Below are 228,124 nucleotides of genomic sequence, written 5' to 3' on the forward strand. Positions count from 1 at the left end.
CATATAGAAAGCCTTGTAGATGCCATAGTACTTGGACAGAAGCCATTACAATTATCCGACCATAAAATCTAACCACTCACACATCATTTGTGTCATATTAGATACACTTTTATCATGGGGATAAGTGTTAATTACTATTTACAGATCATTTTTTGAGATTGTAGAGTGGGTAATTAGAGGTGGCTGTAGATCATAGTTTGGCCATTTAATTCTACATAATTCTGCTCTGGAGATTTGAGTGCTCACTGCTAGAAGCTTTGAACATTTTCAGTCATTTCTGGGCTGTTTATTTATTTATTTGCCTTTTCTTCTCACTAGACCGCTCTGTGCCTCTCTGTCTCTGTTTTCCCCTTCAACCTCACGTTTTCTGTCCGAGCCCCCTTTTCTCTCCATCGTTTCTCTTCTGCTCTTTGGCAATGACATCATAGTGAAGCATGAGCCAGTAGCAGTGAGGTGATTAAAGCTTTCGCCTTGGCTTCCACTCTGCAGAATGTTTTCCTTAAAACACTCTGCTCTACGCTGCTACTCATCTCTCTTATTTATGCTTGTATTGTATTAGCTAGTTAGCTGGAAGTGAGGCTCTTTCTCCTGATGGTCTCTCAGTTCCCTGTGGAATATGTGGCCTACATTTGTTTGTGGTGCGGCATTGGGCTGAAAACTATTCCAGTTTTCTGCAGTGTACCTCTACCATTTACTATGTCATCTGGTGTAGACACAAGATGACATTTTCACTATGTTGATGTCTTTCTTTTTTGCTTTCTCTCTTCTCTCTGTCTTTTACTTCAGAGTCACTCGTCAGCTGCCGACCATTCAGCTCATGAGTCCATTTAACAGAGCAGACGGGTGCAAAGCAAAACAAAGAAAAACACTGTATAAATAGAGGTCACCACCCTTTGCTTTATTAGGGACTACTTTATTATGGCTGACAGATGTGTCAGTGAGAACATCCTGAACAAACTGAACACTGATAAAGATGAAACACAGAGAGAGGTGGGGATAGAGGGATAGATGGATATGGTTGGACAGTGAAATAGAGACAGAGAGAAAGAGAAAACATTAAGGTGAAGACAAATATGCAGACACATATATATCAACATAATCAATTTAGTGGAAGTCTCTTAAACATTTTCAGTGTCCCAATGGGAGAAAAGGAGTTCAATACCTTTTGTCACAAATGAGAAAATGGAAGATAAGTACTTGCTGTATGTGCCTTTGAACAGAGATTCTCCTTGTGAAGATCATTCCCTCTGACCTAAGAGCTTTTGTTACAACCCTGCTTGTGTCGTTAGCCATTGTCTGCAATGCTGCAAAGGAAGTTAATCCTCCTGTGTGTGTGTGTGTGTGTGTGTGTGTGTGTGTGTGTGTGTGTGTGTGTGTGTGTGTGTGTGAGGGTGTGTGTGTGTGTGTGTGTTTCCTGGACAGGCACAGAGATGAATTTTTAAGTCTCTGAAAGAAACACTTTTGATAGACATTCTGGATGATTTAGAATAGTTTCAGCTTTTGTGTGTGAAAATTAAATACTCAGTTTCAATAAAGCAAAACCTTTATCTTCCTTTCACCCATTCTACCCTGTCCTACAGTTTCTCAAGCTCAATATAATGGCCAGGCCTTGGACTATTGCAGGCATGAACCCTGCAAAGTCAACATTCAGAACTCTCTTTTGCACCATCCTCCTGGTATTACATGCTTAGTAATGTATGAATCAGGACACCCCCAGGTTTTCTTGCATAAGTCTTTTACCTGTTCCAAAGTGCAGGACAAACTACTACTAATAATAATACTAATAATCTTGTTTATGCTTTAGTTGCTCTTTTCCATTTTATTTCTTTGTTTTCTGCTGCAGGTTATATTAGTTTTTGATCCCTCAGATTGTTTTACTACTTAAATCTGTACTGTTTTATTATCAGTTTCTCCATGGAGCACTTTGAATTGCACAAATGTGCTATACAAACAGATTGTCTGACTGATTGATAGATAAGTAATGTTTTAAAGCCTTTTCCATGCTGCCACAATGTGCAGGTTAAAGTTCTTGAAGGATTAATGATGAAACTTTTATTAATTTATGACTGGAAATGTGAAAACCTGAGTGATGTCTGAAAGTCAAATAGAAATCTGACATTTCAGGGGGACTGTGGTTTGTTGGGGTATTTGACTATGAATCTGAGCCCACAGGCGGTCTGCTGTCAGCTATCACTCACCTATCTGAAGTTTTCAAGTGCCTTTTGAAGTCGGACATAGCCAACCTGGTGTTATTAATTTTGTTCTCACATTTTTTACAGCAGGAGATTTTGTTAAGCCTAAGGATTTTGAAATCCTTCTATTCAAAGACTGTATCATGCACTATTCCCATCGCCAGCGCAGCTTGTTGTGCATGACTCCTTTGATGAAGAATTACAGAGGGCTACTGGTCTTTGAAATACACAGACTCGGGTGTCAAAGACACAACCTCCCTGCAGTACGATTATAAAAGACTTCAAAATACTGTCCATAATTTATTGGCCACCTTGGGTATTAGACAAGTTCCTTTACAGACTAAGCGTTTACACCAAGTGTGTTTTGCATGGAGCACAGATTGAGAATCATTCACCATCAAAGCTCAGACTAAATGCCACACAGAGTGTGTAAAACCAGGTTGTCTGTGTCACAGATGAGAGGTCTGTCTTTTACAGTACTTTCTATATCTATCAGTCCCCTTGAAGGATTTCCTTCTGACCTCTTGTTTGGGACACCAACTGTAACAATATTCATTAACTTGCAATATTATTTATGGCTCAGTCGCATCCATCTCACCTGGGCTAGACCATGCCTCGATACCACAAATGAATGAGCACAAGGTTCATGTGTGCTGTCAAGGTTCTGATATACCCTGACACCTCTTGTGTTAGTAATAAGCTGGTGAATTGGATGAGACACAGTGTGGTGCATCTGCTCCACTGTGAAAGAAATGGATCTGGGTAAGGGTCGCCGTCGGTGCAGAGGTGTGAGCACCCTGGAAAAGTGTCTGATGTTTCTCTTCGTGGCCGTGACTGGTGCCTGCATCGCCCTTGTCGTCATCTACTTCACTGACAAAGCTGACTCTTCTACTCATCCAGAAGGTGAGAGTTTATACTCAACAACACCAACATGTATCTCTAGTACATTGGTTAAGACACACTGTGCTCATGTTAATCACATATCTCTTATGTTAACCTGTTGACTTTTAAGTGCATGAATCCTGTGTGGTAATACAGTATCCATTACATCGTGCAGAATGTTGTAATGGCAAACATTTCGGTGAAAATAGCAGTAAGACAAAACAGAGACAAAACGATTAAAAGTGAGAGTATGTTGAGGCCACTGCATCAGGAAATGCATTTTTGTGTAAGACATTAATTTAAGGGTCAACAACTCATTTAAAATTTTCTACAGAGGTTTCTGTTCAATTAAAAGACACACAACAGAGAAGTGCGACAACCCAAAGCAGGCAGTACTGTATTATTACTATGATTTCTACATCTGCCCCCTGTACTGCCTCAGCAATTTCATAGCAATAATGTGCGTGCCATCACCACCTCAGCAGTGTTTGCTGTTATACCATACACCAAGTAGGACCCCTCATCCATTTCTTCATCTTTTTCCAATTTCATTTTCCATTTAAGAACCCATATCTTATTCTGGATTTATGGAGGAGAAAAATGTGTTCTCCAGTGCAAAGTGTCACTTTATGAAAGCAGACACATTCGTGCTGCCTTGTTTTGTCTTTGGAAATTGAAGTGGGTGAATCATTTGTGTTTGCATGAGCTGAGTAAAGTGGAGAAATGAATGCCAGAGAAACCAATTTACTTTTAGTATTACAAGTAATCAGAGTACACGTCGAATAAAAGTCTTTGAGACAGGACTTGCGCAGATTTGTCACTTGTTCTGTGTTATTTATTCATACAATATTTCAGTGCTGGATCCTCAGTGATTCTTCAACAAACAGAACAAACAATTTATCCTTATAAGATGCATTAAAAAGATAGCTGCCCCCAAAATGAGATCACTTGTTTTACATAACAGAACAACAATATGATTATGTTGACAGTAATGTTCTGCCCAAATGACAAAATGCATCCCCATTTTCTGTTGTAAAACACAGCTGTGCCTCAGACCACCCAACAGAAGCTGCTTCAGCCACAAGGGAAAACATACTATTGTAGATGATGGCAGACTGTTTAATCAATGCTGTTTCCAAGGCATCTCAATTTATTTTCATTTTTACTGCAAATTCAATATGGTGTTTTTTTTAATCATTTGAATTTGGTTAATTTTTCCTCTCCTGCTGTTTGCACAGTAATAAAAACAACAGCACTGTGGATGACAATGTCAGTTCACCACTTTTGTACAGACCTAACTATTAATGTATGGATACTCGTTCAATTTTGTAGACATCCGTGGTATACTGCAAAGGCTGAATCATTGAAATTGGTCCCCTGAGCTTTCCTCTAGCACAACCAGTAGGTCAAAGATTCCCTTTATACTGTGAAGTATCTCACCCATCAGCCTGTAGTAGCCCACAAATGAGCCCAGGAACTTGGGAAAAATGGAAGAGGCTCTCTTTGGCAGCGCCATTACAAATATTCTATTTGGAGCAACAGCTGATTTCCAAAAAGATAAGTAAGTACTGTAATGAGCGTCATATGACCATTGTCATACATTTCCACCTTTGAACTCAGGGTGCAATGGTCCTCAGGAGTTGTCAGGAGAGTCAGGCACCTTCACCAGCTGGAACTACCCCAGCAGCTACGACAATGGCAAGAGCTGTACTTGGCACATCACTGTGGACCCTGATAAGGTGATCTGAATCAGCCGTCATCTTTCTTCACTCAACATGTTTCTTTTTTTTTACATAATTCTATAAATCAAAACACTTCAGTGATGTCTGTTTTCAGACAGGGTCCTTCAAAGTGTCTAATCAGAAAAGTTTGTCAAGTTACTGTTGGGGAAATTGTCTTATGTGAGGCCAAGCAGGAGAGGACAGCTGGCATGAATGCAGTGGCAGCGTCACGGACAGATGGCTGCCTTGTTCTCTTCATTTTCCTCACCTCTTCTCCCCACGACCACAGGAGAAAACAAAATCCTTGAAGCTTCTTTTTATATTAGCATGGCTGCCTTGCTACCTGTCTGATGCACTGGCTGATTTTCTCTCTGTACACCTCTGTCTCTGTTTTCCTTTTGCTATCTATCAACACAAATAAATACATACAGAGGCATGTGCATACATGCATACTGTCACATGTGCACAACGATACTCAGATTTCACGCTGAGCGCTCAGTCTTGGCTTTCTTAGTGAGCAGCCTGTCTCTTTTGTCAAATTCTCACTTTTAAAAAAGAAAGATGAAACACCTCATCATGTTTCTATGGCAGGTGATCCATTTGCGGTTTGAGGAGTTTGCTTTGGAGGACACCGATCTCTGCACGGCGGACTTCATCACACTACAAGACTCACTGGGAATCATTGGTAAAAATGTTGTATGTATAGATAGATAGATAGATAGATAGATAGATAGATAGATAGATAGATAGATAGATAGATAGATAGATAGATAGATAGATAGATAGATAGATAGATAGATAGATAGATAGATAGATAGATAGATAGATAGATAGATAGATAGATAGATAGATGCACATAAATACACCAGCTCCTCAGCCTGCAGAGCTTGGGGATTTAGCTTTGATGTCATGCCCAAATCAACCCATCCATCCATAGGCAGACTCAGTCACACAGTCCTGCTGGTCCACTGCACACTGCTCTACTTACAGTAGCACACACTCATACACTAGTTCTTAAACCACACAGCAGAAGATTGCTCTGAAACCCAATGGATTTTTCTTTTTTGGAATGATAATATATTTCCCACAATAAACGGGGTACATAAATTGTTTTAAGACCCAAATTCAAAGCCTTAAAGCAAAACACTTACCTTAACTATTCATTTTAAAAATGCCAAATGAACAACTTTAAATATTATGAGACAGCAATAAAGAGCTGCTATCTGTACAACCATGGACAAATTATAAGACAACTGACCTCTGGATATTCGATACTCAACAACACCAATAATGGATATACTATCCTGCCCTTTTAGCCTTTTAGTGAAAGAGATATAGAATTTTTGTGTCTATCCTTTTCTACAAAATTTCTCTGGTGTCTGTAGGTAAATACTGTGGCTACACTAAACCGAAGCCGGTGGTGTCCCTGACAAACAAACTGACAGTCCACTTTGACACCAATGACCGAAAAACAGACCAAGGATTCAAGGCTCATTACAAAGCTGTGGCTCCAGAACTCACCACAGGTAAGTTAATGACTGAAAATCCAGTCTTTCACAAAAATTGCCACAACTTTGACATTGTGTTGCACATCTGCTTTACAGTATAGGATTGATGTAGAAAGTGAATGTGGTAGGGATGGTGCTGGGTGAGGAGAAGGGTTGGAGAGGGGAAATGAAAATGCAAAGGGTGGTAATGAAGGGAGGGAGTGTATTGTGGATATCCTTGAGGTGTCTGTGGAGCTGAGGTATACTTTACATCCCTGCTGCCAGAAATAGCCGGAGCTGGTGGCTTTCTCCAAGGTGACCAGGGGGATCTAATGACCCCTGGCTTCCCTGAGCAGAACTACCTGAATGCTGCATTATACCAGGTAATGCAAACACACATGAGCAGACACACACAAAAGCAACTCAGATGTGACAGATATGTGGTAACAGCTACTTACACCGAGTTTTGTACATCTAAAGTGAGCACTGCTGACCTTTAGCTCAAGGTTATAAAGTTGTAGTGCTCATTACTGTGCTGTGTGCCCTCTGGCACAGGGGGACAATACCGGTCATTGCTATAATTGGTGTGTTTATATTACTATGGTTCACCTGAATGCATGTTTGAGCATCGATCAGCTCCTTGTTTTGTTGTCACAGTTTTCTACATGAATTTATTGGTGCGACGTAGACTTTCAGTGCTATTTCACAGTGCTTAATGCAAGCAGTTATTTTCAGTTGTTTATTTGCATGTCTTCGTTTTTGCTTTATCTTTAAACTAATTTAGTTTCCAGCTCTCCAGCTCTACACTTAACATAGAACATATGCCTTTTTTTGTTTACATTTCATAAAGTAAACTCATGCCGTGAATCCAGATTTAAAATGCAGCATATTATGTAAATCTACTAATCCCAAAACAGGATGAGATTAGATAGAAAATCCTGTTACTTACAATTGTGTTTTGTATTTCAAAGGAATTGAGTTGTGGATTGTGCAAAATAACTGCTGATCAATACCAGTAAGATGGCCTTAATATCATCCCACACTTTACTACATTTACTACAGAGTGTCAGTGTTATTTACCATGCGGACCGAGGCAAACCCAAAACTTTAATATTAGCATTTCATAGTAAATCCATTAGCTTCAGGCTTCAAAACAGTCATGTTGACAGTCTTCATGGTCTTGATCAGTGATTAATGCATCTAATTAAATCCTAGTCAGTTTTGATGTCAGGGTTTGCATGCTGGGTTTGGACAAAGAGTCATATGGTGTTATTAGGCTGTCATCAGGATTTCACCTTCCTGTGGTGTAGCTTGACAGATCACAGTCCATCGAGACACAAGCAGAATCAGTGATAAAACTCTTTATGAGTTGCAGCAAAATGCAACTATAGCAGAAGGTGCATGAAAACATGAGAAGTGATGCAGATAGCTGTTTTTTATAGTATCAAGACTTGACTGGGTTAATATAATATTTGCAGAAATCTGCCTTTGCTGGTACAAATAATTATTTATTTCTTTTTTGTTCAGTGGAAAATCACTGTGCCTGAAGGTGAGAGGGTGCGACTGACATTTACCGCCTTCGACCTGGTCCCTGATGTCTGTGGAGACTTTGTTCAGGTCTATGATGGCTATAAGGCTGGCTCTTCTTCATTAGGTAAGCATGGTCTAACATGGCCAGTATACGGAGGAGAACACAACAGGAAAAAGAAAATGAACTCAATTAAAATTTTGAGAAGTTGAACAATGGACAGAGCTTCTGGAGTCTGTTTTACACCAATGTCATATGCATTAAAGGTCAGTTCTGCGGGAGGACAATACCTCAACCAGTGGAGTCCAGTAAAAACACAATGGTTGTCTACTTCAAATCTGACAACAGATTGACTTCAAAAGGATTCAGAGCAATTTACACCACCTCCAGCCTTCCACCTGTTGTTATTCCAACTACAACAAAACCTACAACCACATCCACACCCAGACCCACCACACAAACCTCTCCACCTCCAACATCTTCGGGTAAGAATTCTCCCAAACCTGGCTCTCCATTTAGTTTTCCTTCTATGCTCCTATACTTCTATGCCTCTTTTTAAATTGAAATATATAGACAATCAAATACATTTGATTGCCTCAGTAATAGTAACAGATTTATGCTATTCAATCAACTGGCCAAATAAATAAATAAATAAAAATAATAATAAAAAAAAAAACTACAAAAACTGACCATGGCAACCCCCTTTATTGTTAAAATTGCAGAGCAATTTTCCAGGGTTAGATTGCCAAACCACAATCTGTTATCCATCCATCCATCCATCCATCTTCTATACCCGCTTTTTCCTGGTTCAGGGTCACGGGGATCTGCTGGAGCCTATCCCAGCTCTCTCTCGGGTGGAAGGCAGGGGTACACCCTGGACAGGTCACCAGTCTGTCGCAGGGCCACATATAGACACACAAAGACAGACAACCTCACACACTCACACTCACTCCTACGGGCAATTTTAGCGTCACCAATCAACCTAACATGCATGTTTTTTGGACTGTGGGAGGAAACCGGAGTACCCGGAGTAAACCCACGCAAGCACAGGGAGAACATGCAAACTCCACACAGAAAAGCCGGGATGCGAACCCACGACCTTCTTCAATCTGTTATCTCCTGAGCTTTAATACTGATGTACAATCAATTCTAACATTATTATCCATGTTGTCACATTATCTTTGAGGGGTGTTTCCTGGCATAAGAGAGCTTGTTTATATACCTTACATAACTATTAACACCTCCTCACGCAGTTTTCTGTGCACACAGAAACAGCTTTAATCAGGTTACAGCGACCAAATAAGGATAAATGCAACTGGCTCTCTGTGGTGTAGTGGGGAGATCCCCTTGTGGCTTATCTACTCATCACTGTATTAAAGCTATTGGCAGGCAGGAGTGTTTTCTCCAGTGGCCAATTAAGGTACTACATAATGAACTTCACTGGGCAGTTTTGTATCAAAGCAAGCTGGTCCTCATCAACTGAGAAACAAACAAGAGAAGACTGCACTTTTGATCCAGTTGCCCTTTCACTGAAGACAATTTGAGCTCAGTATCACTGACTGAACTGAGGACTATTGTAATCTGAGTAGTTTATGATTCTTCTTCTATTTGTTTATGCTCTTAGCACGTTTTAATCTTTTGACAGTGCACTCTTGAACAAGAGGTCCTTAGCCTCAGTTGGATTTCACCCTGGTTTCATAAAGGCTACAAAAATTACACAATGAGCTGTGAATAAACTAAAATATTGTATTCAGCATTACTTCCTCTATTGTTAATGGTCAGGAAGTGGAGGTCCAATAATCCTTCATGGGCGTAAAGGAATGATCCAGTCCTTGGGTTTTCCAAGTCCATATCCTGCTCATCTAAACACTTCGTGGAAGATATCTGTTCCCAGAGGATTCCTGGTTAAACTGCAGATCACTGAAATGGCCATTACGGGAGAGGCTGGACAATGCAAAGAGGACAAATTGATTGTCTCAGATAATTACAGCATTCTGGGTGAGTCACAAACTAAACTTTTACTATTTTATAATAACTATAAAAAAATATTTTGTTATTATTGTTCAGCATTGTGGATAAATAAGTTTGATTTTTCATTATTTGGGCACTTTTAAGTATTTATCTAGATGTGTCTCGGTTAATCTGAATATGGTCCACGTGACCAGTATGGAGCAAAGATTATAATCTCTCCTTGCATTTAGAAATTTGCTGGTGAAACAGCCCTCATTAAACATGGAGACTTTGACTCATGTTAGGTTCACTTTGCTTGGCTAACAGCTCTAGTACTACAGTACAGATCAATATCTGTCCCCTGTTGTAAAACCATTGATTAGGATGTGCTTTTTCAAACAGTCCAGCAAACTATAAATTGTCTCTCCTTGTTATTCACTTCAGTGGCTGCAGCAAAGCTGATACAGCTTTATCTCTTGCTGAGTTCTCAAGGACTAAAGCACTGAGGTGCAAGCTCACCCACTATGTGAAAAACACACTGATAGGTGATGGGAGTTTTAGTGGTGCATGCTGTTAGTTGAAAGGTGCCGTGTCTGTGTGTGAAATGGAGAGAGAAATTTAAAAAAAAACAGAAAACAGGTGAAGCTGCTAAAACGTTTATTCTGGAAACCCAAAAATCATTAACTTAAACCAATCCTGTGTAGATTATAAATTGAGAAATAATCAGATTTTTTAAATATAAATTACAATTTAAATTCATGAACAATAAAATAAATTATATATTTTGTCACTACAACCTTACTTGGTTAAGCTTGACCAGTACTTTATGATAGCTACTATTAGTTAAATTTGGCTCATTTTAAATTGCAGTATAATTAACATTAGAGACTCAATTTGCTGACTTTATGGACCCTGTCTGCTTGGACTGTTATAATGTGTTATAGCATTTAGCATTTTCTGTAATAGCCACTTGTACCAACAGTGATGACCTTTTAGCAAAAGTTACTTAACCACTTAAAGCTTTGGGGCTAAGTAAAATCATCTTTAATGTATTAGCAGATGATTGGGTTTGGAACATAGCTTTATTGCCGGTTTGGGCAATAATTATATATCATTTATCTCCTTTCAGTGGACTGATGATAAGGATATTATCATGTTCTCCAAAATGCAGATGTTCTAGTGTATTAACAACAACAAACTGGCATTAAAATTTGACAATATTATTATGCAGCTAACACAATGTATTTTGTGTGATGTAAGGCACAACACTGGAACAGAGTTAACTATTTATTTAAAAAATGTCCGACAATGTTATTCTCTGTTGGACAAAATAACTCAATTAGCTGCAGTAATGAGTAGCATTTTACATTCATTAGCATTTTACATAACATAATATATCTGGAAGTAATGTAAGTTAGATAGTATGGCCGGTCAGGGTTCAATTTTGTGCTGACAGGTTCTAACACCTGCTTTTTTTGTGTAGTAGATGTAGCTGCTAATGGAGTCACATTCAGAGTCAGTTTAGTCACCCTCATTTTTTGCTGTTATGTAGCCGACACACTCATGTATACTGAATACTGGGCATTTACAGTTTAGCTTATGCCCTCATCCCTGCTCAACTATCTTCTTCTGCCTCCACTGTTCACCTCTGTTTATCCTCTCCCTCATTTTCAGGAACACACTGCGGCTACATCCTTCCCCCAGTGGTGGTTAGTGCCAGTGACACAATTTCTGTCACCTTCCAGTCGGACAGTCGCCTCACAGACCGAGGATTCTCCGCCAAATGGGAGGCTGTGTATCCTGAGGATATTGCAGGTATTGACAACTAATGTACACATGAGCACACAACACGCACACACACACAGAAACACACTCACACCCGAGGCACACATTGCTAAAGTAGCTCAACACCTCATGAAGACTAAGCATAAAGACATCTCACTGTCATGTCAGAGTCCAGTATGACGCACAGAAGATAAAACTTTATATTTATCATGATTTGTCATGTTGGAAAGTTAAATCACATTTTTTCTAATGAACAAAAAAAAAAATTACTTGGAATTACTTATTTGAAAGATAACACTCTGACATGAGTAAGTGGAATAAAAATGAACTGATTAAAGCTGCTACTTCAGCATAAACCCATTTGATATAGTTTATAATATTCTCTCTTATCACAACCAAATGCTGTTTCTCATCTACACTTACATGTTCTGCAACTGCGATCACACATCTCGTACTGTTTCTCAATCGCTCTCTTTTCCTGTTTCAGACATTCAGGGCTGTGGCATTTTTTCCAAAGAAGAGACAGGAGTTATTAAGTCCCACAACTGGCCTATGAACTACAAGGCTAACTCTGAGTGCATGTGGAACATAGCTTTGCCTTTTGGGAAAAAAATCAGCCTGACGTTCACCCACTTTGACCTGGAAGCCAAAAATATCCTGACATCCAAATGTTTTGATAATGTAATGGTGTATGACATCAATGGTTTGACTAATGCACTGATTCAAAAACATGGTGAGTAGGTTGGTGGAGTTACAACAAAACAGTAAATTGTAGAAGTATTTCATATTTATATATATTTATCATGGACAAATTATTCTTTCAATTTTCAGGTCCATTCTGTGGGACTAAGCTGCCTCTTACCATCCAGACAAAAGGCAACAGGATGATGATTCGTTTCCACACAGACATATTTACAGAGGCCAAAGGCTTCAGGGCCTACTGGACAACAAATCCCAGTCTGCCCGCTCCCACTGATCCACCTGTTCAGCCCAACCCTTGGGACAGCATCACTATAGGTGGGGTATCTGTGCCAGCCCGATGAAGCTTGAAACTAACTGCATTACACCACAGTGTCAGTATATATAAAGCTGCACTGATCTGTGTTTTTCATGTTCATAATCAATGATTAGTAATATCAAAGGGTCACTTATGGTGATGAAACCACAGACACCTGATGTAGTTTGCTTAAGCATGTACATGGCGAAAAACCAGTGAGGCACAGGGAGAACATGCCATTGGACGGCAGGTTTGAATCCAGAACCTTCTTCCCATGAGATGATAGTGTTAACCACTGCCACCCACTGGTATAAATATTGGAAATAGTTGTGCACATCCCCAAATTAATTCTAATATTTATATGTGCTAGTTTAAAACAATGTTTGCAAACATATTTGCCTTTTTAAGGCAACAATTTATCACTTGTGTTTTCAACTTGGACAAAAATGCACTCTAAAAAAATGAGGGCAGTTAGTACTTTAATGATTAGCTAAATACTGTATTTCTGTTACATGTTCAATGTAGCCTTAAGGTAATTTTGATATTTTTTGGTTATTTATTTACAAATCTCTCCAGGTACATCCATGTTATCCTGCCCTAGATTCATCTGATTCATGCTTCCCCCCTATCCTCACCTCTTCTTCATAACCCTTCTCCCATCTCCCCCTTGCTGAGCCCAGATGTGCAGGCAAACAAGATGATTTGGTGTGCTAAAAGCACAATGTGACATGGACTACCGCCTAGTGGCTGTCACCCGATTCCCATTTTTCACCCAGCGATGAGGCCCAGATGGCCCAGGCCCCTGCCAAGCCAATTGCCAAAATAGAGTTTTATAGATGTTACTGCCTCTGGGTTCTTTTCCTCACAGGCTCTGACCAGAGGCACCCTATGTGTTGGGTGAAAGAGGGAGAGGGAGAGTGAGCGATGAAGGGAAGAAATGTGGGCTGAGAGTGACTGGGACAATTTGATGTCAAATCTTCAGATGACCAAAAGTTATATCTCTTTTATATGCACTGTCAAGTCAGGAGTATGACCTGGAAATTGTGACTAATTCAGATCTTATAGCAGTAGGCGCATGGTGTTATGTTTGAATACAATATTGAAGCGTAATAGACTCTTGAAAGCCAAAAACATAGTAGCCAACACAAATTATTTTAAAAATATGAATCATGCCACCAGAACTAATGACTAAAGCTGCTTTTCCTAAAACAAAGTGCTTATCTGTTAGCTGCAGATATTCACTGTACATTCAGACACACTAAGCACAAACAAATTCATACACGAGCAGAGATCAGACACAAGGTATTTTACAGTTGTTTCCTCTAATTTTCTAGACTGGCCCAATCCATGTGGCAAACCGGCCTTTCCTCCCATTGTTGTGTCACGCATTGTGAATGGGGAGCCAGCCAGGCCGCACTCCTGGCCATGGCAAGTGTCTATGCAGGTGAGGTTCTCCAAAAATAAATGGTAAAAGTAATTACATAATAATGTAAACCATAAAATATCATTATCTTCAGAAAGGTAAAGTTGTGTTTAACATATTTAATGACTAGTGTACTAATATCTTTAATGACTTTTTTCTCTGTTTGTTGACATATGTTTGTTTCAGGTCTGGCCAGCCAGTCGTCCTGAGACTATATTTTTCCACACCTGTGGTGGTACTCTAATTCATAAGAACTGGGTACTTACAGCAGCCCACTGCTTCATAAAGTAAATGTTCTATATCCCACATCTTCACTAAAGTAATTAGTTAATTTACATGTAGAAATGATAGGTGAAAACTGCTTAAGAAAAAAAAAAGTCTATGTACAGAAGTTCAGTGTTTTAATGCCACTTTTTTCCTCCAAGTTTTCCCAAACTTCCTTGAGGTCGATTTATGAAATTTCAAAAGGCAGTACTTTCACCTCAGGCCTATTACAGTGCAAGAGCAGCGCCTTGTTAGAAATGCCTCAATGCCCTGGCTAATGGTCTACAGTGCTTTTGCTCTGTGGAGTCTGTGCATGATATGATTTCTGAGTGGCATGTATAAAAGGAAATTTACCACAAGTATGGTATCACAGAGGTGTCAGAGGTGTGTAGTACAAATGGTCAAAATACTGCTCCAATAGACTTTTAGTTTGTACTGTTGATGCACTATCCCTGACACATTTTTAGGGCGGACTATATACTCTGTGTTTACTTTAAACTATTACATATTATTATTTACTAATCTGCTGATTTCTTACCCAGCTATGCTGATGAGCTGCAGCGTTGGCGCATGTGCCTTGGCAAACACAACCTGACCTACACAGAGCCTAGTGAACGCTGTTTCAGTGTGTCTGGTATTTATCGCCATGAGGGCTTCAAGTATCCCACGGTGCCCACAGTGGAGTTTGACATTGCCCTGGTCAGGCTGGATGGGGAGGTGATACCCAGTGATGAGATCTCTTATGCCTGCCTCCCTACTGAGGAAGAAGTCTTACCTGGGGGCAAGAAGTGCTACGCCACCGGCTGGGGCGATGAGACCGGTGCGCTCTGAATTTCAGTTCACATCTCTTTATACTTATTAGCATGTTTATATTTGTTTACAAAACTCCAATCTTTCCTTTTTAAACTGGTTTAGAGTTACAGTGTATTCACTAAACAACAATTGACCACATCAGGAGATATTCACTCCTCATGTTTTTGTGCTGCATAGTGTGCATGCCCTCTGCTGGATTAAATGTGCAGATGCCTACTTTATTTATTTATGCTGTGACAAATTTGTGTTTATCAGGTAATTCACTTAACGCTAAAGCTGCAGAGGCCCTGAACCAGGTCGCCCTGCCTGTCGTACCATATGACACATGCAAAAGAATGGATTACTGGTGGTTCCAGGTCAAGACATCCATGATTTGCTGTGGTTATACCCTGCCTGATGAGCTCAAGTCTGTCTGTCAGGTGAAGTCCTCCAAAAGCAGAAGACAAATAGATGGATGGCCAAAATTCCATTTATCAAGGAGAATAGTTTTTGTGATGCGTCTGTTTAATGTTGATTTGTGACTTTCACAGGGGGATTCAGGTGGCCCTCTGGTGTGCCAAGATACTCCAGGTGGCCTTTGGGAAATTCATGGAATAACCAGTTTTGGCCCCATTGGATGCATTATGAATAAGAAGCCCTCAGTATTCACTCGCTCCTCTGCCTATCTACCCTGGATCAAAAATGTCATTCGCAGAGACATCTACAATGAGCATAGTATGACTCCAGCCAGTGTAACCTGTTGCCCTCAGGTCAAATACTAAATATGGTACAAAGTCAGTTTTCTAAAGGTTTTCATCATCTTTCCTCCTTGTGTAGCTTCTGGCTGTGGAGGACCAAGGAACTTGACTGGCACAGGCGGCACCGTTTCCACTATGGGTTTTCCTGGCAGCTACAACAACAAAGCCCGCTGCCAGTGGAACATCCAGGTGCCCACTGGAAAACAAGTCCACCTCCATTTCCACAATTTCTCACTGGAGGAGAGTCAATTGTGCATAAATGACAAAGTCAGCATCAAAGACAGAGTAGGAAGTCTAGGTTTGTACTGTGCATATGAGTCATTTTTTGACATGATTACTGTATTATTTTATGTCACTTCTACCTTCAAACACACAATTACTTCAGTTAAGACACACTGGTGTTTGGACACTTAGAACATCATCCACAAACTCAGGACAGAGATTCTCAAAAAAAGAAAAAGAAAAAAAAATTATTAAAAAAATTAAGATCTTCATGTTCACCTCTCCTCAGGCACCCACTGCAGCCATGTACCCCCTGAAGACCTGGTTAGTGATGGAAACACTCTTCACATCAGTTTCTCCTCAAATGATAAAGTGGTAGATACAGGCTTTACTGCCACCTGGAGGGCAGTGGAACCCACAGATGGTGAGACGGGAAATGTTTACCTGACATCGAAGGATTAGCCACTGGGCAGAACTGAAGATTATTGTTTTTATTCTACCCCTCCCCTCTTCTCTTTCTCATGCAGTTCCTTGTGGAGGGAGTTTCAGCAGTACTCAGGGTGAAATCACCTCTCCAAACTGGCCTGGTGACTACAGGGCCCAGTCTGTGTGCACATGGCATGTCTCCATTCCTTCAGCAAAAAGTGTTCATGTAGTCTTCACACATTTTGAGTTGCAAGCTGTAAATATGTTAGGAAATTGTGTGGACTATGTTGAGGTCTTCAATGGAGAAAACATGGCATCACTAGGTTGGTTATTGTGATACACACGTTTATGTATTTGTATTAAGACTTTCTGTACAGGTCACTGTTTAAGGCTATTGATATTTTTTATATTGTCAGTTTACTCCTAATTTCTTGTCTAAAGGACGATTCTGTGGCTTTGCCCCTCCACCCGTCACCACCATCCCTAGCAACACGGTTGTCATTCGCTTCCTTAGTAACGGTGTCAACCAGCAGGGGGGTTTTCGTGGTTACTGGACCACTGATGCCAGTGTTATCCCTACCCTACCTCCTCCACCTACTAATCCATGGGACAACATCACTATCAGTGAGTGTAGGCCTAGTCCATAGCAGCCCTGGGTCTGACATGAGATCATGTGTGGATGTTCCAAATTTGGTGAAAAATACATAAATAAAAAAGCTCTTAACACTGATTATACCAGTTGATGTTTGTTGTTTGCTTTTATTGTCTTGTTTACAGAGAGCACCTATATGCAAAATAACATTCTCCAAGTGAGCAATAGGAGAATGTTAAAATGCAGGTTAAATGAATCAATTATTGAACAGATTATGCTTATTTACAGGTAATTGAACTGTGTATTTTCTATTCTCAGACTGGCCAGAAAATTGTGGGAACCCAGCAGTGAAACCCAAAACAGCCACCCCAAGGGTTGTTAATGGAGAAGAGGCAATCCCCCACTCCTGGCCCTGGCAAGTGTCCATGCAGGTAATGTCTTGTTTCACTGTATGTCTGACTGAGCAGCAGTGATGGAGGAGAGCTTTTAACTTGCAAAAAAATATTTCTTTCCCCCAGGCTTCACCAATGTTTCCCATACCTTACATGCATGGATGTGGTGGTTCTTTGATTCATGAGGAATGGATCCTGACAGCTGCTCATTGTTTCATGGTGTAAGATATAGCTATGGTTCATACTATTAGGAATGCCAGCAGGCCTTTCAGATGGCTTTAATCAATATTTTTAAAATGACAGTGTGGAAAAAAATGTGCTCTAGTGCTCTCGTTCTAATGTTTCTATTCACAGGTGATTTCATTTTTTTTTCATTTTGTTTTGACTGTAGCATAGCCATAGGAAAAGATAAAATAAGTTCATTTTCTTGTTCTCCTCCAATCTTCCATTCGCTCTGCAGTCCACTGAATAAACCTTCCTACTGGCGTATGTGTCTGGGGAAGCACCACATGAACTCCTCCATGGACGTGCCCTCAGCAGAGACCTGCTATAAGGTGGATGGTATCATCCGTCACGAGGGGTTCGTGTATGAGCAGGATCGCACTGACATCACCAACGACATAGCCCTGGTGCATTTGGCCAAACCCGTCAACATGACGAGGCAGATCAGCCCCATCTGTCTACCCAAACCCGGAGCTGTGAAGCCTGCTGGGTCACCCTGCTTTATCACCGGCTGGGGAGACGAGAAAGGTAAAAGCAATCACACATTTCATTGTCTGGAGTTTTAACATGCTGTGACTCCAGTTTTGTTCTCCCCCTTTTTCTGTTTCTGTTTTTCATTTTACTTGAAAATGTGTATTATTTTTCACATGCCAGGTAAATGTCATGATATAGTATGTGACTTAAAACAACTAAACAATAGAAAATAAGCTTAGTTTCTATATTCAGCTGAATACAATCTAAGTATCTTATACTGTTTGTGTCTCTTGCTCTGCCTTCAGATTACTTTGGACTTTTATATTGGTGTAAATGTGCCAGTCTTTCTGTCTATTCTCTTTACAACAACATACACTTTTCCTTTTCACTTCTATCTTAGGTAACCTCTTCCCCAAAGTGGCCTCAAAGCTAAATCAGGCAGCCCTTCCAATTATTGACTTTCAAACCTGCAGTAAACCTGCTTACTGGTGGGACACCCTCAGGCCCTCCATGATTTGTGCTGGATATGAATCCCCAGATGAGCTTAAGTCAGCCTGCCAGGTGAGAGGTCACTTAAAAAAAAAAAAAAAAAAAAAAAAAAAACACATTAGGTATGGAAAGTAATTTCAGTTGTTGGGATTGTGTTCAAACTTTTTTCACACATTATTAAACTCCACATATTACAGTGTGCTGGCCTCTGAGGACTGGGTTGTCCTTTTATGTAACACCCTGTTTACCATTTTGTTTGTGATCAGTCAGCCTTGATTACAAAGACTGCCCAGTTTTCAGGCATAATTGGACAAGAGAACACAGAACGCATTATTTATTTGCTGTAATGAACATCCGTGAGAGCGGGCACATGAGAAGATTAGAAATTTATGGAAGTACTTCAGAAACGCACTGAAGGCTTTAGAACTTCAGTAGTGTTGCATGCAAAACACAATACTTACATTTGCCCCCAGACTGACCTTTACAAATTGTTGATTGTCTTTTTACCTGTCCAGTCAATCTGATTTCCTTCTCCTGCTCTCCTGCAGGGTGATTCTGGGGGCCCTTTTGCCTGCACGGCTGCTGAAACCGAGACAGTCTGGGAGCTTCATGGCATCGTCAGCTTCGGACCTCAGGGCTGCATCAAAGACAAGAAACCTTCAGTATTCACTCGTGTCTCTGCCTTCAGTGACTGGATCAATGACAATATCAAGAGGTTTATATATAATAGTGCCAAAACTACCTAAAGCTCATGTCCTGAAATAAAAAGTTTCATAAAGTTTATTTCAAATTTCATTTATTTTTATGTTTCTATGGACTAAGTCATTTTACTAGTTTACTATTGGCTTAATCTTGGGCAAATTATAATAAATAATATATTTAAAATTGAAAAGTCATTCTTCATGTGTAAGCACTATTGTAAGCCATGTTTCATTTCTATAAAAATAGTAAGTCCTCACTGCTGACAAGCACCCTCCTCCTTCCATTCCCTTATATGCAGGCAGATGAATCCTACAGGCGCAGATTTAAAGTTTGGGGTTTTAACTTCTTTGTCACATGACCAGACCAGTCAGCCAATGGGAGAGCTCAGCTCAGATTTCAGCCTAAGAGAGGAGAGAGGGGAATAAAGAGGGAGGAAGAGACAGAGACAAGCAGTAATCTGTGCTCATGGGTTGAACAGCAGTTTGCCGGTAGAAGTGACAGAAGTTCTTTATGCTCTTTCCCAGCATGGATTATATGTGTTGTGTGGTTTTGGAGTATTTGGATGACAGATTTTAATAAGGGGAAAGTGATTCCCACCACAGGGAAAAGTTGAAACGTGTCCTGGAACAGAGTGAGGAGAGGAGGAGGAGGAGGAGGGAAGACAGCCACATATTTTTCCTTCATCTTTGCCTTTGCAGGCGTTTCTTCTGTGGCAGAATGGGAGCAGGAGCTATGACCATCTGTGTGAGTAGAAGCTACAAAGCCTGAGTTGGCTCAGAGACTTTCCATTCAACCTGTGATTAAGGGCTAAAGAATGCACAATAGCACTGTGTTGTTCATTGTCAGTCTACACACTCTTGTGATGTAGTGTGTTTAATGTCCTGCTAGACACTGAATGCCTTTTTAAAATCTCAAGAAACCAAAAATCTCTCTTCTCTTATTATGCAGTAAAACAAAATGAGCTCTTCTCAGCAAATGTTATGACAACTGGCGTCAAGATGATGTCTTTCTCTTGCACATTTTTCCAATCAGTATCTTCAACCTTTTTTTTACCCACCTATTCTTGTAGAACATTATATCAGCACCAGAGAAAAGGCAGGGAGAAAAACGCACAATAAATTTCATGTTTTCCATACATATGTCATTTTTTTCCCCCAAACTATGATCCAGTGCCTCAATGAGTTGGAAAAACTTAGTGTTTCAAGCAGCAGTTTCTTTGAGTTGAGCAGCTGCTACTTCTGGTGCCTTTGCAACCAGTTGCTTCAATAGCCACCCACATAGAGAGAGAGGCAGGGACAAGGAGGGGTGGGGGGATGAGGGCTGGGAAAGGGGGTTACATGCTTGGGCTTGTTATCCCCTCCATGAGGAAGTTAAAGACACAGGAAGCTAAACGCTCTTGTTAGTTTATTTATATTAAAGCCTCCCTCTTGAAAACTTCAGTCACTTAAACGATCCAAAATGTTCAACACTTGAAAAAACACTTACTTCAACACTTCACAGTGAGAGTAACCAGATTTTCAATAGCCTCCCCTCTCAGTAGCCCCCTGACAAAAGGTTCGACAATAGGTTTCTCTCTCGCTGTCAGAAGTTGTAGTGTGAAAATAATTTACAGATGGGGGATGGGAGAAGAGGATGAGGATAATTAGGCTGATTATAGCAGACTGTCCTGGCAACAAACAAACAAACAAACAACAGAAGCAAATGATTATTGTCAGGAGGTATTTCACTTGTTTCTTTGCTATGTGGTTCACGCAGTCACTGCTATATTCATACTGAGCAAAACCTTGACAGTGAGGGGAGTACCTGAATATCAAGCATTACATCACCTGTCACTTTAAAGCACCACTGTCAACCAGGAGTCACTGATGTGCAGTGGGCCTATATTGTTTGGGGTTTTCTAGCAGCCTTAATGTATTCCATACTTGTTGAGTGTATACAGTAATTGTAGTTTACAATTTTCTCTGTATATTGCAGTGATTACTTAAAATGTGTGTTCTCCTTATATGTCAGTTGTTAAGGTTGTGGATCACATTTTGATCTGGTTTGGGGTTTGTCGGATTATGTAGGATTGCCTTAATTTCCCACTTTTTAATCCGAATACTAACGCTTGTTTAGTTTGTTGTTTGTTGTTCTTCTTGAACGTCAAATATAGTTCCATATGTACGTATGGTAATATACATCTGTGTATGCAAACTGATGCAACCTCTGTGAGGTTAACCCAGTGACAATATGTCTGTTTTTGTGCATTACTCAACACCAGGACAAAAACGCTGTGTATGTGTGGGTACATGATAGCAAAGACAGATTTATGGGACATCTGTTCAAGGAGGTCTACACAGCCAAACCTAGCTCAGACTGGCTTAACTCTTTAACACTGGCGGGAGGAGTAGTATTACTCGAGGCAGTTTACGGCCCTGAAAAGTTCACCCACTGCTCATATCAGTCTTAAAAAGAAGAAATTTTAGGATAAAATACAAATTAGTTTTCAGTGCTTATCTTTGTGTAAATACATTCTTTTTTTTTTCATTTCTAATACTTCCTCACACATAAAGAAACAAAACTGTCCATTATATTAAAATTTGTCAGTGTTGTTTGACCCATTACCTTGTGTTTGAGGCGGTCATCCAAGCATGAAGCATTCCACATCAAAATGCAAATTCACTTAATTACCATTTCACATTTATCAGAAAAGTGCAATGGAAATGTTTTAAGCACCTGCCAGAGAGGAGCGAATAACTGAGCACCATTAGCACGTCTCCCTGCACTGTGAAAACTTCTCAGATGCTCATTTGAGTCTGGATGCATGTCGTATTAACACTGCCACAGCATCTGCCATGGTAAAGATCCTGTCTCCTTATTCATCTTAGCACCATCTGTGAGGTGGGTTTTTAATCAGCTGACCTGAGTGGGCCACATGCCTGCATTCATTCTGTGTGAATAACTGGTGCAGTAGTAGTTTTTCTTCCTTACCTTCCTAACACACTAAACCTACTGTGTCACTGTGGACCAATCACAGACTCTCATGTCTCTGTGAGAGTAAGCTCACTCTTTTGACTCATTTGAAATGGTGAACTCTGTAATGACAGGATGTCACATGGTGTAGTTGTAGCTATGGCTACAAGGGTAAAACTTTGCTCTTAAGTACAGGAAGTATTTTCCTCCTCACCCAGTGTTCGAATGCGGCTTCTGGTTTGTGTGTCTTAACTATCTTGTGAATGAACAGACAGCTATGCGATATACTGTAGTTAACTGTGACAAACGAATCAGTAATTTACCCTGCTCTGTCTAATGTTGCCTGATTGAAAGAGGGATAGGGAGTTTATGTACACTTAGTGTTGTACAGTCTGTGTATCTATGTGAAGAAGTAGAGGTAACATGTGGCTGTGTTTGCCCTGATAAGGAATCAGATAGGCTGTACTCTACAGCTGATGAAAATGGCTCTGCTGTGGAGAAATACAGTATATCACGCCACTGACAGAAGTATATTTACTACATACATTTTAACTCCACCAGACTTAAGAGGCAAATATTTTTTACTTAAAGACATGTATTATGACATACTGACAGTTTAGTTTCTTTGCATGGGGCTGCATCTAATGATTAATTTAATGAGTGACTGCTAATTATTTTCTCAATTGATTCACATTTGTTTGGGCTATTCTACCTCAACTATTCAAATACTATTTACACGCTAATGCATCAATAATTACAGTACAATTATGTAAAAAAAATATAATAATTTATATTTTATAACACTGAGAGGTATTTTTCTATTATAGAGTTACTACTTTCCTTAAGAATCAGCATCTGAGTACTGTCAGCCTACTCTTGCATGCTTCAGTCTCATGTCATATAGAAGCTTCAAAATTTTTTTAGTGTCCAAATCTAAGTGTTGGACCATTTATCAGCACACACACCTCTGTTTTTCTAATTACCTATTCCTCACTGTCCATTCAAATAATGCATGTGTCTACATATGTATATCTATTTGTGCAGGTGTGTGTCTCACTCTGGCACTGTCTTTAATCAGAAGTGTTGCGTGGTAACCTGATATTTGTTGTAGCAACATATCCATAGCCAGCCCTCCCCTTTTGTCTTCCTCACGGCGCTCAGCACACGCAAGTGCATAAGAGTGTGGCTGCAGGAGGTGTATATGTATGGGCTCCACAGAGACACCCACACCAACATCTCACACACACGCAAACACACATACACACACACACCTTTTAGTCTATGGAGCTGAGTGAGCCTTTCTTCTCCAGGACAGTTGTCTCAACGGTGTCTAACCGGATGCCAGCTCCAGTGCTGCCCTCTGGGCCCGTAGTGTCAGCGACTGACTGCTGCTTTCTGCCCTTCTCCCCTGCAGCACAACAAGACAGCAGTGCAGGTTAAAGAGGACATGAAGAAGATGGTCCAGATACCCATACTGAGACCCAGGACAGTGGCAGCCAAGCACACCAAGCTGTTTGGTGCATCCCTGTTTGAATTGCAACACAAAGGCCTGGTGCAGGATGGTGTGCCTCTGGTTGTGCAGAAGATGGTAGAGTATCTCCGTAAGCATGGTGAGTAACACAGATCAGATCAGAATTGAAATTTCCTACATCTCCTGTAAAACCGAATTATAAGTCTTCCTTATGTTTGTTGAGTGGACATATTAAACACCACATTTTGACCTCCGTTTTGTCATATTTTTCAAAGTAATAGCCAAATATTATTGTGTATAGAAGACTTTTCCCCTCACTCTGCACTTAGCCACACTACATAACGACACAACACACGACACAAAAAGAAAATATATAATGCAATACTAGTACAATGTCATAAATCAGTGTTCAAAATGTGTTTTCCTCTTAGATGATAAACTTTCAAAATTGATGTACAGTGGATTTCACTGTGATGGACTGCACTACAAGAAAATTCCATCTATTCCGTCTGAATAGATTTTCATACTGTACAGAAAAAACAAAGCTAGAGAATAGATATTAAAATGATTACCAAAAATGTTAGCTGTCCATAATTTGTTTTTAACACACGAAGACCTGAGAAGACACTGTACTGGGTCTTGTAATGAACTTCTGTTTTAATGTTTCTGTAGTAATCCTGTTTGACCACTAGATGTTAGTACAAGAAAGTAGGACTTGTTCCTCACTCTGAAGTTAGAGGCCCGTCTCAGTATGACATAGTCTAGTGTTATTTCTGGGTTAGGGTTTCCAGTCCTCAGTGGTGCATAAAGACTATGGGAATCTGTAAAACTCAAAGGAGGACTAAGCCTTGGGCTAGCTAGCAATTATTTTCATTATCAGTATTGAAAATCAGCCCATTTTTTTTAATGATTAAAATGTAAACAATGAAATATAATGGTTAATCCTTCCAGCCCAAGTTAACACATGGAAATGGATTAATTTTTTTTCTCACAGGGGGGAAGAACTCTTGTTTGCTTCTTGTTTCTTTTTAAAAATTCAAAAGCACCATCTACAACCTATTCAGAAACTATGTCCTTGTTGGTTTTAATAATCTACAGAAGACATTAAGCTGTTTTCACAGGTTATTTATTACAAACCAAATGACTAGCTACTCTCACCCGCTTGTTTTAAAAATGGCGGACATCTTAAATCTTGATAGAGGCACATATCTGTGGGAAAAAGTTGACAAATGGATGAAAATAAACAAGCCGATGGTAAAATATTAAACCGACAAGTAAAATACCTCCATCTAGTGGCTGCCATGGAAACCTACAACAACAGTGTTAGTTTCCTGTCCACAGCTTTTCACATTAAAATTAAAACATCTTAACTAAGTAGCATCTGAATCACAACTTTCAAGTTTATCACCACAGCGTTGGAGGTAGGGTTGCATAACAGCGTTTAGTAATTTCCATCTTCCCATATGATCCATAGTTTCGATTTGTGTAACGTTACGTTGCCTCAGTTTTGTTTTAATCGACAATCGGTCTACGTTTGCATGAAAGCGCCGATGCAGGTAAAAATAAGACGTGTCAGGACATTATTCTAACGTTAGTTAGCTCCTTAAACAAAAAGAGTTGATGTGACACCTCAAGATCATTAAAAAGAGATTATTACATTTTTATATTTCAAGACTTTTTTTTTATTACAGTAGATTGATTCACCCTTTGTTTTTCTTTAAAATAGTTAATATTTTTATTGTCATGCTTTCATTTGTAAGCGCAATATGAATAAAGATTGGTTTGATTTTGATTGGATTTTATTATTTTTGATGATTGTTTCAGGTTCACATAAAACAACTACAGTGAAGAAGAGACAAATTCATTATTTTTCCAATGTTACACCAAGGGCCTACTTTGTCCAAAGAAAGAGTCAAGTCAATTACAAAATCCATCCATATTTGTTGTGTGTTATTTGTAAGTGGTGGTGGTGTTGATGCCTATGCATGGACCAAATCAAGACTTGCCATCAGTACCACATGAAACATCAAGGAGTCAGAAAAAAAGGGATCATCCACACACAAATCATCTTTTTTTATTGTTTTGAGAGTGTTTAAGCTGCTCTTTTAAGCTCATTGATTATTTTGCAATCAATGCCCATAATGATAAAGCCACTTTTAAGAGCCCAACCTACTTACATTCTAAGTAAACTGTCTTATTGAATAATTGATCTGTAGTTTGGCTCCTAATCCTGAAATAGTTACCTGTAACTAAAATAATGTTTCTCTGACTTTCCTCCAGCCCTGCATCAGGAGGGCCTGTTCAGAGTAAATGGGAACGTCCGGGCTGTGGAAACCCTGAAACAGCGACTGGAGAGTGATGAGGATGTGGACTTTCTCTCTGAATCTGATACATATACAGTGGCCAGTTTGCTCAAACAGTATCTGAGGGACCTACCAGAGGGTCTGGTAGACTCAACAGTTCAACGGGCACTGATTCAGCACTACCAGGGTAAGAGAAAAATTCTGTCAACACACAGTTTATCCCTATTCTACCTGATGTGCTATTTTAACGTGTCCTTATTTCTCCACTAGTATTCTAATACTCAAAAAAGGCCTGGTTTTATATTTTTACAACTGTCATGTGATCTTCATCCTGAGCAACTTCCCAAATCCCCTATGTGTTATTTATACCTTGTAGAGTAGCGGCTTTTTAGGCCATGACACTGACTGGATGCTAATCAAAGCTATCTTTAGGTGCTGAAATATAGTTTTAGCACTGTAGTCATGTGTACCAAGCAGCGCATATGAAACTAAGTGTGTGTGTGCGCACGCTTGTGCATGTGTGATTGAGTCTATGTGATTCAAAGATTCTGGCAATGACCGTAGAGGTCATAAAAGGCAAGGTGGGTCATTTGGCAGGTGAAGTGTCTGTGCTCACTTCATGTGTTTGATGTGGGTGGATGGGGTGTACATTTTGGCTAAAGTATTCCTTTTGTATCATAGACCAAATAAATATCAGCCTATTTATCAGGGCCTGCAGTCAAACGCTGCATTTACCAGTCACTCTTTGCTGCAGGACCTGGCCCTGACTGCTGTATAAAATGATTTTGGTGTACTCTGGAAAATTGGTTTGGCTTCTTTGCTATTATTTTGCCAATTTAAAAACAGATGAGTTGTATGATAAATGGATGGGATAGGATAGGATAGTGACCTGAATCAAAAAAGGTTTGTTGTCCCACATCAAATCATAGCTGTTGAAACCTTTGAGGGGTTTTTAAATTTTTGGTAACCCTAGCTATTAAAGTGCTATACAGCAGTTAGTTGGCTGACAGATATTAATATAATGATTTTGAAAATTAATTAACATTCCTTCATTAATTAACACCTGTGGTGGTACGGACACAGTTACGGACATCTCATTGAGCCCTGGAAAGTTTTATTGGTGTAATTCCTTTTGACATTTTCTATTTCTGTCCACATAGTTTAGTTATGGCAGATTCAAATACTTTAACTAGACATACAAAAACATGAAGTGGTGAGTTTTTGGTTTTTTGCTTCATTAAGCTGAAAATAATCAAAGGTTGATTGCTTATTTTAATTAATAATTTTTTTTGTCATTAGTGTAAAGACATGCATGTTTCCTGGACATATATACAAATACACTACAGTAACAGACTGGTTGCCAGATCTGAATCCATATGACAAGTCAAAGGGTACCTTATAACTTGTTTTTGCAGTAAATGAAAGGTTCTCCACACATTGTGCAGCTCTGTCAGGTTAGGATTATTGATAATATATATGAACGTTAATTTCTCTACAGTTGTGGATGTATTTTTTTCTTTCACTTAATAAAGTACAAAGTCAGTGGTTACACAGTGGTTTTGATATTGATGTTGTAATGTTTTCCCATGGGTTTTTTTTTTTTTTTGATTATTTGAAAATCAATAAATTGAAAAAAAATGCTGATGCTTTCTATTTTCGGTGTAATCTCTTAGGCAAACAAAAAGTATTTAGACAGAAGTGTTCAGTTTCTCACCTTAAAGTCGATGAATTCTGCCGGTCTCTCTAAACAGTGTCCATATGCAGCAGGCATGTGCTCTCTTTAGTTATTTGGTCCTCTCATTTTCTCTCTTTCTGGTTTCATGTTATGTGGTCTCTACATATGTCTCTATGTATGTGCATGAAGTGCGTTTCTTTTCTAATGCGCTAACCTATAAAAATCTGTTTGAACTCCCAACCACCCCCAACCAAAAAAAAAAAAAAAAAAGCCACATATGTGACCATACACTTTACACAATCTTGCACACACATGCCCATAAAGTCTGAAGTTTACTGAACAATAAGCAGCTCTGAGCCATTCTTCCCACCTCCCCCCTGAACATACTCAGATGTGCACACGCTCACGTAGACGCACACATTTCACAGTGTCTGCATCAGTCAGTCTTGCAGGATCAGTGGCTCTATCCGTTTATCTAGCTCTGACCTAATTATGTATCCTAAGTAATAGCATCAACATATTTTTGGGCTATTTGCTGTAATGTTCATGTATTACCAGTCACCGTAACTCAGGATTAGGTATTACAGAGAGCAGGTGAATGGAACGATCACTGCCTGCTGGGGAAAACCTCTAGAATTTAGGATTTGAAGTTTAGCTTATTTATTAAAATATATGGTATAATATATTTTACATATTGTGAATGGCTCCAAACAAAATGCACTTGGTAATGTCAGTAATCACTGCTCATTTGAGTCTGAATGGACATGAGCAGAATGCCAATGTTGATAAAAGGCTGCTTCAAGCATTGCAACATGTATCAATGTTTTTACTAAAGTTTGTTTGCCAAAAGAGTTTTTCTAATGGGAAACATTAGTGACTACAATCCTAACCTTTGACCTTTGATAACTTGTTGTGTGTGTGTAGAGTGCGGTGATGATGGCTCTTGGTCAGCTTGGAGAGACCTCCTCCAGCAGCTTCCAGATGTCCACCACAGCCTCCTCCGCTACCTCTGCCACTTCCTTACCATTGTCGAGAGCAACCACGGGGACAATCGTATGACTGCCCTCAACCTCGCCACTGTGTTTGGACCCAGTGTCTTCCAGTAAGTTTAACCGTGTTTGAGGGTACCTGTGGTATAGGCATTGAAATAAATACTGATGGCGTAATCCCACTATCACTGAAGCTTTCTGTCTTTAAGCACTTTTGATTACTGAAGCTTTTAATACCTTTGAACCTGCATTAATTATTGCATTGGCTGTAGTCGTTTTGAAATTACAAAGGTCTGCTGGTAAAGTGTAGAACTCCCAGTCCAAAATGTCAGCTACTGAGTTATGGTTCAAGTAATCTGAAGCATTACTGACACTGGTTTTAATTATTCATATTTAAGGCCATAGGAGGCAACTTGACTAAGCTAAATAAATAGATATAAGTACATCAATTTTAGTCCTTTATACAGGTCTATTTCTGTGTGTTCATATCCTTGATGAACATAACTGACATTCCTGAAAGTTTTGGCAAGTTTGGTGTCTTTCCCTTTGACCTTTGTACTATGTACGTTGCAGTTTTTATGGTTGGCTTAGTCTGGAAAAAAATAGGCAGGCAGACAGTCATGATAACTGATGCTGAGGGATTCAGGAGTCTTTTCTATTTCTGTTTAGTGAGTCAGATATTAAGCATTGGTTTCATATGCCAGGGCAGAAGGATAGACAGAATGATTCCACTCTTGTAACACACAGCACATATTGAGTAAGATAATGAACCTCGGTCAAAATGTTGTTTCATAGGAAAATAGTTTTTTGTAGTTTTACTGACCTGTATTTCAAAATGGAAACAGACTTAATATTTAATGCAGCCAATATTAGAGGAAAATCATTTTAAACAAATCAATAAGAAATGTATCACAACGTGTAAACCTAAGAGACACTTCTCTCTTTTTAAATATTTGGCCAGCAGGTGGTGCTGTAGCTCATTTAGACGAGACAAAATCACAACAATGTGCAACTCTGCTTGTGATACGTAATATTACTCTTGAAATCCAAAAATAGGAACCTTTATTTTTTTTTCAGACACCTGTGTTCAACTGTTCTGTCACTGTTTGAGAAAGAGTTGACTTAATACTGGGTTCTGACATTGTTAAGGATAACATAATAAAGTAATAAGACTTATTTCCATTGTGGTCCCATTTAAAGTTTGGTGAACAGTTTTGAAGTAATGTCTTATGGCATATCGAGAACACTTCAATGGTAATATATTTTAAATATTACTCTGAGGTTCATAAATAAATGCTTCAGTCTGTGGCTTTAATATGCCTCCTGGCAGCTGCCGAGCTACATCCTTCTGTTCTCGCTAGTCTATTTATGATTTTCTGGGTAGTAGGTTACAGGCTACATTTCCTGACATGGATCTCCACTGTTCTCCAGTCTGGTGACTGCTGGGCATCTTCAGTAATAAGCTTTGGGTGCTCAGTCCCAAGAAAGCTGCATCGGCGATAGATCAAGTCTCAGTGTGGACTGAACAGAGAATAATAAGGAACTCTACTGTGTGTGTGTGTGTGTGTGTGTTAAGGTTATATAACTTGGCTTACAGTCAGGTTTACAGCCAAGTGTACATATCACACAGCTGTTCAGTAACAACTCAGTGCCATCAGAGATTATACTTTGAGGGACAGCTGAACGACTATCTGATGACTGCTGTTTATTTGTTTAACACAGCCGAACAAATGTGTTCTTTTAGTGTAAAATGAAAAATAGAAAGTCTGCTATCTACTGCTGTGCTGACAAAATCTCATTTGTTTACTTTTAACTTATTTGATTTGATTTGTTCCCCCTCCTGCTCTTTTCCAGTGTGGCTCCTGGCTTTGAAGCAATGAAGGACCAAAATATCTGTAACAATATCATGGTCAAGCTCATCCAGAACTATAGCAGCATCTTTGAGAGCGACAGAGAGAGAGACCGCTGCACGGACGAAAAATCAAGCCTTATCATTCCCAAGGTCTTGTATGCTCATTGGAACGACAGCTGCTAATGTGTATATGAAGTAGAGATGTGCTGCTGATCATTACAATGCAGTACAGCTGGTACAGCAGCTATCTGTGAGTAACACATTGTGCCCATGCACCTTAAACAGTGTGGTGTCCTCCTGTCTGGCCTGTGACTTCACCTTCTGCCCTTCCACTTGGAGGAGTGATGGTTTAGAAACATAGGCTTATGCAACACCGAGCTAAAACTGATTTAAGTATTGATCTTACATCACAGCCTTGCAGGAAGGAGCCCCCCACCCCACCCCCTCTCCCCACAGGTGGCTGTTTTTAGTCTATGCTTGTTGATTTATTCTTGTTTTGATGGCTGGTGTCTGTATTGATTAGCTGGTTTGTCTGGTCTGTTCGTTTTTTTCTGACGGCATCTTGTAGCCGGTGCTCTGTAGCTACAAGAAATAAACCAAGCACAGCAAGTTACCCATCTTATTGTGATTGGCCTTTGTTAAGCATCGTTTGTTTTTCCTTTTGTTACTCTATGTGAACTATAGATTACAAAATATGTCTTCCTTGTCCTTTTTCTGCTCTTAGGAGGCACATGTGACAGACAGAGACACAGAGAAGTCACCCAGCAACCTCAACGTGAAGACGCCCACACCACATCCCAGGACGAAAGTGCGTGCTCTGCTTTGTAGTAGCACGCCACCATGTACATGACTTTGTTTGTGTGTTAACGCTCTTGAGTGTGCCTGTTATGGAAGCATGCATCTGTCTACGGTGTTGTTGTTGTTGTATGACATTCCTAGATCAAACTACCATGAACTCTTTTAAATTCCCTTACATAGTCTTTTTGAGTAGATGCCATGTGATCTGTGTGACGTAAGCACGAGCATGTTTTGGAAAAGCTGTTTTCTAACACAAAGGATCATTTCTGTGAACGTCTGGATGGGCCTCTGTGAGCTTCTGAGATGTTATCAGCTGAACTGTGTATACTGCCTGGGTTATACGGTGTATATATATGGTGTATATTGAGGTCATTCATTGTGCATGCATAGAAGATGACCCTTTAATAATACGTAACTGACTCTACTGATAACATCATTTTTCTCATGCTAGAGATGTTTACAATATTTAGATTTGAAGCTTCTTACACTTTTGACAGACTGAGATTTGAATTGGATCACATGTGCTTCCCCATTGTGTTTTAAACTTAATTGGTGGTAAGATTTTGAAATAATAAATCATTGCATTTGATTTTAAGAGTAGCTACTGTAGCAAGGCAAAGTTAGTAAAAGCATTGAAACGAGGTGCAGAAAATGTATTTCTTTAATTTCTTTAAGTATTGATTATTATTTATTTTTAAAGCAGCATCTAACAAATTTAGTAGTCTCATCATGTTGTAGTATTTACTCTATTTTTCTTATTTTTTCTTTTGTGTTTTCCAAGGTTGGACAAAAAAACTTAACAGAAAATGCAGGACCTCTGGACAAATCCCCAAACACCCCAAATCCAAGACAAAGGAAGAAAAAGGTACAGAAGGGTTTGCTATTGTCAATGTGACTAATTGTTGGGCCTAATGATTTATTACAGTCTGTTTCTCACTCTCCCCAACAAACACTTCCTGCTTCCTTATCTGCTGTAGTGCCTTGGTGCTGATTAGCCCGAGGTCATCTCTCAGACAGCCTCTGATGCCTGTGGCCTCGATGCTTAGTCTCATGATATGATTTGATAAAAGCAGTCTGCTGCAGGAAACAACAAGACGCTTATTTGCAGTGAGAGACAAACATGGGCAAAGGCGTGCTCTTCCATTTGTGTAGTAGTATCACAGATGAGTCCTGTTACAGAAATGGCATTTGACCACGGATGTGAGTGGGATTAAAGCTTGTTTGTGTCCATTTTAGAAACAGATCCTGGATGTATTTATTTCAATCAAAGAGAGAGCTACATTTGATAAATTCCATTTAGCAGAGTTTAAACTTTGCTCCTTTTAACACACATCAGGGCGAAGTTAGCTGTGTATTCACCGATATTTGTATACATGATAAAATGGCTTCAGTTTTTTAACACAGACTAAGATAATCTTGCTATGGTTGTTCGGAATGTGGTTTTCAACAAAGATCTGACACCATCAACTTGTTACACATGTCAAGAATCACTGTAGAGATAAAACAAATGCTGACTAGCAACAAGAAAGGACGAGGGATGTTTGCTTCACTCAGTAGTCAGTGGAAAAGCAGAATATTCTATTTTAATATAATTTTCTATGCTTTTTTTTAAGAGTTAGTGTTACATGAGCAACACATTAGGTATTCCATATAGCTAGTATGCTGATAAAACCTAATCATCCCTTTTTTCCCCTGATTCCCTTGTGACTATATTATACACAGTAATTATGACAGTTTTGCATCATCACTGATGCTATAAAAGCGCACAGTGGCAATTTAAAATCGTAAGTATAAAATGCATTGCATTGTGGGACCGTTAGTAGAACGCATGCATGCCATAGACACTAGGTATAGATCCATTGTGCCATTGTTAAAGGCACAACATGGTGGATCAATTTACACATGCCGAATTCATATGATGCAAATGTAACTGTATAGTACATAATATATTGTACTTCCTTTAAAAAAGGTTGTGCTGTAAATAACTCAACCTTCTTAATGATTTATCAAAGTGATTTATTATCACCATAAATATCAACTTCTATAGCTCCAATATACATGCCCATACTGAGAGATTTTTTGTTGCATGTATTCAAGTTATTAGTTAATGCATAATTTAAAAAACTGCATCATATTCTCATCCAGGTCTGCAGGTCTCTTTTCCATCTGGCCTAATGAGCTCCTACTTGCTGCTGCTGTTTGAGATATTTTATGCATAAGCAGAAACTGAGAAGCAGGAATGGAGACAGCATGATGGGTCAGTAGTTGACACTATTCAAACTGACCTGAAGTTTGGTATTTAGCACTTCCCGGAGTTTTCATGACTATGTCTAAGATCAGTCACGTGTGAGTATCCAGTCACACTATGTCATGTATGTGATTTTTTTTTTAGTGTGTCCAGCATGAATTATTACAGCCTGTATAGTCTAGGATTCAAACTCTCCACTGACTATAGTAATGATTGATTAAGTGAAGAATTTCAGTTCTTCCTTTGCAAAGAGCATCACAGGGGAATATCAGGGTTTTCTATTGGACCTTTTTTAATATTAAAGGTTTTATTGATTTCATATATATATATATATATATATATATATATATATATATATATATATATATATATATATATATATAAGATATAAATAAAATACATAATCAGAAAATATTTCCAGCATTGACCAAACAGTTTGAGAGGAGAGACTTGTCCGGTAATCTCCATGTTGTCTCCTAAAAGTACAATACAGTTTTCCTCTTATGTGGTTTTCTGTGAATGACAAATTTAGCCAAATCAATTACAAAGCCCCAAAGGGTAAAATCCATACCAGGTCTAGCTAAAGAAGCTTGTGGAACTCATTATGTTTCCAAAGATTCACCCATTAAGTGCATCAATGACTAAACGTCTAAATGGAGGCAGCATCCATACATGTTAGAACCCAACCCATTACGTTATACCCCAAATGGGAATGTTCCATCGTTAATTGGTAAAGAGGAAAAAAGTAAGGCTTTTAATTGAGCTGACAGATGTTTATCTAGGGCCAAGCTTCTTTTAGCATTGGGCGTTTTCAACCATTATCAATACTGAAGCTGGCGTCAGGCCCATTCAATGCTCTTTGTTTTTTACATCCAGCTGGCTCTTTGCACACAGTGTACATCGCCAAACTGCTTTCCATATGTCCTAAGAGGAAGCTTCATGACGCCTATTTCAGCGCTTCTTTCAGATTTCCCTGCTTGAGTAAAAATGCAGAAGAATACTTTTCACAATGTAGCTGTAATTAGGTTAAGGTTCTTCTCTTACACTACAGTTGGTGGTTCACGCTGTTTATACCCACTTAGGGTCAGCACGGTAAGACCCCCTTTTTTTATATTCTGTTTAACCTATTTTCTCCCCTCAGCTGTTTCTTTTATTGCTCTATGCCTCACCTTTAGAAGATTTTCAAATGCATGTTTTATAGTAACCCGAGCAAAGGTTTAAAGCTCCACTGTATGTTTCTCTGTGTCTGTGTGTGTTTGTGTATGAACTTGCTGTGCTGTGCATGTACCCTTTCTGCTCTCTCATATTTCCTTTTACAAGACTCACGTGTGGTTGGTATCTCTGTCTCTATGTGTCAAACAGGTGAGGACAGGGAAAAAAGACAGCATCCCCCCGGATGTCCCTCAGCCAAGCTGTTCCGCTGGGTTGCCCCATGCAAGACCTCTCCCCATACCAGTAATATTGCCCCTGACCTCAGAGCTGAAGCACCCAAGCCCAGAAGCAATGGAGACTCCCATACCATTGGCTTGCCAAGTCACCGACTCCAACCCCCATTCCAGCCCCTCTGGCAGCACAGAGGCCGTCAGCAGGTCAGTGTGTCTGGTCAAAGATCATGCACCCATTTTGTTTTTAAAAAATAGTGATGCAGCTGTGTTAATGGCAGATTTTCATTAGTCTGCAGAGATGTGACATTTTTAGGAAGTTTGTTGTGAGTTATTGTTGTATGTACTGTTGCACACATGATGTTATATTAGCAGATTCTTTGTATGTATTTTATGTTTTAGATTATTATTTGTTAACCATGATTTTATACAAATTATTTTAGTTCGTCACCCAACGCAAGCATGTCGTAAAAACAGAATTCACTTACGCTATGCAATAAACGGTTTTTATTAGGATCACAGTAAGTGTGATCCTTTATGGCCGCTCTAAAATAAAACCCAAGGCTGATGACAAAACAAAATTTCACTACTGCATACCTTACCTGAATTTTTTTTAATTCTTTTTTTTTTTTAATTCTTATTTTGCGATGCCATCTTGTTTTCACTGTTTCCAGTTCCAGTGTGGAGTATTGGGGCGTTATAGGTTATGATCACTGTTTGCCTACAGTAAGTGATGTGCTATCAGCCGAGGGTAAGGGTGAAGAATCCCAACTGTCTGCTGCGTTGTAAAAGCCTAAGCCCTGTGGAAATGTGCCATTGGCATGCAAACAAGCCTATTATAAGAAGCTGAAACTGGAACCACTTGGTGTTGAGTTTCCTCAGTCCTGGAGAAACGAGGTTACGGTTAGGTCTGTTGTTTGGCTTTTTGCAGCTTTAACCTGGGGCTTAGATTAGTATTAACCTTGACTTTCATCACACCTGCACTATTTGGGTGAAAATCTTACTGCTGTACTGTTTAAAACATCCTTTCATTTCAAATTCTGTCTATCTGGTACCAGAAATTTAAAATACTGATATATAGGTCAAACTTCCTCTCTGAAAAACGCTCAGTAGAACAATATCCACATTTAATTATAATGCCTATAAAAGGCATGGCCAACTCCAGGACCAGATACTCAGCAGTAGATCGGGCAGGGATAGTTGGAAAACAAGCAGGACTGTAGACCTCGAGGACTGGAGTCGGATACCTCTGGTCTTTAATGTGGATCAAAGCAATAAATGCCACATGTGATGTTGAAATACCAAAATGACAAATGATGATTCTGTTTTGGCTTCAACTATGACTTGTAGAACACCAGTGACCTTTACTAAGACATTAATCAGAGTTCGAAACAGTGTCAGCACCAGATCCATTAACACATTACATAAAAGTTTGGTAGGACACACACACACACACACACACACACACACACACACACACACATACACACACACACGCTTTCAGATATACATGTACCTCCTACTGAATTATAAATCACATTTATATGTATATGTATGTATGTATAGATAGATAGACAGAGAGAGAGAGATACCAGGTAAATGTTTATGCATTTTTTTATCACATGTTATGTGAAATATAATTCAAAGCTTTTCTTTGATGGTTATGCCTTAGAAAATGGCATTTGCGTGGTATAACATTTATTAAATCAACACATCCAGTTAAGTCCTTTTTAATTGAGCATGATGTTCCTGATTGCATGAAGGACAAATATAATACGTTAACGATAGCAAGAGCTTTCCTCACCAGCACTAAATCTTCTGATGTAATTCCCCCACACCCTAAAATTCTTCTTGTCTGGTCGTATTGGGTGACTGATGTACACAGAGTGACAAGGGATCCCAGTAACGTGCACCAGCAGTCTGAACTCACTGGTATTTAGATCCAGCAAAAATACTCAAATGAGTTTAGCATCTTTAATGCAAAAAAAGTTTCTGATTCTCAGTATCAGTATCTGACAGCTCAGATGGTGACAGCTGTTTTTCAAACTATTTTCAAATGTTCAAAGACATTCATGTGGAGATAGTGGGAAAAACAGATAAAGGTTTTCTGAGTTTCTATAAAAATTGTTTTTGTTTTAAGTAGCTGTGATTTAACACAAGAATTTCCATCAGTTTAAATTTGTGTTCTCATACTGTATTTGTAGCCGCCTTCGTGCCCACTTGTCAGCTTGCACTCACTTTCCATAGGTATGTGTCACAAATCTGTGTCAGCAGCACATACAGCAGCTCAACAAACTGGACCACAACTGAATTAAATAGGTCCAAAGTCAGGGCAACAAAATCTAGAATCAAGATACTGTGGTTTCTTAATTTTTTATCTTTCATTCATGATCTTTATTTTTCTAGAGTGAAATATAAAGTAGGTTTAAATCCTGCTGATGGTAAAAAGGCTATTTTTTATTTATTTAGATTTAAGACATGCATCCTGCCTTCCAGGAACTATAACTATCCTGACTCAGCCCATTCACTCCATTGATATTTATTCATTCTCTTAGATAGACTCTTGTAGCCACATTTTGACCTCTGTGCTATATCAGAGGATGAATCTTACATCTTTACATGACACTCTGTCTCCTTTTTCTCAAATAAATGAATAAATTAATTATGTATGTCACAGTTTGAAATCTGACAACAGCCTTTTTTACCACATAGGCCGCATGAGGCAACATTGCAGCATCATGTGAACTTATTATGCTTTTAGCATTACGTAGTTATACAAAGAGGCTGCATAGTGGCTTTTGCATGGAGTTGCCATGGTTCACTGAGTCTTGTGACGCAACTGTTGGGTTTCTTAGAAGCCCACTGGAAATAGGTGGGAGAAAGGAACATTGCAGTGTGGTGTAAGTGCAGGCTCCCTGGGGATATAACGATATTGTTGGCCGTCTGTCAGGGAGCCTCATCCATGTGCCCTAAAGCCTCACAGCACATACCATTTACAGAAAAAGACTGCTGGCTGGATCAAACTGCATTTGCTGTATTTGTTATATCACTGTGGTGCTTTTGTTTTGTTTTTTTTCCCCAAATCATAGCAGTGACCATTAAAAAGTCATTCCAGTCATAGCGTATCTACCAGATATCTATCAGGTTTTCTGGAACATGTTAGGAAATTTTTATGTTAAAGTTCAGTGACAGACCAAACAAAAAGGTAAAAAAGGATTGATAAGACAGCAGCTGTTTACAAGTCAACAGTTTTTTTTTTTTCAAAATGATTTAGGTTTTTCAACTAGTACTTAAGAGAGCATAGATTAAGTGATTGCTTGATTTTAAGTATAGTAAGAATTTGGATCATTGACTAACTTTTCATGAATATATAACAAACATTCAGTGGTTCCAGCTTCCAAATATGAAGATTTGTTGCTTTTGACTGAGTACATTTGGATTTTGAATTGTTTCTCAGAGGATCAGTGAAGACAGTATTTAGGACTCTGGCACAGATAAGGAACTGAAACAGACTTTTTGTTTTTGTTTTTCATTTTGGATCAGCCTTTGGTTTGCTTTACTTAGCCAGTCTACTTCACATCAGTCTGTCACTGATAGTAACTAAAGATGGATTTTGAAAAAGGCAGGGCAGAATGGAAGGAAAGGGACCCAGCCAAAAATTGTTGGAGGATTATTCAAGTGACCAGCATTGCTAAGACAGACTACTTTTGTCCAGACACTTTTGAAAATGTTGAAAAAGTGCAACCTGTCCAAATTGACCAACTTGCCTTTGGTTGTTTTCCATTTGCCCTGGAGGGATCAGACCTTTTCCGAGTACCCCTACAAAGCTTCTTGTTATCCCCTCAGTAAGGTAGTGGGTAAGCAGGATTTCCGCTTTTGCAACTCATGGCGGTAGTGACGGCACACATTATTTTAATAGGCTTGCCAGACTGTGTAACACCAGTTAAGAACATGGGTGTGAGGAGAAAAAAAAAAAACAAAAACATTTACCGCTGCGACTTTAACGGATTTTGGAAGCGTTTTGTGGTGAACTACACCTGCTTCTCAAACAAGGCTGGACGAACACATGCAGATTTCCTATTCAGTGTGTCATTTCAGAAAACTTTAAAAGTTCAACGAACTCTGGCCCATTCTGGTTCCTGCCTGACTTGAAACCTAAATCCTTTGTTTTGAATTTGCTGAGGTGCCGCGTGAACGATCAAAGTGGTTTCCCATCCCCTGAGTGCTCATGCCCCTTACAGTAAGCCACGCAAAGGCACGCCACGTACCAAAACATGCAGAGTACAAAACATTCACTGAATAGTCCACTAAATAACAACTTCCATCAGTGCTGTTACTCAAAATGTTTACAACCCACAATCAGTCAGGTTTGTGATTGTTTCTGTTTGAGGCCATGTATTTTCTATTCCTCTTTCTAATAGAAAACAAAACCAGCAGGCCAGAATATTTAGACTCTCTACCACATATGAGCTGCAAATAGTACAGGATAGGTAGCTTTAATTACAGTAGGGATTAAAATAAATTCAAATTGATTTATTATTTAGAAAACTGCATAAAGACCACACATCTAACCAACCCATCAACTGACAAGTAGGGCTGCAACTGACTTCACTTCTATTAATCAACTGAGATAATACCAGGTTGTTTTGATTTTATTTGTATTTTATTTATTTGGAATGGACTTTTTGTGCATATGCATATACCTGGTTTGTCAACACCTGTTTTCACCTGAACTGTGGCTAAATCCTTTCTGTTGCATATTTGTAAATTCAGAGTTCTGCCAGAGATTATGTTGTCCCAACAAGTGTTCTCATCTCGCAGGTAAAAATCAAAATAAAGTCCAAATACGGGGAAAACATGACAAAAGGTCACACTGTTTTAACTGTGAAAGTGATCCTGTCAGTGCGTTCATGTAAAATTTAAGCTCTTGAAGCCTGTTTCTGTTTTGATTTGCAGAGATAGAAAATTTAAAAGTTTAGCTTTCACAGTAAAATCAGCCTTATGTTTTTTTTTATATTGCACTTGTAGCAGTTCGTGTTTTGATTGCAGTGTTTTTCTTCCCGCTTTGACTTTAGGAGAAGATAAAACAGTATTCAGCTCTGCTGAGGCAAACAACACTAGCTGATTATGAAATTTTCAGCCCGTATGAAAATGTTAAGCAACACTCAGCATTCAGCGCTAACACAGAGTTCCTCCTGTTGTTGCATAATTTCATCATGTGTCACTGGCAGCAGCCAGCCTATATACTAGAGCAGCCCCCATTTCACTGTTGGTTCATAATAATTACCGGAGACGAGTTCCACAAAGGAGCTGATCTGTAGCACTGCCTGGCCATTATTCAGCAGACAAAAGGCCTTATGGTCCTATTTTCAGCCCCATTCACATGTGATGGGGCAGGGGCACTTTATGTCTTTATGCCATAGCACCTCAGAGCCATATCCAACCAGCTAATTCATTATATCTGTTTGTTTTCATATTCCAGTTCTCAAGAAGAGAGGCCAGTGTCTCCTTTCTACATGAGGTAGGCTTCCTGTGTTTGTTGTAGAAAAATGGCAGCATTGGTAAGAGTATGTTGTTCTGCAGGGGAAGTGACTACAGTCTCCGCTGCCTCCGTGCATTTTCATTGGAAACAATGGAACCACCAGCTAGAAGGAAAGTGCACATGCAGTAGGTTGTTCAGTACTGTTTGGTTCCTGAAGCAGCCACAACTTGTTTGAGACACAACACCTATTTTACATAGACATGCCTGGGAGAAAACACTGTTCCACAACGATTTGATGGTTACAATTACTTAACGTTCATCAAAAGTACAATCAGCAAATCAATCAATAAACTGATTTTTAATTACAGGAACAGACTGGGATGTCCAACTGGTATTTTCATGAAAAAGCCAGCCCACAGATCATAATATTATAGACAATACATCATAAAATGCATTTCATTCTCAAATAAATGTTCTTTAGATAATGCATGGCTGTGTAGGTTGCATTAGTAACTGAATGTTTTGCCATTAGAACCAAAGTGCAACATATGATCCTGAGTGAAAACAAACATATTACTGATAAAGGGAACGTCGATACACATGTACACTATAAAGCCTCATATTTTTGCACATGCTTGACAATGTGTGGTCGAATCATCAGTGACTGCTGTCATCCTTTCACATTTAGTCCTCACTGTAGGTTGTTCAAACCACAGCAGCTTGTCCAGTCAGTCACTGTTAATGGCTGGTTCTTCAGTTAGTTGTTTGCAGTTTGCTGATAAGCAATTTGTCAGAGACAGAAAAATATTGCTGATAACATCTCTATTGTTGCCTCTTGTTCACTTGTGTTGCTCACGTTCGTTACTATTTCAATGTCTACTTGTACTTTGTCACATTCTCACACACACACACACACACACACACACACACACACACACACACATAAAAAAGCAGAACATACAAACTTTCTCTTTCTATGAAGGTCTACTTGTATTCCTTTACAAATAGAGCTTCTCTAACAACTGCCAAGTCAAAGTGAGATTGTAGACCAGCATATTTTTCTTTGTGTGTAGAGACCAAAGACTCTAAAGGTCCTGGTTAATATCTGACTGTGGTGTAATACAGGATTACCTGAAGGGGCGGTGCTGGGTACACAGTGCAGGGGATTTAACTGGTATAAGCTTCTGCTTTGGAAACTTCGAAATTGTTTCCTCTACACTTTTTACACTTTAGAGACCACTTGTCTTTAAAAACATAGACATTAACTACAGAAACATATCATTTTGTTCTTGTCTATTCCTTTCCTTACTTAGAAGTTGCTAGATTTTTAAAATCACATTGAGCAGGACAAAAATAACACAATAGCACAATTTTAAATACCAAGACTTACCTGTTGAGCAAATCTTACAGTCAGCATTAAAATTACAAACAAAACAGTTGATATTGATTTGATTTGATCATATATCACATGTTAATTTAAAAATTGTATTTTGAGTTTGTCAAAAAATGGTGCTGAGCTAAGTTGATTGGCCTTGAGCTCTAGTTTCATATTTATTGGCTTATTGGCTTTAAGCTTCTCTTGTAAATCTCTGCAAGAAAGCAGAGAAGTGTGTAAACGTTATCAAGCAGTAGAGCGGACACACCTACTTATGTAATGTTTTTTTTGTTATCTTTATACATTGTACATGAATACCCTAATTAAGATATTAAAACTGTCAGTAACATGGAATTAATAATACGCAGTATGGAATTATGCATTCCTAAACAAAGATGTATGGTTTGTGTTGCATAAATCTTCAAGGTAGTCTTTACGTCACTGGCCCAAATCCAAGTTCGTGTTTGCTCTTTCATCAGAGATCAGAGCAGACCTTGAACAAACAACACTTTTTATCCTTCTTCAAGGATAAAGTTGGATCACAGTCATCCCCTTAGTTTAAACCAGCAAATACACATTGGGGGGGATGAAATTGCACAAACACTGCATTGCAGCTGATCCTGTTCTTGATCAAACACTAAACTATGGCTGGTGGTATAATTTTATATTTATAGGTTGTGTGTGCTTAAGAAAGGATTACACACTTGCTGCTCTCATATTCTGGTGGTGATATTTTGATTATGTTTCTGATGCATTGGCTCATCCCTCTTGTTCCATGGTGTCTTTTTATCAGTGGATCATGACTCATGACTATCACCACTGCACCCCAGGCTACAATCCTGTCTCATACCAGACTGGTTTCACACTGTTGCGTATTTAGTTAAAACAAAGACAGCGGTACAGTCATTAGGTAGTGCTGTCTCATCCTATGGCGATTTACCAAACGGCCGCATCTCTATGCTGCTGGAGCGACACTAGCTGGCAGAAGATTTATTTAGCCCATCAAATATTTTACACTTGACACAGTCAAGCTCACCTGATTATTTCATCAACAGCCTAAATGTGGCACAAGCAGTCAAAAAAAGTTGAACCACTTCTTAGAGTTTTAAATGAATATACACTGACCCTCTTAACACCTCTAGAAGAGCCTTCCAGGCAGTCCTAGAAGTTCTAGACAGATCTGGAGATCTCTGACAGATTACCAGTACCACCCTTGACTAAGTCATGCCTCTGACAGTTGCAGCCATTAAAGTCAAAGGTCACTCTTTGTCAACATTAGTAAGCCATTAAATCATATCCTGACGCTTTAACCTGTCACATTCAGGGCCAGTTCTATTATTAGATAGCTGGTTAATGTTTCTTTCCTACTGTGCTGGGAAATGTAGTAGCAGTTTGGTCTGCTGCCTGTGAGCCCCAGTGGACATAACTTTCTCTGTCTTTTCTACTTTAAACTCTGAATAAATTTTAGCTAATTTCAGCCACGAGAACGGATCATTACCATTGATCAAAATGGTCACCTGGTTATCACCCAATAGGGTGTGTCCACTTTTTTATGTGGCCCAGTATCAATACATCTCTGTGCTATTTTGCACACGTGAACCACAGTCACCTTCAGAGTGTACTTCGCTTCTTTATTATCATTCTCTTTATCAGTGTACTGTACAATGCCTGTGTGCTAAGCTCTGCTGTTACTGTCAACACTATTGTTTATGGAAGATTATTTCAGGTCACCCCTATACAAGTTGAAGTAGCTGTACTCCAGGAGAAAGACATCTATCACATGCTGAAAGCTGTAGTATCTGCCTGAAGAATAAAAGTGCAGCTAACTTTTCTATTTACCCAACTTAATAGTAATTAACCAAATGAATTCCTCTTAGCTACAGATTACATGCCTGTAAGTATTTTGGCATACAGAGAAAGAGAAGGGCAAAGAAGAATAGTGCAGATAGAAAGTTTTGCGACAGTACCCGACAGGAATAAGGCTCACAGCTGGAGTTAAGAGCCACTAATGCAAACTACATACCTTGGTCACCTAGGGACAGAACCGGAGCACTGCTCAGTGACCACCTGTCTATGTAGCATTAACTCACCTTCCCCTCTTGTTTTTCTTTCAGTAACCACCTCTCCCCTGTCCGCTACAGACCAGATGTAGTAAAGTAATGGACCTTCCTTTCTTTCCTTACTTTCATAGAAAATGTAATGTAGAGTTTTTGTTATGTTATCTCATATGAATGATTAAATATGTGAGGTAATGGATAAAAACTCATTTTCTTTCCTGCTCTGTACAGTTTCCTGGACAGGACAATACGTTCAGCAGTGGAGCAGCACCTCTTTAATGTAAACCCTTTGAGGGATCAAAGTTCACCGGACTGTGAATTGACCCCATGTCCTCAGCCTTCAAAGCTGACATCAACCGCGCGACAGAGACGTCGACACCAGAGGGAGCAGAGTGAGGATGGCCTAAAACAAAGAGATAGCAAAAGGTACAGAGCGTCTCACATCGTCACAAAGTCGGTAGCTGATGCTTTTCTGTTAGTGGCAGCTTGTCTTTAGTGTCAACACTGAAATGCACTGCAGACATCTGGTTTTACTGCAATAAAAATAGAAAATCTGATAATATAAATTTTACTGAGTATTTATAGTTTAATTTTTCTTTATTATATTGTGATAAAGTTCTAATAAAGTTTGTTATTAGTATTACAGTACAGTAAATAGTATTAGTATTTATTTAGTTTATTTACTTCTGTCATAAAAATAGAAAAAAGAAAATCTGTACAGAAAGGTTTTTCTTTTTTTCTTTTCCCTCTCTCTCTGCTTGAGGCTGGCTCCTCAAGTCTAGAGACTATAAACAGCCTTGAAGATATTAAATCCTAGACAAAAAGAGGCAGGGGATGGACGCTAAAGAATTTTTCAAATAAACTGAAATATTCTCATGAAATCAGCAGAAGAAGAAAATGAAGTTTTAAGGCCAAAACAACCTGATACAATGAGGATCTTTTTACCCTCCTGTCTTTACGTCTTATATCGGGGCAGATGTCACTATAGTCAGAATTGCGGTGCTACTGGTGACAGTAAACATGTGTTTCATTCTGTGGGTTGAGCTTGCACACTGAGACACGCCACACTCATAACAACTGGAGTGATCGCAGTAAGAAGCTAAACCTTGTTGATGGAGACCTGGTGAGAGATCAGTGACACATGGATTAAAGGGGTGCATTAGGTTAAAGACAGCAGAAAATGACAGTAAGAGTGTGGACAGTAAATAGAATTAGTACAAAAGCTAAACAGCACATTAGCTTCTTAAGAAGGTATAAGTGAATGAGATGTCAGGATGACCTTAGCATTTAGGTTCACCCAGTTCTTATCAGGCTGATAAAGACAGGCCAAAGTGTGCAGCAGAGACAGTGAAACGGAACGCAGATGTATTATTTCCTCACCCTCTTCTTTCCCGACTGAGAACAGAGTTGCGTCCATTAGGGCGGACAAGGAGAACATCTTGTCGAGCAGAGGCAACAGGGAGGACGACACAGGCAGCAACGCGGACTCACGGGGAGACCACAGTGATCAAGCTGAGCCAACCCTGAAGCCCAGGAAGTCCAAATATAGCCCTACGCTGGTACAGGTCACTCATAACCAAGTCGACCACACAGTGAGTCTTTCACTCATCTTTTCTTATCTTTGTGATTTTTCTCTTACTCTTCACTACAGGTCAGTCTCTGTTGCAGGTCAGTAGATTACCTTAAGAAAACAGGTTTCTTTCAGTTGTCTAAGGAAATATGCAGACTAGTTTAGGTTGTAGTGGATCCCAACATTGTTGCCAATTATAGAACGCTTTCCAGGACTGTCGGTGGAAAAAGCATCATCACGTCTTCTCAAATGCAAAGTGTGGTGCAGAGAGTCTGCAGCATTTGGCTCAGCCCATGCCATCCATGTTTCTGATTCAATGCAAATAACTGTCAGGTGCAGTTAACAAGAATCACTAAATGGAAGCAGGTTGGAAGATGACAGGAAGCAGTGCAGCTGCCTAATGGCTCCCCGCTTTTCTCGGTGTACAGTGGGTTGTAATATGCACCATGTCACGCTAATTGTTAACCACTTTTTTCAGAAGCAGTACAAATCTGGAGGCCAGTTATCTGTGGGCAATTAGTTGCAGCTTTTATCCACTGAAGCTGATGCATCAGATCACAGCTTGGCTTTCCAGCTGTTCTTGAATGAAGCATTGTGTTTGTTCTGTGCTCAGTGCAGTAAATTAATCAGGCACAGTAAAGTTCTTCTTTAATACTTAATGTTGCCTGGACATGACAGCTTATGTACTAAAGTAGCTTCTGTTACACTACGTTAATATCACTGAGGAGACAATAGAAATATGTCAATAGGTAGAGATTAAGGAACTATCTTAGCTGTATTAGGCGACTGCACACAGATCTAAAAGGTTTTTTTATATTTTTTTATCATTGTACTTGTGATAAAGTACCTTGGTTTTATTTTGGTTACTTTTTGTTTTTTTAGACTGACTGTGTCATAGCACCATATAATGAATAATTAACTAAGACAACAAAAAAATCTTACATTATAATAATTTTATGTATCATATATTTAATGTTTATGTAAATTTTCAAGCAAAAGTGCAAAATTATTTCTGGTTCTAGCTTCTCAAATATGATAATTGGCTGTTTTTTCCTCTTTGGAATGTCAGTGTAATTGTTTCTGGGTTTCATTATTTCATAGACTAAACCAACAGTTAATTTAAAAAATCAGCAGGTTAATTGATAATGAAGTTAATGTTAGTTACAGCCCTCAACCACATATTAAAATACTTGGTCAACTACCTCTCACCTGCTTTGCAAGTGGCAGTAAGTCATACCTGTGTTTTAGTTCAGTGAGGAATGTGGAATGTGTAGAAAACAGTCGAAGTCATGATGAGGACATGATATGAAGCATTTAGCTGATGTAACATGATCTGGTCTTTACAGATTCTTTGACTGATGGGAAACGATTGTTCAGTTTACATTCTCACACTCACACTTTTTTTTTGGTACCCATGCCAGTAACAGAGCCGATGCGGCGTGATGCCTTGACAGACATATGGCATATGTGTGATAGTTAGTATAACTTTACTGACTGCCTGGGCAACTGTTGTGCTGGATCTGTGTCTCTGTTGTTATGAACAACTGTGTCTGTGAATGTGAGCTTATTATGTCAAGAGCCATTGAGAGTGGTCAGGGGCTTTAAAAGCCTTTGGAGTGTTATTTCCAGTGTTTTCCATTATAAGGCAAAGACACACAATATGATACAATACATATAATGTTGTTTGATTTATATGACCTTTTTGACAAATTTCAACTATTACATTGTATTTTACATTTATACCAAAGATACATCTTACAAAGCTAATACATTTCCTGCTTAAATGTTACCAGACTCATCTCCAGCCCCTGAATTTCTTTGGCTCACCTCAGTCCAGACTGAAATATCTCAATAACTACTACATGGAGTACTGTGACATTTGGTACAGACGTTTGTGGCTCCCAAATGTTAAAATCATATGCATTTAGTGATCGTCTGACTTTGTAGTTTTGAGTGTAATGTCTTGAAAGCTACTGGATGAATTGCAATGGAATATGATACAGAAAAAGTATAGAAGTAACAGATGTTCTCAGCAACATCAACTAGTCTTTGTGTTTAGTGAAAATTAACAAAGGTTATGATGCTGACACACTAAAATAAGAAGGTATTATTTACTGTGCTCATTCCATACAGCTTCATGCTAACGCAGCTGCTCAAGTTAAAACTGATTCCTACTTTTTAAATATATATTTAGATGAACTTGTGTTGTCATCCAGTAGCTGCTGCTAGAAATTGTACAGTCAAGGATTTTGGTTTTCATGATTCTGTAACAAATCTGTTTCCCATACCAATATGATGTAGCTTTTCCTGTGTTTTATGAGGAAAACAGCCATGTGCTTAATAACGTGAAAACTATACATTTTTCCAACTAAAGGAATGTGTTGGTGAAAGACCTGGAGCAGACCACATGGACACATTCAAGAAAGCGTAAGTGCTTCCAAACCTTCACTTAATATGTTTGATAGAATAAATTGGTTTTTTTACGTTGATAAGTTATTTTAAACCACTAGCTGTTCTGTCTATATTGCCCTCTTAACCAATCTGTAAGGCACACTGTAATGTTTATCACATAAATTTTACGAGAAGTAGCAAAGATATATCTATCTGTATGTATAGGCTGTGTAGGGTTTCCCAAGTCTTAGGGTTGGTTTGATCATATGTGATCAGTTAAAACATACAGTATTTACTGAAGTTTCTGTCTGATTTCTCAGGAATGACATTTCAAGAAAAGATTTTCCTACTAGACCACAGGTAGGTCCAAGTTCACACTTCTTTTCTCTGTTTGTTAGGTTGTAGTTTTTCTTTGAGCTTCTGTTCTTCCTCTGTCACATGTCACGGGAGAATAACAGCCTTAGATTTTAGGGAACTGAATATAGAAGAAATTGTAGGCTTGCTCAAATTTGTACTTTGCTTCACTTGCTCTTTAGAATTCCTTTAGTTCTTGATTATATTTTAAAGGTGCAATGTGTAAAATGCGTACAAGAATTAGAAGTATCTAGTGGTGAGATTGCAGAATGCAACCTTCTTCATACTTTGTCACACCCCGCTGGACCATGTTTTCAGGCATAAGGAAGGGTACGGTGGCTGTGTCCTTTAAAACATAACGCAATTCCCTGTCTAGAGCCAGTGTTTGGTTTGTCCATTCTGGGCTACTGTAGAAACATAATGGCTGCCTATGTGACAGGAGACCCGCTCTCTATGTAGATTGAAAAGGCTCATTCTAAGATTAAGTAAATGCAAGAGATGGTATTTTCCAGTGATTGCACACTAATGACAATGTCTGCTAATAGATCACTCTATATATTACACACTTGAGCTTTATTTTTTTACGTTTTAGAACATGCTATGTGGGGGAAAAAAATCCAACATTGTGTGGCTACAGTTTCCTTCAAATAAATTGCAGAAACAGTATTTATCAGAAAAACTACAATGATATCCAACAGCGTAGTGAGAAATATGAAGAAAAAGTCCCAAGCTGAATCATAACAAGCAAAAAGAAAGTACTGAGAAGAAGTTGAACCATTGTTTGTTTTGTTTGTACTCATCACCATTCTCTGACAACACTGAAATTGTTTTTCCCGAGCAGAAACTTATTTACATTTCTACAGCAACAGAAATACATTTTCAGGGGATCTTTTAGCATTCTGCTGATAGGGGATTTTCCCGCCTTTTTTTTTTTGTTTGTTTTTTAACACAGTTTTTAAAAGCATTGTCGAAAGTACTTTTAATTGTGAGTTAGTCATCTTTCCTTTCTCCATCTGTTCTAGTTTTGAACAGAATCATTCAGCACTTATCCAATATGGTGAATCTTGTTCTAAACAGTCCAGATGGATTTTAGTAGCAGCTCAGGTTGCAGCTCTGCCATCACCACCACACTGTGCCACTGAGCAGCCATCTGGAGCTGGCGTAGCACAGCTCTGAGTGGAGGTTGGTGCAGAAGCCTCTGAGCAGGATACAACACAAGGTTCCCAAAGATAAGATTCTTACCATCAGGCCTGGTTTGCCTTCCTCTGAGCTGCAGTTAGTTTGATTAATCCATCCATCATCTATACCCGCTTATTTCTAACCAGGGTAACGGGGATCTGCTGGAGCCTAAGTTTGATTAATTGATTGATCAGTCTTTTATGTGAGATGACCTTATCCTTTGCAGCTTATTTTCACGTGCTGATACCTAAATATTTTTTCTAATATTATCTACTGTTAATTTTGCTCGTATATGCACTATTTTGATGAAAGGCCTGTATTTACAGACTAACCAGTCAGTAAAACAGCATAGAAGTATTATTGCTTAGTCTATTAAAACAGCAAAGATTCAAAGCATGAATTCTTTGCATTTTCTCAAACGTGAGCATTTGCAGCTTCACTTCATTTTATTTTAGTGCTAATTGCATAAACTGTATTTGGGATTTGGTCAGCCAAAATAAAACAGCACCTTTTAATCACTGGACACATTTTCAATTCCTTCTGATATCTTATAGACTAAACATTCAATTACTTGCGAAAAGAATCGAAACATAGATCCTACCTGTGTCTGAGAAAAAAAAAAGGTTTCAGGCAAACATTTATTCCAGTTTGACACCTCAGCTTCACACCTTTCTTTACTCTTAAATATACAAACCCTCAAACCTGTTGCTTTAATGTAGTGCTTGACTTAATGTATCAGTGTGTATCTTGTTATAGCTTGAGTTCATGTAAACTGATAACACACCCAGCTCTTCCATCGGAACATGTTGTACTTGCAACATAAGAAGACTGATAGTGGGAAGTGAGAGCGACAGTGTTTTTACCAGCTCATGCGTGTAGGTCAAGTCTGCCATCTTAAAAGATGACTCCAGTGCTGACATGCCAGTAATATGCCAGCAGAAAATCGTAGTAGAATTGTTTGCAGGAGATGAGTTATTTGTGCAAGTGTGAGGTTTTGAGCACAGTCTTCATTTTCTTCAGAAAATGGCAGTGCATTGAGTTTATTTATCTATTATTCCTTCCTGTTTTATTTAGTTATCACACATCTGTGTGCATGTATTTAAAATGAGAGACGTGGAAAGCACTACCAGACATAAATCATGTAGGAGACCAAAATGAAAACAAAGCTATCAGACAGGAAGCTTATATCAGGCCATATCCTCTGCACTACGTGCATGTGTGCATGCATGTGTGTGTGTGTCCAGGGTTATATGCTTGTCTGTGCAAAATGCAAAGTGTTTTTTTTTTTTTTTTTTGCGTTAGCCCCCTAACACAATTTAATCATTGTCTATTGCAGCCCCCCACCACACTCGCACACTAAGAAGCTCTGTCCATCTCGCTCCTCCTTGATCTGATCAATCAGCTAAAACAAGTAATAGAAACTAATCATCAAGTAGAAGTCCCTGCCTTTAATGGGTCATATGCATATAAAAGGCTTTGACAGCAAAAATGAGACTCGCTGCAGAAACTGTTAGACCACTTAAGAGTCTATTACGTGACGAGATGTTTAAATACTCTCAACGGCTCTCACATGAGACTCATAACATCAAATCAGATTGAATCAGTAGACTTCTCTGTTCTCTTGCATTGCTTTTATACTAATGAACAAGTATCTGATGATTAATATATCTGACTCGATTAGTCTTAATCACCTCTGAATAAAGTGGCAAAAAAAAAATCACACTTAGTAGCTTTTTGGAAAGTTTTATAAAGTATAAAATATGAGAATTCACCATTAGTTTATGAATGACACCATAGGAACAAAAGTCTGATAGTCTGGTTCAGAGTACATTTATTAATATTCACATCCACATGTCATAATATTTACTCACACAGCAACACTAGCCCCTTTTAGTTCCTGATCCGTGCCTCCTTCACACTCACTGATGGAATTTATCTATGTACACTGACTCATCTTGTACTTGTGTACAAGTTTAGGTGCTTACTTGACCGCACTATACTTCGGATGCAAATATTGCACATTGTAATGCATTACATGGACTTGCCAACTATAGGTGTTAATTACATTGTCAGATTAAAAGTTTTGTCCACATTATATCAGCTACTAAAATATGATCTTACAGATAAAGGTTCCCCAAAATCTGATCTGACTGTTATTTCCGGTGTGCACTGTAGGTTGAGATGTGTGACGTTTTGTAAATTGGCATCTGCTGCTTACAGCTGAATATTACCAAACAAGCATGTTTATATTTGTTCTAAATGTGTGTTGATTACAGTCACAACAGAACCAGGCTGAGAGGCTGTATGCAGTATTTCTGTATCTAAAACTGTAAAAAGGTCACCGATTCCTTTTCACACACGATCCTGACGTTGTTGTTCTCTGACGTGCGTTTATTATTGTGTCGTAAATCGTTTTTTCTAAATTATACTATGAATAAGTATGATGTGTTAATAATGTCTTTAGAAGAGTAAAAAAAAAAGTGTTATATTCATATTTTCAGCTTCCAGTCAAACAAAGCAAAAATCTGCTTAGTTCTGGTTTGTGGCAACTGCAAATCATGTTAATTGCTAAGTTCAGAACAAGCGTAGTTTGTCATCAAGCTAAGGTCCTGCTGCACAATGTGAGGTGTAGGTGCAGCTTCTGTTGTGATGTCAGTTCATAAACAACCTATACACTTTCTTCCCACCAGTAACTGTACATTCAAAGCTACTGTGATATTCCTCTCTGCTCTGTTTGTAGTTTTCTGTTTGTTTTCGTGCACACTAGGCCGTGAAGCTGATACAGCTGAACATTCCTCTGAATGCTCTTTAAAGGATTGCGTGCGTGTGTGTGTGTGTGTGCGTGTGTGTGTGTATGTGTGTGTGTGTGTGGATCTGTGATAAGGGTATCTTGATTGTTGGTTAAGTGAGTGAGTAAACCAGTGCAGCAGTTGCTCATGGGAAACAATGACAGTAGAGGCAAACTTAGAGGGAATTTTGGCTATTGCTCGTCACAGACCGCACGTCCTCAGCAGGCACCAGTACCACATCATCGTTAGTCAGGCATTCATGGCACAGTGTCATTTCCTATTTAACAGCTGAGGAGATTTGATAACATTTCATCATGCCTGCAGTACCTGAGATTGATTATTTCATCACACTGTAATCTCCCATAAACAACAACCTAGAAAAAACCCAAATGAGGGCTGCTGTAACCAGCTACAACTGCACCCCTTCCCTGAACACCATCAGGGCCAGTTGTGAGATCTATAGTGGCTGTGAGTCCTGATCTCTTTTTTCCTAAAAATAGCTTGGTCCCACGCCCAGACAGAGGAAACAGGACCCCATGGGCTTAGTGCTAAATGATCCATGGACACTTTCTAAAAACATCCCAAGCTGAATATGTTGTGTCTTCTCCCCCCCCCTCCAAATTACTGACATTACTGTAGAGGTTGATTACACAGCTTTGGTAGAATAATAACAATTAAAAAAAAAAAAAAAGATAAAGGAGAAGCTGGTGGGTGCAAAACTGGAGAAGCTGGAAGAAATGTAGTATGAATGTTTGTCTGCAGACACATATAGGGGGGGAAATTTACTCAGTCAGACTACGTGTGCTGGTGCACAATCTGCCTACAATTTTTTTTTTTTTTTTTTTTTTTTTGTCCTCAGTCCTCCCTCCTTCTCTAACACCCCTCCCTGCTGCTGCGAGACAAACAAGTCCAGAGCGGAACTCGTACGTCGGGCAGGAGCAGGACTACCGCGGGTAGGGGAGAGGGAGAAGCCCAGAGGGAGGAGATGAAACGAGGGGGGGGGGATCCAGTCCTGCTCCGCCAGGGACAGATGGGCGGATGTTTTGTCCAGATAGGGAGCCAATCGTAAGCAAGGAGCCGCCCTCCGCCCCTCTGTCAGGGCAGGGCCAGTCTGAGGGAGTGTGCGGCTCCACTTAAAGACTGTGGTCACGCTGTGGTTGTCGTTGTTTAAGCCCGCGTTTCTCTCTCCGCTCATGGTCGTGCAGACGTGCAGGATGAAGATCCAGGAGTCGCCTGTCGCCTGTGACACGGGGATGGTCGGCGGCGTAGAGGTGCGTGGATCCGACTCGGACTGCGAGAAGACGAGCTGCGAGGACGTTCCCCGACTGGATCTGACAGCGCTGACCGAGGACAACAACTGGGGAGGTGAGGCTGGAAGCGATCCCACTGTGGTTTTCATGCTTTCATTTTTCTCTTAGGTCTGGTGCTAACTGGAGGACACGCCTTTTTTATGGACACAGACACAGACACACACACATGCCCAGACAGCTCACAGTCCTCCACCCAGATTTGCACATGGCTGTCTGGGCAGCAGCTGCACACCTCCTGCTGCCTCCTCCCTCTGATACGTCTCCTTCTGCAGGATTGTATTGTGAAAGATCCTCTTTAAGTTTTTTAGCCGCCTGTATCTGGAGCAGAAAACCTGTGCGCTTGTTTTGCTCAGTGGGGGCAGGAGAAGGCAGCAGACATGACTAGTAAACAGTCAGGTTTAACCTGGATTCAAAGAGGAAATCAGACTGTGATCACAGTCAACCAGCTGCAGGAACTCTCAGAGTTTATTGATCCTGGAGGAAATTTCCAGGCTTGTCCTTCATGTGCGTTCGATGGCGGCTTTGCACCAGACCATATTTCAATGCGACTAATAGAACATGTCCATTTAAATTTACTGATGCTGGCTTATCAAGTGTCATTACTAATGCAGAGCCTGCAGAAATAGCCACAGTGTTGCATTATTCATATGTCTCTTCCACCTCCTATGTACTGCCAGGCCTCTGATGAGTTTAGCTATTAAGGTGTTATGTTTATGCAGTGTTGGTTTGTGCAGGAGGGAAACCGTGCACAAACCAGCGTGCACGGTTGTTGTGACAGTGGAGGTGGGTGGGTGTTTGCTTGCTGAGCAGTGAAGCCGAGCATTTTGCTCAGCTGCACACTGGAATAACCAACAGGTTGATTTCTACAGTCACACACAGCGACAGGATGTGCTGCGTGCGCCCGATGAAAGTGCTGGTCCTTTCACACCAACCAACACCAACCACTGGTTTCCTGTTTGATATGAAGATTGTTTGCAATGCATCTCTCAACATCAGCAGCCTCATGTTCACAGCATTAGCATGGGCCTGTGTGTTTTGTGGAGCTCCCTAGTGGCCAAAATATGATACAAGAAAAACAAACAGGTCCTAGTGGTGGTGGCTGCTGTGGCTGTGTGGCATCTGGCATCTCATCAAGTTGTGAAATGTTGTGCCTGAGCTAACAAAGTATTACTTTATTCTTCATAAAGGTGTGGTGTTTGTTAATGCGGTCCTCTCGGGTCGGGCGCGTGGTGTCTCTGATTGTGCGTGCTTGTGATCAAAGTGACATTGTTCAGGAAGTTTACAGTCCAGGTGGTTGTTTTGTGCTGACATCAAGACCGTGCTTCTTTTTTTTTTTTTTTTTTTTTTTTTTAACTGTCCTCTCGAACATTCTGTCCTAAATACATAACTGAGTTGATGGCAGCAGAGACGCAACAGGGTGCCAGCATGATCGACTGTGACGGGCCATTCAGACCCAGTATCTCTTCTAGTTGTCATTCAGAAAGAGAGCCCACGGGGCTCGTCACAGCACGAACTGCAATTGTGTAAATTTATTGTGCAAAGGTGAACTGTGAGGTTTTTTTTTTTTTTTCCCTTGTGAGGCTGGTATGTTTATTCTTCACTAGGGAGAGCCAAAGGGGATATTTGTCCTGGCAAAATGAACTGAACTGAATCAGTAGTTAATAAATTAGTACAATGGGTATAAGTACTGTAGGGAACGTGTGCATACAGTACAGAACGTAGTAGATTTAAATGGGCATGCGGGCGGATGAGGGCATTAAGCAGCAGCAGTATTAGGCCTTTGTCCCAGTACTGTTTTGTTGTGTCATTTTGACCTGCACCTCTGTACTGCCAGATATGTCAGAAAGACTTTAACAAACATACACAACAGGAAAGGACACAACTCTGAAGCTCATATGTGCTGTGAGTTAACTAGGGAGATGACGCATTTGATATCCCATTTATTGCAACTAGAGGGATGCATGCTTGTTTTTTTTCCTTTTTCATTCCCTCATCTTGTTCTTCTCTTCTCCTTTTTTTTCTGTCATTATTGTAGATTCTTCCTTCTTTAACACCCCTTCCCTTGATTTCAAAAGCATTTTTCATCCAAGCTGTGGTGATGGTAAGTGTTACGTAACATCACCGTCGGTGCTGACTTGCTCTGCTGCAAATAACATGTCACAGAGAGGGAGGGTGGGGTGTGGTGGGGGTGGGCTAAGAAAGAAAACGCTGTTCGAGTGACCTTTTCCACTGCATGGCAACATGCTTGAGTGATCTGGAACATTGTGGCTTAGCATCACACACACACAACAGCATTTAACAAAATGGCAAACTGGCATTTTTTTTTTTTTTTTTTTTTTTTTTTTTTGTTTCATTAGTCTCGTTAATCCTGAACCATCAGTGAGGAGTTGATTTACAGATTTAATTTCAAATGCCATGGAGCCGTACTGGCTTGGGTACTCTGCACAGCACTCTGTGCTAGATAATAGACCTCAAATGAAGAACTTAGGTGTGAGTTTCACCTGTCACTGTGTGTGAGCTTTAACATGCCAGAGTTACTACTTGATAAAATGCACGTACCTAGAAGCACTGGAGCACCCCCAGGACTCCACAAGCGGAATTTGAGCTAAGTCGCTTCTCGTATGCCTCACCTCACCCCGGCTAAGAAAAATATGCATGTGCAGTTTTAGACTGGGTGTGCATATTTCCACCGGTGCTTTCCGACACACCGAATGTTTGCACTGACAGTTGGATTCCTTCAGAGCTTGCATGCCCTCCCACCATCTCTCTTCTCTCCGTGTAGCTACTCCTCAGTATATTTCTATTCCAGTGACACCCGATGTTGGGGATCTGTGCTTTTCCATGAAATCTGCATTATTCCCCCTGCTGCGTTTCATGTTGATCCTCTGAGCTCTGTCAACCTGATATTTCTCCATTTCTGCCCACGTGCTTGAACAGACACTGATGAGAGTTTATCCTCCAACACGCAGAGTGGAAACTAAAACATAAACTCATCACTGTACCTCTCAACAGGGGTTACGCCCTGACATTATCCCGCAAAGAGCCAGGCTTTATTAATAGCCCAGGGATTGTCAGGGGTATCTGCATTGCTATTTTCACCAGACATAATTATTGCCAGAGTGGAGACTGTAACCAGGGGAAGAAACCGAGCGAGGCAGGTTGGGCGTGTTTTACCCACAGTTCCAGAACAACATCTGTGACCGTCGAGCCCCAGAGGAAGCTTTTTTGTTTTTTTTTTTAACACAGAGAGCAGTTTCTTCATGTCCACTGAATTTCACAGTGCCAGAGAGGATTCAACATGATGTTAGCAGGAACTGGAATTACCTCTAGTGTCTGTAGATGGAGATTTGGCACTAATCCTCGTAAGACATGCAAACTGCTGACTCTGCAGAAGACTTTTGACCTGTTTTGTAGATCTTTAGACTTATCAACCGGAAAGTATAGTCCGCTTTGGATTTGGTTTAAAGCTATCAAAAATCCAGCATGCACCACACTTCTGCACAACATATTCCTGACTAACCTGTCCCCTTTGTGTATTTTGTCTCAAATGTCTTGTGTGTGCATCCTCTGTTTGACAGCAGAACAAACAAACTGTCATGTTTTAACAAGGAATGTTTTTTGTGTGTGTGTGTGTGTGTGTATGTGTGCTACTCAGAACCCGTCCCTGCATACTCATCGCTGCAGAGGGAGAGCATGGACCGTGAGGAAGCTCGACTGTCCCCTCATGCCGGGGGACGACTAATCCGCCAGCTGCTGGAGGAGGACAGCGACCCATTGCTGTCCCCTCGCTTCTATGCCTACGGACAATCCCAGCAGTACGTGGACGACACTGAAGTGCCTCCCTCGCCGCCGAACGCCCACTCGTTTGTCAGGTAAACGCTAAACACGGTTTTATAGCTGCAGGCGGTATGAAAGAGCTGTGAGTGGTGTCAACATTATTATTTATCTCTCCAGTCGCAGGCGGAGTTCATCCCTTGGCTCCTGTGACGATGAGAGAGAGGAGTTAACTTCAGCTCAGCTCACAAAGAGGATTCACATCCTGAAGAAAAAGATCCACAGGTTTGAGGAGAAATTTGAAGAGGAGCGAAAATACAGGGTGAGTAGTAACATGTCCATCGATCATGTCAAGAGACAATAAACTCTGTAACACAAAATATTTTCAAAACCACAAACGAGGTTATTATTTGTCATCACAGTCACTGATGACTCTTTCAAATGGATTAAAAATCGATTTTCTTCTGTGTTATAAAAAGGCTACTTCAGAATTAGTGTACAGTTATGTTTACATGAGCAATAATTCTAGGTGCTGCTGCCTTATTTTGAAAGGTTTTCATCTGCTTTGTCACTTTTTTTTCTTCTAGCCCTCCCACGGTGATAAGGCTGCAAACCCAGAGGTGCTCAGATGGGTAAATGAACTGGCCAAGCTTCGTAAAGAGCTAAAAGGTAAGACACAAAATATGACTCATAAAATAACAGAAAGTCTGTCTGTAATGAGATCGTTCAAATGAAAATAAAACTGTATTTCTCGTGCTTTGCCTCTTCTTCGCTAGAGCACAAGCTGATGAAGTCTGAAGAGGACCTGCCTCCTGTGACCCGTCAGCGCAGCAACACACTGCCCAAAAGCTTCGGCTCTCAGCTGGAGAAGAAACCTCAGCAGGAGAAAGCGCCGAAGCCGCCGGTGGAAAGCACCCTGGAGACAGTTTCCAAGAAGCTGCAGGAGAAGAGGGAGGAGGTGAACCGTCCTGAGGACATCAAGGTAAAACTGTGCCCATGGTACAGTCTCGCTGGGATGAATAAATAAAACACCCCTAGCAAATGGATGTTACATGTGAAATACAACAGCATGCATTTTAAAGAAGACAGCAGGGCTTAAATTTATCATGGTGCTGAAAATATTTATGGGCTTGTCTCCTCCTTATCTGTGTTCATGAGGAATAACTTGCTTTGCAACAGAAAATGGACTCATTGCCGAAATGTACTGACTCACGTCTTGTCTTACTGCTCACAGGATATGACACGGGAGCAAATCGCAGCAGAGAAGGTCGCCCTGCAAAAAGCTCTCCTCTACTATGAGAGCATACACGGCCGACCGGTAAGTCGCCCTCCTCCTCAACAACAAACAACCACTTCAGATATGTAGAGCACACTCCATATATCTGGTCTCCTGCCAGGTTCATTGGACCAGACAGAGAAAATCTCATTTTTCTCTTGATTGTGACCCAGATTGTAATTCAAGGGTGAATAATCTTTTAAGCCAGGGTGGGGTGCGTCTCGTTAGCTTTCACATTGTCTGTTTTTTAAATAATGAAAAACCTGATTTGTTTTTTGTTTTTTTTGTTTTTTTTTTCTTGTTGTTTGATGTTAGGCCTAATCCAGCTGTAATTACTGTGCCTCCTGATCCCAGCTAGTATTGTCATATACCAGTTATTGCAGCTGGCCCTCGCACCGTGTGCCCCTGTGCTTTATGTTTAATGAGCTTCACGCTCTGAACGCCGGGCTGCAGTTTTATTGTGGGCCAATCTGGGTTAGCTGTCACTTTGTCTTATGTTAGCGCTGCAGCTAGTTGGTGTGCAGGGAGACAGAGGATGATGGAAAGAAGCTCCCACAGCCCTAACGAGATGCTTTTGTTGCCCTTGTTTTTACTACTTCAGGTCACCAAAAGCGAGAGGCAAATCATGAAACCCCTGTACGACAGATACCGCCTGGTCAAGCAGATCCTGTGCAGAGCCTCCAACATCCCTGTCATTGTAAGTATCACATCATGTTTTCCATTACCTCCCTGTTGGGTTTGTCTCTGACAACAGAGCAGTGAACATCACACGTGTGCCACGCTCTATTGCTTTATTTCCCCCATATTGCCATTTTCAAGCCACTGTTTGTTCAGAGGTTAATAGACTGTAATTAGGGCTTCAGAATTAATTTTAAACCTCCTGAGGATCCTGAGTGGAAGGCAGTATGGCATTGTCTCGTTGTAAATATCACAGAGAGCGTGCCGGCGTGGTTAACACATTCTCAACCATCACCACAGGGCTCTCCCTCCAGCAAGCGCAGAGGTCCCCTCCTTCAGCCCATAATCGAGGGCGAAACCGCACTCTTCTTCGATGACATCAAGGTGAAGAGCTGCTTCAGTAATCAGTCGCCAGCTCCCCCTCCTTGTCCTGCCCCGCTACCCTCTGACCTCACCTCCCTCTTATTTACTAGCATTTACCCTCTAATGAACCAGGTTGCTGCCTGTTGATTGGGCAGTTACCTGTTTCCTGCCCCCAGTATAAAAAAAAAAATGCATCTGTAGAAATGTTGAATCAGTAGCTGCCTGGATATGATTTTTGAACTGCTGTGTTTTTTTTGTTTTTTTTAAGAAATCCATCTATATAAACAGTAATTACTGTGTTTTAAGGGTTAATCTGGTTTGTTACAACTTGGGTCTTATTTTTTTATACTTTTCCACATCATTTCAATAATAATATCGTCCCCACTATACAGGTTTTATACAAATTTATTTTTTATAAGAGAAAGCATTATACTAAATATTAATATGCAGATTGGCTCAAATATGCATAAACAGTGACTTAATATCTAGTTTTATATGACTAACGCTGTAATCACTTCAAATGAACACATTTGGGCAGAAAAAACATTTGGTAACTACGGCGACCGGTTGAGTTGTTTTCTTGTTTACAATATGTTCGATCTTCTGACTGGATCTTGGCATGATCTCCCACAGCCTGCAGAAAGGATGGTCAGAGCTCCAGGAATAAGACCCAAGTTGTGGCAATGATCCTTTGGGTGTGTTAAAGCAAACTAATCAAATCGGTGTATTTTTCGATTTAATGTAGCCTGTTGTGAGACGAAATTTCATAGCTGGGTCAGTTTGTGTAAACCTCTCAGTGGGTTGTTTCTTCTGTTTCACCTCCCTCATTAACCTCATGAATAGACATGAATCACAAACGATGACCAGTGAGGTGCATTTTGCTGGTTTACCACCTGGTGATTTATAACCACTGATGTCTTAACACTGCATGATCCTTATGCACTACAGTGTTTGAGCCTGGATTCCAGCTGACAGCCTGGGTTTAAATGCCAACTCGCTCCACGATGAGACCTTTTCGCCCTCAACCGTGGTCTGACCTCTTTTCGCTCCCACAGGAGGAAGAGGACGGCTCAGAGGACGACGGAGACTCAAAGACTCAGTTCAACGTAACCGTCCGGCCCGAACTCAACATGTTCAGCTTCCTGGATCACATGGACGAGGAAGTGGACGGTTTCATTTCGCCAGTGGACGAACTGTCACCCTCTAAAAACACAACAGACATGAGACTGTCCAACCTGCACTCTGCCACCATGTAAGTAAAAGACCAAGAATGTTCTGACAGTGGTGAGAAGTGACTCTGTGCTGAATTTAAGTACAATTCTTAGGTATTGTGCCAGAGTATTTGAGTGTTTCTGCTCTCAATCGCACAGGCAGGAACTTATCGAGCAGCTCCAAGAGACCAGAGAGGAGAAGAAGAGAATCCGCAAAAACCTGAAAGAGTTCGAGGACCAGTTCTTCAGGCAAAATGGAAGGTAGAAGAAAAGATTTGTTCAGATTATATAACAGCATTATGACAAATGGGTTTTCCACTGCTGAGCCGTTCTCCATTCCTTAATGCTTGTTGTCTTCCACCCACGTCTTGTTTCCATAGAAATGTGCAGAAAGAGGACCGCTCTCCGTTGGCAGTGGAGTACAATGAATACAAGCATGTTAAAGCCAAACTGCGACTTCTGGAAGTCCTCATCAGCAAAAGAGACTCGACTAAGTTCATCTGAGAAAAAAAATAAAAGTCTCTGAAGACAGACTGATGCTTAGTCTCTAGAGAAACAAATCCATCTCCCCCTGCAGGAGAAAAGCTCTGATTTTTCTTCTCGTTGCCATCTGTGCTGCTCATGTTTCTGGCTCGGGGAACAGCTCACCTGTTAGGCTGATATTCCACTCTGTCGAGCACAGCGGGGTCTTCCTCCGCCCACCCCCCCCCCCACCCCACTGAGAACCACTGACCCACGACTGATTCAGAGTGACACAATGTTTCTTTCCAGCAAAACCTCACTTTCACAAGAGGACATTTCTGACGATGTAAACAAAATGCGCACAAATAACCTGAATCACATGTGTATTGCTATTAATTTATTGCTTTCCTATCAGAACACAGCATTATTTTTCTCACTCTTGACTGTAGAAGTCTTAAAAAGCCAAACCCTGTGAGTAAAACAGTAGATATGAAATCATTGCAGTTTTTACAGAAAGTATTTTGCAATCAAGGGTTTGTGTGTATTTTTGTAAGGGAGATGTTAATATTTGTACTTCAGTTAGCTTAACAGTATTCACTAAACATGTAGCTTTGTATTTTTCAGTTCTGACCATCATATAATATCTGAGATAATCTTAGGCTGAACCTAAATCGAGTCTTTGCTCACTAAAAGAAGTAATTTCTGATTTTAAAACGACCCAAAGACAGTACACACTGCTAACCAAAAAAAAGTCTTGGATTTTCAGCATATTTCATAACAGCTTTATATTTGTGATTAGTGGTACTTACTAAAGCGTCTGACTTTATATTTTATGCATTGACTTGCATTCTTCACTTCATGTCAAATAAGCTATTTCTCACCGTGAAATCACTGATATGTTTGTGTTCACATGGATAATCGTTGACAAGGCCATTTGGAAGATGACAGAAATGGCGGCTGTAAGCGTCCATGTTTCAAGCAGTCTGTGTTTGTTGTTCGTTTGTAAATATGGATCACAGTGTATGTTTACATTTCTGTGAGCGAGTACTTTTTTTTTTTTTTTTTTTTTTTTCTTTCTTTCTCCAAAATGGATGATTATCAGTGTGAATTTCGTTTTTACTGAATGTAAACACTGGCGAGGCTTAATGAATTTTGAGTGTGTACATTTTAGTACATAAATTGTATTTTGTATATAATATGAATGAAATCATATTTTTACTGAGTTTTGGGGAATGTGTGGTTTTCCTTGATGAGTTGGTGTGATAAATATTTTAGTTGAATAGTTTTCAAGCTGCAACTAATGATTATTTACATCACTGAATAATCTGCTGTTTCTAATCTGTTCAGTTTGTAACATCAGAAAACTAGAAAAGCAGGAACATCCAATACAGAAGATTTATATTTGCTTTAAAAACTAGTTAAACAAATAATAAGTTACGAAAATTCCAAACGTTTTATGTGTACGAACTAAATGATTAATCATTTCAACTTTATGTTGTTTAGACATGGACAAAATTGAGAATTAGTAAAAAGCCATGAGGGGAAATTGTTTGTTCAGGAAAAATCATGTAGCTAAAAATAATGTCATCCATAAAAAGATGAACCTAAAAACCAAACGGAGCAAGTCCAAACCTGCATATGCACACATAGTATCTTGGAAACACTTCTTTCTGGTGTTGTTGTTGGATAAATATCTTCTGCACATGTTGGGAAACTTGCCAACACATGAACCTGCTGAGCTCTGCAGGAAACTCATGAAGCACTGACATTGTTACACAACTGAGCTGCAATCTGCATAAATGTACAATGTCCAACCGTGTAGTTGTGCAATTCTGCAATGCCAAAGTGCCAACAGTGGCTGACTGTAAACTCCTGGAAACATTACAGCACATTGTTGAAGTTAAGTGAACTATAACTGAATAATGAACTGTGGAAAATATGCTTTTACACTGTATTTTAGTTAAAAAGTTGGCTGGAACTGTGTGTTTACACTCTTAGTCTTTGTGGCAACATTTTTTTAACCACTATTCGGGTCATTTGTCTGGAAATGACTGCCACAAAAAAATTAAATAAATGCTGCAACCATTCAGGTTCAACAGGTTTTCTCAGTGATGCACAGATATACATGCAGCTGCATAAATGCATCATTTGGAGTTAGTTTTGCATATCAGAGACTTTTTTACATCTCAATTTACATAGTGGCTTTAGTAGGACAAAAAAGCTCTCACTCATCTACAGTACACGTCCTGACTGTCAGGATTTGGTGTCTTCCTCATGAACACACAACATGAGAACAAGATTGGACCACCTTCCCTGCTATTCCCAGCTGCCAACAGCCTCTAAATCTAAGAAACATGACAGCAAATTGTTGAAGGTAAGTGACTTATGATTGAATAATGAACTGTGTGGGGGGAAAAAAGTGCTTTTACATTGTATTTTATTTAAAAAGTTGGCTGGAACAGAGAGCATTATGTAGACTTCAGACAAATATGCAAAATCACACTTTCCATAGCACATTTAAAGATGCAAAAAATCAAGGGCTGCACAAACCATTGCATAGGACAAAACTTCAGAAGGAGAATTACGGTCTAATTAAAGGAATATTGACATGTGTGTACATGCAGGATAGAGCTAAGCAATAAATGAACTGTCCTAAGAAACATCTCAGACGAGTTTTTAAGACCTTTATAAGTTTGACCCAGAGTTTTCACTACATTACTGGGCTGTTTCAGTTTGTTATTGCTAAATGAAAGTGTGACCTGTCAGGGCACATCAAGTAATTTTACTGGCTTAAGTAACTTTGACACCAAAGTCATTAATGAAATAGAAAATATATCTATATGGGAGACAATTTCACACACTTGCACAACCTAATCAAACATCATTTTTGGATTGAGATGTTTGGATGCAGGAATAAATACAGTAACAGGGCAGGTTTTGGAACCACTGATTAAAGATAGGGTTGTCCACTGACTCTAGCTTATATATATAGTATGTTTAACAGATCATCTGCCCACACTGTATAAATCTTCCAATTCAATTATCTGCAAATTGGAAACAACAAATTACAATTATTCATTTTATTTAATTAGTTCTAAATGACATTTTGGGGGGAATAAACCTATTAGCTTTTTAGTGGAGCTTCAGAAAGCAGTGAGGCTAGTCAGCTGAGCCTAGCAGAAAGCTGGAAAGCACTAATATGGCTCTGCCCAGACCCAATAAAACCTGCTCATCAGGACCTCGATGTGTGTGTGTGTGTGTGTGAGACTGTGCATGCCAGACTGTGCATGCTCTGTGTCTCCACTCAGACATTTTCCAGTGTTAGCACCCAGCTATCCAGCTGCTAGCATTACCCGCTCACACTAGCCTCAGACATGTAATTCTGACAGAGTGGGAATTTCTGGCACTTACAAAGAGTAATATTAAGAGTAATCAGGATTGCAGTATACTGCTTTTTCTTGCATTTAGTTTCACATGGCAAAGAACTGTTACAAATAGAAAAGCTGGTAGCCTGGGTTGTTCATGAGGTGTGCAGACAAGGATGGCAGCAGGGAAAACCACCTTGGAATAATACGTGAATACTCCCAACTCGGACATTCCCTGAATGCAGCGTTATATTGTGATATGGATTTAGGATATAGGTGTTCTCTCCACCAGAAAGCTAATAAATGTATTTCCCAAGATACCAAGATTTTTCAATGACAATTAGGTTCTTGCTTTCACTCAACAACATGCACACAGACAACATCAAATCAACTGTAAAAAAGTCAGCCTTTAACATGTCCATATAGTAGGTTTTGCTGTAAAAGGCAACACTGTTTATGCAGGTTCAAGATAAAATCAGCTGCTCTGTAATCCACAGCTATAAAGGAATGAGGGATTGCAAAAAAAAAAAAAAAAAAAAAAACATGACCATGTTTCATCCTGCATCCATCTGCCTACCAGATACTCTTAACTTGCAGAGAGGACATGCTGGTGTCCAGATTTCAAAGGATGAGCACTCCTCCCAACATCAGGGATAAGATTATACTTAAAGTGCTATTTACATACATATAAGTACATATTTATTTAATCAAAAAATAACCACTCTCTTTTAATAAATTAAAAATAACAAAAAGCAGATTTATTGTATTGTCTCAATAACGTAATTCTTTAAAGGTGAAAAATAGAATTTAGGAGGTTGAATATAAAATACACAGCTTTGCAAAAAAAGACAAAAGTAAAACCACACAAGCACATTAAGCCAGAGTTTCTCAATCCTCTCTGGCCTTTGCTTTTAGGTTCCACAATTTTTATGATCCACAGTTGGGAATTTCAATATGGCATATATCTGCAATTTTTGTAAGCCTGTAATACGTCTTCAACAAAGATCCAGCAATCAGCCTTTAAAATCTCCTCTAAATGTTCTTGAAAGGTTGAGAAACTTTGCCCAAACCAATAAAAACAAAATTTTTGCACTTACATAGATAGACCTTTCAGACTGAAGATGCTCAAGAATCTTGTAAGCGCCTATAAACAGAGAGTGGCCTTCTTGTGTCCCCCTTTGCACTTGTTTGACACTGACATGGGGTGTATTGCTTTTAAAGTGCACTCAAACTGCTGCAGATCTCGTCCCCTCCTCAGACCAGGCTGAAGCCCTCGTACTGCTCCACAGCCTGAGTGAGACGGCGGCGCAGGATTTCTTTGGTCTGGTAGCGGGGCATGTCCAGCAGGTTGTAGCAGGTGTGGGCCACAGGCAGGTAGTGCTCCTCGGCCGTGGTGGACTGGATGATGATACGCAGGCTTTCCATGCCATGGATGGGGATGCGGTCACTGCCGGTCAGGAACACTGCAGGAAGGAAACAGAAGACGAAGAAAGAATGCTTCAAATATTAAAAACAAATAATGCTGGTGTTTTTCTATGGATTTACACTCCAGCCTCTCAGTCATCTTTTGATATACAAAAATATCAATTGCTAGAATCAAGAACAGTAATTTCTATTCAAAATCCATAGATATAACCTGAACATGAGGTCTGCTTCAACTAATGCTCATGACACAATTAAGACCTGATGTAAAATGTCTAATTCTGCAAAATCCTAAGGCATGTACAAAAGTTATTAAGACTACAACCTAATTAGAGCAGATCTAAGGTAAATGATTTGGTTCACACCTTCCTTCACTGAAACTATTAACTGAAAATCGAGTGGGCTCGTTCATTCGAACTGCTTTGGTAAAGTTCCAAAGTCTTTCCTGGATAATCTTTCCTCTTCTACATCTGCAGCTGTCTTGGACTCCAGACCCCACAGATTTACTGCATTTCGCAATGCGAGGAATTCTTTTAAACGCTTTTCATCTAGAACCACAGTTGCAGTTTATTTAACAAAGCTCCTGAAAAAATGTTTTACTATTGTTCACATTCACGTTTTAGTGAAAGCAGTAAAGTTTGCAGATTTAAGGCAACACTGCCTTTACGTTATATTCTCATGCAAGAACAACCTAACATTATTAAAGCATTTATGAGATATGTGTGGCTGAGTGTGAGAACTGAACTGCCATGCAGATGGAGCGATGAGGCAGTTAAATACTTACATAAGAACTGCTTCTTCTTTTCCAGTGGGAACTCATGGAAAACCTCCCAGAACAATCTGACTGTTGGATGAGTGGCTGTGTATTCCCCTTTGTAAATAGCATTCTGCAAAAAAAGAGAGAGAGAGAAGGATAAAAAAATAGGAATCTTGAAAATGTGTAATTTTTGCCTTTATTACTGGGACATTTTCCTTCTCCGATGATGTTGCAATCTGCCCAACAGGGACTTCTGGACAGAATTATCACCAGTAAAATATGTGAAACCAAGGGTCAACAAATCCCAGTTTAATTCTGATACAAAGTTACAAAAGAAAACAGCAAATAATCCATACAAACTTTGTTTCATCAAAATCAAGTCACTATGTCCATCAATTTGTTGCAAAACTAATGTCACTGCTATCACCCTCAGTACAAAGTCACAGAGCTGATGGCATGGCTATAGAATTTGTAGTATTGTTCATTTCAGCGAGGCCCCACCCTGGTTCAGAAGGTTATATAAATTTCCTTTAAATAAAAACTCCTTTAGAGCAGCTACAGAAACTCCAACTGTGTTGAATACGAAAAGCTGACAGACAGTTAATGTGGAAAAAAAAAATCCTGCAGCTGCTGAATCAATCTTCCCAGTGAAAGCCAGCGTGCTACCATGAGTCATGTGTTACTGTTCACCGGTGTTGTAATGTAACGTATTCCCTTTTTTGACACTTAAACTCTGAGAACTGTGACTAATCCACCAAATGTTGAAGTAAAAGTCACACTGCCAGCTCTGTTCAATGAACCGCGATCATCCTCACATCCGCAACTATCAAATTACATGCACTTGCATCATTGGGAATCCAGGAGATAAACTTTATAGTTGTTCCTCTCCAATTATAGGATTTATATGTGCTTAAAAAGGAGAGACCACCTGCAGGTTTGTGATCTCTGCTCCAGAACAAACAGTTTGCAGAAAATCTGAACAGCTGGACACATGGTTACTACAAACAGTGCATGTAGGGCTCTTTAAACCACAAACTGACCTTCTCCATCTCCTCCCAGTTGTAGTTGTTGTTGCCAACCACCATGGCCATCAGCTCAGACGGCTGGAACAGCGACAGGATCTCCCCCCCACACACCTTCAGGAAGCCAGAGGAGAAGGCTGAGTACTGCTCACTGACCGAGTCTGAGAACACATAGCGCAGATAGGCCTCCACAAAATCCTTTCTGAAACACACACACACACACACAAAGGTTAGGTAAACATTCACATCATTAATTTGTCCTGCACAACAGCTGCATCCTCACCAATCAGCATATAAGGAAAGAATTTCTTCAGACTTCAAGCTGTGATGGTAAACACTCACTTCCTTCCTAATTGTGTATCTATGTGTACATATGCAATTGGGACAATTCTGTTTATCTGTCATGTTGTGGGGACACACAAGCCTCTTGCAGACAAAACAAGCAAGCCTCTGTAAACTAAGCAGAACTTAAGCAAGTACTGATAAGGTTACAGTCAGGATAGGTCTCGAAGAAATGAATGTAAGTCAGTGTATTGTCCTCTGAAGTGATGGAAACACGACTGTGTGTGTTCTCACAGCAGTTCATCCTCACTCGCTTTTATTTTGTGTTTACATCTCAGTGAGGTCTCACTGCAGAAGTAACTTCGGTAGATTAAAGCCATAATCTCTGTAGCCCTGCTTGCACCACCTGTGAGTCAATCATTACAAATACATGCTCCAAGTAAGCACAATAAGTTGTATAGTGTGGACTAAACATGTGCACTTTCATTATCGTTATGTAATTTGAGCAGCAGAAGACACAAACAATATTATGATCACAATTTTAATCAGGTCATGTCAGATCTCAATTCATCAGAGGGAATAAGTACTGAAAAGACACACAACCCACACGGGTATACAAGCTGTACATGCACCATTAGAAATGGACATATCTCTTAAAAAGGTCATAAGTTAAAAGTTTAAAATCATCCAATAAAATGAGCCTCTGTAATTCGTTACAATATGACACAAGTCAAGAGTTAACAGGGTTTCTACAGTATTCACCAAATAAAACTGAAGCGTTTTTCTTCTTCTTACTTACAGAACAATTTCTGCAAAGTAAATCTTTTAGTTGTAACTTCACCATCTTCACCAAAATTCCAAACAATTAAACCTGCACAGACTTTGGAAAAATTAAATCCAACAGAAATGATGACTTGGTGCTTTAGCTGCCGCCACAATATCATTTTGCAACAGAAAACATCACAAAGAAAGCCCAACGCACTAAAAACAATACTTCACAGTGAGTGGACAACTTGGCTGCAGGGAACAGAAAACTGAAAGCCATCTTTGATTCACACACGCTCTGCCTTTGCCTACCTTGTGAGGCTGAAAAGGATACAGAGATGTACACCACACCTTGTAAAACAATACTGTCCAATAATACAGATCACATTCAGACTTCACAAAGCCTTGCCAACACACACACACACGACCTGACACAGAAAAATGCAAAAAAAAAAAAAAAAATAATAATCTGACTGACAAACCTTTAGCCTAAACCAGCAGCTCACCATGTTATGATGTTTTAAACCACAGGACAGAGATGTCTATTTTTCGATGTGATTACAGTTTTATATCTGGTGCTGACAGGATTTTGCAGGAACAACTTGGGTCACTGGCGCGCTCGCCATCTGTTCAGCACCAGCAGCCAAACATGTTGACACTGCCCACCACAAAACTCTCGGAGGACTCCTCCGCACAAAAGTGCAATCAGTGCCACTGGTACAATGACAAACGTAAGAAACAGGGTGGGGATGGCAGAGAATGAAACACGGAGTGACGCTTCAAATTCCAAAATCTTTGTTTTTATATTTTTAACACAGGACATGACCTTCAGTTGGAACAATGGGGCACAAGTTGCTAGCTGTATGAGCACATGATATTCTCAGAGCTGGAAAAAAAAAAAGTGTCATCTGTTTATCTTTCAGAGAGAATAGAGCAGAAAGCATTACAAATATTCATAACACGAAATCATTTCAAATGGGATATCAGGCGAAGGAAGACTTAATATACTCCTGCAAAAATCCAATCTGCAGAAATGTCACCTTAAATTGTGAACTGTCCATATCTGACCCGCTGAGCAAACCTCACCTGTTGTTTTTGTCCACACTGATGCTCTCTCCTCCAGGGATCAGCTCCTTGACTTCTGTCATCCCGTAGTTCTCTCTTGTGATCTGTGAAGTCAACACAATAAATAGCTATGCAGGAGCTATGCAGGGTTTTACACTGCAAGTGTTAAGTGTAGATTTTCTAGATTGTAGATGTTATATTGTAACACTTAAGGAAATAACTGAGCTATGCAACATTAAATCATATTCAGGGCACAGAGTCTCTGTGCTGCAGTGTGTGTTTCCGCTGCAGTGCAGTTAGTCTTTTCAAACATGCACATTATTAAATCATTACCTGAAAGCAGTAAAAACAAAGGTTTGGCTCTAAAAATGCTTTCAGAAGCCTATTAGCAGCTTATTAGTTGTGACGTCCAAGCCTCTGTGTGACTGGTTTGGTTCCTGGTGCAGGAGCCAGTATGCAGACAGGGAGAGGGCATCAGGAACAACAGTGCTGCAAGTACTCATAAGTGCATGTGTACTAATCAGCACCTGAATATAGTCCACATCAAGTACTTTTTTTTTTACTCCTGTTTGAGTAACATTTCCTAAAACTACTAACCAAAATATTTGTGAATGACTTTTAAAGATTTATGGGGTAAAGGAGTCAGAAAATATTAAGAGAAAAATTGGACAAACTAAGATTTGCTGGATATATATAAAAAAAAACAAAAAAACACCAGCCCTATCCTTTACGATGACCTAAATCAGGGTAACATAAAAAGTGATACTAACAGCAAAGCTGAGAAGAAACGTTTCCTCCACATCACCTCCTTCATAGTCCAGAAGTTGCTGCAGACTCCTAAAGATGATTCAATGAAAAGAATTAATGTCACAAAAAACTAACAAATGATCTGGGGGAAACCACAAATACAAGGTGAAGGCCAGAAACGTTCTCATATGAGAGACACATCCTTCTCGCTAGCAAATCTGTTACGTCATAAATCTGAACCTATTTGATATTATAAATGAAAACCTGGGATCAGCCAGGGAGCAGCAGAACTGATGGGTAGATTGGTAACATATAATCTACTGTAATATTAGGAAATGACTCAGAGGAAGGGTTGTGCTATTTTTCCTGCAGAGAATGTGCTGGAAAAAAGGGCTGGCAAAGGAAATACTCAGAACGATGGAGTATTATTGTCTTATAGTTTGAACCAAACTACAGTGCTGAGGTCATTTTGCAGTGTTCCAAAATACAGAAAACACACTACGAATCAAATGCAATCTTAAACAAGCTAGGGCATTTTAGACATTAATTTAAACAATGTGTTATCTCTTTCTTGGCAGTGAGGTAGCCAGTGTGTTGACTTTAGTCTGTGAACTTGAACAGCTTGAAGACAGTCAAAATAAAACATGACATATGGGATGTTTTTCAAGATCCAACCCTTTAATAAAAGCAGCACTACAGGCTGTGCAGCCCCACCTGTAGCATTCAGAAGGCTTATTTCAAAATCAATAATCCAATGGAGACAATTAGGTACCAAGGAAATGCTGATTCTTCCAGCTGTAAATTCAATGAAGAGGTATTTCCAAGGGGCAGTTAAATTCACTGGTTCTTGTTTATGTACAAGTGAAAACTGTTGCAGCAGGAGTTTTTATGTGTGTGATTCAGCACAACAGAGTTTCAGGCAGTTGAGTTACAATTTTATACTATTTAGTTACACTTGTGGACTAACAGATTGCGAGAATTCCTATTTTGTGCTCTCTAATCTTAAATGAACAAAACTATTTCCATTGTAGGCTCCCACTTATAAATTGCTAGGTCTCCCATGTGATGTTAACACTATCAAGGTAAATTATTTACAGCAGGTGCAATGTCCAAAAATAAATAAATAATCAAGAGCTACCATTTGTGAGCGAAAAACTGATCTGATAGTACAGGTACCTGGCCTCAGTGGGTGAGAGCTCCTTCAAGTCCTCTAGTGTTGGCAACACATCAAGCAGCTTCTTGTACAGAGCCAAAGGGAAATGTAGATCCACCACGGTGGAGTTATAGATGGCCAAACCACAGATGATCCCAATCAGGTGAAACCAGTTCTGCTCCACAAAACACTGGACACACATACACAGGAAAATTATTTTACTGCTGCCTTCCTTCCCATTTCTCCTTTGTACCATCTACAGTGACTGGTGACTTGTTCCATCTGACAAACTTAAAAACTTTTAATGATGATGCAGCAGCCAGATATGTTCTAAACAACAGGACAATGTCTATTTTTCGATGTGATCAGTTTTACAGTTTTGTACTCAGTGTGTTTATATAGAAGGCCTCAAATGAGAATTTTTTTTAAATAACTAAAGGTGTCCCTCAGGGATCCATTCTAGGGGTTATTCTGTTTTATATTTTTTATAAATGATCTGGGTACAGACTTTCAAAAATATATTTACATGCTGATGATACAGTGCTCTACACCCATGCTTCCTCAATAGCAGGTGCAGTGCAAGAACTTCAGGCTGCATTTAATTCATTACAAACTCTGTTGCTGAGGTTATAAATACTCAGAAAACTAAGTTTATGGTCTTCTCAAAGTCTCACTCACAATTACCTGGTGGTTTTAGCATTTTTACATCTGAAGGGAAATCTACAGAAAACTTTGCTCATACAAGTACTAGGTTATATGGATAGATGATAAGCTTTTATTTGGTGTACATATTACTACATTAGTCATAAGCATAAGCTTAAAGTGAGGATTGTTTTTTATTTCCAAAACAAATCTTGCTTTACTTTCAGTGCTAAGAAAAAATTTGTGGAAGTTACTTCTCTGTCTGTAATTGATTATGACCCTCACTCACCACTGCATTCTTTATGATTTTGTTGGTTGGACATCACTGATCATTCGCAGAAAACTGCACCTGTATATTTTCATCTATGAAGCAATACTAGGCAAATTTCCAGTGTATCTCTGTAACCTTCTCTGTGTCAGCTCTGGTATTTACCAGCTACGCTCCTCCAAGGGGCTACCTTTTAAAGTACCCTGGGTTTTCTTTGATTCTGGGAAAACTGCATTCTCCTACTCTGCACCATTGGCATAAATAAATAAATTCTTACCATTTTAAATTCAGCAATAAACAGAGAGCATAAACAGCCATGCTTATGTTACGTTGAGGTTATACTTAGAGACAGTGGTACTTTGAGGTAAATGCCAACATGCTCGCACTGACAAATCTGGATCACCAAGGTCATCATGATACATTCTCTGTGAACCATGTACCAAACAATATAGCAAATCATCCAGCATTTTTTGAGATATTTTGTATGTGATACACAGCTTAGAAAAAATGTTAAATCCAAAGATATAACTTAAAAATCAAGTTGTTTTTGTTAGAGATGTTTCAGCATTAGCACACATACATACACAATTAAAATTTCTAGGTCTATGTTTTTCTGACATGTTGAGTGCTAGGAAAACTTTCTCTATACGGTCTGAATAAATATAATGTATGTTCTTACATAAGAAGTTATAAAAAAGCAGTTTGACCTTGTTTAGAGAGACAAAAAAGATATGTAACTAGGCCATGAACATTGTGGTTCATTTCTGGGCCATTATCATTTCACGTCTTGTGATTCTCAAACACCCGCAAACACCCGGGATGTATACCCTTGGAGATAGTAAGTGTTTTGTAAACTTGAATGTCCCCTGTGACACATGGTGTCACTGTGCTTGACACCACAAACAGCCATTCTTCCTGGAAAATGCACCTACAGGTCAAATAACAAGCAAACCTCATGTTCAGGCCATCCATTATAAATTCACTGCTGCGACATGTCCAAAAAAAAAAAAAAAAAAGAACAAAAGCAAAAGGTAAAAAAGATACCAACAGGAAATGGGTAAAAAAGGTCAAAACCAAAACTTCCTAGGTGTATTATTTCTAATTCTTCCACTGTCACTGCCTCTCATCCACAACAAGAATAAGAGCAGTTCATCAGACAAATATCTGAAGAATTTAACATAGACAATGTAACAAGAACAATTATCAATTTTATGAACAAGGATATACTCATGTTTCAACACATGCTGTTGTGATTCTTGGATACATGTGTTAGAATCATGTGTCTGTTTGGCTCTAGGTTATTTAACCATAATAAAGCAAGCACTATTTCTCCTCTGTAAACAGTTTTAGATACAGCTGCATTCAGTTACAAGAAATACCCATCTGTCCATCACCTATGCTGCTTACACTGATGAGGGTTGTGGGGAGGGGTGCTGGAGTCAATCCTGGCCGGCAGGACCAAGAGACAGGATGCACCCTGAACACATCACCAGTCTAACACAGAGCTGAGACACAGAGAAAACCACTCACATTCACATTCACACGGGCGGTTTTAGCTTCTGAGACCAGATATTCTGGTGGTATGGCTGTAAGCATAATAGCAATACCACAGTGTAAAATACTAGAAACTGAATCTGCAAATACCTAAAGTAACTATAGCTTGATTTTCCCTCTGCTGTGTAGAGAAGTAGTAGTTCTTTGACATCACTGACAGTTTTGTAAAGTAACTTACTTTGTCTGAGAACCAGAGCAGGTTGGACTCTTTGTAATGAGTGAACATCCCATAGACAGGATCCATCAGCTCCTTTAACAGCAGCAGGAAGAACTCTTTAGTCACTCCACCTGCATCTACAGCCTCCTCTCCATCAAAGATCACCTGGAGGGAGGGAGAAGATCACAAAAAAGTATTGCGTGAGAAAAAGGACTTCCTTCAATCTAAATTAAAAACTACTGTGATCTTCAACAGCTTACCTTCAGCGGTTTCTTGAGGTCCACATCTGAGTACATGGTGAGCTCACGTAAAGTGTCACTCACTAAATGATTCCTGCGGACATGGAGCACTAGGTAAGGATTCCTCGCAAGGTGAGGTTCCAGTGTGAGCAGCATAAAGACATTGTGCAGGTTTGCTCCGCTTACTGCCATCTTCGATGGTCACAGAGGTGGAAAGAAAGAAGAAAGAAATCAAAAAAATGTCAAACCCAAATTATTATTGCTTTAAACCACAATCAAAGCTTGTGTATTACTAGCAGGTAATGTACCTGCATTTGCAGTTCAGCATCTGTTTGCAGCATGGTTGTCTTGGCTTGGGCGTTCAGTATGAACGGGTAGGCACATAGGTTCACTGAAGGAAAGTCACTCTGCAGGGAAAATAAGAAATGGGCAAAAATATACTTAATGCATCAATAACATTAAAAAGAGTCAAATAAATATTTAAACTTTGAAGATGCAGCTACAATATTTCAAGTACCTGTGAAGGGGATGATCCTGTTTTCTAGAAAACAAAATGAGAGAGAAAGTTAAGTCCTATGACCCAGTTTACTTAGGACAAAAGCAGCACTGTAATAAGATAAAACTTCCTCCAGGTTACAGGGGCTTGTCTGTGAGCTTCGACACTTATTGAATATCAGGAACTCACAACAACGCACACCCACATGCGGTTATGAACAAAATTCCACACTCTCTCTGTAAACGCAGAGAATGACATGAGTTAAAAAGTGGAGCAGCTGAATTGTAAATAAACTGCTGCATGTCTGTGTGGTTAGATGAGCAGATGTCAAGTAACAAGGAAGTGTAACATTGTCTGAGAATTTCAGTACTCACACTTCCAGTTTTACTCAGAAACCATTTGAGGTAGTCTTCTTGAATGTCCACCAGGTTGGTGATGTCAGGGATATAAAAGCGGTTGTACTCCACATGGTTGGCTTTTAAGTTTACCTGGAATCAAACAGCTGCATCAAACTCCTGGAAGTGTCACAGGGCACAGCAGACTAGAGATTATCTCAGCAGCTACCAAGAACTATTTCATCAGGACAAGCACATTTCCTCTATAGACTGTACTGAGGATCAAAGAAGAGTTGACACTTGTTTACAGGAGCAGCAGGTGGTCTTTGTGGATACCTTGTGGAGTTTCTCCAGCAGCCTCAGCGTGGCAAGGAAATAGTTCTCATAGAACACGGGTACAAGGATGGTCTTGCCTCCAGTTAGCATAAACACAACGATGCTCTTGTACATTTCGACCATTCTGGTGAACACACTGCCATCCACTATACACCACCAGTTGTCTGCAGGGAAGGAAAAAAAAAACAAACTATAAATTAAATTACCACCCAAACACCTCTCTCAAAAAAATAAATCATGATAATGCTTTAATATAATTAATTGTGTGATAAGTTGCTCAGTGCTTGGCAAAGTTTCTTCACTAGTCTGTCAATATTAGTGCAATATTTCATCTACAGTCATGGCCTAAAGGATAGAGAGTCAGACTTGTAACCTGGAAGTTGCGGGTTTGAGTCTCAGGACCGGCAGGAATTGTCGGTGGGGGGAGTGAATAGCCAGTGCTCTCTCTCCACCTTCAATACCGCGACTGAGGTGAGACCCTTGAGCAAGGCACCGAACCCCCAACTGCTCCCCAGGCGCTGCAGCAATGGCTGCCCACTTGCCCACTGCTCCAGGTGTGTGTTCACGGTGTGTGTGTTCACTGCTGTGTGTGTGCACTTTGGGTGGGTTAAATAATAAATAATAATAAATTAAACAGAGGGGAATTTTGAGTATTTTCTTCTATTTCTTCTACTTTCTACAGTATAAGCTATAATATGACATCTGCACATAGGTAATGAGTGTGTATAAGCAGAGTATACTGTTCATATTTTGTTTTGATGTCTGGTTTAGGAAGTGGTCCCTGATAGACTGGCTAAGTGCTAAAGGAAAATTTCACTTGAGATCTGAATACTGATACTGTTAGAGGTCAACTGATGAACTAGCAAGCTGCTGATATTCTTGACCAATAGTAGCTTGTCACAAATATATCAGAATCACTGCATATGATGGTGAATAAGCAACAGCAAACTGTACAGCAGAACTATTTTCTTGTTTGGTGGTGATTTTAAATATTCCTTAGAAAAACAAGCTAAGTGTAGTTGACATAAATATCGATGAGGATGCTGTTGTCAATGTCAATGTTAATGTTAATGTGATGTCAAATGTGACATGTTGCATGACTTGACATGCTGTGTTAGCTATGAAGGTGAGTTCAAATGACTTGGTTGAGAAAAAAAAAACAAACGTGTTCATGTACATATGATACCCAATACTTTGCTGGGGTTTGCGTCTAGCCGGAGAATGGCCATTGCCAGGGGGATTGTGAGGCGGATGTAGTTCTTGGAGTCGTGCAGGGCCGGATACTCAGACAAGATGAGGTAGATCCTCATGGCCTCGACATCAGGAGGGGAGCGTGGCAGCTGAGGGATCAATAGACTCTCAAAACTCTTGGTGGCCTAAACAGAAGATGGTATATTTCTACTTTTAATTATACATCTCAAAGAAATAATGCTTGTTTTTTATATGAATAAAAAATGCTTTGTCTGTCATATGTTTGAAAGGCACAACCATTAATTTTAATAACAGAACCAGTAAAATCTCAGAGGTATTTTGCAATAGAGGAACAACTGGCATCCCTGAGGCAGTCAAACAGATTAGTGACTACATTTTGGGAGAGGCTTTTTTAGTGGTTTGGAATGTAGCCTCAGTCTACAAACAAAAAATAAATCATGTTTGGCCAAGGTACACAAACCCCAAACCTAACATTACTGAGCTAATGTTAGAGTTTATAACTCAGTCCTGCATTCTGTGCCATGGATTTGTGGCAGAACTTGATGTACATTCAAAACAAACACAAAATTTGCATCTGAGATGAATGACTTATTTATGCTTTTTAACCATGAGCTACTGTAGATGGCCAGCGCCGTGGAAATTCCGGTATTCCTCGTTTACCTTTGCCTCACTAACAGAACAAAAACCCAAACGAGAAGCTTATTAGAGTTTCCTCTCTACATAAAAACTGAGTCAAGAAAAGGTTTTCTGTCGATATTTCCACAAGTTGACTTGGATCAAATGAGAAAAAAAAACAAATTTTTATTACACCCCTAGATACTAATGGATTCCAAAACAATGATAAAATTGGAAGTTGATAGTTTTGATATAAAATTTAAAAAAAAACTGTGGTACATTTCTCCATAGCATCATCTAGTACATATTTTTTTCTACCCAAGAATTAACAAAAAAAAACATTGTTCATGAGAGTAAACCACTGACAGTGAATCAAAGTTGGCAGCTACTAAAATGCACTGTGGAGTGGACGGAAACTGCAGCGTTAGGTGGTCATTTTCTGTTGTCTGTGTGTTGTTCACTATGCATATTATACACACTCATTTGGCCTATTGAATGAGTGGCATGAGAACATAAGCAGGAAAGTGTATTCATGGAAAAAAGTAGTGGATATAAAAGCTACATGAAGATCCTCCCCTTTATCTTTCTGTTTTCACTTCAGGTCTAATGAAGAAAGTGAGATCACAGAAAAAGCCATTTTCAACTAGTCGTACAGTGTCCTTAGAATACAGCAAAATAGGTTTGGAAGATTAAAAGAGGCAATAAATAAGTTCTAAACTTGTTAAGAAATTTAGAAATACACTATTACCTGCTCCAGAAGTCCAGAGAAGGCTGGTTTGCTGAGCGTCTCAAATAAAAGTCGGACAGAGTTGAGATCGATGCCTGGGATCTTTGGGTTGGTTTTGAAGTGAGTATCATCACTGCAAAAGGAAACATATGATTATCAGGATTACCTGTCATCTCTCAGTGGTCACTGACTTGATTAAAATAAAGCTTAGGTTGAGGGACTTGGTGATAAAATCTTGATGTAAAGGTCCATGTTGCTTTGGAGTAAAACCAGTCTATTTAGGTCACAATAGTAGATGTGTTCATTCTTAACACAGCATGAGAGTGACGAGGTGTACACACAGTATGAAAGTATTTATGTCAATCCTACACCATCAGCTCCACAGAACCATCAACACAAGGGACTGAACTATTTACACTAAGTCTTCACATTCTTATAGCATACCTTTTATTTAGTCTAAACACAAATACGTCAGATCTAATCTGTATGGCTCTTGTTGTTTTCCAACTATGCCTACCCTTACAGCTTCTGATTGGCTTAACACACCTGAGGTAATCAGCAGTTTTTTTAGATGGCAGTTCAGGCATTATATTCTTTATTCAGCTATTTCAAGGCTGTGTACTCTCGCTCTCCTGTGAATCCATGTACCTTACAAACATCAAGTCTGACTTTCCCGATTATTCCTTTTTAAATAGCTTCAGTAATATCAGTCCTATTCACTATTCTTAATGACTGTCTCTCACATGTTTAAAGAGAAAGCTGGCCAACACTGTGAGTAACTCCTAACTCCTGGTGAGACTCACTTGTTTCCACAGAAACTATTAAGTATTTTATGTTGTCTCCAGAGGTCTGCTTTCCACTCTACGCCCTCTACGCCTCATTTCCACGACACGATAAGATCTGCTGATGGGTCAGTCCTAAAATCCATCACACCTACACACAGGCTGATGGTTACAGAAAATCCAGAGTTCCAGAGATCACTGTGACTGAATAGATAGCACCTTTCCCGGCCCGATGATCAGCATGTTTTTTGGACAAGATGACATAACTATGAGTGAGGGAGTATGTGACAAGTAGTGAACTGGACACTGATGTCCCTGATGAATCAGTTCCCAGGAGTGTTGTTTACAAAGGAGTCTGCGCATTAAACCATGTGGCTTTATGAAGTTATGTAACAGGTATTTAAAGTCGGTTGGCAGATATTAGGTACACCTACAGTATCTCAAACTAATGCAGTCTAATATAACTGCAATGTTCTCCCATCATGTGATTTTTTTTTTTTTTACTGTTTTAGAGAGGTGCTGATTCAAGTTTTATTTTGTTTTGTTTTGTAACATAGTTTCTGTTGCTGCTGAATTCTAATATTTTATACTGACAGGTGTTTATATAATTTTGTCTACGCATCAATTCTAATTATGCTAGGCTAAATAATAGAAAAACCTTATATATAAAATTGTAATCTGAAAAGTAACTCCTAACTATAGCTGTCAGATACTTGTCATGGAGTAAAAATACAGCTTCTCCTTCTATAATGTAGTGGAGTAGAAGTATAAACGTATAAATCTTAAATACCTTTCCCCCACTAAAAACCTTTGCACATCACAGCACTGCTGCATGTTTACCTGCTGTTATGAGAGGCTGTGCAAATCTCTCTTAGTGATCTTAGTGTCACGTTACAGATGAATCCTGCATACCTTTGGTCCAAGAAGCTGCCGTTCCAACAAGCCGTAGAGGAGAGTTGAATTATGATGTCGCTAAGCACAAAAACAAACAAACAAAAAAAAAAAAAAGAGCATTACAATGGAAAATGTTTCCTGACCAACACAGGTAAAAACCATAAAAATATAACTGACTTATACATGTGAAAATATAGCCATTATCTCTAGAATCTAAAGTCAAAGAGAATGATTATTTATATACACAATTTAACACATTTTAAAAAAGCAACTTCTGCTTATGATTTACTTTGTGACAGCCGAATCTGTGCTGTACATCAGTTTCAACCTCCATGAATTTAACCTTTCATGATTAATTGGAGAGAGGCTTTTACTGATATTAATCACTCTGAAGTCTTCTGGAGGGTCTGAACTCTGCAGAGAGGAAGAAACACAAAGACATAACATAACAGCATTGTCTCAGACACTTGAAAGATTGTTTGCACTGGCATTTCCACAGCGTATGACACAGTTCAGCACAGGAACATCTGGGCTTCAGTCTGGGTAGGGTCCCTTTCCTCCATTTAGATAACATAAATAGATTGCGTCTAAAGTCTAAATATTTTGCTATAGCGCATCAGTGTGTATTATGCCTTTATCACTGCATATTCCTGGCAATTTGCTAGTTATTTTGTACTGTACCAGACAACTACTCCTTATGAAGTATAATTCTAATACAAGAACTGGTATAAGTTTAGACATGTATGCCCCCCTGTGGTGAAACTCTGAACCTAATGAAAACTTAACTGAACTTAACTATTTACAGCAACTACTGCAGGTATTTCACAGTCTATGTAAATGCTGTATGCTGCTGTATGATATAGTCTTATGTAGGTTTTGTTGTTGCTTTAATCACCTTTATGGGCTGAAATGATCATTAATTCTATAGAGGATCTTAACAAGACCAGTTGTATAAGTATATTTGTGCATGTATACATACGTCTTGTTAGATAACACAGAACTACAAAGTAAAATAAACAGGTCAAAATTACAGACTTTTAATTATGGCAACTATATTTTCGATTCTGTGACTGATGAAGCCCAAAAACTGAAGGAAATGATTAAAAGCTGTGGAGAAACAAAAACACTGGAGATTAATCATCTAAATATAATAAATTAGGCAACAAGATGAAGAGCAGGGGGTTATTCCACGCTTTATAAAATCACATACCTGTTCATTAGAGTACAGTAAGAAACTGTGGTCACCTCCACATATGATTTTGGTCACTGTATATTGTTTTGAATAACAAAAAAAAAAAGAAAAAAAAAAAAGACAACAATAGTTAGCGTTTAAAAGCAGTCAAACCTATCCATGTTAGTTGTGCAACAAGGCTTCTGTTTACCTGTTCTTCGGAAATTTCCAGACAGCAAACTTGTTTTGACGGGAAATGGGCTTCTGGCATCTCCAGGCATTCCTGTGCCCAGCTGGCCATGGCTGTTACACCCAAATGCATAAACTATACCAGAGGAAGGCAGAAACGCCAACGTGTGGTGCCTGACGAAAGGACACAGCAAGATTAGAAGGCAGATTAATATAAGGGTATGTACTAAGCCTACTATACCTTTACACTCTTATTAAGAACACATTTAATCTGACACCATTTAAAAAACTATAACTTTGTGATGTTATAATGTTCAGCTTTTATTAACATAAGACAGTAAACAAAAATTAGGTGCAGGTTTACAACACACAGTACCTGCCACAAGTAATCTGGGACACCTCAGTGCCCATGAGCTCCATCACTCGTCTGGGTAACAGTTCGTTATTGGTGGAGCCATGTCCCAGCTGACCCCACGAGCCTTCACCAAATGTGAACAAGCCACCATCCTACCAAAGAGATATAAAGTTTTCATCTTTTAGTGGTTTGAGATAGAAGTTTTTAACATAGCACTGTATAGGTAGCATACTTAAAATATGTGGATCTCTTAACTATAAAACACCAGTGAGGCTTAAGATTGTATTCATACCTTTGTTAGTGCCGCTGTATGCTCATCTCCACAGCTGATGTAAACAACTTTTTGAGATCTCAAAAATTTTATGTGGCACGGAACAGCACGATCTAGAGAAGGAAACATAAACAACCAGGCAATGTCACACTTATCTATTCTATTCTGTTAGACACTTTTACCCAAATGAGTAGTAATACTTTGGGCAACGTGTGAACATCTAAATCTAGTATCATCATTTGGTTTTCAATTTAGGTTAGTTAGATTATGTCTTTAATAGTTATTTTTTTAATCATATCTGGCACGTAAATGAAAAATAAAGTCAAAGAGAATTTGGATGAAATCTTTCTACAGTCACCTTTCACCCAGCATGGATACCTACATACATAACTACTGGTAACTACTTTCAAAACAAAACAAAACAAAAAAAAACATCAGAAGGTTCTGTGTTGAGTTTCCATATTCTTCTAGCTTCAGCCCACCCGATCACCCTGGATGTACCAGTATAAGCAGCAGATGGTGGATGGATGGATGGATGGATGGATAGATGGATGGATAGATGGGTGGATGGATAATACATCATTCATCACTTTAAAATGGCAGTGTGCAAATTCTCTCTAACCAACACATTGATTACCTTGTTTATCATTGAGACCCAGTTGTCCAGCTCTGTTCTTGCCCCAGCCAAATACAGCTCCGGACAGAGAGAGAGCAAAGCTGTGGTCACCCCCAGCAGTTATCTGTGCCAAAGGAATTCCTGCCAGAGACTTCAGGGGATGAGGGAACAGCTTACTGGGTTCTCCTTTACCCAGACCAAGCTGACCGTTGGTGTTCTGTCCCCACGTAAACAGCTCGCCATCTGAGAGGGTCATAACAGAAATGTTAACTCTTAACCAGCACTGATAACCACCAATAACTACAGGCAAGTATACCATATTTGTTTGATTACATGGTGCTATATCTGCAGCTGTGAAATCCTATGTACCCCACCTCTGTTATGGGCAGATTCAGAAGTGTGGCCTAAATTTCTCCCCTAACCTTGACCGCACTAGACCTTTACTTAACAACCATAACAACAAAGGTTTTCAAGATGATATTTTAACTTTAATCACCTCAAAGGATGTATCATAAAATAACCAATTCATTTTCTGCCAAAACCAAACTTCAATAGTTGTTAAGCCATTGATGGGCCACTGTGTCTAACTTGACAAGTCCTCACCTCTCTCTTCCCTTATTGCTTTCCTATATCTCCACTGCTATGATGCCTAAAAAAATAACATTTAAAAAAATAAATGAATTGGTTGTCAGGTCAGTCTCAGTACCCTTGCCACTGATCACTGTCATTGTGTGTTGGTTATTTAAAAAAATCATTTGATTATGAAGAAATTACATATTGTAAAGTATTCACTCAGAAATACCTACGATCTGTGAACTGCAACCCATATCAACTCGACAGGGATACAGTTTGGACATAAAGGAGATGGATACAATATTCAAGATGCTGAACAGTGTCAGTGTGTTCTGAAGAGATAGGTGATTTTCACACCTCTAGATAGTGCGATGCAGTGCTGATTCCCACACATTACTTGGGAGATTTGATGGTCACACAGCCTTTTGACCAGCCTTGGGAAAAGAAGAAAAAGTATTTGTTCATTCAGGCCCAAAATGTACATTAGAAATATTTCTCATTAGTTAAGTTATTCATGTACAACAACACGACAAACTTAAATTATATCTGAGATTTTTTTTTCACACTTAAAAACATGTGACCTGGTTGCTCACTGTGCTCAAATCACAGTAGAACCTATGTTTCCTCTTAGAAACTACTTCACAGTCCTAAAGGTCTCACTATCCTACTGCAAGTAAATCACTGCATCTTAACAGCTGGATTCATTTTATTTATTTAATTTAATGGGAATAAAATATTTCGTGTTAATTTGGATGCACAGAACCCAACAAATTTAACCCTGGCCTCTGTTTGGATAGATTGAGTACACCTGCTGGTCTGAAAATTCCATTTCATGTATTGTTTTCCTGCTGTCCAACTTAAAAACTTCAGCTGTCCAGATGTGCACAACACACAGTCACCTTGGGATTCGAACAGCTGTCTCTGTGGTGCCGAGGCCAAGCTGACCCCCTTCACCAGCTCCCCAGGCAAACACTTGACCCTGTTCATTTACCGCCATAGAATGGGCCCAACCGCTCGACACCATTGTTATTTTCTGAGTATCCAGAGCTCCGACTAGCTCTGTGGAGAGGAGGGAGAGACTTAGGATATTTAGCATGTTCTAGACAGGAAACAGGTCTGCGCTCTATATAAAGCAAAAACAAAATAACAGCTGAGATTAGCATATTAGGAACTTATAATTGTATATATATAAAAAAACCTCTGTTTTCAACTGCACTGTAAATGTGGGCTTCTCTTTGTGTAATAATCAACTGCAACTCATAGTTCAAAAGAAATACATTAGGAAGCATATATAAAGCTGATCAAACCAGTATAAGGTAAAGCGAGTATGAATGTTTACAAAATGTGTGGGATATTATCCACATACCTTCTCTCCGTCACACTTGTAACAATGTTTTCTTAGGTATTTGTTTGTACAAGGTCTGGTATTCTAGTGTGCATTTATTCACTGCTTCCCACAAGCTTATACAAAGTAACACACAACACAAACTTCTACTCATAGGAAACCAACAAATCCATCACTGTCCACACACTTCACAAGCTAAAAGTGTTTCACATCTTCTAGAAATGGCTATATGGTTAGTCAGCCAATCTGTTCCTGTGCAAAAGTGTGTACATACTAATGTATATATAAACATTCCAAGTCCATAATATTGAAATGTTCTCCCAGATAATATTTACTTTGTTACACAACACTATTAAATGAAATACAGTAAAAAAATACAGAACAATACATAAAGATTTATATTTCCATGTTTTCTTAATATCTAGATATTTTAGATGTTCAGTCATCCAGGTTGTGTGATATCTAGCATCTGCAAAGCTTGCTAAGACCTGCAAAAGGCATTTCACTGTGCACTTTATAAATCCATTAGGTACAGAACCTTATTTTAAATTGAGTGTGGTAACTTTTCACACACATCAACTGAATGCATTGCTGCAAGATGGTGAACGTACAACCTTTAATGACTAATCAAACATTACACATGCTGAAAGCTTACCCGGGGAAGTCCCTGGTTTGTTGTGGCCAAGCTGTCCAAAGCTGTTTGTGCCGCATGTGTACACACTACCATCATGCAACAGGAAAACTGAGTGTTGCCCTCCACAGGTAACCTCTTTCAGTCCCCTGCCATTGAACACAAGACAGCTCCTTGGTTCAAACACATGGTTCTTCTCCACACCAATACCCAACTGTCCATCTTTTGCACTCCCCCAACACAGCATGATAGTGAGGAGAATGGGGATGAGCACCAATCTGAAGAGGCAGGGAGTGTGTGGCCAGATGGAGAAAGACAATAATGCTCAGGCTTGACAGCAGCCTCGCTTTTTTCTCCTTGTGTAAATTCCAACCCTGGAAATAACAAAAAAAAGGTATTATATCATCTTTTTATAATTAAATATGTGAACTAATCGCTGTGCTTCATGTATAAACACCAATGATGTGTCTTAAGAATGTAGTAAGGGTGGGTTTAGAGGTGGGTGCAGCTGTGTGAGAATGATGTAAGTGCTATGACAGATGAACAGGCAGTGCATTTAAATAAACCCTGTCAGTGTAATCCCATTTTAAGCAGCTCCAAGGAGTCAATCCACTTGTAACACTTGCACGTTACTGAGTTAAGCAAATGTAATAAATAAATTAGAGTAGCAGTAAATAAATAAAACATGACAGGCATGAGGAGACAGAAAAAAGAACATTAATGATGCTTAATCATCTCGAAGTTAAGACCATTAATTTGTACCGTGAACAAAATCATTATTCTTGTGTCTATTACCTCCATGTGTATTGCCAGCTCAGTCAGTACACCTAGCAAAATGAATGCAGTCATACATAAAAGCCTTGCAACAGATCCTACCATCATGAAGTCTACGAATTGTTTTTTTTTAAATCACTGGATCTAACTTTAAATGTTAAAATATGAATTATTGTTTAATATAAACAATTGAATATCTCTGAGTTTTGAACTGTTGGTCAGACCAAACAACTATTCTGAAAATCTGAACTTGAGCTCTGAAAAATTGTGAGATCAAATATTACTATTTGCTAACATTTCACAGAAATTAATGCTTAAATTAATTACAGCAAATGCTTTAGGCTATAAACGGTTCTAGCAGGTAGCGGTTTTAAGGTCTGTAAGAACATGTAACGTTAGTTGACGTTTTGTTCGCTTGCTGTGTCGAAAGTGGAGAGGAGTGGCCTTGCTCTGCGATGTGTAGTTGAACATGCTGAACAGAGACTGCAACCCCAGGGAAACATCTCCACTTACATTAGCTTGGTTATTCATTAAGTAACCAAAACAGACAGCTGAATGACCCTCACATGCCATTATAGTTAATAGTTAACTAGCTAACTAACCTTAGCAAGCTAAAGCAACGCTGACTGACAGGCTTATGCAAAAAAAAGAAACAAGAATCCACTTATTACCGATGACTATATTATAACAGTGTTTGGATATTTGTGATTTGTTAACCGCCTAAATATAGTGTTTACCTGCACAGACACATCCTGAAATCGGGCGTAAGGCTTCGGTTCAGCTTAGAAACAAACGAGGAAGTGTCCCAGCTGCCTACGTCCCTGAACGTTACAGGCAGGAGGGCTGTGATTGGCTCGTTGCTGTCCGCTGATCGAAACGGAAACTGCCGAAAAGCCCCTGACAACCTGGACTCTACCACTCCATAACTGTAGTTTACATAATTTGATTAATCAGAAAATCGTTTTATAAAAACTAATATTATTTTTGTATTTTTTACAAAAAATATTTCTACACTAAGATGTTTTTTCACTAAAAGACACACTAAAAGATCTCATTACTTCATATAAAACTGGCTATTTTTTTATTATTTCTTATTGAAATAATTATTAACATTTATCAAAGATATAAGGTAAAGCAACAAGGAGAGACAACAAAAGGTAACACGATACTAGAGCAACATAAATTGCTTCTCTGATTGGTGCGGGAGGCCACACTTCCAATTCATGATTGGCGTATGCATCTGTCTAGTTGTCCCGTCGACCAATCACCTGCAGCGTACACGTCAAAGCAGGCGTAAACGTTTCTAGTATTCTGATTGGCGCGGCCACGTCAATGTTAGGAGGAGCGGAAACCGAGGCCATAGCAAGGTACAGGTTTTGTCTATTTCTTTAGCGTAATGTAATAACAAAACAAAACTTAAAAACTATACGCATTTTTTTATTATTCCTACTAGACTGACACTTGCTTTATACTTGAAATGTGTGAATAAAGCTCTTTGAAACAAACGAAGGCGGTAGATAGAGCAAAAATGTAAAAAAAAAAAGTGCTGAAATTGATTGTGGGTTTGGAAGGGAGGGGCGGACAAATAAGCAGGTTTTATATATACTGGACATTGAAAAGTTGAGCGACAATAGATTATGGCTTTATAGTCTGTGAGGGAGCTGCAAAACACTATCTTAAAGGTTGAATAGAGGACAGAGCATTAAAGTATGTGATTCATAATTCAAAAAACAATACCTAATAGGTTACTGGTATATAAACACTTCATTATTCTTCAGTGGGTTGAAAAAGAGAAATTGTAATTGTGTGATTTTAGTGATAAATGGTGGAATCATGATATACTGGCAAAAAATGCGAGATTAATAGTATAATAGTATTAATAGCAGAGATTATTATAATATTCAATAAATCCGTTAAAAATAAAATACTTAGATTGGGACATACTAGACTGAATAGTAGGTGTTGTGATAGGGATACGGTTATCTTAGGTAGGTGTGAGCTATGTAATTGCAAGGTATTGGTAGAACAATTATTAATGAAATGTTGTAGGCTTTATGCAAAATATGGTGCTAGAAACGGGAAGGAAGTGGAATAATAAAGATTTGGCAGACTGAAAAAATGTCAACAGATGGGTGCGAAATTAAAGGAAAAAACTTTCAGTGTTCCTAAAGCCAACAATACCCTTTAAAACATCCTGTGTATTGGGTGAAAATATTCTCTACAAGTCTCATGACCTTTACTGTAAGATATGGATGCCTTTCTGGTGGAATGTATTGTCTAACACAACTAACAAGTGTTGAGGTTGAGATCTGGTGACTATGAAAACCATAAATTATGATTCATATCATTCTCATTCTCATTAAAAACTATTCAGTGACCCATCTTACTATTTGTTGGAAATAGAGGGGCGTTTGGACTTTTTAAACACGTTTGATGAGTAAATTATAGAAGTCTATGAAGCCATGCCTCTGATACGGTAGGTGGCGGTGTGGCAAGGTTGGCCTGCAGCCGACAATAAAACAAAAGAAGAAGAAACGGCAGGAAAACGAAGGGGGCGGGTTTTCATTCAGTCAGGGGTGAGTGTTTCTTAAGAAACAGGGTTGAATTAAAGTGCACTAATACAACTGAAGAATCCAAGGTATGATTTGTAAGTTAGTTAAAACGTCGCTGTAAAGTAATACATTCTCTCAAATTCTATTAAACCTAGCTAGCTAGTCAGCCAAACATAATGTTAGCTACCGTTACGTAACGTTAGAAGGCTAGCTTGTTGATGCTAATACCGACGAAATGAAACCCTTTACCATTTTTACAGCAATTTTTTTTTTTGCTGGACTGTAACAAATATTATCATATTCAGGATCATTGCAGTGTTCTGCCTGAAACACGGACACTCCCCTTAGTGGAACTTTGTGGACATTATCGAGATACTGATATTAGATAAATACCGATGTTAGCTCGAGTAGCTACCTAGCTTTCACTATCAAAATTTATAAGTAGCATTATTCGTGTTAACATTAACTTACTCAAAAACATATATATAACATATATGTCTCGAGAAATCGCAGTTGCTCCATTTTGTCAACATCGTTGGGTAGAAAATAAAACTAGCTAACGTTATTCATCGTGTTTATATTTAGGTTAGGTGCGTCACTGATATTTTTCAACGTTGTTAAAATGTTCTGATGTATTTATCGTTTATTCACCAGTGATTGCAAACACGGGAATAAAACGGGGTCAACATCTAATCGAACATATAAACAATTGCTGAATCGTTTCAGCTGCACTTGAGACTCCCCATGAGACATAGCGCAAACATTTCTTGGCCTCTCTGCTCCTTTTGTGGCTTAATAATTGACTTAAGCACGTTGTTGAAAAAAGTTGATGGATTGCATCATTTTAACCTGTTTATGCTTTGAGATAAAAAAAAATAACAAAACATTTGCTTAATGATTACTAGGTTGAAGAAACCTTAGCCTAAATAACTCAGGGTTGGTGGCAATAGATGCAGCAGTTGAGAAACTCTGGTCTTGCCAGTGTTTTCTAAACAAACAAAAAAGTGTTTTGTAATATTTCTTTGGAATTCTGCACTCATTCTAGCTGACTTGTTTTTCCTGCAGTGTTTGGACGTCTTTCTACCTCTGCTTCCAGTGATTCTGCAGTGTTTGTGCTGGCAGGGTGATGGCAGCAACCTGTCTTGCACGACTGGCAAGGTGCAGTGGTTCTCATGTGTGTCGCAGTGGCCCCGTTCAGATGACTTCAGTCCCACTGTCATTCCAGCAAGACAACCACCTCCAGTTCACAACGTTTCGAAGACGACTTTACACCCCTTCAGGACAACGACAGAGCAACACACGCTTTGACACAGACAGCAGTGGCCGTCCAACTACCTGGGATTCATTTGGCATTTGGGACAATCGTATTGACGAGCCCATCCTGTTGCCTCCCAGCATTCGCTACGGCAAACCCATTCCCAAAGTCAGTTTATCGAAGGCAGGCTGTGCCTCGCTCATTGGTCAGCGCAAAGACAATGAAGACCGTTTTCAGGTCTCCCAGATAACTGACAACATCCTTTACTTTGCTGTGTTTGATGGGCATGGCGGGCCAGAAGCAGCAGATTTTTGTGAGAAATACATGGAGAAATTCATCAAGTAAGGAACTCATTAAATATGCTTTTAACCTATCTATATCAGTATACCAAACCCAGGTTATTATCACATTGGTTGATTGACTGAACAATTTCAATCTAAAAATGTCTTAAAAGCTTTTGGTTGTTGTTTCAGGGACATTCTTGCTGAGGAATCCAATCTGGAATTAGTTTTAACGAAGGCCTTCCTTGAAGTAGACCAAGCTTTTGCAAGGCACTTACGCTGCTCTCCAAATGGTAGGTTCATTCGTGCTACATGTCCATAACTATGCTGTTTATGTATACATATATGTAATGACACATGTTTTGTTTTCTCTTCACAACCTAGCTTTATTATCCTACTTAAGCTTTGAAGCCTTGGATTTCCCAACTGACATGACCAAAGCACTTTTGGTTAGAGGTCTGTCATTTAAGCCCGATTTACTTAATAACTGATAAAAAATGAACGAGCCATACGTAGAGCGAACACTAGTCCTTGACTGCTTTCTGCATATAGCAAAAGGAGACAAATTAAAGGAAGAACCTTAATGTATGTGTGGACAAACATAATTAATGTAGTTCATTGCAAGATGGGTCACTGAATAGTTTTTAATGAGTATGAGAATGAAATGAATCATAATTTATGGTTTTCATAGTCACTGGATCTCAACACGTGAAACTTGTTAGACAATACATTCCACCAGAAAGGCATTCATATCTTACAGTGAAGGTCATGAGACTTGTAGAGAATATTTTCAACCAACACAGAGGGTTTTTAAAGGGTATTGTTGGTTCAACACCTTACAAACACTGAAAGTTTTTTCCTTTAATTTGTCACTCTTTTGTTGACATTTTTTCAGTCTGCGAAATATATTGTTTACCATGCTGTTGTCATTGGAATTCATATTGAGGATAATTTGAGCATCCCTCAAACAAATTAATGCAAAATATTTATCACATTAAATTATGTGGTCATCATGTTTGCCCTAGTCAAATACAAACTTTCAAAGTTAATTCTGAAATGACATTATGTCTCATTAAGGTTAACTTTTGATATAAAACTAGCATTCCTGTTTTATGGCCATACAACGGTCGCGCTGTGTGAAATGTCCCAATATGCCTGTGTGTGTGTGTGTGCATGTTATCTACGGCAGCTGCTGACCCAGCTAAGAGCTGGAGGCCCTTGGCACCAATGTGGATGACGAGAGGCTAGATATTGAAGGAGAGTCCAGCGGGTCCAAAATCCTGGACTACTGGAAGGTTCCCTTTCTTTCTCTCACTCCTCTCTCTCTTCCTTTTCTCCTGTCATCAAGTGTATGCAAAGCTTCTTGTGAGGCAGTGCTTCAGCTTGACAAGTTGTATGAGATGTATGTTGTTAGTGACAGGTCTAGTAAAATATTGCTAGTGTTCATGTGTAGTTATATATCCACTGCTCAAACACACTTTGACAGACACTCATAAAATTGCCTTGAAACATATTTTGCTAAATTTGTTTTTTTTTTTTTTTTTTTTTTTGTTTGTTTGTTTTGTTTAATGTGCTGTTTAGGCAGAAAATCCCTACAGATACTTACTTTAACCATTTGTTTGGACAGAGAGATAAATTTCAGAAGATAAATTCACTTCATGACATTTAAAATAGATTTTTAGTATCTATGTGTAGTTACACAGTATTTTCGCTGCTCAAAGATTCTTTGCCACACACTCATAAAGTTGGCTGTAACCATATTGGTAAGTTTGGTTTTAATTGTGACATCTTGCTGATAGCCTCTATTGATAAGAATTGTTACCAAGTGCAAAACAATTAAAACCACTTTCCTTTTTAGGAAAGAGAGATTAGTAGTGACTTTTCCACATTTTATAAGACAAGAGAAATGCATGCAGAATATTAGAAGACCAAATTGTGCTTCCCAGGAATATTAGAAAGTAGTTTTGCTTTTGTTTTAAAAGTGATTTTTTTGTTGTTGTTGTTGTTTTTTTTAAAATGACTGATTGTGTTGTCAGTTAACATTTATTATTTTTAGGTTCAGCCTTAAACTTAACTTTGCTCTGGATCACAACTCTGCTGAAACAGTTTGACCTGCATGTGTGACTGCCTCCTCTGTTGTTGTGTAATCTGTAGTTTTCTGTAAGTCTACTATATGACTTCCCACCCAGTGTGTTCATGTTTTAGTGTATGTGAGAGTGTGAAAGACTCCATGTGGCTGTTGTGTTGTCCACAGTGTGGATCTTTTTGACTTGGACTATCTCTGATGTTTCCGTTTATGTCTCTGTAGATGCTGGGATGAATGCAGGAACCACTGCTACTGTGGCGCTGCTGAGAGACAGCATTGAGCTGGTGGTGGGCAGTGTGGGTGACAGCTGCGCCATGCTCTGCCGCAAGGGCAAAGCCCTTAAACTCACTGTCAACCATACTCCTGAGAGGAAGGATGAGAAAGACAGGTGCATAAATGTTGTAACTTTAGACAAAGTACATGAAAAGAGTGACATTTGATGTTTTGTTATTTATTTGATCTTTGTTGTCTCTTATTCTATGACAGCGATTTTGATAACCCCATGAGATTTTCAAAATTACATCACCCAATTTCTACATAAGCAGACACTAGCAACAAATATTGAGGTTTTGTTAAATTCTCAATCTCTGTTTAAATCTAAATATTACTCAAACAATTAATTGTAATTACGTAGATTTTATTTATAAATGAAGATCACAACTGGGTTTTGTCATCAGAGATATCTTATTGACATCACCTGGCACAAACTAATTAAAAGTTGTATTATATATCAGCTGCAGCTGTAGGCGTGAGAAGGAAATTTTAACAGTCACTGGAAAAATGTTTTTTTTTCTCTATGCACTAAAGTTATTTTTTGTTTTCTGCTCTCTCAATCTGCGCTGACATCAAGGATAAAGAGAAGTGGGGGGTTTATTACCTGGAACAGTTTGGGACAGCCAAATGTCAATGGAAGGTTGGCGATGACACGCAGCATTGGAGACTTTGACTTGAAGAAAACAGGGGTCATTGCTGAGCCTGAGACCAAAAGAGTATTGGTAGGTTTACAAAAAGTGTTATTTCTCATACCTCAGGAAAAACATATTTCCAACCCTTATCCGTATGAATGCATCGTTTGTTCTAGACATGCTGCTCAACACCCTCTTTAAAGTTTCTTATACTTACCTGGCAAGAAGTAGATCTAAAACACTGATAAATTTTGCTTCCCTCTTCTTCAGTTGCACCATGTGCACGACTCATTTCTGACACTGACCACAGATGGCATCAACTTCAGTATGAACAGCCAGGAGATCTGCAATGTCATCAACCAGTGCCACGACCCCAAAGAGGCAGCTCAGAGAATCTCTGACCAGGTAAGATGTTTGCACAGTGGACTTATGCCCATACTGTGGCGTTGGCAATACAGTTTTTCAAACTGCTTTAACCTACGTTCCACTGTATATTGTACTTTGCAATTGTAGCGTTGTTAGTCAAAAAACAATTTCCTAGTGTTTGCCATGGTGTAGCATCATGTAAATGCAAGTAAGCCACCAGAAATATCAAAAAACATCTAAGTGGAGATCTATTTGTTGTAGTTCTAGAGCATTAGGTCATGGAGACAATTGCCCAACAGAAAGGCTCAGGTAAAGAGCTCAGGTAACAAATAACCAGTAATCTGACCTTTACTCCACTGAGCCAAAACATTATGACCAGTCACAGGTGAAGCAAACAACATGGAATATTTCATAATAGTGTGTGTCAAAGTCTGGGATATATTATATTGACATCTCGTAGACAACGTGTTGGATGTGGGGAAATGAACTGGTCTAAAGACTTGAGTGACTGTGACAAGGACCAAGTCCTTAATGGCATCTCCAAAACAGCAAGGCCTATGGGAGGCAGTGCGTACCTACCAATGGTGAAGTAAGGTGGGACATTGGTCTAAGGGCCACAGGATTTAAAGGATCTGCTGCTAACATCTTTGCACCTAGATACCTCAGGGTACATGTAGTGTCCATGTCTCGTAGGTCTAAACTGTTTTGGTGGCACACGGAGTGCTAACAGCGTAATTGGTGGTCATAATGTTTTTGCTTACGAGCGTATACAAAGAGTTTTTTGTTGTTATTATTAAGGCTGTCTTCCTTCTCAGGCTCTTCACTATGGCTCAGAGGACAACAGTACAATTATCGTAGTGCCCTTTGGTGCTTGGGGAAAACACAAGAGTTCAGACACAAGTTTTTCCTTCAGCCGAAGTTTTGTGTCCAGTGGTCGCTGGGCATAGTCAGCAGGACCTTGGAAGAAAAGGTGTACTCTCTAGACCCAATTAATGTGTGCAATACAATCAAGCAACAGTTCCTTCAAGGAAACTTGAGGCACGATTACTCCAAACCGTAATACCTAAAGGTTACAACATGATATATATTAGCCTCTGTGAAGGAACAGGTTGTGAGTTCATGATGTGCATTAAATGAAAAACATCCTCTTTAGAGAAGACTTGAGAAGTATGTGATTGGCAAACAGGAATTTAGCATATATGTAGAGTTGTGTACATGAGTTTAGATTTTAAGACTAGTATTTATCACTGTGCCATTCAGATCTTTTTTTTTTTTTTTTTTTTTTTTTTTTTTTTTTTGTCATAATGCTTATGTTAGCACTTTTTTATTTCCAAGGTTAAAGTTAACAAATGGTACATCTGGATTTTACCAGTTGTTCTAAGCCTGCTTTCTTTCATGTTGGACCATTTCTCAGTGTTAATGGGTGACAGTATACATAAAAGAGAAGAATACAGCAATAGACCTGCATTCATTTAATTGGAATTTAGTGAACCTTTGTATAAGAATACAAAATTATTCAAATGTAAATCTACATAGATTATCCCAACATTTAAAGCCACTACAATGTCATGGTCATGTGCAAAAGAAATCTTAATTACTGTCAATTTATATGTGTAGATCGAAGCATCTAAATCACACTCCAGAAATCTTTAGTCTTCACTTTGAAAATACAGAGATATTAGGTTTCCACTTTCAAAATACCTTGTAGCTCTTTTTAAATGTACTTCCTTTTTTAAGGGCTTCCCTTCAAAAATTTTAAGTATTTATAACATTTACTATAGCACCCCTGAAAAGCAATGACATTCAACGCACAATTGTGATGATTCATCAACAATATTCATGTTTCTTGACATTTAATTATTACTCAAGCTTGTGTAAGTGTTCATATCTGTACTGATGTGAAACAGGTGTTGTTAGGGCACCAAGTGTTCAGGGTACAGAAATGTACCGTTTGTTGTGTAAATACGTCTATTTATGTACATTTGGAAGACTGATAGTCCTCTATTTACTGAATAGTTCAGCTCAGTCTCATATCAGAATATTTTACACACAGGACCTTTGTTTAGGTACTTGTGTAAAACTGCATAATTTTAATTGTAACTTAGTTACACCACTTGTCTCGCTCAGAATGAGGAAAGCACACTTAATGCAACACTAAAGAATTGTTCAGCAAAGAGCTATGTGTGACAATGTGAATGTTTGCTTAAATGCCCTCCATGACTAAAACATACAATCAAGTTCTCTTGGCTGCCCTGTGTGAGTGGCCATGTGGCAAATGCAAAGCAGACTTTAGTTTATAGTTTTGTATATTTTGTTTGGTGCAAAGATGTATTTATCAGCATACTTGTTCTGTCTGTGAGGCTTGCAATCAGTTTATCCTCGAACACCATTTCTAAATGTTTTGTGAATACTGTTTTTCTCTTGGATGAAAGTTTGATTTATCATTGGTAGTAGGTCTTTATACTTACCAAGTCGAGCCTCCTCATCTGTTATTATCTTTCACAGTGTCTTCAGTGCTTCTCTACTATATTTGTTTCATTGCCTTTCAAATATAACCATTGTAGCTGTGGACTTATATTTGGGACCTAAATGTGACTGTTTAAACAAATGTTAATACTGGAATATTTATTTTATTTTATTTTATTTTATTTTTTTTGTCTAAATAATTTGTGACATAATTAAATTAAAAAACTAAACATCAAAAATGATTGCTTTGTTGAACACCGCTGCATGTTGTATTTAAGTTTCTAAGTTTGTATTTAAGTTGAAACCAATTCACACATTTAAACATTTTATTGTAGGTCAGTCATAAAGCTTTAAAATGGTCAGAATGTGTTATACATTTCATCAAAGAATTTACAGGAATGGTTTAGTGACTAATTCTACACTTAAATATATTTTCTGATAGAGATGGAGACACTTTCCACATTGTCACACACTTATTTTGGTACCGTAACACAAATTTACACTATTTTGTGAATATCATCTGATTAATTCTTTAAACGGAGTCACCCTGCTTCAGTAGAATTTGTGTGTTCTCTAGTTTGAAAACAAAAATACACCCAAATTGATTAATAACTTGTTTTTTTTTTACCAGCCATGATTTCCATGCATTTCTGCATGAAAAAAGTTGATTGTTATGGCATGCTGTGGTTTTAATGGTAAAGACCTGTTAAAAAAATGTGGAGAGACAGAAACATATGGTCTCCATTCCAGTCATTTATGTCATTTTGTGTGGTAAATAACGGGTTAAACCAGCGTGCAGCCTGGTGGGATCCCAGTTTAAGTGTGAGGCACCTGTCCCTGCTGTCAGGAGCTGATGTTGGTCCTCCTGCTCGGTCTCTGCTCTGTCAGTGCAGCAACAGCAGCAGGACTGAGTGCCAGCAGCCTTCTCACAGCTCGGTAAGTCCCTGTAGCAAAACCTTTCGTTACTTTGCATCAACGTCATGCGGTTGCAGGCCTAATCATTTACAGAGAATTTTGACAATTGTATTTAATGCTGCTCCTGCAAAAAAAAAAAAAAAAGCCAGAGCTGTATGTTAGAGCTACATGTTTTGTTCAACTGAGAACATGGTAGGAAGACAGTGTTCTTTAATATTAATTAAAGTACTTCAAATTAGCCTAAGTACTGTGATTTACTGAACTCTTAAGATCTTGTTGCATCAAATCCACTACAACCTAGTATATAATTGCTGAACCTAGGTTTTTAAATAACTCAGGTTATGTCTCCTGAGTGTCGTTTTTATGTGTTTTTGTATAACAAGTAGGTCTTTCAGTTGGAGAATACTATTTTATCATTTCTGCACACATTTCATTGAAATTCCCTGAAGCTCCTTTTAACTGTAGAAAATAATAAGAAAAAATGTTCTTAGAGCAAATAAAGTATTTTATTAGCTTCAATATGTTTAAATTTCAATCTTCAGTGATATTCTTTCAGGAACACACACACACACGCACAAGGCAGCCTAGTTGTTATAAGCCGATACACACCACAGAATTTAACATGTTGCCTCTGGGCCCTAATACATAAAATGTACTTTTTTGATAAGATCAACATTATTAATCCCCGAAGGGAAATTCATGTACAATTCTTTATACACCAAATATGAAAACTGCATGAGGTAACAAGTTCCCAGTGTTACTTCTAGATTCTCATTTATATAAGATCCTAATGAAAATCATGTAGGTTGCATGACAATCATTTCTTAGATTCTTGATAAAGGAAAAGAAATAATATACCAGATGACAGCATCGTCCTAAGGCAATGGAGCAATGGCTTCACAGCATTTCAGATTCCGAGCAGTTCACTTTCATTTCAAATCCATTGCATACACTAATTGAGACATATCAAAATGACAATGGAGAGATGTAAAGGAAGAGCCACTGTGTTTTGGTAACTGTATTTATGTATTTTTGTTTTTTCCTATTTCTGAGTACAACAGTTAAGTTTAGCCTTTAAATTATTCACATGGTTTTAGTTAAATAATGGTTCAAGGCTCATAGAGGTCACAGTGTCTGGTATTTCAGAAAAGGATATTAGTAAATATCACTAAAAGTAAAACTTGTGATGCAGAACAATTTTTATCATTTCTCTCCCATTAATCATCTCACAGCTCCCCTATTTATATTGTGACTCTTTTGGGACGCTTGACTCCTGCTTTAGAAAACAGTAAACTAGCTATGTGTTAAATCCAACTCAATCAGTTACATTATTTACACATTGATGCATCTGTATTAATAACCCAATAATGGCATATGAAGTATCAATTACTGGGGAGTCACTTTTAAATTATTGTAAAGGGCTTTGGTTAATTTCATTAAAGTGTATTAATATTAAATGATTTTGGTGGCCTTGTTTTTGTGGGACTCTGATGTGCATATCTTGCGTCATGTCAGTAATCAGTGTGTTTTTTTTTTTTTTTTTATCAGATCACTTGTTTGCAAGGTGCCGACTACAGAGGATGGAGAGAGTCAATCACATCAACATTGCGATGATCGAAGATGTCGGCACCAACGGGATGAGTAGATCAAAGTTCGCCACAGCCGCTGACCCGGACAAACAATCGTGTGGATCCACTGTGAGCTTCCACAACATCCAGTACAAAGTGCAGCTGAAGAGCGGCTTCTTCTGCAAAAGAAAAACCAGTTCCAGAGAAATACTGGTGGACCTCAAGTCAGTTGTAAAACATGTACACACTCCCCTTGTACACACTTTCTATCTTTGTCTTGTATCTTTAGCAGTTTTATCATCACTTTATTTTCACTTTTTTTTTCCTCATCACTTAACATTAGATGCTGCAGCTCCAGGTGCTGTAGTCCCAAAATTACATAGCATGGGTATTTGAACTCTGACACATTAGTCAGATGTTTTCTATTTATTCAGCAGGGACTTTATGAAATTGTTAATGTTGATGATACTTTTTTAATTGTTTCTTATTTATTCTAAGTTAATTGAATGCATATACTTTAACTTGATATGGTGAGATTTTTTGACATTATTCCTTTGAGTTTCCTAATATGGGGAGACCATGTTCAGTATGGCTTATTAGGTAGGACAATAGTGAATGGACCCTAACACTGGTTTCTTTCTGATGGTATTAAATACAGCTGGAAGCTGGATTTCCCATGGAAGAATGAACAATTTCACACAAGTTTTTGTGCTTTTAACCTGCCTCGGTGTTAATTATATGATATTAAGCATGAGTTCCTGCATATAATCTCTCTGATGCACTAAAGAGCAGTCTGCCAGGGAAGCGAATTAAACACTGTCACGTGATCCTCAACAAGTCTTTTAATACCATTTTATATCACTGACTCTTTCTGGTGCTTTTGTGTAGTCAAAGGATTTTCTCTTAAATTCTTTTCAGTGGTTTTACACAGAAAAGATTTTTTTTTTTCTAAAAAATGTTCGTTATATCCATAACCACAGCAGAAATCCTTTCATGAGTATTATTCTATTCAGGACGAAGGAGGAAAATTAATTTAGAAAATGTATTATGAGAAAATTGATTTAAGTGCTGTTAAGTTTCATCACATGCCCAAGAACCATGTTAATCCACTTTGTTTCACACTCCACATGTTTTTAATTTAAACCTGACACAGCAGAGTGAAAATCTTAGAATATACAGCTTAGAAATGAATGCAAACCATTTGAAAATGTCTTAATATTTGCCTTTTATGTGTTTAAATGGAACAAACTGGTTTATGTGTGTTATTGTGTTGCAGTGGCGTTATGAGACCTGGCCTGAACGCTATTCTTGGACCTACTGGAAGTGGAAAATCTTCGTGAGTATTGCACTAATCCTCAAAATAATATACATTACAAATAGTCGTGTTTTTAAAAAATATATTTAAGCATTGCTTTGTTTTGGTTTTTTTTTAAGGTTCTTGGATATTCTTGCTGCAAGGAAGGAACCTTCAGGTCTCTCAGGAGAAGTACTCATTGATGGAGCACCACAGCCTCCAAATTTTAAGTGCCTGTCTGGCTATGTGGTCCAGGTGAATCTGAGTTACTTTAATTATTTAAACCTGCCAGTTGAGGGTGAGTCAAAACAAACTGCACACAGAGCACTGACACATCTTTACATTCTTAGGTTGATATGGTGAATTTGTTGAAGAATGACTGAAACTGATCTTGAACTGTCATCTCCCTTCCAGGAAGATGTGGTCATGGGCACGCTGACCGTTAGGGAAAATCTGAGCTTTTCTGCAGCTCTGCGGCTGCCCACCTCTGTGCCACCGATTGAGAAAGAGGCTCGCGTCAATCACCTCATCAAAGAACTGGGTCTCACTAAAGTGGCGGACACCAAGGTTAATGTACATACATGTTCAGAATGTCTAGATTACTGAAACTAACCACCTGGGTAGTGGTCTGAAAAAGCACCAAGACAACAGGTGAGAGTCCAGAAAGACTGATTGATCCCTGTTGTCTTGTTCTTGTATGGGGATTTTGTCCAGGTGGGCACACAGATGACCCGTGGAATCTCAGGAGGAGAGAGGAAGAGGACAAACATTGGTATGGAGCTCATTATCGATCCCTCAGTTCTTTTCTTGGATGAGCCGACCACAGGACTGGATGCTAGCACTGCTAACGCTGTCCTGCTGCTGCTGAAAAGGTAATGAAGCATTCCTCTGATTTTATTTTTTATTGTATTCAGTGTGGAATCACCGTCTCTGCTCCAAAGCTATGCATGTACCAAATGCTAGGCTTTCCTTAACAATAGATTTAACACCAAATCAATATCTTACAATTAGCAATATAATGTTGAATTTGATTACAATAACTACAAATATGCTGAAAATATACCTAAGAGGAAGTTTTATTGTTTGATTTGAACAGACATTATATAGTTTGTGTCTGTTTTTAGAATGGCTGGTCATGGAAGAACCATAATAATGTCCATTCACCAGCCGCGCTACTCCATCTACAGACTGTTTGACTCTCTGACTTTGCTGGTTAGTGGCAAAATGGTGTACCACGGACCAGCAGCGAACGCTCTGAACTACTTCACCAACATTGGTGACTACTCTGTTTATACTGAACTCATGGATCATGATACTGGTCCTGATGTTTATATATTTAAAATACATGTGTATGGTTATGCAGCATAATGTTAAATATTTAACAATAAAAGAGAAATGCTGCTACTTAACACTGATGTTTAATTTATTCTTATTTGTGTTATAGGCTACCCCTGTGAGCCTCACAACAACCCGGCTGACTTCTTTCTGGATGTTATTAATGGAGACTTCACTGCCACGGCCATGACCAAAGTGCATGGCTCTGAAGGTGATCACATGTGTAAACTATAGCTTGATCAATTACTGCTGTCCACATTTAATTAAGTGTTCTACATTCCTAATTAAATGGATCTGGATGTTTTGTATGAATAATATAAGCATTACCTTGCAAATTTTCCATCCATCCATGACATGAGCCTCTTTTAAATGTTATGAGTTGATATTTCAAGCTCCAGACGTGTACACAGATGACTGAGTGCTCTGTGGCATCTATTGTGGTATTGAGTATTTCCTAAAAAAGTATTTCTGTTCTTTTCCTCCTGTGTGATTGGCCAGATCTGGACTTTGAGGAGTTCCACAACTCCAGGCAGAGCATTGAGGAGCGCTTGGTAGAGGAGTACAAGAACAGCAGTTACTTCACTGACACACACGCCGAGCTGGACCACATCACCCTAGACAAGGAGTGTGTACCACGTCTAAAATCCCACACCATCACCTACAACACCACCTTCTTTCACCAGCTATGTTGGGTACTGAAGAGAACCTTCCAGAACCTCATGCTGAACCCACAAACATCTGTAGCCCAAGTATGGATCATTTTCTCATTTACCACTTTACCACACAAAATATGAAACCCTTCAATCAAATTATGAGAAACTATTTTATATATTTAGTTTCTCTGGCTATCTTAGCTTAGCATACAGACTGGAAACAGAGAAAACAGCTTGCATGCCTCTGTCTAAACTCCATCTATCGGCACATCTAAAGCTTAGTAATTAATATGTCTTGCTTGTTTGATGCATACAAATAATGAAGTATAAAAATAACAATTTGCTGTTTTTCGTGTGAGTATGTGCTGTTTTTTTCTTGCAGACATGTACCACCTCATCAAGTTCTAGTGTCAAGCTCTGACAGATGAATCAATAATTAATGCAGTTTTTTTTTTGGTTTGTTTTTTAATGATGGGATGTCCCTCTATCACCTCGGCTCTATTAAAACTCACAGACTTTTGACTTTATTACCATGAACAGCCTACATAGGCAGCACTTATAGAGGAGTTCAGATTTAATGCTCTCACTAGTCACCCCATGGCAGTTTAACACTATCAGAACTCTCCTCACTTCAATAATTATTAACAGCTAATTGGCACTAAATACGTCAAAATAATCTCCCATGAGGAGTCTACTTGGAATGGGCACCGTAATCAGCTTTGGTGACTGCTTTGACCCCACTCTTGCCTCTTTAGACCAGGACCTGAACTGATATCATATCTGCCCAAAGCCCCTTAGCAGTGCCCTGCGATTCATCACATGATGGCGTTATGACCTTTCCCTCCACTGCCCTACTTTCACATGACAGGCCAAGGGGATGGGGTGAAAAAGGCTCAACCTTATTAGCTTATTCCTTCACCCTGGGAAACACTTAGTCCTGTCATACCCTATAAATTGTTAGGATTAAAATTTTTACTCTTACTTCTCACTCTTCTGTCTTCTTCTACCAGCAGCAGGTCTGATTGTTGTCTAATTGATACATTGATACATTGATCTGAAAGAGAAGCAGGATGTTCCTATTTAGGGTCACAGGGATCTGCTGGGGCCTATCCCAGCTCTCTTTGGGTGAAAGGCAGGGGTACACCCTGGACAGGTCCCCAGTCCATCACAGGGCCACATAGAGACAAACAACCTCACACACTCACACTCACTCCTATGGGCAATTTAGAGTCACCAATCAACCTGACATACATGTTTTTGGACTGTGGGAGGAAACCAGAGTACCTGGAGAAAACCCACACAAGCACAGGGAGAACATGCAAACTCCACAGAGAAAGTCCCCTGCTGGGTTTCAATCTAAAAACCTTCTTGCTGTGAGGAAACAGTACTAACCACTCAGCTGCCCCATTTCTGACATAACTTCACCTTTTTGCAGAAAGGAGAGAGAAAACAGACTTAGGGTCAAAACTCTGGTCAAAACACTTAAGAGTAGTACTATGAACAACTTAATAGTGAGGCCGTTGTGTTTGGGCTTCATAAGGGTCATTGCACAGGACTTTATAAAATCTGGCATATTAAATGAGCCATTACCTCTGTTGAGCAAATGTGTTATATTTCTGTCTGTGCAGCTGGGAGTCAACATTTTCCTTGCCCTCATCGTAGGAGCCATTTTCTTTGGAGTCAAGGACGATCAGAGTGGAATCCAGAACAGGTAGGAGTATCTATACTGAAAGAGTGTGCGTGTGCGTGTGCGTGTGCGTGTGCGTGTGCGCGCGCGTGTGCGCGCGTGTGTGTACAAGGTACTCCAAAAACCTGAAGAACTGGGATGCTAGATAGATAGATACTTTATTCATCCCCCATGGGGGAAATTCAGATTGTCCAGCAGCTCTTTTACTTATATTTACTTTTATTTGCTAGTATAGGCTACACTAAACCAGTTGTCATTTGATCTGTATTTTTTGTGAACTGAACTCATTTGAGAGACCTAATGAAATAGTTTTTGGTTTAATGCCTCTTGCAGGATGGGTGCCCTCTTCTTCATCACTACCAACCAGTGTTTCAGCACCGTATCTGCAGCTGAGCTCTTCATCATGGAGAGGAAACTGTTTGTGTAAGTAATTTCGTTCATTTCCAGTGTAGGAAATAAATCTCTTTCAAGAGACACTGCTAAAAGATAAGTCAATGGTAAAAGAAAAACAAATTCACTTTTTTATAGCAATTCCCCAAACACAATAAAATATACAGCAGAATTAAAATGTTCTTAAATTTCAGAAAGTTCCAGGGGTCTCACAGGAAAGGGAATTGGATACTTGAACCCTGTTAAATGTTTCTTGGGCAGCTGTGTGTCATTTCAATGTTAGTTCATGCACAAAAGAGATCACATGTGGCTCAGAGTTGAAAGTTAAGCATTGCCTGTATTGAAGTGAGGCCGCATGCAAATTTGAGAAGTAAAGAAGTGGCGATGCAAGTAAAGAAAATAAAAATAAGGCTCAAAAAGGGGGAATCTGTTTGAAGGATATCTAAGGTATTTGATTTGCTAAAATTAATAGTTTGGTGCAGTCTAAAGCAGGTGCACACACAAAACCTAAAAAGTGGCACATGATGTGGTAGACAAAGAAGTAAAGTCTGGTAAATGAGCAAAAAATTATTTGCATAGTGAAGCAAAATCCCTTTGTGACTGCACAGCAAGTTAAAAATGTTCTCCAGGATGTAACATGACACAACCTCATAGGATTCACCACAAAACAAAATATGTTGGTTTAGCTTGACTTCATACATATCTATCCATTTACTTGTTGGGCACTATGTAATAACAGGACTATATCTCTAATACAGTTTTTTTTATATTGATGTAAATTCAAGTGAAATTAAATTACAAACGCTGAAACACAAAAACTGTCTAATTGTACAAATACCGTCTGGACTGTGTTTTTTTGCTCGTATTCTCTGATCATAGGCATGAGTACATCAGTGGCTACTACAGAGTGTCTGTCTACTTCTTCTCAAAGATCCTGTCTGACATCACTCTGCGCACCATCACCTCTGTTATCTTCAGCTGTATTGTCTATTTTCTAATCGGTAAGACTAACAGATCGAAAAACAAATTGATCTGTTGATTACCAAAGGTTTCAGTCTTTCAGAATTCGATCAAATGCTGAGTTTACTGAAAAAGCTGCTCATAGTCTCTAATAACTATATGTGCATCCACTCCAGGGCTCAAATCCACAGTAGCAGCCTTTTTTGTCTTCACGCTGACGGTGACTCTTGTGGCCTACACAGCCACAGCCATGACCATGGCCATCTCAGCTGACCAGAGTGTCGTGGCTCTCGCTAGCATCCTCATGACCATCACTTTTGTCTTCATGATGGTGAGAGACAAAAAAAAAAAAAAAGAAACTAAGAGATGCCCATAAGATTTCATATAAAATCTTAGGTTTCCCTGTTTGTATCTATAAGGCTGTTCTGGTTATGTTATCTGATTGTCTCACATGGCCTGTATCGTATCATATATCATCCTATGCATTGAAACTGCATAATGTCTACAATGAGTGAGATATTTAAACCTAACACACATAAAAATGTAGATAAAATGAAGGAGGAGAAAGCTGATTAGAGTAAATTCAGAGGTGAGAATAATAACAAGTGTGACAATGAGCCATAATTAATCTTACTAGTTACACGTCTTCTTATGCTGCTGTGACATGTCTAAATGTCTGCAGTTAGTTTTGTGTTTTTAGATTTTCTCAGGTCTCCTGGTGAACCTACCCAGCATCATGAACTGGCTGGCTTGGCTGAAGTACCTCAGTATTCCTCGCTATGGCCTTGCTGTAAGTCAGAATTAAGGAGGTTTGACTTTATTTTAGTAAGGGTAATAATAGTAAAGGTAATAATAAGAACTATTGTGTACAGGCCTTTTTACAATTCTAGAAAAAGATACTTGAACACTGAATTGGTGCTACCATGCCTAAACACTTTCTAAAGCCTAAATACTGTAGTTTAAACACACTCATAGACTGAATTGTTGTTTTTTTGTTATCGTATTCCTAAAAAAATGCTGAGCACTATAAGCACCTTCTTTATATAGTTATTTTGACATATTTCTCCACATTAACACGTCAACATACAGTGTACAGTCTTACTCATCCTGACCATCTGGTCAGCATAACATTATTTTGCCTTTCTTGTCTCTGTCCAGGCCCTGAAGATCAATGAGTTTGTGGGTTTGAGGTTCTGTGAGGAGGCTGTGAGAGGAAACATGTCCAGTACAATGACCAACTGCAGTGTGCACACAGCTGGCCTGACGTGAGTAGAGCTACATACAGTACATGTTCATGTTGTATCTCACTGGTTTACACCATGTGGTCCTCGAGTCCCTGATCAGTTTGGGCATGCCTTATTTCAGATGTACAGGGGAGCAGTATCTGGACTACCTGGGAATAGAGTACACCACCCGGGGACTGTGGGAGAATCATTTGGCTTTGACTGTCATGACGATCATATTCCTCATTATTGCCTATCTGAAACTCCGCTACATCAAGAAATTTACTTAAATCGTTGACTCTGCATTGTTTTAGTGTTTGAAGCCAGTAGATGCTCATGAAAAATTTAGCTATTAATGGATAAGTTAATTTTTTTTTTTTTTTTTTTTTTTTAAATGGAGTTAGATAAGCTATCACTCAATGCCTGTGCGTGAAAATGGATCTATGGGTAGCTTAGCTTAGCACAAAGACTGGAGGCAGATAATGCAGCTGGCCTGGCTCTGGCCGAAGTTCAAAATTAGAATTAACAGATTTAAATTACTGTAATTAAAATGTATCTACAATTGTTAATCCATACACAAACAAAAATGTAAAAAATAATTGTTGATAGCATCTGGTAAATCACCACTTTTGGGCAACAGTATTTGTACATTAAATGACATATTTTTGGTTATTCTAGTGTATTTAGAGTCAAATAAAAAAAAAAAGGAATAATTGAGCTTTTATCTTCTAGTCTAAAATGAACTTTGATTGCATTTGAGATGTTTTGGTACTAAGCACTAAATTTTAACTCATATTTCAACTCATTTATATTTCAACATGCTTCATATCTAATATATGTTGTCAGAATGAACATGAATTCAATCATTTCAATCAATTGCTACATGTACAATAGTTTCTAGATGTAATTGTTCTTAATAAGGCAAATCCTTCCAAATCAGTATTTTGTATAACCTATTGTCTAATACTATTTATCAAAACCTTGTCTGTTCTCACACTGTATATTCAGTAGTACACAGTATGTATTTGCTTTACATTTTGCGCTATTCTCACATCAAATGAATTAAACTCAAAATAATTAAAGCCATTATTTTAATACCAATTTATTTGGGATAACATTAAAAAAGACATTATAAAAAGTAAGGCACAGAGAAAAAAAATAAATGCATGGGTTTCCCATGAACACTAGATGCACTCCAAATTGAAGTTTGTTTCAAGTTACATGTATCATAAAATCATAAGCGATTTAATTTGAAGCTTAATTGATATACAGAAGATGAGTAAATATGACAGAACATGCCACACTTGTACCTACTGTATATTAACATGATGAAAAAATAATCAGCAAAACTAACATTCAAATGGTATTTGAAATGTTAAGACATCTGAATAAAATGAAGCAGGTGAGCATACTTTTCATGTAATATTAAATCATATGCTGTGTATTCCGAGTACAGTTGGAGCATGTTTGCGAGTTGACGATTTACATCCAATATTATGTCTAATCATGTTTAATACTGTAAATCTTTCATTATCTCACATTTTTATATTCCTTTCATCGTTATGTTAAATTAAGACTGGATATTAGCTTTAGAGAATACTTCTCTCTCTCTCTCTCAGGAGATCCTCGCTCATTTTCAGTGCATTGAAGTATCTGAGGTGGAGCCTAACTTTGTCACCTCCTTTGCAATGTGTCAAGGAATTTAAACAGTTTCAATATATTCTTGTTATGCAAACATCTGAAATTGCTTTTACCACGACAGGAAATTGCCAATAGAGAGTTTTTTTTTTCCCAGAGTGGAGGACTGTTAAGCCGGTCATGTCTTCACACATGACTGCTCCCATTTGTGCTTGTATCGAGGCCGTCGGTAGACAGGGAAGAGGACGGACGGGGCCGCGGGCCAACAGGAGTGGCTAGCTGTGGATGGCTGACCTGTGAGCCCATATCATCAGACTCCCAGCGCTCCAGTTCCTCCCTCACCAGCCTCTCCATCTGGTCCCTGTGAGCGTCTGTGTCACGTCCCAGACGATCATCCTGACACACAGAAACAGATTAAGTAATGCACAATGTTTATATGCACACAAAAAACTACATCATTCAGTAAATCTGACAACATAAAGCCTACTGTAAGTTTATATGTCCACATAGAATCAATATTCCCATTTCTCCCAACCTTACAAAGCATGTCTTATATCTTTCTTGTACTTGCATTATGATTTAAGATGCTATCTTCCCAGTGTCCCCTTCCCTACCAAGATGTTTAAAATGATTACTGCATTGTTGGTCCTGAAAACAACAATGAGATGAAAGAAGCTATTTCTGTAGAAATGATGCAAGAGCAGAGTCCAAGGATAATTCTCTGTGGGTTCATCCTCAAACCCCAGTCATGTGATCTGCTGATAATATAAAAACTTTGATTGATTGATACACTCTTAAGTGTGTGTAAACGCATTAATTGTGTATGTCTTGTGTCTCACCTCCATGACACCGTCCAGCAGCCTGCCCAGGACATCCCTCCTTTTAAGTTTAGCTCTCTCCATGGCTTCCAGCTTCACAATCACAGCATCTATCTTAGACACTATGCTGCCAATAGAGTGCTCCATCCTGTCCACACGTCTCACCAGCCTGAGACACAGAGAGCTATTAGTTCCCTTATATTATTACATCTCAATCATATCATACTACTACATTAGATTACATAATAAAACTAAAGCTCCCTACACTTGAAACTCATCATAGGAGACACCCCCTGAGCTGCTGCCACGGCGACGAGAGCTATGGCCACTGTCCTCATCATCATCCTCCTCTGAGTCATCCTGGGCACGAGGGAAGCTCCGTCCAGTGCTGGGTCTGGTCAGTGAATTGCGTTCCAGATCCAAGTCCTCCTAGCATCCGAGCAGAAGCACACTGAACACTAGACACTGCCCTATATTTTTCCAGGTATTTCTTATTTAGGATCAGTCACAGAAACAAATGACTGATCCCACAAGCTGTGATGCAATCATTACTCACTCTCTCTTTCTCCAGGTCATCTCTCATTTGCTGATGTTCATGCTCAGTCAGCTCCTGATCACCATCTTGATCATACTTAGCAAAGATGGCCTGAATCTCTGCATCCGTGTGGCCCTTTCTGAGAAACAAAATCACCACATTGAGGAGAGGTGACATCAAATAATAAGTTAAATTAAAAATATTTAATAGCTTAGATAATCATGATATGTCACCCTTTAAGATCCTGACGAAGTTCATCAAAGTTCAGTTTGCCCCCAGCCTGACGTAAACTGTCAGAGATGTTGTCTACTGCTGTCTTCTTCAGTCTCAGCTTCATCAAAGCTTTATTACAACCCTAGAAAACCCCCACCCCCCAGAAATCATTAACAATGTGTTTATATTAGACATGCTTTTTTTACACTTTCATTTACTGCCTAAGATTTTCTAATATTTTTTTATAAGTTGCTACAACCATACCCAAAACGTTTAGGTGTACACTCATTATTACCATAGAAATTTTGATTTAATGAAAATCTACCTAGCAAAAATAAATGATCAATACCTTCTTAATGAGATCAGTCATCTCCATCTCAGACCTCTGCTGGGACATATCAGCCTTCACTTCAGAGTATGTGTCGTTGATGATGGCCAGGAACATGTTCTATATAAAAAGAAAGAAATTGTCTTCTTTTTTTAGTGAGGTGCATTTGTTAACAAAGTTACATATGCTGTGGCTTTAACACAACTGGTGACCCCCTTACTCACCATGAGAATGAAGAAAATAAAGAAAACAAAGGTGGTGAAGTAAATAGGTCCAAGCACTGGGTTCGCTGTCTCGATCTCTGAGAACTCAAAGTCTCCCAGAATTATACGGAACTGGGTAAAACTTCACAAACAGCAAGAAAAATTTCAACATGTTAAGCATCAAGAAACATTTGTTGTATCTGTACATTAGTTGCCTATACTGGACATGTTCTTACATGCTGGCTTGGAAAGTGCTGAAATCATCGACTTGGGTTCCAAACACCAAGTAGGCCAGTTGAGCATATGCCAGAAAGATGATGAAGAACATGATGGCAAAGCCTACCAGGTCCTTGGCACAGCGAGACATAGTGGTAGACAGCTGACTCATAGTCTTATTGATGTTGATGAATTTAAAAAGCTGAGAAGATGTGACAAATTATCGTTAGTATCGATGTACAGTGATTGGAATCTCATGTTTCCATGATTTTAGTTTTGGAATGATGGTAAAGCAATGCAGAAGGATTTATACCTTGACCCAGGAAAAAAAGACAATGACTGCGGCCACATTGTTGAACTGGATCTGCAGGTTGGCCAAGGGTTCAAAGATGGGGTGAGCTGTGTGATTCTCCAAAAGGCCTTTGAGAAGGTTCCCAACCATGGCTGTTCTGGTTATGTTCATGATAATAGCAACAACGCTCAACTGAAAAAAGAGCAGAATGGGCGTAGCACCCTCAGTCTTGTTGAAATGCTGTATTACTATATAATCCAAACAACCTTGATACGCACCACCACAATGAGAACATCCAGGCAGTTCCACAGGCTCTTGAAGTAATGCAGGCGGTGGATTCGGATCTCCAGCACCTCCTCCACGACATAATATAGAATGAAGATGCAGAAGGCCACCTCACACACACCTACAAAGTAGTCCCAGCTGGACACATATCGTACCAGACGCACTGTCTGAAACTGTGAGGAGGTCACCACCCCACCAGTAGCAGGGAACTCCGCCAACAACCTAACAAATGCATCACATTAAGTAAACTAAAAATATTGATTGAAAGGTACTAACAAACCAGGGCTGTTATTTTGTGGAAACAAATCATTAATAATTTTGTTTTAAGCTTAATAAATGGAGGGGAAAGTATATTTTATGTAGTGAATGTAAGAAATGAACAAGGATGCTTTTTCACTGCAAGAGAGAAAAGAAAACATTGCCCTTTGGTGTTATTTGTGAGTGTTTCAGTTATCAGCATGTAACCTTATTTTATAAAGTACAAATTCTTACACTATTCATTGATTTGTAGTAGTTAATAGAAAATGTAAGTAATTCATCAATATAAATGCCCTCTGTTTCATATTACCAAACACTGAATACATGTGGGTTATGGACTATTTGTAGAGCAAAACAAGCAAATGGAAAATCGTGATGTCCATTTCTGAGTTCAGACCTAATGATTATTGGATTTGTTGTAGGATGGGTAATAACCACTACTACCACTATTACAGATTTTCAGTAGCTAGCACACAAATATTCTTTAGAAAGTGTTGTCTTTTCTAGTTTTGTTATTATTGTCTGATAAAATTTTGAGGAGTTCTTAAAGAATGTTATTTCCTGTTGAAGTGGTTGTTTCCATCAGTTGCCACTGTTTTACAGGGCAATTGTGTGATTTGTAATATTGGGCTATTTACAGATTTTTAAAAATTGACCCAAACAGGTGTGTTGTGACTGATGATTCTCACCTAACAATGCAGAAGAGGTTGATGTTTCCATTGTAAACAGAGAAGTCCAGAAAGACTGCTCTAGTCCCTCTGTCCAGCCACAGGTGGTCTTTGAGAAACTGCAGTTGGATTGCTGACTCCTCTTTTGTACGAGACAGATCTTGGTAGTATCCTCCACCTCCATATTTAGACACCTGACCACAATAACTGCTCCCGTTCATCTTACTCTCTGTTGTATAGACCCACCTAACAGACACACAAAAAACAAGGCTGTAGACATTTGTTAGTGTAATACATATCACAGCTGTAGTTGCATGGACTTACGCAGTTCCATTCTTCGAGCCAAAGGAGGCAGTGTCCTCATTGCCTGGGGTGTACATGCTGTAGCAATCCTGGACCTCATCTCTCAGATCTTCATGGATGGAGCAGGACTGATTGTGGACTTTTACCTGGCGTAGGCGTGGGACCCCAAGGAGGAGGTTCTCATAATAGATGAGACTTTGATTCTCTGGCAGGTTCTGGTTGTTGTACCACACCTCCCAGTACATGCCATTGAGGAAGGGTCCCTCTGTGAACTACATGTTTTGTGCAGTCAGAACGGTGGCACAGGAAAGGCCAGACAGTGCACTTTATAAAGTTTTTTCTTAGTATTTGTGCAATATTTTGCTGTTAATACTTCTATGTTTTTAAATTAATCTGATTTGTTGTCTGGCTGTTTGCATTTATGTTTCAGTTTATTTACTCTCTGTAGAACTTCCTATGTATTAGGACCTTTGATGCTATAATTGTAAACTGCATTCCTTAGATGTTGGGTGGCATAAACCGAAAAAAAGGATGACCTAACTACTTTGGTTCTGTCTGAGGGTAACAAAATCCACCATAACAAACCAGCACCTCTGAAGCTCATGTGACCAAAATGCTGCATTTTACCTTCCAGAAATCCTCCATGGTTGAGAGTTGCTTAAAAGTGGAAGGATGCCCAGGAGACAGTGGTGTGTCCAGGAAAAGCTGAGACATGACTTTAGTATAGTAGTACATATTGGCACTCACCATCCCATAGGTCACTAATGAGAAAATCACAGTATAACATAACCATTACTACAATTATGCCAAAAGTCAGTGTTTTGTGAATGCACTGCTTACACCCAGTATGGCCTAGCAAAGACAAAAAATCATACTCTAAATTATCCATGTACTGCTATTCCCTGTAGGGTACAACATTCATCAGGGAGTAGCTCTGGAAATTCCTTTAAATAGTCAAGCTCTGTCTGGAAGAATATCCATTAACCCAGTCTGCCAGAAAATCATTTCCTGATCCACCCTAAACCACAGTGTGGCAATTTTTATTACAGGAGAGAAACAAGAATAAGGAAACTTTACAATGCACTTTTTCATCACACATTTTAATTATTTTGGTCATTCCTAAAATGCTGTTTGTGTTGTTGAAATTTAGGCTCCCTGAGAAGCACAGAAGATTAGCTTTTCCGCTGCCAAAACCATCAAGCATACAGTTTGGAAAATATTTTTTTCAGCTTCAGGAAAGGTGCCCAGGCACATTCTGTGGCATTTTAACATTTTAAAAAGCTTTCTATGAGTCACTTGGATGAGCTGTCATTTAAGTTTAACCCAGGACTAGTTTCTGGGTACACGTGATTTCTTTATGGATATGTCGTCAAAAAAGATATGTAGGACTACTGTGTATTGCAGGGATGTTTTTATAATAATCTCACTCTTGTGAATGTTTTTGTCTGTATTTATTTGCATGTACTTACAGATACAAATAGTGATGAGGAATGCAACGTATGTGAGCATCTCCCTCAGTACGTTTCTGAGGAATCTTTCTCGACTGCTGTGACTGTCCTCCATCAGCTCTGTGCCCCACAGAACTGCGAAGGAAAGAATGTGAGTATTATTGCACAAACACTGCATTATAACTTACAGTGGGATTATGTTCTAAAGGATTAGACTACAGACAGCATTTCATAAAATTTCATGTGAAATGTAGTAGATTAAAAACATTATTTTAAATCTCCTCAAAGCTAAACATACATTTATAGCCTACTGATTTAACGTGTTTGTTTTTAACTTGATTTTCACTTTAGTTTTTTAGTGATTCAACTGATGTCCTTCAGTACCACAAAGTTCTCCATTTGATTTGATTTTACAGGCTATTTGATTGTATAATTAATTAGAATGAACTGCCCTGGGTAAATAACTTTGTAATGTGGGTTTGGGAAAGTTCTCATCTTATTTCTTTTTAACTTTTAACTGTGGCTGTCTGTTGTGGATAAGACAGTGGGGAGAACAACAGGCCAAATAACAAGCCATTTATTTTCCAAAATAAAAAAAAAACTAGGGCTAGAACAGTGGCATAAGCAAATTTGGTGGCTCACAGTGACAAACGTCACACCCAAAAACAAACCTAATTTCATTTTATTTAGATAGTATCATGGCTGTTGATTATCAGCAAAGAAGAGTAAACAGTTTTTTTTTTTTTTTTGGAAGATTTCATCACGCCATGAAAAGTGCGGTTACAGAGAGTAAAGAAAGTGACTAACTTCTGATTTTTTGGAGTATCTGCTTCATGCAGCTGGGGTGCCCATGCCTGTCTTGCTGCTGGGCATCCACAGTTGGGGTCGGGTAGAGTCCTCCTCGGGGGATGTGGGTGCTGCTGCCACCGCCGGTGAAACTGCCCAAACCGCTGCTGCAGCTGTTGCTGGAGGCCGTGGACACCGACCTCCTCCCGGGACTCGCTGGAGGCCAGTCGGCTTCCATAATCTCATCTTCGGGTTCAAAGCCAGGGTTATCCCGACTCCATGCTTGTCTGGAGGGAGGTGACGGGGTGCCTATGACTCCTCCGAGACCCAGGTCTTGATGCTGGATGTTCTCCATCTCTATCCCCTCGCTGGAGTCTAGTCTATGCGGCAACCTGCCAGTCTGGCTCTGGGGTAGCTGCTGGGGTCTGACTCGGGATGAACTCATAGTCCAATTTTTGTTTGTTTGTTTGTTTTTATCTGATGTGGAGCATCTGAAAAAACTACAGTTTATACCCAAAAAAAAAAAAAATCCAAAAATGTTTATAACTGAAGCATTTCGGGTGTTTTTTCGCTTTAAGGACAATCAAACACTGCGAAACCGAAAAAGTCAGATAACTAACAAAATGATAACCCAGGTACACAACTTATTTTACTCAATGCAAAAGTCACAACAGACACATTTTAACGATAATCTCCTCAGCGGTAGTAACTAATCTTCACCTCCCTACACCGTTAAAAACTTTTCCTTGAGAAAACACCGAGCGGGCTGAGAGGGTCCGAAAAGCTTCATGTGTTGCTCTAAATCGATTGTAAAGCTCTGAAAAGTTGGTAAATACGAGCATGAAATTAAAAAACCGCGTTAAAGTGCCGCGTTCTTGTAGAAGAAGAAAGATACTTTTTGTTGCTCCAGGACAGCCATCTTGTTCTTGAACTGCTCCCCCAAAAACTCTCATTCCCATTTGGACTCAGATTACATTACAAGTCATGGCGTCGCACTTAAAGAATGGAAAAGACTACAACATTTTCCTCCCCTCAAATATCAACAGTAAAAGGCTAATAGGATAATTTACTGGTGAAGGTTTTCATAAATAAACCGTTTGTTTGGACTCGGTTGGGATTAGATGTTTTTAAGTAAAAACGTGAATAAGTTTCCCTGAAAGTAATAGGTGTATTTAAAAGAAGCGTTTTAACCCTTTATTACGCTTTATGAGCCTTACTTTTACTAAAATACATTTACTAAACTGTAATACAATATTTAGATGTAGACGTTATATAATCTCTGTATGTTTGGGTCAGCGGTTACTATGACAACAAAGCAATTCAGTGTCTGACAATATGGACCTCCCTCTAAACTGAAAAACCCTCTAAACTCTTTTTTTGTGTGTGTGTCTTCATAGTGTTTCTCTGTCTGTGAAGGTATTTTAGACTCCCTGTGGTCTTTTTTGTCTTTGTGTCATTTTGCATCCCTTCAGCTTTTGTTTCATAGTCGTTTGGGATCTCTTTATGAATATTTTTGGTCTCTTTGTAACTGTTTTGCTTCTGTTGTGGTCATTGTGTGTCCCTTTATGTTTGTTCTCTTTGTCGTCGTTTGGTCTTTTTTTTTGGTCAGTCTGTGGCTCTTTACAGTTGTTTTTCTGTGTAATCTTTTGATTATTTTGTGTATTTTTTGGATCTCTTTGTGGTTATTTGTCTCTTATTTTGCCTGCATGACACTTTTTTTCTTTAAAGTCATAAATCATTGTGCATGGATTGTTTTGTTTTACTCCACGCGCAAGACACTAAGCTTGTTTGACCACTTGGTGGTGCTCAGTATCCATTTGCTGCTAGTGCACCTACAAGAAAAGACAACCAATAATGCCCTCCACTTGGTAAATTTGTGTACATTTGTATCAAAACACAATTATTATGCAAAACCTTTTTACTTGGCTTAATGAGAAGGGTAGTTTTTGCTTCTTAAATGAAATGTGTAAAGTGAAATTTTGCATTGTTCATTTTATATAATGATCTTTCCTGAGGTGAAATGACCTAGTTTAATACATCAGAGATGAGAGTGTAATAGCTTTTGCCTTTTATGTTTGGTCATTCTCTGTTATGAATTTATGCCTTTTGTCATGCTGACATTTTTATTTTCACACCGATTACTCAAAATTACATCCATGACATTAATTTGAATAGATGCCACATCCACGCATGCCTGTTTCACAACATGGGAAACAAAACATAACACCACAATATGGCATGCATTATAGTTAAATTTGTTTTCTTGTCAGCAAATTTGATCTTTATTTTGAAAAGAAAATATACTATTTGTTTAATTAATTCTAACTACAACATAACTTATAGTGTTGATTTTGTCTTTATTGAATGTTGGAACAGAAGATAGGTTTCTAGGGTTTAAGCCTAAACTTTGAGTGGACTTGTTCCAAAGCCCCTCAAGTGTTAACTTATCTGCATATTTCAGGTCATTGCTGTGCTAAAAGATAAACAGCCACCCCATTTTCAGGTCATCTCTGCACTGTGGAGCAAGTTTTTTGTTTTTTGGGGTTTTTTTGCGGACCAACCTGTATTTGGTAATCATCCCCAATAATCTCACCCACAGAATGACACTGCTACCACCATGCTTCACTATATGGATATTATAATATTATATATTATATATAATATAATATTAGCCAGGTGATGAGCAGTTTTGGGCTGCATGGTGGTTAGCAATGGTGGCTCACAGATAGAATCTTACAGATTTGAGTCCTGTTTGACCCTGGGGCCTTTCTGTGTGGAGTTTTTAATGTTCTCCCTGTGTCTGTGTGGGTTTCTTCAAAATTACTTCTCTCTAGCTGCTCTACCAAAAATAGCATTTTGCTGAGATGGTTGTCCTTCTGGCAAGTTCATCCATCTCTGCAGAGGAATGCTGAAGGTGTGTTAGAGTGACTGTTAGGGTTTTCGACCAAACCCCTACTAGCCTGGTCACTTAGTTTAGCCATGTCATGGTTCTTATTACATTTCTCAATTATTGATTTTTTTATGCTCCTAGGAACAATCAAAGCTTTAGACATAGTAGATGCTTCATCAACATTTTATCACAGTGGTCTATAAAAAGTGTCAGTTTTTGTCCTGACATGGAGTTTAAACTGTGGGACTGTTTATACACTTGTGAGCATCTGTTGAATCGATTAATTTTCCAACAGGTGGATCTCAGTGTAGTTCCAGGAATGGTTCAGGGATACATGGAACAGGATGCACCTGGCCACAGTTTTGAGTGCCACAGTAAAGGGTCTCAACATTTTAAATCTGGATCTACAACACAATGTAAGTAAAATCTTATCCAAACAAACTGTTTTGTTTTTTTAGACTTTAGAAAACTCTTCCAGCACTATTATGTTACAGTTTTCACAAGCACATTCCTCAGAATAATCTTGCCTTCAACAGTAGGAGAAAAATAGGAACTTTTTGATTAATGTTTTCACATTCTATTAAAGTGCTGGCTACTACATAAAACTACACACAAAACTATATGAAAATGGTATTTGTAGTATAAATGTTTTTCAAGTTACATGTGTGCTAAAAACAAACAAACAAATAAACGAAACGAAACAGCCCTAAAGGGGTCACTGAATAAATACTGTGAATACTACTATCTCTACAGGTGTATTGTTTTGGAGATAAATCAGTGGAAAGTTTGAGAGGCGGGGTTAAACAAATTACGTCATAATATATGTTGTCTAGTGTAAACAGTCCATTGGCTGAATTGTAGTGATGGGGTTCCCTGCCCCAGCTCGCAGGGGTACAACAATTAATCGAACCTATCACTTTAAATCTTCAATCTCTGGCATAGCAGAGATCGTAAACTGTTAGTTAGTGGAGCGTGGGAAATATTAGAATATTTCACCTGTGATACAGAACAGTTTACAGCCGATTATTTGTAGTTATTTATTACACATATTTCTGTCTACACAGATAGGTCTTTTATAAGGTAAGTTAGTTATCCTTCGAGCTAAATGAGCTATGAAACGGCAAACAAGCTAGCCCTACTAACTGTTAGCTAATGTTAGCTGCATTGTCTAGTCAAAACCACGAGTACGTGATGGACAGGTATTAATCAAAGCTGCCATCTATGCGTGTCACTTCTGTATGAATAACCCATATTATTTATGTCATTTATTTTGTGAGAATAACTACATTTGTCAAATCTGCTTTCCTTTGTTTTCTTTGAGCTAGCATAGCATTGAACTTGTGTCATTGATAACGGCAGTGGTTCGACGTTCTAGCTAGCTATATAAGTTGTGGGCTATTTATTTTAAAGTTTGAGTAAGCCACTTATTGGACACGGTTTGTAGCGATTACGATACAATTATTTACAAAGAAAGAGTTGTTGTGTCGATTTTGTAGCCACACTAGGAAAACAGACATGCTTTAACAATGGCTATCACCGGGTTTCACGTCATGTCTGCTTGGGGGGTTTATCCCACAAACGGTCCGTATACAAGTTGTTTGTCTGAAAGTACAGCGACCTAACATCTTGTCGCTTGTCAGTTTGTGTTGCTCAACAACGGCCATGTGATTCTTAAAATCTGTTGTTCCGAATCAGTCTAAAATTTAGCACCGGCTGAGGGAAAAACGACGACGCCACAAGTTAGCTGGAGCTAATCTTAGCTAGGTAGCTAGTTGGCTAGCACTGTCGCAAGCTTGGCGTTGCTTTTCTGTTTACTGTGCTAGCATTAGCCTTATAAGATGACAGCAGAGGCCGGTAGGGTAGCTTTAAAATTTATTAAGTTTTTACCGTCTAGATAGCGTTCACATTGCTGATTGTAGGTACACAGTGCGACGAAATTTATGCAACCAGCATACATATAAATTATAAATCTGTGTCGTCATGTCGCCAGTGCATATACGACAGTTTGATAAGAGCTGGAATATGTTGTTCACAGACACGAAAGGCCTCGTATTGTAGGCCAGCTTTCTACAGTGAGATACTTATGTGTCTGTATGTCATATCTAAGCGATGCATAGTTTTGAAAGCAGGTTTTAAATGTGGCAAAGTTAGTTTTCCTCGATGCTTAACTTGAACGCATGCACAAGTGGCTTCCTCTTTTTATCTACAACCGGTTTCCCTCTTTGTCTCATTGGATGAACGTGATGGCGCAGTTGAATGTTAGCTAGTGTGTTAGCCAGATAGCTAAACAGACAGCTGTATTGCCTTTGCCACCGGACCGATGTGGGTCAGTTGAAACGTTATTAAGGAAGAGAAAGTGAAACCGTGTTCTGTTAACGTTTAATTCGGATTTTATACTCGCTGTACCTCTGATCACACAAATGTATGCTACTGACATGAGGTAGAGTAAATCTTCCTGAGTATTAGTATGTTTTTTGTTTTTTTTATGTATTTACATTAAATGTCTCTAAGCTGAAATTTCCAAGACATAGTCTTTTGCACTGCAGTTAGCAATAGTTAAAATATTCAGTTTCGTGTAAGCTTTGAAGGTGTAGCATCAACTACAGCATTTTTTTTTTGTGTAGTAGTTAATTTGAGGTACTGTTTAATTATATTGTGTAGCAAAGTAACATTTTAGATTATATCAGAAACTCCGTTCAGGGTAATGGAGTACAGTTTACGGGCACCACAAAATACAGCCTTCAAAATGATCACTGTTATAGCACATCTAAAGCATATTAATAGAAAGCCAACAGTCCAGTTTATGGCAAGCGTGTTGCATTAGATTTCATTACATAGGTATGCCTGATTAACTGTCAACTCTGTGTACATATACATGTTATGTTCTATGTCCAGATAAAATTGTAACCCAATACTGTATTGCTTTCTGTTTCAGCACTTAATATTGTTTACCAAAGAAATGGTGATGGAGAAGCCAAGTCCCCTGCTTGTAGGGCGGGAGTTTGTGAGGCAGTATTACACACTCTTAAACAAGGCACCAGATTTTCTGCACAGGTAATTTCTGTAGTGTGATCCAGTCAACAATAAATCTATAGGTGTAGCAACATAGTCTTAACTGTGATATTGGTGTGCCTTAAGGTTTTATGGGAGGAACTCGTCCTATGTTCATGGAGGACTTGACCCAAGTGGGAAGCTGGCAGAAGCAGTGTACGGGCAAGCGGTATGTGCAATGGCCAATAATGAAGTTGCACTTTGAAAATACAGTCTAATCGGTGTCTGGTTGCACATTATTTGTCACAATGGTAATATTGCTCCCATTAAATGGAACACAAAGCAAAAGCCAAATTATTGGGAGCTTTTAAGAAGGGGTTTGCAGTTTCAGGAGATTCTGCTAGTATGAATAACTTTTTTTTTAAATCTCCCTTTTTCAATGGTCTTTCCTTTACATATTATAGTAATTATTTATTCTGACCAAATATTCAAATATACCACTTCCAAGGTTGAGCTCAGAAGTGGTGACTGACAGTAAAAAAACAAAAAACATGTTTGGATCATTACTAACTGCCAACTATGCAACTGAATCTTAATATATGTAACTGATTTATAATATAACAATTGTAGTACAGTAACGTAGTTTTGGTGAAAGTGTGCTTTTTTTTTTTTTTTTTTTTTTTTTTTTTTGGAGACAATATTCAGAGATTGTTCATGCTAGGCTACCAATGATCCTATCAATAGAAGCTTGAACCATGTGGTCATAATTAAATGTAACATGCAAATACAAACGATAAGAAATGCCTGACAAGATGCTCCTCTGTCTCAAGGAAATCCACAAGAAGGTCATGTCCCTGCAGTTTAGTGAATGCCACACAAAGATCAGGCATGTGGATGCCCATGCCACATTGAGTGATGGGGTGGTGGTGCAAGTCCTTGGAGAACTGTCCAACAATGGTCAGCCCATGAGGAAGTTTATGCAAACTTTTGTGCTTGCTCCAGAGGTGAGTACTTATCGCTTTCTGTGCAGATAACAGGAGTTTAGCTTGAGTTGCAACAACTGTAATAGTTACCTGAGATTGATTACTTAATTGAAAACTCACTATTATTGGCAGCAGGTAAAAATTGAATTGCTATTAAGAAATTAGACAACCTTTTTTTGTTTTCTTGTTTTTTTTGCATGCTACATTTGTTTTAGGGTTCAGTGGCAAACAAGTTCTACGTCCACAATGACATCTTCCGTTACGAGGATGAGGTGTTTGGAGATTCTGAAGCGGAACTTGATGAGGGTAAGAGGTTCATGAACAAACTGTTTAGTCATTGCTGATTACTTAAGATACATTTATTATTTAATGTGAAAATGTTCTCAATAGTTGATTTGCTTTCTTTCACTTAGAATCAGAGGAGGAGGTTGAAGAGGAGCAGGAGGAGAGGCAGCCATCGCCTGAGCCACTTCAAGAAAGCCCCAACAGCACCGCCTATTATGAACCTCACCCTGTCACGTATGTCAAAGCTAAGTTATGACCTGGACTATGTTAAAATGTGTTCTGCTTTCTGTAAATTTAGCCTGACAGATTTTGTCTTTGCAATAAGTTTATCTATGACCTGTTAATCTATGCTCTACAGTAATGGAGTTGAAGAGCCCATGGAGGAGCCAGCTCCAGAGCCAGAGCCAGAGCCTGAACCAGAGCCTAAAGTAGAGGAGATAAAGCCTGAAGCAGATGAGAAGGTTCTGGAGGAGATGGAGGAGAAAGCCCCATCACCAGTCCCTGTGGAGTCCCCACCAAACACCCAGGAGCCTCCCAAGGTAAAACTAAAGTCTTTATATGTTCACTTACAGGTGGTTTCATTAAGTTAAAGTACCAGGGACCATGTTCACTAAATCTTTGTGAAGTTAAAGTGCCATGTACTAGAGATGCACTTTATTTAATTAATAGTTTGTATTGTATGTAGCTTTAAGCACTAACAAAATCAGCACAAGCTAATTTAAAAGTATTTTTAAAAAAGCAATTTATCATGGTATTTGGACATTCTGAAAGATATATGATAAGTCACTTTTGTGATACACACGCCAGTAGCATATCACACCACACAACAAATTTCAGTGAAAGTACTAACAAGATCTCCTCAGTGATCCATCCACTAATATTGCTGTATAGCAGGCAAGAAGATATTGTTGCAAGCCTAACAGTGCATTACCGCATTCCCTTCAGACTTTCTCCTGGGCCTCGGTGACCAGTAAAAACCTGCCTCCTACTGGCACAGTCACATCCTCTGGAATGTCGCCCCATGTTAAAGGTCCAAGCTCACAGGTAACCCATTACCATCTGATGTGGAATATCGTATTTTTTTAAAAGTCAACTGTCTGCACATATAAGAAATTGGCCACTGTGCAGACATGATTTCATACAAGATTAGATGGCTGTTAATTTTTGACATGTGGAAAGAGAACTGAGCTGTGTGCAATGCATCTTTTAGTGTGCATTGAAAAGCAACCTAATGGTTAGCATGTTTCAGGTAGTACAGAGGTCTAAATACAGGTAATACAAAGTACATGTGTAACTGGCTGGGGTGAGTTTTCTGAAGGGTGGTGTGGTATTCACAAATGCTGTATCACTTGAAGAAAATTGCAGATTGCACAGTAGCTCAGACTGGCTGTGGCATGCTTCACTCCTATCAAACATGTGGAAGGTTATTCAGGCAAAAATCAACTGAGAACGTTGATGTGTGAACCCAAGATTGGTAATGCAGGATATTATCAAGCAGCTGTTATCTGAGCAGTGCACTGTAGGACTACATCCAGGGATAAATATCTTAATGTTTAAGTTCCCTTTTCACATGTAACCTTGTTCAATTTTTAAAAGCGAATTTAATATGACTACTGAAATTGAAGACTGAAGTGGTATGATAAAAAGTGTTCCAAAAGACTAAAGTAAATTAAGGGATAAAAACAAATGACCCAGATAAGCAGAATGTATCTGATCTTCTGGATTGTTATGTTAAGCTGTAATGAAAGGCATGTGTGGTTAATTTCTTCTTTTTTGTGTGACACCCCTCACTCTTATAGCCCAGAGTTGAAGCCAAACCAGAGACGCAGCCAGCACCTCTTCGGCCAAGAGACCAGCGCACACGTGACAGACCAGCCTTCACTCCACGGGGTCCTAGACCTGGTAATACCAACATTCTGTTCCCAGAAAGAGTTGACTTTTCTTCATTTTCTAGAGCTCTTCATTTTCTGTTTTCTTGCTCACTGCATGTCTCTGTCACTGTTAGATGGTGTTGCTTCTTCTGAGTCACAAACGGGAAAGCCACATTTGAGTTTTGTTAACAAAGGTAAATATCCCTATTTCAGTTGCAGCTGAATTAATCTCTAATCCTTTTTTTATGATCAGTCTGTGTGAACATTATTCAGTCATTGTCTTCTTAGACATGGCAGGAGTTTCAATTTCTTGATGCCAGAATTTTAATTTTGTTGGAATTTTATTTGGCAGGCTAGATAAAGATGTGATGTTATTCTTTTCTGTCTGTTCTAATGTGTAGGTGGCAGGGGCGATGCTGAATCTGGTGACATGGACAGTAGGCGGATTGTCCGGTATCCTGACAGCCACCAGCTTTTTGTTGGCAACCTCCCACATGACATTGATGAGAATGAGCTCAAAGACTTTTTCATGAGTATGTTTTCTGAAACAGCACTGTCAATCTGCTATACATGTCAAAATCATCCAACACCTTGTTTTAAAGTCAAGTGAATGTTTTACTTGCATCTTCTTCTTTCAGCATATGGAAATGTGGTGGAACTGCGTATCAACACCAAGGGTGTTGGTGGGAAGCTGCCCAACTTTGGATTTGTTGTCTTTGATGACTCTGATCCTGTGCAAAGAATCCTGGGGGCCAAGGTAGAAGGGGCATGTATCAACATTTCATTACCCACTTTCATTCATTTGGTGGTGGTTTGGTGACACACATTTGTACAATTGATTTGACACTGGATTTCACTTCCCTGCTCAGTTTCTTATAATACGTATTGTTTTGCATCCTGGTGTCATGTAACAGATCAAGTTTTTCCAGACCAACAGCAGCACTGTGGAAAAATACAAAAACAAAGAACTATGTTGCTGTGGGGAATGTTACTATATGTACTGGTTAGAAAATGCTGACTTGAGGCAGGAGTTCACAACTTTGAAAACCTGGCACTTTGGCACAATGTTTCTTGGTACACCCCTGTATTCTTCCTGGAAGACATTTTTCTTTAATCATTAACCCTCTGGGGTCTGAGGGTGTTTTGGGGCCCTGGACAAGTTTTGACATGCCCTGACATTTGTGCTTTTTTTCAGTTGCCTTTAAACATATTAATGGCTAAAGTCTGATAACACTGTAATCAGCACAAACTGGGCTACAATAATATGTGACCAGCAGAGAAAACAGCATTTATGCATGGTTAGTGAAAAGCTAAACTTTTTAAGTCACTGAAATAAGGCCATAAAACACAAACTTTTGAGAAATGCATCTTGTAGTGTATAGTGTTTGCTTCACAATGTTGTGAAAGTCATCTTGTTCACTCATTCACAGAAAACAATACACTAATTTAAATTTTCTAAGACACTTTTGTTTAGAAAGGGCATATGCAGGAAGGTGTGTCTCACCATGAATAGTCATGTGATTTACCTGAGAGGACGACGACGCACTCAAAGACCCGCACAAAGAACCACATAATGAGCTTTTCAGTCAATGTGGCTGAGAGGGGATTAATGCAACACAATACAATACAATGCGGATCCAAACATTCGTCATTTGAGTCATGTTTTTCCTCTGAGGAGAAAGTAAGCTATTCATCTCTGTCTGGAACATACAAAGCGCTTCTTCACCCGCGTAACGTTTCATCATCCAAACGCACTGAAAAAGTGAGTAAATTATATGATGAAGTTTATGATGAAGTTTGACGTTTTATGTAATTTCTCGGGGGCGTGCACACCTGGCTCACCTCAGATTATTTCCATATGAACAGCACTCAGTGCGAGGCTGGATCAAATTAGCTGTAATGAGGTGAGACAGGAGAAAACGTACTTCTCCTTATATTCATCCGGCTTAAATAAAAAGTGATTTGTTTTTGACTTGAATTGTGTCAAGCTTTCTAGCCATGTGTCTTATTTTTGTGAGGCAAGTATTGAAGCAGTGGTCGCGCTAAGATTCTAGTTTTATTTACGTGTCTGTGAAGAGAGATGACGGAGACAAGACAGAGCGCACCCTGTCTTTTTTTTTTTTTTTTTAAATTATTTTATTTTTTTAAGTTTTGTTTTACTAAAGCACAGCATTTTGTTATGAGTGTATACAACTAAAATTAGACCCTTTACAGATTCGAATGATATATTACTTTTATCTGTACAGTCAAAATTGACGGAGTAATTTATGTTTGTTTCGGCGTTATCAGGAGAAGATGTCACACAATGCGCCGACGCGTTCGTCAACCCCTGAGGGTTAAAGTTCATTCCTGGATGTTTGATTGGTCTGTGGAAAATCATAAGCCATGGGCAGATTTACTGGATGACTTTCCTTAACCCATTTATGTGCAGCAGCCTGTGTGTGTTTACATGCTGAGTACTTTTGATCTCAAAACAGCCTTAGAGATTAGTTTCAATGGCAGTAACACAAAACTTGTCAGGCCAGACCAGAGTGACACAGTTGCTTACATGGGGTCTGGTACAGACAAACTGCAAACCAGTGAATGATGTGGGTTGTGAAACTGGTGGGGAAATACTGTTGTTTCTATTGTAGTGACTTTGCTTTTCTCCCTGCAGCCAATCATGTTTCGAGGTGAGGTGCGTCTGAATGTGGAGGAGAAAAAGACCAGGGCAGTGCGTGAACGAGAGACCCGTGGTGGAGGAGACGAGCGCCGGGACGTCAGGCGCAACGAACGGGGCCCTGGAAGTTCACGAGGCATTGTGGGCAGTGGGATGATGCGTGAACGTGATGGGAGGGGACCACCGCCTCGAGGTGGCATGGCCCCCAAACCTGGCATGGGCTCTGGAAGAGGCTCTGGTGGCCAGGGAGAGGGTCGTTTCACAACCCAGCGCCGCTGAGAAGAGCACCACCTGCAGTGTGGAAGTAGTACCATGTTCTTCATCTTCAACCGTTCTCGTTAACAAAAAGAAATCTTCATGTATAAACATATATATTTGGTTTTTTTTGTTTGTTTGTTTTGGTTTTTTGTTTATTTTTAAAATTTTTGTTCCCTCTTTGCTTTGGAATGTGACAGCCTGTCAACCATTTGTTTGTGAAATAGACAAAACAAAAAATAAGCAAACAAAATTTGCTTGTTAGTTGTGAGCTGAGCATCCTTTTTGGGTTTCTCAAGAATTCACAAACTTTAATTTGTAAATTCGTGAAAAAAAAAGGCAACCAACCAGAAGCAAACGCTACATTAGGAGGGACTGATAAGACTTGTAACTATGATAATACAGCCCATCATTTGGAAAAGAGATTATATGCCTTGACTTAACTGGGGCGCTGCTTCATGAAATCTCTCTATTGCACATTTTATATGGTAGTTTTCTGCCCATTACCGTTGGAAAAGAGTGAAATGCAAAGTTTGTGCAGTTCCAAAGGAAAAGCTTGCCTTTTACTTTTTTTCCTTTTGAGAGACCACTGCTTCAAAATTGCATAATGTACTCATCAATATGCACTAATGGGTACTTTTGTCTTGTTACATTGACATCCGTGCTCGGAACGCAGCTGGAAATACCTGTTTTTTTTTTTTGTTTGTTTTTGTTTTTTTTTTTTCTCAAAGCGATACAACTTACCGGGGCAGGCCTCGCTCACAGCCCTACTGCTGTGACCAATGTACTTTTCACACTTTTGACCCAAAAATACGCTTCAATTACTGCTGGATGGACAAGATGACAAGCAAATCGACATTATATTTTTCCTCGTTTATAAGTCAAATAAAGAAAAAAAAAAAAGCTCAAATCCTGGACTTTCACCAAATGAGTGGGGGGACAAAGGATAAACAAGAAACAAAGTTGAACAATAGAAGAGTGGTGGCGGCTCGCTCTGTTTTTGCTTTGGTTCCAAGTTTGTTTTTCATGTTTTTCCCTGCCAGCTACACTGCGAAACAGGGATGGACAACATCTCCCACCCTCTTTCTTCCCTTCCTGTCTTAAGTGCGGAGTAACAGAATAAATGTACAGCAAAAATCATAGTTTACTGTATGTTTTGTTTTATGTGTATATTTTCATTTCTCTCGACTTGATAAAGCATGATGGTGCCTTCTATTTCACCTTTTCCAGTCTTACAAAAGCGTTATGCGGCTTGCTGCCTCCTATATGTGGAACTGCTCATTTTGAACTATTGTCTACTGGGAGCAGTGTAAAAAGGAAAAAAAACTTGCAGTATTCACAAGATTTAAGTTTATTTCAGGTGCGTATTTCATTTTTTCCATACTGTTTTACTACCTAAGATGATCTGCTGTGAGTTTTGTACATTTTTTTTGTATTTTGTCTGTTCGGGGTTTTAGAGACAATAGGTGCCTCAAGTTCTGTTTGATGTTAAATGGTTTAGAGGTACATCTGTAGAACCCCTCCCATTAAAAGGGTACATTAAAAGGTGGTGACAGTGAAATGCTTGGCCCTTGGTTTCAGAAGTCATATCCCAACACAGCCATGATTTCTGTGAACAAAGGTTTGCATTTTGGAAAGAGTTAGTCTCACAATGTGTTTAACATATTGTGGATCCTTATTTTCAGTCTGACTAGTTTTTGCAGCTCATGGCAGCATTTGGGTTAATTCCTGGACTCACAAGTTGTCAGGCTGTTCTTTTCTCAGCAACAACTTTATAATGATCTGTGTTGGTGGGGTGGCTGTGTTTCCAGCCTACAGACAAGCAAATAATTGTGCTCACTTTTCTAGGTGTTTATGCATTTGTATTTTCATAATACTGATTATTCATTGTTATTTTATTAATTTCCATAGAAGCGTTATTCTACTCTGAATGCCATACTAGTAAACTCCTTGTCCACTAGCATATTTTGTTTGTCCCGTTCAGTAGAGAGGGCAGACCTTTTGGCTTCATCTGGAAAGAAAAACATGATACATAAGATGATGTCCTTATTTTTGTTATCTTGCACTGAACTGGGGAGTGAAATTTGATGTAGCATTTTCTGGAAAAAGTACAAATGAGGTCTTCCTTGACTGGTGGTATTGCACTATTTCCAACATTTTTGGGACAATCTGTCAGTTTGAACACAGCCTCTCCAAATTTTTCATCTGGCAAAGTAAAAAAGAAAGTATCAGTGCTCATCATGTTGTCAGCATAAAGTAACTATTTGATTTTTCTTGAGTGTTACTCAATGCTCAGATTAATACATTTACAAATGAGAATACTTTTTAAACAGTTTTATCATTCCCCTTTTGGCCAAATACTGAAAAAAAAAAAAAAAAACAGAAAAAAATACAACTGTGTTTTCAACAGATCATTCTCATGGGTGCATCTATCCAAAATGTGTATTTGTCCTGTTATTACTTAAAAATGGGCACTTGACGGCAGTCATACGTTTTACATGAATCGTCAGTGAAGAGTGGTGAAGAAGAGCCATCATGCTTTCATGCTTACATCGTAGTGGTGGTAAAAATGTTTGAGTATATTAAATTTATGGTTGGATAGTTCATTTTCACTGAGGTTTTAAATGACCCAGTCTTTTCCAAACTCAGAAGGGTCCCCAAAAGCAAAGCAAAGAAAAAATAAAGCTGTAAATTTATTTTCTTGTGGTTGAAAATGCAGTAGAATGGATTCTCCATTGTGAATCATTCCTTGACCTTTTTGAATGGAAATAGAAATGCCCTCTTGGCTTTAGCAGGTGTGGTAAACAGTTGGCTGCCATTTTAATTTTACTGTGGTTACCCTTTACTTGTTGCTAGTACAGAACTGTTGCAGGTGGAGAATTTTTTTTTTCTTTTATTTAGTTTTTTTTTTCTTTCCATTTTGAATGTGTTGGACTTTAACATAAAATAAACTACTGATATCAGCACCACTCATACCATTTGTCATGTTTACAGCTGCTTAAAGCTGCATGTTAAGCTTGCCAACACACAAGACAAGTAGAAAATTAGTTTTGCTGAAAGTTGGTAAAGTGAAGGAGATGCTTCCCACTGTGGTGCCTGGCACTGAAGTTGTTGATGCTGGTCGAGGGATGAGCAGGGAAAACGTTCAAGAGATGAGAGACTTTTTTTGGTGGGAGTTTTTTTTGCACCTTTGTGTTTAATTATTACAATTGAGATTTAAGCAAAAGTATCTGGCTGCAGACAAGTTGGCAGACTGTTGACCTACACTGGGAGTTGTGAAAGCTCCACATTTAGTTAGTTTTACAGTTGGGGTTAACATTAACCCTGTAACTCTCTATGGAAAATGCTGACAACTGTCAAGGCAGGCAGTGCCCAAATGTTGATCTGAATCCATCATCCTGTCTGCAGCCAGGTCTCTCGCAGTTTCATTAAACTCGGAGTTAGGGTATCTGTGGGTTTTGAAAAAGTTTAAAGAGCCATTTTCCTCTCAGAATAAAACTTAGAAGCTATAAACTCAAATTTCATTTACAAAGCTCTTGATTTTTTTCTCAGCTGTAGATATGATCTTTTGTTTGTATCTCCTGTGTGGTTATGGGCTGTCTGCCAACATCTACCTCTATAAACTACAAGTGACACTGGTGTCACAGAGAAGGTTTCAGGTAGCACTATGCAACAACTACTAACCACAGTATCTAGGAAATCATAATGAAGTAGTGTGTACTTTAGCAAAAACCTTTAAAACATTCATGAAACATGTTAATCCATAATCTTCAGCAGGCAATGGTTAGTTAAAAAGCACAGACAAAAATGTGATAGAAATGTCAAGTTTGTTTATGTTTATTTAGTCCTTATTGTCCTTCCTGTTCTGTCATTCACTGGTATGTCTGTGGGAAACTTATTAAACTACATTCTGCCTGTTCTTACATTCAATTGGGTGAAGAAGACAGAAACGTGTATTTGTGAAAAGTATTTGTGTGAATGCTTAATACACAAACACACATTTGCAATTGGTACAGGTGCATATTTAAAGGAATTCGGTGTTGTCATCAGTGGCACCTCCAGAAGGTCTTCAGTCACTGTCCTCTTGAGATGATGTTTCTGTTTATGTAAAATCAAACTTGTGGGCCAGGAGGTGTCTTCCTTTAGTAATCCTTGATCGATGCAGGTTAGTGGAAACTGGCCTACTGATTTGTTTTTGTCTCTTGATTATCCAATAACCATTCAAGGAGCTGTGTGAAAACCAGGACCCACAAAAAAGGTGAGTGTGGCAAATCCAGCTCCCTTCCTGTGTAAATCTGGCATTGTCGGCACCTTGTCTGGGCATTCAAGACCCTCTATAGACCAGATGGGATTGGAGAACATAATAGGGCATAACAGGTGGGTAGTGTTAGATCCAAGAGGAGGAGGTTTGTGATGTGAATGTTGTCCCTGGCTGAGGTTGGTGTTTCATCCTGTCAAAAGATCATCAATGAAAGAGCAATCTGACATGGATGGTTCTTCCACAAAAGTACTTAAGAAAAATAAAACGTAACATTTAATTTTGCACCACTCACTGGTTTTAAAGGTTCAAACAAGTTCTAATGCTGATAAATAGATGAAACAAATACCTTGTTTGCCATTACCTTAAGCTTGTTGAAAGTTGACAAGGTTATGTCTAACAGGAACAGCCGCTTAAAGAAAAGAGCAAGTAGTGTTGTTATGGCTAGTGTTTTATGTAGGGCCATAGGATTTTAAAAACACTAGAGTCATGATTCCAAATCCTGTCTTTACTCCAGAAATGTACTATATCATTTTATTTTACAACGTGAAGGTCTATTATGCTGCGAATCAATATTTACAATTAGAAGGCAAGTCAATTTAATTATGAAGCACACTGAAAAAGAACAAATGCTGATTGAACAAAGTCAGTTAAACCATATTTGTGATGTAGTTTTTCCTCCACTACTCTGTTTCTTTAACAATAACAGGTCTTATAGTTTCTGCTGGAGGTTTCTTCCGTTAAAGGGAGTGTTTCCTTTTCACTGTTGCCAAGTGCTGCTCATAAGGGATTTGTTGTGTTTGTTGTGCTTTTAGATAATTGTATTGTGTTTTGGCTCTATACAAATGAATTGAATTGAAATTGTTTTGCAGACTAATATTTTATAAGCCAGACATATGGTAGGTTTAAAAAATATTATTCCCCTATTACAGTTTAAACTGTCCAGATGCAATTTAGGGGCCTGGAGCCAAAGTAAACTCTGGGATTAATCACAACAAAGACACAATGACCAAACAAAACAAGCCATGTCTGTCACCCTTGGGTGCTCCTGTACTTTTACACCTCAGTATTTCCTACTACTTTGACTTAAGCAAATGATCTAAATACTTTTGTGTTGTCATGTATTGACACACATGGTCATGAATGAACTTTCTTGCCCTTTAAATAACTGACTGCACTGACTTCTGATCAGCCACGTATCGCCACGTCTCCGCGCAGGCGTAGTGCACTCACATTAGTGTTCCGGGGTCGCTCAGTGAGGGTACACAGTACAAGAAATCATATTGTGTACCTTATTTCATTCTTCTCGCACTTTTATTTCACGGACGACATAGAGGAAAGCCTGGGGGTTCTTTGGAAATAGAAACATTTTTCATACGGCACCCAAAGGACGTCTGTAAAGATGAACTTCTTCAGAGGAGTGATGGGCGGGCAGGCAGCCGGGCCGCAGCCGTCCGGAGCGGAGACGGTAGGACACCAGCCCGGCTAGCCGCGGCTAGCTGTGGTTAGCTGCGGCTAACTGCGGCTAGTTTAGATTCCCCTGATAAGCTGCGACCAGACACACATTATCCAGAAAATACGTGGTTTTATACTCAAAGCTGATAAGAAACACACACAGAATGAGAGGTTAAGGCGTCAGGCCTTGCTTTAATGAGTGACAAGGAGCTAGTTGGAAAGCTAATTGGCTAATAGAGCAGATGTGTCAATCAGCAGTGGGATTTTCTCGCTGTCTTTGCTACGTGTAGTTAAAATAAAATGGAAACACGACTAAAAGAACATCAAATATGGACTACACAAAAAAACTCCACCAATATATGTATTTTTAAATAATCATAAACACTAAGGAAACAGCAGGTATTACATGATGGGCTGACTTGTCATACTGTGTGCTGTCACGTAAGTCAAAAAATCTCCAAGCAGTGACAATCTCAGTTAAGTCGATCTCTGTTTTCTTTTTGTTTTTTAGAGTCCAAGACATTATCGAGCTGCTTGTGTTCAAAAGAGAAATATATAGTATTTAATCAAATGAAATGGATACAAGCAGCAGATCCTTACAGGCTAGTGTCCTTGTATAAAATGGTAATTGAAGCACAGCAGCAATAGAGCATATTGTGTGTAGGTCTTTACTCTTTGTCAATACTTTTACTCACATATCAGGTGGTTATAGGCACAATCAGATCTTTGTCAGCAGACATTCCTAAATAGGCTCGTAATAGCATTTCCTTGCTCTTTTACAGAGAAACACTGAACAGTTCTGTCCCATAAACCTGTACCAAAAATACTGACTTTTGGGCCCATATTTCTTCTGTTCTAAATAAGTAAGGTCACCTACTAATTTACAAGAAACTAAACTAACATTTCAAGAAGTTCGAAAGAAAACGCATACTTTTGTGTAGCAGAGCTGTTTTCTTCCTCTTCAGTATGCCATCTGTTGACACCACAGATGTTTTTTGTCAACCCATGTCTCAGAGTTTTAAGGCAATACCACTTTCACTGTAATCTTCTACATGTCCCTCCATCAACACATATAAACACAGAAGTTAACACTTGGTAATGTATGAGGCAGAAGAGCAAACAAAATAAACAGCCATTCGTCTATTAACAGATCCAGAAGCTGTGTGACCGAGTGGCCTCGTCAACACTTCTAGAAGACCGCAGAGATGCTGTCCGGGCTCTCAAGGCCCTCTCTAAGGTATGGTATAGAAAGACAATTTGTCAAATGTGGTGTACAATAAATACTGAGTTTAGTTTATTGCTTTTATATAAAACTATTGTGACAGTCCTGCAAAAATCCAATTTTTATTGAGGTTTTAATGTTCAGTTTTTGTAGACGCTGCAGAGACATGCTGATTGAACCCAGAGCTCAGTCATTTTAGAGGATTTAATTTAGCTTTAGTTTATGGTGCTGTGCAACTGTATTGTCATCAATCAGAGCTAAAGGTCTTTTTTCATTAAACTCTGCTGGTTAAAACATGGATGGTTTTGTTACAGGCTGCCCATTCAGCCATGAGTAATGAGTTGATCAGGCATGAATAAATGGTTTAGAAGGCACACCGTTGCACATTAACATGCAGTGGTGTCAGCATTGTTTAGAAACACAGACAGATTCGTAGACCTTTATTTGGACAGAAATACAATGCAAAGTTCATATTGGTTGTAATTGGGTTTGCCCATATTCATTGAAATTCCTCTTCTTTCAACCTTGGGTGATTGATCCTTATCAGTATTATTAAAATAAATACATTTTCTTATCTGCTTTAACATTTAACTGTTCAGACCTCTCAGGTCATCAATGACAATGTCCAGATTTGGAGAAGAATTTTGTTTTCCTGCACCATGCCTTGAAGACATTAAAAGAAAATGTCTTTTATGTCTTTTATCAGCTTTAGCATATTTTTTTCTTAGCTGTGATGTTACTCTCAAAGTCCTATGTAAATGAAAGTGATAGTGACTTTGTGGCCAAGTATGGTGACCCGTACTCAGAATTTGTGCTCTGCATTTAAACCCATCCAAGATGCGCGCACACAGTAGTGAACACACACACCGTGTACACACACCCGGAGCAGAGGGCAGCCAATGCCAGGGAGCAGGTGGGGGTTTGCTGCCTTGCTTAAGGGTCTCACCTCAATCATGGTATTGAATGTGGAGAGAGCGCTGGCTATTCATTCAGCAACTCTCGGGTTACAAGTCTGAATCTCTATCCATTAGGCTGCGACTGCCCCGTAAATGTACATTCTCATAATCCTTGTGCTTATAAATCATGTTTTAATTTAGTTTTTTTGTCTTATATACAGTATTTAAGATAGCCTTTGTATTATACATATAAGCTTACATTTTCTATTATTGATTATAGAAATATCATATGGAAGTTGGCACACAGGCGATGGATCACTTGATTAACATACTGCAAACTGACAGGTATACTAATGTAATATATTTTTTGCTTGGTATGATATCTGCTATATTGACCTAAAAAGAACTTTGTTATATCATAGTGGTGGTAATGTTATATATTATAATGTGCACTACAAGTATTTTGTTTGACAAATGGTCTGCAAAAGATGAAACCTAATATTCTGATTCTTTATAAAAACTAAACAGATCTGACTCCGAAATCCTTGGTTATGCTTTGGACACGCTGTACAACATCATCTGCAATGATGAGGAGGAAGAGCAAGGTATTCAGTCCTCTCACAATTATTAGAAATTATTTAACCCATCATAATTTGGTTATTATTCAAAGAAACATCCTCCAAAATGTGCAGCTATTGTAAATGGTCTTGACTTTGCGACATTGTTCAGTATGCATGTGTAAATGAGTTCAGTGGATGTTGATTCGGCGTCAGTTTGCATTCCCCTCATCAATAGACTGATGACTGCTTGGTGTAAAGATTCTCGTCTCTCTCTTCTCTTCCATGTTTTAACCCTACAGATGAATCGGAAGGTAAAACTCTTTGACTTTGCATGAAACCAGCCCCCCCCTCCACCCACTCCAATCACTGGCTACACTTACAAATTGTAGGTTCTTCATGTAAGGCATTTGGAAAAGGAGCACAATAATAGACTTTGTATGCCTCCTGCTGTGCTCAGATGAAAACCTGATAAGTTACACAGCTGTTTCATAGCATGTCTTCCTGAGTGTCTGTCACCGGATTCTATGCTTGTTCGCAGTGGTTAAATGAATGCTAGTCTTTGGATGAAGCTTTGAACCTCCTCTTCCCCCCCTGCCCTCGCAGATGCAGTAACCCCTCTCCCTGTCTCAGGGAAGTATAAGAATGTGTCCATGCCTGGTCAGTACCAAAAAAAAAAGCCCCACGAGCAGTAGCTTTACTTTCATTCGATTACTAACTTCACTAAAATCAGTTGGCACTGGCAAAATGACTAAAAGGTGTTTGAGAGCTAAGAAGTATGCTTTACTAATACATCACATGCCCTATCCTCTCTGTTAATATCTAATTTCTCTAGGTTCCTTAGTTATCATCACATTTTAATACCCAATTCTTTTTTTTTTTTTTTTTTGCAGTGTTTTTGTGAAATTATACTTTGTTATATTTAGTTGACCTTTAACATATTTTTATCAAAAAACGATGTGACGAACCTGTTAGCAAACACTTGTCTATTTACACGTCCAACATACAGAGCAACATTTGTTTGCAGTCTTGCATTTGTTCACCTGCTGAATATAAGATATTCACTCTGCTTGTAGCTTTGCTTTGGTCTATACTGACCCCTGAGGGAAATAACAAGTGCTTTAGCTGCTAAATACTCCACTGTGTTCACCAGCTATTTGCTAGCTTTGTCTGTCTTTCTGTCTTGCTGTTTGCTGCCTGTTGTGACTAGAAATAACAGTAATGAGAATGATGAAAGTGAACCAGAGCTGTCAAGACTTGAACTGTAAATCCAAACCAATAAGCCAAGAGACACACGAAGAATAGCCCAGGGAAGCTGCAGAGAGATGATACTTCGGTGTGGATTTTCTGTTTTCCCCTACCATTCACCCCCCCCCCCCCCAAAAAAAAAAAAAAAAAACACACACACACACATGCATGCACAAAGCGGGCACATCTCAAATGCATTTCACTGTCTTATATGTCTGTATATGGCTTATCAAAAATCCACACACACAGAAAAGAGTACGGGACATAGGTTGATTAAAAGAAGCCACCCTCTGCTGCAGGTCCACACTCCCTGCCCAGACAAGTCAGCTGATCACTTTCACATTGCACACATCATTGGATCAGTTTGCCATATAAAAGTATTGATTATATCAGTTTTAAATGTAATTTTACAGTACTATAACCAAAATGACACTTATCTGGTATCATAAAACAAGTGAATAAATGTGAATTGGTTTAACTAAGAACACCTTGTTTGCCCTCCCATCCAGCTGTCCCCTCATTTCTGTCAACACTTGTTTTTCCCTGAAGGCGTGTTCACCAGTAACAATCACCCTGAGTGTGCTAAAAGGATGTTTTCACATATTTGTTGAAGTAACTTAAGAGAAATATCACCAGTGATTTCATGCCATGTTGCAAGATTTTGAGAAGCTGCTGATTTAATTATTTTCGAACTCAGGCTGATTACAGTGAACAAGCCAGCTGATTCCTTCAGCAGACTGACTCCTTATGTAGTATTGCTTGCAGAAATTTCAGCTTTCAATGTCCCTTGGCAGATGAGAATGCCCAGAAGCAGGCTGATGACCTTGGTGCCCAGTTCACAGACAAGTTCATCCAGGACCCTGAGCATGTGACCCTGCTCCTCACTCTGTTGGAGGTAATAAACTGTCTTTACCCATTGCAAGAGATCTGAGTTATTACTCTAAAGAGCTGCCTGGCTCATTTATCTGCTGTTTTGATTTTAGGAGTTTGACTTCCATGTGCGTTGGCCTGGAGTGAAGTTGCTGACTGCTCTCCTGAAGAACCAGGGTGCTCAGGTTCAGGGTATCATTCTGGTCAGCCCAATGGGTGAGTTTCTCTTCTCCACATGAGATCATTCCTGTTTTGTAATGTGAGGATTTTATTCTGGACCCTGCCTCATCTGTTTTATATCAGAGCTGGTAAACCCTAGAACATTTGCCCTTTCTTGCAAAAATTTAGCCATGTAATAGCAATAGGCTCTTTGTCAATATTTTTTTGAGAATAAAATGTCCCCTTTTATTTCAATACTATACTAATAATATTATTTATTTAATATTTTCTTTTTTCACAGGGGTTTCCAGATTAATGGACTTGCTGGCAGACTCTAGAGAAGTAATTCGCAATGATGTAAGCAATTTTTTGTTTAAGCTTCTATTTTGTACTAAATCACATATGAAAGCCAGTGAAATTAAGTGTCGACTACAGTAGAGGTGTAACAACGTATTTTCCACCTTCCAACAGGGTTTGCTATTGCTTCAGCAGCTGACTAAAGGCAATGCTGCCATTCAGAAAATTGTGGCATTTGAGAATGCATTTGAGCGTCTCCTAGATATCATCACTGAAGAGGGCAGCAGTGATGGAGGTAATATAACAATTAAGTGCTGTGTATTAGGGTTCTTAGGGTTCCAAATACACTCTTCAATCTTATAGTTGTATATTGTAATTATAAGAGTAAGGCTATTTTTGTTATCGTCGTGTATATCGTGACACAATCTGTCCTCTTTTCTTTGTGCAGGTATTGTGGTGGAGGACTGTCTGCTGCTGCTGCTTAACCTGCTAAAGAACAACAGTTCAAACCAGAACTTTTTTAAAGAGGGCTCTTACATCCAGAGAATGAAGCCCTGGTTTGAGGTTGGTGATGATAATTCTGGTTGGTCTGCACAAAAGGTCACTAACCTCCACCTCATGCTGCAGGTAACACATAACAGTCACGTCAATTAACTGTTGCTCAGATTTCTGAATTATGACTTTATCATGCTGATCGATGGTTGTTAATAAACTCCGCACAATATTCTGCTCCTTATCCCAGTTGGTACGAGTCATGGTGTCTCCAGTAAACTCTCCTGGAGCTACAGCCAGCTGTCAGAAGTCCATGTACCAGTGTGGTCTGCTGCAGCAGTTGTGTACCATCCTCATGGCCACTGGTGTTCCTGCTGACATTCTCACTGAGGTATCATAATAAGGAACTCAACACAGAGAACAGTTGTTTACTCAGCATCAAGAGAGAAATGAGTTCAGGCTCTTGCTGCTTTCTTTCAGACCATCAATACTGTATCAGAGGTTATCAGGGGCTCACAGGTCAACCAGGATTACTTTGCTTCGGTCAATGCACCTTCAAATCCACCAAGGTTGCCTTCCATTTTAATGACATATTAAATCTCTCATGTACATCTGAAAGTAAATCCAGTAGTGACTCTCCTCTTTATCTCCACGTAGACCAGCCATTGTGGTCCTGCTCATGTCCATGGTGAATGAGAGACAACCATTTGTGCTTCGCTGTGCGGTCCTGTACTGTTTCCAGTGTTTTCTCTACAAAAATCAAAAAGGCCAGGGGGAGATAGTGGCGACACTGCTGCCTTCTACTATTGATGGTCAGTTACACCATGTAAAACTTTAGAAGTGACCTTTATAGTTATTTTGCTGCCATTTCCTTAGGATTGTAGACAATCTGTGTTTAAGAAACATATGCAGCATCTCAGAATCAATTATAGCAATGGTGCTTAAAGTTTTATCTGTGCTAACGACAACTGAGCTTTAGTGAAAATCGTGTTATGTTTGATAGGCTCCATACTCCCTCTGTGAATAATTAGTTCCCCCTGAAGAATAAATGGCACCACTATTCCTAACTGTAATATGAAATTGAGGATTGTTGTTTTCTGAAGTAATTATGTTTTAGATTCTGCACATTCAAAGCACTCGCTAATCTTGGCCAACCTACATAGCACAATGCAGAAAAAAATACAATACAATAAATGATAGAAAATAGCTATTTAGGGTTATAGGTCCAGTGAAGACTTTATCTTTGGTGAAGAATGTTTCATTGATTTTTCTGGAACTGTGTGGGATTCAGGGTTTCTGAACAGGTCTTGAACATGATCATAATCAGAGATTAATGGATTATTGTTTATTCTACTGGATACTTTCAGCTTTATGTCTTTACAATTAATATTTACTTGCTCACTTTTCTCACAGCCAATTCCATCTCAGCGGGCCAGCTACTGTGTGGGGGCCTGTTTTCAGCAGACTCTTTGTCTAACTGGTGTGCTGCTGTGGCCTTGGCTCACGCTCTGCAGGACAACCTCACCCAGAAGGAGCAGCTGCTGCGGGTTCAACTTGCCACCAGCCTGGGCAAACCCCCTGTCTCTCTACTGCAGCAGTGCACCAACATACTCTCGCAGGTAGGACAATGGAGTAAGAAAAAGCTGCAGGAATGAAGGAGATACAAACAGGGCATATGTGTCTGGGTAACATTGGTTTGTGTCATACTATGTTTTGAAAAAGATTAATACTCAAACCTATAGTGTCAACGACAGTGAACAGGACAGTGTCACATTATTGTGATTTTGCAGGGAGATAAGATCGTCCGGCGGGTGAGTAAAGCGTGTACGTCCTGTGTCTGTGTGTGTGTTTTGAGTGTTTGGGCAGCACCTGTACTGGTTATTTTGGCTTGGCATCTGTAGTAGGGGTCTCAGTGACCCATGTGTTGGGGGATCTTGCTTCCCTTTAACTCTTTACTACCCATTCTTTGACCCTAACATATGGCTATGACCCAGTTCTTCCTCATTAGGGTGTCACACAGTTGCACTCCTCCCCTCAGATTGAGGCACTTTATTTGCTCTCACTGCATTCACAAGTGGAGTATGGGGAAGTACACAAGTGGGCACCCAAGAGAGGTCAGAGCAAAGGGACACAGCAGTTGTTCATTTATTTTTTTCTATTATTATGTTTTATCTCTGCTGATATCTTAACACCTGCTTTGAGCTGTGACCGTGGACAGTTTGCTGTGCCGTTAGGCCTTATTTGGCTGTACAGAAAGTTTGTGCTGCAGCAGCTTTTGGGGTTTTTCTGTCCGAGTTCTCTTATTTACGTGTATCTGCTAACATGGATTGCACTTAAGAAGATAATTCCACTTTCACTGTGGATTCAGTGATACTTGGAGTTTTGCAGTTTATACAACTCTTCATGAGTTGTCTTCTGTTTTTCTCCCATTGTAGATTCTGCAGTGGGAGTCTGTGGCAGTCTGCTAAAATGTAAAGAGTATGAATTCCTCGAGAGGCTGTCTGAGAAATGTGCCCTGTTTTTAAATGACATGAAGTATTTTCTCTCTGACTTCCAATACAGCCATTCTTCAAACCTTTATAAACACTTAGGTTTCCCGCCTGTTCAGACAGTACAGCTTACGAACCAATTTTGTGAGATCATAAACTGCCTCTAAATCCAGGAGGTGGATATGGCTTTTCTGTAGTTACCAAGGGTGAGATGGCCAGAGTGAGTCAGAAGATGCTCAGACATGTTTCAGATTTGAAAAAAAATCATATCTGTACCGCTGGTTGTTGTGGGGAGGAAGGCTCTGATTGTTCTCTTTGCCTCTGTGTTGAACCTGACTTGCCAGGTACAAGTTGTGATGCAAGTGACGATTTGTTATTTAACTGAGTACTACTACACCAACCTTAAGTAATGAGTGCCATGTTTGAACATAAGGCAGTCAATAAGTACCTGGGGCCTGAACATGCTAGGCCACAGATGAATGATTAATTTCATACCTGTGTGATCAGATGAAGAAAAGAACAGAGCTAATCACCATTTCATGGGAAGGTTGATGTAGTGGTGAGGAAAGCTACCAAACAGACCTGGTAAACTCAAATGAATACCTGCTTGAGACTCGTGCCCGTGGGATATTAGCTACCACCACTGTAAAACTTGGGGACATCAGGGGAGACATTAGAGGCTTGGCTAGAATAACACTGATGCATGACATGACAAAGACAGGTGGAAATAAACCTTCAAGGTGAAAATGGACGTTTTTCTTACTGTGTTAGAAACAGCGGACAAGTACTGTAAAGGTGCCTTTTGTATTTGGTAAACAGAAACGTCCCACTCTTGTTTAAAATACTTCATATGGAGTAGAGGATCTGACTAGAATTTGCATAAGGCAAAATGAAAAAGTTTTAAGCTTCTGTTAGCATTCCCTCCACTGGTGCTGAGCATATTTCATATTTTCCAGACTATAAGTCGCTACCGTTAGATGGCACTCTTGACTTAATTAAAGATAATACTGTACTGCCAAAAAATTAGAAACGCTTATGTTCAGGCTAAACTACAACTCCTTGTGTAACACAAGTGAAAATGGTACCCAAAAGAAACAGCTATACTACAGACTTCAAAGTGCAGGTAATAAAATATGCAGCTGAAACAAAGTTTGGACACCTTCCACCCCGATGTTGGTGCGGTTGTTTAACGTTACTTGACACGGATGATGAATATCATAATAATGCATTTCTGCTTGTTGTTATGCTTAGCCTACGTTCTTCATAGACTGATTTAGACTATAATTTGTATAATTAGAAATGTGACTTTTACTCCGGTGCAACTTGTTGCCCAGAAAATCCGATATGTTTGAGCATATATATAATGGCAGGACATAAGGCCATCCCAACTGCCTATGGTTAAAAATGATCTCTCCAACTATTGTGGATGGCAATAAGCATGAATAAGCAGCTTGTATGTCAGGATCTTGTTTCTCAGTGAGGTTAAGATGGAGTGAGCTATTGACCCGTGGTTTAGATGTGGCATCAGAAGTGCAGGCTATCCCTGGGCTGCTGTGGTGAGGAAGAAGCTGAACCCAAAGCAGCTCTTGATTTACCATCATTTCTATAATTTTAGCCACTATCACCCAAGCAAACATGCACATAAAATGTTTCTTCAATTAATACTTGGTCATTTCCCTTTCTTTCGTTTTCCTCTTCATTTTCGCATTACGTCAATTTTGGAGACAAAATCTGAAAAGGTGATTTCGTAAGTTTTTGTAGTATGGAATGCTAATAGGTTTTACCTACATTTTCATTGCTCAGACCTCCATGCATTTCTTGTTTACAGAATAATGATCTGCTCTTTTTAAAGCATGTTGTGCATTAAGTGTTAATGCACCATTATATCAGCAGCTTCAAAGTAGATTCTACCTGCCTCTGCACAGTTTTAATGTGATATTTCACCATCTTACATTCCAGCTCCATGAAAATCATTTTCTTTTCTACTCTTGATGGAGATAAACTGTTCAAACCTCATATAGGTTTTCTTGAAATGTATTCATTGGAAGCCTATGTCTGTAAAAAGGAATTTGAAATCCAGCTTCATGTCCAACTTAAACTTCTCTTATATGTTTCTTAAAGCTGTTTTCATGGAAATGCATGATCATTTTTAGATCACTTTTTTATTATTACCCCTTTTCATGATTGAAAATCATATTTAGTGACTTATGCTTTGCATGTGCTGAAAGTTGGAAATTTAATCCATTTTAATTGATTTGATTTAGAAAACTAAATTTAGAAAACTCTGATTACAAGTCATCAGTTATTTACAAATTGAAAATTGCAAACCACAAAATAATTGATCATTGTGAATTGTGGTATACCTGATGGCTGAAGCTGAAGGTAGGTTTTTAGTTGTTAAAGAAATGTATTTCCTATTATGGAACTGCATGCTCTGGGGAACCTAACCCTGTTTGAATATATTGAATGTATTAATTTTTGAATGTCATTTTTTTGTTTGTGAGAACTATTAACAACTATTTCATGGTCAATGTGATTTCTTTGTGCCTCACATTAACATAGATTAATTTATTTGATCAGTTCTGTTTTTATCTTGTTGAGTCAGATGCTTTTGTTATTTTTTTACCTGCTTCATAGCAATATGAAGAACTTTGGACTTCAGGGTCCCAACAAAATAGTTCTTTCAGCTCCAGCTCATAATTATTTTTTCTTGATTGCCATTTGCAAATTAGAACTTGCTCTTTGAAGACAACTTTTCTTGAACTTATGCCCCAATATGGACTTAATCCGAATTCAGATTGTAGTAAATTGTAAAGTTGGTTCCCATTCCGGTGCCGTTTATTATCATGTGGTAACATGTACATGACCTCCCATGTAACATGTGGTTCTTCACTGTCTAAACTCGCAATGTTTTAATATCTCTACATCTCTCATGGCAGTCATTTAAGATGAAGGTGTTGACATTTGTTTTGTTCATGTTGTGTTGTGCTATGCAGGGCAGTAAAGTACAGACAAGGGTGGGCCTCCTCATGCTGCTGTGTACGTGGATCAGCAACTGTCCGATTGCTGTCACACACTTTCTGCACAATCAAGAAAATGTTCCTTTTGTATCCTTGAAACAGTTTCATTACAGTAACTGATGTTAAACTATTGTGTAAACATTTATTAGGATTCACCTTCTACTTACATTTTTGAACTTAAAAGTTAAATCCTCTTATTTAGGTTGACAGTTGTGGACTATTTAATTTTATAATTCAGTCACGCAGCATACCAACAACACTGTTTCATGAAATGGCATTTTATTGAATCTGGATCCAAATCTAAACGTTAAGCATATTCTGTTGTTTTATTGCATTGTTGCTTTTAATGTTACAGAGAGAGGGGGAAAAGACTAAAGAGTAATTTAAGGGTTCATTGGTCCTGGAGGCTAATAGATTGAAGTATTTGCCAAGAACTTATTTTAGAACTAAAATAAAACCTGCTATTGAAACCCTTTCCCTGGTAGGGGCATACATTAGACTCCACCTCCAGGTTAAAAGGGGTGCTGTAGTGTGAGTCTTGTGGGTGCTGAATAAACCCTTGACTTTGGTACCTGCTGTAGCTGACAGCTCAGATCTCAGAGAACCTGGGAGAGGATGAAAGGCTGGTCCAGGGCCTGTGTGCACTGCTTCTTGGCATCTGCATCTATTACAATGACAACTCACTGGAGAACTACACTAAGTAAGTGTCTTTGACTTAAGTCACACACTTTAAAAAGAATTCATATGCAAGAAATATTATATAATCATTCCCACTCATACTTATTTTTCAGTATTTAGCTACAGAGAGGCTGTATGTGTATTTCAAACTTTCAACATGCACGCTTATTTTAATATGAACACAGTATTATCTCATTTATGTTCAGTCCTGTATTTCGCTACTACAGGATTACATTGCCTGGGTCCCTTTGTCCTGCAGTTAATGTGCACCTACAGTATGTCTGCGTATATAAATGCAAATAATACAATAAGAAGTTATCAGATTTCTTCAACATGAATATAATAATACTATAATTTACCAGTTCTGTTAATGCCTTAATTTGACCATGCAAACTAAGTTTCTTCTTTCATCTAATGCTTCAGAAATGTGGTTACATTAAAATGATTTAAACTATGGACATAGAGTGATGGTCAAAAGGCAGTTTAAGACATTTGTGTTCGTGTCTGTCCCTCAGAGAGAAGCTAAAGCAGCTGATCGAGAAGCGCATCGGAAAGGAAAACTTTGTAGAGAAACTGGGCTTTATCACCAAACATGAGCTGTACTCGCGGGCGGCCCAGAAGCCGCAGCCTGTCTTCCCATCTCCAGAGCAGATGTTGTTTGACCACGAATTCACCAAGCTGGTTAAAGAACTGGAGGGTCAGTCAGTGACAACTGTCAACATCCAGTGATAAGTTATGATGTTATCATGGAAATATAAAGCTTTCATTGGGTTTTAAGAGTTTTTACACTCTGATGTCCACAGGTGTGATCACCAAAGCAGTTCACAAGTCCAGTGAGGAGGAGAAGAAGGAAGAGGAGGTGAAGAAGACATTAGAGCAACATGACAATATTGTAACTCAGTACAAAGAGCTGATTAGGGAACAGGTAAACTGACACAACAGACTTGCACAATTCCCAGGCCAAAAGTTAAGTAGAAGACCCACCTGTGGTTTGTTTATTTGTGTTCATTTGAAGTTTTTTGTTTTTAGTGCATTTTCCTGTTATTTCCAGTTTCCAGTCTAAACTCTCGACTCTAGTTATTCTAACGTCCTGTTACTATTTTCTTTTACTTGTCTGTTCCTCAGGATGCTCAAATCCAGGAGCTGAAAGAGCAGGTAGCATCCCTGTCATCTCAGAACGATCAGCTGCAAGCTACCATCACCCAGCAGCTGTCTCAGATCCAGCAGCACAAAGACCAGTACAACATCCTCAAACTAAAATTAGGTAGGTTCACTGCAAACAGTTGGCATGTTGTGTCCTCTGAGAAATAGACAATAGACATTGAGGAAGTCTAATGTTAATGATAATGTTAGTATATGCCTGTCTGTGTTGTTAAACAGCCTGGGCCTTGTTTTTATATTTTTATTTACATAAAATTTACATTTACTAGGTGCAGTAAAACTAAACAGGAGCTTATCTGAATAAAGCTTCATCTTACTTTACATATGGTCAACACCTCCATTCAAATTGTGTTTCTGTTTTAAAACTTGACATTTTGATTGAAAATATATGTTTATAACTTCAGGTAAGGAGAACCAGAGTCAGTCTAACAGCCAGGGGGACAGCTCTCAGGTGAACGGGCTGCAGACAGAAGAGCTGACACAGCTAAGAGAAGAGGTGGAGGAGCTCCGCAAGCAACACACACTCCTTCAGACACAACTTAGTGACAAAGACGCACTTATCAACACCCTGGTTAGTACCAGTTTATGTAAATATGTGTGTGCTTGCATTTGTATGTGTGTGCTCGCAGGGACGGTGAACAGTAACAAGCGTAGAAAGAATAAAGGAAAAGTGGTTTGTTGTCAACAAAAGTTTTCAAACCAAAACTAGGCAAAAACTCATATTCTCTTATCCTGAATATAGTCTTACAGCTAGGACTTTATGTAGAGTTGTGTCTTGTCACTGAAAAGACTGTGTTTATCTGCAGAGGTCAGAGGGCACACAGACAGCAGATGAATCAGCAGGAGGACCAGGCAATGCAGAACTACTGAAGGTGAAATTCCTCATCATCCTACACTTTTCCAGTTTGACTGAAAGTTACATTCTGTCTCTGACAAACATATGAAATTGTTTTCTGTGTCTAAGGATACGGCTGCTGTTATCCTGTTTTTTCCTTGTGCACTCACTCAGCTCATGGTCATGGTACTGGAGAAACATTTTACCCAATGTAACAATTCAAAGGATGATCTATCTATGTTCAGTCGTTTTGGGCATAAAGGAGGTTCTGTGTCACATGTGAATAAGATATATCAGGCTTTGGCTACTGAGTCAGTACCTGTTAACACCCAGTATGTTAGTGGTTTTGGTCTTCATGGGGTGTTGTCTCAGTGTTACACTTAAATCCTCATTGTTTGTTATATTCAGATGATGAATTTATATAGTGTGTTTTGTGCTAAATGTTTATGTTGTTGCAGGAGTTGGAAGCTTTGAGGAGTCAGGTTCAGTCTCAGTCGGCGGAAATCACCCAGCTGAAGACAGAGAGACAAGAACTGCTCAGAAGAGCCGAAGCTGCGGTAGATATCATGAAATATTACAGTTCGTGTCAAAAATATCAGATTAATCTGAATAGATGCTATATTAATGAGCCTCTTGTCCGGTTTCGCTCAGCCCTCTGAGACAGTCCCCAGCAGTGACAGCTCATTAGACGCCTCCAAGATTGCACAACTAGAGAGCCGACTTGCAGCGCAGACGTCTGAAACAGAAAGACTCAGGGTGTGTAGAAGTACTGTTCACCTGGATTTGTGTCTGTTATGCCTAGACCAATTGACTCTGTCCTCTTTAAAATATATTTTTGTATCCATTTTTGTTTAGTGAACACAAGAGCAACCTCCTTCTTTAACCCTCTATTTGACTTTTACACCCACCACCTCCCCTTTAACCCTCCTGTGCTGTCTCTTCACTGGTTCAGGAGGAGATGAAGAGCTTGTCAGAGAGCAGAGCAGACTTGCAGCAGCAGCTGGCTTCAGCCACCAGCACAGTGGCCATTCTGCAGACAGAGAAAGCCAAGCTCCAGACAGAGGTTCAAGAGTCCAAGAAGGAGCAAGATGACCTGCTGATGCTGCTGGCAGACCAGGACCAGAAGATCCACAGTCTGAAGCAGAAACTCAAAGGCCTGGGAGAGACGGTAGACATACTTAGCCTTCATTTTGGCTTATTGTTGCTGAGTGTGAATAATCATTCATACAAACCTGGGTTCACTTTGGGATGTTTTGTGTTAACTACAGGTGTAGGGCACACATCCTGATTGTTGTACTCATAGTTCTGATTTGAGCATCATAGCTGATCAGTTTGGCACGTAATCCACTGTAAAATGAAGAATAGTTGTCCTTTTTACATCAAATATTTATGCAGATCAGGCAAATCAAATTAAACACAATTTGTGAGCCGTACAGGTAGATGATTTTTTTTTTTTTTATCTCCCCACATCATGGTACATAGTAGACGTGATGTTATTGTCATTTTGGTGTCTGCGATGCTGCGGAGTGATGATCTGATTAATATTTGGCATGGCTTGCTGCATTCATTTGCATATTAATGAAATAAAAGTGATAGCTATAGCCGTTTCCCCACGTGCCAAGTCTTAGTGCTAAGCTAAGCAAACCAGCTGTTAGCTGTAACTTCAGTAGAACACACATACAGTATATGAGAGTGGTATGGATCTTCCCATGAAGCAATGTCTCCCCGCAGGAAGTGTTTGAGCTGTGTCTCTCTGTCACTATCTGTCACATTCAAAGTCCTGGTTTAATGAATCCCAGTGTTTACACAGGCTGCGTAAACACTCGCATTTTACTCACGCTATAATTATACATAACTACAGTGTATATTGACACAAAACATGTTCCTGAGTGGGTAGGATTTATTAGTTGAGTAGTTGGTAGTGGTTCAGTAAAATAGAACAACAACAAAGGCGTAGATTTCTGTTCTGACCACTCAGTCGTGTTTTGTCTGTTTGCTTTAGTTAGACTGTGGCACTTTCCCTACAGGTGGAAGATGAAGACGACCTTGACGCCAGGGACCAGACAGATGATGATGATGAGGAGGAAGAAGATGAAGACGAGGACTAGAAAAACAACACTGAAACAAGCAAAAGGAGAGATGGGAACTGGTCTGTTTCGAGGCAAGAATAGACTTTGGAAACACACCTGAGAAACTGAAAAATAGGACTAATATATTGATTCAGTTTCTTTTCAGCTGCCATGCTATATTCTGTTTTCTTTATCCCACTTTCACATCACATGTGCATGTTAGATATGTGGACATTTTCCTGTTCAAAATGAGATGTTTCTTTCCATTGATTCAGGTTTCAGTGACAGAAAAAAGATATCAGTGCGTTCATCTCTGCTACATTTAGCATCAGTTTGCAATGGTTTTTACCAGTCTTGTGTTTATTGTCCTGTTATGTAGTTTGTAATCACACACAATTCTAGGTTAATTTTTAACACTGAAGACATCTGGAACATTTGAAATGTAGCAAAAATGCAACTAGAAGCAAATTTGATATTATTCTCATTTAATCTTTAAGGTGCTGGTGAGCACTTCAGGCTGGCTCTTTCCCATCCTGCACTGCTGTTCTTACCACGCAACATGTCACTGTGCTGTTCCTTGCACCCAGATTTGAACTGCCTTCACACCTCAGTCAGTTTGAGTTCAGTGTTACAGTATTATTTCATAGTATCTCAGAGCTGTTCCATTTCACTTTGACGACACAACTCAACTGCTCTACAATATGCTGCAAAACACTGACAGAAAAGATGTAAGGATAAAAAAAAGATATTTTTGCAACTTTTTGTCCAGTACTGGCATCCAGCTTCTGTATGATATTGTGTAACTTATCAATTTATGAGCCACATTGAAATGAATAAAGAATCTATCAGTCTGTATGCCTGTATGGAAGAATAATTGTAGATAAATTAAATTTTACTAAATCCACAATGGGGCTTTTGTATTTGTCTTTCGGGTATATTTTAATTCTGAGTTTATAGTGCTGGATATAAAGTTTTCAGTACACACTCATCATGTACATCAAGTACAAATACGCTCCCTACGTTTTAGGCTATGTCTGGTCCTATTGTGTCCTGGCTACTTTAGATTTATGGGCCCATTTTAGGCAGGCAAGTCTGCAAAAAGACACATAGACAGTTCATTTATACATGAAACATATGGTGCCCCTCTTTAGAAAAGGATTTATTTCATGCCGATGCCAAGACGTTTCTTAGGCTATTCTGGTGTCACAGAAGTAGAACCAGTTTTAACAGTTGTCATATTTCTAGTTTTGTTGACATAATTTATATTCATAAGAGAACGGATCCTGAAAGACCCAAAAGCTTCTTCTCTGGAAAACCTGTTTTCTTTGTGCGTGAGTGCGCTGCACGAACAAGCCCACAACTATGTTTAAGAAGATGCCTGTGTTTGTTTGCACCGCAGCGAGAAATTTGTAGCTCGACAAGTCGTCCAAGCACTTTAGGTATTTGGCCACTGAGCCTCTGGGGAATTAGGAAGTAGTTCACAGTAGTTCACCTTTGGTTTGGGCCAATCACAGCATTAAGAGCTGGAAGCATTTTAAAGACTTCTCATTTCAAGAAACCTGTGTGAGGTGTGGACAGGAGCGAATCCCTCCGGTTGGCTCCTGACTGAATGAATTTGTTGTACACTTAATGTTTATTAAAAAGCATTGCTCTTTGAGGCAGTGTCTAAACCTTGCAAGGAGCTTGACATGTGGAGGGCCTGAGATCATAAATGTGATATGGAGGTACTGAAAAGAGATGGTGAGTCCAGGTAATGTGTGTTTCCACTGTGAACACAGCATCTCAAGGCCATATGTAAAGACAGCTAAACCTGACTAACTTGTAGCACAGGACAGACATGTTTAAGTCTCCTCTAGAGCTGAAGTCAAACATCTGAGGATGTTTTTCATTAATTTCCCTTTAAGGTGCATACATCAAGAAATGTCATTCTTTATATTCTAAAGCACTCTGCTCTCATGAGTCATCTTCTAATGGCTCAGTTTCAACACTAGGGGGCAACAAACTTTCTCAAATAGAGATGTGCAGCAAATCTCAATGTGTAATGCATATTACATAAGTCATTCAAAAACAATAGCACTGTCTGACCAATATTGATACCTAATTCTAATTTGGTTTGCCACTTCTGTCACTATGGTTCTAAATACGATTTTTTGGAAAAGACACTGCTTAGCATCTACATCTAGGAATGTATGTAGGATGTTTTTGTGCAGACACACACCTGAAACCACACAGAATCTATGCAAATACGATAATATGTGTCATGTAGTGAGTGAACAACAGCACTTCACATATCTACACTGCACTGATCGTATTGCACCAGTTGCACTCGCTCCAGGGCCCTGAGGCAAAACTGATCTTTTAGCCACTGTCGATTCCTCTTCCTCCCTTTTCCTGTGCCGCATTGTTTAATCTCACAGGAACCAACGCAAATCCCATGTGCCATGTTTGCATGTCAACTAATCTAAGCACAAATTTATTTAGGAATATGCACCATGCATGTGCAATAAGGACCCTTCTACCAGGTTGATTTAATGCAAGATCCATTTCACATTTTCTATAGTATTTAAATATTCAGCTTATATATATATATTTAACCACTGAATTCAGCTCTAAACAGCATTTTAACATCATAGCAGGTTTAGGTGGAGCCCAATTTAACTTCTTGATATGTTATTGTATAATTTAAGCTCTAACAGTGAATCTTATTATATACAGTGAATAGATTGTTTTCATAGTGACTAAACCTGTTTGAGAAAATGTCAAATGTTGAGTAGTTCTCTCTGAAATGTGGTCAAGTAAAGTAACAGAGTAAAAAATACTTCAAAGCTGTACTTACCTGCTCGAGTACATTCATTTAGTTACTTTGGCTTTTTGGTATGTGTGTATATTTTTTCATCTTTAATGATCCAGTATGCTTTCACTCAACCTGGATTGCCTCGCCCCTTCCTCCTCCTTCCCCCTCCTCCTCCTCTCCCGTCGCATCCTGTGCTCCCATCTCTCCTCATCCTCCGCCCTTCCCCTCCTGTTTGTGTGTGTGTTTTTTAGCGCCGCTGCACACACACTCTGGCTGCACGCTCTGTCTGTGAGCCTTTATGTGTTTGTTTATTCCTTCATTCTTGTTTTGGGACTCTCAAGGTCAAGGCGGGCACCCTGACTTTTAACTGAGCACCATGCCACGTTCACCGGCGTAATAACACGACTCGTCCCTGCACCAGCAGCAGCTCCAGCTCCAGCTCTTCCCGGAAACCTGCCACCACCTGCCGACGCGTCTGGCACCATATGACCGTGCCAAAGGTGAGCGCACTTCAGCCTAAACTAGAGCAGCGTGTTGTTTTAGGGCTCGCTCGTCGTTTTGCGGACGCGATTCTCGCCCCCGCTGAGAGTTTTCTGTCAGGGTGGACCCTCGCGGCGTGGCGCCCTGAGCCGCAGCTCTGCCATGCGGCTCCACAGCAGCCTCCCCTGAGCGAGCACACACACACACACACACACACACACACACACAAAACGCAACTCGGCTCCCTGTTTGCAGGTGTTTCCAGAGCTTTGCTGTACAAAGCATGTTTCTGATGCCATGCATGTTGTGGGGTCTGATAGAGAGGAGTCAAACTAGGGGTGCAGCTGATGATTGATTGCTTTGAGTTGGTTCAAATTTCAGTTTAAAGCCTAAAAACCTCCAGTTTAGCAAATGACAAAGAGAAGCAGCAGGAGATCACTGAGTGGCTGACAAATTGATTTATCAGTTGTTTTTAAATCTTTAAATTAAACTAACCTGTAATTTATTTAGTTGCTCCTCCACATTTATCTTTAAAAGCAACCTAGTCTGATGATTTCAGATGAAGATATGCTATAGAAACATATTTGGTTGATTCACACTCCCTAACTACCTAAAGATTCAGAGGGGGTTCTGAAAACATGAGCTGGTTTATATTTGATTACTGGATTGAAAGAAAATGAAGACCCATGAAGTCATTTATGGAGTAAGGTGTGGTTCAGTTATTTAGGTTAATGATGACCTGTGCGTTCTGGGTTATTTGGAGAATCCTCATGGTAGAAAATGTCAGTCAAAATGCTAAGAATAATTTCTCAGAGGCCAAGGTGAATTCTTCACATTGTTCTTTTTTTTCCTGATAGTCCAAAAACAAAAATAACCACTTTGAGATCCATGAAGGAAAAGCATCAGGTTTCCATATTCCTGGTTCTCACAGAGTAATATTGACTACATATGATGTTAAATTTGACTCTACTGCATTTGGTATTAAACTGAATATTTTATATCTGCTGAGATCAGGGCTCTGTGGGGCTCAGACCGTCTGCAGCAGGACTCCTGGTTCTCCTTGCCTCTGAAAATAGTTCTTCATGAGCTGTAATGGGTTCTTTATGGGCTTGTCCTGCACACCCGATGGTGTTGTGCGATAAGACTCTAAAACATCGAAGTGCCTAAAACTCCTGTGTGTTGCTGTATCTCAGCCTGACACAGTCATTCTTGACGTCTGCAAACGCATCATTTTACATCAGTTGCACTGTAAGTGCCGTCTATTATTTGTGCTCTGTGGGTGGCTGTATTCTGTCTGTCCAGCAGTTGAACAGATGGTTTGGATCTATTGTTGCTCCCTTTTGTCATAATGGATGTAAACAAACTTAAGACAAAAGAGAAAGGAGTTTGGAAGCTCTGTGTTTAATGGCCTGACTCTAATTCTCACCACATGTTGAGCAGTGGGAGAAATTTAGGACTTTATGCCAGTTGTCTCTTCTAGTGCAGGGTGGCACATCCCGTCCCACGGGGGCACGAGTTCAGGGCTTCCACTTGTTTGGACCAAAGTACACTTTAACATATTACTGTTATATTCTGATAATATAACGTGATGTCTGATGGTTTTACAAAATTCAGCTGCCCACACGAATAATTGCACTCACAAACTGACAAGAACGTAATTGAACAGTGTTTATTTGCAATAATTTGCCAAAGTTGAATCAGGCCCCCCCCCCCCCAAGCTCATTCGTCACAGCAGGATATAATCAGTCTGTTACCTCGCTTTAGCTTTGCTGTGGTTTTATGCAAATGTCTATGGGAGCCATTATAAAGACAACATCTGTTGCTAATGATCTGTGTGCTGTAATTTACTTTGAATCACCAGCTCCTTATTTACGCATTTGAATAGTGTCTCCAACTATACAAAGCATTAATGTACTGAGATTAAGAACAATTGCGAACAACTCGAGTTGTGACTTTTGGTGTCGTGTAGAGTGTAGAAGTGTCACGCCAGCACTGGATCTGTCAAAGCAGGTCTGTGATCTGCCTAACGGGCAGAACTTCTGCCAAAACAAGCATTAGACTAATGAGTCTGCAACACATCTTCCATTGTGGGAAACAGAAAACTCCCATCCAAAAATAAACTGCAGTGAAGAAACACATCTTGACACACAGAGATAGATTTTTCTTTTTTTTTTTTTTTTTTTTCAGGTTTGTGAACTTTCACGCTGGGCCATAAAACATTAGCCTGTATCTAAGGTATGTTATCACACAGACTAACACATACTTGAGATTCTTCCACTTTGTCCAACCTCTGACTCTTTCACTTTGCTATGTCGACGCTCAGTTCTTCAAAATCCCAGAAGAAGAAGAAAATTCTACTGAGGGTTTTCCTGTGAAACTGCTGATATGTTTTTGTCTGTCTCGTCCAGTCTGTCTTGTAGTATATCGCAGAGTCACCCATGTGAAAACAGTAACTAGAGCTCAGTTCAGGTTTCTGGGATGATACACAAACCTGCTGCTTGTTATAGATGTCAAAGGTCCTAGCTTCTCTCATGAATGCTGTGAATTGAAGGCGGTTCTTTGAGTAAATAAGCCCTTCAACCTGAAGCCCCTAGAAGTTATCCTAAGGCAACGGACTTGTGTCGTGATGCAGTTGTGCAATGAAATAGTTGCAGCATAACCTGAGGTATGATCTGTTTCAGAAAGGCTGTTATTTACTTTAACACTGCACTTTGAGCTGCAAGTGCAGTGTCTTTAATTCAGTGAACTGACATAATGTGTAAAATGTGGCACCAGAGCTGAACAAAACAGTTGATTAATTAATAAGTTAATTGACAAAAACTGATCTGAAGCTTTCAATTGTGTGATCTTTATCGACAGATGAAATGCTCTTAAAGTGTCATGTAAAAATTGGGTCTTCTACATTGGATTCATACCTGAGTTTACCCCATCTGCTGCTCCAAAACAGCTAAATCAGCCTTGATGTAAGACATCTGACCTTTTAGAGACTAAATGATAAACGGAGAATTTAATCTGTGGAGTAATTGACATTGAAAGTTATATTATTAGTTGCAGCCTTATATGGTATTGATGTATCTTCACTCCAAAGGCATTAGCAGATAAAAAAAAAAAGGCACAACTGTTGCACAGACAGCATGCATGCAGCTTTCCTCTGCAGTGTCGGATGTGTAAGATGTGTGGAGCTTGTGGCATTTTGATCTATCGTCAGGTGTTAATCCTCACAGAGGTGATGAAACCAATTAAAGGGTGGTAAATCCTTATGTAACCAAGTTGGATTGTCAAGGCTTGTGTGTGTGTGTGTGCAGCTCCAGCGTGTTCTTACAGAATGCAAAACATAGATTTGAATATCCTTTATAATATATTATAAGAGTATAACTAATAATTGTCCTCATTATGATTGCATGTAGCTCAAACTACTGTTGCGAGTGTCATTGCAAAGACAATTCTTACATTCGGACGACAGGAAGTAACAAATTGACAGACTGCGTCAGTAACGTAAATGGGTGTTTGTGTGTCCTGTAGCAGCAACTGAAACTGTGCATGTCATGTGTTTCTGTTTGCTCTTAACGTTGTATAACCGATGGAAGTTACAAACAGCCTAAAGGGGAATGAGATCACTTCACATGCCTTCTGTTGCTTTACTATCAGAGCCAGACACTGTGCCTTGACGTGATGGTGGTGGTGGAGAACCTAGAGTTTCCACTAAATGATGCTTCACTCATGACTGGTAAACCTCTACAACAAAGCCACCAGGGCCTTTTAGTCTCTCCTACAGTGGTTTGTTTGTGTCCACCACCATTTAAATAAATACAAATAATATATAAGCTAAAGGTTTTAACTGTAGTTTTATAATAATAAAACTGTTTAGTTGAAGGTGAAGTTTCTGCTTCTGTTTTTCTCTTGATCAGCTAATAACCATTCTGTCCTTAAAATGTCAGGGAAGAATAAAAATTCTCATTGCGATTTCTGAAATCTGTCCTGACAATGGTATAAACTTAGAAAAGCAGCACATTTTCACACATAAAAAGCTTTTGATACATTTATTATAAAAATAGTTGCGAATTAATCCTCTGTTGATTGTTTCAGATCTGATTTACACTTTTCTTGAAAAGAGGGACATGATAATTAAGACTCATCGCTGACATTCCCTGATTATGTAGACAGATGTTTTAAGTCACTTGGCACTTTATGTTGTAATTAAATCTAATTATAGTAAAATGTTTTATGAATGAATTCTTAAAATATATTTGTGGATCACTTTATATTTGCTGTGCTCCCTCTCATCCCACCAAACTGATTTAAATGTGCCATATTTGAGTGCACAGGCATCCAGAAACAATCTGTCGGTGAATGTTATGGATGATTACTGTATTTGACCCCACAATGGTTTGGAAATCCTTAAATGCTCTTATGCAACCAGAGTGTGGCATCTGAACCGCTCACTGTTCTGGTTGCAAAGGGTCCCTAACAAAATAAACAAACAAACAAATAAAAACCCAAATGACTTCACACAGCAAAGCTTAATGAGATTTTCATGAAGTCATTTCCAGTCTGTGAGTCTTTTCATCATTACGCCCGTGTCACTGAGGTCAGCTGTGGCAGGTTGTCCTGCACGTTCGACATGACAGCTGTCTGACTGTTTGAGGATTATCTGGTGCTGCTCTCACGTGGAGCACACAGAGAGGGGATTATTTAAAAAAAAAAATAGAGTATGTGGATCTGTGCAATGTTGAGCTCTAAGTGCTCTTGTACAAGGTTTTTTTTTTTTTTTTTTCAGGCTTCAGGGAGGTGAAATTGTGAAGGCCATAGGAAAGAGGAAAGCTCATTGAACCAAACTGTCCAAAAATCTAACATTGCTCGCTGGGCTTAAATGTCCTTGTTCCATTTAATTCACAGAGCAAAGGGTTTTTTGAAAAAAGAACTGTGAAGAAAGTCATCCTTTAGAAAATATGGCTGTTATCTAAATATTTTTACAACATTCAAAGACTCTTCTGTCAGTCTGAGTAAAACCATATTGTGTGCTGTATCAGAATAGCTAATTAGTTTTAAATTCAGATGTTTAGAAGAGTTAGATTATTCCTGTACATGCTGTTTAATATCTCCAGAGTAATATTAGATGCATCCTAAAGTCTGATCACAGATAGGGAGCCAGTAAAGACTTTCATAATCATGTCGATAATAGTCATATCTTGTGACCATATAGGGGCCCAGAACTCCATGTTGGGAATCGCTGTGTTAGAACTTTTGATTTTTAGCTCTGTAGTAGCTACAGGATATCTTCATTAAAGTACCAGTGTTTCAGTCTTTGTGCACTCCTGTTGTTTCTGGAGTCAGGTCATTTTAATCTAGAGGCAGATGGGTCAGCAGAGTCTGATTTATTATTTATGAGAAGTGCTTGGCCGCCTACACTGATGTGTGTATGTTTGTTCATAGTATTGATCCCAGAGGCCTAAAGTAGCCGTAATGGCTGTACCCCATGAAAAATGCTGTCAGAGCAAATGAAGGTATGTTCTCTGACAAGGCAAGTGTAGCAAATGTGTACGTTTGTTTATTAGACTCAACAAGTGTTGTCTCTCAAATGTTGTTCACAGATGCACTTGTCAGATTGAGTTTGCTGTAGAATGTGGTAGCCATGTTGCTTAAGTGTGCCTTGAAACCTGAATACATTGCCAACGTTATCAGCAAAGTGACCAAATATAATCATCCTTCATCCTCTGTGCTTTGTGGTGGGGACCAGAAGTATCTAATTTAGACTCATCATGCCAGAGTACACATACCCATTCATTTTGTTTATTCTTCTTACCATCCTGGTTTCTTTGCAGAAATTTGACTATGACGGCCTGATTCACATTGTACTGGAATTCTGGACTCATGGTCCCCAAATGATGCTTTTTGTGATCTAGTGTCATTACCAGGTTGATGTAGAAATGTCTCAGTTGCAGTTGGATAGATATTGATGCGATTTGATGCATATGTTTATTACCTCTTAGGAAGTATTACAGCACATTCTATCAACATGTCCAATTTTCTTTAGTCCTATACCTTGGGTTATGACCAAACAGCTGCAAATGTTAATGATTTTCCTGTCACCCTCAGCTCACCCTTTGTGTTCAGGTCTAATCAGCAAATGTTAGCATGTTAAGTTACTAATGAACATGGTAAACCTTATTCTGAACATCAGCATGACAACATTGTGAGCATGTTAGTACAGTGACAGTAGCATTAGCTGATGATGTGAGTCAGAATTGTCTACATCTGGAATGAAAATAATTAGAAGTAGATTTTTGTGTCCTATGATTGGAAAAGTATTGTCAGCTGAACTGTATTTCCCCCTGGAATAATTTGTCAGAGATAAACACACACATCATCATATTCTTTGTCAAGTATCACAGCACGTTAATGCAGTCAGCAAATGGCTGTGATCTGACTAGCCAGGGCCTCCCTCAGCCTGATAACAGTGTGCACACTGCAGCACTACAGCCACTGTGTAATGTGTATGGAAAGAGGTTGAGCCTATATAAAGGCAAGCTAATCCCCTTGAGTAACAAAAAGTGAAACTCACCTTGACTGCAGTTACCGTGGTTAGGACAGATGGATGGCACTCTGGCTACACTGGTTCCCTAACACTATTAATTTAAGTAATGAGGATCCCTGGGACTAGTTTGGTCTGCTCTGAGGGACTTGCCTGTTGCTGAATAATTGATGATCCTTGAGCCAGTCTGTCAAAATATATATATATACATATATATATATATTTGTGACATTAAGGAAACTGGGTCTCAGGCTTAAGGATGTGTTTCAGTGCACATACAACATTATGTTTTCCCTTCTCCCCCTGCCTGTTTTATTGGTTGTATTATTACATTAGGATACAGCCAGAAAAACAAAACTCAGCCTTTTAGGCTTAGGGAAAGTCTTTATAGATGTCTAACCTTTATGGTTTGCAGTTCGCAATGTCCTGTCAAAAGTTTTACAGATGTCTCTTTTATCGTTGTAGTCTGTGGAGAATATGCTTTTTGGGCTGCAGTGGGATTTATTAGTTACTGTACTGGGAATTACTGGCTGAGTGGCTGTGCCTAATCCAGCTCTCATAATACAAACATGAAGGAACTTATAAGGGAAGGGCAACACTTGGTAAATAAAGTGTTACTAAAAGAATTGGTAAAGATGCAGCTATTTCAGGTCTAAGTGTATGTGGTGAACAGTTCTGTCTGGCTCTCTCTTTCTTTGATGTGATCATTATGTGTTTTGTGCATTACAACCTCCATCAACATGTTTTGAGGCTAGGCCCACTTTGTGTATGTCAATGAAGAAATTGATTTGGTTTCCAGCTCATCAGTCCCAGTCAATATATGTTGTACTCCTGCATGCCAGGCATTTGTGTGTATATGGGTCATATGGAGGATTACATTCTTAATGTCCATAATCATCAGACTTATTTGTATGAAAACTGAGAGATGTGCACATAAAAGGTTTAATTTATAACAGGTTTAAGTTACATGTGATTCTTGATCTTTAAAGCCAGTCAACTGTATTCTCCCTGACTGTTTCTCTGATGTGAATCCAGGGATTATTGGCTGTACAAACCACAATTCAGTGCCAAAGGTGATGTAAGCAGGCATCAGGCATTATCACAGAGTGGGAATTGTTTCAAGCAGCTGTATTAATGCATATATTGGAGTGAATCAGACATGAAAGACAGAGGTGCACTGTGCAGGCATGCTAACATGTGACTCACATCACATTTAAGGTCGCTGAAGGTAATAGCACCATCACACAAGAGTTTATTGAGTTGAGGCTCATCTTTGTTATTTTTTAGTTTCATACACTAGCTCTGCTGTGCAGGCGAAGAATTATAACCCACTGATTGTACTAGTGTGCTTAGTCACACATTGGCCTGTTGAGACACATGAAGAGATTACGATCTGATATGGAACTCATTTTTGTGTGTGTTGTTTCACTGTGGTTCTTCTCACAGTTGGGGTTTATTTTCTCGGTGTGCAGCAAAGTTCTTAAAGTACTACAGCCTATTAAGTATTTTGGTTGGTGATCCTCTGGATGATGCTGTGGAAGTCTGGATGCAATACAGGTATGGACTGAAGTTTCAGCAGCAGAGAAGGCAGAGATGAGCTATTTTTTATTTTTATTTATTTTTTTAAGTGGAAGAGAGCAGTTCTGGTGATCTGCTTAATTTCTGCCAAACCTTACTTTGATTCGCGGCTGAATGGGGAAGGTGACAGAGTGGAGTTTCTGATGGTGAGGCAGAACCTTTGAATGGATTATAGCAATGATTATAATATCTGATTTTTCACAGTTCCATTTTTTTTTTAGAAAACCCTGAATTCCATACATGATTTAATTTTAGCATTGGTTAAGGTTGTCGAGTACCAGTGGTGATGGATTTAGTGGAGATGCAAAGCATGATGTCATCGGCATAACAGTGGCACCATGATGGTGGACGATGTTAGCAAAGAGGAGCATGTAGATAATGAACAGAGGAGGGCCAAGGACTGAGCCTTGGGGGAGTGGATGCTGATAAACTGTTATCTGTCTGTGAGATATTGCCTTAGAGAGAGTGGTGCTGGTGATGTGCACTGTGGATTTAAGGCAGGAGACAAGAAAGGAGTGATGGTTTCAAAATATGATCGCCAAAAGAATTAGATTCATTCTTATTGGTATGTTTGAGGCAGGAACCTAATACAACTACACAATTGCAGTGAATTATATACTGTCAACCTTTTTGTGGTGATTGATCTTCACATCTAAAATATATCTTATATCACAGCTGTAGAAACATTAACCAGCACAATTATAAATTGAGATTTAAAAATAATTTCTCCTGTGTGCGAAACTCATCTTCATCTGTGAATTTTAACATTTAGTTGTGATAGTACTGTTACTATCTTACAGTCATATTATGACACTTTTTCCCCCTTAAGTCTCTGCATTATCCTGTACCTGTCCAGGGTGTACACCTGCCTTCCACCCAAAGAGAGCTGGGAGAGGCTCCAGCAGATCCCTGTGGTTAAGGAATAAGCGGGTATAGATAATGGATAGATGGATGGATGATTGTTAAGTGCATATAAAGAATTTGAAAAAGCTTTTACTGACTGGCCTGTGTGACCACTTCTCTCTTTCCTGGGAGCTCAGGCAGCTGTGCTTCCTTATTTGCAGAGAAAAGCAACATGCAAATATATGATAAGCAGAAAAAGCTTGGTGTTGTTTTTCTCGTCTAAAAGGCTGGTCAGGACTCACGAGTAGTGTCATAGCAAGTGATGCAAAAGGGTTTTGTTTAAAGAAAGGTGTTGCCCTAACCAGTCAATTAGACACTCATTAGCTTTTACAGCGACTGTCAAGGAAGGCAATTAATTTGTATTTAATGGAGGTTTCTGTGTACATTGGATTTCAATAGCGTTAGATGACTTATTTAGTCACTGACTGCACCTGTTCAGTTAAGTGTATACTTGAATGGGACTGCACTATTTGCTCAGTTGGGGGACCGAACCCATTTAAAGACCACAGGTATGAAAAGCCTAAACGTCACTGCGGCGGTTTAGACACCAAACGAAAACATGGGATTGCACAGTCTAAACACAGACAGATGGCTAATCAGCAATGACAAACGAAGAAGGGAAGGTCAGTGTGTCTCTGTGGTGTCAAAGGCTTTGGCCTGTTTTCTCACAGCAGCGAGCCATTAGTCCGAGGCTGTCTTATCTGTGATTAGAGAGCAAGTCTCTGGGTTGAGCTCTTTGGAAAAAGCTTTTGGGATTCATGCCTTGTACTTTCTGATAATTGCTACATACACTTGAAACGAATCATAAATCAAAGCTGTCTATCTACTGTGATAAAATAAGTAGATCGTGAGGCTGGCCAATCACTCCTGTCTGTCCTCTACCCTCTGTCCTCATTTACACCAGAATCATTCCACATAAAATTGAAACTCTGCCATGTCTTCCTACATTCTACCTTTTCCTAAGTAAATATTCTGCAGAAGTTGGTTTCATTTAGTGTGAATGTGAATGGTATCGATGTTAGATTTAGACCTGTATCAGTATGTAAGGAGTGTTCTCACTAATTAAAAACTATCCAAAATAATGCCTTTGATGAACTGTTTTCCATGTCTTTATGAGTTTGTGTGCCCTTTCGCTTATCTCAGATACACGGTGTGACCGTTGGACTTTGTTGTGTATTTGGTGCAGATGTGTTTCTGGCCAGTTTTTGCAGAAGTACTACTGTATATGTAAGTGTATGCAGTGACTACAATTTTTTGCTTGTGCTGTTTTCTTTTTCAATTATTATGTTACATTATGCTTTTTCTTCTTAAATTACTGAAGAAGTTATTCTTCTTTGTACTCAAGTACATCACCTTGAGTCACTTTGCAGATTAAAATTTTTAAATTCAAAACATTTGATCATCTTATAACATGTGATGCATTGCTATAGATTAAAGTACTATATGCTTAAACATCCAGCTGCTGCTTACACATTAAGCAGCAGTTTTCTTGTTACTGTGAGCCAAAGGTAAGGACAATATTAAGAAAAGGTTAAAAATGCATTAACTAATAGAAAAATGCATAAAACATTTAAAAATGAAATAAGACTATGGGATAAAAGCCAAATTGAATTGCACCTCACGAATAGTCATGATCTGATTACAGCTTGTGTGCAGGCGTGCATGTTTGTACAATAATGATTGATCAGCCCCTCAGCTACTCTCCTGTTGGATCATGTTATAGTTAGCTGCCAGGGGTCATACTGTTTTTTTTTTTTTTTCACCCCACCCTCATATTGATCTGCTAACTTGGCCTCTAGTGCCAGTCTGCTGTTATGTAATGTTTGATCAGGAGCGACTACCACAGCTGTCCAGCAGCAGCCATGTGAACGGTTGAATGGGTTTTGTAGCAGTTTGGCAATCTCCCAAACAATCCATCCAATCTATCAGTCTAATTTTATGTACAATTCATGCGTTTTACTTGAAGGTTGAGGAGTGTCAGATCACACTTCACAGACAACAGATGGTTGGAGAGGAACTCCCAGTGATTTTGACATTAAGTTACTTCAGTGTCCGTGTAGTGGAGAACATCTGCCCATATCACTGTTTTTAAATTGCACAGATTTTTAACCCTTAGAAATTTACCTTCTTGTACAAGGAGTACTATTCTGCTTGCATAAGCACTTTTATATTTTGGAGAAGCCTTTTAAAACACTTTGATTTAAGCTACAGATGTGATGGAGAATGTAATGTTTGAAAAAAGTATAACAAAAGATGCCAGCGTTGGGAAATGTAGGATCCACTGATTCTGCAGTGTGTCTCTTACGGAGTATATACAGCTAAAATGACAGTCAATTAGTTGATTGAAAGAAAATTGACTGTTTTTATTAACGTGTTAATTATATTAGTCATTTTTAAGCCAAATTTTGAAACATTTACTTGTTCCATCCTCAAATGTGAAAATGTGGAACTGCTTTTCTTTGCCATGTCTGATAGTTATGAAATATCTTTGGGTGATACAGATCAAGTGAAGTTGTGATAGGAGAATTTCTTGATGTTTCATAGACTAAATGATGAATCAAGGAAATAATTGGCAGAACAATTGATAATGATAATAAAGTCATAGTCATGATATTGATAGCAGTAGTTGCAGCCCTGTAACCCCTTTCCTAGGTTTGTGCGAGTACAAACCTGTAATCCATGAAGATACCACTTTCATGTAGTTTTATTGCACCTTTTGAATATTGTGTAGTTTATCACTGCACAGAACTCACACTTTATTTGTATTTCATTTTTTCTGTATTTCCTTTATTCCCTTTTTGAAATTAGTTTGAAGTAACACTTGATTTGAAAGGTGCCATAGAAATAAACTTGTCTTGGTAATGGAGTAATGCTTTTTTTTGTGTGTATATATATATTTTTTTTCTATGAAATGGCAACTGTGAACTTCCCTCAAGGTGGCATTTTAACATAGCTTGATTGTCTGTTCATTAGTACAAATATATTTCATGAACAGAAAAGCAATAAATTCTTATATTTAAGTTTGTAAAACCAGCAAATGTTTTTAGTTGCTAATTTATTTTCTTTCAGTCGACTAATTGCTTAATTGACTGATTTTTGTCTATTAGGAAATACCTCTGTTTCCCTTACTCCATAGATATTTATGCTATGATTCTAGGGTTGCAATAAAGAAAAGATTCAAATACTTTGCATATTTTAGCTCTGGACACATCTGACATGTAAATAATTTGTGATTGAGCAACGAGGGTAAAGAAGCACGTCTGCAGTTTTCGTTCCCTCTTTTGGACTTCACATTCTCCTCAAAGATTTGGGTGAGAAATCCCGATTGAGCAAACACTGGAGGAGTGGCCAGAGGGAGCGGCAGTCAAGGAAGAGAGGGAGTGTGATTACCTGCTCTCTCTCTCTCTCTCTCTCTCTCTCTCTCCCCCTCTCCCCCTCACTGCATCCTTGTAGACACCTCCCCTCTCAGGGAGTGTACACACTCCTGTGCTCTCCTGCTGCTTGTTCACACACGCATTTGGCTTCATGCTGCGCCCACAATGCCTGCTGTCTCTTCTGCCTGTCTGTGTGGAAGCATTGTTGATCCATGTGCTTAAGATAAAGCAAAAAGAGTGATTTTTGTTCTTTTGGGTTGGGGACAAGTTTTTTTTTTTTTTTTTCTTTTTTTGGATTGTAATTCAGAGACACACTCAAAGACCTGCCTCTCCTTCTGCCAGTGACAACCCAGTCGACAGGGTGAGTGCCGCTGTTCTCCGTTTTGCCTCTGTCACACACTCCTTGCATAATTGTGCATACTCTTCCTTTCTCATCCGTGCTGCCTGCCTTAGCTGCTTTCATGTCCTGTTCTCTCTGATTTTTGTTATTGATCCATTACTCTTTAGACCCATGTCCACAAATGAGTGTGCATGTGTAGAAGCTCGCTTTTCCCCTTGGGAGTCAAAAAGTTTGCGTGCATGTGCAGAAGAAGATTTGCTTGAACAAAATGAACAAAAACTCCTTAATCTGTGCTTATGTTTTTCCAAACGCACAGCCACTCACATGGAAATAGTTTCTACATTTTGAAAAAAAAAAAAAAAAAAAAAAAGTCAATATGAAACTCAAGTTCCACAACAGTAAATATGACATCATCATTCACTGTCCCAGTCAAGTCGTCTCGACCCACAGAGGGCTATTTATGGTGGTGTCCACCCTTAAAAACACTACAATTTACTGAGATGTGTGCCTTGTGGTTTGAACTGCAGCCTGTTTGAGATCATTTCATTAAGCTTGGTATACGAATTCTCACATCAAGGTTTGTGAACCCACAAGCATGCAGGGCTTTTGGCCAGGTAAATGTGGAAGTGTAGTATAGATCTGGGAACTTTTCTAATTTAGGACTTCAATTTATGCAATCAACCTTCTATAACCCTTGTACCACATACATTCAGCAGTGTGGCATATTTTCTTCTTAAATATCTTCTCAAATATTTACACCTAAAAAGGTGTTAAAACGTGTTAAAATGAATGTACTGAAAAAAATTGTAACAATCCACAGTCTTACTCTGAGCCTGTGGTTTGAGCGTTTTAGCATCTCTGTCCTGTGTCAGTTTACAGGAAGGCTCTCACTGTATAAGTGCTTCTTATTGTTTTGTGTATTACATTTGCATGTTCCTCACTGACTAATGGACTCTTAGCACATGGGGGGGGGGGATCATGGAAAACTCCCATAGGTAAATAAATAGGATAATGGGATAGCTGCTGATATCAGTTCTGTTTTGATTCCTGGTTCATTTTTGCACCTGCAGTGGACAAATATCCTTAAAGGCGAATTCCAGTTTATTACAACTTTATTTATTATGCTTATTACATGCTTTGCTATTTTGACAGTTAGTAATAACAACATATTCAAACAATATGGAAATAAACAGCAGTAACACAGTAAAATTATTGGTTGAGCTGTAAACATCCAATGCAGTTTACAAACCGACTTCCTGGTTCATTTTTGAATTCTGTCCTTATCGTGGTTATGCACAGACAGTTTTCCCATGCCATCAGGTATCATCAGCCTTTCAAGTATGTTCACTTTCAGTTTTATTTCTAAAATGGTTTAGAAAATCTGGCCTGTTAACGTGTGTGTCCTCAGAGCTCAGAAAGATGTCAAAAATGTCAATGCTATGAAAACTGGACTAGTTTCAACTCCCTCTTTATCTATATATTTGTACCAGATATAGAAAATAATTATTCTAGTACTGGGTTTTAAAGAGAAGAAACATTGCACTCAACCAAATGCAAAGTTTAGAAGGAAAAGGTGAGCCTGGGGTGCATGTAACCAAAGTCCACCTACAGAGCACAAATGAAGCTGGAGGCCTGCACACACAAATCTACAAACCCTCTTGTTTTATGTTTTTATCATGCACATATCATCACAAGGGACAAAAAGCACAAATATTTCAGCTACACAGGGTGGATATGGGCAATCTGGGTGTCTGGGTAATTCAGCTTCTTTCAACAGTCCAAAGACATGCAGGTTAGCTTAATTAGCAGTTCTAAATTCCCCTAGGTGTGAATGTCTGTCTGTGTGTGTGTGTCAGACCTGTGGTAGACTGACAGCCTGTCCAGGCTATACCCCAATGTCAGCTGGGATCGGCTCCAGCCCCTCCTATCCCCACCCCTCTACATGGTTAACTGTAAATATAATGCATGGATTGATTGCTCAGCTCTCAACCTGGGACACACACATAAACAGATTCTACCACCAAATTAAAAATATAGAATTGGGAAACAACAAAGAAACCTATGGGGGTACCACTGGCTCTCCAAGAGTATTTTTTGTCAATAATGTTTATCCTACCCAATTATTTTTCCATTCATGAGTCATTATAAATAATAATAATAAGTAATATAAAACACCCATCCTAGACTATTGTGAACTATTTGCTGGTTTGTGCACTTGTTTGAATATGTGGGGAGACATTCACGTAGATGCCATAACCAAGTTTTCTTTACAGTACCACAGAAAAATCCGTCTTACTTCTTACAGATTATGTGCACCCTGCAGGTAAGCAGATAGCTAAAAGGTTCTTCAGGTAAACAGAGTGAGTCAAATGCACTTAGCCCTGTCCTGTCTTTATCCTTACATACACACAGTGCTTATTCACATGTGCTCTGTAGCAATGAAGCAACTATTGGATTACCAATGTGGCTGTTATCCTATTACAAGACAGAGGTTGTAAGCTGTCATCTGCCTATGATATCAGACAGTCTCACTCAGACAGACACAATGAATATGTGTCTCCACATACTGACTCAACACACGGTCACACCTGTACATTCTACGTCTTGAATTTCCCTTTGAGCGTTTACAAAATATTACCTCTACAGATTGAGAAGGCAGGGCTGCTGCATGCTCGGTTTTATAGATGTTGGGTTTGGAGGACATGAGGTTTTTCAGTTAGACTTTCTTGTGTACAAATAGATGGAGGTATTGATAGTATATCGGTGGTTCTTTTGGGATTAGTAGATACCTTGCTGCTCATAGCTTTCTGCTACTTAAGTAACTGATATCTTTACACCATCAGGTAAACTTTGTACCCCCACCCCTCCCCCTCCAGCGTCAGGCCTTGGCAAGCCAAAAAAAGGAGTGGCTGTTAGTGTTTATGAGATATGAGGTGCTTTAAAAGAATAGATGAATCCTGTGCACATTTATATACAAGTACAGACCCACACATGAATTCTGGTTAAGCAAATCAGATGTACAATATATATATATATATATATATTTGTTATATTTGTGTTTTCAGTTTATTTTTATTTTTACAGCCCCTTTAGTGCAGTTGCTGTTATGAATCACTGGTCATGGACTAAAATAAATTTCCGTCTGACAAAAAGGAGAGCATCTCTTTATTTTATCAGACATAATGCCTGTCAAAAAAAAGTCCTTGATTTTTTATTTTTTTTTCCACTGCTGTCAGCGAACATGCATGACTGTCTTTTGATCATCAAGAAGCCGGTGTAAAAATAGCCAGAGTAGTGTTTTCGTCATCAGTTCTGTGAGGAGCTGAGACAGGCTGCCCACCATGCAGCTCGCCGTGTACCTGCAGCAAGACACAGCTGAAAGGAAGCTGCCGCTGGCCTGATTACTCTGCTTTAGATGTGACAAGATGTCTTAGCTGTCTGCCCTGGAAGCATCTCCCTCGGGCCTTGTAAGCCTTAGCAAAACATGAATGTTGGCTGTATCAATCCAGATATGCTCCGGTTTGTAATTGAATGGAGCTTACTAAGCATTACATTCAGGCCTGAAACAGCAGCCTACACCCGCTGGTTGGTGTATTTCAAATGGTCGAATGTTGAAAATTAAAAATAGGTAACAGTTTGTGAGGTTTGGTGAGTTCAGTAGTTGATTCCTCTAATGCCTTTATGGGTGTCAGGCTCATGCAGGTTAGCCTGTTCGAGTTCTTGTGAGGGTGTTACCTTTTAAATACAGCAAATCAGATGGCTTTTCTTTTACAGGCACAAAGCAGTGATAGTGATCAAAAAATGCGATTTGGGTGGGTACGCGTTGCAACACATAAAGAGAAGAATGGGTTTACATAATTTGAACGTCTTAACAACTATGGAGTGTCACTAAATAGGAATGTCTAAGTATGTCCAAGGTGTACAAGGTGGGGTAAATGTTTCTGTGGAAACCTGAAACAATTAGTTGATGAATTAATCATTTGATTAACAAAAATATTAAATGGAGGTGGATCTACCGCTTTGGTCCAGACTAAAAATATCTGTTGTAATGGACTGAATTTATGATCTTTTTTTTTTTTTCTTTAGTGCCACCTCCAAGTTGATATTTCTGACATTCTGTGAGTTTATTTTAGTAACCATTTGATAAATTCCTATGATGCCATTTGATTTACCCATTATATTCATATTCATCTCAGGAATTATTGTAACTTTTATTAACAAAATCTTTTGTCAACAAAGACATTTTTCAGCAGATTAATCAATAATGGAAACTATAATGATTTTGTAGAGATTTTGGGCCCCATGAAAGAATATTATTCTGGGCACCCTGCTTAATGTTGTAAATGTATTTTGTGGCCCCTGTTAGTCCTGGACCCTTTGGATCTGTCCTAACTAACCTTTGCTTGGGAAGTTTAATAAAGGACCTTCACAGTTAGGGGAGCCTTCTAGTGTGAACAATCTATTTCCATTTTGGGGGGATTAGTTTATTTTCTGAACCAAATGTTTTCCTTTGGTGAATTTGCCTCACCAGCTTCCTTCTCCAGCACTACTGCAGCCATACATGAGTCATGCAAACCAAACTTTTTTTTTTTTTTAACCTCCCTCACTGTGATGTCACTCTGTTTGCATCCTGGTTATATTTATTTAGCCATCATCTGAACGGTGAGCAGTCAGTCCGCATTAAGCAGGAGAATGACGTCATTGTGTCTCGGGACGGGATTTATTCTTAGATGATGTGTGATTTTTTTTTTTTTTTTTTTTTTTTTTTTTAAGAAAACACAAACTTGTGAGGGGTTTGAACCTGCTGTTGTATTTTTTGTCTGCCTTGGTCTGTGCTCCTTGCCGCTATGGCTCTCTGTTCTCCCTGTGTCTACTGTAGGGCACCGGGTTAACATTTGCCCATCACCTTCCTCCACCCCTAATCTATAAGTAATGGCCACACAGCAAGCAGGCAGAAGGCCAGACAGAGTATCTGGCCGGCTGGCTGGGCCTGTGAGCCAGAGTCATTTATCTCTCACAATAATGATACTTGCATTGACTGACTTAAGGAAAGGAGCTACAGTGAGATCCTGGATTGTGGGAGTCTCATGGGCATTCTTCTCCTATTTACTGTATTATAATTGACTGAATGATAAACTTCAATTTACACAATATCTTGTAAACAGCTCATTTTATATAGCCTGGCCAGCCAGACCCACTCCCTTCTTTGCTTTCTCTACACTATCGCACTCCACTTGCAGGCCTCACTGTCACTTTGCATGATATCGTTCATCTCTCTTGATTGGTTTATTTTCTGGAAATCCCTGGAAATCGATCTCAACCGAAGAGGTTCCAGACTAATTCTTCATATAGAATAGAGAAAGAGTTAATCTGGCGATCAAGATGTATTAATCTTATATTTGCAGCTACAAATATTGTCACGTACAACATATGATAGTTGTGGATAGATAGTTTTTGTTCTGTGTTATTTTCTCTTGATATTGGAAAATGTCTTCAAATAAAGATGTAGCTGTTTTAACCATGTGTCACTGATAATAAAAGTTTTTAGTTTTTGTACTTTCACAAATGGTGTGTTTTGTTTTTTGGGGAGATCCATTCCCTTTTAGTAGGTTTCATTGTAATGCTACTGCAGAGTGAATGCTGCTCATGTCGAATTGATCACATCTGCTATTCCTCTGCTTTCTATTAGCATCTATGAATATCCTGTCACCACAACTGTGCTGCATGGATCATTCTCCTCAACTGACCTCTCATTTCCTCTCTTCTCAGATGACATGGCGTCCTCAGTACCGCAGCTCCAAGTTCCGCCACGTGTTTGGTAAGGCTGCCACCAAGGAGAGCTGCTATGATGGCGTGCCAATCACATGCAGCGTCCAGGACAACAACTTCTGTGCTGTCAACCCACGTTTCCTGGCGGTCATCACAGAGTGTGCCGGCGGAGGAGCATTCCTGGTCCTGTCTGTCCATCATGTGAGTATCTGGACCTCAGATTCGAATGGACAGACTTATGTCAGTGTTTTAAACTGGTACAATTTCACTCACAGTGCAGATAAGGGAACCGGTGATATGATGCCAGAGTTTCACTCACTTGTGCTCTGAAGTGTGACAGTTTCTCTTGCTACTACTAAAGAGATGTGGTCTGCTTCAAGACTATATACAAAACAAACAAACAAACAATCCTCCCTTCAAAATAATTCAAAAATGAATAATAAACCTGAGACTGAAGAAACCCCACTCTGAATATCAGGGTATAAAGCACATCATTGTTCAAATCATAAGTTATTCCTCAACGTTATCCTTGTTGATTATTGAAGCACACAAAATTCACCTCCCCCATGCATTTTTAACATTTTTGTTGACAGTTCCTGTGGAGTCTTCATCTGTTCTCCTTATTACAGAGCTTTGTCTGAGCATTTAGTAGGTCTCTGCAGATGCGAATGGACACAAAGCCTTAAAACAGAACTTTCTCTTTACATGATGGCAGTGTTAATAGGAAGCAACCAACTTAAGCTTAAAATCCAACATAACACACTATTTGGCCTTTGCTGTTCATTTTGAACCTTTTTGGGAGAAAAACAGGTTTATCTCCTGATTGATCGATTCAGTGGTTTATTAATTGTTCACTACATATTTTATGATCTGTCTCCCGACGTATACACCGCAAACCTGCAAAGGTTTGGCTCTGCTCTCAGAATATTAATAGCACATTAGCAGGACAGCCAAAAGAATCTCTCAATACCAGGAAACTCCCAGCAGTTCATTCTCTACAACCTAAAAACTGCATGTGGTTAAACATGATTCAGCGAGCATTCATTTTATGCACTTTTTGTCACTGGTGTTAGCAATAATAATAGTGATCTCTCAGATAAACTTAGCCAGACCCTTTAACTCGTGTGCTGGTTAAATGTACAGTCCTGCTGTATACTGTACCTCCAGTCCACAGTGATTTATCCAGCTGAATGCCTCTCCCTTTTTTCTCCCTGCTTCCATCTTTTAAATAACCTTGGTGAGTTATCACCACACTCCACCACACTACACTCCTGGCATGGGCAGGACTTGCATATGAGCTTAGGAATGATATAAGTCATCTCCTGACACCCCTCTTTCCCTCCTTTGACTGTCTTAAAGAGGTGGAACTTAACCACTCCTCCCTGCACCACATCCCAAAAGTGTGTGTGTGTGTGTGTGTGTGTGTGTGTGTGTGTGTGTGTGTGTGTGTGTGTGTGTGTGTGTGTGTGTGTGTGTGTGTGTGAGGGTGTGTGTGTGTGTGTGTGTGTGCACTTACAGAAAAACTGTCCATAAACAGACTAATACAAGAACATAAGAGGCTATGTTCTTTTTAACACGTGTAAGGTTTGTTGGAAGCAGTGATAATGGTGACATCATTCCCTTGTTTCAAACATATCTCACCTACACCATAATCTAGCCCGCAGGCGTGTGTGTTGAAAGAATCGCTCGGTTTGTACAAACAGCACAATTAACAATCTTGTCGAGGCAGAAAATCTTCAATCAAGAGTCAGTGAGTTTTTCTCCTGCAACAGGATTAGTCAATGACACGGAAGTGTGTCGCAAGCAGTTTGTGTAATTCAGTTCAAGCAGTTTCATGTCAATGTCATGAACAGCCTGACCGCTTGCAAGCTTGGATACTCGCACAGATCATTCTCTCCTGTTTGGAAACTAGTCTTTTGTCTTTAAAACCGCACGAATCAACATTTCTATCTTAAAAGTGTAGACCAGTGATCTTACTCAGCATAGTCTTGGGGAGTAACTGCAAAATATGCAAAATATGTATGAATCCTTTGTTGTTCCAGTTGGAGCTGTACAAACTGATTAAGTACCTCAATCAATGGCACGAACCTCTGTGGTCCACTCCTCATCCCTTCTCAAGGCTTGCATAGCGTAACAGAGCTGAGTTGCTGGTGGTCGTTGCATCATGGGTAATGCAGGCACCAGGTGCAATGATAGTTTTCTCCTTTCTTTTTTTTTACTAGATACTCTGTCAAACAATGTTTTTAGGAGTGCAGTGGTGGAATATTATTCTTTCTTTTACAGCAACAAACCCACAGAGAACTATCAGCCATGTTTGCTGGATGAGCATCTACAGTGTATGGCTGATTCCTAATGTGTTTGGTCACTGTAACCCTCATTAGGTGATAATATGTCAATGTCATGTTTACAACTTCTTCCCGTGTCCTCCAGTGGCCAAAGCATCAATTAAAGCTGTTTTAAGTTCATACAACATTTATTATCAGTGGCAAACAGCAGCCTACACCCTCAGGATGCTCCTTTCTTTACCAAGGGTTACATACAGAGCTCTCTATAAGAGCTTTTATGTGGGCAGCTGCATCTTTATACTTGGACTGAACTCCAGAAAACTCTGAAATTACAGGCAGTCCTCGCCTTAAATCATTTTAAGGACATGACCTTAGACGACACTCAGAGAACTGCAGTGTGCTAGTGCAGTTGTTTTTAATGCATGCTTTTAATTCTTTGAGAAACGTTTATTTTAATCTATTTAAATACTCTTATTTTTCCAAATTAAAAGCTTTGTACTGAATACTGATTGGCCTCCTACCTGAAACTCTGGTCTGCCTTGCAGGAACATGTTGCTGTTTGTTCTAACTGACATGGTTCATCAAAAGGTGGTGATATGCATGATGTCAAACCTGTGAGATGTGTTACTGCAATGTGTATTCATGATATACTGTATAAAGATAGTGACAAGGAATTTGCCTTAGATTAGAAGCTGAAAAGCTGTAATGGTGTATAAACTAGTTTGATACCAAAACTATGGCAGATCTACAAATAATTGTTTTACAGTTTAATTTTTCTACAGATTAAAAATGAGACATGCTGGAAGGTGTGTGTTATTCTCTTTGGAGAACGCCACTATATTATGGTGTGTTTTAAAGCATTTATTAAATGTTTGTCTGTGCTTATAATCCCAACTACTATTTGTGTGTTTTTCCATCAGACGGGTAAAGTGGACCCTCACCACCCCAGGGTGTCGGGCCACAGAGGAAACGTCTTAGACATCAAATGGAATCCCTTCAACGACTGCTGCATCGCCTCCTGCTCTGAGGATGCCACGGTTTGTAGACGCACACAAGTTCACTGGTGTTTTTATTTTCTATGCAATATGAGCATGTAGCAGCTTGGCGATGATTTCATTGCCTTCCATTTTAGCCTTTCTTACATTCCTCAGCTCTGATCTGACAGAATAGGTCAGAACAAATTCCTGTAGACAGAAAGGGAAAGAAAGAGTCAACAGGTTTTGTCTCTTAGTTTTACAAACTGTCTTGGGGCTATATCATTTATTATATCTATATCATTAAGTTCAGCTTTTTCTTAATTCGGTGTGTGATCTGCAGGTAAAAGTGTGGGAAATCCCTCCTCATGGTGTGCTGAAGAACCTTACAGTACCGTGGAAAGAGCTTCAGGGTCACAGCCGCAGAGTGAGCCTCATTGAGTGGCATCCGACTGCTAACAACATCCTCTTCAGTACGGCCTACGACTACCAGGTAACACAAACATAAACACTGACCCTAGCATGAACTTGCAACTCAGGATTTACAGTGAAATATACCCTAATGTGTTAGAAAGAGCTACACTACAACCAAATGATTATTGCAGCAACACGGGGGATGAATAGTATCTATCTATCTATCTATCTATCTATCTATCTATCTATCTATCTATCTATCTATCTATCTATCTATCTATCTATCTATCTATCTATCTATCTATCTATCTATCTATCTATCTATCTATCTATCTATCTATCTATCTATCTATCAAAAATCTTAAAATATCAGTTTTGTTCATAATAATTTAACATCACATAGTGCACAATGCAAAAACAGCAAAACTCAACAGAACAAACACAGGAGGTGTGACAAGCAGTTTGTAAAGTAGTAATTGGTTTGTAGTTTGTGTCTGATCATTACATAAAACAATATTTATTTGCATGAAAAACATACTAACAGTGTTAAAAAGAAATAGAAAGTACAACACTGAAAATGCCAACTTGTGTACAATGTTGTGTTTGTGACATAGTGCAACAGCATCCCAAAATTACAAGTGAGCAGAGATGCTAAGTTATACTTTTCCATTGATTCAGTCTCAAGTCAAAAGATGCTATACTCCAACCTGTCTTTCCAATATTGACACTGTGATTATCTGCGGCATTTGGCCTGGTGGGTGCAGGTAAGGAAATAAGGATTTGAATTTTTCTTTGAACCTTCTTGTGTGTATAAACCACATCGTCACTATAAACTCCTTTGAGGAAAGACAGTCAAAAAGATGTGTTGTTGTCCATGTGTTTAGAGGGGTCTGTGTTGTTATGTTTGGACAGACCAGGTTAGTTGACTTGAGTTTTGCTGTATTTATTTACTATAGAGACATGAGAGTGATATTGATCTTCTCATCTAACTCTCAGCGGGGAAGCAAGTATACATAATGGCCAAAATATCAAGCTATTTCTTTCCTCCCCAAGTCAAATCTCAACAAAAAAATGATTAGAAATTGAGCAATTTGAGTCGTACGTGAGTGGCCATCTGACTGATAACTGAATAATTGTGTGTGTTTGTGCGTCTGCTCTGTCTGTCCCTCTAGATAATGATCTGGAACCTGGACTGTTCGGAGCAGGTGATAAAGAACCCTTTACGGACCATCAGCCATCACACAGATGTGGTCCTCTCGATGTCTTTCAACACAGACGGCAGCCTCCTGGCCACTACCTGCAAAGACAGGAAGGTGCGACTGATGGAGCCCCGCTCAGGGAACCTGCTGCAGGTGATGCCCTTTGTGTGTTTGGTTGTTGTTGATATTGTCATGCACTAGCTGACAGTATGTATTTAAAAAAGAGTTCAGTATGCACAGGTTTTTTCTCTAATAATTTTCATATAATCCATATAATTGACCATAACTTCGGCTTCAATTATTAAAATGATTATGTCTTAATATTCCAAGTAACCAGTAACTATGGCTGTAATATATATGTAGTGCAGTGAAATGTACATTATTTCCAATTAAAATGAAATAAAGTTAAATTATTATAGCATTATATTATTAATTCATTTAAAATGGAAGCACCTCAGATTTATATTTAAATGTAAATGTGCTTAGGTACTTGAGTAAATATACTCAATTACTCTCCACTACTATTTTCAGGGACAACTGTTGCATAATCAGCAGCTCATTTGCATTTCTTCCAAATGTGTTGTGCACTAAAAGAACATTGTTTATCTTACATTTCGGGAAATAACCCATTTTTAATGGCTGGGGGATATTTTTCAGTAAAAATTTCTGAAACCTGAAAACCATAGTGTGCCATAGCATCAAAGTCAATATTGCATAAGTGGGAATTCCCCGCTCCTTTTTCTCTTTTCAACATAGGCAGCCAGGGAATTATCCAGCACCACACAGCCAAAACTGACACCTCCAGCCTGGGCTGACCTACAGCATATCTCCATAGACCTCAGGGTCACCAGCCATTGACTCAGACACTTGACAATAGTCTGCTTTCACTCCCTTTGTATGCCAAACAAGATCAGGTGGAGAAGCAAGACGTATTACATCCAGGGCTGTAATATTCATGTTGTGGAAGCTATTATTGTCAGCAAATTAGTCTTTTTTCATACTACTTTAAAAGTCTTACACTGTTCACACTAAATGTTTACTATGCTTGTTTCGTTTCATGGTGGTTGTGTCACTTATTTGCAGGAGGCCAACTCCAAGACACACAGAGCCACAAAGGTGATGGTCCTGGGCAACCTGAAGATGCTCCTCACATCAGGAACTTCACGCTGGAATGATCGACAGATAGCACTGTGGGATCAGGTTAGAATAACCACAGAACAACTGACAGCAATACAATAAGTAGTTTGTGACAAGGTGACCTAATGTTTCAAGTCTATTTATCCATTCTTTTATACAAAAGAAAAAACTAAGAGAAGTACAGATATTGAATGCAAATTCTGTAGCTGAATTTTGTTTTTAATTTTCCCTACACCATAAATTATGACATGACACCCCAAATTTATCTCATGATGTCACTACTATAATGAAAACCACTAGTATATAAAGTAATTAAAATGGCTCCATCTCACCCGACTACAACAATATAATGCTTTTTATACATTGGTGTATCAGTAGTAATTTAATACCATATATAATATTAATAATTATTTAGAGGGGCCATTATGTCTGCAGAGGAAGTAGTTGCATCTTACTTATGGTATATTGTGGTTATAATACTGTACTTCTACCTTGTTGAATATAAAAACTTCCCTCACCTCTCATGATCTTATGGCTCTTATATTGCAAAACATCTCAGAGCTTTACACAATAGCATATCAAACACACAATTCTGCCCTCTAGTGGACAAGTTTTGCACAAGCTGATCCGCTCATCATACATGAAAAATTCACTGAACACTGTCAAAGTAGAGCTGAAGTTATTTTCTTCTTGATTAGATCAGCACCAAACACTCTGATCGGTCTATAATAATGCTTGGTTTAGCAAGATGGTGTGTTTTGGTGTGTCAGTGTATCGTAGGTGGAGGATTATGGCCGGAGCAGGGATTAAGGATTGTGCGCTCTGTGTTTTTAGGCAATGAAGACTGCTTCTTATGCAGCTGTTGATTTATGTGATTGAGTGCTGTGATATGTGGTAATGTTGCACATGTTACTGCTGTGTACATGTTGTTCTTGATCATTTTTAATCTTTGCGTGTGTTTCTAGGACGATCTGTCTGTGCCTTTGTTAGAAGAAAACCTAGACGGGTCATCAGGAGTCCTCTTTCCTTTCTATGACCCAGACACATACATGCTTTACCTTGCTGGGAAGGTGGGTCTCTAAAAGCAACCAGAGACATTTATACAAATAGTACTTTGAATATTATTGCTACAAAGACAACTCTTGTCTTTTGTTAGGGCGATGGGAACATCAGGTACTATGAGATCAGCTCAGAAAAACCGTACCTGCACTACCTAACAGAGTACCGCTCACTCTTACCTCAGAAAGGAATGGGTAGGTAACAAGTAAAATCTGTTCAGTTACAGCTACTATCTGCATCTGTAACCAAACTTCACTTTATTGATAAGATAAATTTTATTAACCCCTGAAAGGAAATTCAGTGTTGGATGTTTCAATGAATTATTTTCTTATTTGAAAAGTTGTGAAATGTTGATTTATCTTGAAATGTTGTTGCCTGTTGATATCTGCCTGCTTTTTTGGCGATCCTGACTTTCTTACATGTGTAAGCAAAGCTGCTTTGCAAATAAGCCTGCATTATTTGAATAGCCAAATCAGCTGATCAAAATGAAGATGAACCTTGGAGACATCACACACTGATCTTTTATATTTTAAATTCATGGTTTACTTGCGACGTGTGGTTTAAGTACAAGTAGAATATTGTCAGATGGAAGATTATTAGAAGCCTGTCTAAGATTTTGCAGCAGTTTTCATTACCTGCTGTTACTATAGAGGTTGTATGAATAAGAGCATATTATATACGTACTTATAGATTACACTCTTGTCTTTTCATTATGGTCAATTCAAAACAAGAATAGTTTGTTAAGATTAACCACAGTCAATGTAAGACACAATGAACATAACTAAAGCCTCACCTCCAAAGCAGATAGATGTGCTACAGCACAGCAAGTAGAAATAGCGAGTGTCTAAAATAGTTTCCACTTCCTTGACATCCTCCAGGTGTGATGCCAAAGAGAGGTCTGGATGTGAGCTCCTGTGAGGTGTTCAGGTTCTACAGACTTGTGACAATCAAGAGTCTCATTGAACCTTTATCTATGATCGTACCCCGCAGGGTAAGAGTCAGTTCAGTTGTATAAACTACAATTACATGACACCACATTATAGTTTGATTAATTTCATGTCTGGATGTGCTGCATATATGTTTTCAGTCGGAGTCATACCAAGAAGACATTTATCCAATGACTGCTGGTAACATGCCTGCTCTGACTGCTGAGGAGTGGCTCATTGGCATTAACAAAGGTCAGAAAAGATTAATGCTCATGGTGTGTTATGTGCAGTTGTACATGTTTGCTATGTGGTGGGTCCTCCAAAGATCTTCCCTTGGTACGAGATGTTCCTCTTAATTTCTCTCTTTGTCTTTTAGGACCAGTGTTAATGTCTTTAAAGCCTGGAAGTCAAGTAGCAGATTCATATTCAGAGATGAACAAAGCGCTGGCAAATTCACTGGATACTCGCAGGTCTCAGAGCAGACCAGGCATGCTGCAACTGGCATACATTCAGGACCAACTGGGAACCAAAGAGGACGGCGGCCACGCAGGTGACGACAGGAGTCGGATGCTCGTGAGCAACGGAGAAGACCTTGCACTTTGCTCTCCTCCAAGGACAGAGAATGAGGTACTGAATGATTTTGCTGTTACTACCTGTAGCGCCATCTCTGACTTTATATCTTACAGTGTGTACAGTGATTTAGTTTTTACCATTTCTCATAAATGTATTCCAAGGCTGTGAAGGTTAATGATGTTTTTTTTTTTTCCGAGAACATTGTCTGTTGGTCAGGACACCACTCTGGTGTTAGTCCTAATAACATTGGTGATGCCCTGATTTTTCATCCAGCAGTGTTGTGAGACATATTTGTGGATTTGAGTCAAATATCTCGACATCTATAGGATGGATGGAATATTTGAATGGATGGAATATGGCGATGAAATGAAATTTGGCGAACACATTCACATTCCCTACATGATGAACTGAAATAATGATAATCCCTTCGGTTTAGTGGTTTATGATATTCTTGCAAACATTAATGACATTCCCTTCAACCTCAGCTGTGTTTAGTGAAAATACGTAAATATTAACATGCTAATATGCCAAAATAAGATTATAAACACAGTAAACACTACATGTGGTGAATACCAGCATGTTAAGATTATCATTTTGAGCCTGTTGCCATGCTGACATCAGTATTTAGCTCGAAGGTCATGCGTCATGGACTATAATAAAAAAGAATATGTGGAGAAACTTTAGAAGGTAAATCAAATGGGATGGTATCTGCTCCATCTCCAATGGAAAGATCACCCTTGATATATTCCAATACATTGTGCATGTGTCTGTGTGTGTGTTTTGTCCACAGTTGCGCCTCAAGTTCCACAAGCAGCAGGAGGAAATCCGACGGCTGAGAGAGCTCCTCAACCAGAGAGATGTGCGCATCAAACAGCTGGAGCTTGAGATTAAGAACATAAAAAACTCACAGTCTCAGAGCTCACTTTAAGATCTGCTTATGGAGTCACCATCACCTCCTCACGGGACCCATGCAGTACCGCACACACTTAGTAACTGTTTCTTTTCCAACTATCACACGTTTCATAGAGTCTTCACTCACCTCTTCTCCTGTAATGAGTTCTGCACACTCACTGCATTGGGGTGATTTTTAAACCTCAACTTTTATGTTTTCATTTTGCCATTCTGTCATTCTACACGAGGTGTTTTAAAACTCTCTGCACCTTTTTACCTTTGCCCTGTTTCTTTTGTACGCTTCACAGCTATGCAAGTTTAGCTTTTTTTTATGCTCGTTGTTGCTCAGCGATAAAAATGTGTTCGTATCTGTCTTGAAAGAATGATGTGGCTGTCTGCATGTTGTTTGAGGGCTGTTGCAGCAGACGTCCCGTGTGATTGTAAAGATAATGTTGAATTTCTTTCTGTTTGGTGATTGCCCCCCCCCCACCAACGTTTAAAATACTGAGTGGAGTTTCCTGTGGTGTTTAATGTATGTGTACTTGGATAAGAGTGAGCTACATGACAATATACTCATCTCAGCTGTGCTATGTCATTCATGGGAGCTGCAGTGGTTTTTTTTTTTTTTTTTTTTTTTTTTTTTTGAATGACAGGAATATTGGTGAAAAATCAAGACATTTGACAGCAGCTATTGTTTAAGCCAATCTTGTAACTGATGCCATGTAGCAGTTTGAGTTTAATTTCTCTATTTATTTTAAAATACAGTTTTTAAAAAAATTACATTTAATCAACTACTTGAATTTGCGATTGTAATTTTGGAAAATACAGCACACCAACTAAAACAAAAAAAGGCTGCTTTCTTTTTCCTGATGTGGAATCACTGTGAAAAAACGTTAAAGCCATTGCAGAGGTTAGGTTAGATTAGCTTGTGTTTCGCTGCTGTTGCTTCTAGTTTTTAAAGTATTTTCCTGTAGAGATGGTCTTGATGACAAGTGATACTCATGGTTTCTGTACCAGGTTAAAGGGTTTCTATTTAAGAGACTCACAGCTCTTATGAAGTTGCTATATCAGGAGCTGCATTGATGAGACAATTAACGCTCCCTGGCCACTTCATTACTGTACTGTAGATGGACCTGCACAATCTAATGTAATCCAATACAACATCTCAGCCATGAATTCTACTTTTACTTTTTTTTTTTAAAGCTTGTAAATGTTTAGTCATGTTGATGGTGAAGGGAGGTTATAATTCTACTGTATGTTCATTATTAAGGTTGTCATGCTAGACTGCATTATATGGATTAAAATATGTCTATGTACAGTAGAACATTATAGAGCACCTAAAATATCCCAACTTCTCCTGGATAGACTGGCACATGTCGTACATGCATTCATGCCTATTAATGATGTATTTTAATAACTGCAGATCCCCCTGACCCCGTCTTTAGTGAATTTGACCATGAGGTGAATTTGAGTTAAATGTCTTTAGAAGTATTGAATGGATTCTAATCAAGTTTGGTATAATTTTTGCCATTTGTCATACTACCAGTTCATGACAAAACGAATGATATTCCATCAGATGTGTTTCTACTGTGATTAAACCTGTTAAACATCAGTATATTTGTACTGACGTTGCGAGGAAGATGATGTTACCATTTAACTCAAAGCACCACTGTGCCTGGGTGCAGAGCTGCTAGAAAGACAGGTTTTTGACAACCAGAAGCTTTAGCGGTTCCATCTATTATTGATCTCGGAAGCACCTGTTGACAGAACAATCTCCACTCAAGATCCACTTATTAACTTGTTCTGGAGCTTTCAGTGGCCTTCATTAGCAGATTAAGTAAGTTTACGTTGTACATTCTCCTCTTGCAAAGTGTAAGTGGAGATTGTTTTTGTTAACTACTGCTTCCTTGCGCTTTAACAGCAGTTCAGCACAGAATCTGGCACCGGCGTGGATTCTTAAGGGACAAAGAAAGTCACATGATATACAAAACTTCAAGGGCACCCGGAAGTCTGGATAATTGCAATACATAAAGCTCTGCAGAACTGAACATACAATATGTAACATTTGTTAACATAATACAAACAAGAAAACATTCCCCTGTCTCTCTCTCCAACCCACTGAGAGCAACAATATGCTGATAGATGTGTAAATATGTCACTGAACCGCTGTTAGTTAGCTGTTAGTTGATCCTGAGGTAACCATTCAGATACACTGAATGACCATGCATGCCTGTAATTATGCAGCCAAAAGCACAAGGACCATGATAATATTCCAGAGCTGGCTTCATGATCACTTGTTTAAAAAAAAAAAGAGAGAGAGAGAGAGAGAGAGAACACAGAAACTGCCACACAAACCCACAAACAATATTCCAATACAATCAGGATCTGTGAACCTTTTGACCTCTGGCAGGACAGTTCCAGCACAACCCAGCCTGGGTAAACTAACCAGTGGACAAGTCTCAACACATTCCCACCATGTTTTTTTTTTTTTTTTTTATGTACAGCTGGCCGGTATGCTTACTCAGTTATCAGTAACAGGCTCCACTAATATTTCCCATTAAAGATAATTGTTTAGAATGTTTGCCAGCATTATTTGTTTTAAGAGCAATCACTGGTGAAGATTAAACGCTTAGAGTTTAGACCACAAAAAAAAAAAAAAAAATCAGCATATAGGAATAACTGCCTGTCATGAACGTAATAACAATAGCTATCATTTTGTGTTTGTAGCTCATTTCTTTGGTTTTATAGTGGCTATCAGCAGAAAATGCACTCTTCTCCCATTTTACTGACACATATGGATGAAGTTGACTATTCATTGCTATTACAGGCTTATCCACTAATAGCCCTAAATATATGAAATATGCACATATTTAAAAAGATGTAGCAGGTTAAAAAAAACATGAAAACTTTACAATTTTCTTTACTCTTTTATTTCGGCCTATTAAAGTTATATCCTCTGGGAATAATAACATTTCTCCTATAATCCTGTTAGAGCCTCCTTTCACCCACTCTTCTTTTCTGAAACCAATATTCACCAACCAATAACAATACTAAAGGTGCAACTTCTCTCAATCCGGCCAGTGCAAGAAGACTAACAGGACAATCAGAGGAATGTCAGTGAAGCACAGTGTTTACATGTTAATGCAATCATGATCATGAGAGGGAGACTAAATAGGCAAGTTAAAACACCTCTGAGTGCACTATCGGTGTGCAGGACCTTTAAAACGCTGCAGTATAGTTATTACACATTTACAATCATTAGTAGCCTATAATGCAAGCTATTTGGTTTTGTTAAAGAGGCAATTCTACATATTAAAGCAAGACTGTAAATCTTGTTATATGGTAGCCACCTTGGCCCAAAGTGATAATCTCAGGATAGTGCTAAAGGAAGACTAGAGTCATAAAATCTGTGAAACTGTTTATCTGCCATAAGCTGCTCAGGCTGTTTTCACAAAGACATTTTTGACTCTGTAGTGTGAGGCCAGTCCTAATTGCACTGTTACTCTATTAGTCTAATGCAAGGTAGTTGGGCCATTTCCAGAAAATTGAAGGCAGATTTATTTCAAATCCTTAAAGGTTCGCCACCTTATCCCCAGGCTGGTGCCTTCAGGTCATGTTTTCAAAACTGTAATTATAAGTTGCAAAGTGGGAAAAACTGTTTATGTCATCCAGTCAGAGATGCCAGGAATTTCTGACATCGTTATTATCGTCTTCACGGTGAACAGAATTACAGACATATCAGCAAATTGTAACGATTGCTACAAATGTACCACCACTGCATCAAAATTAATTCAGCTTATGAACTGCTACAACACATAAAATGACTAAAGCAGCTTTGTTTATCTGTTGAAGCTACAAGTTTAGAAGTAGGTCTAATCCTGAAATAGTGTGTGAACACTCCTTGGAATATGTGTTTCTTCTGTTCTTCCCACTTTGCTGACATTGTGTGAATGTATGATAACAATCACACTTGCTGACCAGTGGCACAAACCAAATATACACATGATGTTAATGCTGATTTCATCACCGTTTATGTGGTACACCACCTGTTTGATTTTTTTTTTTTTAATGTTACTTTATTCTCCTTTTGAATATTTCTTTCTTTGCAGAGTTTGCTGTGTCTGTATGCATTTTCCTTTTTACAGATTTTTTTTTTTTTCCCCCGAAGGCACATAAAACTAGAAGGGAGTTACTGTGTTTTTGACAAAATTCCTGTCACAGCAATTATTAGTCTTAGAATTTATACAGAAAAATGTACATAGAACTCATGACCTAGGCAGCTTTGTGTAGCACCAGAAAGATGTCATTAGTTGGATTGAAGCCATAATTAATTTATCTGTGAAACTGGCCCGTGGTCATACCAGACCAAAAGTTATACAGTAAAACCAATGGAGTGAATGTGTTTTTATCCTTTTAATGATTAACTTTTAATTTCTATGAGGAAGAATTGTTGAAAATTTTTATTCAAAAATGAAAGTTTTTTTTTTTTTTTTTTTTTTTTCAAATGTTACATGGTGTCACAGCCTGTGAATCATGTTTTTGTGTGGCTCTAGAGGAACTTTGATCAGGTCATCAAGGTTATCTCAGTTTGGGCTTGGGAACTACAGATTTAAAACAAAAAGCCTGCTTAATAAACTGGTGTAAAGTTTCAAAAACATGGGCACTTACCAGAGACGGAGAGTCTAATGAAAAGTTGATAATGGTTGGGAAATGTAGGTCTGACCTACAGTATATTAGGAACCATGATATCTCAGACTACTATTATTTTGACTGTACCTTTTAGAATGTCTTTCCTGTGAACCCCCAAATTCATTTAAGTAGAGTACTGAAGTACCCCTTTAAACTGCATGATTGAATTATGACCTCATTGTCAACTAGATCAGCAATACCATGCCACTGTGAAGAGTGTAATTACATAGCTGGGTTGTATTTTTTGTTTTTGAAAGGCGCTACATTTTCACAGTGGTGATTGATAGTCCAACTGTGCTGATGCTCATCATTCTGTTGCTCTTTTATGAAGGTGCCTAGTTCTCAAAAAACAAACCTCCCAACAGGCCAATTGGGAAAATATTATGTCCATTCCAGAGATCACTGTATTCAAGTATGTACACCTTGACAGTCTCTTATACTCACCTGTAGCATCCACTGTGTGAACATGCTGGGTTTATTTGAGCCTCACTGTGCCTGATTTTAAATAACTGTGTTGTCTTTAAATTGACTGTTTAATGTACTAAGCAAAAACTGATTTTATCATATATCTTTTAATAGTGTTCTTAAAAGATGTAATAAAGGCGGAAAGGATCGTGTAAAAAAAAAAAAAAGTAACCATACAAAACATTACATTTTTCTTTTTGTGTGTTTGTAGACCTTCACTGATAGAGCAGAAACCTGTCCAACCTAAAACAAACTGAAATAAATAACATTTCACTCAACTGTACAAACATATATGTAATATATTTGAGCTAAGTTTGCCATTTTTATTACCAAAATATCGGTGTGCCTTTCAGACCTTTTAGGTCACAGTCAGCGAGAAAGTGACTGAAATGAGGCTGTGCAAGTTGGGCAGCCAATCCAGATGTAGGCTCATGTTAAACACAAATATTTTTCCTCTTGTGTTTGTTGAAATATTGTGAAATCCTGGAAACTACTTCCTCTTCAGTCCTAAAATAATTATTCAAATGAAGCAACCTGGAAAGATACGAATGGTTACATCTTATTGATCTTATATGCAGTCCATAATAATGGGTCCCAAATGGGGACTTTACATAATGGCAATGAAATGATCCCTTCCTACTTCTGCTCCAGTTTAAGAGTTGGGGAGACAAAATACAGTTCTAAAGTTAGTCTTTCTGTAACAGTTCTTAATTTATATTGCTAAAAGAGGAAATTTCATACTAAAAATACCGACTTGATTGAACTTATTCATACTGCGAAGTCCTTTTACAGTAGAGTATTAACTGAAGTTGAACTTCAGGAAGCACTCTGTCATTTCTCTCTTAGACTTAACTAGAAAAAGATTGCTCCTCAACAAGTTTGGAGAGAAGTTATTACAATGACCAATAGCTATTTCTATATACATGTTGGAATGTGAATATTGTATCAAGACAGATTTATTAAAAACCTCAACATATCTTTCAGGACAAAGCTTTTATGTGAACTGTTCTATAAAGTCGCATCACTGCAGAGAGCATGATGAGACCATAACAGCGTGGGTGGATGATCATTCCTTTGCTTGATGTTAATTTTTATCAAACCAGAAAAGCAAGGCAGCAAGAAAAAAAAAGGAAAAAAAAATGTTAACATTTTATTTACAAAGTTGTTTTTTGTCATACAGAAAGTAAAAATGTAGCTACAACCTTGATTTGTGCAACAGGCGGCCATACTAAAAATCATGGCTCACTGGTTGCACAGCTGCTATAGCAATAACTTTATTGGGAAAAATAAGGAACAGGGAAAAAAAAAAAAAAAGACAAAAAATGAGAAATAATAAACCCAACAACAAAAAATTATTCATCCAACAAAATATTAAAAGCACAGACCCAAAACTAGATACCAGTCCCAAAGTCCTCACACGGAAATACATAAAGAGGGGTCGACAGCGAAACTGTGGAATGCTGAGTGGTGGGCTGCCTGAGAACCTCGGGGGCTGTGGGGTGGGTGAGGTGGAGGGTGTTGGGTGGCTCTCAGTTCTGTGGGGAGAGGAAAAAAAAAAAAAAAAGGGGGGGGGGGGGGGGGGGCCTGGCAGCTCCAGTCGGCCCACCCATCCGGTACAGTCTTGCCCCATAAAAAGAGCTCAGAGCTGGGGGGGTAGACGTGGGTTACAAAGGCGGTGCGAGTTGTAGAAGGGCGGATGTTCGGGTTTGTGGGGGAGAAAGGGTAACTCGGTAGGCTCTCATTTTCAGTTTCGCTCTTAATCCTCGTCTTCGTCGTCCTCATCCTCATCTTCATCCAATGGCTCTCTCTTTCTCTTCACACCTTTGCCAGTTTCTGCTTCTGAGGGTAAAAAGTAGAGTGGTGTAAAGTAGGGTCAAGACCACAATGCTTGGTATCATCAGTTTATCTGCTGATTCTCTTGATTATCCTGCTTTGGTCCATAAAATGTTTGGTCCATAAAAAGTTTCTGTCAGCTGACAAATTAATCATTGCAGCTCTCTATCTTTTTAACAATTTACATAAAATATGAATCATATTTAAGTAGTGTGCTCTCTTTGACATAGCAAAGGCTTTGCACTTTATGTGTTAGACAATGGAAATATGTTTACATTTTAAACATTGTGTAAATCTTAAATTTGGGCCTTAGTATCATAATAAACAACTGCAGACTTATCCGATCCTCTAGTGGTTTCTTAAGGAATGTGGGCAGTGTTTAATAATGGTCACACTCGTGTTTTGCTGTTCCTACATGTTATAAAGTTACATGAATAGCAGCTCAAAATAAATGGTGTCAGACATGTATCTTCAGCACTGATATTTTTTCAGGATTTAACTGGCCTGTCCCTCCTCAGATGCTTTACACTCATGCTAGACTTTTAATTCCATGATTAACTTTTTCAGATCAAACTATGTTTTTACTTCCTGTGTAACCAGAACCAGCTGCAGATATTACATAGTCATATTAATTCTGTGCACAGTTAAATTTGCCACTTACTGTATTTACAAATTAAAATATTAGCACTAGTAATAGTCAAGAACACAAATATTTTGGAACAAATAAAGTATTAAAAAAAGTGCCTGAAAATAACCCTCTAAAGCCACTGTATGTAGACTTGGTTGTACTATCAAAATAATATCTTTCTTTGTGTTCTTTGCCTTTGTTTCAGGGATATAAAACAAAGTTAATTTGGTTCACAAGACCTAAAAAAAAATATATAGTCCATGCCCCTAAAAGTAATTCTTGGCTTGTGTAGAGCTTGGAATTTCATCTGCTCATTTCATACGAATGAGCAGATGGTTGTGAGTAGCAGCAGTAGTTTTTTTTCTTTGTTGAAATAAGTGTGTAGTTACTCTAGGGAGATAGTACATACCATCTTCATCTTCATCCTCATCTTCATCCTCTTCATCTACTTCTCCATCCTGACCAAATTCTTCCTCCTTGATAAACAAAATTATTAGGTTAAAAAAAAACACAAATGCATTTGATCTATACACTACTAATTCCAGACAAGTAATGTCCCCCAAGCTTTGGGTTGTTGTTTTTTTACCTCATCTTCTCCGCTGACCTCCTCATCATCCTCTTCTCCTTCTACCTCCTCTTCATCTTCCTCATCTTCCTCTTCCTCATCAAAGTCTTCCTCCTCTCCATCCTCATCTTCCTCCTCCTCTCCCTCTGCAATACGAAAGCAAACACAATCAGTCAACCACAGACAAAGTGTAAGCATGCTGAGGCCAAAGTACCACTAAAGACAGAAGACTGAGAATAAAATAAACCATGTTTCAATACATATAAGAGCAAGTTTAACACAAGGCATAATGTTAAAATGTAATTTCATTAAATTGTGTAGCACACTATTCTCATTTTGGATCTGGCAGCAAAAGTCTTCAAATTGCATCTGTATGTAAACCACTTCATCTACTCCAGACTAAAATATGTTCTCTTAACAGACAGACCTGAGCTGTTCAAGAAAGTAGAAAAAACATCTTACCTTCATCTTCATCATCATCTACACCATCGCCGTCTACCTCTCCGTCAGAGTCGGAGGCTTCCCTGTCCTCCATGTCATAACCATCCAGGTAGGTGAGCTGCGGCAGCAGCTTGAACACACTCTCTCTGTAGTCATTTAGGTTTGTGACTTCACAGTTGAACAGGTCCAAACTCTTCAGGTTATCCAGCTTTTTCTGTTGATCAAAGGCACAGAAATACTCTGATGAGAAATTGCAGTGTAACAACATTAATATTTATATCCAAGTATATGGAAAACAGCCTTGAAATAAGATTTTCTCTACATGTTTTGCGTAACAACACTGCATTAAAACAAGACAAAATAACAGAAGACCATATATACACACATATATATATATATATATATATATATATATATATATATATATATATATATATATATATATATATATATATATGTATATATATATATATATGTATATATATATATATATATATGTATATATATATATATGTATATATGGTATATAATATATGTATGTATATGTGTGTGTGTGTGTTTTGAAATCTGAAAGCACATACCAATGGTTCCAACGTGCTGATGTCTTTCAATTTGTTGCCACTCAAGTTTAGATGTGTGAGGTTGGGTAATTTCTCTGCTAAAACGTCAAGGCCACCACTGATTCTGTTGTCGCTCAACTCCAGCTGAGAAACAGTGAAGGCAAATATTATTCCAATGGACACTTTAGTGAGAGTTTGGCTTTTTGCAGTAGGTATGAAGGTGGAACGTAATGTTTTACCTTTTTGAGTTTTCCTAGTTTAGGCAGGTTGGAGACTGAGATTAAGCCAACATTTATCAAACTGAGGAACTCCAGGTTGACAAACTCAGCTGTGAGTCCTTCGATTTTTCCTTCAACTGATCGACAATTGTCAAGGACAAGTTCTCGTACCTAAAATGTAGGAAGGGGAAAAAAAATAATAAAAAACTAGCTAAACTAATTTCCACAAGTGAAAACACAGTGAAGCTTTTCTTACTATTAATTAATTAATCACAATTTACTTTAAAACATACCAAAATCATGTTATTAAAATTTGTTTTCTTTTGTAAACAAAAGTCACTGGGGGGGGAAAAAAAGCTGTCAAACATCAACTTAACTATCATTGTTATTGTTTATTAAAAAGACTTTTTGCTTTGTGTAAAGTAATTGAACGCATTTTGTAGTTGATGTAAAACAAGAAAACCAGTCTAAAGGCGGAGTTTCTTTCAGACAGTTCACACTGGTTGCGCAATTCAGTGCTGGACAAAAAGGTTGCAAAAAAAAAAGTTGTTGTCAAACGTCAAACATCTCGATTTCTCAAGTAAAACCCCGACATGGATACTGCGTCTCCAACTAAACCCACTTTGCATCACTGTGCTCTTGATTTGTCCTGGCATGACAGTTAATGCATTGATTTCTCAGCAGCTTCCCATGGCCTGCTGATGCAGTCACTAATGACAAATGCAATGATTTTTGAGAGCTAGCTGGCTAAGGGCTAGCCATTGCGCTTTTAAACGCTGCCGTGCGGTAGAGGAGCAGCTAGAGGTCTGAGTGCCCGCCATTAGCCAACCCAACAGCAGCGGAAAGGATTGAGAAAACACCCTTAGTAAAGACTTTCTTTCTCTCGTTAAACCTGCTTTCATGGGGCGAAGTGGAGTATTCCTCGTCGTCGAGCGAACGGCCGATATTTGCCAGTTTGTTACGGGGTACTACATCGTTTTCGTGTCGAAGTGGCGAAGGAAATATATTGAGAACGGAAATTTAGTAAAAAACAAAGATGGAGACGGTTCCTTTCTCCCAGAGCTTCAAAGACGACAGAATGACAACATGGCGATTCCTGAGAAACAGTATGCAGTTCTCTCAACACTTCAATGGCGAAAGGGGCTGCTTAGAAAGAGTGATTAGCGTTACTTTCACGTTGCCTAAATTATTTTTTTCGATGTTGAATTTGTTTTTATTTCATGCATGAGTCGACAGGAAACGCCGACAGGTCGAGTTTTTGGCTGCCCACGCATGAAGCGCGGTGCGCCGGATCTCCGTGTCATTCATGCAGGCTGGCTCGGTTAATGAAGCCGCTGGCCAACAAATCGATCCGTTTACTTGCAAACAACGTCAAGTTTAGCTTTAATGACCAATGTGGGACAAAATCACTGTGTTTGACATGTTGAGTTTCCCGCTGTATATATTTAGTTGGCTTAGACCGGTGTAGCGCAGGCGGTAATATGGCGGGAACAAAAATACCAAGTTAGGTGGCTCCTGTCTGATTCTGACTCGGAATCATCGGAGCACCAGGCATCATTTAACACGTACGCACTATTTACCGTTACACAAGTTTAAATGCAAGGACATGAAATTGTAAACGTGGCTACTGCACAAGTGTGTAATCTATTTTAGGGAATTAGCTGCTGCACACTCCCTTTAAAAACTTCGCAACCGCTTTAAACAAATCGCGATTAGAGCTCTAGTTTGTGGAAGTGGCTCAGGTTGGAGTAACAGCGGCTTAACGATAAGTATTCAAGGTATGGATGACTCGTGAACCAAGTGACTGTTTTTTTTTTTGTTGTCGCTGCTGAATCTGGCCATTTGATATTAACGTAACGTTACTCGTACGGAAGAAATTTTGAAGACCCGGCTCGTTGTCGGCGATGGTCGTTTACATGTTACAAAACTCAATCTTAACATGAACACCATGAAGTTGTGAAGTGCATTTGTAATAAAAAAAAGCGCCCCATTTTAGCAGTTATGCTAGCAGCAAACATGGCTTCCAAGGTCTGTGTAAAATATACGGTTCTGTGAATGCCAAACGCGGCGCAGGAAGCAGATTTCTTAATATATTAGCGTAAAAAGAAGTTTACTAATTGTGCTACAACGGGGGAGTCGGGCTGAATTGTGTGTGCACCGCTGACCACGGAGGCTGCGAAACGGTTAAAGCACTGCAATAATGCCAACAAGCTGAGGAATCGCCGTTTCAAAGTAACGATTGAATATAGCTTTTCATGTGTCGTTGTCCCTATACGCCCAACCCCGAACAGTATAAAGGATTAGGCTTGTTGTTCGAGTGTTTTGGGCCCCATTATACACGAGAAACATAATCTAAAGCCCATGTGGTCACCATTACGTTAGCCACACAGGTCACTCGCAAAGCAAAAAAGTAGCAAGCTAGCTAGCAGGGCTAGCCAGAAAACTAAGGGTTGGTTTTAAAAAGCACGACTCACATCAGACGGTGTCCTGTTTCTTAGCTCCAAGTGGATCCTCTTTTTCATGTCCATCTTGTCCTATGAAAGTTAAACTTTTCTCTCTTGGGTTTTAGTGGGATCTTCAGTCCAAAGGCAGAGATGCCCTAATGGAGGGAGAATATAGGACTGTATAATGAACTGAGCCAAACGCTAAGTTAGTCGGAGAGAGGAGACAACCATGGAGGGAAACGGGACTGAAACAAAATATATGCTCAACAGCGCCATCTGCGTCCAGAAACGCCCATCGCCTCTATAAAGGCATTGCAGTCACAAAACATGACGCTGCCCCGAAACAGTGCTATGGTGCAATTTATTTCAACAAGGAAAGTACTGTACTGTGTTTAATGAAGACAAAAACTGTTATTCTGTGAACTCAGACTTGTTAAATGAAGAAATTCAGTACATATCTGTGTAGTTTCAGCAAAATAGCATTCAACCAATTAGACGTTGATAAAGTAGGTCATTCCCTGAACTTTATCTGCCTAACTTAATAAAGTTACATAGCTTGAAAACATGCCCACGCTTGTTAAATTTAATTTCATATCGTTATTTCTGCATATACAGTTTTGTAACTGAGCCTGGTATAAAGAAATAATGTATGTGTATATGACTTGTTGCTAATCAGAGCAAAATATCTTTGCATAAGTTTAATTTTAGTCCAAGGAGTAAGTACATTGTATGTGTGATAACAAGCAGCATAATGCATACATTTATTTAGTACCCTGTTATTTATAAAAGCCTGTTTCTTTTCACAGTTTTGGACACATTGCTAGAAAGGAGGGGTATATTTGCATTGCAGTAAAGAGAGCATTGTATATGCATATGGGTGGTAGGGCAACCCCTCCATCCCCCCACCTCTTTTGCTTCCTGAGACCAGATGCCTCAAGTAGAAGTCTACTGTGTATGAGCTGTTGATTTTTCAAAATTAAAATATATTCTGGATGTTTGGCAAATTATGGATTGATTTATAAAATTGGCACTATAGCAAATATATATGACAGGTACTGTATATCAGGCTATACTGAGATATCTCCAGTATGTGCATGTTTCAGGGCACGTCATTCAAATACACTATCTTGTGTAAGTTAGACATACTGTGTACTGTCTAAACTGGTTTTAGAATGAATGTTTGGTAGTTGAGAGTGTGCACCAGAAGATGGCAATGTAATATCAACTTTGACATTCCTAAAACTTCCCTTGTGTGTATGAGTCGTAGCCTTTTCTGCTTTTGACAGTAGCAATAATACTGCTAATAATGATAATGGTAATTTAAAAAGACATGTAAACCTGGAATGAGTACATTCATGTGTCTGTTTTGGAGTTTTGGCAGGTGAAGAGTTAACTGTGTGCAGCAAGTTGTATTTTTGACATCTGAAAGTCAAAAGTGATACTGGTTGTGTAGGTGATCTTTCTAAATGTATAAGGCACTTTGAATGTGTCAGTAATTGGGATGTGCCTGTTTTTGTTTAAAATTAATAAGAGGACAAATTCTTTCTTTCAGTCTGTGCACCCCAGAGGAGGAGGCTGAAACACTTCTGTGTGGCCTTGCAAGATGGGTTTTTGGACTGAAATTCAACTATAAACAACATAGTTGAAGGTGCATATTTCCCACTGCAACTTGTTTGCACCAAAAAATCTGACCATGAAATGTAGTAAATCAATTAGGCAATTGCTTAAATATACTTAGAGTTCTTTTAGTATAATCCTACACAGTATATGGATTACTAGAAGCTGCAGCAGTATACAAGCAGGTGAATTTAAAAGGAGACCCTCACATTTCCCCTACGCTGCTGGAGGCAATTGGCAGTTGAATGTTATTTACTCTGCTAGACAGCTTCTTTCTCTGACTGACTCAAACACACACAGCAGAGCTCAATGTGCTGTGAGAAGATTGAGAACACACCCCAACTGAGCAGCTTTCCCTCTGTGAGATAAGATGGGTATGTCCTCAAGTTGATGACAGGATTTCTTACTTCGTCTCACACCATGTAACGATTGTACAACATAGCAGCACAAAGCGCTTTATAGGTCATTTTTTTTACTAGAAAAAAGACACTTTGCATGTTCACGGATGATTATTATTCTAATTTATGCAGATGTTTTGAAATATTGCCTTGCCTCATATCAAATTAAGAATGCCCTTTAATTAATTAAGCAATTTAGATAATCCAAACAAACCTGCCTAAATTCAGTCAGTATACTTTGCCATTGCTAGCACCAGTAACATTTTAGCTTTACCACCAGTGTCTAGCTTGCACATCAACATGCCTGCAAAACAGAAAAGTCACTTTTATTATCTAGTCCTTTCCTACATTATTTAAGGCAACATTTCACACACACACTTTTTGATTTACTTTGATGAGCAATTTAGAAATACTATATATATTTCATCCATTACTACGTACATACTATATTTTATCCCTATCACACATTGCACACACATAACTTGCTTCACTATTTTTTTTTCTCTGTCGTGCTGTGCCAATTCCTCCAGCTTTACAAATATGATAAGACCAAAGCTGCAAGAACTATCCCAGCACTATGGTAATGGTTAACCAGATAATTCATTTAGGGGTGGGAATAGAAAACAGCCAGAAGTTATTCTGTCTTCCTTTCTCTGCTCGCCTGCCTTCAATGAGCTGAAATCATTCATAGTAGGATACACAATGGAAGATACATTGCAACAAGATAAACAGTTGGAATCTAAAAATCCAAATGAGGACCCAGGTAATTTTTAAATGTTTTCTCTTGAAATTAAGTCCTTCTGGATTTCTGCGATAGAGAACTGAGTGAGTCAGCTTTTCATTTGCATAATTTGCAGCATCTTGTGGTCAGATCTTTTAATTAGCATGCATTACCACAAATGATAGACACTTTTTTTGGTTTATTTATGTAATTGTACTCTAAAACCAACTGAAATGTAATTTTAAAATGCCACACTTTTCATTTGTACCTGGAAGATAAAATCTATATAATTCACATTCTTATATGCTATCATTAATAGTGGCCAGTCATGGAGATACTTATGTTTTTATACTACTTGTTTATATAGTGTCCCCGCATCACTTTCTCTTTTAAAGGCGGGATCCGTCAACGATTACGGGACAGAGATCTTCTCAGGAAGAGAAAGGCTGAAGCAGAAGAGAAGGAAACTAACCAGTGGGTTTTTGGGTAAATTTTCTAGAAAAACACAGTCGATGTTTGTATACTACATTCACAGTGCTGTTCGTAGTAACTATGTTTGGTTTAGCAGTAAAGAAGTTTATATAAGTTTAAGTACTTATGCAAGTAAAAATTGCTCTGATATAAAGGAGAGAAGAAATTTAGTTTTATTAGTTTATAAAGTCTTACTAAAGACCTTACAGCTATGTATTTGTCAGTGCATGGTGAAAACATTATCAGCACCTTAACAGCTTATCATTCCTCTGGTTTATATTGAATATGGAGCAAGAGGAAAGCAAAGGTTGCTCTGGTGTTTCTATTGACTTCTCAGATCCAGGTTAAGGACTTTGTACTATTAGCTTGGCAGAAGTATCACAAAGAGCCGTATCAGTGTTCACTGTTGTTGAGTTTGATTATAATTGTTGTACTCTTTCAGGGTGGAGACCCAGAGGAAAAGACCAAGAGCTGATGACAAGAGTGGCACAAAAAGGAGAGGGAGGCCCCGGAAACCTGAACCCACACCAGAGATAGGTGTCATTCAGGAAGAGGCAGCAGTGCCTCAGGAATCTCCTGCAGTAGCGGTGGTGCCTGAACCCGTGGTGGTCATTTCATCAGGCTCTCTAAGCCCCTTTACTGTTGTGGATGGTGACACACTAGTAACACAACCAGAGGCTGTTTTCACTGGGCCTGCTCCAGTGCTTGGATCTTTCCAAAGCCCAGTGTTTGCTCCTGCTCTTTCTTCTCCAGCTCCAGTTAACCCAACTCCAGCTCTTGTTTCACCTTCAGTTCCTGCACCACCTCCTGAAAAAATTCTAGATATAGCCCCACTTCCAGCTCTAGATGCTGCTGCAGTTGCAGCTCAGTCCCAATCACCTGTTCCAGCTCCAGCTCCTGCTGCTCCCACAGCTCTTCCCTTGGTAGAGACCCTCTACACAGAGTCACAAAGCGAGGAGGCCCTTGACCAGGTCCTGATTGAAGACTTGGGGCCTGATGAGGAGGAGGACATTTCTCCATCGCAAGACAAAAGACCTGATGAAGGTACTAAAGAACACCATCAGGCAATCCTTTGAGACATTGCCTGGATTAAGATTTTCTGACAATACATGCTTTGTTAAGAATTACTTTTAACACTGTCTTTTTTTAGATTTGGCCGAGAAACCGTCAATCAGCATACCCGAGCAGAACAAAATGTTTTCAATTTCAACCTTGTCCACTACACAAGAATATCTCCCAGGAAATTAATTCTAACTTCCTTATTATACATGTTTCCAATACTGCCTCAGCTCAGAACATGCAAAGTATTCTCTGGCACAGTTTGTATCTGAGTTTTGTTTTGGTTAGTGTGCAGCCTGTTGGTTGAAGAGCAAACACTGAACATATCTATTGCTTATTTGAAAAATGTATGAATTCAAACCAAACCTGTATGCTTATTTATTCTTGTTTTGCGCTTACTTTGCATTTGGTCAACAGCAAATTTTGCCTGCTTTTATTTAAAAATAAATATATGAATCATTGGTCATTTTGTATTTGTAATTGTGGATTTATTTGATCAAATTTTGTAAATGTTTTTCATCTAATAAAATACACTGCTTAGATCATCTGACTAGGGTCATTTTTATCTCTGTCACTTACAGCCACATACAGTGGGTATGGAAAGTATTCAGACCCCTTTAAATTTTTCACTCTTTGTGTCATTGCAGCCATTTGCCAAAATCAAAAAAGTTCATTTTATTTCTCATTCATGTACACTCAGCACCCCATCTTGACAGAAAAAAACAAATGTAGAATTTTTTGCAAATTTATTAAAAAAGAAAAACTGAAATATCACATGGTCATAAGTATTCAGACCCTGTGCTCAGTATTGAGTAGAAGCACCCTTTTGAGCTAGTACAGCCATGAGTTCATCTTGGGAATGATGCAACAAGTTTTTCACACCTGGATTTGGGGATCCTCTGCCATTCTTCCTTGCAGATCCTCTCCAGTTCTGTCAGGTTGGATGGTGAACGTTGGTGGACAGCCATTTTCAGGTCTCTCCAGAGATGCTCAATTGGGTCTAGGTCAGGGCTCTGACTGGGCCAGTCAAGAACGGTCACGGAGTTGTTCCGAAGCCACTCCTTTTTATTTTAGCTGTGTGCTTAGGGTCATTGTCCTGTTGAAAGGTGAACCTTCGGCCCAGTCTGAGGTCCTGAGCACTCTGGAAGAGGTTTTCTTCCAGGATATCTCTGTACTTGGCCACATTCATCTTTCCTTCAATTGCAACCAGTCGTCCTGTCACTGCAGGTGAAAAACACCCCCACAACATGATGCTCCCACCACCATGTTTCACTATAGGGATTGTATTGGGCAGGTGATGAGCAGTGCCTGGTTTTCTCCACACATACCGCTTAGAATTAACGCCAAGAAGTTCAATCTTGGTCTCATCAGACCAGAGAATCTTATTTCTCATGGTCTGGGAGTCCTTCATGTGTTTTTTGGCAAACTCTATACGGGCTTTCATGTGTCTTGCACTGAGGAGAGGCTTCCGTCAGGCCACTCTGCCATAAAGCCCCGACTGGTGGAGGGCTGCAGTGATAGTTGACTTTGTGGAACTTTCTCCCATCTCCCTACTGCATCTCTGGAGCTCAGCCACAGTGATCTTTGGGTTCTTCTTTACCTCTCTCACCAAGGCTCTTCTCCCACGATTGCTCAGTTTGGCTGGACGGCCAGGTCTAGGAAGAGTTCTGGTCGTCCCAAACTTTTTCCATTTGAGGATTATGGAGGCCACTGTGCTCTTAGGAACCTTGAGTGCTGCAGAAATACTTTTGTAACCTTGGCCAGATCTGTGCCTTGCCACAATTCTGTCTCTGAGCTCCTTGGGCAGTTCCTTCGACCTCATGATTCTCATTTGCTCTGACATGCACTGTGAGCTATAAGGTCTTATATAGACAGGTGTGTGCCTTTCCTAATCAAGTCCAATCAGTTTAATTAAACACAGCTGGACTCCAATGAAGGAGCAGAACCATCTCAAGGAGGATCAGAAGAAATGGACAGCATGTGAGTTAAATATGAATACTTATGACCATGTGATAATTCAGTTTTTCTTTTTTAATAAATTTGCAAAAATTTCTACATTTCTGTTTTTTTCTGTCAAGATGGGGTGCTGAGTGTACATTAATGAGAAATAAAATGAACTTTTTTGATTTTGGCAAATGGCTGCAATGACACAAAGAGTGAAAAATTTAAAGGGGTCTGAATACTTTCCGTACCCACTGTACATGTGGAAATGGTAAATATTTTGGACAAATATAACATCCACAATAAAACGAGAGAGATCGTTTAAATGGTTTTACTGATTTTAAATACAAAAGCTAAAAACTAATCAGTGTTACAAAAATTCCCACAAAATTTTTCAAAAACCATAAATTCTACTTTTTTTTTTTTTTTTTCTATGGCCCCTAATGTCACTGCTATCACTTTATTTTGGAACTGTCTATAATGTCTGTATATTACCTGCATAACTTAATCTGTATCTTGTTTTTATAGTTTTTTTTTTAACTGGAGTTGTAGAGACCTATTGTATTTTATGTACTTTGTACAGTGGTACAATGATGCAGTGGTACAGTGGAAATATTCAGAGCTTTTACTTCCTTTATTTTATATTGTAGTATTTATTTAGCTATCCTCATGTGTAAGTATTTTAATGTTGTAGCTGACAACGTGGAACCAACTACAACTGTTTCACACTTTTTCATTATATTACATGAGATTATTGTATATTTTGTGAGTAAAATCTAATCCTTTAGAGTAACTACTGTTGTCAGATAAATACAGGACATAATTTTCTTCTGACAGAGTAAAAACAAATGCAAATATTCAAGCAGAGTTGAGTAAATGCATATTGCACCCACGACTATGTATTGTTCTGTTGTTCTGTACTTATAAATAAAGATTGTTAAAAACAGTAAATATCTCTAGGCTGCCCTCTGCTGACATTAAACATGAAATGCCTTGCAACGAGTTCAAATGTGTCGCTTAGCTTTTCCATTGAATTGCGTAGTTAGTTCATACTAGTTGCGTAATTGAGTATTTTTCAGCAAAGAGTAGTTTGCAATAAACAATAATAAATGTGACAAATGAATGACAAACTTACACTCAGACCATTTGTCAGCCATTAGTTTGTCACGTGAAACACTTCTGGTTGGCCAACAATTAAATCACGTGTTTCCGCGTTGACGACCTCCCACGTGTCTAGTCGGCGTGCGGTTTGTTTAGTAGCAGCTAGCTCGCAGCTAACTCATACTCATTAGCTGTCTGCTCTTTGTGTATCAATAAAATGGGTCCTCTGTGTGACTGCTGCGGTGAGTACATAAACAAACTGAATCAGCAGGTTTCTGTGATGAGAAAAGAAATCAAGAACCTGAGGTAGGAACATCACCTGCACTTTAAAATGAGCTGTTTTTCACACAAAGCTGTTTTAAGTCTTGCTGCTACTGTGCCATTCATAGCATTTTTTGTCCCCTTTTTTAATTTTGGTCTTCACCCTCGGCTTCTCTTCTTTGTCAGACAGATGTTGGACAGTGCGGTTAGAGCTCATCGTAAACATATGGTGTCCCTTCAGTCTGCTGTGTCCAAGATTGGACTCTGTGAAGCTGACAAAGACAGGACAGCACCACCACCACCACCTGTAACTGCACCGCAAGCTGCATTAGAAATAGGTGATTACAAGTGTATGCAAAGGTTTAGCTATTGTGTGAAGCTGACAGTTGAATAACCCACAACCAGCCTTGGCAGCTTTTAAGCGTGGGGGTAGAGTTTGTTTCTGCTGTAGAGTTTTTTTGGCAGCAGATGGCACAGGAAACACTGCACACATAGAGGGAACAATGGATTTCAGTAGATATAAGCAAATTCAGGATGTAAATAGCACTCGAGGAGCTGTAAATGTGAAAAGAATCAGGGTTCTCCAACAGGAAAGTGCGAAACTCTTAATAATAAGCATGAGCTGAAAGCTTTGGAACGACCCTCACTATCTCCTGACTTAAAGATCACTGAAGATTTTTGCATAGGTCGCAAACAGGCTGTGTGTGTATGTCAGTGTAGACTATCTCAGGACTTGAAGTGATTTGCAGGAAGAGTGGGTAAAAGTTAGAAAGAATCTGGCTTCAAGCTGTGATATTTGTGAAAAGGAAAGTTACTAAGTACACACCGAAGATACCCACAAATATTTATAATGATATCATACACATAAAAATGACAAATTCTCACATGTATCAACATATTTCTTTATGTAATTACACATATTTATATCTATAGGAAAGATCCAGACAGTCCCGATTGGTTATATCAGTTCCTGTTTCTCTGTGAAGAACGGGACACCCAGACAGCCCACCATTTGTGGACCATCAAGAGCAGAGTTGCGCATCCAGCAGGGTGTCTTCAATAACCCAGGGCATGCTCTGGTGGGCCTGGAGCAATACTCCCATGTCTGGTAGGTCACACAGAGTTGGTGTAAAAAAAGGACAACAGTGTGATTATTGTTTTATCATCATTTTGGTATTTTAAATTGATGCTTGAATCATAACTTGTTGGAATGCATTTTCATTGAGATGTTAAAAGTCCAGTGCACCCTTTTCATTGCTTGAAATAAATCACTGTCCATTAGGTACCCTTAAATCCATGTAGTGCTGCAGTTGTGGTAAATATGATAATTGTAATTAGTAATGCTTGGTATTTTCTTTTACTCTACTAGAAGTCTCTCCCCAACTAGCATTTGACGATTTAGATTTTAGGGTTTCTTTTCCTTCTTTGACATGAGGTCAAATTTTGTAACAGAACACGCTTTGCACATATTTAGACTATTATTTATTTTTTTTTTTCATGACATCTTTGTGTTGTCCTGTTCTGCGTTTACAGGATCATCTTTATTTTTCATAAAAATGGGCATCTGAGTTACAAAGCCAAAGTGAAGCCTCCTAGACTCAATGGTCAGAGAGTTGGCGTGTACTCGACACGCAGTCCACACCGACCAAATGCCTTGGGCCTAACTCTGGCTAAGCTGGACAAAATTGAAGGTGAGTGTCATTGACAAAATGTGTCAGCTGTGTTTGTCTTTTGTGTGAGTGAGGACCTCTGTACAGATTTGGCAGTGTAAGCATACAATATCTACACATTTTAAGTGGTTAGTTTGTTAGCTAAATGAAAAACAAATCTATATGCTCAGTCAAAGTTAGCCTTGACCCTGGAAACGAATAATTGACTCTGTTTTATAGTAACAAATGTATTTCTTCCTTTTTATTTTCCAGGTGACACAATACATCTCTCAGATATTGACATGATTGCTGGCACCCCAGTTCTGGACATTAAACCTTACATTCCAGAGTATGACTCCCCCAACACCAGAGCTGGCACCAAGTTAGAGCCTTGTGATTCAAACTCAGACCAACAAAATATAATGATTATGGAGGAGTCAGTTATCTTAAATCCACAGAAAAACTCAGGAGCAGATGGTCAGTCAAATGTAAAAGGCAAGAAAGATGATGATGATGATGATGATGATGATGATGATGATGTGGGGAATCTCCTCTCAAGAGTCAAATGTCAAGCTGACATTCCAGGTGCTGATTCATCTAAAGTTAGTGCTCAGTTTTCCTTGTCCAAAGACTTGTGTACTGTGCTGGAAGAGGCCAAGCTCTTTGTGACCCAAGATGACACTTACCAAAGTGAGGAAGTTTCGAACTCTCCTAAGAGCAAGCCTCCAGATTCAGTACAGGACTTTCCCTGTTATGGAGAAGAGGCCTACAGCACCATAGCTTCTTGGATCAGAGAGCCTCCGGTGGGCAGTCTGGAGGTACGCTTCACCCCTCATGCTGAAAGGGAGTTAGCAGAATTCCTTCCTGCCCACCTAGCAGGTAAGATTTTAAGGCCATGTTGTTTCTCAAAACTTATTATTGTGGAGAAAAGCTGATATTTTCTGTTTCTCCACAAGAGGGAGCTTTTGTGAAAAATGAATATGAAAATGGTCACTGTGCCACCACTTTAAAAAAACAAGTTTATGTGACACTCAGGATCCACTGATGATGACAGACCCAAGTTCCAGTTTTTGTGCAGTCTAGAGGAGGCTGCTGTCGCCATCAGAGGGGTGCTGTCTGCAGACCCACGGTCAGTCTATAGGAGGATGTGCTGCCAAGATAGACTCTTCTTCTTCACCGTCGACACAGCTGACATCACATGTTGGTTTGGTCAAGGATTTGCTGAGGTACTGCGGGTCCGCCCTGTTGAGCACCAGATTGCCTCATTGTGATCAATCATTTCAGGGAAAGCTTTGCAGCTGCATAGAGATGCTTGTCATCTATTTCAAGAAACAGAAGCAAAATCTGTCAGTTCTTCCTCACCTCTGTATTTCCAGGTAATGGTCCTGCTGAGAAAATGTCTTTGAGATGTGAGATTGATAATTTTGACTTTTCTTGTGTGGAACATTTTGGTTTCTTTCATTTTCCCTGTAAGTGTATTCTCTATGCACATCATGTTTAGAGAAGAAAATAAAACTGACTGACTGATGAATCAGTGGACATTCTTGCTGTAATTAACTCCCCAACCAGCAGTGTCAGTAAATCCCTCTCCAACCGTAGCTTTGCAGTGGTGTGTGGGTTTAAGTCGGAGGAAGCAAATGAGAGCCAGGGGCTGGTCAAAATACCAATAGAACATTTGCTGCTATTAGATACATGGATTTAAATCTCCAAAACCATACTTTGTTTTACTCTGAAATTAATATACACAAGTCCAATAAATTTTTTCCCCTCTTCAGCTGAAGTAGCCTCACTATACTGCACTGTAAAATCAAATATTTATTGTTTGAGAATGTGGTGGTGTTACACTCAAATGTGTATGGAACACCTGGGATGTAAAACAGGAGGATTGATGCTGTTTTAACAGGAAAGGATGCTTGCACTCCTTGTATCAGTTTTCTATACATGTTAAATTAATTACTAAATACAAACTATTTGCAGCATTAGTTTTGAAAGCATATATTCCACACATGCATAAAATATAGGCATAGTACAGTATATTGTTCTGTGACTACTATGAGACTTAAGAGTAAGGCATCATTAAGGAATGAGGTTTTTTTTTTTTTTTAATCCGGGCATAACATTGTGAAAAAAAAGAATTCAGAGAGACGTATAGTGTTACAGTAGTGCTTTTATTTTATATTAAAAACAAATTACGCCCATCAGTAGTACCATTAATGGCCTGAGTGGGGCAGCACCGAGTGGTGGTCTGCGGTACCTCATCTGTTGCGTCAACGCTACAGCCGATGAAGAGAAACGGACCAATAGCAGAGCTGACATTTGTGTTTTGAATGTAACGCGGTTGATGGCCGCCTCTAACGAATTTGTTTTCCTCTGTCATCACTTGACGCTGAGTAGAACTGCTAACATTTGAGAGGTAATTTGGCTTTAGGGAATTTAACGAGATTTTTCGGGCATTTCGTAGTTTGGTTTGCTTAAAATGTTTGTTAGCTGTCACCGTGACGCGTGTGTGCAGACCATTTGAGTAACCTGTTTTGTGTTAACGTTAGCTAGCTAGCAAACAACTTGGTAACTTTTCGTAACGTTACGTAACCTTTTCCTTTTAAAAAACAAGTTCGACGGTGTAACTTACACCTTTGCTGACATTTTTGTTAATTACCAGTTGTGTGTTTATTTATGCATTTAGGTTCAATTTGGGGGGGTATAGTTAGAGCTCATGAAAGTGCTGGACATCTATCCGGGCTTGAAACCTAGTTAACGTTACCGTAAAGTCCGTATCTCCTTGGATAGCTAATTGATGATAACGTTAACTCCATTTTCTCTCTAGAAACTGGCTCCACGTTGACGTTAAGCAAGTTTACACTTGGCCGGTGACACATAAATTCAACAGGAGGTTTTTCTGTCATTTGCTGCATTTCAGCGTAATGTCAGCCAGGAGGTCAAGTTCTAGTGGGGAAGGCTTGGTAAGACTCTGTTGTGCACAGTTTTAACAGTTATTGTGTTAAATTACAACTGAGCATGCCAATTATAATTTATCTTTTTTGTTGAAATTAGCCTTCCAGCAGATATGGAGAGCGTACACCTCTGCGAAGTGTGGAGAATGAAATTCTTCACCTGCAAACTCCATCATTTAGTCTGAAATCAGAATTACCCCAGAATGCTGGCGTTAAAACGACAAAAGTGGGTTTGTACTAATACTTAAAAATTCAGTTAATGCTTTTGATATCTTTGTGGCTTATCTCGTCTCTTTTTAATCAACAGGATGATGCTGCTCTCTGTGATTCAGAACCACAGTTGCACTCGCCTTCTTTTTCCAGATTTATAAAAGCCAATGCCTCTATGGATGATATGACTTTGACAACTCAGACTGACTGTGGACTTGAAGATGTAACATTTAAGTCCTTTACCTGTGCTGGTGGTGAAGTTGAGATTTCAGGCTCTTCAGTCTGTGCAGAAGAAAGCAATGTTCTGCCTAAGGAGCAAGCTGCTGGAAATGCTTGTGAAACAGAAGATACAGTTACCTCTGACAGTATGATAGTGCAGTCATACAGTGAACATATAGAGCACCCATATTACAATCTAGAGGTGAATAATGCTTCCTTAGCTGATGTTGATGCAGCCTGCTTTGGTATAACTTCCAACACTTCACTGGTCTTTGGATATCAGAATGATGAATGTGTCACACAAGATTCATTAGAGACAGATGGCTCAGAAAAACCTGCTAATGGACTGAGCAATATAACCTTTAAATCATTCAATTGCATAGGAGGGGAGATTGAAATTTCAGAAGAGCCCAAACCTGCCGATGAGACTGTTCGGCTGTTAGCCAACCACATTATGACCAGCAATGTGGGATCCGGTTGTGATTTAGAGCCAAGCATTTTAGCTGGTGACCATACTGTGCAAAACTGTAGTGGTCATTTAGATCATCCATACTGTAATATTGAAAATTATTCATCAACTCCAAATAGAGACCTCTCCACTGCTCCAGAACAATCGACATACAGCACTGAGACTATGGATACAGTTAACCGGAAGAGCTTGGTGGTACCAGATAGCCAGACTGGTGAGCAAGATGGTGTGACATTTGGGCCTTTCAGCATAGCTCGCGGTGAGATTGAAAAAATAAATGCCGACCAGGTGCCCACAAATACCTCCTCTCTTCCTGAAGACCAGACTGTGATGTGCCAGTCACTGAACAACACTGTACCTACTTCTAATATACAGGAGGACATTCAAGATGACTATCAACAACCAAACTCTGTTGGAAATGAAGTTGTAGTTCCATCAGCTTTCAGTGTATCTTCACTGACTAATGCATCTTTAAAGTCTTTGGAAAACAAATCTGCCAACTGTGAAGTGCAAGACACATCAGAGCATTTAGTACATTCTGAGGGCAGTGCATTGCCTTTAGGGACTCACAAAACAGAGTCTTCTGACTGCAGCCAAGTTGTGGCTACAGTAGGGACTCCCACAATTGTGAAAGCGGAGCAACATCTGGAACATGTCTCTCAGGTGTGCTTTGTCAGTGGACCGCCTGAATCCAGTGAGGAAAGCGACAGTGCCTTTGGCCCATCTGGAAATGGACCTGTTCTTTGTAACTCTTCAGAGAAAACATGCACAGAGACCCTCACTGATGTTTTGAAAATGCTGTCAGAGTGTCCCTCTGTAGCATCAGCTTTGCCCTTCAGAATCGTCACTCCAGTTGTTAAGAGAGTCTCTCTATCAGCATCAAAGGCTTGTAAAGATTTTTTTGCTGACGACTCTGCTTTTGAAGGTGAGAAGAGCTTGGTCTCTCCTCTTAATCTTGACCCTGCTGGGTTATGGGGTGAAAACATTGGGAGCCCCATGCCTTGTCCACTGTTCAACTCTACAGCACTAGGTATGAAGTCCCTGGCCGACCCGGCAGCTGGACCAGTGGAGGATGTGGATGTGAAACCCTGTGCTGTGCCTCAGTCAGAAGTAGAAAAGCCAACCCTCGAAATCCCACTGTTTCCAGATGGACCCCTTCAGCAGCAGCTCCTGCAGATGGCACAGTTTCTTATCTTAGCATCTGGAAAGATGGGCCCTGCTGGAGTTGTGGTCCCAGCAGCAAGAGCTACTCCTCCAGAATCCCACAGTGTCTGTGTGGGCACCGCTGTCAAACTGGTAGATCACAGCATTAATACATCTGGCCAGTTTGAGAGAAAGAGGGATTTCTCTGTGGTTGATTCCTGCACTCTTACAGACCCTCTCCTGTGGAAGTAAGAAATTTGCTTTGAATTTGTTATTTTTAAGAATTTAGTTCACAATGTTTTGTGATTTTAATATGGGTAATTCAGCTTTCTGTGATCTGTCTGCCTCTTGCGGCTTCCTTCTGTTCATCTGGTCTCAGTGTACCTCCTGGAAGCCTAGAGCGTCTCCCCAGACAAGAGCTGGAGCAGAGGTTAAGGTCCAGCATGATCATGGTTGAGGCCCTGGTGCAGCAGTTGGCTGCAGCTAGAGCACATGGATGTCCTTCAGCCGCCCCTGCTCCATCAGATCTCAGGGAGGCATTAGTGCAGACAGACCACACTGAACTTACGCAAGTAAGGACACACGGTTTTAAAGCAATGGGAGGTGTAATTTATTTAGATTTAATAGTTTCTCTGTGATGAGGTTTTAGTTCAGCTCTCACTATTACTTTGTTTGATAGATTATTTTATTTGTATTTTATATAGACCACAATGTACCGAGACCTTTATATGGAGGCTCTGACAAGGATTAGTGAGTTGGAACTGGATGAAAGTTCTCTGCACAGCCTTATTCAGTGTATGCACAACCTGAGGGTCACAATGGTAAGAGACAAACATTTATATAACCCTTATTCAGATATTGGATAGCAGCTGTCATCTTTCAAGCAAAAATTCTCAGACTCTGTTTCAGCTTCTAAATTTATCTCAACAGACCAATATGAGTAATGAGAAGGATGCTACTCTCTCTAACTTGAAGAAAATAGGAGACGTTGTCAGAGAGGACCATCAATGCCTTCTTTCACATGTATGTAATCATAGCTTTCATATTCTTCTCACATGACCTCAACATCATGTTTGTTTTTGTAATTATTGATCAGGTGGTTTTCTTAACTTTGTGTAAACCTGCATACTGCAGTAATGGTGTATGTTTGTGGGCTGTAGTTTAGTGGGTATTTATACTCCTTCTGTTTAGTATGGTCAGATGAACTCTTTAATTGAGAAGACAAAAGTGACACATGCAAGAATGATGCAGAAGGTCAAAGACGCTCTTCACCAACGAAATGAGATGAAGACACAGATGGAGGAGGCCTTCTCAGCCAAGGAGGCGGTAAGCACAGGGACTGTTTACACTAATTGTTATGTGGCTTTTGTGTATGATTTGTTTCTAGTTCTATGAGCAACCCCATCCTTATTCAAGTTACTTGCAGAATACAACACAAAATATTTTTCTGGTTATTTTGTATTGAAGAGCTCACTGGTATTACAAGTTGTCATGGGCTTTATTGTAGAAAAGTAAGATAAAACAATTAAACATTTCAGTACCATATCAACTATCCCAATTGGCATTTGCCAGAATCAGTGTGGTTAGTGTCTTGTTTAGCAGTAGCTATTAACAAGTTACTGGTGATTAACTGTTAATAAGCAAAATATCCAGATGTATTTACAGTCTGGCTAACAGTTTAATAGCATGTCAGTGTCTCTATGTTCTTAGATGATCTAGTAATAGGGGAACTGGGAGACAGAGTTAGCACTCTGTTAGCTGCTTTCAGAGAACCAAATGTAATATTCTAGCAACAATACATATCTCATATAAGCAAATAGTATGTTTTATTTAGCCACTACTACTTAGTTTTTCTGATCTGGTGGACCTGTCCACAAAGATTGGGGAAAATATTCAAACTGCCTTTTAAATTAAAATTTTGTCATCTTTCCTGCAGCTGATGTGCTTGTTGCTTTTAGCAATATTCCTTGTTCCAGTAGAATTAAGTATTTGTCTAATGTTTCCAATCTGTTTCCAGGCTTTCAGTGTAGTGGAACAGTTGAGGATGCACTGTGACAGAGAAATCTCAGAGCTGGAGGAGTGTGTGGGATCTCAGGAGAAACTCCTGGATGCCCTAAATCAGGCTTACCCAGAACAGGCAAGAACAAAAAGCAGTTTTTCAATTTGAGAGTAATATTCTTAAGAATCTGTCTAGTTTAATCTTCTCTTCTCTAATCTTTCTTCTCTTATAAACAGGTTGCATTAAACCAGGCATGCACTGAAACATTAAACTCTGCTTCTGATCTTTTGTCCCATACCATGGAGGCGCAGTCCAGCTTGATGAAAGAAGTATGTTCAGTATATGAATAGATTAAAATACATACTGTGGACATACATTGATTTTGTGGCAAAGTAAGTTGTGATTACCAAAACTCAAACTCTGCTAGAAAGGCAACCATTAAGAGTGTTCATTTTCCCTGGTATTTGGTCACAGTAACATGGAACATCACTGTCATTCGATGTTCTAAATTTTTCAATACAATATTTATAACCATTATTTTAAATATAATAATGTTCATGGTACTGATGCGTTTGTGTGGTCATCTTTTCACAGCTCTGCACAGTCAGAGGCCTTTTGCACAAAACTGCTCCCATGCTTCTGAAGATGAACGAGAAGACGGCAGCTGCTTTGAGAGAGAAAGATGAGCATATTTCTGCAAAAAAACAAGCTATTGAAAAAAGAGAGCAGGTAAAAATATTATTTAACCGGGACAGTTATCTACAGTATGCATAAAACTGATAATGGCTACAGATGGTAAATATAATCTTTTAATTTAAATGAACTTGTAATCCACAGATGGAAGAAGAATTAAACCAAGCTAATTTGGATCTCCAAATAGCTAGAGAGCAGATTAGTGATTTAAACCTGCAGGTGACAATTCTGACCACAGGTAAAAGTTGATCTGTAAACCTTGTGTTGGCCATTTCATTCATTTTCTTTAATTTTTTTTTAATATAAACAGTCAAAGTAATTTCTTTATCAGCTTATAAAATTGCTGGTGTTCATTTCATTTCAATAAACTTCAGAGATGGGTGTACTGCGTGAGAAGTTAACAAACAAAGAGGAGGATAGAAGTCAGCTGGAGAGGAAGGTGACAGAGCTGTCTGCTACAGTTTCCTCTACATTGGCCTCGTACACCTTCTTGGAACAGGCCTTCAATGCTGAGACTACAAAGTATGACTCAAATTTTGCAATGGCATACATGTGCTTATGAGTAAAAAGGAAGAACATATTGTAATAGTAACATATAAATGCTGTAACATGTAAGTGCTAAAAAAATAATGTCGTTTCAGGTTGCAGCAGTCATGGAAAGACATCCAGCATGCCAAGAACAGAGCAAATGAGTAGGTGTTGAAAATATTTTTCAACATGAAATGAAAGCAAACATTTCATGTTGAAATTGGTCATATATGAGATATATACAGTTTTATTGATTGGAAATGATGGTAATGAAGACCAAATGATTGAAGAGAGCAAAATCACAAGAACAAAAGGTTAAGACTAAATTTAAAACGTGCAGTAAAAAGCATTACCTTGTAAGTCTCAAATTTACATTTATTTCTAAATATGTGCATAGGCATTTTGTTATCCATATGTTTTTGTTGTCCTGTCTTCGTTTTGCTGCTGACAAGCAGCTCTGTTACTCATAGGCTTTAACAAAGAAGGTTTAAACTACCGGCAGAGAGAGAATGGAATCAATAGGCAACTTCTGTGCCACACATCTAAAAATGTTACAGAAAATGCTGGAACAAATTCACGTACCTTTGTTTTCTCTGTGTCTTTGTCCAGGTTGGAGATGTCATTGGATCAGTCGGAGCAGCGTGTGTGTGAGTTGAGTGAGGCTCTTGCACAGAAAGAGGAGCAGCTCAGTCAGCTGCAGTCCCTTTCACAATCTCAGAAAATGCAGATCCGGCAACTCCAAGATATTTGCACACAACTCAATGGTGTGCGGGAAATGAACGAGGTTAGTTTTAGAAAGAATATGTGGTATTCATCTGGTACCTTTTTTGTTACCTGTTGTCTGTAATGTAGAACCATTTATGTGGTTCCTTACTGAAGTCTGAGTGTATTGATGAAACAAATAGGAGTGTGAGCAAAGTTTGCTTAAATCAAATTTTAAATCAAGCATTGGTTAAGAGACAACATATTTTTTAGCGTAACATACACGACCAATATAATACCAAGTTCTTATATCACACACAGTTGAATAGTTACTCTTGGTATTCAGTGTTTTTCAATCTACTTTGCTGTCTTTGTAATTGTTTGACCTCAAGCTGTTCCCATTATAGGAACAATATGTTTGTTTTTTATTTTATGGTGTATTTCTGGTTTCATTGCCTGTGTGTGTGTGTGTGTGTGTCTTAGTTTTTACAGATGGAGAGTGATTTGATGAGGGAGAATATGGCTGAAAGTGAAAGTACTCTAAGGGCTAACCTGCAGGGACTCCGGGAAAGGAACATCGAATGCGAGGACTTGAAAGGCAAACTTAGTCAACTTCAGTAAGTTAACTTTAACTTACATTCTTTAATCAAGTTGAAAACCGTGATTAATGTGCTGTTATTATATCCATATTCTCGAGAATTTCTGATTAAATGTATTGGGTCGCCAACACCCATGTGATGTAACATTTGCCATCATTCAGTGTTTTGGATTTTTTTTTTTTTTTTTTTTTTTTTTAAAAAGCTTTTTACTTTGCCTACTGCAAATTTCTTTACTTCTCTGGCTTGTCCTGTGACTTATAGAGCGAAGTGACTTTTATGTGTATATTTACAGTCATTTTGTCGAGCAGTCACTAGCATCAGATGGTACGCTTGACTCAAAGATAATATTGCCGATATACTGCCAAAAAAGTAAAAACGCTTACGTATATGTACAAACTACAACTCTTAGTGTAACACAAGTGAAAATGGTACCCAAAAGAAAGAGCTATACTGCAGACTTTAAAGTGCTGGTCATAAAATATGCAGCTGAAACAAAGTTTGGAGTGAGTGTTGATATTCAGACAACCAAAGAGGACACATTGCTTCACTTTCTCCTTGATGTTGGCACAGTGGTTTTAGAGTTATTTGACACAGATGAGGGACTAGCCTGCGTTCTTCATAGGCTAATTTAGGTTACAATTAATGCATTGCAATAAATGCAACTTATACACCAAAGTGGCTTGTATATGTTGTTTTCTGTTCAACATGGCTGTTTTTGCTAAAAGCGACTAATATTCTCGGTGCCTATTATAATCCGGAAAATACGGTAATAAGTTATTCACAGTGTAATATGTAACCTAAATTATACCTGTCCTAAAATGAAAAGCTTTCATGCTTTTTGATTAAATCAAAATTTCACAGTGGATAAATCTTCACTTTTTTCATGTTGTACAGCTATATTTGAATTTAGGAAGACTGAGTGCTAATCCTAAAACAAGTTGTCTAACTGTTTAACATTTTGTACACATTGCTCATTTAAAAGCTTATCTGTATGTGTTTCAGGTGTGAGAACCAAAGTTTGCATGAGCAGCTGGAAAGCACAAGGTCTAGAGCCAGTGCAACCCAGCTGGAGCTTGGAGAGAAGCTGGCTCAGGCAGTCACTGAAATCACTTTGCTGCATCACACGCTGCGAGGACTGACCAACGAACTACATAAAGCTCTTGATGACCAGGTAACATTTAGGAACTATATATATATATATATATATATATATATATATATATATATATATATATAAAGACAAACAAAACCTTAACTAGCAGACTTGAATGCACCACTGACTTTAAAAGGTTTTGAGATTATTTTTCGACTTATTTTACAGTTTTCTTCTAAGTTTTCTGTTGAGAGAGCGGTGCTTCAGTTCTCATTGATATGGTGTAAAACTTCACAACGTTAAAATGAGTTCTGTGTAACCACACTGCAGCATTGTGGAGAAATGTATTTTCATGCAGGCTTTTATGTCTTTTTTTTAGAAACCAGAACCATCAAATGATAAAGACTCTCATCTGGCTGGCAGCTTGGAGCGTTGGCACCCCTCAACCTCTTTTGTTGACAGCATCATGGTTGCGTTAACTGCTGAGAAGGAGGAGGTTGTCAAAACAGACACACCTTCTGCTCCAGGTACTCTAGCTTTACCAAGTGTAATATTTATTAGGCAGATGAGTGTTGTTCATGACCTACTGATAAGTTCAGTAATTTAAGAGAGAATGAAAATTATCAGAGAAACAGTTTTTAAAACAAAACAAAACAAAAAAAAAAAACACTGAGCACACAGTCTTAACATAACGTCCACCCTTGAGGGGTCCTTGAGGACCAGGATTAACCATTGGTTTAAACATGTTCAGCAGGTTTTTCCAGATTGTATGTTTCCCCTGTATAAAAGGTGGTATTGATATCAAGTGGAGAGCAAAGAGTCCATTTCACAAGAATTGCTCAGAATGCTCTTCTGTTAGAAAGCAAGAGTTGACAGTAGCCTGCTCATATGCTGCAATAATCATTGTTTACTTCAGTCGTCTTTCTCAACCACATTTATCTTGGTGAATTGTACATCTAAAATTGCCTACTGTATTATACTGGTCAGCATGTATTTACACATCTGTAGTTAACACACCTCAGTTCAGAGATGGCTCAAGTATCATTGTCCCCACAGACACACCTGAGCCACAGTGTGACTCTCTGTTCAGTGAGATGAGTGCCTTCACCCGTGTTACAGCCATCACCCCTAAAAAGCATTTACAAGCACTGGAGTTTGAACCAGAAGGGGATGAGCAGAGCAGCGTTGCAGAGCTGCTGGCTGACCTGGGCAGCACTGTCACAGAGCTGGGCAGCACCCTGAAGAGGCTCCAACAGCAGAAAGACATTCAGCTGGAGGAGCTGAACAACACCATGTAAGTGCTGTAAAATGTGTGTGAAGTATATTTAGGACTGCTACTGAGGTTTTTTAAATGATTAATTAAACAACTTTTTTTTTTTTTTAGATTAAAATAACGTATTTTGAGAGTCAATTCATTACTCAACTAATGTCTTTAACACCAGTTAAATTAGTGAAAAACAGTTCTTTTCACACTTGAATTATTCCCAGTTGTGATGTTCATGAAACACCAGAGATTTGAAACATTTTTAAGCCCAGGGGCATCTTGTTTCATTGTTTTATCTGATCAAATGCCCCAAACCAAATATGTTGTATTTATTATCTCATGAGAAAATTAAAGCAACAAATCCTCACAACTGAGCACTGCTAACTAAATATTTGATGGTTGTTGCTTGGATAAAATCCCTCAAATAATTAACTGATTACAGGGCTTTCATCAGAGGTTTGATATTAGAGGTCAATCTGTGATAGAAGGGATAATGGTAATTTTGTTATAAATTTCTGGGTTTTTGGTTGTTGTTTTTGTTGAATGTCACTTCTGAGATCAGTGTGTGACCGGAGTTTCCAAGGTTTATGTATGTATGTATGTATGTATGCCATAATATTGTTTACTGCATGGTTGCAGCTATGGCCTGCAGAGGGAGCAGCAGGCTGCAGAGCGCAGACATGAGGCTGAAGTGCTTGAGCTGAAACATCAGCTTCGCCATCTAAACAGCCTGGTTGAGAAGGGCAATCAGGCACTGCAGCAGAAAACTCAGGTAAGAAACACTGCATTGTCAGTATTAATGTTATGTATGATTCCTAACAAAGTTCAGGATGGGTAAAGAGGAGCATTAACCAGTACAACTAAAACTGCTGAGAAAACCATTAAAAATAAAAAAATGCTGTTCTTTATACAGGATGAGAAGGTTGTGACAAAGTTGGTGGCAGAAATACAAGCAGTGCAAGAAATTCTAAATAAGCACAGGACTGACAACAATGTAAGGCACATAATCTATATAAATCTTTTAAAACCAATTAAATATTTCGTTCCTAAATAAACGCATAAAAATGTCAGACTTGCATAAAAGATTTTTTTCTGTTAATCTGTTGATTTTTCAAAGGAATTGCGGAAGGAAGTGGTTGAGCTACGCCGTTCTCTCCAGGAGGCGAAAGTAGAGTCTCAATTTTTGCATGAAGAGTTGAGGAAAGCAGGTGGACAGTCAGCTAACCCAGCAAATGTCATGGAAGAGAAGATCAAGTTATTGAAAGAGGTACTTGTGACTTATGGTGTCAATATAGCCAGATACAGCAGACGTGCATTAATTTAGTGAATAACATCAAGTATTTTTCAGTTTAGTGCTGTGTTTTTCTAAAAGATGTTTCTTTGACTGTTATTCCTAGGTGGAGAGACTGAAGGTGAATCTTCAGGAGGTGGAGCAGGCCAGAGTAAAACTCCTTGAAAGAGCAAAGAGACACGTAAGTACTGACTCAACACTGTATTTCTGTGCTGTATTCACCAGCACCTTTTTGTATCGTCTTGGAAAAAAATGACATTGTCATCATACTGTTATCTCTAAGCTGTCTTATAAGACATGATGTGATTCATTGTATTCATGACATTACGTGTCTCATAGCAAATGATCCATCAGTCTAATCAGCAGAAAAGTGAGAATGAGCTTCACATGTTAAACAACATGATCAATAAAGTCCGAGAGGTGAGAGATGCTTATCATATCGCTTTTGTACGTTCTTCCATATTTCAAGAGCACAAATTCTGTACATATGTTTAATATGGGAGATAATTGATGTTCCCGTTTCTCCACACAGACACTGCTGTCTTTGCCAGAGGTCATGAAGAATTGTGAACAGATCCAACATCTTATTGAATACATTGGCTGACATGGTTATTTTCACTTATGTATTTATGACTTTGTAATGTTTTAATTAGTCCTGGTTGTAAGAGTACCTATTTTTGGAATTAATAAAATGTGTTTCAAATTAGTCTTTGTGCTATTTGCTTTTATTATTTGTTTTAATTTAAGGTCACAAAGTGTTAATGTTGACAGCTGCACACATGGCCATCATTAGTTTGTTTACACCTTGCTGTAAATATAGGTGTGTTGCACCACGCTAGATGGAAAGTAAAACATGTTTGCCAGGAGTTAGCAGTCAGACTTAGGGTAAAAGTGACATAAATGTAACGGTTAGAATTTATTTATATATATATATATATAAATGTAATTTATATATATATATATATATAAAATAGAAAGTTAATATGTTTACAGAGAAGCAGATATCCGTTGAACGATATTTAAAATTTCTCTACCTTTAGTGGAATCAATCAAACAATGATCTTAGGATAATTCGGATTTTTGCTTTTATATATCTAGAATTGGACATTTGTTGGAGCACCCTGGTAAAGCCAGTTGTTACCATGGTCGTTCCATGTGCAGGAACACCAGTTGTGATGTTTGGATCTGGCTGTTAACCTGTGTGGCAGGTTTCTGCCCTGCTCTGCCCCTGTTTCCCCCTTTCCCTTGTCTGTTTCTCTGCAATCTACTGTTGAATAAAAGAATCCCCCCCCCAAAAAAATTGACATTTACTGATGACTGTAATCCTCACTTAATCTACATCGATTTTAAGTTTCTTCTGTAAAACTGACCTTTTACAGAAGAAACTTAATTTAAAAAAAAACATTGTCAGCAAAACTTCTTTTGTGATAGAAAATCTTTGCTATTATGAAAATGCTTCCTTACGAGTCTCATATTACCCAGATCTTTTGTGGAAGAGGTCTTAGTGTTGAGTGGAAGGGCTTGCACTACTTAAATTCATAGGCTGAAATATTAAATTACGTGTCACTCTGTTTTCTGGTTAGTGGATCCATGTGGTCGATTAACTATCCGAGTGCTTTGTTGATGTCTCGGCATGATAACTGAGGCCAGTCATGGTGTTTGCTCATTCTGTGGCTCCAGACAACACTTAAAACCCGCTGAGCCCAAACCGTGTAGAAAGCACCGTAAACACAAAAAGGAAAATGTGTTGAAGGGCTTTTTTTTTTTTGTTCCTAATGGCACTGGGTCTGGATCTGTTGACCCTTATTATCTTGCAATATTTAGCAGCTGAATTTCAACTAATACAAAACCAGATGTCATAAATTTAAATACCACTGTCATAATTTGAGAATTAGTTTTTTAAAAGATATAAATGATCACACAGAAAACATTTATAGCTTAAGTGGTCAGATAGTATCTATAGTGTTTGCTGTTGTGATAATGATTTTAAGAAGGCAAAAAATGCCTATATTTCTCAAATTGTGCCAGGACTACGTACATTTATGAGCACTACTATATATCTGAAATATTTCTGTTAATTGATGTCACCTAAATTTTGAAATATCCATACTACATCAGTACTTTAAATATTTTATTCCTTGAGATCAAAAGTGCTTTATAATTGTTTATTTTCAAAACGGCAACCTTATATGCATTTTCATTTGGCAACAAAATACATGCAAATGTTCTCAAGCTGAGGTTCTTCATACATGCCACTACAGGCAAAGCCTATGAAGCACAATAATTTATACTAACATTTCAAAGTCTGTCATTTAAACTCACAGGTAAGGTAAATATTTAGCTTGCAACCACACATAAAGTTAATATGAATTCCACAATAATATGTGAAGAGGTTCTGACATTTAAATCCAAAGTGTGTATCCAAACGTAAAGTATATCTACAAAATATGCTTTGGCAGGTTAATGGTGTAAATCACATTTGAGTGGAGAGATGTTTTTAATCAGTCGGTTCTATTGTGTCCTTAATACATGTCATAAACAAGCAAACAATCATGTTTTTGCACAGGAATGTCTGACTCACTATGTGCTGTCAGACATTCTTTTTAAAAGGGAGTGAGATGCTCGTCTCTACAGTCTCAGTAGCTCAGATAGCAGACACAAACCTGTCCATATTCCCTGGGTATGTGGGGTGTCTCAGGTAACTCCCAGTGTTGCCTATAGGCCCTGCAGCGCCATTATATTGGGAGAAAGAACCCAGCTGCACTGGGGAGACTCTGCCGTAATGGTTCATGGACTCTCCAGACCCCTGGCCTGTGGCATGAAGGCGCCCTGTTGCTGCATATCCCTGGGTGTGGCCCTGTCCATATGAGCTCTGGTGTGCATGGTGGTGTGGATGGCTGTTTGGCCCAGAGTAAGTGAACCCAGGATGTGTAGAGGAGCGCGTTGGCACAGCCCCTCCACATGGTTGGTTCTGGAAAGACGGAGGTCCCAGGCTGCAGGGACCGGATCCATTCGGAAGAGCTTCGGGACTGTAGTTCCGGCTGGGCTGCTGCATCACCTCTGGTCCTTGACCTCCCAGCATGGTAGCTGGAGTGGGGTGTCCTATGAGGTTATTGATACTAAACATGCGCGTCTGCCCAGGTCCAAACCCAGAAGGGGATGAGGATGGGTAATAGGCAGATGGTATCTGCTGCCCATAGGTTGGACTCATTGTCATGTTGGTGTAGACTGAGTTGCTATATGCAGCTGATCTGGCAATCTGGACGGGAGAGAACACTGGAGTCTCATGCACATACGGGGCATAAGTGCTCAAATCACAACGCTTAAACCTCTTCCTTCTCCTCAAGAAACTCCCGCTCTCAAACATGTCCTCTGCATTTGGGTCCAGTGCCCAGTAGTTACCCTTTCCTGGGCGTCCTGGCTCTCGGGGGATCTTGATAAAACAGTCATTTAGAGTCAAGTTATGCCGGATGGAATTTTGCCATTTCTTTGAATTGTCTCTGTAGAAAGGGAAGCGCTCTGTGATGAATTTGTAGATGCCTCCCAGTGTCAGTTTGCGATCAGGGGAGTTGGCTATGGCCATGGAAATGAGTGCGATGTAGCTGTAAGGGGGTTTCCCCCGCTGCAGAGGTCTCTTCCTCCTCCGACCTCTGGGCTGCTCCTCCGGCTGTGGTGAAAGGTTGGAGGCAGACAAGGTGGTGTCTGCTGGGGAGTCTTTTTCCACTTTAACCACTGGCATTGTCATGGATAGTAAAAAAAAAACAAGTGCCAAAAGACAGATTATAAAGTGAGCTTACTGGAAATGCTGCACAGTACTGGCACTTCCACAGTCCTACCGAAAAAAAAAAAGATTTATTGTTTACTCACTGTTTCTGAGTCCAAATCCAGCAGTTCTTCAAAAGCAGTGGAAGTAGTTTGTTTCTCCACAAAATCCTCTTTCATTGAATTTGGTTCTTATTCCCACAATTTGTTAAGTTGAGGAGTTTAAGTGTGAGTGCACCATGCATGGTGTTCAAGGTGTGTGTGAGAATGAGTCACTCAGTGTTACCTGAAGACTGTATTAGACTCACAGAGCACCTGAGGGGCCACACCCCCTCAAGCATCACATGCTCTCGACATACCTCAGCTTTATAAGGGTGTATTGTTCAGGTTTGCCAAAGTCTGCAGGCTTTGAGAAATTTATATATATATATATATATATATATATATATATATATAAAATATACCTGTAATAAATATGATATTTTATAATGGAAAAAATTAATGACCTAAATCAGAGTCTACTTTCCTGATTAGATTATAAAAAGTATAAAAATAAACAGAGTTTTCTGTTTTCACCTTTTGGTACTTTTTATATATTTATGTGTAACTATCAGATCCGCTCTATGCAGGACCGTTTTGAGTTTCATAAACCAGAACTGTCCAAAGCAACAGTGTTTGCTCTTAATATTCAAATGTATCCCTTTAAAGCTGCCCTCAGTTTATTTTAAAAAGTCCAAAATGGTCCACATTGTTTTGACGTTTAACACTAAAATACCTCTTTAGTGGTAACTTAACCTACGAGTTGTTTTTCTTCCTTGCTTCCTTGTTGTTTTTGTGCCAGTGGTTGGCCAAGCCAGCTGTTTTAAGAGATGTAAATGTTTTCCAGACAAAGGCCCTCCTGTGATTGCAGCATGCAAAATATAAGCCATCATCATAATCCCTGGATGCAACCTGAGAGACAGGAATAACCAAGCCTCAACATGGGATTTATTCATTGAAAATTATTTTGATCGTCTTCAAGGCACCTCTGTTTTACATAACATGTCATGAAAATGTTTTTTGTGTTTGTTCATCAATCTGCTTTTGCAGTGCAGTAATTGCTGTGTGCATTAAGGACACTTTTCTCTAGTGTAATCAGTGAATCCTTTGCTTTTCGGGTGACATTAAATTTCACCAGTGATTTCACCACTGATATATATATATATATATATATATATATATGATGCTGACTGACTGAGCGGCTCTGGTGGTATGAGTTCCGTGGACTCCACAGGGCTGGGGTTCACCACCTTAATCTCCTAAACAAACAGAGAAGAAAACACAGGAGCACACTCCCCCAGGCTGGGTTAATACTGTGGGTATGTGTCAGAGCGGGAGCGTGGTGATAGTGTGTTTGCTCAGACAAACAGCCTAATGAAAGGTTTAGTCCTGTGGGGAGGGCTGGGGATGTGGGTCTCCTGTGATGGACTGGGATCATAGCATTATGTGATGGGTTGGGTGACAGGATGAGGATCATCTTTTTTTTTTTTTTTTTTTTTAATAAGGTTAACTTGAGAGTCCACATACCTGTTAGGTTTATCATCAATGAATTTGAACTTTACTGTACAGACAAGTGTTCAGCAGCTGCTTATTTTATCAGGTTGATGTTTGCCACTTGAATTCTATGTTGTAATATACACTTGTGCTGACTTGCAGTCTTTCCATTGTGAACAACACTGTTTTTATAAGTAACCTAGTGTGTGGGCAAGCTGTGATTTCGCTGATGTTTTACATGTGTATATTGCAGTAGGTTATGTGTGTGTATACAAGGCATGCAAAGCTACCTGACACCCCCAACAATGAAGGGAGACTAGGAGAGGCAAATAACTAAGCCACTGGATCACACTGTGAACATTTAGAGTGTAATTGTAAGTACATGTCAATGCATACTAATACGATTGATTCATTGATTATAGGACAGAGTAAATGGGTTGCCAACTGTTGTGGTCGTTTTTTTTTTGTTGTTGCTTTTTTTTTTTTAATTGAAAAAAAATGAAATTATCAAGATTCACTGGTTTCAGCTTCTTCTCATGTGAAACTTATATGATTTTAAATAGAAAACATTGTGGACCAACAAAACCAGTGCTATAAAAATGTCATATTGGACTTTGTGACGATATTTGCAATATTTAGACTAACCAATGAAAAAGAATTTGCTTTAGTTACAGCCCCGACATACTCCAATATTGTTATATACTGGCATTTCAAAACTTTGTCTTCACCCCCTTGTGTATTGCCCAAACTCAAACTTGAAAACTGAAAAAGATCAATTTTGTCCCTTAAAGCACATCTACAGGTTTAAAGATCTTTTTGTGGTGTTTGCTGTTAGATACATAATACAACATAGTAATAATAATAATACACTATAGTTTGCATCTTTAGTTGAGAGAAAAACATTTGAACTAACCATCTTTTTGTTTTTCCCCCAGTCTGTGTGATTCTCTGTTTGCTTCAGGTCATATCTTTATTGTCCCTCAATAGAAGAATCTGCTGCATGGGACCATTAAAAACAAAAGTAACTATGAAACAAATAAGACAGTGTAGAGCTAATATAGAGTACTATACATCCAGTGCAGAACACACTAAAGAGTCCATAGGCTATGATGATGTGCAGTGAATTAATTGTGCTTTATTTAAATAGTTTTTTTATTGCACATGGAAAAGGTTAATATTTGAACCTGCCAGCTATAGATAATAAATTTGAATTGTGTTTCTAAGACACAATGTAAACACTGAATTTTTCATTAGGTTAATGCACTCTTATCCACATGACTCTAATAATGTGTTTGATCGTGTGGTAACTTCAGTTCATCTTTTGACAGATGTGATGGACATGTAATGTAGTTTGCTGTGGACCCCACCCTTTGCCTAAGACAGCTTCGCATGCTTTATGGCTACGAACAATTACCGGTGAGTAATTTCTCAGATACCTGTTGTTGCTGGAGCTCAGGCTCATAGTTGCCATAGTTTGCTTATGCATTACGATTTGGCACTCATACGACATTTACCATCTAATATTTGCTCATGAGCCTCTTATCTCAGTGTTTGTACTGGTGGATTAAAAATATGGCTTGTGCTGCTGAAAGGTGCCTGTACCGTCAACATTTGTGATCAGGAACATTTTCTAATGTTTTGATGTGCTTCACTGGGTTAAAAGATTCTGAGTTCATGTTTAGTGCATCGTGTGCAGGTCACTCTTTTCAAAAAACCATTGTTTTGCCTGAATAATAAAAAAAACATCTTATTTTTTAGTATTTTATGAAATTTAAAGCTGCTGTAGTTTTTTTTTTGTATTAACAAAACATAAAACACCTGTAAATTACTGTAAACTGCTTATTCTTTTCTAACATATTCACCACAGAAAGTGGAAACATAATCTGCTTATTGGTATATAAGTTTTTCTTTTTTTTTAGGGGAGGGACAAAACTTTATTTCTATAAACAAATGTATCTCTGATGAGAATAAACCCTTATTTGTTGCAGGGTTAGTTTTCAGGTACTGAGCATTGTTTTGGCTCCTGAATTCTTATGTTTTGCAGCCTGTTGCTGTTAAAAGCACTTGGGTTGAGCATCAGTGAGTATATGTTGGGGCATCCATAGCTAAGGGCCCTGGAGCCATGCATTGATGCTGCGGTGAGTGGCCTCCACCTGTGTATCATAGCGCAGCGTGTAGACGCAAATGATGCTGAAGGCTGGGACAGATGCAGCCAAGGCAAATGAAGAGCTCTTTTCTTTGTGTCCCTCATATACTTCTGGCTGTGCCAGAGAGAAACGGCTCTCTCCAAACAAAGACAAACAAATTAGATATTTGAATTTGAACACTTGGCTTTATCCAGTTGGAGTCTGATCGTATACAGGTGATGTGTGACTTTTGATCAGTATAAAAATGTAAGAAGCTGTTTAACAGTACAGCAGTTGTGGTAAAAAAGCTTGTCTAGTAATTAAATAGCTAAAAAGAAAAACTCCAACTTTTTTAAAATTTGAATAAACATGTAAATGTCATAAAAATGAAATTAACTTATTTTAGCTTTTAAAGATTTTATGTGGATGATGCATCATATTATTTGAAGCAAACACATTTGCATCCTACATCAAGGGTGACTTTGTGGACTATTTCTGGATCAGGATTAGGGATTTCCCAATCTCAAAAATCTGAGTTGGGGCTGATCGAGGCATTTTTTAAAAAAAATTTTATTTGATCATATGGGCTTTTTGAACACAAACTTTTGTTTTATCTTTTGTTTTACACTAAAATGTATGCAGTGTGGAAATATTTTAAATCAAATTAAATATAATTTGGTGTCTTTGGAATCTTTTTGACTTTAATGCTAATTTGCAAACTACTTCTGTTACTGCGTATATGAATTTTGAATTAAGAGCTTTCAAAAGCCTTTTAAAAAATAATTTTAATGAATATCCTAAACCTCTTCCGAAAAATGTATATTTCTTAAACGTCACAAATATATGTATATGTTTAATTTTAGGTTTCATTCATTTTAGGATGACATTTTCTTTTTTTAGTTGTATTTGAATTGGACTCTCGTGCTGTTTGTGTGTGTGCCCTGACCCAGTCTGGCCAGTGGAGAAAGTGGAGGCTTCTTGTTTGCATTAGAAGCTGCAGGGGCTTGGTGAGAATGCAAAGTCCTGACGGTTGACTTGTTATAAACATGCGCCAGTTTACATAACTGAAGCGCTGCACTGCCCGGGGAGCCTGCCGTTAAATCACTGTGTGTGAGTGTGCATGTGTTTGTGTGTACCTCACATACATGTCGATTATAAAGAGGACTAAATGTGTAATATAAGAAAAATTAGGTTTCTCTTGTTTTTTCGTAGAAGTGAGAAGGACTGTTCGTTGTAAAAGAGAAGATGTCTTATTGCTTACTCAAATAGCTTCATCAGTTCTACAGATCTGTGGGAAGTAAACCTCTCATGGTCGTTCACTCTGTGATGTCACATTGTCATACTGGAATATTGTTAGCTGCATCAGTTAGTCAAATATCCATAATTGTTGTTGCAAACAATATACAGTGAAGGAAAACAACTTTCCTCTTGGAACCATTGTGCTGCTTAAAAACAAGACAAAAACTACACCAGACAGCAGATATCGAATAATCAGTCTGAGAGCTGACTAAGATACATAAAATGCACGATTGCACAAGTGCAACACTGTGCAGGAAGTACATCAGACTAGTGTTTCCCAAACTTTTTCATGTTTCATGTTTGACAAACCAATGTAAATGTACATGGCTTGTGTTTCCTAATTTACTATAAAAAAGTTCCTTCTACTCTGAAATAGGAAATAAAAAACTGTTTGATAATATACATTATTTTTAAATGATAGGCAGCCAAAAAAAAAAAAGTATAAAACTGCCTGATAATGAGTGTTATTTTACTGTGAATAATAAGAATATTTATGCAGTAACAAGTGTGTACTCTGTTGAAAAAACAAAACTCCCACACAACAATGCGCAGCAAGGCCTGGAAAAGCAAACAGGTGAGAGTGGTATTTATGTGTTTATAGCAGGACATAAAATAAACAGTTTGAGGAATAAAATGTACAAATCTTATACACACAGAGAGAGGACGGATGGTTTGAGTAAGCTTAAAGGATGCATGCTTACACACCTGCCATAGTTGCCTGTGTGTTTCTCTGGTAGAACCACTGGCAGAGCTTTGAAAAAAAAGGGGGCCATCACATTCAGCTGGAGTTGTTTAACCTCGGGCGGCATGTCGGGTGGTTGGACAGTGTCTGCAGCTCCCTTCCCCTCGCGTTTCCAGAGTCAGACGGTGTGTCTGTCCTAGCCAATTTCTGTAATGTTCCAGAATTGAAAATCCAAACACTCACACCCACTTCATGCTGGTATTGGCCAGCTGGGTGGAGGTGAGAAAGTAAGAAGGGTTTCAGCTTTTCTTTCATGCCACAATTACCTTCTATCATGCAACATTTGAATGCAACATTATAAATGGCTCCATGGAAGGATCATACAAAAGGATGGGCTGTTCTCCTTATTTGAACGATGGTAACATCCACTCCCCCCCCCCCCGTTCACTCTGCCTTTGAGTGTGGCCTTGGAACAACAGCTATTATCACTTTTGCCTGCTGGCGTGGTGAGGCGATATGTCATACGAACAAGTTTATTTTGAGTTTAAATCAGCCTTTAGGCAAAAAGTTCCTGACAGAGCCTTACTGTCATGAGCACGTTCACATTAACTCACACAGTAATTCATTTAAAACGATGTGACGACTGGAACTTTTAAGAGTTTCTTTTTTATGTTACCTCAGGGTCTGAATAAATGACATGAATGAAATGTCTGAAATTCCTGCATTTTTTAGAAACAGTTAAATGTCTTGAATAACAGCAACATTGTTGCTAAATTCGTTTTTACTTAACATCAGGTTTTTCCAATTTTTTTCTTCGTCAGCAAATTTCATAAAAGAAACAGATGGACTTCCCAGCCCATCTGTAGCGCTTTGTCCAAAGCCCAGGAGTTACTGTGCTTATTTTGTAGTTTTTTATTTATAAGGTATGTAGTTTTTAACAGCAAATTTCCTAGAACAGTGGAACCCTGTAGTTTTCAGGGAGCATTACTCAAACAGGCCTAAATACCTTATCTGGGCTCTTTTTAATTGGTAACTAATATGAACTAGTGAGTGTTTAGAAGCAGCACAATGGCCTATGCAGAGTTAGCTCAAAATAAACTACAGTGTTCATAGTAACAAAGGAATGTCAGTGTGTCAGCGTGGCTATTTATGCAAAGGAGCTATTGGACAATAATTGAGGTCTAGGAGATTGTAGATCAGGCAAATGATTTTAGGATCAAAACAGAGGTGGTTTTAATCCTTTCAAGGATGGAAAGTGATACAGTAGGTAGCCTTATCCTTGAAATAAATCACAATCGCATCCTAACAAATGTTCTTGTTATTCATATCTTCTGTAATCTGTTGTCTGCTGTCAGAAAAAGAGAAATCCACCAGTTCCAAGCTGAGGCACTTTTTGTTTGTCTTTTGTATAAGTGATAATAAATATCTTTGGATTTTTCTGTTGATCAAATAAAACGGACGATTTTACATGAGTCTTATTTATATGGGTCAGTAGGAGCCTACTCCACCTACTGGAGACAATGTGAGTCACTGGGCATTAGCATTAGCATTAGCAACTGACATAAATGTAAGTTTTTGTTTGTTTTATTTCCTAACCCTATCCAAAACATTTTCATGTCTAAATATAACCGAGTAGTTGTCATGCTTAAACGTAAGGACGTAACTTACATAATGACGACAATGAACATGTGTAGGATAAAAACAACCTACTGAACCTACCAGTAGGTTCCAGCCTACACTTCAAAAGAAGCAGCTGTCCTAATGCATATAGATATGAAACTGTATGGGTTTCAGCCTCTAAAGTAATGTAAACATATATCCCTTTCATGCCACCACCAACAGTTCAAAACACAACACTGTCCACGCCCATAAGAACCAATTAAACAGTGTTAGATGATTTTGAACTGCTGGATAAGAGCCAGACCAGCTCCCTGAGTCAGTCGGTGGCACTCCAGTCAACAATTGTTGACTCAAACTAATTATCACTGGAAATATCAACACTTAATGCTTGAAGTTGGCTGGTGTGATTCTAACACTGAGCAAAAAAGTTGAGAAAGACAAAATCTGGACTGAGATAATGAGAATAAACTACCATTCTATTTGTGTATTTACATTTATTTATGGTCTATTACTTTTCAGTAAATAATTAAATTATACATGTTTCTTTCTCTTTTCATGGTTGGTTGTGGATCAGGTTTTTATTGCATGACTCACCTGCAGACTGACTCATATCTTGCCTGATGGAGACAGTATTTCTCTCCTGCACTGTAACAGAGCTCACAATTATAGTCATGCCTGGTTGCAAATGTCAGTGCATCTATGTCAGTTGGGCTCTGTTTGGATCTTTGTGTCAACACCTCACAGATGTCTCAGCCTGCACAGAGCCCAGGCGGCCGCGCATGAGCATTTTTACCCGTGCCTGCACCTGAAAGGAACCTCAGTTGCACAATGGGATCGCACGTTAGGATGGTTATAGAAGCCGAACATTATCCTTGTTATTTTGTTCTACTTCATTAACACGGATTCATTTTTTCCTCCATGTAGCTGCTGCCTGACAGCAAGGCAGAGAGGAGGGCGGAGGCCCGGGTGGGGGTTAGAAGTCAGAGGAGATGTGTTGTTACCAAACAGAGATCTTGTGGCTTTCGAAAAGTATTTCCCATGAAGTCAAGGTTTTGCAAGTTGTACTCTACAGCTCACTCAGCTGTGTGTGGGCACGTAATGGCACGCAATTTGGTCGACAAAGTAATGGCCTTTAAAACCAGGTTAGAGTAAACTAGTTCTTTAAAACTAGTTTTTAAACAGTTGAGCCTTCTTTAAGAGACATGGTAATCTCTTTCTTGAAGAGAGTGCGAACAGGCATTATATATTAAAAAAAAAAGAAAAAACTAGCAGCCCGTTGGCTTAGTTAAGAATTAGCAATGTAAACAGGTTGAACCAAATCACCTTACTAGCACCTGTAAAGATCACAAATAAACATATTATATCTTGTTTGTTTACTCAAGAAGAAAAGTAAGACAAAGACCCACGCAAAACACTCTAAAAAACACAACATGTCGTTTTTACATTTCGGTTTGGATTAAACAAATGAGATTTAAAGGTGCTGTTCAGTGGATTTTGTTACCTTTTGACAGAGCCAAGTTAGCTGTTCCCCCCCAGCTTCCAGTCTTTATGCCAAGATTAACTAAAGGACTGTAGATTCCTGTTTTTATATCGATTTATTTAAATAGAAGTTGTATCGATCTTCTCATCGAGCTCTTGGAAAGAAAGCAAATAAACATATTTGTCAAAATCTTAAAACAAACATAAAAAAAAAACAGAACAGCATTTTTTTCGAAGCTCTACCTCAATATGTCAATTTTTCCAGGATAAAAAAGGTTTAACTTGATTTATTACATGGTCTTTGTTGTCCTTTCTTGTATGTGTGTGTGTTAGCCACACTGCCAAAAGCATATCTCTGTTATTGCAGCAATAATGGGCAATTAATTTTTTAACAAAATTCTTCGGTCTTAACTCGATCATAATCACTACTTTGGTAGCAGGTATTGGAACTGTTCAGTGGTGCACAACAAGGCTTTTGTGTGTCATCGCTGCCAAGCTTTCACCGCCACCTAAATCCTCTTGTTCCTAAGCAGGAAGATACAGGTTATTCATGTGGCTTCCACAGATATCCTTGAGCGCGGTGTTGTGTTTTCTTAGCTGTCAAGCTCTTGACATGTCTTTCGAAGCTTGGCAGATGCAGCAACTGTGGAAAGAGCCTTGGCTCTAAAAAAAAAAAATGCATGTTTGACATTATATTCTGTTCAACCTGCTGATTTTGATTTAATAATACAAAGAGATGATTGGTTTTTACAGAAATTAAACACTAGAACAGATAATACCTTCTTAAATGATGAAACTGCACAGTGCAACTTGTGACTCTTCAAAATAAACTTAACCTTAAATATCCCAGAGGGGAAATTTGGCGCTAATTTTCTATGAACGCCACAGGTGATCAACTGTTCATCAGAAAATCCAAATCAAATCAATCTTACATCGCAGAAATGTTCTTTCTTCTAAATTTGCTTTCTTGCAAAGAGCTCACTAGCTTGGCCAGGATATAGGCAGTAATTAAGGGAAACTCCAAGTCCCAGCCAGGATATACCCTGAGTCATAGCACTCCATGTTGTTTTATACCTCATTTTTCGCACAAATTAGGAGGATTAACATTAGACTGAGTCAGGCTTGCAGTTCCTCCTCTTTCTGGTCTTACCTTTTTCCAAGGTAAGCTAACAGGCTGCTGGCTCCACCTGTATATTTACTTTAGACCAGACAGTGGTATCAAGCCATCTCTAGCAGGAAAGCGAATTGGTGTATTTCTTGAGACCCCTTTAGAGGTCTCAGCCTCTAGACTTGAAACCATAATCATGGTGCGTTCATTCATTTTATTGGTCATTATTAGTTAGTTTTAGTTTCATTGTAGATTGACTGGCCAGTTTCTGAGGGGAAATTCCAAACTCTTTCCACTCGAGAGATTGAGCAAACATGCAGCGGCAAAAGTGGCACCACATCTTCATGCAAGACTTGACTAAGAGACTCGAGCATGACCACTCAGACATGTGGTGCAGAGCAAGTCCACTTGTGAGTGTGTGTCTAGAATAGAGTGCTAGCTGTGTATTGGGTGTTGTACATTAAGCTCTCATGCATTCCAGTATTAGGTTTGTGCAGTGGGAGGCTGCCCTTCTGACTCAGCGTCACATGGTGATTGGCCAAGAAAGACACGCAGAGAGAGAGAAATCTAGACTGGTATGCTGTTTCTTTTTAGTGCCACCTGCGTGTCTGTTACCGTGGGATTTGTAACTCCTCGATCACTGAGACATGTGGATTATATGTACTTAAGGCAAAAAGCCAATACAAGCCACATCTTGTGTGTAAGCAATCAGGTACTCAAACACAACATATCTTTCCCTTTGTGGACAGAATCTTTTAAAGTTCTGATACCACTATAATTGCTGTAATTAGACCTGAAAATTCAGGTTATTTCAATAAAACCAAACCTCCCGAATTGGTATTGTCTTAAAACCTCTTTTAATTTGATGCTTTTTTTCTGGCATAATTGCAAATTTATTCTTTTGGTATGTGGCAGGTTGGATGATTAATGGTATTTGAGCTTTGTTATGTGGTACCTGATCTGCCTGCAAAGATAGCTAAGGTGTAAACACAGGTTAATGATGGGTCAACTGTTGAAGAAACACTGAGTGAGTGAATGAGCCACAGAGAGAGACAGAATAGGAAATACTGTTGAACAATGCTGATAATCTAAAACTGCTCAGCTGGATTTCTCTCTGTGCAGGTGCAGGTGGAAGTCTGCCCACTTTTCTTTGTTTAGCTTTCACGGCAGTTGTCATGGTCTGTTCACCATCTATGCTGTCAGGGGGTTTATATGAACTTAGAAAATATATACGGCTTGTCTGTTATTCGTTTATACATGTACAGGAGAGCTACCACGGAGGAAGGGAGATCACTGGAAAGGTTCATACTAATTGTGTGTCTGTAGGCAACTTTGTATTCCAAGAGATTAAAAGCCTGATCAGTAATCCACTTATCAACAAATCAAATACATTTAAATTGGGAGAGGAAAAAAAGTGACCTACGATGCTTATTTTAGTTGTGCGGGTTGTTTTCCTGTGCGATGAGGGATTATTGACATTTTGGATGCACTCACTCTTG

At 39.0% G+C, this 228,124-nt stretch overlaps 14 protein-coding genes across 29 annotated transcripts; 10 read left to right on the forward strand and 4 right to left on the reverse strand.

Moving 5' to 3' along the window:
- Positions 1–2,944: 2,944 nt before the first annotated feature.
- On the forward strand, positions 2,945–19,379 carry LOC113128071 (ovochymase-2). Its single transcript, XM_033325147.1, has 25 exons — positions 2,945–3,095; positions 4,695–4,813; positions 5,387–5,480; positions 6,181–6,321; positions 6,568–6,665; positions 7,810–7,936; positions 8,077–8,295; positions 9,593–9,808; positions 11,435–11,575; positions 12,033–12,278; positions 12,377–12,562; positions 13,877–13,986; positions 14,152–14,252; positions 14,772–15,049; positions 15,298–15,461; positions 15,573–15,756; positions 15,859–16,077; positions 16,291–16,425; positions 16,529–16,750; positions 16,869–17,051; positions 17,338–17,450; positions 17,538–17,632; positions 17,872–18,161; positions 18,508–18,668; positions 19,145–19,379. Exons 1-25 carry the CDS (start codon positions 2,945–2,947, stop codon positions 19,340–19,342), a joined length of 4,191 nt encoding a protein of 1,396 aa, XP_033181038.1. The 3' UTR covers positions 19,343–19,379.
- A 621-nt stretch (positions 19,380–20,000) lies between these two features.
- Positions 20,001–62,524, forward strand: fam13a (family with sequence similarity 13 member A). Its single transcript, XM_026302907.1, has 26 exons — positions 20,001–20,042; positions 23,665–23,860; positions 26,002–26,211; positions 28,624–28,801; positions 30,543–30,690; positions 31,265–31,348; positions 32,120–32,203; positions 34,949–35,175; positions 40,451–40,489; positions 43,940–43,981; positions 44,114–44,308; positions 45,288–45,474; positions 47,827–47,879; positions 48,164–48,203; positions 53,371–53,530; positions 55,511–55,576; positions 57,131–57,347; positions 57,430–57,571; positions 57,837–57,918; positions 58,026–58,231; positions 58,484–58,567; positions 59,127–59,222; positions 59,504–59,587; positions 60,622–60,818; positions 60,937–61,038; positions 61,158–62,524. Exons 1-26 carry the CDS (start codon positions 20,016–20,018, stop codon positions 61,279–61,281), a joined length of 3,270 nt encoding a protein of 1,089 aa, XP_026158692.1. The 5' UTR covers positions 20,001–20,015; the 3' UTR covers positions 61,282–62,524.
- A 1,135-nt stretch (positions 62,525–63,659) lies between these two features.
- Positions 63,660–86,866, reverse strand: herc3 (HECT and RLD domain containing E3 ubiquitin protein ligase 3). Of its 4 annotated transcripts, none has more exons than XM_026302979.1 (25): positions 86,737–86,866; positions 85,250–85,599; positions 84,149–84,308; positions 83,607–83,683; positions 82,698–82,919; positions 82,082–82,173; positions 81,811–81,941; positions 81,457–81,608; positions 81,285–81,340; positions 80,364–80,488; positions 80,093–80,152; positions 78,420–78,531; positions 77,022–77,220; positions 75,845–76,008; positions 75,548–75,661; positions 75,195–75,218; positions 74,986–75,084; positions 74,699–74,869; positions 74,460–74,603; positions 71,841–72,007; positions 70,688–70,754; positions 69,939–70,021; positions 67,824–68,007; positions 66,811–66,913; positions 63,660–66,067 (listed from the first exon to the last, which is right to left on the reverse strand). In XM_026302979.1, exons 2-25 carry the CDS (start codon positions 85,470–85,472, stop codon positions 65,859–65,861), a joined length of 3,138 nt encoding a protein of 1,045 aa, XP_026158764.1. In that variant the 5' UTR covers positions 85,473–85,599; positions 86,737–86,866; the 3' UTR covers positions 63,660–65,858. The 4 variants fall into 4 exon arrangements, 3 of the variants coding, with proteins under 3 accessions (XP_026158764.1, XP_026158765.1, XP_026158766.1); XM_026302980.1 differs by having other exon boundaries at positions 65,859–66,067; positions 77,031–77,220; XR_003295492.1 differs by lacking the exon at positions 63,660–66,067 and having other exon boundaries at positions 67,824–68,003.
- A 474-nt stretch (positions 86,867–87,340) lies between these two features.
- Positions 87,341–96,152, forward strand: ppm1kb (protein phosphatase, Mg2+/Mn2+ dependent 1Kb). 4 transcript variants are annotated; one of them, XM_026303601.1, is made up of 7 exons: positions 87,341–87,366; positions 89,617–90,147; positions 90,280–90,380; positions 92,396–92,561; positions 93,024–93,168; positions 93,349–93,483; positions 94,260–96,152. In XM_026303601.1, the coding sequence occupies exons 2-7, from the start codon at positions 89,678–89,680 to the stop codon at positions 94,389–94,391; spliced, it is 1,149 nt and encodes a 382-aa protein (XP_026159386.1). In that variant the 5' UTR covers positions 87,341–87,366; positions 89,617–89,677; the 3' UTR covers positions 94,392–96,152. The 4 variants fall into 4 exon arrangements, with proteins under 4 accessions (XP_026159386.1, XP_026159385.1, XP_026159384.1 ...); XM_026303600.1 differs by lacking the exon at positions 87,341–87,366 and adding an exon at positions 88,510–88,575; XM_026303599.1 differs by lacking the exon at positions 87,341–87,366 and adding an exon at positions 88,550–88,637.
- A 3,479-nt stretch (positions 96,153–99,631) lies between these two features.
- Positions 99,632–106,263, forward strand: abcg2d (ATP binding cassette subfamily G member 2 (JR blood group)). Its single transcript, XM_026303118.1, has 14 exons — positions 99,632–99,729; positions 99,828–99,942; positions 100,102–100,254; positions 100,402–100,559; positions 100,812–100,963; positions 101,132–101,233; positions 101,521–101,771; positions 103,304–103,386; positions 103,696–103,785; positions 104,632–104,753; positions 104,889–105,043; positions 105,413–105,502; positions 105,871–105,977; positions 106,078–106,263. The coding sequence occupies exons 1-14, from the start codon at positions 99,632–99,634 to the stop codon at positions 106,223–106,225; spliced, it is 1,824 nt and encodes a 607-aa protein (XP_026158903.1). The 3' UTR covers positions 106,226–106,263.
- A 758-nt stretch (positions 106,264–107,021) lies between these two features.
- pkd2 (polycystic kidney disease 2) lies at positions 107,022–114,898 on the reverse strand. Its single transcript, XM_026304255.2, has 15 exons — positions 113,948–114,898; positions 113,162–113,275; positions 112,320–112,453; positions 111,714–111,964; positions 111,411–111,635; positions 110,457–110,685; positions 110,200–110,370; positions 109,907–110,088; positions 109,692–109,812; positions 109,489–109,587; positions 109,160–109,281; positions 108,948–109,065; positions 108,657–108,820; positions 108,413–108,560; positions 107,022–107,969 (listed from the first exon to the last, which is right to left on the reverse strand). Exons 1-15 carry the CDS (start codon positions 114,369–114,371, stop codon positions 107,760–107,762), a joined length of 2,712 nt encoding a protein of 903 aa, XP_026160040.1. The 5' UTR covers positions 114,372–114,898; the 3' UTR covers positions 107,022–107,759.
- A 2,837-nt stretch (positions 114,899–117,735) lies between these two features.
- Positions 117,736–128,826, forward strand: g3bp2a (G3BP stress granule assembly factor 2a). The gene is made up of 13 exons (XM_026303253.2): positions 117,736–117,896; positions 119,752–119,870; positions 119,955–120,036; positions 120,638–120,811; positions 121,006–121,096; positions 121,204–121,309; positions 121,434–121,614; positions 122,021–122,119; positions 122,875–122,977; positions 123,081–123,140; positions 123,348–123,479; positions 123,585–123,703; positions 125,603–128,826. The coding sequence occupies exons 2-13, from the start codon at positions 119,776–119,778 to the stop codon at positions 125,882–125,884; spliced, it is 1,524 nt and encodes a 507-aa protein (XP_026159038.1). The 5' UTR covers positions 117,736–117,896; positions 119,752–119,775; the 3' UTR covers positions 125,885–128,826.
- A 2,518-nt stretch (positions 128,827–131,344) lies between these two features.
- On the forward strand, positions 131,345–148,470 carry uso1 (USO1 vesicle transport factor). 5 transcript variants are annotated; one of them, XM_026303332.1, is made up of 27 exons: positions 131,345–131,586; positions 132,724–132,810; positions 133,972–134,036; positions 134,220–134,296; positions 134,551–134,562; positions 134,855–134,908; positions 136,291–136,391; positions 136,480–136,582; positions 136,827–136,882; positions 136,997–137,117; positions 137,271–137,449; positions 137,565–137,705; positions 137,795–137,883; positions 137,972–138,126; positions 138,728–138,933; positions 139,105–139,125; positions 142,800–142,910; positions 143,405–143,523; positions 144,017–144,198; positions 144,305–144,426; positions 144,627–144,765; positions 145,067–145,233; positions 145,469–145,534; positions 145,956–146,054; positions 146,149–146,253; positions 146,450–146,665; positions 147,525–148,470. In XM_026303332.1, exons 1-27 carry the CDS (start codon positions 131,521–131,523, stop codon positions 147,603–147,605), a joined length of 2,940 nt encoding a protein of 979 aa, XP_026159117.1. In that variant the 5' UTR covers positions 131,345–131,520; the 3' UTR covers positions 147,606–148,470. The 5 variants fall into 5 exon arrangements, with proteins under 5 accessions (XP_026159117.1, XP_026159118.1, XP_026159119.1 ...); XM_026303333.1 differs by lacking the exon at positions 139,105–139,125; XM_026303334.1 differs by lacking the exon at positions 134,855–134,908.
- Positions 148,471–150,623: 2,153 nt separating this feature from the next.
- coro2aa (coronin 2Aa) lies at positions 150,624–179,400 on the forward strand. 3 transcript variants are annotated; one of them, XM_026303382.1, is made up of 12 exons: positions 150,624–150,860; positions 169,337–169,537; positions 172,542–172,658; positions 172,939–173,088; positions 174,182–174,361; positions 175,292–175,408; positions 176,311–176,415; positions 176,502–176,598; positions 177,283–177,395; positions 177,492–177,582; positions 177,707–177,957; positions 178,694–179,400. In XM_026303382.1, exons 1-12 carry the CDS (start codon positions 150,846–150,848, stop codon positions 178,829–178,831), a joined length of 1,575 nt encoding a protein of 524 aa, XP_026159167.1. In that variant the 5' UTR covers positions 150,624–150,845; the 3' UTR covers positions 178,832–179,400. The 3 variants fall into 3 exon arrangements, with proteins under 3 accessions (XP_026159167.1, XP_026159169.1, XP_026159168.1); XM_026303384.1 differs by lacking the exon at positions 150,624–150,860 and adding an exon at positions 158,828–158,929; XM_026303383.1 differs by lacking the exon at positions 150,624–150,860 and adding an exon at positions 163,522–163,588.
- A 6,158-nt stretch (positions 179,401–185,558) lies between these two features.
- On the reverse strand, positions 185,559–190,896 carry anp32b (acidic (leucine-rich) nuclear phosphoprotein 32 family, member B). The gene is made up of 7 exons (XM_026302495.2): positions 190,668–190,896; positions 188,215–188,364; positions 187,997–188,119; positions 187,437–187,629; positions 186,996–187,120; positions 186,819–186,885; positions 185,559–185,787 (listed from the first exon to the last, which is right to left on the reverse strand). The coding sequence occupies exons 1-7, from the start codon at positions 190,719–190,721 to the stop codon at positions 185,705–185,707; spliced, it is 795 nt and encodes a 264-aa protein (XP_026158280.1). The 5' UTR covers positions 190,722–190,896; the 3' UTR covers positions 185,559–185,704.
- Positions 190,897–193,242: 2,346 nt separating this feature from the next.
- Positions 193,243–195,448, forward strand: hemgn (hemogen). 2 transcript variants are annotated; one of them, XM_026302493.2, is made up of 4 exons: positions 193,243–193,415; positions 193,769–193,859; positions 194,287–194,888; positions 194,995–195,448. In XM_026302493.2, exons 1-4 carry the CDS (start codon positions 193,355–193,357, stop codon positions 195,090–195,092), a joined length of 852 nt encoding a protein of 283 aa, XP_026158278.1. In that variant the 5' UTR covers positions 193,243–193,354; the 3' UTR covers positions 195,093–195,448. The 2 variants fall into 2 exon arrangements, with proteins under 2 accessions (XP_026158278.1, XP_026158279.1); XM_026302494.2 differs by having other exon boundaries at positions 193,769–193,847.
- Positions 195,449–198,077: 2,629 nt separating this feature from the next.
- On the forward strand, positions 198,078–201,386 carry trmo (tRNA methyltransferase O). 2 transcript variants are annotated; one of them, XM_026303608.1, is made up of 6 exons: positions 198,078–198,251; positions 198,393–198,544; positions 199,140–199,314; positions 199,740–199,897; positions 200,129–200,734; positions 200,891–201,386. In XM_026303608.1, exons 1-6 carry the CDS (start codon positions 198,163–198,165, stop codon positions 201,124–201,126), a joined length of 1,416 nt encoding a protein of 471 aa, XP_026159393.1. In that variant the 5' UTR covers positions 198,078–198,162; the 3' UTR covers positions 201,127–201,386. The 2 variants fall into 2 exon arrangements, with proteins under 2 accessions (XP_026159393.1, XP_026159395.1); XM_026303610.1 differs by having other exon boundaries at positions 198,112–198,251; positions 198,397–198,544.
- Positions 201,387–201,991: 605 nt separating this feature from the next.
- spag5 (sperm associated antigen 5) lies at positions 201,992–213,723 on the forward strand. The gene is made up of 25 exons (XM_026304332.1): positions 201,992–202,268; positions 202,680–202,815; positions 202,907–203,032; positions 203,114–205,095; positions 205,227–205,419; positions 205,552–205,668; positions 205,778–205,870; positions 206,039–206,173; positions 206,865–206,984; positions 207,083–207,175; positions 207,441–207,575; positions 207,684–207,777; positions 207,914–208,061; positions 208,181–208,231; positions 208,677–208,851; positions 209,253–209,386; positions 210,371–210,539; positions 210,841–210,988; positions 211,518–211,755; positions 212,365–212,497; positions 212,639–212,719; positions 212,843–212,992; positions 213,123–213,197; positions 213,356–213,436; positions 213,549–213,723. The coding sequence occupies exons 2-25, from the start codon at positions 202,777–202,779 to the stop codon at positions 213,618–213,620; spliced, it is 4,782 nt and encodes a 1,593-aa protein (XP_026160117.1). The 5' UTR covers positions 201,992–202,268; positions 202,680–202,776; the 3' UTR covers positions 213,621–213,723.
- Positions 213,724–215,443: 1,720 nt separating this feature from the next.
- On the reverse strand, positions 215,444–217,032 carry foxe1 (forkhead box E1). Of its 2 annotated transcripts, XM_026303787.1 has the most exons (2): positions 216,884–217,032; positions 215,444–216,748 (listed from the first exon to the last, which is right to left on the reverse strand). In XM_026303787.1, coding segments are annotated over exons 1-2 (1,089 nt in total). In that variant the 5' UTR covers positions 216,885–217,032; the 3' UTR covers positions 215,444–215,660. The 2 variants fall into 2 exon arrangements, with proteins under 2 accessions (XP_026159572.1, XP_026159571.1); XM_026303786.1 differs by lacking the exon at positions 216,884–217,032 and having other exon boundaries at positions 215,444–216,761.
- Between the last annotated feature and the right edge of the window lie 11,092 nt (positions 217,033–228,124).

This window comes from Mastacembelus armatus, chromosome 1, assembly GCF_900324485.2.
Source record: "Mastacembelus armatus chromosome 1, fMasArm1.2, whole genome shotgun sequence".
Taxonomy (NCBI): Eukaryota; Metazoa; Chordata; class Actinopteri; order Synbranchiformes; family Mastacembelidae; genus Mastacembelus; species Mastacembelus armatus.

Excerpts from the sequence above, each read along its gene's own strand:
- g3bp2a (XM_026303253.2), top strand. The coding sequence starts at position 119,776 with ATGGTGATGGAGAAGCCAAGTCCCCTGCTTGTAGGGCGGGAGTTTGTG. Across the intron at positions 119,871-119,954 it reads GCACCAGATTTTCTGCACAG|GTTTTATGGGAGGAACTCGT; the intron begins GTAATTTCTGTA and ends GTGTGCCTTAAG. Across the intron at positions 122,978-123,080 it reads TCCACGGGGTCCTAGACCTG|ATGGTGTTGCTTCTTCTGAG; the intron begins GTAATACCAACA and ends TGTCACTGTTAG.
- foxe1 (XM_026303786.1), bottom strand. The coding sequence starts at position 216,761 with ATGACAATGCCAGTGGTTAAAGTGGAAAAAGACTCCCCAGCAGACACC.
- anp32b (XM_026302495.2), bottom strand. The coding sequence starts at position 190,721 with ATGGACATGAAAAAGAGGATCCACTTGGAGCTAAGAAACAGGACACCG. Across the intron at positions 187,630-187,996 it reads TCAGCACGTTGGAACCATTG|AAAAAGCTGGATAACCTGAA; the intron begins GTATGTGCTTTC and ends TTTGATCAACAG. Across the intron at positions 187,121-187,436 it reads AGATGATGATGAAGATGAAG|AGGGAGAGGAGGAGGAAGAT; the intron begins GTAAGATGTTTT and ends TTCGTATTGCAG.
- herc3 (XM_026302979.1), bottom strand. The coding sequence starts at position 85,472 with ATGCTGTGTTGGGGGAGTGCAAAAGATGGACAGTTGGGTATTGGTGTG. Across the intron at positions 77,221-78,419 it reads TCTCTGGACTTCTGGAGCAG|GCCACCAAGAGTTTTGAGAG; the intron begins GTAATAGTGTAT and ends TCTTCTGTTTAG. Across the intron at positions 75,662-75,844 it reads TGCTGGAGAAACTCCACAAG|GTAAACTTAAAAGCCAACCA; the intron begins GTATCCACAAAG and ends GTTTGATTCCAG.
- trmo (XM_026303608.1), top strand. The coding sequence starts at position 198,163 with ATGGGTCCTCTGTGTGACTGCTGCGGTGAGTACATAAACAAACTGAAT. Across the intron at positions 199,898-200,128 it reads TAAGCTGGACAAAATTGAAG|GTGACACAATACATCTCTCA; the intron begins GTGAGTGTCATT and ends TTTATTTTCCAG. Across the intron at positions 200,735-200,890 it reads CCTTCCTGCCCACCTAGCAG|GATCCACTGATGATGACAGA; the intron begins GTAAGATTTTAA and ends TGTGACACTCAG.
- ppm1kb (XM_026303601.1), top strand. The coding sequence starts at position 89,678 with ATGGCAGCAACCTGTCTTGCACGACTGGCAAGGTGCAGTGGTTCTCAT. Across the intron at positions 90,381-92,395 it reads CTTACGCTGCTCTCCAAATG|ATGCTGGGATGAATGCAGGA; the intron begins GTAGGTTCATTC and ends ATGTCTCTGTAG. Across the intron at positions 93,169-93,348 it reads CTGAGACCAAAAGAGTATTG|TTGCACCATGTGCACGACTC; the intron begins GTAGGTTTACAA and ends CCTCTTCTTCAG.
- LOC113128071 (XM_033325147.1), top strand. The coding sequence starts at position 2,945 with ATGGATCTGGGTAAGGGTCGCCGTCGGTGCAGAGGTGTGAGCACCCTG. Across the intron at positions 4,814-5,386 it reads TCACTGTGGACCCTGATAAG|GTGATCCATTTGCGGTTTGA; the intron begins GTGATCTGAATC and ends TTTCTATGGCAG. Across the intron at positions 9,809-11,434 it reads AGATAATTACAGCATTCTGG|GAACACACTGCGGCTACATC; the intron begins GTGAGTCACAAA and ends CCTCATTTTCAG.
- fam13a (XM_026302907.1), top strand. The coding sequence starts at position 20,016 with ATGGGAGCAGGAGCTATGACCATCTGT. Across the intron at positions 35,176-40,450 it reads AGCACAGAGGCCGTCAGCAG|TTCTCAAGAAGAGAGGCCAG; the intron begins GTCAGTGTGTCT and ends TTCATATTCCAG. Across the intron at positions 57,572-57,836 it reads AAGAGGAGCGAAAATACAGG|CCCTCCCACGGTGATAAGGC; the intron begins GTGAGTAGTAAC and ends TTTTTCTTCTAG.
- pkd2 (XM_026304255.2), bottom strand. The coding sequence starts at position 114,371 with ATGAGTTCATCCCGAGTCAGACCCCAGCAGCTACCCCAGAGCCAGACT. Across the intron at positions 111,965-112,319 it reads CCATGGAGGATTTCTGGAAG|TTCACAGAGGGACCCTTCCT; the intron begins GTAAAATGCAGC and ends CAAAACATGTAG. Across the intron at positions 108,561-108,656 it reads TCCTATGATGAGTTTCAAGT|GCTGGTGAGACGTGTGGACA; the intron begins GTAGGGAGCTTT and ends TCTGTGTCTCAG.
- abcg2d (XM_026303118.1), top strand. The coding sequence starts at position 99,632 with ATGGAACAAACTGGTTTATGTGTGTTATTGTGTTGCAGTGGCGTTATG. Across the intron at positions 100,560-100,811 it reads GTCCTGCTGCTGCTGAAAAG|AATGGCTGGTCATGGAAGAA; the intron begins GTAATGAAGCAT and ends GTCTGTTTTTAG. Across the intron at positions 104,754-104,888 it reads TATTGTCTATTTTCTAATCG|GGCTCAAATCCACAGTAGCA; the intron begins GTAAGACTAACA and ends CATCCACTCCAG.
- coro2aa (XM_026303382.1), top strand. Across the intron at positions 174,362-175,291 it reads GCTCAGGGAACCTGCTGCAG|GAGGCCAACTCCAAGACACA; the intron begins GTGATGCCCTTT and ends ACTTATTTGCAG. Across the intron at positions 176,416-176,501 it reads TGCTTTACCTTGCTGGGAAG|GGCGATGGGAACATCAGGTA; the intron begins GTGGGTCTCTAA and ends GTCTTTTGTTAG.
- hemgn (XM_026302493.2), top strand. The coding sequence starts at position 193,355 with ATGGAAGATACATTGCAACAAGATAAACAGTTGGAATCTAAAAATCCA. Across the intron at positions 193,416-193,768 it reads AAATCCAAATGAGGACCCAG|GCGGGATCCGTCAACGATTA; the intron begins GTAATTTTTAAA and ends TCTCTTTTAAAG. Across the intron at positions 193,860-194,286 it reads ACTAACCAGTGGGTTTTTGG|GGTGGAGACCCAGAGGAAAA; the intron begins GTAAATTTTCTA and ends GTACTCTTTCAG.
- uso1 (XM_026303332.1), top strand. The coding sequence starts at position 131,521 with ATGAACTTCTTCAGAGGAGTGATGGGCGGGCAGGCAGCCGGGCCGCAG. Across the intron at positions 137,450-137,564 it reads ACCTCCACCTCATGCTGCAG|TTGGTACGAGTCATGGTGTC; the intron begins GTAACACATAAC and ends TCCTTATCCCAG. Across the intron at positions 142,911-143,404 it reads ATCAAGAAAATGTTCCTTTT|CTGACAGCTCAGATCTCAGA; the intron begins GTATCCTTGAAA and ends TACCTGCTGTAG.
- spag5 (XM_026304332.1), top strand. The coding sequence starts at position 202,777 with ATGTCAGCCAGGAGGTCAAGTTCTAGTGGGGAAGGCTTG. Across the intron at positions 206,985-207,082 it reads ATCAGGCTTACCCAGAACAG|GTTGCATTAAACCAGGCATG; the intron begins GCAAGAACAAAA and ends TCTTATAAACAG. Across the intron at positions 212,720-212,842 it reads AGCACAGGACTGACAACAAT|GAATTGCGGAAGGAAGTGGT; the intron begins GTAAGGCACATA and ends GATTTTTCAAAG.